Source organism: Pararge aegeria, chromosome 7 (genome assembly GCF_905163445.1).
Source record: "Pararge aegeria chromosome 7, ilParAegt1.1, whole genome shotgun sequence".
In the NCBI taxonomy this organism is placed as follows: Eukaryota; Metazoa; Arthropoda; class Insecta; order Lepidoptera; family Nymphalidae; genus Pararge; species Pararge aegeria.
Genome location: NC_053186.1, coordinates 3,934,191 through 4,177,184, shown reverse-complemented (window position 1 = coordinate 4,177,184; position 242,994 = coordinate 3,934,191). Strand labels below are relative to the sequence as shown.

Genomic DNA, 242,994 nt, shown 5'->3' with positions numbered 1-242,994 from the left:
TATCTTTAAACTGCACATAATTTAAGTAACTTATCATTATTTATCTTCATTAATTTTCAATAATTTTTTGACACATGACATAGCTTTATTTAAAGGATTTTCGGTTCTGTTAAGTCATTATAAATTACATAGAATATATTTTGCTCTTATAATATTTAATAGTTTTCAACATATATTTATAATATCATGTAAGTTAAATAAATAGAATTTGGTTATTTATACACTACATAACTCACCGTTATTGGTATAAAGAAGTTTTTTAACTACTTTTATTGCAAATTGTTCTATCCTCGATTTATAAATATGTCCTACTCAAATACTTTGTCTAGTCAACTGTAGGGAGGTTATAAATCGGCAATTTTTGATAATATGCAGTAGTTTTCAAACATTAAGGCCGCCGCGCCGTGAAATAAACTTGCGCATAACCTTATACCCTTGGATCAAGATTTGTACTCGAATCTCTAATCATAGAGCCAAATAAAACTTATGGAACTTTTTTTGAAGCTAAAAGCGGTCTTGATAAAATACGAAATAATCCCTAATCGAAAAAAGGTTACGAATATCGATACTTTGTAATGATAGAGTCGAATAAAACTTATGGAACTTTTTTTGAAACAGGATTTCAGAATTTGCTACTTTAAAACAAGTAACAATAGGCCATGTTCTAAACGCTTACCATAAAATGGGGAAAATGCGATAAGTTTTTGAGCTAGCAAAATTCCGCGGGTGTGAAGCGAGACGTGCGCGGGAAAATGTTTTGTTTTTTTTTAATGTTTGAGGACGAAATGCACTGCATGCAATAAAGGCTGAATAAGGGGTTCTGTGTGATCAAAGTTCTGTGCCTTTTGGTCACTCTAAAGTGAGCTTGTGATTAATTCAAAGCGGTCAAAACGATTGCAAACTGCTGTATCATCTTATCAAAATTACCGGATCTTAATATTTGTGTCCCTCAAAATTTTTCCTTTTACATTCCTTTGTTTTTGTTTTATAATTACTAAATTCGTGCAACGATAAAATATATTTTAGAATTTTTCAAAAATCAGGTGACATTTTTTAAAATTCCAATTCTTATTGGTTTTTTTTTACAATTTTTCGCTTGACATCTGTGTATATTTTATGAAAACCTTAAATGCTTATCATATAAATTTGATGGGGCTCTCAAAAACTCCCATTACAAAAATATTCAACGGCATTTTCTTGAACTTCAAGTAAAGCAATAATTATTTAGGTATGTAATAAATTTCATTACTTTCAAGTAACTTTCAATAGTAATTAAATATAACATGCAGTAATAAAATTGTGGTGAAATAATTTATGCATGTTGTTGGAGTGTCTTACAATTTTTATAAGTATTTTTGACCTTAGAATGTGAGTGATGTGATGATTTTTTAATATTCTCTTGAAAGTGGTGAAACTTAATTAGGACGAGAGTGGAAAACTATTGTCACTGATGATCAACAAAAAGAACATAAATTATTTATTTATTTTTTCCAAGAGTTTTCAGCTTTAGGTGACGAGTCAAGTGGAAAGTGTTATGAAATTTGTTATTTATTGCTTGTATCGTTGATTAGCTGTTTTATAATGGAACTAATATATAAGTACCTAGTTGATGTGTGTTTTATTTCAGTATTTTAGAATAATAACGAGAAAAATTACACTCTGTTCACAGCTTTTATACCTCTGAGATTAGACATTTTATACCTCCGAATTAAGAACATATAATAATACAAACGCTTAATATCGAAGCATCAAAAACCCCTCCACTCCACACAGGCCTAATATAAGCACTTTTGAAACGTCAAGTCGATCTGTTTGTAGTGACTCTACCACAGGTTCAGAAGGCAGATTCTACCGAGAAGAAGCCGGCAGGAAACTCAGCAGTTGCTCTTTTCCAACATCAACAATTTACATTTTACATTTTAACATTCATTTTTCTATCTTGTGAGAGATGAAAGCGGAGCCGGATGCTTCCAAGCAACCTTGTCATTAAGAAATTCATCAATTGTATTAACCTCGCTGTAATAAATGTGTTTTAACATATTCTTTAAACGTAAGCATTGGTCGCTCCAAAATTACCTTAGGAATCATATTATAAAAGCGTACCTATACTCAATCCCACAAATGACTTCTACAGAAGTCATCGATACAGCCTTTCGCAGACGATATGCAGATGTCGCTAATTTATGACCATTTCTTGTAAGTCGACTGTATCGAGTAGTGTCTGTCACATCATTCCGTTTACCAGTTGACAGTAATCTTTTTACATCCAAGTGTTCTTAGTGTTTACTATAAAATGGGGGAAAATTCAAAGTCAAAGTCAAAAATATCTTTATTCAAGTAGGCCCATAGGTGGCACTTTTGATGCGTACATAAGAATTACACGGTAGTGAGATGATGGCGATAACCACATTCGTAAACTTAAAACTAAAGCTACGAGGGCTCCAAACGCGTCCTGGTCTAAGAAGAAGCCCACAACAAACTTAGCCGGGTGTTTTTTGTTTTTTTGTTATCACCATCTCACAATGTAATTTTAAATTATTACAAGAGCAACCCGGTTAGAGCAATAATTTACACCCAAGCTTTTTTATCGATTTCATAGTCCTTTATACTATAATAGGACTTTTCTATAAGCTTACGTTTAATACAAACTTTGAACTGGCTCTGACGTTATTAAAGCCTTTAAATTATTAAATAATAAAAAAACAAATGACTTGTGGGGCATTTCCGTTGAAGTTCTCAAATCACTAATTGATATCGTTGCACCCGATTTAGCATTAATATTTAATAACTGTATAGATTGTGGTGTGTTTCCTGACTTAATGAAACATAGTAAAATAGTTCCTTTGTTTAAATCGGGTAGTACTTCTGACCCCACTAACTTCAGACCAATATCAGTACTGCCCACTTTCAGTAAAATTTTTGAAAAACTTATTTTAAATCAGTTACTTTCCTATTTTCATAAGTATGATTTACTCCACGTTAAACAATTTGGTTTTACACGGGGTCGCACAACTATCGACGCTGGTGTTGAGCTAATACATAATATATTTGAAGCTTGGGAGGAGTCACATGATGCACTTGGTGTGTTCTGTGATTTGTCTAAGGCGTTTGATTGTGTTGTACATGAAACGTTAGTCAGAAAACTACACCACTATGCAATTCAGGGTGTAGCTCTCGACTTGATTAGTTACTACTTGCGTGATAGGGTGCAAATGGTAGACGTTAATGGAAAGCGGTCTAATGGGTCATTTGTGAAAATTGGTTTTCCACAGGGTTCTATATCAGGACCTTTTCTATTCCTTATTTACATTAATGACCTGCCTTACCTTGTTAAGGACAATCACGGGATAGTATTGTTTGCTGATGATACATAACTTATGTTCAAAATTAAGAGACGTGAATTAGCTTTAGACGATGTAAACAACTATCTCGCTAAAGTAGTACAATGGTTTGAAGCTAATAATTTGGTTTTAAATGAAAATAAAACTAAGTGCATAAAATTCACATTACCAAATGTTAAACATGTAAAAACCACTATACTACTTAATAATGAGGAATTGAATCCGGTGGATACAACAGTATTTCTAGGAATAACGTTAGATGCTAAACTTCAATGGGGCCCGCATGTAAATAATTTATCGAACAGGCTTAGTTCTGCTGCCTATGCAGTAAAGAAGATACGCCACCTGACAGACATAGAAACTGCTAGGCTAGTCTATTTTAGTTACTTTCACAGCATTATGTCATATGGAATTTTACTATGGGGTAAGGCTGCTGATATTGGCACTATTTTCGTGCTGCAGAAGAAGGCTGTTCGTGCGATCTATAAAATGGGTCTGAGAGAGTCATTGAAAGATAAATTTAAAGATGTTAAAATAATGACACTCTATAGCCAATACATATTTGAAAATTTAATGTATGTTCACAAAAATATATCAAAATTTAAAAGAAAATGTGACTGCAATAATTTTAACGTTAGAAGCAAAAATAAACTTGCAGTGCAGTACACTAGACTACACAAAATAAGCAATTCATTTAAAGGAAATTGTATACAATTTTACAATAAATTACCGGTTGATATCTTGGGGATGTCACTAAAGAAGTTCAAAGTTTGTATTAAGCGAAAGCTTATAGAAAAGTCCTATTATAGTATAAAGGATTACGTAAACGATAAAAAAGCTTGGGTGTAAACAATTGCTCTAACCAGGTTGCTTCTTAAATATTTTCTAATGACAATGTGAGATGGTGATAACAAAAAGAACACCCGGCTAAGTTTGTTGTGGGCTTCTTCTTAGACCAGGGCGCGATTGGAACCCTCGTAGCTTTAGTTTTAAGTTTACGATTGTAGTTATCGCCATCACTACTCACTGCTATGTACACATTTTGTAATAACGCATCAAAAGTGCCATCTATGTGCCTATTTGAATAAAGAAATATTTGACTTTGACTTTGACTTTGACTTTGAACTTTTTAAGAGACATCTCCAAGATGTCAATTGGTAGATTATTATAGAATTGTATGCAATTACCTTTGAACTAATTATGAATTTTATGTAACCTAGTATATTGCACTGTAAGTTTATTCTTACTTCTAATGTTTAAATTATTGCAGTCACATTTTTTCTTAAATTTAGAAATGTTTTTATAAACGTACATTGAATTTTCAAATATGTACTGACTTTACACTGTCATTATTTTAAAATGTTTAAATTTATCTCTCAATTACTCTCTGGGACCCATTTTGTAGATCGAACGAACAGCCCTCTTCCGCAGCACGAAAATAGTGCTAATATCAGCAGCATTACCCCAAAGTAAAATTCCATATGACATAATGCTGTGAAAGTAACTAAAATATACCAGTCTAGCAGTTTCTACGTCGGTCATATGGCGTATCTTCTTTACCGCATAGGCAGCAGAACTAAGCCTGTTCGATAAATTATTCACATGAGGGCCCCATTGAAGTTTAGAATCTAACGTTATTCCTAGAAAAACTGTCGTATCCTCCAGTTTCAGTCCCTCATTATTAAGTACAGTAGTTTTCACGTGTTTAACATTAGGTAAAGTTATTTTTATACACTTGGTTTTTTTTTCGTTAAGAACCAAATTATTAGCTTCAAAACTCTAGCGAGAGAGTGGTTTACGTCGTCAAAACCTAGTTCACGTCGATTTATTTTAAAAGTCAGTGATGTATCATCGGCAAACAGAACTATCCCGTGTTTGTCCTTGGCAAGGTAAGGAAGGTAATTAATGTAAATAAGAAACAGAAATGGTCCCAATATAGACCCCTGTGGGACACCTATTTTCATAACTGATCCATTAGACCGTTTTCCATTCACGTCGACTTTCTGAATTCTATCGCGTAGATAGTTACTCATTAAGTCTAGAGCTACACCCTGAATTCCATAGTGTTGTAGTCTCCTAACCAATCAAACGCCTTTAAAATTGGAAATTATGTGAGCTAACAACATTCCGGGGATGTGAAGTGAGACGTTGTAGGGCGTTTTCAGTGTTTCTGGACACAATGCACTGCGTGCACAAACATAAAACATCGAATACTAAGGATAAATATGTCTCCAATATCCAATAGCTATATCAAAAACGGTATTGCGGATATTAAAGTCGGTAAAAATCAAAGGTGCATATGTACATTTTATAAGAAAACACCCTATAAAAATATTAAATCAAAAGACACATATTTATTTTTCCATACAAACTAATCCAAACATTCTAAGTGTTTACGTATGCCAACCCTATTGAAGGTAAAAGATCGACACGCGCATACCTAACCTACGCGACGAGTACCTAATAAAGTGACAGGAGTCACATGATTTTAATATTGCATGTATCTTATTTCTTGCAACTATGGCAGTAGTTTACTCAAAAACTAGGTATAATGTTTTTGGTTCCAAAGATAACTCTTAGATACAGTAGGTACCTTGTGAAGGATTATTTCGGCTTTTATTTACACGTTATATATGTCTCAAGTTGGACCTAATGAAGTGTGTAACGTATGCATAATTTTGTATAATTCGATTTGTCACTTTCGAAGTTCATCTGAGGCAAACACCCTGACTCGGTATTTATATTAAACTATAGCTGTGCCCTGCAGTTTCATCTGCAGAAACTACAGTATGCAACCTGCACAATCTTTCCCAATACATCAGCTTATAATAAAAAGTGTTTATAGATAAGGTACTTATAGATCAGGTACCGATAGTAAAGATAGTGAAGCTACTTCTTTCAACATACTCGAATATCAACAAACTGAGCGGTGTGCAAATATATCAATTTTTGACTTGGAGTTTTAAACACCCGCTATTTGAAACATTCAATCACATAAACATTACGATTACCCCTCGCATACCTATCCCCTCACCTTACCTATTATTATTTTAATTCTCTATCACCAATGACTGTAAATATTGTGGCCTAGTATAGGTAAGCAATGTTTACCGAAGTCAGTAAATGGATGGGTACCTGGCTTTGTATAATAAATACAATATAAAGATAAAGATGGCGCGCCAAAGGAAGGTCTAGATCTTCAAAAAATCCTAAATTCAACGACTATAAATTACTCACTCTCATCTTGGAAGCAAATTAAGTGTAAGTTCTAAGTGCTGATAGTGCATAGGCGCTATATATGCAATTCTTGAATCTTTAATATTGTTATAGGCTCCTAAACTATACGAACAACTTTATTTACAAAAATATTATTTTAATTTCTAAAAGTAATAGAAACTTTAATATATTTTATACCTATTTTATAATTTGATTTGATAAAACAATTTTTATAAAAAAAACGACATAAATTTTGAAAAAAAAAAATCTAAGCCCATTACATTACTTAAGTAAAACCTTTTATTCTAACATTTTTGAAAAAGTACAAATTGTTTAATGCCAAGTTTATATTTTTCGTTATAGTTTTGAACGATTACTATCTGTCAAATTGAATCCCTATTTCTGTATTGACAGCAATTTATGTTTGACAGCTAATAAATCAGCTGGAATTTCAATTTCGCTATCTCTTAAACCGCAAGGTCGAAAGAATTTACGATTAATGCGAAATTAATCAATTCTATAGCATTAATGTGAGAAATTATCAGTAGGTTATTAATAAATAAACATTCGAAACAACTTATCTGCACTGCTACGCCTCTTGTACAAGATATATTCGATTTAATTTAGTTCATTCATAGATTCTGTATCGTGTGCACGTATTTCAATACTTGCGTGGTGAATGTGATAAGTAATTTATATATTTGCGATCGTTAGAAGGATAAAGTGTATAGAATGTCAGTGCTAAACAACTTTACAGTGTCAATAGCCAAGGGGATAAGGCGTGAGTATTTACTTTTTTTATATCAATTATCACTTAAAACCTGTAAGGGTCATAAGCCAGTTTTATGAAATAAAATAACTGTTTTTTATCGTTAGATAAACCTTTGCAATTTTTTAGCATACTGACATGACGTGACTATGGAGTGATTGTGAATTTTATCATGTAACATTTGTTAACCTCTATTAGGTACTTCAATATTATCAAAGGTTGGGATAGTACTCACTCATAACAAATACCAAAAAAACACTGACTTTCTCAATTTCATGCATGTATTTCTCAGTTATGGTTTGGCAGCTGTAATTCCAACATTTATAATAATATTGTTCATTGGGTTAGTATGTTTTCAACTAATTCCGAAAATAAGTGTAATACAGAACAAGTTGTTATAACTGTTCCGTTTGTACTATAAATTCCATAATTGCTTTTTAACATCAAGCCTACCTTAATGCTTACAAGCTGAGTAAACAAAGAAATAGCATAGGGGGGTGGTACGCAGCTGTGGGTAGCAGTATATGATGTAGAATAGCTGATGAAAGTTTGTGTAAGTAGAATTTACTTATCAATAAATCATTACTGCCAAAGATGTGGGGAACCACTAGGAATTCTTTGAAAAGTTGAAAGAGCACTCTCTGATCTGTTAGGCAGTTAAAACAATCAAAATCATTATAATTATCTACCTATTGCTAACTAACTACAGAGCATGGGTCTTAAAAGCTTTTGGTGTGAACTGGTAGAATTAACTCTACAGGCTTTAAAAACATTATGGTGTATTCTGAAGCATGCAGGTTTTCTCACAATTTTTTTCTTGACTGTTAAAGCAAGTGATATTTAATTCAGTTAAGGTCTAAAAAAAGTTAGAAGTGTTTGATGCTGATTGATTTCAGTTCTCCCAAAGTGAGGAAGAACAATAAGTATTTAATATTTCAACAAGTACAATATAATGTTGATATTAAGGTTAATGTTACAAATGTTAGAACATGATAAAAATAACAATAAATCACGTCACCAAAGTTTGCTAAAAAAAATTTTATTGTTAAACTTTATCTAATGATAAAATACAGTTATGTCTTTAAATCAATACTATTATCAAATCTATAGAGATTGTAATTTTGTTTATTTAAGTTAAGTTAATTTAGTTTAAGTTGTGCTTGTGTAAGTTTTGATTAAGGAATATGGGGGAAAAAAAGTAACAGTTATGTACATATCAAGATTAATCCAAGTAATTCATAAAATTACATATTTGAGTAAGATTTATTATCACAACACAGTGTTTTACCCTTAGCTACTCAATTTTCTTAAGAATTTCTATTTGCTTAACCTTTCATAACATTTGTTACTTTCAGATAACTAAGCTTTAAATAGGTTAAAAAATAGTTAAAATCGGTCAAGTACTTTCAGAGCCAATTGAACAAACAAACAAATAAATCTTCCCTTTGCATTCCCTTTTGCATTCCCTTTTGAATTTTATAGCTTATATATATAATTCTTGACTAAGCTTATATGCTATTTAACATACTACACTCGTCCCTTACGAGTCGAGTAAAGTCAGAAAGTACACTAAGCGAAAACGAAATCGGACGCGGGCTAGCGATTCATCGCGTTGGGTTTGAGTATAGTGAGCAGAGAAGCGGATCAGTAGTTATCTTTGACAATGTCACAGTGCATATTTAAAAAAAGGCTGTCGCAAAGATTTGCTTAACACAGGTAATACCTAAATGAGGAAATTTTGAGGATAGAATATGTAGATATTATTGATAGTTTCAGAGTTGAACACTTCAACATTATTTCTTCCTGTTTATTAAATTATTATTAAATCTTGGTACATTATCATTTTGCAAATAGATATCACTTAAGTAGCAATAATAATTATAATGATATTATTATAATAACTAATGCTGATTAGCTTGGAATTTATAGAATGATGAAGGCCTAGTAAAATCCATACAAATTTTCTGATGACCTCAGTGCAGTATAGGAAAGTACAGTGAGGTATGGAGGACTTTTTAAGTCCGCAGGTCGCTTCATAATTAATAAGTCAGAAATGCCAGTTGATGGCACCTATGAGGATTCTCCTACTCCTATATAAAAATAATACAAATTTTATACAAAGTTGAAGATTATATTTTTATTAGGTATGTATAAATAATACGATATTGCATAGTAACACGTTTATTGAGCTAGGTAGCAAAACTTGACAGTCTATACATGTGTTAATTAAACTACCCACTTGGTTTTACTTTTGTTAAGAAAAGGTAAACAAATGATGTAGATACTTAGATATGACAATTTTGTTTTAAAGGAAGATTAGGTATATATCGTAATCAAAACGTTGACTAAACATAATTTTGTCATTCCCATGCGCGTATAATTGTAAGAAGCTAAATCAAAGCAAAAAAACCTTATTTAAAAATCTGATGACAATCTTTGGAGCCGTTTCTGACATACACAAAATACGCAATGGTAGGTGCAAATACGGTATTTTGATATCACCGACACAGCTAGCATGGGAGACAAAAAAAATATACTCTATTTACTCGTATATCCACTGAAAAGAGGTACAACTTACTTTTTCACGTGCTAAAGCATGGCAACAGAGAAAACGACAAGTTTGTATTATTCGGATATTATTTCCACCTTTATGTACAACAGTGGGAGAAGATAAAGATTTTTTTCTTTACCAGTGCAGATAATGGTGCTATTACCTAGTGTAGAGAAATGATTTTAAATCAAAGTTACTTAGATTTAGTTTTCGCCTCGGCATTGCACGGGTAGATATGTTTTTTTTATATAATACTTTTTGTGACTTAAATAATATAGATGTGAGACATTATGTTGTTGCTGACTTTTTCGTAGGCTTTATCAAGCAACTTTTCTCTAGAAAACAATCATACACCTCTCATCGTTAAGGCAGCGTTCGTGGAAAGGTTGTCTCTCGCCCTTTTTTTTTCCGACGAAAAAGTCTTTTTCTTTTTCGGGTCAATATATATAGCCTATGCTACTCACAAATGACGTAATTTTGTCATTCGTAAAATAATTTTCGAAATCGGTTCAGTGGATCCAGAGATTACCCCTACAACCTCATAAACTTTACCACTTCATAATATAAGTATTGATTTGTTCAATGCAAAACGAAATATTGCGTCACAGGCTTTAGAGATATATTATGTACCGTCTCTAAGACTAATCTGTGAAACCGAAAACCTCATAATTTTTGAATAAACCAGTGCCATATTTTTTACTGCGAGTTACGCATCGCGTAGTGTCGTTGCGTCTATGCGCGTGTCGGTCTTTTATCTCCAATAGGGTTGTCATAAGTTAACACTTGTTTTGAATTCGTTTGTATGGAAAAATAATTATGATTCTTTTGATTTAATATTGTTACAGGGTTATTCCTTATGAAATATTCTTATGCATTCTTCAACAGTATTTCGTAATATGGTTACACGTTGTATAAAAACATGAATTTACAACCTAATAGATAATTGTCATCAATTGTAATTGTATTTTCACATTTTTTTTATTAGTATCAGTGCCAGATTAATCCTAAGCTCCGCTTCCGTGGGTATACACTAATAAACTAGATACATTTTTATGTATTGATTATAGCGAGAAATATGTACCTTAGAATACTTACGAAAAATTTACTAGAAAATTCCAAGTATCTTGGGATAGATGGAACTTTTTATTTCTGCCTATCCCCCTGAGGAGACAAGAACTGGGGCACAGATATAAATAATAACATCTGCTTGCCCTGTCAATAATTAAAAAAAAAAAGTAGAGCTCAATTTTGCATTGAGTCGAGTTGGTAACTAGCCGAAATGATGTGCCAAGATCTTTAAACCGTAAATCCTTAGAATAAACTCCAATGGTAAATCCAATATAGGTTTAAAGATAAGAGTATTTAGTTTGTTATGAACAAATAACGCATCTTTACTCTACCAGTTTTGTTTAATCACACGGGCTATAAATAGGAATTGTACATGCTATCTATTAACATCAATTGAAGTTCAACAAACAGTATGAGAGCTCGACTACTGCATACAGTACCTACCTAATACTCTTCTTTATATATAAAGGCCAAAGGTGTCTGACTGACTGAATGATTGACTGACTGAGTGATCTATCAACGCACCACTTGACGGATCGGGCTGAAATTTTGCACACAGATAGTAATATTTATGTAAATTATTCATCAGTCATCTTAGTACCCATAACACAAGCTACGCTTACTTTAGGGCTAGATGGCGATGTGTGTATTGACGTAGTATATTTAATATTTATTATTGTGTACTACGTAAAATATGTATATATCATTCGTATATCTTTTATCTTTATATATATATAATTCTTGTGTGCGTGTGTATGTCACTGAACTCCTCCGAAACGGCTGGACCGAATTGAATTCATTTTTTGGTATGTGGTTTGGGTGGATGGTGAAATCAGCCCGACCGATGGCGCTGGGGTCCGCTAGTTATATATATTTATTTAAGTAATGGAATATTTTTAGGGTATGGTATATGCATCACGTACCTATTTTCTGTATTTATTTTCTTCGTCATTAGTTTCCTAGAAAAAATCGCTATGAAGCGATAAGGCCGCCATATTGTATAAGCTGTTTTGTTTTAAGCTTTTCTTTTTGATGTACTTTTTGTGGTGTGCAAAAAAAGGTTATTCATTCATTCATTCATTCAACACCAGGCTGGTACTGCGAATTTCTCGGCATAAGAACCAATACTAACGGCAACCGGGGAAACGAACCCCAAGACCACGCGATCTGCTGTCGAACCTAATAACACTATACCACTATACCACTGTTTCGCATTAACAATACTGATAAGAATGATTATTTCCTCAATTAAATTAATAGTGATACACACATGAATTTATTATTAGCATTAAAAATTATCAGATAGCTACAATAGAAATGAACCTAATTTCGCAATGTTTGTAGATAAATAACATTATGTAACGTCGTGAAATAAAAACATAATGTGCATGCGCACAATTTTTTTGCTCGTGCTGCGTAGAGCAATTAAATAATTTAATATTATCTATATACTTAAACGCATTATCATCTACTAACAGTTGCACGCGACGTCGTCCGTGTGTTGCTCGTATATTAAAGTCCCGTGGGAAATGCTTTAAGTCCAGAAGTTCCCAAATGTTTTTCTGGTAGATCACACTTCTACTATATTCCCAAAACCCAAAAGGACAAACTTATGCAAGTAGGGTTTTTTTAATTTTTTTAAATAACTACAGGTCCTTGACTTCAATCTCACCTGGTGGTGAGTGATGATGCAGTCTAAGATGGTAAGGAGTATGTCAGTCCTATCCCCTAATCGGTTTCTACACGACATCGCACTGAAACATTAAATCTCTTTGCGGCACGTCTTTGCCGGAAAAAAACCAGAGAAAATTCAGAAATAAGAAAGTCTCGAATGGTCCCTGCCGGGAATTGAACCCAGGACCTCCCAACTAAATTCACAGTGTCATTGCGCCAGGGAGGTCGTTATTCTATTTCTGTAACGAGTCTATCAAATGCGTGATGCTAAAAAATTATAGCCAGAAATCTGGACATTGGAAACTTAGAAGCGCTTTTTTCAAGTTTTTATACGACCAGTTTTCTCCGATACCGTGTTTATACCGTGGTGGTATAACAGTCCACTTTTAGACTACAGGAATATCCGAATGGGATTTGCCAATATCCCATTCGAAGAGGCCTGTAGTCTAGAAATTGACTATAAGCTATTGACTGACGTGACGTTTCAAAAGTGCTTATAAACTTGGCCTACTTGAAATAAATGAATTTTGAATTTTGAATTTGAATTTATTGACGATGACAGCATGAAAAAATGTTTGTCGACCTCATTCAGTAGCACTTAGCGACTGAAGGGGCGTAGTGTTTTGAAAAAGCCTATCGCGTCCTCAAGGAGGCAAAATGAAATGCAATAAAGAGTTTTGAAAACTGACTGGTTGCTCCACACAGATAAGTCCGTGCAACCAAACAAAAAAGCAAACTCCTTATGCGTGAGTTTAACACTGAAGAAATCATTTTGGGTTCACTCAACATATCAATTGACATCAACTACGCATTTTTCTGATCAAATAACTACGCCTGGGGGGACATTTCTAATCTAATCAACTAAATCCTTATTTATTGATTACTGATTACCCCACGTGGTCTATGTGACGTTTGTCCGACCTCGGAAAGAATCGGTCCATCCCTTTTCGATATATCAGCCTTTAGACTTGCGATTATATTTAATATGTATCTTATATCTTTAAACGAGCAATTCTTGTATATATATAATTGGAATCTCGGAATCGGCTCCAACGATTTTCACGAAATTTAGTATACAGGGGGTTTCGGGGGCGATAAATCGATCTAGCTAGGATTCATTTTTAGAAAATGTCATTTTATTTGTGTTTTCCGGTAATCGGTTATTGGTGCAACGAAGTTGCACGGGTCAGCTAGTAAGTATTTACGTGGGATACTAATATTATAAATGTCAATGTAAGTTTGTTTGTTACGCTTTCACGCAAAAACTACTTAACCGATACGTACCCATATTCTTGGAAGTGTTAAAAGTAATATAGGATACTTTTTATCCCGAACTTAAGCTCAGTTCCAATAATTATTTTTGTACTATAGAGGTGTTTAATTTAGCCCAAACTGTGGTTGGAGATAGAGGACAGAATTCCTCACCTGACAGCAGTAAACCCCTCACGCTTAGCGATACTGAATACTTTAACTTTTTTTTAGAACTACAACTAAATTTAATTCCACATCATAAAACAAAATCAAACGCAGACGAACTCGCGGGCAACAGCTAGTAATATATAAAATATATAATCATGCGCGTTAATAAAAGCTTGATAAAACGGTTCCTCAAAAAAAGATCAAGGCCAAGATGATTTGATGATGCCAATTGTCATCAATTTGAAGTTGAAAGTTATTGGCAGAAATGTCAAGAATGATTTTTATGCCCCTCTTATATTCAGATTGTTCCGCACTAACTTACGACTAGACTTTTTTTCTGCAATCTCACCTCATGATGCAGTCTAAGATGGTAACGGGCTTACCTGTTAGATGCATAGCAGTTATATTGAACCCCATATCCCTAACTGGTTTCTACGCGCTATCGTACCGTAATGAACCCTGACCTACCACTTAAAACCACAACGCAAACCCTTGCGCCAGACAGGTCGTCAAAAAGTATCGAAGTTATGATAATATTGTGTTCCCTTTCAACAAGTATCCGAATGGGCATACATTATGTTACACATGTGACTGCACTATCAGAAGTGGGATGATAATAACCGCTTTACAAAACTATCTTTAGCGACGCATTCCAAACATTTCCAGTGTTTATCAAACAACCTCTGGCCTTATTCTGTATTGAAGACTCATAACCGATTATTTCCGGTGCCCTGCAAGTGTAGTGTTGCGGACAAAATCTCGCGGACTATTAGCTTGCAATATTCGGGCAGAGTCGACTAGGCCCAGTTAAGGGGCAGACTAAAGTGTCTAGTAGAATAAGTATCTACGTCGTTGTCAATATAATTAATACGAAATATGAATAATAAATAAATTAAATTGTAATGTAGGTAGTTTAATAATTAGCCCGCACTTCATTATGTTGTTCTACCAATAAACCATTCTGCGATAGTCCGTCGTTTTATTAAGTACATTACATTTTGGCGCAGTCGGTTATTTTAATTAAAATCATGCCTTTTGGTAAAATCGAGCCTTTTGATGTTAGTTCCCACAACTGGGATGCATATTGTCGTCGGGTGAAGCAATTTATTGCGTTAAATAACATCAGTGAAGATTTACACGTGGCCACGTTGGTAACACATGTCGGCATTGCATGTTACGAATTGATGTGCGACTTGTGTTCCCCGGATTTACCGGAAGACAAGAAGTTTGAACAATTAGTGAAGATTGTCAAAGACCACTTGGAGCCACAAAGGTCGGAGATCGCAGAGAGACATATGTTCCGGCAAAGGAAGCAAAGGCAAGGGGAGATAGTGAGTGATTATTTGAAAAGTCTAAAACATCTCGCCAAACATTGCAATTTTCGGGATTCTTTGGAGGTAAATTTGAGAGACCAGTTTGTTTCTGGCCTTCAAAGTGAAGATATGAGGTCACGATTGTTTGCCGAGCGGAACATCGATTATAAGCGAGCAATAGAACTCGCATTGGCGCTCGAGGCAGCGGAGAGACATGCAGCGGAGGCAGCGTCCGGGGCGAGTTCCAGCGCCATCTCGGAAGGGCTGCATCGCATCAGATCCTCACCAGCGCGCGCGGAGCGTGGGCGCATGGAACGGCGCGAGGGAGCGGGTGGCTTGCAGGCAGACGCGGCGGCCAGGGCCGGTGCGCTGAGCCTCGAGGGCTCACGGCGCGGCTGCTGGCGTGGCGGGCGCAGCGGGCATCCGCCGTCCCGGTGCCGCTACAAGTTCTACAGCTGTGATTCGTGTGGGCAGAGGGGCCACCTGAAGGTCGTGTGCGGTAATGTTGATAAGTGTAGTGATGCGGTTATACAGAAAAACACAAAAGGTCAGTTGTTTTTTAATGATTCCGATGACAGTGTTTTAGATTTTTATAATATAATTTGCGAGGGTAATGACGGCCCGTATTATATCAAATTAAACGTAGAAAAGTCTGTAGTTAAATTTGAAATAGATACTGGTAGTAAGATCTCTGTAATTTCAAAGCATTTTTATGATAATCATTTTTCTAGCGTTTGTTTACAACATAAAAATTTAAGGTTAAGATCTTACACAGGTAGTGTTATTGAACCTCTCGGATATATTATGGTAAATGTACAATGTAAAAATCGTTTGTATAAATTACCGTTGTATGTTGTTGAAAACGGCGGCCCTCCTTTACTAGGCCGTGCCTGGATAAGAATTTTACAAATCGATATCACAAATTGCCATAATTTATCAGAAAGATGCGAAAATGATAATACTATAGAATTATTAAGGAAAGAATTTTTCGAGGTTTTCGCTGATGGGCTTGGGACTTTTAAAACTCGAATGCAGTTGCATTTAGCTGACAAGACTCCAATTTTCGTTAAATCGCGCCCGCTTCCCCTCGCACTTCGCGCGCCGGTCGAGCGCGAGTTGGAGCGGTTGCAGCGAGATGACGTCATTTATAAGGTAGACCGTTCTGATTACGGTACGCCTATTGTTCCTATAATAAAAAAAAATGGAGACATTCGTATTTGTGGAGACTTTAAGGTCACTATTAATCCGCTATTAAAAGATTTTCATTATCCTCTTCCACAAATTGAAGATATATTTGCTACCCTTGGGGGAGGCGAACAGTTTTCTAAATTAGACTTGTCCCACGCCTATCAGCAAGTGTTATTAACGGAGGACTCGCAACCCATGACCGCTATAACTACACACATAGGCACCTTCGTTTACAAGCGAGTACCTTTTGGAATAAAATGTGTTCCTGAGTATTTTGAAAAGTTGATCGAAGAAACTCTGTGTGGCTTATCCTCTACTGTAGCTTTTCAGGACGATATTTGTGTGACTGGCAAAGACAGAGAGACTCATTGTAAAAATTTACGTGCCGTTTTAGCCCGATTAAAAGAGGCCGGGTTGCGAGTAAATTGGTCTAAATGTGAATTCTTTAAGGACAGTGTAACATACTTAGGATACAAAATTGATAAAAAGGGTCTACACACTGATGCAAATAAGATAAAAGCTATTGTTTCGGCGCCATCACCGAAAGACGTAACGCAATTAAAAAGTTTTATTGGTCTCGTTAACTTTTACAATAAATTTTGTGTTAACATGAGTTCTGTATTAAAACCTTTATACGATTTACTAAAGAAAAATGTAAAATGGTATTGGAGTTGCGAATGTGAAAGTGCCTTCAAAAGAGTTAAAAACATTCTCAGTAGTTCGCCTGTGCTAGCACACTACGATCCCAAGTTACCGTTGCTGTTGTCGGTGGACATAGCGCGTATGGACTCGGCGCGGTTCTCACGCACCGCTACTCCGACGGATCGGAACGTCTTATCAGTTGCGCCTCGCGTACTCTTAATGAGGCCGAGCGTAATTATTTTTTGTAATGTACTTAATAAAACGACGGACTATCGCAGAATGGTTTATTGGTAGAACAACATAATGAAGTGCGGGCTAATTATTAAACTACCTACATTACACTGCTCTTCTCCAAATTTAACTATTGGATTTACATTAAAGCCAATAAAAAAAAACTAAATATTTACATCACTTAATTAATTACAATTTCATCATCTTTTTGACCCGCGGTCTTAATGCCATACGAAGAGGACTATTCGTATTGGGAATCGCTTGAGAAGGTGAAGGTGCCTTTACTAGCTGATTTTCTGTATCTGTTACAGGAGACGAACCGACAACAGAATTATCGAAACTTTTGAACGCTTCATCATTCATCTCTCTTTCTCCCGAGTTTTCATTATCCACCATGCCTGTTAAAGTATACCTAGATTTTTTATAATTTTTGTCAAGTATTTGATCAACGTGTCTTCTACTAGTACGATTGTCATCGTCTGTTTTGACAACATAGGAGACGGGACCGGTTCTATCCAACACTACACCTTCCTTCCATTTTACTAAATTATTATTATAGTTCCGGACCAGAACCCGGTCTCCAGTGCTCATTTCTCGCAATGAGCCACCGCGACGTTCTTCTTGACTTGATTGTTTATCGCGAATGACATCTCTGGTATTCGGTCGAAAGATCTAACCTGCCGCGTAACCTGTGTCCCAAAAGTGCCACGGAGGGTTCTTTTTGAGTAGTACAATGTTCTGTATTTCTGTATGTAAATAAAAATGTACATAACGCTTTTTCTAAATTCACGTTTTCGATTATAGCCTTCTTTAATACTAGCTTTACAGTTTTAACAACGTTTTCAGCTGCACCGTTACTCGATGGATGATATGGGGCGACTAATATTCGCTTGATTCCATTCTTATTCAAATAATGTAAGTATTCGGATGAAGAAAATGGTGGACCATTGTCGCTCACAATGACCTTGCATAGACCGAACCGGGCAAATATTTTGCGCAGGCAAGATATAACGGTAGCTGCCGAAGTATTTGGCACTGGTTCCACTTCCAACCATTTGGAATGAGCATCTAAAATAACTAAATAATATTTATTACGAAACGGACCTAAAAAGTCAACATTCAACCGCGACCAAGGCTCCACCGGCCACTCCCACGAGTGCAGCGGCGCGGGCGGCGGCTGTGCGCGCAGCGCGGCGCAGGCGGTGCACTCGCGACACACGCGCTCAATATCGGCGTCCAAGCCGCTCCACCACAGATAGTTCCGAGCCAGCTGTTTCATTTTAACAACGCCTATATGCCCGGAATGTAATTCGTCTAACACAGCGGAGTGCAAACTGGCAGGGATAATTACTCTATATCCCCAAACCAAGCATCCCTGTTCTAAAAAAATATTTTCCCGCCTTAAATGATATTGTTTGTAACGATCCGATTCAATTTGTTCGGGCCATCCGAACTTAACATACCCTACAATTTTGTTTAAAGTAGTGTCTTTAGCAGTTTGATATTTAATTTCGTGAAACGTTATAGGCAATTTGTCCTCTATAAAAAATAAATAACTATTATTTCCGTTATTATTACTTGAAACGATACTTTGACGATTAACGTTTTCTACTAAAGGCAAACGAGACAACGCATCTGCGAAACAGTTTCTAGCCGAAGAAATAAATTCGATGTCAAAGTTGTACGCAGCTAAGCGAACTGCATATCTCTGTAAACGGCTAGCCGCCGTTTGCGGAATACCTTTGTTTTTACCGAAAATATAGCTTAAAGCCTTATGATCGCTGCGCATTAAGTTTAGCTTTGTGTTACTTAGACGACGGATGATTCTTTTATGAATAATATAAATAAATGCTTATAATATACAAATAAACATCCAGCCACTGAAAAACATTCATGTTCATCAACCAAACATTGTCCTTTTGTGGGTATCGAACCCACGGCCTTGGACTCGGAAAGTAGGGCCGCTGCCCACTGCGCCAATCGGCCGTCGAAGGTGATGTGTTTGTTGATTTGTCCTTATCGCGATTTGGCCCAAGCTTTGAAAGCCGGTAATATTAAGGTACAGGTTAACAGAACCAGTTAGATGAAAATTTAATTATTTCCTTTATAAATTTCGCTTTTGGGCAATGCAAATTAGTGCGTAACGCGACTCTTTAATGTGGCATGTCATTTAAAATATATGGCAAAAGACGCAACGCAACGGTAATCCCGGTTTGATAAAGCGTTCCCGAATCAATTTGCTGAAACAAATCCGTTATTTCGAAACCACTTTGAAGCTCCATCTATAGCAAAGTACAGCGTATTAGTAGACCTTTTGTAACAGAGCTCGTCCGGGGAAGTACTACCACCATGCATTTCTGCTGCTAAGTAGCATTGTTGCAATGTTGTGATCTGCAGAGTGATCACGTATCTCGCAACAGGTTTGCGACAGGCGTAAATCTTGCAATCACTGCTGTCATGCGTCACTTTTGACGTGACAACGTCTTATAAATTGGTTTGCCGGGTGACACTTCAAGAAACTGCGTTACGCTCCGCTCACGTTATGCGCTCACAATGAGAGCGAGTGAGAGGCACGCGTCCCTTCCACTCGGGCATGGTTAGCCCGCCTAAGAGCGAGAGAGACAGACATAAAAAGTGAAAGGCACGCGTCCCTTTGTAGTAAACGCTGTTTCATTGTACGCAAATGTATTGCAAGTTATTGTATGTATATTTGTATATAAATACGTATGTATGTGTAAAGGTAAAAATAAAATTTTGTTAATATGAAATTCAGTGCGAGATTCTTTGTATAAATTAATGTTTTAAATATAATTCTTTGTATAAATAAATGTTTTAAATTGTTACTATTATTTCATCCTTCTTCCTACTATACGAATGAATATTCACATTAAAATTATTTTACCACTCAAAGTCGTTGTCACGTAAAACTTTCGCCCGTATACCGACTTTACAGGCAACCAATTTTTTTGTTTTTTTTTGTATGGAAAAGTGATTGCAAGATTTACGCCTGTCGCAAACCTGTCGCGAGATACGTAATCATCCTGCCGGTCAAAACAGCGTGGTCGCCGGTGTAAAGACAGGCATATAAGTTATAACATTTATCTACGCCCCTCCCACAATGACAAGGGGTTAAGTCTGTAGTCCACCCCGTACGGGCTGGCGGAGTTCACATACCTTCGAAAACATTATGGAGAACTCTCAGATGTGCAGGTTTCCTCACGATGTTTTCCTTCAACGTTGTAGCATGTGATATTTTAATCGCTCAAAACGCACATAACTTACAAAAGTTAGAGGTGCGTACTGGGATTCGAACTCGACCCCCCGAAAGTGAAGTCGAAGTCCTCCCCACTGGGCTATCACCGCTTCCAGAATTTCCCGTTGATGATTCCGGTCAAACCTAATTTGGTCGCCGCTTCAACCTTTGCCTATAACGTAATATAGATAGACCCCCAATGGAAAATTACGGTTTGGCGATAGCGAAACAATCGGTTATTGGGTCGGCCGTAATCTTGTTATCGTGAAATATTACGTTGAAAACAATTTGTTGTTATTATACTTAAAATAAATTTCGTTTTCATACCATGATGCAGCCTTCTAGATTATTCGAATGTCGTCATCATGTTAAGCCGACGATAAAGCCGCTTATTTCTGCGTGTCTTCGTCGACGTAGTCAAATGTACAGCTGATGGAGGCTATTTAAAAATCGTATGGCAAATGTATTTAGTAGAAAGTAGTACAGCTTTTCGTGAGCTCTGCTCGTCCGTGGAAGTACCTGCTACCTTGACGTGACGTGCTTAGACTTAACACTAGTTTCAAAAGTGCTTATATTAGGCCTACTTGAAATAAATGAATTTTGAATTTACCGTTGTGCTTATTTCCTAGCAGCCTTGCTGTATACCGGTCTGAAGGGCGTGGTTGCCGCTGTAATTACAGAAACTTGATACTTAACGCGTAATTGCCTAGCCCAGTAGGTAGGAGCTCGACTTCCCTTTCGGGGGCCGATGAAAGAATTAATGAATGAACGAATAAATGAATGAATGAATGAATACACTTTTATTGTACACCACATAAACTTATAGAATAATTATAATAAAAATTTAACAAAAATAATACAATTTGGCGGCCTTATCGCTACATAGCGATTTCTCCGTTCCAGGCAACCAAAGGCTTCAACGGTGAAGGAAAACATCGTGAGGAAACCTGCATGCCTGAAAGTCCTACATAATGTTCTCATAGGTGTGTGGAGTCCACCAATCCGTACTTGGCTTGCGTGGTGGACTACGGCCCCTTCTGATTGTGGGAGGAGACCCGTGCCCTGTAGTAGGCCGATAATGGGTTGATTTGATGATGATGAGGATGATGATGCTGAACACTTACGCCTCAGGATTACTTGACTAATATTTCGAACACTTTCGAATGTCCGCTTTATGTCTTCGAACTAATAGTGAGCAAATAAATTAACATACGTGTAGAAAGATATACGGCTTATCCCTACTAATATTATAAATGTCAATGTAAGTTTGTTTGTTACGCTTTCACGCAAAAACTAGTTAACCGATCCTCATGAAACTTTGTACACATATTCTTGGAAGTGTTAGAAGTAATATAGGATACTTTTTATCCCGACATTAAGCTCGGTTCCTTTGGGAGAGGGGACGAACTCCGGCAAATTATAACCCATTTGAATAATTATTTTATACTATATAGGTTATAATAAATGTTTAATTTTGCCCAAATAGTGGTTGGAGATAGAGGACAGAACTCCTCAGCGGACAGCAGGAAACCCCTCATTTAAGGCTTAGCGATACTGAATACTTTAAATTTTTTTTAGAACTACAATTAAATTAAATGCCACATCAAAAAAAAATCAAACGCAGACGAAGTCGCGGGCAACAGCTAGTAAATAATAATAATTAAAATAAATATGGTACGACAATACACACATCGCCTTTTAGCCCCAAAGTAAGTGTATCTTGTGTCATGGATACTAAGATGACTGGTGAATAATATACATAAGTTATTATAGTTTACAAATAAATACCCGGACGCTAAAAAATATTCATGTTCATCACACAAACATTTTTCAGTTGTGGGATTCGAACCCACAGCATTGACTCAGAGCGTCGCTACCCACTGCGCCAATCGGCCGTCAATATACCTACACAAAAGCCTTTATTTATTTGTAATTTCAAATCATAACATTTTTATCTTTTCACGGTTATTTCTGACATGTATTGTTTACAAACTGACAAGATGGTAAGTATACCACGCTATCTAATCCATTTTCTATATGAAAAATAAATGGTGCATTTTTTTTTGTTTGTCTCAATATCGGGATTATTTTGAACAAAATAAAATTTGAAGAAGAGGCTCCGAAAGAATCTGCACCGTTACATTAAATATCGAGTCATTACCGCCGACGTTTTAATGTTTTTCTTTTTAATATTTTTGGTAAAATAAAATTTAGGGAGCGATGGACACTCGCAGCTGTAATGTTTCATATCGTGACGCCACTGCAAGTGTACTTCGAATCCAATTGCTTAAACAGTAAAGATTTGTTGTATATAATTGCAAATTTATTGATATGGGTTTAATACAATAAAAGCATTAGAACAAGTTTGCCTGCTCTCAATCAAGAAATCGTTTTCGCATACCAAATTCTATATCGCGAAAGTAAAATAGGCCCTATTCCCATTCGTTTTAGAGTTGTAAGTCCTTTGCTTTTTATTTCACAAACGTTCTACCAAAAGCCCGAGCTAAATTGTAGGCAAATTTGAGTTTTAATGCAATGCCATTTTACTCTGATGTTTAAGTACTTATTTTGATACTCCAAAACGACTCCTCGTTTGCGAGTAAGGGTCCGCTGTCATCCTAGACTAGACGACATAATCGCTTATCACCAGGTCTGATTGCAGTTAATCCTTATACTTTTATGTTTTTTGTCACAGGACTACGCCAGAACAAAGAGTTATGCGATCGGCTGTCAGGTCGAAGGCAACACGGTATCAACGAACCCCGCCTCAAGCTAGACAAGTGTTTAATCGTCTCCAAGGTCACCAGATACGAATATGAAAAGTATGTTTCTACGATCTCTTGTTATTGTTCATGAAGAAGAAATGCACCGTAGATGGTTGCCTGTTAATAGTTTAACACGTGCGCGCCTCATCGCGTGAAATGCGCGATTGAACATGACAGGTCAATCAACCCAGTCAACGCTTACACAAAGAATCCGTTTACCATTAATGGATATTGTTACCGTGTACCGCGCGTAATTCCATTATTTAAGTGATGGACAAATAATTATTAAATTTTAGAATTTTGCAAACTAAAACGCGACCCTAAAATTCTACGTTGCCGGTCCTTGCACATTTTCATTACCATTTGCTTTAAAAAAAACTAAGCATAGCCGAAATGATCAGAATTCGATTTATATTAGTATTTACTATTTATAGTTTAATCCACTTAAATGTCTCCGTGGAATACGCAGAATCTAGGCGGCGTACAAATTTTGAAGCATTCCAAAAATCTTTTCAGACACAGCCACGACAACATCGCAGACGCAGACCTAGAGAAGATATTAAGAAAGAGAGGGTCCGATTATGATGCAATGATCTCTAATCATAGGGAGCAGAAGTCCTTCGAAGAGGGAGTCGCGAGGAGTCTTAAGGAAATGGGTCTACAAGTTGAAATGGCAAGCAGGTACGTCCATACTATTGTTTTTAAAAGTACCAATTGAACTTATAAACTTTTCTATATGTATTATACTTATTTATAAAAGAAGTAAAACATAAAGCATTATTTTTTTTGCGGTACACCCTACGCCGTCGACAATCATTAGGGATAACTAGTTTCTGTGATATAAATACATTCTAAACTTCCATACTAGTATAAAAAAGCGCAAGTGCCGGTTTGTTTATTACCTATATTCGGCTCAATCGATTATGATGAAATTCAGCAAAAAGATAGACGGCAACCTTGAAAAGAAATGGGAGTCTATACAAGAAAACGCATCGCTCCGTTAGATTTCCTTTTTTGGTTGGTACCAAAATAGACCGAAACAATCACGGGTAAAGCCGTGTGCAGTTCCAGTATTTATAAACTATTTTTAACTTTCATTTTTATTCATAAACTTATACTTAGCGTTTGACGAAGATAACTTCATCTTAAAACTTCTGATAAGTACATTTTTCCATTAAAACTTATATCCGCTATTCTACAACACATTAGGCCACGCCTATCACTGTTTCCCCGATTGCTCAACTCCTAAGAGTAGTAGCGTGATCTTAAATAACCAATTACCCTCCCCTGCTTTTACATATAAACGCTTTCAATAAAAAAAAAACAATTTCTTATTTTAGTATAGATTTAGAAAGCGGCTTCAAACCTTGCGTATATGCGAAACAGAAGTTAGTAGAAATACGATTTCTCTACGTCAGAAGCGATATATCAAATTGTTGATATACTCATCATGTTTAATTAGCCATTATCAGTTGTAACAGCAAACCACGTTTTGTTATGTGGTGATAAACAGTCAATAAATTTCCTAATCATAATAATGAAATGCTAGTTATTCTATGACCCTAGTTCGCATAAAAATAAATTTATATTGACCCTGAACTTGTATTGGAACACATTTAATAGAACTCGTGTAAAAATAGACATGCATTTATAACCCTAATCTGATTTCTTTAAGGTTTTATTGAACTTGTGAAAATAAATTAGTTTCCTAATAACTTAGTTATACTATAGAAAGTCATTGTTCCATAACTAATGATTGTTAATTTTGTTTTTGGTAACACTAAACTGAGAAACTGATGATAAACTGAGAGTACTTGATGTAAGCAAATAACAATTTATGTCTACATAGACGTGACGTAATTAAGCGTTTCACCTGTCATGGTGGGCCGCTAGATAGATATTTATTTATTGAAAAAAAAATACCGCTCACGCCTTCATTCGCTTTTCTTTTTGTTTACGTTCAGGTATAATCGAGTTTTTTTTTGATGTAACTAGTCCTTAAATTTTTTAAGCTCGCGATAACTTCTACAATTTACGGGCGATTAGAATAAATTAAAAGGATTTTTACTCGTACATTAATACCCTTAATAATAAAACAATGTATTAGAATAAGAATAAATACTGCGATACGAATGTAACACGCATTTGTTTCAACGGTAATAATGAATACATACAAATTATATATTGTAATACATAATATTTACCTACTTACTGTATTATCAATAGTTTTCTCAGCGCACGCCGAGTAATGATTTTAATAAGAAATATTGAATGAATGAATAAATGAATATACTTTTATTGCACACCACAAAAAGTACATAGAAAAAAAAGAAATGTATAACAAAACAATTTTAGGGCAACCAATGGCGAAGATAAAAAACAGGTACAGAAAACAATTAGGTGGTGCATATATACATATACCCGTATAATAAATATTTTATTACTAAAATATATACATATAATATATAGAAAACAATATTTGTAAAGATAAATAAATAAATAAGTAAGTAACTATAATTATATATATAAAAATGATTAACATTTCGATAGTTTGAGTAACATTGTTGCATTTCTCTTAAGGATATCGATTTTTTTATAAATAAATTGCAGGCTGTGTTACTTCGTGATACTTTAGGTTTCTTTTGGCGAAGAAATGGTTAAACACGGTACAGTACTTCTGGAGCCTATTGGGTACGAATAAACAAATAAAAAAATCTTTGCTCTTTACAATATTAGTATAGATTTTAGCGATTCTTTATTAGTGTCATCATGGCTGTTGTAATCGCGTAGATCAGTGCAGTTGTTTATGCGAAAATATCTTATCCTTTAAACCGAGCTTTCAAGATTTTAAGCCTGACTGATGACTATCGGCTTTGTATAATTCTGTTATTGCAGACAATGCATCGTCATCATTATCTTTGCTATTCGTCATCTGTCGACCTGTCTGGCGCAGCGGTGTGCGCCGTGGTTTTACGTTGGAGGTCCCGGGATCGATTCCCGGCAGGGGAGATTTGGGAATTTATTATATCCGAATTTCTGTTATCTGGTCAGGTGGGAGGCTTAGGCCGTAACTAGTCAGCAACCCTACCAAAAAAGACGCGCCGCTAAGCGATTTGGCGTATATTATACGGATATTGGGTATGATGTCGCGTAAATATAAGAAATCTAATACGTCTATATAAGTTGAAAACCATTAGGTAAAAAAAAAACTAAAAACTAAAAAAAAAAACTTTAAAAATAATTTAATAATTTTTTTTTTTTTTTACTAATTTATTTTCACAAGTTCAAACTTTCCTGGTAAACTTTAGGTACTTATAAAAAGTTTTAAGCCCTTATTAAATAACGAAGATTTTATGTATCTTATTTTATTTTATTTATTAGGTTTACTTACAAACACTTACACTAATACAACCGTTTTTAAAATTTTAACTATTCTATTTAAGTATTATTATTCTATTTATCTTATCTTATATCTATAAACGAGCAATACTTGTATATCTTAATATATATAAAACTCTTGTCACGATGTTTGTCCGCGATGGACTCCTAAACTACTTAACCGATTTTAAATTAAATTGGCACACCGTGAGCAGTCTGTTCCAACTTAAGAGATTGGATAGTTTAGATTTTTAATTATAGTCGCAATTTTATTTTATTGCAAATTATTTTTCTATAATTAATTGACAGTCACATGTTATATATATATAATACTACTATACTAATTTAAGGCTTAGCGATACTGAATGCTTTAAAAACTAAATCAAACGCAGACGAAGTCGCGGGCAACAGCTAGTGCATATATATAATTGGAATCTCGGAATCGGCTCCAACGATTTTCATGAAATTTAGTGTAAATAATAAATCGATCTAGCTAGGATTAATTTTTAGAGAATGTCATTTTATGCATGTTTTCCGGTGATAACCGATTTGGTCCAGACGAAGTTGCACGGGTCAGCTAGTAACAATAATGCGAAGTCGGTGGCCACCGTAGTGGTATTAATTCGCGAGTATATAATATGTTTGATGTCCTTGTTGCAGGTTGACGTACAATGATAAATTAATAAATTGGTGTGACGTGGTGGTGCCATGCGGCGGTGATGGCACGTTCCTATTGGCCGCGTCGAGAGTTCGGGATGCTAAGTAAGTTTGAATCATCATTATCATCGTCATCATCATCACTCGGCTATGTTGGTTGTGGGCTCCATCTTAGACCAGGGAGCGTTTGGAGCGCTCGTAGATAATAATAATAAAATGTAAATCACGAATGTCCAATACCTACTGTATGAATTTTAAAATACTTTCGAGCAGGAGAAAAATATGTAAGCTACCATTATGTGGCATCTTGGACCGATTTTAATCAAACATAGCTAAGATAACTACACACACACACACACACACACACACACACTCGCACACTCACTCACACACACACACTCAATCACACACACACACACACACACACACATGCACACAAACACGTCGTTTTTTGCGTTAGGTGGTTAATAAACATTTTGTCTTTTCACCGTGTATCGTGTCGGACGCCCATTGAAAATCTATTGAAGTTTTAAAGTGCTTATAAATAAAGGAATTAGTATATATACTATAAAAATACTACAACAATACAAACACCGCCATCTAGCCCCAAAGTAAGCGTAGCTTGTGTTATGGATACGAAGATGCCTGATGAATATTTTTATGAATTATTTACATAAATACTGAGAATATACATATAAACACCCAGACACTGCAATACTCGACTTTTGAATCGGAATAGGTCAAATAAAGTAAGTTTTTGTTCACAGCAAACCAGTGATAGGATTCAACAGCGCCCCACACAAGTCGGTCGGACGGCTTTGCTTACCCACGTGGTGTTCGAACGACGTGAAGGGTGCGTTGCTGGCTTTGAAAGAGGTACGTAGTCCTTTTTTCCATACAATTAAGAACATACAGAATCCTCATTCAGCCATGGGAAAATAAAATGTTAGTATAGATGTTTATATATACTGTCGTACAATGATGTATTAATTCCAGGGTAGATTCAGATGGATGCGGCGCTCCAGGATAAGAACCACCATCACCTGCGAGCCCAAGCTGCTGGACACCATCACACCAGTCGACTTGCACACGTTACATTATTGCAGGTATTGTCTATGAACGTTCTGTCTATGCCCACAGTGGGCCAAGTGAGGTTTCTCTACATGCGTATATTTATTTGTACACCATAAAAAAATGGTCACGACAAGAGGAAGGAGGCTGCCTTATCGCTTAGTAGCGATCTATTCCAGGGAAAAAAATCTTTCAGTATTGGATAGCCCATTTATCGTGGAAGACTATAAGCTATATATCATGAAACTGATAGCAATAGGGAAATAGCACCAATAAAGAATGTTTAAAAATGTTTTTTTTTTCTTATTGAAAGCTCCGCTGCGAGCGCCGCGTAAACGGTTAAAGTTTAAATACAATCATACCTTTGTTTATTTATTTATTTATACAATTTATTTGTACTCATAATTTTACATTAACCCATTATAACGGGCCCACTAGGTACAGAGCATGGGTCTCCTCCCACAATGGGAAAGGGTTAAGGCCGTAGTCCACCACGCCGGCCCAGTGCGGATTAGAGGACTCCACACACTCTTGAGAACATTATGTAGCACTCTCAGGCATGCAGGTTTCCTATCGATGTGTTCGTTCACCGTTGAAGCAAGTGATATTTTAATTACATAAAAAAACGCACATAACTTCGAAACTCAGAGGTACGTGCTGGGCCCATTTGTACACCACAACCACAAAAAGAAAAAAATTGACACAAAAAGAGGAAACTTAAAAAGTAGGATACAAAAGACGGCCTTGTCGCTTAATAGCGATCTGTTGAAGGCAACTACAAAAGGCAGGTTTAGTAATCCGATTGCGTGAACGTTAACTACGACTCACATGGTCTCGTAAGCGCGCCATCTAGTTACAATACTGGGAAACCGGCTTGTCTTTCAGTTCGATCCCTGAAGGGCAATTTGCGAATTTATAATTAACTAGATGAGACCCGCGACTACGTTCACGTGGATGTTTAAAATATATATAAGTACTTCTTACTCATAAATCCTACATACATATGTAGGATCGGGCGGATTTCAACTTGATCCGTGCGACATCGTGTGGGCAATTTTCAGGTATCGTGCAATAAGATTACACCTTTAAATTTGACTCGCTTTGTTCGAACACTGAATTTAACTTCTTACACTGAATTTAACTAATATCGTAATAGCAAACTTTTAAAATAATAACCACTAAGAGAAACGTAGGACAGTTCCGTGACGACGTCTTTCTGCCTTGAGTCCCAACTAATTAATAATCCCAATCTAGTCAGTAGACCCCGTCACGACTGTCGAAGCGCGCCAAAACTGTTGATGCATGCTAGCCGCTAGCTGGCGCGTTTGCGTTTCATTTTAGTGTCCGTACTCATTTCCGGCTGCGACACATATTATACATAATATATATAAAAGTAAAGGTTAAGTGAAGTTCCAGATTACAATTTGTCTCTGTAATAAATCTCAACCAAATCAGTTCAATCCTTGCCACGTGATTGAGTAACCAACATCCACACTTTCACATTTATAATATTAGTAGGGTTAGTAGGACTAGGTGATACCCGTCACTACTTTGGCGTGGATTAAGGTTTTTTATTCCCGCGGGAACTCTCTTATTTCTTGGGATAAAAAGCCTATGTGCTATACCAGACTACAATCCATCTCTGTAACAAATTTCAGCCAAATCGGTTCAATCCATGTGACGGTATTGAGAAACCAACCAAAACCAATATTATATATATATATATATATATACAGTCGCGGGCACAAGCGAAGTCGCGAGGCTTGTATATATATATACAAGCTTCTACGCGACTTTGTCTGCGTGGACTTCAGAATTGGGTCTAAAGCTTCGCTCGTTAACAAGTTTTATTCTTACCACGCGAACTATTTGAGAGATCGGTATAGAAAGTACATGTCCTTTTCCATAGCATAGATGACATGCATACCAAATATCAAAGCTTTTCGCCCGTGGCTTAGCTCGAAAACAATTTGAAATTTCCCTCGGAAACTACTTAAGGAATCGGGATAAAAGGTAGCCTATGTTCTTTTCCGTGTCAAAGGCTAAATGCGTGTTAAATTTCATTCAAATCAGCCGTTTTTGCGTGTTTGATTAACAAACATCCACACATTCACATTTATGATATACTAGGATTAAGTAGGATGAGTTTTCTCTGGTCTGATCTAGTGCAGTGCTTCATCTACATCAAAACAGATATTTACCACCCTATGGACAAAGCCGTGCTGTCAAGCCATTCAACATACGATCCCGTGTACGATGTCACGCGTTTTCGTGCGCGCAGCAGGCGTCCATCGACTCATAAGACGTTATGTAGTAAAAAAGAAAAACAAACGGTTGCATAGACAACTTTCAAATGAATAAATAAACGAATGCATCCTTATTGAGCACAGGCAGGAGACAAATTTATATCCCCCGATTATATCCCCTATATAATTAACGTGCCCACTATAAGCACGGAAACATCGAATAGGAGAAGTTTATCCCCGTTTATGATTACACATATACGGCCAGTGCTCTGAGAATTGATAAAGATACATTTTGACTGTGGGAGAAGATACATTTTCATCCTTTCCCCCGGAAGATAATCGTCTCCTGCCCATGGTAACAGTGCGAAATAAAAAAATATAACAGAGAACAAGAGTACTTTGTTAGTTAGATAGAGGAATTCGTGTAGCTGCGTTACTTTATTTATACTATTTCAATTCGTTTCAGATATCCTCCAGTAAGAAACCCGCTCGACAGTCAAGAAACATCTACGACAAAACCAAACAGTTTCAACGCAGGCGACTCTAATCCTACATTGGCAACAAAAGTTTTACCTTTTTTGGCTTTAAATGAGGTAGGCTTATCTTGATGTATATAATTCTCACGTACGTTAATGAGTATTTGAGATATTTGTGACAGCTCGTCCGGGTAACTACAACTGTCATGCTTATTTCTGCCATAAAAAAACCGTTATTTTTATAGATCATACACTTAATCGTAAAAGTTATTTTTTTAAAAACCGGTTTAGTTTTTATCTATACATTGTTGTCACCAGGTGTTCATAGGCGAAAGTGTTACATCACGCGTGTCGTTATTGCGGCTACAAATCGACAATGGGAAATGGACACACACAAAGAGCTCCGGGTTGTGTGTGACCACGGGCACCGGCAGCACTTCGTGGCATTATAGGTAACCCCGTGACGTAATCATTTTTTATTACGCTTCACATTATCTACACAATCTTTCAAATACTTTTTAGTGTAAACATTTGAAAAATAATAAAAGCATACAATACCATACATAAATTATATTTTTTATTAATAAAAAGATAATTACAAATTAAAAAAAACGTTATGTACACGCGTTAGAAGTTATACTTCTTTGACAAGATAAAAATATTTTCTAACATTTTATCTTACGCCTTATTCTACGTTTGTAGAGAAAACGACAATAACAATTGATAAAAGGTATTTAATACATTGAAAGTTTTATTATAACGCATTATCTACTTATCTCATTATTGGACCACGAGGTTTCACTGAACATTAAAATTTGAGATTTTTGTACAATTGAATCAATTAAATCACCGGAATGAGCCCGCAAACTTTGTCAATTGAAATTATACACCATCAAACCTTTTTTTGAAAAACTAAAAGGTTGACTATATCTAACTTCAGAGTGTCGGTTTTAAGTGACAGTGTGCGCATGGTAAAAAGTGAGCTGGCGGACGATATATTCCCCTCTCACTCGGTTTCGCAACTACCTTCATCATGTAAAAAAATCGTGTTAAAATCGTGTAACACATTTCGTTACGTCGCATAATTTAACTCCCATGATTTTTTTCTTAACGCCGCTTTAGAAGTATAACTTCAAAAAGAGATATATTTTACTATGTCGGAATAAAAAACCAACTTTAGGAATAGGGTATTTATGAAAAAATCCTGTTCCAGTATTAATTGTCTCCGAACGCACTCAGTTCTGGAGCTGATGAAGATCCTTGGTGAGGATTACAATATGAAGATGGACACTACACTGGAGAAGGCGAGAGAGGTTGCCGAGAAATATAATCAGAAGTTGATGTTTCCTGCAGGTGATATTTTGTTGTTGTTTTCTAGTTACAGCTCTACCTATAAATCTGGTGGCATTCGAAAAATTTATGTTTTTTATTTCAGATTCAGAATACTTAGCCTACTCGGTGCGTGAATACATAACGTTCGAGGAGTGGCCGACGCCGCGCGGGCTACGTGTCCGCGACAGAGCCGGCGCCGTGAGAGTGCGATCTCATTGCACTGACGCTGGTGAGTACAGTTAAACCATCGTGACATGACCGGATTCTATTTCAGTATGCAACGTTGCGAAGAAGCGGTGATAGCCTAGTGCGTAAGGCTTCGGCTTTCCTTTTGTGGAGACCGAGTTATGCGCGTTTCGAAGGTGAAGGAAAATATAGTGAGAATTTTCCTTCACCTCATTTAATCAGAAATATGATCAAGAATAGCCTATAATTTGACACTGTGAAATAAAGCCAAGTAATAGGCCTTTATTGCACTTCATGTGCTTCCTTTGCTATAATCCGTTAAAACCTAAAGCTGGTGGTTCGGTTTCCCAGACCGGAGTTAGGAAACTGCTTGTTGTCTCGGAATTTATAATCACTGTCCAAAACACATATTAAACTGCTAATTGGGGGCGTGCACTGAGAATGTATTAACGGAAAACCTCAATGCCTAAAAATTTTCATCTGATGATGGAATCCTACCCTAGGAACTAGTGATCTGTATTTCCAAGGTCATGTAAAGTATAATCTCTTACGCGTTTGTACTTTGGACTCCAACGTCCATCCGTTCCCAGAGCTATGTGTCACGCCTATTACTGTGTCGGGACCTTTGCATCTTCTACGGATTATTTTTGATTTGACCACGTAGAGATGCTCCAAGCATAAATCTCTAAATAGACCGCTGACTCACTCTAGAGTCTTATGATACCCGTAGTATCGGAGAAAAAAGGAGTTCATTTCTGAGTCCTCTTTTGTTTCCAGGTCTCGTAGTAGACGGCAGTGTATCCTTCCCATTCAACGACGGCACCGAAGCACTTCTGGAGATCCACCCGGAGGATTCACTCATGACCGTACAAATGGACGATGCTTTACCATATTGACATAGCATTATTTCAATTGGATATGCTTTTAAAAGTACCCAGTGCCTAACAAGATAATTGCCATTTTCTAGCAGGAAGAAACGACAAGAAACTCTGTGGCCTCTTCTCAAAAATGCGTGAATTTAATTAAATGGGGACAGACCATCCCTCAAAGAAAGAAAGCGTAGACTAACTGGGCTGCTCAAATGCAAATCGGTGGGCTAATCTTTTTATATTTATTCATGTTAAATGTCATTACAGAACCGATAAAATAAAAATGGGTGTATCCCAGTTCTGATATCTAAAACAATATCTTAATATACGAGGTATTCACATTGTTATTTAGGTTTGTCGCTGCTCGCACAATCGCAATACTTGACCGGGCTGAAGTTGTTTCTCTCACAATGTATGTATTATATATCGTCAGTGGTTTTTTATCTCAACATCGACAGCCCCCTTTAATTTATCAGATCTACAGTAACTCTGAGCAATATTCAAAATAAATGAAGTTTACTTCACCAGTTATACAAATTAAATTATTTTTGAAGTTATACTTCTTTTGGCGCGTTAGGGAAAAATGATGAGAGTAAATTTTTACGATGCGTCACAAAAATCCCCACACCCTGAAGTTAGCTATAAGGTTTGACAGTGTACACTTTCAATTGTCAAAGCCTGCGGGCTCATTCCGGTGATTTGATTGATTCAATTTTACAAAAAATCTCAAATTTACTTATGTTTATGAAGTATTAATTTCATTAATTATGCAGAAGTATTTTTTTTTGTGAATTAAAATAAACTTTATTTAACTAGATAATGCGGTTCATGTAATAAAACCTTCAATGTATTAAACACCTTTTGTCTGTTGTTAGCGTTCCTTTTTTCTACAAAAAAGGGCGAAATTTTTTGAAAAGATTTTATCTCGTTACGCCAAAGAAGTATGGCTTCTAACGCGTGTACATAAGTACACACACGTTTTTTTTTACATATTATACACGTTGTATGATGAAGATAAAGTCACAAAACTTTTGCTTTGCGCAATCCGTAACTAATTTCAGCACGTTTCAAGCTTCAATTAAAAAAAAGGTGTATTGGTTGAGATGACCATATCATGAGATCAACAAGAAGCAGGCAGTTATTGCGATCACAGACGAACACTGCAATTTTATTTATTTGTATATATTAAGATTATAATATGGACTGTTGTATTGTATGAATGAATTTAGTATAGACTAAGACTGAAATTTGTAAGCTATATTTTTTTCTTTTGTAACTTTCTATGTGATATAGTTTCCTACTTTATTTTTAAGATTATAAATTTATTTAATTAATTTTAAGCGTACGTACGTCACAATAATATTATTTGGAATTAGCTTTGAAATTTTTTATGTTAAATGTACTTTAGTATACAATATGCGTGTTTTTTAAAGTTTTTTTTTTTAATTATTATCAATTCCCTCTAGCACGTAATGCCATACAGTGTCCTTATTATATATGTAAAAGAAATTCCATTGCCTTGTATGTACCTATGTGCAATAAAAAACATTTTTATTACATTTTATATCTTGTTTAATTTCCTATTGCTATAATAATAACATATTTTTTTTAATAATAAAATAGTTTATTCACTAGAATGTAGTTACATAGAGTTTTTATAATGTAAAGTAATTATTATAATATTTATGCAAACAAATGCGTACCTCACAAATTATATTCGTGTGTATGTAATAAATGTATGTAATGGTACCATTTAAAATCTACTGTCCCTGATTTAGGTAAAAACCTGTATTACAGGCGACAATGCTCTCCTTAAATTGTTGTCTCCGATGATTGAGTGTATGATTGTGCGTGTGTGAGTTTGCGTAGCGTAGGTAATTGTACTCGCATATATGTTTGCTTATACAAGATAGTTATTATATTAAATTATATATACACATATAAATTCGTTTTGCAGGTGTATGTGTGTGTTTGTATGTATGTACGTATGTATGTGTGCGTGTGTGTGTGTGTGCGTGTGTGTGTGTGTGTGTGTGTGTATGTGAGTTAGAGTTTTACACGTTTTTCAGTTTCAGCATATGATTTTGTCAGTGGCCACTCTTTTACACATTTTTTACAGTTAATTTTATTTAGGGGGTATATATTTATATCTCTATTGATTTTATTGTAAATTCTAGAGCTAATGATGTAGTACTGCCTCCCAGCAAGTTTACTTTTTTGCCTTTCTGTTTGAAAGATTATGTCCCATCTTCTTTTATGTTGGCTTTTAACGTAAGTAGTAGAATTATGTTTACGAATTATAGAAGAATATCGACATGGCATCAATTTGGTTAATTTTGGGCCTCGAAACTAAATAAAAATTAGTAGATAATATATTGTGCATAAATTCTTACGAAAATATTCTGAAAGGCTTGGCATAAATGTATATAATAACATATTTGGAGTTGTATTAGTGTATACGAATGTGTAAGTGTAAGTCCGTGTAGGTAAACTAAGTGTAAGTAAACTCTGAAAGTGTAAAAAAGTGTGTTAGTTTGGAGTTTAGTTTTAATTCTTAATAATAACATTAATTTGCATAAGATTTTTGCATGAGATTTAATCTCATGCAAAAATCATACGTCTATTTTAGCATTGCAGTATAGGTACTCAAATTACTTTCTACTAGTCAAACTTTGGCGATCTTTAGAAGAGGTCTTCCTCCGAGTCTATTCGGATTTGAGGGGCACCCTCGTTTTTACGTAGATATATCGTCCCACGCGAGGTCCAGCAGAAAGAATATCCTATAAATGTCCTTGATATCTAAGGCCTGTGTATATTTAAAGAAAGTTTAGAGGCCAAATTAAACATAAAATCTTTCAAATCGTCCTTGGTTTCCTTTTGTTTTAAATTTTGAATATTACGTATCTCAATACATGAGTTTACGGATCTCTTTTCGAGGTTTTCTATTTTATTTTCCAGTGTAGAAATATACGCTAAGTGTTCTTTTTGCTCAGCTTGCCCAATCTGTTTCTAATCTCAACATTTTCCTGTGATAAAAACTCAATATTTTTTATTATTTCCGTGTTCTGTGTCCTTATTTCATTAATTGAGTACTGTATAAAAGACAATTTCCGATCCTGTTCATGCGTAAAAGAAAGAAACATCTTACGCATATCTGCAAAAAACGCTCGCGACTCATTGTCATCTCTCCCGTCAAACTTACGCTTCGAACGAATATTAACATCTTTGTCGGTACTCGGTGAATTTAACGCCGGTTCCAGTCGCAGTGATGTATGCGGCCGTAGCGGGGAGCAGCGGTGGTAGGAGATTGCGTTTCGTGCTGCATGTTCGCAAAAAAGTACCAGGGTAGCAGAAATCACAAAGATATCTTCGTTCCACGTAGATTGCAAAGTAGATTTTGACCTTTACTCTATTGGATTAAGGTTAAAATTCACGTACAGAAACATCCGTGGTATTAGTAAGAAACGGCGAGTCGGTTACACTGTCTTGCAGCACTTTATGCACTCCTAATTATGTTCAAGTATTTAATTTATTAAAATTCGTATTATAATTCAATTTTAATACAAAAAAAACACGTTTGTAGTTGACCAGGTCCGGGGAGAGGGGAGCTATCGAGCTGTCTATGAGATTTTTTTAGCTCCTTTATATTTCACTACGAGTTAGCACTTGACTGCAATCTCACCTGTTGGTAAGTGATGATGCAGTCTAAGATGGTAAAGGGCTTACATGTTAGGGGTATGGCAATTTTATTATACCCCGAATCGGTTCCACGCGACATCGTACCTAAGCGGCACATTTTTGTCGGTAGCGTGGTACCTAGATAAATTGGAAACACGTCATCGACCGATTCTCCCCCTCCCCTTCCGTTGGTGGTTAAAGATTAAATTAATATAGGGGGAGCTATTTTTAGAATTAATAATAAATGCGATTTCCTTGGTCTGATTTGGTTGGAGGCTACGGCCGTGGCTAGTTACCAACCCACTGACCACTGACATCACTTACTTACCAAGTGAGATTGTAGACAAGGCTGACTTGTAATGGAAACAAAATCCTGTGTAATTCTCACGGCAGAAAAGAATCTTCTAGAAAGTAGCTTATGAGACATTGAGATAGATATAGAGATGGTATCTGGCGTATGAGGGTAAATGTAAGGTTCTTTATTTCTTACCAAGCTACATTACAAATTATTATTATATTGACAGCCGACTGGCGCAGGGGGCAGCGACCCTGCTTTCTGAGTCCAAGGCCGTGGGTTCGATTCTCACAACTGGAAAATGTTTGTATGATTAACATAAATGTTTCTCAGTGTCTGGATTTTTATCTGTATATTATAAGCATGTATGTATATTATTCATAAAAATATTCATCAGTCATCTTGGTACTTATAACACAAGCTTTAGCTTTACATTTGTGTTTTGTTTCTCTATCGTGACGCAACTTCGTTTCATCGAGTTTCAATTCACAACTATTCTAAGGAAGTTACACTTCAAAAAACAGCGAACGAGAGCTAAACGTGATCTCCAAAGCAAGGAAAGAATCTTGACAGAAAAATTCAATAATAATTTTTGCACGATGTGTAAATACAACCGTGTAATTGCTAACAGGTGTTACCAAGACAGACAGTCGGTGCACGCCAGTAAGGAAAACCTTTTTTTTATTGCCGCCTTAAAATAGGGTAAAGTACCCAGTTGTCTAACTAATCGTTTTCATAAAATGGTTAGGTAGTAAAATAAAAAACAAAATATATTTTAAGTCAGTATATTGTTAAAAATTCGTACACAGTAAACCTTTTAACGGTTTAACGTTTCGATATGGTTCCAGAACCCCATTGTGACCATTGAAAAAAACTAGTATATAAGTACTTAACAGTTAACTTAAACCAATGGAGTAAGTATGAAACGCATATCAAAATTCGTTGTTACAAAAAATATTATAGGAAGCAAAAATCACAGACGTGAAAAAAATTCACGGTAACACAGTTCGCGAGAATTTAATAAGGAAAAGGCCTTTAATGCGCGGTTTCTCAGAAGTTTCGTATTATAATCAAATCGTAGACCAGTGAGAATTCAATTCTCTACGTTACACTTTTAAAAATCTTTAACATTTTTACAGTTAATTAAATAAAAATTCAGGGGCAGGTTACAGTTTTTTTCAAGTCCGTGCAAAAAGTAAGCGATATAATAAGCTACATTACCAGAAATAGCACCTATATTGGATGGATTATGTTACTTTGCTATATACTAAAGATATTAGGATTTTAAAAACAATATGGCATCCATTCAAAGAAGTTAATTGACACATATTATACAATATACATATTAACAAATGACTACAGTTTTTTTTATTTATATGTGGAATCTGGATATTAATTTAACTATTATAAAATTTTTGTATAATTTATATTCAAAATTATATAATATATAAAATCACAGATACTTTGTAGTTTATAAAACTATATTAATATGAGGGATCATTGAACCATAGACAGATTGTAGTTCCCAACACCAAAGGAGGAAAAAACATAGACCAGCGAAAACTATCACACAATAAGTGTTACAAAAATAAGTTGTAGATATTTGAAGTTGTAGTAGAACAGTTAACGCTGGTCTTGATGATCAATTTAACTAAAATCGAAATCCCATTATAAATGACTTCAATTTCCACTATAAAGTATTACGCTTTTCACTATAAAATACAATTTTACGTAATGCAAGGCAACCTTTCAAAAAATAAAAAAACTTAAAATATATTTTATGGACGGATAATAATGCACGAATTATGTATCACAATAATAAGATAAATAAATCTAGAGTTTCTAATATAAATTCAAATATAGTTACGACTTAATCTTATTTATTCGGTAATACCTAAACTAAACAATGACTGAATCGTTGTGAGTTTTGAACACAACATTCTATATTTAAATAACTAATAGTATAGATAAAAATATTGTTTTCTACTGTCTTTTATTAATGAATTGCATATTAATAATCCTTTTTCTTAAAGGTTACTTTTTATATTTTAGTCTTAGTAAAATCAATTTTACCCATAAAGAAAACTATGATGGCAAAGCAAACACACACCAAATTTACAAATACATATTCATAATTCACCAAACACAAAGTTTACAAATTTCGTTGTACCTGAAAACCAACTCGAATTCGTCGAACACTAACGTTTACGCTAAACCTAAATGACACAATTAGGGCTTCCATCCCTTTTTTCATTATATGATATTGCGTGTCTTTTTCGCACATTGGGTTAACGTACCTGTTTACGGACTGTTATACAATAGTGGTAATTATTACTTTATACCGCAATTTTATTAGGATCCATGATTTCGTATGCTCAGAGTAATAATGTAAAAAGTAGAAGATACCACTTTTGCATGCCGTGACTTTACTACATTATTATTCAATGTATACAGGATGTTCCTAGCTGTTCCTAGCTGATGTTATTACTCAATGCTTACACCAGTTTTAACCAGTTTAATTAGTTCTTAACTCAACGTATAACTATACATATGTTACTAAATGGTTTTATACGTTATTACTCAAAGTATACAGGATGTTCCTAGCTGGTTTTATAGGAAATTAGCCAATGTATATAGGTTGATTCTAGATTTTGTAAGTTATTACTAAATGTATACAGGGTGACTCTAGCTGGTTTGCGAGTAGCCCGTGTTAGTGTACGGCAGTGTGCTGTAGAGGGAGCTGCCGGTCCTCGAGTAAGACTTGGGGTTCCGTCTTCGAGCGAGGATGAAGGCGATGGCCGCGATGACGCAGATCATAAGTATGACGCCCGCAACGCAAATCGCGATCGCGAAGTGACGCTGCGATATACATATGGTATCTTCCTTCTGTGGGTGAATAGAGAAAAAGTTTTATAATTATTTATTTGAACTGATAAGTATGTTAGTGCATATATATAAATGTTAGCTGTTGATAAAAAATAAAAATAAAAAAGTAAAATAAAAAGGAAAAAGCGACATATTTTATGCACATAGGAACCTACTTATTAAAGCAATTTCGGTGATCTCGGAACTCTTCAAAGATGTTAGTAAATCAACCGCGATTGCTGCAATCGCAGAATTATGCATTATAGACTTGCTTCTAAGCGATTTAGCGTTCCGGTACGATGTCACGAACCGATTACCCTCTTAGAGGCAGGTTGCATTAATACATATCATTTAAGCTTGAAAAAATTTCCTTGTTCTATAAGACAGGAGATCTGTGACGGTGAAAAGGGGTATGACGTGAATGACGTACCTTTTCCGAAGTTACGTCATCGTTTTCGGGCGAGTCCGCCTCGTTGACCCACAGGCCCGAAAACACCTCCACGGTGGCCGGCGCGCCGTCGTCCGACTGACGACGGACGCGGTTCTGTTTGTGGGAACACGGCTCCTGGAATTATCAATTAATGAATGGATAAACTTTGAAAGTCAAAGTCAATAATATCTTTATTCAAGTAAAGGTGGCACTTTTGATGCGTACATGAGAATTACACGGTAGTGAGATGATGGCGATAACCGCATTCGTAAACTTAAAACTAAAGCTACGAGGGTTCGAAACGCGTCCTGGTCTAAGAAGAAGCCCACAACAAACTTAGCCGGGTGTTTTTTTCTGTTATCACCATCTCACATTGTCATTTAAAATTATTAGAAGAGCGACCTCATCTCCAATCCATCCAATTCACATCCTAGCTTTTTTATCGATCGCGTAGTCCTTTATACTATAATGGGACTTTTCTATGAGCTTACGTTTAATATAAACTTTGAACTTTTTAAGAGACATCTCCAAGATGTCAATGGGTAGTTTATTGTGGAATTGTATGCAATTTCATTTAAACGAATTATGAATTTGATGTAACCTAGTATACTGTAACCTAGTATATCAACCAATTACCGGCCCACTACGAGGCACGAGTCTCCTCCCACAATGAGGAGGGGTTAAGGCCGTAGTCCACCCCGCTTGCCCAGTGCAATTGGTAGACTACGGACTTCACATACCTTTAAGAATATTATTTAGAACTCTTTGGGATGCAGGTTTCCACACGATGTTTGCCTTCACCGTTGAACCAAGTTTTTTTTTTTAATTTTTCCATAGCTCAATATAATTTTACAGAACCGTATATGCATACGATACAAATAGTAAAACACAAAATAACAATTACTTAAAGGCCAAAGCACCTATTAAAATACACAGCATAATTTGTTGAACCAAGTGATATGTCAATTACTTCAAACGCACATAACTTGGAAATGTTACAGGTCCTGGGATCCTGGGATCCTGCGTCCTGGGATTCGAACTCGGCCCCGAAAGTGAAGTCGAGCTCCTACCAATGCGCTATAACCGCTTCTCCAATAAACATACACAAAAAAAGAAATTAAAGTGAGAGGAGATCTTTGAACAGCTGTAAAACTCCACACACAAGTGGTGCCACACTACGTACGCAGTCCGTGGGATGGTTAAGATCGCACAGTTTGACCTCGCAGGTGTAGTACACGCTGGCGGTGTATGGGAACTTGTGCGCCGGGAACGCCACGTGCGCCTCTTGCTTCTCCCGGGAGTATTGGAACAGGCCCATTATCTCCCCGTCGAGAGGACACCTGCAAACAATTCAAAATGGAAATGACACCTTGAGTTACTGAGTATTCCAAAATGAGGTAGGTACTTACTACTAATAAAAAAAAAAATTATAAGTACTATTATTAAATTTATGTACTCAATTACATTACATATCACAGCCCTAAAAAGATTACAGACGTTGCACGACCCCACCAATGCAGCCGAGCAGGAATTGAAGTCGTGTAAAATATTTCGTATTAAGTTAAATTAGCATATTCTCAAAATTTTTTCTAACTTCGTATCAACTATACCTACCAGTTAATATTTATAGAATTCTTTATTGTACACAATTAAGGGATAAAGATTAATATACATTGAACATTTATTAGACTGTCTAATATTCCTTGGCAATCCATTCCAATTCCATTTTAATATCATCGTCATCATGATGTCAACCCACTACCGACCCACTATGAAGGGGGTTAAGGCCGTAGTCCACCACGCTGGTCCAGTCCGGATTGTTGGACTCCATACAACTTTGAGAACATTATCGAGAACACTCAGGCATGCTGGTTTCCTCGTGATGTTTTCATTCACCATTGAAGCGAGTGATATTTTAATTACTTAAATCGCACATAACTTAGAAAAGTTAGAGGTGCGTGCTGGGATTCCAGCTCAGCCCCAAAGGGAATTCTAGCACCTTCCCTATCTATCACCGCTTCTAGATAAGAAGTTATAAGAAGTACCTAAATAAGCAGTTAATTGTCTTTTTAAATTAAATTTGTGATAAATTAAAATATTTTTTTAAAAGTCTTCCAAACGCTGCGTATTTATTCACGGCGATAAAAGATATGTTATGCTTTCCCATATTTTATGACTAAGTAAATGTTTCTCCGATGAGCATTATTAAGTAAAATTATACATTACTATTTATGTATTTAAGCATACAAGTTGGAAATGGAAATGTGCGTGTGGCGGCCACGTAGAATTTTTGGATGCGTATTCGTTTGCGACGTTCTGAAATCGAGTCATAGCTCTGAAGGTTTGAGGACGTAAGAACACTTCACTTTAAGAAGTGCTTTCTGCAGGAAATCGGCATGTTTGCGCTGTGATGTGCACTGCTGTGGGCAGAAGCCTTTTTAAATCGGCTGATAATTGGTGCCGCGTGGTGACGGCAGGTCAAAATACATTTGTTAACACAAATCCTCTTTACGAGGCGATTTTTTTTAATTTTTTTTATTCAACTACAAGTTAGCTTTGACTGCAATCTCACCTAGTGGTAAATGGTGATGCAGTCGAAGATGGTAGCGGGCTAACCTGTTCGGGAGTATGGTAGTCATTAATCGCTTAGCGGCACAGAAGCCTCCCACCAGACCAGAGAAAATTCAGAAATTGTAATTTCCCAAATTGCTCCGCCGGGAATCGAAACCGGGACCTCCTACTAAAATTATACTTAATTATAATTAATTAATTAATAATTGTCTTTATTGTGTCTCATTTACAACGGATTCTAATAACCAAAGGAACGGTAACAACTGTGTTAGTTAAAAACTGTGTTACAGCTATTAACGCCCACCTCCGAGTTTGCTTAAAGTCACAGTCATTTGCGCCAGGGATGTCGTCACACCCTCCAGCTGTAAGAGGTCAAAACTTAGACTATTGATGACACTTTTACCTAATAAAACACATAGAACCTACCCATCATCAGCGATGAGGCTCTGTTCGGCCCAGCCCAGGCCGTCACGCACTGAGCATTCGGACACCAGCAGTCCGTATTGCCTCTGCTTCTCCAGCGACACCACGAGGGTCAGGCTGTCACCGATTTTGACGTTCGACGCCACCTGCAACGTTTGCAAAGCATTCTGTTCACAAAAATAAGCTTTTACACCTGCTCGGAAAGTACCTTGAAGCAGGAAGTATATCTTTATAGTCATATATCTAAATACGAGTAAGTAAAAAAAATATGAAAAACATTATGTTGTTTTTTTGTCAGTATAAGTATGATAATGAAATTTTATTTAAAGATTACTCTAATTTTGCAATAAGTTACTTGCATTCCTATGGTACCTTATAAACCTTATAAAAATAAATCTATAATGTAGGTACAATTCAGTTACTTTTGTTTAATCTGAAATTTCAATAAAAAGTTTCAAATAATATAAAATAGCGAGTTACTGAAACCTATTTCATTTTCCTCGTTGGTTTGGTAATAATCTGTATCACTCTAGAGAAAATACGATTCGTAATTCGAACGACATCCTCGTAAGTAGTTACACATTTTCAGCCCTCGGTGAAGAGTATATTATAAATATAAAATATACTACGACAATACACACATCGCCATCTAGCCCTAAAGTAAGCGTAGCTTGTGTTATGGGTACTAACATGAATGAATGATGAACATGAATGTTTTTCAGTGTCTGGTTGTTTATATGTGTATTATAAGTATTTATATATATTCGTAAAAATATTCATCAGTCATCTTAGTACCAGTAACACAAGCTACGCTCACTTTGAGGCAAGGAGGCGATGTGTGTATTGACGTAGCATATTTATTTTTAATTTTTTAAATAGTAAAGGTAGAAATGCTTTTTGTGGTGATTACTACAAACTGTTAAATAAATATTTATACCTCCTTATCTTCGGGGTCTCCCTTGAAGATCTTCATCGTGACAGACGGCAACAGACCCGAATCCTCGTCGTATTCATCACTGCAAAAAAAAGACAGTTGAGACAAGCCGTCTGTAAATATAAAATATCCAATCAATTCAAATTCACTTTATTGTACACCATATACTAAGTGACGTCACGTCTGGCTTAACGGAAGATCAGCGCTGTGTCTTTAACAAGCACTGCAAACATGCTGAGTAAAGACCATTTTGAGATCACACCGTTCCTATAATTGTTGTACAGACTATAAGTTGTATTTTAATTCTAGTGTGTGTATATCCAAATAAAAGTTTTTTTCTGTCTTTCTTTCTTAGTAATTAAACCAAAATTGAAAGGAAGTAAAAGTAAAACAGGCGGCCTTATCGTCAGTGGCGTGCACTGAGTTTCTTACCAGGGTATGCATACGGCAGGAAAATTGCATAAAACGGCAAAAATCCTCCTACTATATGAGTTATATATCAATTTTAGGATGGGCAGTGCTTTTTTGCATGTACAAAGTGCAACCACTGCTTATAGCTTCTAAGAGATCTCTACCAGACAACCTACCAAAGGACATAAAAGACATGAGATCCTTTTGCGGTGGAAGTGTAATATTTTTTCGGCAGTTTTCAGAGAGAAACGAAACATTGTACAAAGTAGCGTATGTGTGATCCACTTTCGTTCCGAAGTTCAGTCAAATGGATTCATTGGTTGTTTCGTAAAAGAATAATTCTTACAAGCTAGGTAGGGTAGGCACAGAATTAAGAAAATACAGGAACCGTGTACTCCACTAATATTGAAGCAACAAAAGCCACTCCACTTTAGTAGAGTTTCTCAAACAAGTTGTAAGTCACTTCATACAATTTAGCAACAACAGTAATTATTTTACGTCTAATATTCTAAACATAAAATGGGAAAATAGGAAAAAGTTTGCAACATTCCGCGGGTGTGAAGTGTGACGTGAACATGGCGTTTTCGCTGGTTTCGGACACAATGCAGTGCATACAATAAGGGCCGAATGAGGGGGGTGTATTTTCTTAATTTTGTTCGGGTAGGATATTAGTTGAGCAATGGGACCAAAGTAGCTGGTCACATTGCTCGGCGCCTGCTCAGTAATATTGATAATAGTGTTGCCCAAATGCAAGAACAAGACGAGACTTAGCCAGTCTTGGTCTTGGTCTTGCGCCAATACACCTGGTCTTGGTCTTGGTCTTGGTCTTGCGCTCCCAGTCTTGGTCTTGGTCTTGGTCTTGCAGCAAGAGTCTTGCAAGTCTTGCAATTACCTATTAGTCTATTACTATTTATTAAAGTTTACTTTAAATCTTAGAAAAACGTATTAGAATTGGAACATTGTGAGCTTGAATTAACATAGCCATAGTAAAGATCAAGCAGATTAATAAATAACTGAAGATTTGATTAGAAATTCGAAAAATCAACTGACCTATATGTCGTTTTCCATGGAAGTAACTGTTTCTTAATAAACATTTATGATTTATAAGCTTACATTTGCTAAAACAACTTGTAAAAACTTAAGAAATATAATGACTAAATGTACAATAATAGTACCTAAGTAATTAGTTTAAAACCATATAAGTAATCAATATTATAATTACTTACTAGAATGAATTATTATGACATCTACTACCTATCCTCACCATTTTATCCTAATCATAATACTACTTGCGTGATCAGTGTAATGTATTCATTTTCATTCTAAGCACTCTGAAACTTATTTATTCTTTGGAACACCTGTAGGTACTCTTAAAATTCGAAATTATTTTGCATGAATAGTGTCAAATGTTATGATTTCGGCGCGGCGGCAACGATTGTTTTAGATTTCAAAAGAAGCCGCCGGCGCGTGTATCATAACCATGTACTTCCGAAAAGCGGCAAATTTCTTTGAGAAGTAAGTACAAAACCTTTGATGCCGCATTATCAAAGTGCCGATGGTTAAAACATAACTATGCATGCACTCAGTTTGATTTTAATAGATATTTTTTTATTCGCTATGTTTATGGTATTAGTCGTAATGCGCATAGGTCCAGTTTTTCATATTCTTTGATATAGTTTTTTGCGTCTCATAGAATTCCTAAGCGTACCTACCTACCTATACACCGAACTGTTACACCTAACTACTCCGTGAAATAGCGCTAAGTCCTAGCTGCAAGACGCAAGAGTCTTGCAGGCTATGTCTTGTTCTTGCTCAAGTCTTGCACGGTCAGTCTTGGTCTTGGTCTTGCTAAAAATACGCGGTCTTGTTCTTGGTCTTGGTCTTGCAAAAACGCAAGAACAAGACCAAGACTGCAAGACCAAGACTGAATTTGGGCAACACTAATTGATAAGCTAATGGTGGTAGGTAAGGTGGAGGGTAAAAGACCACGTGGCCGATCACCCCGTCGCTGGTCTGACCAGGTAAAGGCGCTCACTGGCCTCCCTATCACAGAAGCTATCAAAAAGGCCGAGGATAGAACAGGATGGAAGGCTGTGATACAAATCGCTACGAAAGAACTCGAATCCGGACACGACCATTACTAATGAAGTAAACGGCGAAGAAAGAAGTATATTAGTTATAGCTCTGTGGAAGGGTTAGTAATCTTGCTTTTAAAAAAAGTTATTTTAAGGTCGTTCCCCTTTATTACCATACGACTAGATTTATAGCTATCTAACTTTACATAAAAGGATATTTAATTAATCTTCTCTACATTTATGTCGTTAGCTTAGCAATCTGCACGTATATGGACGCGTCTATTTTGTTAATTACTTATTTTATGTCTTTTTGCCTTTCTTTAACTAGACGTAATCAGTTCTCTGATAACCTATAACGGTATTTTATAATTTGTTCTCAAAATTGTTGGGGTTATTGAACGATTTATAAATTTGATATTGATCTAAATGTAACGGACCCATAGTCTTAACAAAAGTAAGTGGGAACCTTTTAATTACTAATTTTAAGCTGTAAAAAGATAATATATAGATTATAGGTATTATATAAATTACTATTTTAATGGAAAAATGCTCGGTCAGGTTCCGTACATGGGATTAAGTCCAAGATACAGGTTACAGAGCAGTTGAATACAGCGACCCTAAATATTTTTATTATATTAGTAGTTTTGCATACTGATTTATTTCTTCTAATTTTTTGCATAAAAGAGTTATAATAGGTTAAATTGTTAATGCATGCGAATGTGCTCGTTTACAGCGCCAAGTCGCGTCTGCGGTAACGGTAGCGCACGTGGTATCCCCTGCCTCGCCACAGTCGCTAGTGTTGTCGCTGCACTACTAACTCGTCGTTCCCGCTGAAGGTGGTAAGGGGGTTGGGTGTGGGCCGGTGCACGTAGTACAACGACAGGTCGCGTCTGCGGTTGCGGCAGTACTTTTTGCATCCCCTTTATCGCCACAATCGCGAGTGTGGTCGCTGCACTACTCACTTGTTGTGCCCGCTGGAGGCGGTGAGGCCGTCGTTTCTGTGGCGGTGCATTTAGAACAGCACTAGGTCGCGTCTGCGGTAGCGGCAGCGCACGCGGTATCCCCTACCTCGCCACAGTCGCGAATGTGATCGCCGGACTACTCACTTGTCGTTTCCGCTAGTGGCGGTGAGGCGGTCGGCTCTGGGGCGGTGCACGTGGTACAGCGTCAGGTCGCGTCTACGGTAGCGGCAGCGCACGTGGTATCCCCTGCCTTGTCCCGTCACCAGTCGCAAGTGTGGCTGCACTATAATGTTGTTGTAGTATTCTACAGTGCCGTCCTCCTGAAACAACAGAGGTACAATTAAAGTTTGTTCCCATCGAAATTATTGTGCGACGTTTTTTGTTGTTATACTAAATTAGGTATACAAAGTATAGAGCTACGCGTTACGCGATGCAATGGGTCGGAGTATATTGTGTAGGTACTACAGAGTATTGAGTGGACGGTAGGTCAAAATACAGTGGTCACCACCTACCCTCTCTCCGCTGTTTATCATCATTAATCCACAATTGCGTATAACAGTCTAGTTCAGCACTAAACTGTTATTCACTATTGTAGATCAATGATGATTGAGTGGATGGATGATATGGAATACTTATATAAGTTGCACGCGGGCAAAGTCCTGGTAACCGCTTGTAAACATTGTGAAGGTACAAAACTTAAATTCAGAGTTGTTTAAAAACCTTTCAATTACATGTAGGTAAGAGGTCCCGATAAAATCGCACGCACCTACTTATTGTTAAACTTCGGTTAGCGGTCACTTAAAAATTCACAACACTCGTTTCCGTTTCCTACGGTAGGGGGAGCCGGATGTTACGTCATCACCCCAATACGTCACGAGTGGCTCGTTGCTATCGATTCATAATTATTCATTTTTTTGTTGCTCCCTTTTGTCTACAGTTAGTGGCTTTTGTGTTAGGTCTATTATAACAGTCATCATTATCTTTATCCAAATCCATTACTAACCCACTAAAAGGCACGGCGTTTTCGGTCAGAAAAAGAATAGTAGGTATAGGCGACAGTCTACCACGCTAGCCCAGTGCTAATTGGTAGAATCACACGCCCTTTAGAACTTTATTTTATTTTTATTGTATTGAGAACTTTCTGGCACGCAGGTTTCCTCGAGACGTTTTCATTCACCGTTAAAACAAAGTTTTTAATTGTTTAAACACATATTTAAAAATATAGCGTTGCATGTATCATTTATTTTAATATAATATTATATTTAACATAATAAATTCAGTTCTCAACCGTACCTGACATCTGGTTACATTTATTGCACTTGTTAGACTGGTGCGGTATTTTGTGATGGACATCGAAGTGAAGTTATACGAGGTATGGCACACATGAGGTATAAACAGTACGACTAAGTACTAACTTTCTTGCCGGCTCTACTCAGTAGAATCTTCTGTCCGAACCGGTGGTAGAGTCTTAACAAGAGTGCTTATGTAGGCCTACTTGAAATAAATTAATTTTGATTTTTGGATAAAATAATTCTTACCATTCACCATGTGATCGGTAGAACCGAAAGGTGGCGGTCATTCAACCAACATAACATTACAAACGTTGTGACGTCAAACCGGCACGTCGAAAAAAAATATGCCAAAAACAAAACAACAAGTCTGTCTGCAGTTTTGAAAAACACAATCTGTGCGATCCTCATAACGTGGGCATAGGGCAAGAAGAAGAATATTCTCCGAGTGATTAGGTACAATCACCCCACATAGCGATCAGGGATCAGGGCAAGAATATTCTTAATGTGATTACTATCACCACTTTCCAGATAAAACTTTTGTGTGTGTACATCATAGGTGAGGCAGTTATCAATAACTTTTCGGAGTCATGTGTTTTTAAAATATCACTAGGAGCCCCGTGCCCAATTATAAAGTAAAAAGGTGCGCCATGAACGCCGATACCAAATTGATTCTTCCAGAACTAGCAGCCTTTGGATTTCTCTTAATTCGCATCAACTTAGTGTAGGTATTAAAAAAATGTACTGTACTTTTGCTCACATTACCTGGGCAAGAGGCAAGTGAAGTATTTCTGGACTCAACTCGACTTTAGTAGGTACTGTTCTTTTTATCCAGGGTTTAAATTTTTCTAAACGAAACGTTTCATTTTATTTAACTCTCATCTGATGTTCAGAATGCCCAAACAAGATCTACTTAAGTTTAGAACATATACACCAGGTTTATATGTGTCAGGCCGCGGAATGAAGGAAATGAACCAATCCGCACTGGGCCAGCGTGATGGACTACGGCCTAAGCCGCTTCTCATTTGGAGAGGAGACGCATGCGCTGTCGAGGGTCGGTAATGGGTTGATATGATGATGATAGTAAATTATGCTACTAATTATTTTATGATAGGTTTATATGATATCTATTTTATGATAGGTTTATGATGGATAATGATAATGCCCGATACATGATGCGAATAGCCTATAGGAATTGAATCTTAGATGGCGCTGGCTGGTATCGAATAAAACTAGAAACATTAGGAATGTTACAGTTTGAGATGTTTAGTATTCACAGCTGACGCCTACACGCCCATGTAAGCAGCAAGGCCAATGAAAGGTCGCCAGTTTGCCTGTCCCACTGTCTGTCACCAAATACAACTTCTATTTTAATATTAGAATATTAAAATAGAAGTTGCATAGTTAACGTGTTTAAAATTATCATTTTTAAAATAAAATGAAATAAATTCTCTACAAAACACATTTTTTTCGAAAAATAATTTCCTCGAATATATTTAATATATTATTTTACTTCACGGTCCAAAATAACAAGATATTAACATAAATTGATACACAAAAATAACCTAAAATAACCTATGTACTAAAATAAAACTGAATAAAAACTAGAACGTATCAAACAACCGCAGCGAGGCATAGTGCCTAAGAAGCTGGCTGCATTGCCCCTTAGAATGGTATACATAAATTAGAATAACATAAGTTTGACTTTAGGTATAGTTATTTTGATTTAAAAGAAGAAGAAGAAGAAGAAACACTTTATTGCACGTATAACATACAGGAAAAGAAACAGTAAGGAGTATACAGTACACAATGTAGACATGCAAAGGCGGCCTTATTGCTGCAAGCAATCTCTTACAGGCAACCTTTGTAGATAGGACTTACTTGATAGATATACATAAAAACCAAAATGTAAAGATACAAATACATATAAATTTTAAATAAATATACGTAATATATACTCGTAAATATAAAATATACATAATAAATATAAATATATAACAAACATAATATATATAAGTAGATAGAAAAAAAAGAATATAAAAAATCTACTTCAAATTTCATCACTCAAAGAGAGGTAGTAGTCCTTCAGACGACTTAAATATCGGAAGGGAACTATTTCCACGGATTTCAACAGCCAGATTGTTCCAGAGCATAATTGCTTTAAAGGTGAAAGAATTACTGAAGAACTTCGTTTTACAAAATGGGAGTACCAGACGGAAAAAAGTAGGAAATTACATCTACAAATCATCACCAACCGATTACCAGCCAGGTTTAGTCCGGAGTCCACCCTGCTGGCCAAGTGCGGATTGGTAAACTTCACACGAAGAAACGAGGGTTTGAGAAGGATATGACAACTCTAAGCCATGCAGGTTTCCTCACGGTGTTTTCCTTCACCGTTGAAGCAAGTGATACCTATAGTTAAAACGCACATAACTCCGAAATTGACATAAGTTCGTGACATCCGCATATCGTCTGCGAGAGGGGCAGAATCATTTGTGGGATTGAGTATGCTTTTACAATATTCAGTAAATTTAAAAAAAAAATCTAAAGATTGTAAACTGTAAAGTGTTTTATCGGTGATGAACCTACTCGAAATAAATGAATTTTGATTTTTTTTTTAATTGAAGTTATGTGTGTTACGTTTTGAGCAAATAAAATATCAGTTGCTTCAACGGTAAAGCAAAACATCGTGAGGAAATCTGCTGGGCCAACGAAGTGGGAGACGGTCTAAACCCTTCTCACTATGGGAGGAGACCAGAGCCTTGTAGTTGGGTTGATATCAGGAAGGAGACAGCGTTCCACTTCCGTGATCGATTGCTCGTGTGTGAACGGCAGTTTTGAAGCGACGGATTCCTGCGAATCGCGGACCGCCCATGAATTGGACTCTTGAAAACAGTTAAAGGCGGACGGCTATAAAACCATTCGAATAAAAACAGGTAATTGACGCAACAGGCCGTACAATTTAGATGTCTATCTAACGCCTGGGTTAAATAAGGTTTCAAGTCTGAACACTGCAATTATCTGGGAGCCAGATGTGCTAACAATGGGGTACTGATAAGATGCTTATTTGTATGGTTTAAAGAGTTTATAAAGTTGAGTGCCTGTACGACTCCGCACCTTGTATGACATACCTACCCAACAGTGTTCGAATACGATTCTCGGGTCGGGATAAAAAATTGGTTGCCTGTAAAGTCGGTATACGGGCGAAAGTTTCACGTGACGACTTTGAGTGGTAAAATAATTTTAATGTGAATATTCATTCGTATAGTAGGAAGAAGGATGAAATAATAGTAACAATTTAAAACATTTATTTATACAAAGAATTATATTTAAAACATTAATTTATACAAAGAATCTCGCACTGAATTTCATATTAACAAAATTTTATTTTTACCTTTACACATACATACGTATTTATATACAAATATACATACAATAACTTGCAATACATTTGCGTACAATGAAACAGCGTTTACTACAAAGGGACGCGTGCCTTTCACTTTTTATGTCTGTCTCTCTCGCTCTTAGGCGGGCTAACCATGCCCGAGTGGAAGGGACGCGTGCCTCTCACTCGCTCTCATTGTGAGCGCATAACGTGAGCGGAGCGTAACGCAGTTTCTTGAAGTGTCACCCGGCAAACCAATTTATAATACGTTGTCACGTCAAAACTGTAAGGGGTAAGTAATGGGGGGTTTATTTCGAAAAAAATCCCAATCATCAGCATTACTAAACGATGCATGTTCGATGCTGGACTTAGGCAGCGGCGTGCACTTCATCCATGCGTAGAAGCACAGCCTACCTTAAAAAATTATATCACTCGCGAAGTGGGATGATTTTTCCGTTTAGTTAAAAAATATTAAATCAATAGAAGCATATTTATTTTTCCATACAAACTAATTCAAAACATTCAAAATGTTAATTATGACAACCCCTTTGAAGATAAAAGACCGACACGCGCATAGTATTTTAGACACCTTTATTATAGATTAAATAGGCGTAGAAGCACTGCCTGCCCTAAGAAATTATAACACTTGTAAAGTAGGATGATTTTTCCATTTTGTTGGGAGTTCCGAATTCCACAGCCTTAGCCCGCTAACATCAAGCGGTTGTTAATGTTTCTTTTGATATCGTCTGTTCACTTAAACGAGAGTGCCTTTACCGGCGTGGGATCGCTATTTCAACCTTAGGACCTTTGCCATGCGACCATGGCCACTTCAGCGTCGATGAGCTATGTCAGTAACTCTGGTCCTTCTACGAATCTCCTTTTCGATGAATTGATCATTTGCTCTCCTTTTTTATAGCAATAATTTACTGTCTCACATCGCCTATAAAAAAAGCAACTTTCGCAGGGCTTCAAGGAACACGACCTGCAACGCGTCGCCCTGTGTCCATCTTACACCAGCAACCGCGCCCTACAGAACGGAACACAGCCGTTCTGCAGTACTTCCCCGGACGAGCTCTGTCTTAAAAAGTTCATCAACCGGACGCATAGGTTTAAACCTCACGTGCCTGTAGTAAAACCGGCAACCAAGCCATTCAGACCGGATCGGTAATCATATAAGCTAAAGGAGTATGAAAATTAAATTTTTATTTTTATTTTTTATTTTTATTGTAATTTAGCTTTAAATATTTATACTTTTATACTTTTAAAGGTTTATATTAACTGACTAATAATTAATTGTAAATAATTTATAAGAATGACTTTTTTACATTTTAATGCATGCTGTGATAACCTGTAAATAGTTGAACATTTACTATGTGACTCATTCCAAAAAAAAAAAAAGCATGTTTTAATGTATCTACTGTTGGTTGTCCTTTATAAATAAATAAATAAATAAATAAATAAATAAACCCGATTGATAAAATAATTACTTAGGTACACTCAACGCGGCCTACCTACTCTACAGTAGGGCTAGCGACCGCTCGTCTCGACACAGTAACCGGTAACCCCGACTTAAATACTTCGATATAATAGCTTTGGGGCCTCGTAAAGGCGTGCATCTGTGTGTGTGCTTTTTCTGACGTTCGTTTGTAGTTTAATATATTTACTGTGACCCCACCCCACCCACGTGTGTGTGTAATGCAATAAATATATATATATATATATATAATATATATATAGCAAAAGCATTGATAGCCCAGTAAGACTTCGACTTCACTTTCGGGGGGGGAGTTCGAATCCCAGCATGGCACGAACCTCTAACTTTTCTAAGTTACGTGCGTAATTACCTAATTAAAATATCGCTTGCTTGTGAAGGAAAACATCGTGAAGAAACCTGCATGCCTGAGAGTTCTGCATAATGTTCTCAAACGCTTGTAAAGTCTACCAATCCGCAATGGGCCAGCATGGTGGACTACGGGCTAAACCTAAACCTGACTGACGGTTGATGATGATTTGAAAATATAATTTTCCACTTTAAAATCTAATTAGCTATATATAAAGTCAAACATTATTAATGACATGATTATTAATAATTTCTCATTACGGGAGGACACCCGTGCCCTGTAGCGAGCTGGTAATGGGTTGATATGACTGTGACCCCGTCTTTAGCTCCCGATTGCTCTGACTAGACAGCTTCGTCGGACCTCTGTATGACTATCCTTACTCTGTGGCTAGACTTATGCAAATGCCTTACCCACGTAATGCAAGCACTGACTCCCACACAATGCCTTTTGTGGCGAGAAAAATATATTGGTATGAGGAAGAAAGAGGTAGGTATACGTGACGAAGTCTTGTACAAGCTGTGACTAGTAATGTGAGATCTGTCTTTAAGTATTAAATCATACCTACAGAGATACTAGCATGATCAACATATAGACGTCCCAGAGCGCAGAACTCAATGAACCACATCTTTCATGGAAGAGAGGGTTTTAGAACATAGATCCATCAGCACCACGAGGTTTTCATATACAACGTGTAACGGAATTACGAAATACTGTACTTGAAGGGTGCATAAGTATTCCCACCTATCTCATAAGGTACTAACCCTGTAAAAATATTTTACTATTTATTTTTCCATGCAAACTAATTCAAAACATGCTAAATGTTTGCTTATAAAAACCCTATTGAAGATAAATAACCGACACGCGCGTTATATTTTAGATACCTTTATAATAGATTTAATAAGTGATCTGGGCTGTATCTGTATTTCTATGGCTGTATCTGTATCTGTATAACTATGGCCATGGTTTACTGAAATAATATTTGCTGGACCTTTTTATACACTTAATTTAACAGAGCGCTTAAAATTATAAAAATATCTCCATATCAACGTAAAAATACCATAAGTAAGTGGTTGTTTAAGCGGTAAACTGAAGCTGTTCCTTTGTTTAAATATTTATTTTTAACAACATTATTACTGAAAGCTCAGGTTGGAAGGAAGCGATTTTCACGACACAGGGAATGCTAATGTGGAAATCACTGAACAATATTTATAACTTTGAAGCATTTTTTTGCTAAGCTACTTAGAAACTACTATTGTTATTGGTACAGTGTAATATGTAGTTTTTAAGATATCAATAAAGCTATTCAATAAATAATCGAAAAATAAATTTACATAAACTTCATTCTTTTTTTGTAATTTATATCCGTGCGAAGCCGGGTCGGGCGGGTAAATAATCTGCTGTTTGAGATATTAATTGCGTCACAAAGTCAAAACTAAATTTCGATTCGAGATTATTCGAGTAAATACTTTGATAGACAACGTTTTTGTTGCCCACCGAATTATTATTTTAGGCTTTGTAGTGGCAACAATAGTTTTAATCTATACCTATTTGCTTATCTGTCACTTTATTTAATTAGGATATTCTACAGCCTTATCAAGTTTGTTTAGGATCTTCCCTATCGTAGTAGCAAGAAATAGATAATTTACGACCTCTTTGGTGCTGTAGGAGTAAAAGCTGACTGTGCGTTAAACTTACCGGTTCGTAAGTTAAATTTACAGTATTTTCAGTCTCAACCACGTCGTCGACGAGCCCGGATTAAACAGATTACTGAGATCGGCAATTCCAATTTTAGGATTTTATGAACTTCATTTTGCTGCCGATTTAACAGAAAAATCTGACATAGCTTTTGTTGGGTATGGCTATGTCAGGTGTGACATTTTCTACCTAAATTTTACTTATTAGATTGCGTTTAAGTTAACTACGATTTGTATGGAATCTTAAGAGCTGCCCTAGCGACAGTACGGTTTCCCAGTATTATAACTAGATGGCGCTCCTCCGATACCATATAAATCGTAGTTAACTTTCACGCGTTCAAATAAATAAAGGACGTAGAAAACCTTACACGACTCACTCTGTTCTTGCTCTTTTTGTGATACTTCTCCTTCAAGACCCTTTCTTAAGCCGCTGTCAGCTGGTACAGTCCAGTTGTACAGTGGCTGATACATCCAAACCACACCACCTAAAGATTACATAGAATATCTTTTAAACAAAGAATTTTGGCATTCGAAGAATGAATATTTGTATAGATCCCTTTTATTCGATATCACATTGTGACCTCCGACCCAATAAGTTTTTGGTGTTTTTTAAAAAATAATAATTTTGGAAAAATACGGACAGACAGGCAAACATACAAGCGATATATACAATATGGGTCCTAGTATCATGAGGTAGGGAGACCTAAATTGACAGGCGGACGCGCGAGTAGGTACGGCGAAGGTGGTACAGTGGTTCCGTTTTTAGTTAAAGGAACCCTAAAAATAAGCATTCTTTGGATAATCCTTAATTAAACTACGACACTACGTCGAGGGTCACGATTCACGATTTTTCATGACTTCACCGATTTACATAATTTATTTGACTCCATAGTCATTCATACAACTAGTTTTAAATTACGTCACCTTTGACTTTGTGATAGCTATGAGGTAAGTTCACGATTCTTTGTAATCGTGCTGAAAGCGAAAGCCAAAAGTAAAAGAAGTTGTTAGGTTACCTTACCTTGTATTCAACCAGCAGGGCTAGCACAGGCAGGAGACAAAAATTATATCCCCTGATTATATCCCCTGACAGTGGATATAATTAACGTGTCAGCCTGCTAAAGCACGGGAACATGGAATAGGAGAAGTTTTGCCCCGGTTTATTATCACATATTTCATTTGGATATTATTTCTACTTGTGCGCCGATGCTCTGAGAGTTGATAAAGCTGTGGGTAAAATTGTATTCCTTTCCCCGGGGATATAATTGTCTCCTTCCCATGCTAACCATGCTGGAAGGAAGAGATTTCCACACCAGAGGGAATAATAGTGTGGAAATCACAGACTTTATCTGTATTTTACTGTTATTTTTTTAAATAAGTAAATGAAAGAAATAACACTGACGAGAAGCTAAAGTCGTACAGAAAAAGTATAGTCTACCTTCGCGTCGGTTTAGAGAAACGAGACCAAAAATCCCTTCTTATATTGATTTTTATTTATATAATGGAACTGTTAAAAATTTTAAAATTTGTATTGCAGTTTATGTGTTTTTTTTATTGTCTATGCCTACCTGAATCAAATAAGTAAATAAAAAAATAATAATTTCTGAAAGAAAAATCTATCAGGACTATATAATAAAATAAAACCCTCATTCAAACAATGTATCTGATTCGTATTGCTTTAAACAAAACTTCAAGCTTCAAACCTTCTTTATAGCTTCTAGCGGAAGATCTCTACTTATTTTACTTTGACCTAGTGGATTGCATAGAACCAAGATTTAAGAAAAAACAAAACTAACCATTTCTGTGTAAGCCCGTTTATATGAATCATCTCTTACACGTCAGTGGGCATAGCCAAGTGGAGTGGCATCACATTGCCACACTCCGTTGAACTAGCAAACGTAACCTGACGTGCGTTTCCTTGTTACTGTAGGGCTACCACCTGCCATCTGGCATCTACCATCTGGTTGGAAAACGTTAAATGGCATATGATTTAGGGGCGTAGACTAACTAAACAATGATATTATTATTATTTACTGAGCTTAACTTGTTTTAATTCGTCACTGCCGGACAAATCCATCCGTTATATGTTTATTATATACAAGCTTAGTCCCGCGGTTTCATTCGCTATGATTATACTGATACCTACTAATATACTACGATAATGTTTATTCTTATAGAAAAGTCCTATTAAAGTATTAAGGACTACGTCAACGATAAAAATGCTTGGGTGAAAATATTGATTCTTAAATAGGTGATAACAAAAAAAATCGGCTGTTGGTTGTGGGCTTCTTCTTAGACCAGGGCGCATTTGGAACCCTCGTGGAACCATCAACTCACCTCTATGTCATATTTTACATGTAATGTACGCATCAAAAGTGCCATCTATGTGCCTATTTTAATGAAGAAATATTTGACTTTGACTTTGACTTTGAACACAGCCCAGCCTTTGAATCTAGCCATGAAGTAATGATTACAAAGATGGGTCGTAGCTTTAAATTTCCTCAGGAATTGGGTTGTTTTCAAATCCGATAGGTTTTAAGAAACAAGTGCAATTATAATCCATACTAATATTATATAAGTTTGTCCGTTTATTTGTAACATAAGTTATGCTCAACTATTGTAACTTGGGAGAATACTGTTGTAGAGATAGTTTGCATTAGTGTTGCCCAAATGCAAGAACAAGACGAGACTTAGCCAGTCTTGGTCTTGGTCTTGCGCCAATACACCTGGTCTTGGTCTTGGTCTTGGTCTTGCGCTCCCAGTCTTGGTCTTGGTCTTGGTCTTGCAGCAAGAGTCTTGCAAGTCTTGCAATTACCTATTAGTCTATTACTATTTATTAAAGTTTACTTTAAATCTTAGAAAAACGTATTAGAATTGGAACATTGTGAGCTTGAATTAACATAGCCATAGTAAAGATCAAGCAGATTAATAAATAACTGAAGATTTGATAAGAAATTCGAAAAATCAACTGACCTATATGTCGTTTTCCATGGAAGTAACTGTTTCTTAATAAACATTTATGATTTATAAGCTTACATTTGCTAAAACATGTAAAAAAACAAATTAATTACAATAACTTGACTGTATTTTAAAGAACAATACTTATCTGTCTAGAAAGAGATTGAACCCTCAACTTATAAGAAATTTAATAAAAGAGTTTTACGATTTATCATTTATTTGAATAAAGCTGAAGAGTTCGTTTGTATGTTTGATGACAGAAGTTTTAAAATAAATAAATAAATCCTGAACGTCACTATACCTCCAAAGTTACTATTCCTCGTGGACGAAGTCGCGGGCACAGCTAGTAAATACTTACTCTCATCATCTCTCTCAGAGATATTCGAACACTTTTTTGCTATTTTTTCTTGTAAAAACTTAAGAAATATAATGACTAAATGTACAATAATAGTACCTAAGTAATTAGTTTAAAACCATATAAGTAATCAATATTATAATTACTTACTAGAATGAATTATTATGACATCTACTACCTATCCTCACCATTTTATCCTAATCATAATACTACTTGCGTGATCAGTATAATGTATTCATTTTCATTCTAAGCACTCTGAAACTTATTTATTCTTTGGAACACCTGTAGGTACTCTTAAAATTCGAAATTATTTTGCATGAATAGTGTCAAATGTTATGATTTCGGCGCGGCGGCAACGATTGTTTTAGATTTCAAAAGAAGCCGCCGGCGCGTGTATCATAACCATGTACTTCCGAAAAGCGGCAAATTTCTTTGAGAAGTAAGTACAAAACCTTTGATGCCGCATTATCAAAGTGCCGATGGTTAAAACATAACTATGCATGCACTCAGTTTGATTTTAATAGATATTTTTTTATTCGCTATGTTTATGGTATTAGTCGTAATGCGCATAGGTCCAGTTTTTCATATTCTTTGATATAGTTTTTTGCGTCTCATAGAATTCCTAAGCGTACCTACCTACCTATACACCGAACTGTTACACCTAACTACTCCGTGAAATAGCGCTAAGTCCTAGCTGCAAGACGCAAGAGTCTTGCAGGCTATGTCTTGTTCTTGCTCAAGTCTTGCACGGTCAGTCTTGGTCTTGGTCTTGCTAAAAATACGCGGTCTTGTTCTTGGTCTTGGTCTTGCAAAAACGCAAGAACAAGACCAAGACTGCAAGACCAAGACTGAATTTGGGCAACACTAGTTTGCATCCTTAGAAATGACACGGAATACTTTTGATACAGAATACTTTGTATCGCGAATAAACATGCGGTTCCTGCAGCATTTAAAGAAAAAATTATACTCATACACTACTGATATAGAAGCATCGAATAAAAAATCGAAAGCTTTAGTAGTGTTTTTAGAACAGGCGGTTAGACACTTCATTAAATTAATTATTTTACCTGCAATGTTCTAAACGTTTACTATAAAATGGGGAAAGTGGCAAAAGTTTGTGAGCTAGCAACATTCCGCGGGAGGGAATTGCGACGATCTCGGGGCGTGTTCTCTGTTTTTGGACACAATGCACTGCATGCAATAACGACTTAAAGAGGATTCTGTATGTCTATAATTCTGTACTTAAAATGTTTCATAGCCCTATCTTGATAGGTAGGTACTCGTAGGTAAGTCGAGATGGATTCGTTCGTACGCATCGATTCCTATCACGCGTTTCCTCTTGCGTTCGCTTGCGTAACTATGTGAGCTACTAAAGGTGACTGTTCACAATACATGTGGTCTTTACATTTGAGATTGTTTCTTTTGAAGTAAAACCTATTTACGCACGCTTGGCTTGGGGAGTAAGCTGCTGAAATCTGAATACGTGACGAGGGCGTTACGAAATGTGAGATCAGGCGAGGCGACCGGAAGTTGAGTGTGAGAAAATAAAAAATATACCGTAACATACGAAAATTAACTCTCGTTTCATATATTACTGTATATTTTTTAGTCTGTCTGTATATTGTTTAGTATTGCTCGATAAATGGGCTATCCAACACTGAAAGATTGTTTTAAATCGAATCAGTAGTTCCTGAGAATATCACGTTCAAATAAACAAACAAACAAACTCTTCAGCTTTATATATTAGTATAAAAGTGTTAGTTTTTCAAACAGACAAGCTTACGCATATAAATAATAGGATGGATAGTGAAGAAGCAGCTTTTCTTACGCCCACTTAAATTACAGTCGACGAATGTGTTAATTGTATTGCATCCGAAATTCTGAAAGCATTAAATAAACATTTCGTTTATTTCAAGTGCTTTTAAGTGAAGTTACGTTAGTGTTAGTATTGCGCCTATTTCTTAATAGCTGCAACTTCGTTGACGCTGGCCAAGTGCGGATTTGTAAATTTGTTTTTTTTTATTCCACTATTAGTTGATTTCGCCTGGTGGTAAGTGAGTCTAAGATGGTAGCGGGCTAACCTGTTAGAGAATATGGTAGTAATACTCCTATGGTTGGTTTCTACGCGACATCGCACCGGAACACTAAGTCGCTTATCTGCACGTCTTTGTCGGTGGGTGACCAGCCCCGGCCAAAGCCTCCCACCAGACCAGACAAGAGACAATTCAGAAATTATAAATTCCTCTGCCGGGAATCGAACCCGGGACCTCGTACTTTAATACATAGCGCTTCACTAGACACTTCAATTTTATTACCAGAAAATTAAACAGAGATATAGAAAGAAGATATAAACCTAGCGATTCCTGCGACTTTCGTCACACGACGTTGATAAGCTAATTTGAAAGATGTCATTATCATCATCATATCAACCCATTACCGGCCCTCTACAGGGTACAGACCTCCCACAATGAGAAGGGGTTAAGGCCGTAGTCCACCACGCTGGCCCAGTGCGGTTTGGTGGACTTCACACACCTTTAAGAACATTATGGAGAACTCTCAGGTATGTAGGTTTCCTCACGATGTTTACCTTCGCCAAGGTAGCCTGAAGCAAGTGATATTATAATTGCTTAAAACGCACATAACTTAGTAAAGTTAGAGGTGCGTGTCGGGAATCGAACTCGCTCCCCCGAAAGTGGAGTCGAAGTCCTACAGTGATAGACCCACTGGGCTATCACTGGTCCCTAGTTTCACTGCTTGAAAGATGTAACTTGTGTAAATTTAACACAAATGTGTTAAAACATCGATTTATGTAAAACAAAGTAACGCTAAAAACTTACGTTATCAATGGACATGGTGTTGCAGCCCTTCAATGGGACGGTGTACTGCAAGTCGCCCTTCGCGGAGACGTACTCCCGCAGGCACGTGGAGTTAGTGCCTAACCCCGCTGGATACACGATACCGTTGAATGTGTCGTAGACGCTGGAAGAAAAGGTATCTTGTAAAAAGTTACAATAATTATTGTAACGAAACCAAAACGTGCTAAGTGTGAGAGAGTTTACGTATCGAGAGTTCCGTACAAACTTGTAAATATTTTAATTCTTGAGGGGACATAGCAGAGGGGGCAGATAGCAGTAATCCCTACTGAAAAAGGCGACTTTTAACATTTAGCTAAAAGTGTGAGATCTCCTTATGTAGATGAGAACGTCTGAAACTCGAAATGTTTTAGCAAAATGACAAAAACTTATTTCATCAGCATGACGGAAATTTTCATTCATCCCGGATTCAACTTTCATTTAAAAATCAATTATTATTAGATACATTAGGCGCGTGTCTTCTCTAGTATAAAACGAAGTCGCTTTCCTCGTTTGTGTGTATGTATCACAGACACACATTAGGGCGTAATGTATGCAAAGTAAGTATAAATTACGCCTAATAAGATCTTTTGTAAGTGGAAAATAAGACTATTTACACGTAAGTGGGAAATAAATTTACATGACAGCAACTTTACGTTCTTTTTTCTAATTTATAACTCTTATTTGTACACCACATGAATTAAAAGAATTACACAAGAGAACAGAAACATAAAAATAGAAGCAGAATACAAAAGGCGGCCTTAAGAATTTATACCTGTGCGAAGCCGAGGCGGGTTGCTAGTTAGATATAATACGTTTTTCGCATAGTAAAATTATACTTTTCCTTGATGCTGGCATATAAAACGCTGAATATATAAAGTTTTTGCGCTTTGAAAGCGTCGACCGTCTCACCAATACTAACGTCTCGACTAATACTTGATATTTCCCAGTATTCCATTATAATAATGATTAGGGAACTAAATTAATAAATAACGTGCTTAACTATTTACTTACTTTGTGTGGGTGTACAGCAAACTGTTTGAGCGGAAGACAAGAAATGTGCCTGACGGAAACCTGCTTAGATTAAATTATTTTTTTGGACAGTCATGAAATAAACAGGGAGTAACACCTTACCTATTGGGGTGTTTGAGTGTGTGCGCTAGCGAGACGGTCACATGCATGTTGTCCTTCTCGCATGCGACTGCTAGGGTGTCCAGAGGCGCCAGGGCTCCTGGCCAATCCGTGACCGCATCCGTGGCCGTCGCTACTGACGTTGTAGCTAAATCTGAAGACAAACTGCATTATAAAGCAAGTATCACCACATAAACTCTTTGCCGGCCCACTACAGGGCAAGTTTCTCCTCCCACAAGAAGGGTTTAAGCTTTTTCTTATAAATGTTTTTTTGTTTTACTAAGTATTGATATTTTAAGAGAGCAAAAAACTAATGTTTCTTGCCAGCACTTTCTCTACAATCTGCCTGTCAAGCCGGCAGTACAATCACTACAAACAGATATTTCAAAGGTGACCGAATCAAATAAATTTAGAAATTACTATTATAAATGAAAATTATAATGTTTGAATCGTGGGTTCTGAATTTAGGGGCGGTAGGGTATGGGAAAGGTTTGGGTAGTTTGGCGGAGTCCCTAATAACAGTCACGAAAATCGTGTCAATGATATTCAATTATATCTACTATTTTTTCAAAAGAATATACCTAGTCTTGCGGTGTTTTTTACTAAATTATTTAGCTTTAATCTCCAAAATTTCAATTTCCAAACAACTATGCGCTTCCTCAAAAATAACAAAACAGTTGGTTGGAAATCTGACCATCCTCTATGAAATGCACATCTCAAAATAAAACAGAACGCATAGTATAAAAGATTTAAATTAATAAAAGTAATAATTTATAACCTATTAAAATAAATTAACACCTGATTTAATAACAAAGATATCTAACCAAAAAGGCGCAGTTAGTGCCCTCCCCTTTTCACTAAAGTTCGAGTTTACTGGTGGCCACTAACTGCGCCTGAATGGGTTGAGAAGATGTCAGCTAACCTGTTAGGGCTATGGCAGTGTATTTTTCGTTTACTATTTATGTATGGTATTTATTATCAGATTTTTATAATTTTTCGGAGTTATGGTGTAAAATCGTCGAACACTCATCCCCTCTCCCAGAGGAACCGAGCTTAATGTCGGGATAAAAAGTATCCTTTATTACTTCTAATACTTCCAAGAATATGTGTACAAAGTTTCATGAGGATCGGTGTAGAAGTTTTTGCGTGAAAGCGTAACAAACAAACTTACATCGACATTTATAATATTAGTAGGGATTTTGTGTTTTATATATGGGCTTCGTTGCCGGATGCAAATAAATAAATAGCTACATAGTAGTTACTCCTAATCGTTTTATACGCGGCATCGTACCGCAACACTATATCGCTTGGCGATTCTTCTACGAGTATGTCGGTCGATTGGTAACATGCCACTTGCCAGCAACCACAGACCAAAGCAACGACACAGACCATCGCACCAAACAACCATCTACATTTCTAACTCCATTAAAGAAGATAGGAAGGTAATTCGATCAAATAGCTATAGTAATTATAGTCATAATATGTAAACTTTTTTAAAAAATAAAAAAGATGACACTCAGGCGAACTGTTAAAGGAAGTAGTTAAGTACACGTAACCATTAGTCACGGCAGCTTAATAGCAGGTAATAACTCAGGTTCCGCATCCAAGAGCACGGTTCCGTACGTCGGTATCAGTTACGTGAACACGGGGCCCGTAGAACTGATTATATGATCTTCAATACACCCACATTTCCTATCAATGCTACTGTAGTACTTCTAAATTCTTTCGTGACTGAATTCTAGTTTGTTGTAGCACATACGAGCTAGGTTTATACAAAAATGTATTTATGTGTATGTAATATATTTAGTTTTTAGTTATAAATAAATAATATAAATATACTACGGTAATACACACATCGCCACCTAGCCCCAAACTAATCATAGCTAGTGTGTGACTGATGAATATTTTAATGAATAATATACATAAATTCTTATAATATACAAATAAAGATCCAGACACAGAAAAACATACATGCTCATCACATAAACATTTTCCAGTTGTGGGAATCGAACCAAAGTCCTTGGAATCATAAAACAGGGTCGCTGCCCACTGCACCAATAGATTCCGAAAATTATAGACCGACTTTAACCAATTCTTCGTCAAAAGATACCTAAACTATCAACAAAATTGGGGAGCTCTAAGAAAATAGCAATAATGTAACCCAAAGTAGCAAAATTCATTACTTGGCGTTGACAAAACAATTTTAAATAATGTACTCAATATTACCTACAAAAAAGTCCAAGGAATATATCGCGAGGGAATGTATCTAACTGTCCTGGTTAAAAGCAATAGCAGCTTTTCAGCGTGTTCAAAAATGTTATTAAATCACCAGTGTATACAAAAGTGGGTTACATTAGTATAGCAGTTTTAATTCCTATTTAAATAAATAGTTTTATCATCAAGGGTATTTATATAGTGAATTAAAATAAAGTAGTAAAATACTTTTTTAATCATTCCAATTGTACATTTTTATTAGAAGTTTTCACGAATTTATAAGTTTAAGAACTACACTTGAACAAAACAGCTATTTTTTGAAATGCTTAATTGAAAAGTGCTTTTTAAAACTACACACGATTTGAAAATAAAAACTTAAAAATAGCTGTATAACTACACTTAATAGAAAGCAACCCTCCGAAATAAACTGTTCCTACGGAATGCTTTGAAAACAAGAAACAACGCGAACGTAGTCGCGGCAACAGGTAATAAATAAAACAAAACAAATGCATATTCGCTATTTTTAAAACCCGTCCAGCGTCTTACCGCAAGAACAAAATATGTAGTTAACTTTATAAAACAACCACAAAAATTCCTAGATTTATAGGTAATTTTACAGCTGCGGTCTGGATAACATCTCATTGTTTTGAAGTCACTTCGCACAAAGGGGAGTGTTATTAAATACAGAGAGTTTCGTTGGTATATCTGTGTTATTTCTTTTTTAACCCCCAACGCAAAAGCGACCGGGGTGTTGTAAGATTGAAGTGTATTTATATATAGTGTTTGTCTCTGGCATCGGAACGGATGGACCGAATTTGATTTCGTTTCTTTTCTTTAAGAGGTGAATTAGTCGGGAGTGCTCCTAGATATGTTTGATGAAAATCAGTTCAAGATGGCCGCCGTCTCATAATTGACTTTGACTATATCGATTTTATCTAACTATAGATTGTTGTAACAATTTGCTTAGATCATTTAACTGATAACTAATGTGTCTTTTTGTATACCATTATATTGTACTAGAATTTTGTGCCCAATAAAGTATGTTACATATTATTTTTACTCAACTACGATTTAGCCTTTGAATGCAATCTCATTCTGTACAAATTAAACTAGTTTCCAGTTTTTTTTTTTAAATACCAAGTCTAATATTATCCAGTTTATTATTACTTAACATACGTTGTACGCGAACGATTTCGTGGGGGACCGCTAGAAGGTATCTGGTATAATATATAGGTGCTTGCATGACAATATGGGGTAGATGACCGGTCGACGCCCAGGCGGCGCCGGCGCATCCTTACACGGCATATCCTTGGGATTTCTTATTACATTATATTAATATTACCTATTGGAAATGGAATTTGTATAATGTATTCCATTACAAAGATACATTTTTGCATAATGATGTTTTATCGTTCCTCCCTGATGCAGTTCTAAGCGTTGTAGTTTTATTTATTTATTTTGTACCAGAAGGAGTGACAGAATCATTAACAAGAAAATATGTGGACAAGAAAACACTAAATCTATAAAAGATCTCTAACAGTTACTTTAGACAGTGAGAGAAATAGAGACAGAAGGAGAATAGGCACAAAAAACGCTAAGAAAAAAATAGAACATAGCCACCATACAAAACTATTTTCTGTGTTTGTTTTCTTCGCCATTGGTTGCCTAGAAGAAATCGCTATGAAGCGATAAGGCCGCCAAATTGTATACGTTGTTTTGTTATACTTTTTTTTTATGTACTTTTTGTCGTGTGCAATAAAGGTATATTCATTCATTCATTCAAGATAGCGAATGATAAAAAAACGAAAAGGTAAACGAATATACTTATACCTTGTACAAGTGAGTTCACGTATAATTTCTGGAGAGAGATTTCGACTGCGGGGAAGAAGTTCCAGATTTAGCGTTACCACACAATATCGCTTAAAAACCAAATTAGAGAATGTGTTTAACACAATTGCCATACCCCGAGCAGGTTAGCGATGTTACCATGTTAAACTGAAGTATCAATTACCAACAATAGAGATTGCAGTTAAGACATAACTTTGGGTGGAATAAAATTAATTATGAATATTTTTTTTTTCACTAAGCGTTAGCCCTTGATTGCACTCTCTTGCGGATTTGCATATGTGCGGTTTGAATGTAAGCAATCAAAATATCACCTTGAAGGAAAACATCGTGAGGGAACGCATGCCTTAGAGTTCTCCGTAATGTTCTCAAAGGCGTGTGATGTCTACCAATCCGCAGAAGGCCAGCGTGGCCTAAACCCTTCTCATTCGGAGAGTCCTGAGGTCTGCAGAGGGCCAAAAAGGGTTGATGATGATAAATGGAGTGTTATGAATATAAACATGTATATCTCACCGGTATTGGATGGTATTTGTTTAGAACGCGCGGTCGCGAACAGCGCCGCTACCAATACAAAGCTCCACATTTTTCAGTCTGTAACAAGAGAACAATGAGTTAATAATCTGTAATTATAAAGTATAAAGGGCAATACACACTGTGCGTGTAAAGCACGTGTGCGTGACAGCGTGGCGTGCACAGGGTTCTGATCAGGTATGAAAACAGGAAGAGGCCCGTCAACTCATTCATAGTAAGTATATTACATGCGAATCATGTGGCAAGCGAAGACTTCGACTTCACTTTTGGGAAGCCGAGTTAAATTCCCAGAACGCACCCCAAAGTTGTGTGCGTTTTCACCAATTAAATATCACATGATTTAATGGTTAAGGAAAACATCGTGAAAAAACCTGCATGCCTGCGATTTCTCCATAATGTTCTCTCAAGAATGTGTGGAGCTCACCAATCCGCACTGGGTCAGCGTGGTGGACTACGGCCTCAACCCCTCCTCATTGTGGGATAAGACCTGTGCCCTTTAGTGGGCCGGTAATGGCTTGATATGATAATATAGATAACCTATGAGTAGGTATACATTATGATTTATAATAATTAGCTAGCTAGCTGGTATGAAACACCTAGTTTTATTTTATTCTCTTGAAATCTTAAATTAAAAACAGTTGGTCAAATTATAATGCGGTAAGAAGTGGAATCGTGTGCGTTCAGTAATTACTCATTGTGATTGAACCGCTTGACGTCAATTTAATATTAAATACTAATATACTACGACAATACACACTTCGCCATCTAGCCCCAAAGTAAGCGTAGCTTGTGTTATGGGTACTAAGATGGCTGATGAAATTTTTTATGAATTATATACATAAATACTTAGAATGTATACATACAAACACCCAGACACTGAAAAACATACATGCTTATCACACAAACACTTTCCGGAAGTGGGAATCGAACCCACGGCCTTGGGATCAGAAAGCAGGGTCGCTGCAAACTGCGCCAATCGGCCGTCAAATTTGTGGAATTGCTCGGAAAACACTTAAAGCCCGTTTTTACTAAGGACGGACAAGGTGATGCCTAAGTAAGAAACGCCTAATCAAAGAACACTCTTAGGCAAACATTTACCTTCCACCAATCGATCGACCGAATTAATATTTTTTCTCTTAGAACACGATTTACTCGCTCGCAGTCGAAGAGTCGTTCTAGAGTGTCGAAATACTTGAACATCTGAGTAGAATTGACGGCCGATTCCCACAACTGGCAAATGTTTGTGTCATGAACATGAATAGTTTTCAGTGTCTTGGGTGCTTATATGTATATTATAAGTATTTATATATATTATACATAAAAAATATTCATCAGTCATCTTTGTTACCATACACAAGCTACGCCTACCTTGGGGCTCGAGGGCGATGTATGTATTGTCGTAGTACCTATACTTATTTATTCAGGTAGAATTTTGGCAAAATACTTTTATAAAAAAAATTAGGAGTACAGGATTTGCGACATTAAAATTAGTTGAAGGTATAGAGATTAACATGCGAAAACGAATCCTTGAAATCTGAGGCACTGCACAAACACTAATGTTTATTTGTTTGAAAACTTTATTGCACAGAAACATTTTAAACAAAGTAAACAGATGTACAGAAGAAACTTAGAATAGAAAATAGGGCGTGCAAAGGCGCTCTTATCACTAAAGTGTTCTCTTCCAGGCAACCTTTGACGTTAGAAAAGACGAAGGAGCGGGTTGGTGCAGAAATTTAAGGTTAAAATATAGATATTTAAAATATAATGTTGTAGGTTGTATAAAGGAGTCTACACATACAAAGAGAAAGAGTAACACACACCTATACATCCTCCCAAACATTCTCGTTCAGAACATTAGTAGGATTTTTGTGTGTTCTGTTTTTCATGTCAAATGAGGTTTCAGTTAAAGTAGGTAATAACGTCTCTAGGACCAGCGGGCCAGGCTGTGCGTTTATTTCATACCTTTTTGACTCCCTTTGGGGGTGGAATTCCCGTTTTACCCCTAGTTAACACCCTTGTAGGTGGATTTTCAAAAACCTTTCTTAAACTATTCTTCTTCTAACGCGGTCACGTCATAATAGAAACCTAAAGTCAAAACTCCCAAGTTTCTAACCTCAGCGGTTTAAGCTGTGCATTGATATCTTCAGCCAGTCAGGACTTTGAATAGGCAACCTGGGGCGTAGGCGTACAATTGCTGCTTAGCGGCAGAAATAAGCAGGTTGGTAGAACTTCCCCGGACAAGTTCTGTCACAAAAATACTACTTACATACCCTATTATTCTAACCATTAGACCATCAAGGCAGAATGTCTCCATTTCCAATAAGTAGGTCACACTGTAAATATATAATTATTATCTGTTATTATAAAAATGTCGTAACACAACAATTGCTTCGGGCGGTTTACTTATTTAAAACAGGTGTTTAAACTGTGGCGACAGATGCTCCGGATTCCGCTTTACCTACATTAAAATGGGTTCATCTTATATTTGAAAGGTTTGTGTTTGTAGGTACAAAGTGTATACGATGGAGTCCACTAATATATGATCGCGAAATCCCATGCCTTAGACGTCTCGTTAGCTTCCGGCATGCTAAGGTACGTAATAGAATGATGATATCATATTAAATTCCCTTCCCTGCCGTATCTAGTTTGCGTGGGCCCTTACGCTTACACAACAGTTTAATTAACCCGCTGCGAGTGAAGCTAGGTCGTATTGACCCATATGCCCATTAATACCTATATGGCAATTTTTTCCGCCAGCATATTTATTTGGACGTTTGTATATAGCTGTAGCCGTAGCTGTAGCGTACTGGATCCAAGCGGCTCAGAATCGTGGAACTTGGAACTCCCTACAAAAGACCTATGTCCAGCAGTGGACGTCTATCGGTTGATGTGATGATGAAGAAGATGATGATATAGCTGCACGGCTAGCATGGGAATTCTATACTCTCCCACAGTTTTATCGTTTCTCCGGGCACTGATGCACGGGTGGAAATAATATCCAAATAATATACGTGTACCACCACTGCATCAGAGAGGTCAAGAATACGTAATCAGTAATCACAAACCAGTTTTTTCACCACCGTGACACAAATAAACGTCCTTAATTGCAAGTGAAGTGACTTGGAAGCGACCTACTTTCACATTCATCACTTGCTAAGATCATCTCGACACATGTTAAATGACGAATCGCCTTATTTGTTTCACCAGTTTTGACTCAGCAAGTGGCCTTACCTTTAAATGGATATGGTAGATAAAGCCATGGTGATACATCGGTCAAGCGGGTAAAGTTCAGTTTCTTAAGCAATTGCATGTACCTTTGTTCATGTAAATGTTTTTACATGTACCACGTACCTAAACATTAACTCGACTGTGAGATGGTGATAACAAAAAAACCCTGGCTAAGTTTGTTGTGGGCTCTTCTTAGACAAGGGCGCCTTTGGAACCCTCGTAGATTTAGTTTTAAGTTAACAAATGCAGTTATCATCATCACCTAGCATTAGTGTTAACATGTTAAATGTATAAACGCTTCATAAGTGCTACATGAATGTAACATTTTTGAATTTTGTATTTTTTTAAATTTATTTTCTGGTACCGTGCTACCAAGCAATGAGGCATTCGGTAGTCGTACGGTGTCGCGCAGACACCGATGTGGACGATGCGGTATGGGTCAAACGCAACTGCCATTCCCCTGATAGGTTAGCCGACTACCATCGCCACTTACCACCTGGTGAGATTGCAGTCACGGGCTAACTTATAGTGGGTTAAAAAAATCACTTGCTTTAAAGGTGAAGGATACTTGCATGCCTAAGAGTTCTCTATAAAGTTTTCAAAGGCGTGTGAAATCTACACAACATATAACAGGTCTTCTCGCATAATAAGAAGTGTTTAGTAGTCCACCATGCTCGCCAAGTGCGGATTGATGGACTTCACACGCCTTTGAAAACATTATGTAGAACTCTCTAACATGCCGGTTTTCTTTACTTCACCATTAAAGTAAGTGATATTTTAAATTCCTCAAATTAATAACGCACATAGCTTAGAAAAGTTAGAGGTGCGGGCCGAACTCGGCCCAAAAAAAGTGAAGCCCAAGTCCTAACCATAAAGCTGCCACCGCTTCTATTACATCACTTCAATTACCTCAGTACATCGATATGAATCTATGAAGTCGTTGCTTTAGCACTGGAAAAGTTCCAACAGACATTCTAATGTCGACAAAAGTATTATCAACTAGTATTTCATAACAAGTAAGTGTCAATACGAAAGTGCAACCTTTACCGACCGCGCCCGAGTCATATCTACGAGTAAGTAACAGTAGAAAGACGGTTGTACCATTCGCCGAGTATTGCCGAGGTACATTCGGGGTAAAAAAGGTTTTAAACTGACTTTATTCTATAATCAATGCACCGTTTAAGCAAGTGATATTTTAAATTAAAAATTTTTAGCGCACATAACTCCGAAAAGTGCGTGCGAAAAGTCTTTCAAGGTCTTCCAATCTTATACTAGTATATAAAGCTCAAAAGTTCGTTTGTTTGAATGAATGAATGAATGAATGAATACACTTTTATTGTACACCACAGAGAAAATTTACAGAGATACAAATACAACAGCACAATAAGGTAGAACGTACAATTTGGCGGCCTTATCGCTAAATAGCGATCTCTTCCAGGCAACCAAAGGCATACAAGAAAATGTTATAAGACATTTATTTTTTTTTGTTTGTTTACTTGAACGTGATGATCTCAGAAACTACTGGTCGGATTTGAAAAATTATTTCAGTGTTGCTATATATATATGCTATATATATCATTACGCTAAGATATCGCAAAAATCATGTATGACAGCATATGTCCATCTTTTAAGGTTAACTTATACGCAGATGAAGTCGCTAGGACCGCTGATTATTACTATAAAACCTAAGGGCCGCTTAGGTTCAATGATGAATTAATGAATACACTTTTATTGTACACTACATAAACATATAGAAAAATTATAAATAAAAATTTAACAAAAAGTATACAATTTGGCGGCCTTATCGCTACATAGCGATCTCTTCCAGGCAACCAAAGGCGTAAAACACAGCTCAAGAAGAGAGGTAGGTGGTGCATATAAGAAAATATAAATAAATATTTATTTTATATTTTCGTATATACCTATATATACATATATAATGATGTAAATTTCAAATTCAAATTCAAAATTCATTTATTTCAAGAAGGCCTAATATAAGCACTTTTGAAACGTCAAGTCTGTCTGTTTGATGTAGGGGATTGAATTCGGTCCCTCCAAAAGCAAAGCCGAACCTTAGCCCCCTACCATATTTTATAAAAGGATATTTATGTTACAACTAACATTGTTATGAACATAATGTCTTGGATTGTACTTTTTTTGTTGCGAAAATACCTAATAAATTCTTCACGTTAATCATTTGATCAGTCCGCGCGATTAAAAAAAATAAAATGGTAAAAACGTGTCATTGAAGAAAAATTGACGATTCATGGTTATTTTGTGTAATTTCAACTGGAACAACGATATACTTTTTGTGTGTCGCCTTTGATGCGTAATTGATTTTAAAAGCATCTCATGCTTGTGGAATGCAGGAAAACCGAACCAGATGGCGCTCATTCGATACCATTCAAATCGTAGTTAACTTTAAGGCGAACGAATAAATTAACTTAGGCAGAAAATCTCACACTTGGCACTCCTGTGCTATATGGGCTTAGGATATAAGTTGTGCACGCGACTGCACTCGTCCGCGGCCGGTTACACAAGGTTGCGGTGACGTCATCGCGACTGTTTTCGGCCAACGCGACTCTTTCGGTCGCTGTCACTGGAGTGTTCCGTTACAAGCAATGACCATTTTACCGACCACATTTTAGTACAATAAACCCTTCGTTTGCCTTTTTATTAAAACTAATAAATGAGAATTTCAGGCATACCACTAATCGGTTTTTACGTGACATCGTACCGGAACGCTGAATCGCTTGGCGACACATTTTTGTAGGTAGGGTGGTTACTAGTCAAGGCTTGAGAGCCTTCCACCAGAAAAGACGAGAAAAAATTAAGAAATTGTAAATTCCTAAACTGCCCCTGGCGGGTAACGAACCTGGAACCTCGCACTTATAAGACCCACCACTGCGTGAAATGTAGATAAAATAGCCCTTTACCGAATGTTCCATCGCATAGTTTACGAGATAATATAAAAATATACTACAGAGGTCTATGGGCAAGGTATCCGTCTGACCAATATAATTAACACTAGGACATTTAGCTAACGCGGGTGGAACCGCGGGAAACAGCAAGTAAGTAGTAGACCGAAACTAGCCTATTTTACTGTGCGTCCTTTCATCTAACAGTTTTCCAAAAATATAGTCGAAGGAACCGTCCTTGGTTAGGGCGAGAGGGAATGATTAACAAACAAATAAACATTCAGTCACATATTAGATAAAAGCAGGTGTTACATTGTTAGAACGTGAAGGAAGGGCGATATTTGGTGTAAAAATGCTAAACCACCCATGGGTCTTTGTGTTTTCCACGACCGAGAGTAGCTTTTTCAACTAACTCTATTTCAAAAATATTGACTTCCTTGGTTATTATATATTTTTCTTACTTTTTAGTTTCAAGTTTATTTTCAAATTGGAATGAATAAAATGAATGGCATAAAGAAGTTTGTTTTTATTTATATAATCGCACTTATTTTTTATATTTTTTAAGCATATTACTATTACACTAGAAAGCTTGTTTACATTATAAGGCGAAAGAAGATAGTTACAAAAAAATTAGTGTGGAGTTAGAAGCTTGCCTCTACATTAAGATCTGATAACTTTTTGAAAGTGCCAGTCATAGCCTAGCTAGCCTAGCTAGGACTTCGGCTTTATTTTCAGGGGGCCGAATTCGAATCCCAGCAAGCACTTTTACTTTTCAAGTAATGTCCGTTTAAGCAATTAAAAGATCACTTGTTTTACGGTGAAGGAAAACATCGTGAGGAAACCTGAATGCCCAAGCCTCTATAATGTTCTCAAAGGCGTGTGAAGTCCACCGTGAGCGAGAGAGAATTAGTATTGGCAACGATTAACCACTTTATATGCAATTTATATGGCATTCACATATTCCATGATGTAATATAACAAGCACTGCATACCTAAACGACGATTCACATGTAAAAAACCTCAATGGCATGCTTGACTACTGATTCCAAGGTCCTAGGTTACCTGGATAATTAACAGTTGGGGCAATCCATGGCTTGGCATAGTTAGTGATGTAACCAATTCTACGTGACGGAGCAAGGGTCGGGTGCGGAATTATAAGACACGTGTGAATAACAAACTTATATTACGTGGCAGTCAAGAACAGTGTCCCTGGCAAACGTCCCACGCATTGGAAACGATAGCTGGAAGCACGTCCACATTTTTCAAGCGAAGGGTCGCTGATTCCACGCAAATATAAGCGACCCATCGCTTGAAAAATGCCGTGAACAGAGAAGCTAACAAACTATTGCTTGACACGTTTGCGTCGAAAAGTTGCATGACCTAAAGCTCGTGCAAGCAGAATGCCCCAATATAAGGTATTTGCAAGACGCTTGAACATTTGCAGAAAAGTGGAACCTTTCGACACAAACGTTTCAAAGCGATCGATGGCTCGTCTGTGATCCGTTGATACAATTCAAATATTACTGGTGCTACAACGGTGATGGCCAACATCGTGAGGAAACTTGCATACCTGAGAGTTCTCCATAATGTTCTCAAAGGTGTATGAAGTCCACCGATCCGCACTGGACTAGCGTGATGGACAACGGCCTTAAACCCTTCTCACTGTGGAAGGAGACCCGTGGCCTGTAGTGGGCCAGTAATGTAAGTAGTTGATATGATGAAGTAAATACTTCATTATAACAACCCAAATGTATATTATTCATAAAAATATTCATCAGTCTTATTAGTATCTACCCATAACACAAGCGACGCTAACTATGGGGCACGATGGCGATGTGTGTATTGTCCTAGTATATTTATTTTATTTTTATTTAATCAAGAGGCTAGGGCTCTGGGGCATGCTGGGATTTGAACTCGGTCCTCCGACAGTGGAAGCGAAGTTCTAACCACTATCCTATCACCGCTTCTACAACAGTATATAGCCCATGACAAATTACAGCATCTAAACAATCTGAGGAACCAAATAAACCAATATTGGCCGCTCGAAACTATTAAGTTACATAATCCGTCCATATTGGTCGTATACACGCACCGCCGCCGATGCGTATCGGTATTGACCTTCTTTTCACAGCACGACAAGTTTAAAACTAATTGCATTTATCTCTACGACAATAGTGTAACAGACACAACACTAAACTACCTCGTTGGCAGTGGCTCGCACTTCTTACATGCACGAAAGTACTGTCTACCCCAAAATTCATATATAACTCGTATAGGAGGAGAACTTTTGCCGTTTTATGCAATTTTCCTAGTGTATGCATACCCTGGTGTGAAAACCAGTGAACGCAACTGCTAGTCTAGACGTTAGCATGTTCGCTTGCAGATCATTAGTTTGATATCCGCGTCGGGCAATGAATAGTACCTATTGCCGGTTTACTAGCCCGGTTTTTCAAAATTGGCGGTTATTCACCCCCGTGCCTCGGAAAGCACGTAAATCTGTCTGTCCGGCGCCTGATCTTTTTCCGGTCGTGTTGGATGTACCGTCCCATCGGACTATGAATGTGAGGGAATAGAGAGAGCACCTGTGTTTCCGCACACACTTGTACGCAATATTCTCTCCCGCGTAGTTGGAAAATCTCTCTGGATACTGACCGCCGTGGCCGAAATCGGTCAGTGAGACCTTTTTTGTTTTTGTTTTGTTATTTAAACTAGATATGCCCAATATTTTATTAGCTACGTAATACATAAATTGTATTATGTAGCTAATAAATTATTTTTTTGCCGAAATTTCTTAGATTGAAATGTAGACTTTGTCCCAACGATGCAAGAGCTTTTACCGCCAAAGACGGTTCTTGGACTACAAATATTTAATCTAACATAGTTTTAGTAACTACAATAATAACTACTACTAGTGTTGCCCAAATTCAGTCTTGGTCTTGCAGTCTTGGTCTTGTTCTTGCGTTTTTGCAAGACCAAGACCAAGAACAAGACCGCGTATTTTTAGCAAGACCAAGACCAAGACTGACCGTGCAAGACTTGAGCAAGAACAAGACATAGCCTGCAAGACTCTTGCGTCTTGCAGCTAGGACTTAGCGCTATTTCACGGAGTAGTTAGGTGTAACAGTTCGGTGTATAGGTAGGTAGGTACGCTTAGGAATTCTATGAGACGCAAAAAACTATATCAAAGAATATGAAAAACTGGACCTATGCGCATTACGACTAATACCATAAACATAGCGAATAAAAAAATATCTATTAAAATCAAATTGAGTGCATGCATAGTTATGTTTTAACCATCGGCACTTTGATAATGCGGCATAAAAGGTTTTGTACTTACTTCTCAAAGAAATTTGCCGCTTTTCGGAAGTACATGGTTATGATACACGCGCCGGCGGCTTCTTTTGAAATCTAAAACAATCGTTGCCGCCGCGCCGAAATCATAACATTTGACACTATTCATGCAAAATAATTTCGAATTTTAAGAGTACCTACAGGTGTTCCAAAGAATAAATAAGAGTGCTTAGAATGAAAATGAATACATTATACTGATCACGCAAGTAGTATTATGATTAGGATAAAATGGTGAGGATAGGTAGTAGATGTCATAATAATTCATTCTAGTAAGTAATTATAATATTGATTACTTATATGGTTTTAAACTAATTACTTAGGTACTATTATTGTACATTTAGTCATTATATTTCTTAAGTTTTTACAAGAAAAAATAGCAAAAAAGTGTTCGAATATCTCTGAGAGAGATGATGAGAGTAAGTATTTACTAGCTGTGCCCGCGACTTCGTCCACGAGGAATAGTAACTTTGGAGGTATAGTGACGTTCAGGATTTATTTATTTATTTTAAAACTTCTGTCATCAAACATACAAACGAACTCTTCAGCTTTATAATATTAGTATAGATGCACGCCAAAACATTCACTTATATGTAAAGAATAGTGATTGGCACTAATTCTTTACATATATTTTATTCACGGGTCGCGTCTGTACAAGTAGGTAATATTTAGTGTGTGTTTGTACGCCGCACGCGGCATCGTTCGATTTGCGGCGGCATCCTTTTCATAGAGCCGGCACGTGGCGAGGCGGCGCGGTAAAAAGCAAGGAAACGTACTATAAATGAAGGAATTATTTTAATTCCAGTCATTTCCAATTGAGCTGTGCTTCGATTCTAACTTAATAATTGTTTTTACTAATTCTCGTTGTTTTCTAAAAACGTATCACGTGTACAATTTAATATGAGTGACGAAGATTCAAATTATTCTAGTCCGAGTAACGAGAGTTTGAGTCACAGATCTAAAAGACCCAAAAGCAAATTTGAGGAGTTTTTCGAAATAATTCATGCATCCCAAACTGCCTTGTGTAAATTGTGCCAACATAAAAAGATTGAAATAAAAATGAAAAACAGAAACTCTTCAGGCTTAAGGAAACATCTAATGTCTTTCCACAAAAAGGAATCAGAAATATTTCTTCCTGTTAAACCAAAATTAAGTGGAGATATCACAAGCTTTTTAGTAACCGCTGGAAGAAGTGGACAGGTAAGAATATTTTTTTAACAGTTAAAAGAATTTTAACTCCGCGTAGCTATTCATGCGATACTTTCAAAAACGCCATTAACTTACGTAAGTATTTTTGAGTTAGTGGTGTTTTCATCTAGGGGTGCGACATATTAAGTATGTAATTATCGTCTTAAATATTTTTTATAAACACCCATATTTTCATTTAATCGGCCAGTAACAACTAAGTACTTTATTTTGGTAAATTACAGTACAGTGCAACCTTAATATAACAAATATCAATTTAACGATTTTCTCGATTTAACAACAACAAACCTCCTCCTCTTATACGCTCAAACCTAGTATGTTTTAAATAATAACACAAGATTTATTGTTTTGTTTCAGTCGGATAACAGCAGTGACAACATCACGACAGCTACAGTTGATTGGGTGGTGAAAAAATATCTTCCCTTCTCATTTTTCGATGACGAAGCTACACAAGTATATTTTCGACGTATTTGCCCTAATATGGTGTTTCCTAAAAGGTCTACACTTAGAAGGAAAGTCAAAGAGCGATTTGAAGAGCTCCAATTGAATCTCAAGGAACGACTTCAACCATTATCATCTAAAATGTCGTTTACCATTGATGGGTGGACGTCAATTGCTGGTAGGAGTTACTACGGGGTTACTATTCATTATATAGACAACGAATGGAAGTATCGATCTGTAGTTCTTGATTTTATACCATCACGCGGTCGACATACTGGGGAAGATATTGCAACGATTTTCCATGAATGTTTATTGGAATATGGCATAATTGATAAAATACAAGGTATCACGGTCGACAACGCAACTGCAAATACCAAATTTATGTATGAACTGGGCAAACAGCTGCCGCCACACTTTGATTCAGACAATCAACATTTCCGGTGCTTTGCTCACATTTTAAACCTTGGTGTACAAGATTTATTAAAGACCTTAGCATTACACTGTGAGTCTGACACTAACGCGCAAGATCAGCAGTACGAAGACTATGCAGACGAAACTGAGGATGAGGAAGATGAAGAATCTGCACCAAATATTGCTGACTCGCGTACATCTGTAACAAAGTTACGCAGTATTTCCAGTAAAATAAAAAGAAGTGAGATAGTGAAGAAGAAGTTTCAGTCTGCTTGTGAAGCAGCTGGCGTGCCATCAAATCTAAATGCCATTCTTGACTGTCCAACGAGATGGAATTCCACACATGATATGATTGGATTTGGTTTAAAAGTGAGAGCGGGCATTGACATATTGTGCAGTTCTGTCACCGAATTGAATGATTTTCAAATCACAGCTAATGAATGGCAGGTACTCGAAAAATTACATAAATTTCTAATAAACTTTAAACTTTTAAGTACAAAACTTGGTGGAGACAAATATGTTACGTTACCGCTAGTCATTGTATCATTTAATCTCTTGCTAGATAAAATTGAATCCATGGTAAAACAGTTAGATGAGAAACCTAATCGATCTAAAGTGGATGAAAGGCTCATTCTAGCTTTCCAAGCAGCTCGAGACAAAATGCTTAAACATTACAAGAAGAGCAACTGGATTTATTGTACTTCTTTAATTTTAGACCCAAGGCATAAGGCTCAGACTTTTGACCTGACAATGTGGGGGAAGCAACTTAAAACAGAAAGTCTGCGCAAGTTCAATGAACTTTATGAAGAATATAAAAGTCTACACTCACTGAACAAATCTCTGGAATTACCAGAAAAAGACAATAAAGTATGTGATGAAGATGAAGACGTAATAGACTTTGATAAACTCTATGAATGTCCCTCGACGTCATCTGGATCTTGTCTTCAAGGCTTAGTGATAGATGAGTTGGAGGAGTACCTGAGAAAACCAAGAACTGCCAGCTCGGAAGACATTTTAGATTGGTGGAGGACGCATGAGACAGAGTATCCGATTTTATCGAAAATGGCCCGTGATTTTCTCTCAATACCTGCAACTTCAGTACCTGCTGAGAGGTTATTTTCTAAAGCATCATTAGTAATTAGAAAACATAGAAATAGGTTAAGTGATGAGTCAGCCAGATGGTTACTTTGTATTAATTCTTGGTCAAAAGAATTGATATAAAGTATCATAACCTAATGATAAAGCTGTTGATTTGTGTTGTATTTTATTTTTTATTCAAATAAATGATAAATCGTAAAACTCTTTTATTAAATTTCTTATAAGTTGAGGGTTCAATCTCTTTCTAGACAGATAAGTATTGTTCTTTAAAATACAGTCAAGTTATTGTAATTAATTTGTTTTTTTACATGTTTTAGCAAATGTAAGCTTATAAATCATAAATGTTTATTAAGAAACAGTTACTTCCATGGAAAACGACATATAGGTCAGTTGATTTTTCGAATTTCTTATCAAATCTTCAGTTATTTATTAATCTGCTTGATCTTTACTATGGCTATGTTAATTCAAGCTCACAATGTTCCAATTCTAATACGTTTTTCTAAGATTTAAAGTAAACTTTAATAAATAGTAATAGACTAATAGGTAATTGCAAGACTTGCAAGACTCTTGCTGCAAGACCAAGACCAAGACCAAGACTGGGAGCGCAAGACCAAAACCAAGACCAAGACCAGGTGTATTGGCGCAAGACCAAGACCAAGACTGGCTAAGTCTCGTCTTGTTCTTGCATTTGGGCAACACTAACTACTACCTAAACTAATAACTAATCAAAACAGTTTATGGTATTTAGAATTTAGTGATGTAAATTTAGATTTTAATGTTAACCTTTATTTGTTTTCAATTTATTTTTTATTCCACTAAGTACAAGTTAGCCCTTGACTGCAATTTCTAAGATGGTAGCATACCCCTAATCGGTTTCTACGCGATATCGCACCGGAACACTAAATCGCTAAGCGCACATCCTCAGAAGAGCATCTCCTTTACTACGACTTTACGATAAATAATTTCATTGTAATGTCAACACCTCCTTAATTTTCATAATATATCATGGATTTCCGCAAACGCCTGCTTCTATCAAATATTGCAACGCTGTTTGTTACTTAGCCATGGTTTTAAGATGCAACACTTACCCACTATCAACATTCTCATCAGTTGAACATTTAAAACGCTGCATTTATGTAACGATCTTGTAACACCGTGGTGTCGGACTTATCCGCGCCTTACAAAACATGGCGACTCCAATTTCACAATGCTCCCACCAGACAAAGGCCTATGTGAATGAAATGAATGTTTTCGCAAAGTTCACGAAGGCTGCATAGACCTATATGAGTGGTTATCGACAAGAAATTAATTTACATTCTCATAAAAGTAACGTTGGTTTATAGTCTTCTTGCTGTCCGGGACTTCTTTTTTCGTTTTTTTGTTTTTAAAGAATCCCATAGGAACCGTTTATTTGAGAGATACGTTGCATTCAATTTAGGTGTAGTTCTACAGATATTTTTAGGTTGTGTATTCTTGTAAAAAAATTGGGCGTGGTTTTTAAAAATAGCTTTTGATAAAGAACGGTATTTTTAGTTTACTACTGAAATTTTTCAGACTCGCGGTAACTTCTTAATTAAATGTCCGATTGGAATTCATTAAAAGTATTTCACAGTTTAAACCTAAATAATAAATAGTTTTTTCATCGAGGGGATGATATAACTATTTATTTAAATAAAAATATATACTGCGATGTGAATGTACCCACTTTTGTAATTTGCGGCGCTTTAAACAAATATTAGAATATAAAACAGCTTTTATATCAGCATTTTCAACATAACTATGATAGTTAAATATATTACCTCTGGTTTTTTAAAGTAATAATGAGAACTTCAATTATGTAATACAAAGTTTTATGTATCACCAATAGTCATTACAGCGCAGTCATAAATTTTATAGGCAAAATTTTGCTACATACTTTTTAATAAGGATCTAAAATTTTTGAAAATAAATTATAGACTATGTAACGTAATATAATGAAAGCCACAAAGATCCGGCTAGTTAAAGCACTGATATTCCCCATATTTTTCTACGCTTCGGAGACGTGGACCCTGAGGGAGACTGAGAAGAGAAGAATAGATCCTCCTGAGATGTGGTGCTAGAGGTGAATGTTGGGAGTGACCTGGAACATGTTCCGTACTAATTAATCAATTTTTGACGAACTCAGCATTAAACAGCGCCTTTCTTCTGCAGTTCAAACGCGAATTCTCAGTTTCTTCGGTCACGTGTCCAGGCGTAATGACGTGTCCATTGAGCGTCTTGTGATACAAGGGAAAGTAGAAGGTACCAGAGCACGACCAGTCTGTCAAGACTGTAACGCTTATATTTAGCTTTCTTCAGGCGAATAAATTGTTATAATCAGTCCAATACTTTCAGAGCTTTTTTCATAAAAGATAGAGCAATGATTGTCAAATTGTAAAATGATGTTGGAAAAGAGCAACTGCTGAGTTTCTTGCCACTTCTCTTAGAGAGTACGTACTTACGTGGTAGAGTACATGCTTGACGTTTCTGAAGTGCTTATAGGCCTAGGTGAAATAAATTAAAGCGTTACTATCTTTATAATGTTTAACAGCAACAGTCCATCCGAAACAACATTATTATACCGCTTGCATCCAGCGGTTCTCTGCAAATTGAAATAGTTTCGGCCTCATCATCAGCCTAACCAACTTATACTCTCTCACAGGAGACAGCTATATAGATCTAAGATCCCGCTTACTAGATATACGGTTTTACTTACCGGGTTCGTCAAGAATCAAGTATTCTGCAAGATTTCATGTTGAAAAAATTAATGTGTGTCTAGGAACGCCTCCCGATTTGTAAAGAGCAATTATCAGTAAAACAAGTTTGACAATAAACCAACGCGGTTAAACATTAAATCATTTCCTTTCAATACTAATATTATAAAACTAGCAAACTACTTGTAAATATTAGCTATTACCTGTTGTGTTCCCGCTACTTCAAGTCTATTCTCTATGTCAATTCCATCTGTTTGTAGTGACTTTTTGCCCGAAAAACGGGCGACCCTTTACCTAGTTTTTTACGTACACTAAGAGGAGTTATTAATTTAATAACTTTAAAATACATATGAAACGGAACCGACAGGATTTTCATCTATTACTCTAGGGTAATCGCGGCCTGAGAGCTTTAGCCAATTAAGCTACGGCTCTGCTACCGTCGGTGCCGAAATTAGTTTTTGTCTTGTACATCAGTCTTATATCATCATCGTCATCATCATATTAACCCATTACCGGCCAGCTACAGGGTACAGATCTCCTCCCACAATGAGAAGGGGTTAAGGCCCTAGTCCACCACGCTAGCCCAGTGCGGATCGGTGGACACAACACACCATTGAGAAAGTTGTGTAGAACTCTTAGGCATGCCGATTTCCTCACGATGTTTATCTTCACCTTTGAAGCAAGTGATATTTCAAGTACTTAAAACGCACATAACTCAAAAATTTGGTGGCTACCACAGTTTCCTCTCAAAACAACACACCAGTCTTATAGCATCGACTATATTTATGGTATAAATGGTATTGGGCAAAGACGACCCTGAATTTATAAATTCAGCGTTGATAGACCCCTAACTTAAGATGTACAAATAACATAAAAAAATTGCAGGGAGCTGCTGAATACAGACGTAAGCAAGGCCTTGGAATTTCGCAACACCTACAATACCAGACCTACCATGTCCAGCTTTCTTTGATATAATGATATATATGCTCTAATTTTTAATTTCAGTTTATCTGTGCTAAAATTTTATCATGATTGTGGCAGTCCTGTCAACGAATATAGTTATTAAACAATCAGACACAGTTTCACATCATATTCTTAGTGTCAATATATTAATTAGTACCTATAGACTGTCTTAAATCACAAACTTACCTACTTTAGTTATTTCTGTAAGTGTTTAAAAATGTATCTCAACTTTAAGGTTTAATTAAGCATAATTTTGTAGGCGGTTATACTTTCATACAACCAACCTTGGAATTAAAAGGTAATGCGAAACGTGACTCAAACGGTCTACAACTCTACACCTTCTCTATGGTGCATGTTACAACATTGACAAATTTACAGCACACAGAGCAAAAAAAAACGTTTACCACAGTACCTTTAGACCGTGGATTTGTTAAGTTGAAATTTCAAACAATCGACAAAGCCCTATTTTTCCGCTTTGAAGGGATAGATTTAAAAAAATCATTTCTTTCGGTTTGCCAAATGAAGTTCGTTGGTCCGATTGTTTGATTATATAAATTTAAAAAAAAGCGGAGGTTTCAAAGACTTTTTAAGTTTACGGTTACGTTTACTTTTTAAGTTTACGGTTACGTTTAAGTTTATAACCATATTATCGCCATCATATCACTACCGTGTAATTCTCATGTACGCATCAAAAGTGCCACCTATGAGTAGTTCAATAAAGATAATTTAGACTTTGAATTTTTTGACTTCGAAAGACATTGCACATAAATGCAAGTGCGCAAGTGCACAATACGAAGGTTTCTAAGATTCCAAAATAAATAGAAAAATAGGGAAAAAGGAAGGCAAAGGTTTTAAAGACGCCATAGGCAAATAATAACACAATTTTTCTATCATTTTTCCAGCGAGGGGGCAGATGCAAAGAGATCAATCAATATAATTGTTAAGAATATAAATTCACAAAAGGTTCTAAGATGGAAACGTGTTTCTAAACGTTCCGCTATGTAATTTTAATGGAAGGAAATTAGAGACGTACAAATTTTTATTTTTTATTTGAATCTTGAACAACTTTCAAACAGCGAATAAGCAGATTTTTGCGTACAGATTATAAATAATTAATTTCAAGCTTAGAACATTTTTGTGATTATATTCTGTAAGTTTAAAAACGAGCAAGCATAAGAAAATGCATTGATGCATGATATTTCTAATAGCCACAGATCAACTGATTTTCATAATCACAGATCAACTGATAATTATAAGGAACAAAAACTTATTTCCTTCCGATAAACCTGAAATATAACTTCATATGCATTCGCTAAGCATTACATAAGCAGACTTGTATAACAATTGACACATACCTACTAAGGTCGTATACCTACGAAGGCTACTTCTAAAGGTCTACATCACCATTGCAGCTTGAACCTTTGTAAAATGTTGATTGTTATACCGAACAGACCATTTTATATTGGGGATGTTCTATGCATCCAAAGTGGACCATCTATTATTTCTAGACACCTCCTATCCCAGGTGTTTATAGAGTACAGGGATCATTTTAAACTGGTGATATCTATGAATGCACCAGATTTATTACGTGTATAAACCAATATTAATAGAAACACGGTGAAGATGAAAATACTTATATATATAGGCCATTTATGCTGGCGATTTTAGTGTGGAGCCATAACTAGTTCTGTCCATTTTAGGGTGACACGTGCTAATCTTGTTAAGGTTATGTAGTTTAAATGAAATTGTTCTCCGATACCGATCCAAGCGTGTGTCCGAAGTTGTAAGTATGGTATCTTTGACTTTGTCTTAAATTAACTAAAGCCGCTTTCTTATTACTATAGAAATGAATTAATATGGCCTATGTTAAATTAGCTTCGTTTATATTAAGTAATAAGTACCAATAAATTGAGAGACGAATACATTGAACGAGTATATAATAGTAAAATTGAATTTAGCTTAGTCTAATGGCGAAGTGTACTTATCTTAATATATATAAATCTCCTGTCACGATGTTTGTCCGCGATGGACTCTTAAACTAATTAACCGATTTTAAATTAAATTGGCACTCCGTGAGCAGTCTGGTCCGACTTAAGAGATAGGGTAGCTTAGATCTTTAATTATAAGATCTTTAATTTTTTGTCTATAATTAATTGACAGTCACATGTTATATATATATACTACTATACTCATTTAAGGCTTAGCGATACTGAATACTTTAAAAACAAAATCAAACGCAGACGAAGTCGCGGGCAACAGCTAGTTTATTATAGAAAATTAAGTTTCCTATGTGAGTGACTTAGGTCTTTTTATGGAAATAAATGTCTTTAAATCTAATATATACTTTATCGCTGGAAAGAACAACATACGAGTAGAATCAGCAAATTAACGTTTTTGCATAACGTACCTAGAAGGTCAGAAGCCGGTTTTATAAACTAAGATTTATGCCGGTATATAAAATTATCATCTTGTTTTTCTTCCTTATGTTTTCTTGTGATATAAAGTAGTCACGAGATTAGTTATGACTTTGGCTATAAAATTATTATTGAAATCTTCTCGCACTCTGTTTCGTCATCATTCTTATTAGACAAGCAGTTACCCGCGCTTTCAGCCGTGTCAAGCGTAAGGGAATGTAGTCGAAAGCTGTAGTCGGGAATGTTCTTAGCGATTTTTGATGAAAATCGGTCCAAGATGGTCGCCACCACAAAATGGTAAATAACATTTTTTTTTCACAACTCAATATGGGTATGAAATGAAAGGACTTTTTTTTATTCCAATACAGGTTTGCTTATCGTATCTTGATGAAGTTGCCAAGGTACTGCAGCGCGTCGGACATGTTCGCTAGGTCCAGAGTACCGGATAGGATCGCGAATAGCAACATTTTGGAGTCGTTTGCGAGCCTCCGATAATGAAATCCTAAGCACGTTGGCAGAGGGTCTGCACTGCTCGATTTTCAAGCACTGGCTTTCGGTGCACCGTGAGGCAAATAGAAAGATAGATTTTGTAAAGGTGAAAATAAACTGTAGTGATTTTGTAAAGGTTAGGTATAAGAAAACCCATAAACTATGACGAACTATGTAATTAATAATTATTATTATGACGGACGTGAGTTTGCAATATTTATTGCAATACTGTTACTTATTATTATTATTTTGTTATTTAATTTATCTTTTATATTCTAATAACTGGGTTTATACCTTTCAATAAAGATTATTATTATTATTATTATTATTAGCCATTGACTGCAATCTCACCTGGTGGTAAGTTATAATGCAGTCAAAGATGGTAGCGGGCTAACCTGTTAGGGCGTACCTATGGTAGTAATACCCCTAATTGGTTTGTACACGACATCGCACCGGAACACTAAATCGCTTAGCGGCACGTCTTTGTCTGAAGGGTGGTAACTAGCCACAGCCAAAGCCTTCCAGACCAGACCAGAGTAAATGAAAAAATTATATATTCCCAAATTACCCCTGCCGGGAATCAAATCCTAGAACTCCTGCTTAAATTAATAGAGCTCAACATTGTCGTCGGAGGTCGCCAAAAACTTCACTAGACTAGTAGAATAATGTACACTATATTGTAAGTCGGTGGTTGTTCAAATTTTTCATTTATATATTACTAGCTGTTGCCCGCGACTTCGTCTGCGTTTGATTTTGTTTTTTTTAATGTCGCATTCAATTTAGTTGTAGTTCTAAAAAAAATTAAAGTATTCAGTATAGCTAAGCCTTAAATGAGGGGTTTGCTGCTGTCCGCTGTAGAGTTTTGTCCTCTATCTCCAACAGCGTTCATCAGATCTACACAAAGTTGGGCAAAATTAAACACATATTATAATATGTACATCTATAGTACAAAAATAATTATTTAAATCGGTTATAATTTGTCGGAGTTATGGTGTAAAATCGTCAAACACTTTTATACCCTCTCCCAAAGGAACCTAGCTTAATGTCGGGATAAAAAGTATTCTACTTCTCACATTTCCAAGAATATGTGTAGAAAGTTTCATGAGGATCGGTTAAGTAGTTTTTGCGTGAAAGAGTTACAAACAAACTTACATTGACATTTATAATATTAGTAGGTATAGGGATCTTTTATAGCAATATAAATGACACAGCAAACAAATTGCTGATCGTAACTGATGGTAACTGGTGAACCATCGTCTATAAGATACTATACTACTATACCATACTATACTTCGTTGGGCATGCAAGGGACACGAACACAGCGATGCAACTTGACGCCAGAAATAAGCATGGCCGTGGTACTTCCCCGAACGAGCTCTGTCACAAAATATACGAATCATTTCAATAAATTACGTGATACGTAAGAATGATGAATAAACGGATGCTAGAGTAGAAGAAATCGGCTTCTCATTAGTATTACGTTAACAAAATATTAGTGAAACGATATGTAAATACCCAATATTTTGTGGACTGACCGGCGATTCGAATCCTCGTAATTTGTAATTAAACATGCTAAGTGTTTACTTATGACAATCCTATTGAAGATAATAGATCGACACGCGCGTCGGAGCACACGATATTAATTTCGCATATAATGTTTGGGCTGTATCTGATTTCATGGCAGTTTACTCAAAAACTATTAGGTTTTTAGTTTCACACATAAGTCTCAGAGACCGTACATAATGTATTTCTAAAGCCGGTGAAGTATTATTTCGGTTCACATGTACACTTTTTATATAACAGTCACACATGAAGCGAAAGCTTATATAAATGTCCTATTATAGTATAAAGTATTACGAGTACGTACACGATAAAGAAGCTTGAGATTACTGATTCTCCTGTCGTGGAGTATAGAAAATTAAGTATAATTTTCATTATAAATAATTTTTTATTTAATGTACCAGAACATTATGTATCAGAGGTTATTTAAATATTTAATTTAACTTTTTTTTTTTGACAATACACACATCATCATCTAGCGTACCCAAAGTAAGCGTAGCGTGTGTGATGGGTACGTAGATAGCTAATGAATATTTTTATGAATACTTATAATAGACAGTTAAACATCCAGACACTGAAAAACATGCATGTTCATCACACAAACATTTTCCAGTTGTGGGAATCGAACCCACGGCCTTGGGCTCAGAAAGCAGGATCACTGCCCACTGCGTCAGTCGGCCGACGTTATAATTATTAAGAAACGTGATATAACGCTGTCGAAAATACACCGCGTTACTTATCCGACATTTAACGTAGCTAGTTGGAATACAAATCTATCCCAATGTTATACCTAAGTTCTAGAATAAGGCCCGTTTAGTTTTATAATTATACTAGCTCTTACCCGCGACTTCGTCTGCGTTTGATTTTGTTTTTAAAGTATTCAGTATCGCTAAGCCTTAAATGAGTATAGTAGTATATATATAAAACATGTGACTGTAAATTAATTATAGAAAAATAATTTGCAATAAAATAAAATTGCGACTATAATTAAAGATCTATGCTATCCTATCTCTTAAGTTGGACCAGACTGCTCACGGTGTGCCAATTTAATTTAAAATCGGTTAAGTAGTTTAGGAGTCCATCGCGGACAAACATCGTGACAGGATATTTATATATATTAAGATAGGGAGATAAGACACTTCCCTCTTAGCGGAAGGGTTAAGGCCGTAGTCCACTACGCTGGCCAAATGCGGATCGGTAGACTCTCTCTCAAGTTTCCTTGCGATGTTTACGATCATCGATAAAGCTAAAATGTTTAATTGTGTAAAATACACATAACTCATAAGCGGTGCGTGCCGGGTTTCGAACTCGGTCCCCCCAAAATGAGCCTAACCAATTTCTAACCACTTGGCAATGACATCATCATCATTTTTATGCGTTTATATTGTCACTAGTCTGTGTCTACCCACGTACGCTCAGACCCAATGATGTAATGTAGGCCCACATCTGTGACGTCATAAATTATGTAGTATTCAAGGTAAGCATACACGAATAAAAATAATCCTTGGGCAGATTTTCATCGAACAAAGCTTTGGATAATCCGTCCGGGAAATAGAATACTACAGATACACACAACACGTTAAACTTGTAACAAGTCAGGGTTCAAAATATGGTGCCATTCTGAGATACCTTAGCCCTGCAGTGGGCCGGCTGTAGGTAGTGAATGATAATTGAAAAGTTTTATTTATTCACTAGTGACATAATATTAATCTACGGATTTAATACCACTCAACAAAGGAGGCTGAAAAAACTAACGAAAACTTATAAAATTAAACTCGTGATTACACGCCCGTGACTTTGCTTGCAATAGAAGGCCGTCGCGTCGTGGCCTTTAACCAATAATGATCTTCACTAAAGGAAGCCATTGTAGCGATTTACTCTTTATTTATAATTGAATTTATTCACTATTGAATACCAGAGTTATTGATAATATAGCTCGCTGGTATCGTGGTTAGCATGTACTTTACACATCACGAGGTATTAGGGTTCGATTCCCACATAACATAACATCGTTTGTCAGTTAAGAATTCTTCTCATGTGCCTTGGAGTGGACGTTAAACCATCGGCACCAGTTTTTATCACCCGGGTCTAGGCCTCGCCTACGCCTATAGGCAACATTCTTGTAGGACGTGCTCCTTACGTGCCCTGTGAAGTTTTGCTGTGTCTATAGGCGATGTTTTTCCATTTATCATCAGGTGGGCAATCTGCTTGGTACGTCAGTTATTCAAATTCAAAATTCATTTATATCAAACTTTATAAGCACTTTTGAAACGTCAAGTCAGTCTGTTCGTAGTGACTCTACCACCGGTTCGGAAGGCAGATTCCACTGAGAAGAGCCGGCAAGAAACTCAGCAGATTGCTATTTTCCAACATCATTTTATAGTTTTAATAATATTTAGAATTTTTCTGTTTTGTGAGAGATGAGGGCGGAGTGGCCTGCTTCCAAGCAGCCTTGTCGTTAAGGAATTCACCAATTGTGTAGTAACCACTATTGGTTAAATGTGTTTTAATATATTCTTTAAACTTAGGTAAAGGTAGATCTAATATTACCTTCGGTATGATGTTATAAAAACGTATACTCATCCCACAAAGGATTTCTGTACTTTTCTCAGACGATATGCAAATATCACTAATTTATGTCCGTTTCTAGTAAGTCGACCGTTTATAATGACTTTTTGTTTATAATTACTTATGTTTTGTTTGATAAAGATTATATTATAATATTACACGAGTCATATTTCCTTAAAGGTGGTAAGTAAAGATGCAGTCTAAGATGCTAACGGGCTAACCTGTTAGGAGTATGGCAGTTGTTTCAAACCCATATCCTATATCTTTAAATTTATAATTTTTATTTAAATTTTAGTTCATCTTAATAGAACTAATAAATAAAAAAATACGAGTATGTGAATTATTTTATCTTTATAACACACTTCTACAACTTCCTGCTACAGAAATAACTCTATATTTGAACATTTGAACAGAAAACGAGCAAAACGAATAATTACGTAAATAATTATGTGAACTAAGCTTTACAAAGGCAGAAGTTACAGGTGATTACGACCGACCTCGCGTCGAGGTCGCGTAAACAAACATATATTTGCATAGCAAACGTGCTTTATCACTTAGATGTTACAGTGTATTTTCCACTAAATTGTATCGTAAAATACTTTGTTTAACTGATGATGCATATATATTTTTTACTTTGAACATATACTTTAGCAACATAAGTATAAGTGTTAATTCACATTGTACGCAATAGTTCTTTATTTTTTTTAGACACAGGATTATGTGTTATTTAGTCGTGTATGGCAGAATCATTATGGGTTTTTTATTTGTATTGTTTTTAAATGCAAATCTTAATTATTAAGTACCGTGGTATACGATGATAATTAATCTTTTAAAACACCTAATAAAACTCTAGCGTCAGGTAATTTTTTTAACCTAGTTAAGGTCTCACTTCTGGATAAACTTCTTTGAAGAGAAGAAAAGGTTGATATCTTCTAATGCACATGATATGACAGCCGGTTGATCCGGTGATCCTGCTTTCTGGATTGGTGGGTTCGGTTCCCACATCTGGAAAGTGTTTGTGTGATGTATATGGATGTGTTTCAGTTTTTGGGTATTTATCTGTATATTATAAGTTTTAATTCAGTCATTCAATCTTAATTTTTGTCAGCTATCTTAGTACCCATAACACAAGCTTCGCTTACTTTGGGGCTGGATGGCGATGTGTGTATTGTCGTAGAAAATTTATTTATTTATTTATTATTAATGTCTTTTCAAACTACTTAAAAGTTAATAAGGAAATTTTGGCATTTGCCTGCTGCTTGCTTACGAAGACCGGTATAGGTCAAAGCAAGAAATATCTCTCACAGTAAATCAAGAATCACTTACTCTACGTTATCAACCCAGTACAAGTATGTCCAACGTACTAAACTGTTTTACTTGGGTCTTAAATACTTTTTTCTATCTTAAGCTAAACTGCGGGTGGAAAACATTCAAAAAGAGAAGTCAAAACAGCCAATCGACTCATACTTTACAATTTTTTTATGTTGCTGTTTTTTCATTTGTACCTTTTAGGGCAGGCAAAGATCATTTACCATACAGCCTCCTGGAAAAAACAAAAATATTGTACGAAGAGACGCGATGAAAGAAAAGTGAAATCTTCTTCAGAAATATTTTTTACTGTTCTTCATCTCATTCTTTTTCCGCACGATCGATATGAAATGAATTAGCTTGTTCGTTTCGTTCGTTTGAAAGAGTTCGTTTGTACGCCCTCGCTACACGGGTGCAAAATGCAAATATATTTCCGTCTCGTTTAACAATCTACTAATATCCGTCTTCAGGATCTCATCAAGATTGGTTGAGCCGAAAATGGTTTGTTTTTTATATCGACTACAAACCCTTAGCTGCATTCTCACTTGGTGCTAAGAGACGATCGTAGTGGGCTAATCTGTTAGAGGTATGGCAGTTATAATATGAGACCTATCAAAATCGGAGTCTACGCGGCGTTGTACCGGAACGCTAAAACGCTTGGCAGCACGTCTTTCATAGTTGTTACTAGCCACGGCCAAGGACTTGAGAACCACTATGTTCATCACTGTGCCAAGGAAACCATCGAAAACAAACATATTGCCAATTTAATCACCCTACCCACGACGCACTGTTGTTGACACCGCCAATTTCCTAACACTGGGCTACCAAGCCCAGTTAAAGAAACCAAAGTAGGTACCAACCTACTTTGGTTACTTTAACCGAAAAACCCTAACAAATTTTACCCTCGGGATTCGAAGACCTCGTAATCGGTGATTATTCTTGCTATCCACTGGAGTTAGACTTAAGAGGCAAATTTAATATTAGTATGGAATTATATATTCACTATGCCAAAGAGGTCCTCTGAACATGTTTTGCCAGTAAATAAATTCACCAAGGTGGAAGGTTGAATAATACATTTGGAATGCCGCCATCTTTGTTAGACTGAGACTTCTTAGTATTTCCTTATTTGTGTAGTTTATTTAATCGTAGGTGCCTAATTATTTATTTGTTTTATTTCCTTGCATCTCTTCTTTATGAATGCTTTACATACTTCTTATTTATTTATATATTTTTATTGTTCTTGTAAGCTTATTCCTGTAATGAAGATTTCTCCCTTATTGATATTAATAAATGTTTTGACAAAAAAGAACAGACTTTGTTAAAACACTAAAAAGCAAGAAATAAAAATATTCCACAACATTTTTAGGTCGGTGCCAATTAAAATGCGTTTTATACAGTATAAAGGAAAGTTTATAATTAATTTAACTTATTAATTTCATTTTACCGATACATCTTCACCAAATTAAAAAAATAATCATCAAAATCGGTGTATACTTGACGGAGTGATCGCGTGACAAATATACACAGTCGAATTGAGAACCTCCTCCTTTTTTGTAAGTGGGTTGAAAATAGATCTAGGGTAAATAAGCAAGGCTACATAAGTATGAACTTATCATACAACCTAACCTAACCTAACCTAACAGTCTGACAAGGAGGCTGTGTTTGAGGAAGGTGAAAACGTGAGGCCCACTCAGTACCTATGTTACTCTATGCTACAAACAATTTACCGATACTATAAATATGCCTTACCAGTCCGATTTCTGTTTTTAAAACCAGAAAGTCAGTTTAATAAATAAATATATTTAAATGCAGGTAAAACCGCAGGGTAAAACTACTTTTTTTGTAAAAAAACAGTCCTAATTCCAGTTAAGAAACCTCTTAACCCGCCCCCAAACTTCCCACAGCCTACCAAAAACAGTGTGACTGTTGTCGCAATATATGATTCACACATTAGCATGCCGGATTGATTTTACGACCAAATCCGTAGTTGGTTTCTGAGGATTTCGTCGTATTGGGTAATATTATTAATATGGATTTCAATTTTACGAAATATTAAAGTCACGCTGCCGCTATATTAACACGCTTTTACTAGCTTCACCTGTATGTTTGTATGTTTGTACCCGACGTCTTTGGACGCTAATGTGACCCACTTTAAACGCTCAGATTTCGTTCAAACTTTGTAGACATATCTTGGACCGATGACAATACACTAATTTGAAAAGATTATTCCATTTTACAATATAAAAAATAAGACTTTTTAGTTTTTTCGAACTATTAAACATTACAATTACACTAAAAAATTCAATTAATATAAATTAATAATCGTGTAAATAAAAAAAAAATTGTTTAAAAAAAAGCGTGGGGTGCTTTTTAAGATATTATCAAAATGATAATCACTCTACTCATATCTGTCCATAAAATATTTATAACTATTGATACCATGCACCCAACTACCCCACCCCCAATATACTTTTATATATTTTACCAATATTTTTCTTTTTATTAATTTATATATATTTTTTTTTATTCTTGATTATACGAAACTTGAACTTTATTACAGTAATATTGTTTCTTTAAAATATAAATATAACCTAAAATAAACTATTTAAAACTAAATAAAATCTAAAACGTCCTCGAAACCACCGCAGCGAGGCACAGTTCCTAAAATGCTGGCAGCATTGCCCCTTTGGATGGCCAAACTAATTCGTTGGCCAAGGTAACTGCCCGCTCTAGGATCACCGTTAGACTCGATAACCCTTTTCGATAATTCTTTGAAAAGGGCTCACACTATTCTTAATTTAAATTTATTGAAACTTATTTTAAATTTTTTAGTTCGGTTTTCTATAAAAAGCGTATTTTTTAGTTTTTTTTAAACTATTATTTTTTTACAAGCTGTTGCTCGTGATGTAGTTTTCAATAGAGCTTTTTGTGCCGCCAAGTTGCCTATGTAATTCTAGGCACATGAGGCTTAACACCTGCCCCTCAGGTTTGCGGACACAGGGCGATACTTTGCAGGACGTTGTTTGACTGTTTGAAGTCGAAGATTTCACACTTAACATCATCTGTTTGGTTCGCCAATAGGTAATAATTAAAAAAAAACGTGTGTGTACTTATGTACACGCGTTAGAAGTTATACTTCTTTGGCGTAACAAGATGAAAATATTTCCAAAAATTTTATCTTTCGCCTGAATTCTACGTTTGTAGAAAAACGACACTAACAATAGAAAAAAGGTATTGTTTGAATGATTGAAAGTCAATTGTCCTTTCCAAAACCTTTTATAGAAAAACTTAAATGTAGACTATACTGTTATATATATGTTAACTTCATGGTGTCGGTTTTTTGTGACGTTGTGCGCGCGCATCGTATAAATTTACTCTCACCATTTTTCCCTAACGCGCCAGAAGAAGTATAACTTCAAAAAAATACTTCATCCTAAAAAAAATATGTTGGATGAAACATTTATGTAACCTCGCTAAAAAGTGTCCAACAAATTTCGCTGCAGAATGAAAGCTATTTCTATGCCAAATTTTGTCAATCAATATTGGTAGAACTATTAAACCTTTTTGAAAACCCGGGTCAAAGCGGATCCACTATTCCTTTCAGTAAAGTCAAAGTCAAAGTCAAATATTTCTTTATTCAAATAGACACATACATTAACACCACTCTAGTAGCACCATTTTTGACAGATTTGGGCAGCCGCTGAGTAATTTTAGACTTAAATATTTTATCAAGATATCCCTGGTCAACTACAAACTGTCAACACAATAGTACAAACAGACAAACAACATGTCCACGATATAACACCAAGCGTCACGTAATATTGCACAATGCAAATAATTACTCAGCCAGTAAGGTAAGGTCAGGAATAAAGCATGTTGTGGCAAGGGCGAGCGCGGGTAGATATGACTCTGTGACGCTAAGCAAACCTTGGTTAAACCTACGTATCGGATTCAAGAGGATAAAACGCTGACAGTGTCATTCTTTCTTTCTTTTTATTTTTTCTATCTATGCGAACAAACATATTTATATATGTATATACACATATATATTAATAATATTTATTTATTATCCCCTACCTCAATGTGTATATCTAATTGTATCTTGGTACCTACAATATATACATATTTAGATCATAAAAGGAAGTCTCCTAGTCTTATGTTAATCTAAATGAGAAATCATTCATGGTCTCCACGTTACAGGCTACCTAGTGTGGAGACCATTAGCAATCCTAAGGAAATTCTTGACCTACCAATGCATACATTTAAAAAATGTGTAAAAACGCATCTAGTACAGCGAGGTTACTATACATTTGATGAATTCCTCAATGACAAGGTAGAATGGAAGCAGCCTGGCTCGCTCTCATCTTCCGCAAGATAGCAAAATTATTGTAAATGTTGATGTTGGAAAAGAGCAACTACTGAGTTTCTTGCCGGCTCTTCTCAGTAGAATCTGCTTTCCGAACCGGTGGTAGAGTCACACAAACATACATAAAAAAAAAACTTCACGTTTCAAAAGTGCTTATAAAGTAGGCCTACTTGAAATAAATGAAAAAAAAAAAAAAAAAAAAATTGAATTTTGTAATATTTTATTTTTTTATTTATAGTGTCCAGATACCTAAGTACCATGACTGCGCATCACCACCCGACCACATTTTATAATATTATAAAAAAAAATTTGTGTGTTCGTCTGTACCCAATAAGCTCCGTAAGTTCTGGACCGATTTTAACAATTTCTTCGCCAAAAGACAGATTAACTATCACAAAGTAACATAGGCTATAATTTATTTAAAAAAAAAATGGAGATCCTTAAGAAAATTGCAACAATATAACTGAAGTATCAAAATTTTGCCTCTAAATTTCATTACTTGGCGTGCACTGAGAAAACTATTGATGATACATATTTAAGTAATAACTATTACCTAAAAAAGAATATATCTACCTCTCATAGTTGAGTCGCAAAAGCAGCTTTGGTGACATCAAGTTTTATATAAGAAAAACACTTTTTAATTCATTGCAATCGAATATTTAATGTAATAACGCGTTTAAAAAAAAATTAGGACTACAACTAAACAAAACAGTTATTTTTACACTTTATTGAAAAAGTTATTTTTAAAAACTGTACTTCATTATTTTTTTAAATAATGCACAACTTAAAGTTATGCTTTAAGAACAAATACGGATAAAGTCGCGGGCAGCAGCTAGTCAGGATATCCGATTTTAACATTTTTTTTTATCCCACCAAGTTAGCCCTTGACTGCAATCTCACCTCGTGGTAAGTGATGATGCAGTCTAAGATGATAGCGTACTAACCTGTTAGGGATGGTAGGACTATGGTAATTTTAATATTAAGTATAGATAAATTTCGTAGGCAACCGACAATAATTCTACCTACATAACGTGATCATCTCTATTTGGATTACAGAGTTAAGCAATAATCCTTATAAGTAGGGAGGCCACCTGTCCAATAAAGGCAGGTTCTGTGTGTCAATACATCATAGCTAGCGGATTTAGTTCAAGTATGTGAAGGTGTTTCAATTTGCCAGATTATATCTAAGTTTAATGTGTAATATAGAACGTAACTAGCGGACCCTCGCGACTTCGTCCGCTAGCTAGAATAGATCTGATGCTTTAATAACTATCGTGCCTACCTATTTACTTATCTATTATTATTTTACGTGGTGTATTGATTTAGTAAGATGTAATTATTTTAGTTGATACAAACATACATACATCCATCCATACATCCATACATCCATACTCACAAACTTTCGCATTTATAATATTAGTAGGATGATACACATGCATTCGATCGTTGTACAATATGTCTTGCGACTTGCTGTTATTTGTGAAGAGTTATGTGCTTTATCTCCCACAATATTTATCAGATCCTGTTTGATAGTATGCAATTTCAAACAAAAAAAGAATTATTTAAATCCGTTCAAATTTAACGGAGCTATGAAATAAAATTGATAAAAAAAAATATCCCATTTCCCGGAAGAAACTTGTTGTTTATCGGTATAAAAAGTATCCTATATGTTGACCCGGAATATCAGCTACCTCAATATTAAATTTTATTTAAATCCGTTTAGAAGTTTCCACGTGATGCCCTGACAGACAGACAGACAGACAGACAAAAATTAAATAAAAATCTGTTTTGGACTCAGTATCGAGTATAAAGTATACCCCGGTCAAAATTTTCAAAATATATTAAATGTACAGAAATCTTCCAGTTTCAGTTTTATTATAAGTATAGATGTTCTATTGGCTATCTCTTGGCTACAAGATTACGATTATGAGGGTACAGAGAAAATATTTCATAAGAATATCTAATTTAAATAAAACAAATTACAAATTAAACACAAACACACACGCACACACACGCATATAAACACGCACACACCCACAGCCAAATCAAATGTACCTACCTAAGCACCCGCCTCAAAAATTTATATAATTCTCTATTTTTTTTCATTTATTTATTCCTGTTTTTTATTTTCCTTTATATAATTTTCCCTGTAAAATTTTCAAACGTTTGTTTATAATAAGACCATAGATATAGGAAAGACACTGTCTCCTGTATCACAGTTTTAACTACCGCAGGAGACAGGGCTTCACACTCATGAAATGTATACGTTTATTTTGATAAAATAAAGATATTATTATTATTATTGGTCACGACAATAATAAGATATTTTTTTTGCAATGAAATTAAATATATAAATAATATTCTATACTCGAGCGACTGGTGACTATTCTTTCATTAACGTAGGCTTTAGATCAACAAAGAAATATCAGGGTTTCGCTGACCTTCACTACAAATATGGTAGAACTACTGTTGCTGAAAGGCGTCAAGACATTTTCTTAGGATATTAGTTAGCTTGAGAGGTCCAGTGGTTAGCATGATCCGAAAAGAAAAAAGCTCGTTTCCCGAGTCAGTTTAAAAAATCTTAGAAAGTTTTGTCTGTCATATATTAAAATATCACTTGCTTTAAACGGTGAAGGATATGGTTTGAATTCTACCAATCCGCACTTGGCCAGCGTGGTAAACTTCGGCCTACTCATTCTGAGAGGAGATCTGTGGCCTCTCTATTTCTCTCTCTCTCTTTCCTTCTCTCTCTAATTACTAACTCACGATTGTTAATAATAATAGTTAAAACAGTCCAGGTCCCGGTTTCGATGCCCAGCGGATGCAATTTGGGAACTAATAATTTCTGAATTTTCTCTTGCCTGGTCTGGTGGGAAGCTTGGAAGTGTCTAATTCCACCTATAGACAAAGACGTGGTTTAGCGTTCCGGTACAATGCCGCGTAAAATTCTACGGGTATGGGTTTATTAATAACCCCTAACAGGTTGGTAGCCTCAGACTTCTTGATCGGTTGCTTGGTCCAGAAAAAAATATTATTATTGTTAATTCCCAAAATGCGCATGCCGGGAATAAAACCCAGGTCCTCCCTCTGTGCTCACCCCTACTTCAAGGTGGTTTTTAGCTTATACTAATATATAAAGCTGAAGAGTTTGTTTGTTTACGTGAACGCGACGATCTCAGTAACTACTGGTCCGATTTAAAAATTATTTATGTGTTGGCTAGCCCATTTGTCTAGGAACGCTACAGGCTATATATCTTTATGCTAAGAACAAAAGGAGAATAGCATAAATAAAGCATGTTATAAAATCGGGGGTTTTTTTTTGCGTGCTCCAATCGTAAACGGTTAAGGTTTCGATAAAATCATGTATGACAAGGTTGTAATCCTTTAAAAGTTCTAAAAAAAGTCCGGGATAGCATATATTTTTTAAGGTCGAAGTCGCGAGGGACCGCTAGTAGTTAATATATAGCAACAAAGTGGCAATGTTTTGTTACTTTGCTATACAATTTGCATCGTCTCTTAATATGAACGGAGTTCCGGCAATGACGTCACAGCGTGGGCATACGGTAGGCGACTCAACCTTGACTTTATTTTATTATAATTGTACCTATGTTATTAACCAGAAATGTTTGTATTTTATCAGATTGCTGATTCTTTAATTGAGTTAGTAAATATAATTCAAAACAAACACTGTTCTAAATAACAGGTCCATACAGAATGTTGTTATCGGTTAAAATATTAATTTTTAGCAGTTCGCTGCGATTTCGTCTTCATACAACTTTTGATAAGATGCTCATACAAATTAACATCTGCTATTATTAACAGCTCAGTGGTAAGGACTATTAATAAAAATTTCAATTGCTTCGATGTTGAAAAAATGGTGGGGAAACCTGCAACAGACTTCTCCATAATGTTCTCATTGGTGTGTAAAGTCCACCAATCTACACTGGGCCAGCGTGGGGGACTACGGCCTTTTTACTGTGGGAAGATAGCAGTGGACTGTTAAAGGCTATAAGAAAGTAAAAATGTTCTATGTTTCTTTTATTTGATTCATCATCACAGGTCTTTCAACACCTTAGGGGTGTTTTAAAAGTGACTCTATAGAATTTCTCAAGCATTTAACGCCTTGCTACGACCTCTCGGGGCAGAACACAAAACATAAAAGCGTGGGAAAGGCAACGCGGCAGTTTAAAGTTATATATATAGAAAAAAAAACAAAGAATTGGAAGCGGACGAAGCCGCTAGCCTATTGAACTACTGAAAGATTTAAATAAAAATAAAAACTACTAATAAAGAAATTTTCAGAAAGCGCCACCTTTGAACAATCATCGTTATCTATGGATTCTCAGTGTTGGCAACCTTGGTATTCGGTATCCGGTATGGATCTTACAGGACTCTATTATATACTAAGTCCTCGCTGTTCGTCAGTCCGTTTGTCAGTCCGCTAGTGGGCAATATCTCATGAACCGTAATAAGAACCTAGTTAAGATTTTCACAAAATTCTTTCTTCTATAATTGCCGCTAGCTTTAAGGGCGTTTTTCGAACCTGATCTTGGACAAGCTATTACTGCGTAAAATACTGCTTATTGAAGATGCCAAGATTTTTGCCAGCTATTTTTGCCAGCAGCTTGAATTTTATGCTCTAAATCGCACATTACGCACTTAGGCGGTTTTGTTTTACTATTTATTATTGTGCAATTAGTACTGAAACAAACAAACAAAATAATAACCAGGGTTAGCGACGTACTCGTTGCGATGCAGAAGTGCCAGTGGGTGGAGTTCATAGCTAAGAGGACGGATGCACGTTGGGGTCCTGAGTGCTGGAGTGGTGACCGCGCACCGGAAAATGCAGTGTTGGTAGACCCCAACGCGGACAGACGACATAAAACACAAGTCGCTAGATCCAAGCGGCACAAAACCGTAGTATGTTATAACAAACACACAAAATAATAACCAGGGTTAGCGACATACTCGTTGCGAAGCTTAAGTCGCTGTCCATCTGTCCTAGCTACGTACGTGGGGTACGTAGCTAGGAGGACAGATGGACTTTTAGGTCCCAGAGTGTTGGAGTTGGGGGTGAGGTATATTCTTTGTTATTCTTTGTTGAGATATCACAGAGAAGCCCAGATACCTAAAAACAGGTCAATTAACGCATTTGTTAATTGACTGAATTTACTTACTCTGGTTCTAATTGCTTATTATAGCGAATAGTATATGGATAGTTTAGTGCTATAAACATTCGGTCATTTTCCACACCTCTAACAACAACAAACACTTCAAAGATTGTACTTAGAACTTCTTTTCTACGCAGCTAGCTAGATACTCTAGCTATCAAAACTCATTCTGTAAACCTAATTGGGTGCTTTGTAATCCTCAGACTCCCATTCTTTCTTCTTCTTGCCGTTATTCTATGTAATCTGGAGTCTGCACAATATTTATTTTTCAGACCAACTTCTTTGTTTTAGTTTTTGCATAATATTTAATTTTTAATTTAATTTTTTTGAAGTGAAACTTCTTTAGAATCGTTGTGATTTCAAACCGAATGCAACGGAAAAAGCGACAGGTTATAGACACAAATACAAAAATGTGTAGGATGAAGCCGGCAAAGAATGGGACAGAGATATACATACTATTTTATCTGTTTTTTTCCTATTTAATTTACTTAATACCATATACTTTAATTTACTTACCGAATAATATCTAGATAAAGAAACAAACACATAAATGTATAGGACAGTCTGTCCTGGACAGAGTGAGATAGAAAACATTATACACTTTCTTACCTATTCTAGTTACCATGGAAACTTAATAATAAACCTTACATTTATCCTAATAGTTCTGATACTCTGCATCCACCTTAATCTCTCGTAGGCTACTTTTCAGAAGTTACACTTCCGCCGTGTGTGAATAAATTGCACAGGATTTTTTTTAAATCTCAAAGTCAGTCAGGCTTCTTGTGCATCTGAACTAATATATGTTAATTTTCATAACTTCTCATTTAGCTCTCTAAACTCAATTGATAGTCAGTTGTTGTTACAAGTTATAGTTGTTCGGCAGACCTCTATTCGAAAAATAGAGCCCCACAAGGTGGACAGACGAATCTCTAAATACAAGCGGCACAAAACCGTAGTATGTGGAAATCCTTACAAAAGACATATCTCCAGCAGTCGTCTTCCCGATGTTGAGATAATCAATGATATTGCCATAATTGAATAAAAGATCACCGACGCCTAAAAGCAATTAATTGAGAGATTGACCTCGTACCTTATCACTTTACGAAGTTTTAATATAATTATCTACCAGCTTAATTATCTATCTACTTCCTAATAGTTTTTTAATTGTAGTATAGATTTAACATATCAATGAGTTAAAACTAAAAATCCAAGTAATCTTTGTATGTATGTGAGTTTTTTTTTTAATAAAATTTGATGGACCAATCGCATGGCCTCCATGGTAAGCGTAAAATCATCCCTATGAACAGAGCAACACTTCGCACGGCATGCAAGGAGCACGCCCGGCAATATTCCGCCCTGTGTCTACACAAACACACACACACGCATGCTCGCACACACACGTACACACACACACTTATACACATAATAGATTGTATGTTGATAATGTAAACTTCCAAATATGTATTCTCTCTGTTTTTTTTTTTGTTTTTCTCTAATCTCGATGCACATATGGGAAGACACTGACCCCCAAGACACGGGATATCCTAGTTTGGGGGTCCAGGGTAATTTTAGAAAAAACATTGTACTTTTAAGCAAATAAAAACTGTTATTATTAAAACTGTTATCAATTTGAGCTCCGAACATTCGTCTGTGTATGAGCGGAACACTGTAATGCTTCTGTTCGGCAAAAATAAGCTTGGCGGCACTGGCGTGCACAGAGGGTATGCACAGGGTATGCAGATGATATATAATGAAGAAAATCTCCAGTACGCGTTATAAATACTTAAAGGTAGACTTTTAATAACTCTTAAGTTTTTTATAACTCGTACTGGAGATTTTCTTCATTTTATATCATCTGCATACCCTCTATGCACGCCACTGCTTGGCCGTAGTCTACCTCTATGAAAACTACCATAACTTCTAAATGCTTGAACAGACTTGTATGAATGAGGTGTCGTTAAAATTCAAACATCATCCCGAGTTACACTGAGTATTTTTTTTTTTTTTAATTTTTGTAGCGGCTTTGCGGCGCTTTGCTCAATTGTGGCGTTTCTTTATATCATACCTTTATAGTTTTAGAAGCGGTGATAGCCCAGTAGCTCGACTTCACTTTCAGGGGGCAGAGTTCGAATCCCAGCTCGCACGCTCTAAGTTATGTGCGTTGTAAATAATAGAATATCACTTGCTTCAACGGTGAAGGAAAACAACGTGAGGAAACCTGCATGCCTGAGAGTTCTACATAATGTTCTCAAAGGTGTGTGGAGTCCACCAATCCGTACTGGGTCAGCGTGGTGGACTACGGCATTAAACCCTTTTCATTGAGGGATCCATGCTCTGTATTACCGGCGTTAATGGGTTGATATGATGATTATATTTTTAGGAACTTACCAGTTTATTTATTTACAGATTTAATTATTCATCGTAATAATACTAATAGGATACATGCTTTTATCGCCGGCCAAATATAGATATGACAAAAAAATTTAATAATACAGTAAAAATAAACAAATAAAGACGACGATAAAATCAAAGATTAAAACATAATTGTTTTTTTATATTGTAGAGTCATCGTCGTTTTTAAATTTATTTTTAATTTATGTTTGAGGTTAATTATTTATTTTGTTTCATATTTAATTTATTATATTATTTATAATTAAATTAAATTTTTATATATTATATTTGTATTGGTTTATATTATATATATTTATTTTAGTAATGATATATTTGTTTTATGGGTATATGCATATGTGCACCACCAACCCAATTTCTTTATTGTTTTCTTCGCCATTGGAAGAAATCGCTATGAAGCGATAAGGCCGCCAAATTGTATACTTTGTTTTGTAATACTTTTCTTTTTTATGTACTTTCTGTGTGCAATAAAAGTATATTCATTCATTATAGAGTTTATCTAATCTATCGTAATAATCTATTTATGAATCTTAAAAACGTTGCGTTACGGACCGCGTTACCGTTGTATACCTTTCGAGTTGCTCATAACACTGATGTAATGAGTTAAATCTGTACAAATTACATGTCCTACTTGCGAAACTAGATACCTACCTATTTACTTATAGCCTACTAATTGCATCGGTACATTCTAAGAAGTTATGACTGCCTGGTACTCCTAGGTATCATAATATTGGATAGTCAATGGCGTAGGTATCGTACAGTCTAGACCTAATCTAGTGTAAAGATTTAAACTCAAATTAATATTAAAGATAACTTATGCACTTGTGCGTTAGCCCGCCATTCCGTATCGGACCAGTGTGGTGGGTTGAGCTCTATATGATTTTTTTCTGTGAGATAATATTTTTATATCAAACAATTAGATGATGAATTTTGTAAATATTTGTTATTATTATTGCATAAGTTATTAGTGTAAATATGCTACAAAATAGAAAGTACCTACATATGTATAACTTATATACCAAATGTTATAAAATGTAATAACTTTTGGTATATAAGTTCAGTGTTAATCAAATTACAAAAAACCTTTATTAATTGCTACTAGGTACCTACATAAGTTTTTTTATTAAAGCAGATATTTTTAATTATAGAATAATATAAAATTAGAGCACAAAGTAAGCAGAATATAATAACATACTTTTAGATACTTACTCTGTACCTACTTATAATTAGATAGCATAAACTTGAGAAGCAACTTGAATACCAACAAAACATAAAACCAATAAAACCGTTTCAAGTTGGATGGTCAAGAAACTCATTTAACTTTAAGTACGAAACAAAAGCCTTACCTTTGAAAACTTATTTTCACACAAACACGGAAAACACGTCCTTGTGTACATCGACACTAAAACCACATTCCTTTGCAGCACACTCATATAAAAAAAAATAAAAAAGTTCACATCCTTGGACTGCCCATATGCTAACAATCGCGTTCCTTTTTCAAATAATACTCTATAATCAATATACACATTAGAATGTTAAAAAACTATGCAATTATTGGAATTATGAAGATTTAATTTGAATTTGGAATAAGTTCGTTTTCGTTTAAAATCGTTTTGACGTCTCGCATGGCGACCGCGCGTTCGGAATTCAAGTTAGGTACTGGTTACTGGTCGTGCTTTCAACCGGTTTGTTCGAGCAAAAAGGTCGTATGCAATCGATTTTTTGCCGAACGAATATCGATTCGTGGAGATGATGTCAGTAAAAGGATTTAAAAACTCGTTGTGCCATAACGGGAATATTTTATGAGCTGACCGAGGCTAGGTGTTTGAGAAGAATGCTTTTAAATCTGTATTATTGCAGTAATTAGTACAGACAAACTTTATATCAATGAAATTAAGCAAGTTTATTCTTCTACAATAGCTATTCAGTTGGAGCGCTTTTCCAACTTATCCATATATTTTTTTGGTATTTTCAGATCTTTGGGATTGTCAAATCTGTTTGACTCTATCACGTGTCTCAATTGTAGTTCTTTGGGAAACAAGAAACTCAATGAAGAACTCAAAAATACGCGAAGAAATTGTTTACAGGTTTATAATTCCAGAACATTTGGTTTCAGTAAATCTTAGTAAGACATGATTAACTCTTGGGTTGAAAACCTTTTCCTAGAAGATGCCTTTTCACTCTTCATCTCTTCATTTAAAGTGAATTCATTAAGTATCTGTTGTGGAAAGGCGGAAAGGAATACGGATCTTTGCGACGCAAATTAAAAACGTAGAAGCAGAGCTATTGTGCCCATGGGATATCAACCATGTAACGGTGCAGATCCGTTCGATGTCTCGCAGTTCCATAGTAAAAAGTGTGGAAACTAGATCTAATATTTCCTGAGTACACTCTCCGAAATGACTTATAATATACAGATAAACCTTGCTCTTTATTGATGTTAAACATTTATTGTCGCCCCTTGGCAGTAAAATCGATCCGTATGGCGTCACGGCATCCGGCATGACGCATATTTACTTGTAAAAAATATAATTACAATTATATTTTTTACTAATTTTATATAATTTTATTAAGCTTTATAGTCGGGCTTTGGTTCGAATATTATTTTATTTAATCCTACAAATTAGTTACATCATTATGTCGTATCCACAGATTAAAACCGCTGTCTACTAAAATCCAGTTATACTAATGCTTGACCCAAAAAAGCGCTATTAGTGAAGGTTATTAAACTCTAATCAAATCTAGTATAATGCATTTACTAAAATGATTTAGATATAGTAAAAGCTTATTGTATTTTGAGGGTTCCTTACCGTAACGTTAAGAAGTTACTCTTAGAGTTTCTGTACATAACACCCATTGACAATACGATTTATATTTATTATTTTTTTCACAAAAAATTTAGCAACAATGTTTTATTCTTAACCGTCTTATAAAAAAGAAAGAGGTTCTGAATGAGGATCGGAGGTGGCATTTTTTATGTTTGGTACCTCAGAACTTGGTCATTTATAAACCGATTAAAAAAATTATTTTTTTTTGTTTGAGACTTATACCTCCTATGTAGTCCCATTTTCACCAATGATGATCTGTTGAAGGGATCTTGGAGAAATTGAGGGAACTCTTCAAATATTATAGGGACACCTATAGCGATTTGAATATTTTTTAAAGTACCCTGAGCATTTGCTTTCGAAAAGCACTATTTGGTACCGCTTAATCGAATAATACACCCAACCAATAAATAAATAAAATAATAAATAAATATATACTACGAAAATACACACATTGCCATCTAGCCCCAAAGAAAGCATAGCTTGTGTTATGGGTACTTACGAGTAGATGACTGGTGAATATTTTTATGAATGATATATACATAAATACTTATAGTATACAGATAATATAACCAATCAGTTTCTCTCGGTTCTCCTAATCCTAAAGTTGCCTGGATATGATCACTAAGCGATAAGGCCGCCTTTTGTATCCCACTATTTAAGTTTCCTCTTGTTGTGCCCATTTTATTTATTTTTGCGGTGTTCAAATAAAATGTATAAATAAATAAACCACGCCTCAGCAAGGCTAGCACGGGCAGGAGATAACGTGTCCACCTGCTAAAGCACGGGAATATGGAATAGGAGAAGTTTACCCCCTTTTATTACACATATATTATTTGGATATTATTTCCACGTCTGCGCCAGTGCTCTGCGAGTAGATTATGCTGTGGGAGGAGATAATTTTTTATCCTTTCAACGGGGATATAATTGTCTCCTGTCCATGATAGCCGTGCAGGTTGGTAAACACAGGCTTTATAGGAAGTGTTAGTCTGTTTATAAGCAATGGTTTCCTATACCATCTCTTGGGCCATCTGCGTATTAAATTCGTAAATTTTCACTGAAAGAATATAATACTTGAAGTGCTGTTGACCCGCATAGTACCGAAGCTATATTTAAGTCAAGTTTCAACGCATGATGTCACTGAATGACGTAAGTTAATGTACTTAACACTGATACTGGAATTCACTCTCAAGATAGGGGTTCCTCTAGGTACTGTTTCTAGAAGGCGATTCAGCCGCCATGCAACGAATACAACCTTTACACATTTGCGGCCCAGTGCGGATTAGTGGACTTCACACGCTTTTGCGATGTTTTCCTTCTTCCTTCAAGCAAATCATATTTTAATTGCTTGAAAGTTAAAACGCATATAACTTAAAAAGTTATAGATACGTGCTTAGGTTCTTATTTCAAACTACACCTTACTGCCTTTTTGAATCTACAGCGCCCTCCGCTGCACCAGGTCATCAAATTTATGAGATCGAGTCAATTTATGAGTAGAAGGAAAAAGATGGCATGACCGCAGTGCGATGCTGGTCTGATTAGAAACGCTGCACACTCGATCTTTTCACCAGCTATGTTCTCCTAGTAGCTAAAGATAGGTTGACCATTGTGAGAGGAAATTCAAGATGGTGGCTCTCAAAATTTAAAGGGTCTAGGCCGTAGTTCACCACGTTTGCCATGTGCGGATTTGTAGACTTCGCACGTCCTTAAAACAGTACGGGAAAACTCTCAGTCCTTAATCGTTTAAGCAGGAGATATATTAATTGCTTTGATAACAAACGCGCAGTATAAGTATTAGTAGTGTTTTAGTAGTAGTACTACTTCCATGCTTATTTCTGGAGATAAGCAGCATTGTCGCAATGCTGTGTTCCGGTCAGAAGGGCGTAGTTACCGGTGTAATTAAATGCGCATGAGGATTTACATCTACGCCTTAGGTGATGGACACAGGGCAGAACTTTGCAGGATGTGTTTATTGCGTGCCCTGCTAATTGTTGCTCTGTTTCTGTCTCCATCAATCATTTATAATTTAAAAAAAACCTAGCTCCAAAAAGTTAGAGGTGCGTGCCGAAGACAGCTCTTTGCCCTCCTGAAATGAAGCCGTAGCTCTAGGCTCTAGGTACTAGGCTTTTCATTAACTGAGACAAATTCCGATTCATAGTGAGTATGAAACTTCACTCAGAAGATAGTCTAGAACTGTGTGTACAAGCGAAAACGATTCTTAACTTATTTACACTTTAAAGTAAGTTCACACTTACTCATCACTTTACTGTAAGCAATCCTTGAAGGTTTTGCATTGCATATTAATAAGATAAATTTTACTTCTGGAAAATCAGGTTTTACCCAAAATCGTAGTACTTTTCAAACTATAACGCATTACGTTGTAAATACAAATTCAGCTCTATTTTAAAGAAGCTAAGGTAAAGAATAGTTTGTACAAGTCTGTTAATGAGACCTTATTTAAACAATGTTGTATGCTGCAAGAACAAATAAATTTTATTCATAATGAATTTTAAAGTAAAGTGTAACGTATGTGTTTAACAATAGGGTTTAAAAATGTGGGATATTCTGTGCTCATCCTTAAGACATTGTATTAATTAACTTTAAGAAAAAAAATAAGATTAATGCAAAGAACGCCGCGGTTTGTCGCACACTCGCTCATTATTTATTAACGTAATAAATAAATAATAATAAATAAATATATACTACGACAATACACACATCACCATCTAGCCCCAAAGTAAGCGTTAGCTTGTGTTATGGGTACTAAGATGACTGGTGAATATTTTTATGAATAATATACATAAATACTCAGAATATACATATAAACACCCAGACACTGAAAAACATTCATGCTCATTACACAAACATTTTCCAGTAGTGGGAATCGAACCCACGGCCTTGGACTCAGAAAGCAGGGTCGCTGCCCTCTGCGCCAGTCGGCCGACATAAATAAAAACACTTATATTATACACAATAAAAAAAATATCATTCAGATTGAATGGAGCAAATAAGGTCTATTTCTCTTTACCTTAGAGGGTTGAATTGTCTCTGAGTGTGCTTTGTAATTGCCATTTTTATGGAGAAAAAAAATTAAAGCGAGTTATAATGCAAAAGGTTATTTTGTTTTCTATTCTTGATACTGGCTGTAACTCCCGTGGAAAACCGCGTAAAACGTTAAAAAAGTGAAGAGGATTCCAGTAATAAGTTAGTAAGCAAATTGAATTTTAAAGTCGATTGGGAAATGGCCGATGCGCCTTCAAGGAATAACTTCGCCCTTACGAAGTGCTTTCTGGGAAACCATCGAAACCAGTCTGGTGTAGTTGCAAGACGCGAAACGTTTCAATAAATAATTAAATCAGAATGAATAATCCACCCTCTTGCATTGGTTAAGTAAAATACGTATACAAATTCAAAGTCAAAATTTTCTTTGTCTGAATTTACCTATAGTCTTTTATTTTAGTTTTTAGTCTTCTATAAATTTACTTTTCATGCATATTTTAATTTTTCCATTTGAGTTTTGTGGTAGCGTGAAAGCTTAAGTGGGTTTTCAGTGTGCCATGGTCTTACAAGAGCAAAACCTTTATTTTACGAATAGAGGTTCCCCGCGAATTCATCTGTGTACAACTTCTGATACGCTTATAATAAAGCTTTATGCATATAATATTTGTGTATATTTTGTTTATGTATTCGTATGTAGTAATTTGAATTTAGGTTTATAATAATTTAACGCCACCTATTTGTTCTCGCTCTCGTTGTCCTAATCCTAAGGTTGCCTGGCAGTGATCGCTCCTAAGCGATAAGGCCGCCTTTTGTATTCTACTCCAGTTTTTGTGTTTCTCTCTATTCGTCCTTTATTTTTCTAACTGTGTAGTTGTGTACAAATAAAGAGTTTAAATAAATAAGCTTTCCTTATTAACTTCCATCCGCTATTCTTCTCCTGCCCGCCCGTGCTATTTGGTTTCGCTAGGCGTTATTTCTGCTGTTTTTCTTGCTACTCGCGATTCGAATTCTAAAAAGCGTAGCTAGATGTTAAATAATCTGAATTCTTACTCAAGAATTGGACTATCAATATGAGAAGCGTGCCGGGGATCGAAATCGATCGATCTCCAGGAGTTACGTGCGTTTTAAACAATTCAATATCATTTGTTAAAGGGGTGAAGAACAACATCGTGAGGAAACCTGCATATATGAGAGTTCTCCATAATGTTTTAAAGTTGTGTCAAGTCCTAAGGCGCACTTGACCAGAGTGGTGAACTAAGGTCTAAGCTCTTCTCATTCTAAGTGGAGCCCGGTTGTGGGCTAGTGGGGATGTTGCATGGCTCAAAAATAGTTCATAAATAATTAAATAAATGCAACTTAAAAAATAAAAACTTGCAATTTCCCTACTTCCAGCAGTTTATTTAAAAAAAAAAAATTTGTTTTCAAAAAGGATATTATAAATCTGACACGTATGTATGTAATATTATTAGAATTATAAAATATTAAATAAAACAAAACTGTATTTAAAAAACTAATATTAAAACTCCAAAGAATTTTATTTAATATGGGTGTTTGCATGTCTATTTATCTCCGTAAGAAATAATACTAATGTATTAGTTCTTATAATAATTGCCTTTCGACTACTTCAACTTGGGCTAGAGTAAGTTTCATTAAATTCAGTTTTCAAGTTTAAAACTTAAGTGTCCTTATAACTGCAAGCGCCTGTTAACTTTAACGCCGCAATTCTAAGCGGAACACTTTAGTATTTAAATACTTAAGACTAATGTTTTCTTTCTTGTTTTTATGGTATTTAATTCTCCATTAAATAGCAATAACTAACGGACAAAGCAGGTGGCCTGATGCCGAACCTGATGCTAATTGGTAGGTGGAAACCCACCGCTTATAAACAGAGCAACATTTCCCAAGGAATGTGACGTTCACGTCTTACAGAGTGCCCTGTGTCCATCCATCTAATGCGTGCTAAGCGTCACGTGCCTGTTATTACACCGGCAACGTCCTTCAGGCTGGAATATAGCAATGCTGCTTGGCGGCAGAAGTAGGGTTGGCGGTAGTACTTCTCCTGATAAGCTCGACCACAAAAACCTCTAATAAATGATTGAATATACAAATGATTGTGGTCACCATTATGATCCTCAGCCATTGATAACCTGCTGGGTTATGAAGGCGAGAAGAAGAGGAAATCTTACAGAGAAGTCAGGTTATAGCTTTGATGCTAAAGCTGTCAGGTAGCCAGTGAGGCCACCGGGCTGCCTGAGTGGCCCTCTGGCTGCCCGCCTGAGTTGCTGCCTTGCTGGTCTCCTGACTAGCCGCGTGGCAGGCAACTTGGCTGGCCACCTGGCTGGCAACCTGGCTTGCCGACTGGCAGGACACCTGGCAGGCCGCCTGGCAGGATGGCCGTCTGGCTCACTGCCTGCCTGTCTGCCTTGAAGGCTACCAAGCTGCCTGACTGGCCCCCTTTCTGCCCACCTGGCTGGCAGCCTGGCTGGCCACCGGGCTGGCCACCTGGCTGGCTGTATAACTGGCCGCCTGGCTGACCACCTGAATTGCCGCCTGACTGGCCGCCTGACATACAGTTGTACAATCACTTATTTTGCGATTCAATTCATGCTGCGCATATAGACTGATTGGTATCTACCCATTTTGAATGACAACTTGTAAGAAAGGGCAACTTCTAAGTTCTATGTTAATATCGGTCGCTGCTGCACTAAAATAGTTCATATATTATTATTAAACTCTTTATTTGTATACCACAACATTTAAAATTTAATAAAAACAGAAACATCGAAAGAAGTAGTAAAACAAAAGGCGGCCTTATCGCTTAATAGCGATCTCTGCCAGGCAACCTTAGAATTAGGAAAAAAAAGAAGAGGAGAATAGACTGCTAGTGGTACAAATATTAAAATACATACATGCAAATAACTACATGCCAATACATAAACTAGTGTGCACAAATAGATAAAAGAGTTCAACGCGTTGCTAGGTGATTTTTTTTTTATGAATCCCTATAATCCATTTTTTTTACGATTGTAATATAAGTGTAAAGTGTGTTTTAAAATGAACAGTAATTGTATTGCAATAAATAAAAAGCAAAGAAAAAAAGAAAACATTTATTGAAAAAGCAAAACAATATATAGTATGCTTATATTGCCTCTTAATCTTCGGAACTCGTTTAGCTATGCTAAACATTCTATGGAACAACATTAGCAGATGTTGATTTTTCATCAAAATTTAGCTTGATTTGCTATACTCCACAAATAGTAGGAAAATCTGTATAGTGTAAATAATAATTGATATTATATCTTACACCATACAGATTCTCCTGCTTATCACGAAGTATAGAAAGTTGAGCTAAATTTTCATAATATATCATGGAATTTCGGAAAGTAACGCCGGCTTCTATCCAATAGATGTTGATTTTCCAAAAGCTAGGCTATACCATTTTGGTATAGCCTAACGAACGCCATCTATTGAAAGTAATCCGAAGTTGTAATTTTCATAATAAATTTATACTAAGAGAAACAAAACAAATATATCTTCAAAGCGGTCCAGCCTCTAGTTTTATCTTAATTTTCTATTTTATCTAAAATAGAAAATTAAGATAAAACACTTAGATATAATATCGTATAGATATAAGCAAATTAGGCTTAATGTTAATTGTAGATGTTAACACTTTCCTAAAACGGCTTTGTAATTATGCTATAGATTATTTAATCTTCAATATAATATCTTCTTATCTATATTTTAGTAACGCTATCTATAGATACCTATGGAATGAGATAGACACGCTTTATCGATCTAGACTACAAAATAGAGGCGTTACTGGTATTTTGGTGCGTAGCAAAGAATTTATATATTACATACTTGTCTTTGTGTCAAACTTTTTAGGTTTCCCAATAGATGGCGGTTTAGATTACAAAATATTCATCATCCCATCACCTGCCCACTATAGGGCAAGGGAAGGGGTTTAGGCTTCTCAACGAGAGCGGTTAAGGCCGCAGTCCACCACGCACAAAATATGAATAAATGTAATGTAAAAAAGTGCTACTATTTGTTTATTCATTTATTAAATACTTACCTATGTTTGGTTTGACCACTGCACAGACCTTGGCAAAATTAGGCAAAAAATTCAAAATTCATGCATTTCAAGTAGGCTCAGTTTACAATCACTTTTGAAACGTCAAGTCAGTCTGTTTGTAGTGACTCTACCACCGGTTCGGAAGGCAGATTCCACCGAGAAGAGCCATTTTCAACATCATTTTACTGTTCACAATGAAAAAATATGTATACAATAAATTTTCTATCTTGTGAGAGATGGGAGCGGACATTGCTTCGCCTGCACTGAGATCGTCCTATTTTTTTTAAATGATGCATTCATCCATTAAATACTCAGCACCAGCTGGAGTTTCGAGTTCGGCGTTCTCCACTCCCGTGCTTCGGAGAGCACGTTAAGCTGTCTTTTCCGGTTATCATCACCATAATTAATAGTTAAAAGACAACGAACACGCATCGGAGCAATTATATTCTGGATTTATATTAAAACACTTTTGAATTGTAACAATATTAATTTATTTAGCAGAGACGTATAAAAAAATATTTTATTTTACAAAATACATAAAGAACTATTACATTAAAAATAAATATATCTCGTAAAAATAAGTTTTCTAAATGGACCACATAGTCCGGCATCCTAATTTAGGATTTCATTATTTTTTATAACTAAATTATTTTTAACAATAGTAAAATATACGATTTAAATCATTTTACATAAGAGTTTAATATTTTAATATAATTTAATGGATTGTTTTTCCGTTTCATCTAATTACGAATAAGGTATAAGGAATTATGGTTAAAATCTATAAATTAAGTACCTACATTTTAAACTCACTGTATAGCACCCAACATTTATTTACAAATTCCGGAATCATTGATAAATTATAAAAAATATTTTATATTATACAGACAATAAATTATTTACTAATATATTTTTTTAATTATTTTTAACATTTTCCTATCATTATCACAGAAGGTAAAAATATTTTTTACCTGTTCTAGCGGGTAATTTTCATTAATTAGGTTTAAAATTATCACATACATAACTTACTCATTTTTCCGAACCGAATTTCCAAAAGTAAAGTCTGTTTAAAAAAAACTGTCTGTTTTAATAAAATTTAATTGTAAGGGCTGTAAGCAACATAACTCTTAAAATTAAATTTATAAACCATCTTATATTTAAATAAAGGTCTAATTTGATTTTCCATTTAATTTATAATTAAAATTATTAACCATAATATAAAATAGATTCTTTGCCGACAGGTAAAATTAATTACTTACATTTTTTTTATTTTACTTTATGTCCTAATATACATTCATTTTGCTAACAAAAAAAAGATTGACAATCCAGAGAAGTTTATTTATAATATTGATTAATAGTTATAATGTTAAGAATCTGAACCTTATAACTAAGTAAACTCAGAGAAATTGTTATGTTTTTAGATAACGGTGTCACAATAAATATTCAGCAAATTTGCACACAGTAATCTATAAAACATGTTTGTAATATATTTACATACCCAACTATATTTATTAATTTTAAACAAGTGAAGGTAATTTTGAATAATATAAATAGTTAACCATAATTACATTGCGTCATTTTTAAAAAAGCCTTTTTTAAGGTATATCTTAAAATAATTTATTAATGCTAGCTTCTTTGAAATTATGTTTATTTCAAGATCTACTTTTATCACAAAAGATATTTCAAAGTAATTATTAAATTTATATTTTAAAGCAACAATTTTATATTGCTCCTGCTTAAAATGTTCTATTTATTAAACGAGTTTTTTTAAAGGCTGCGATTTTTAATTGACTTATTGTTAAAGGTTTACGTCGTAACCAGCTTGTCGATCCAAGGTACAAATTTCTGTATATTTGTGTAAACTCCGGGCAAATGTTCTCGACCGCAACCAATGCCCCATGAGACTAGACCTATGAGGGTGCTTCGCCCCTGGTATTTCAATGTGAGAGGGCCTCCTGAATCGCCCTGGCAAGAGTCCCGACCTCCCTAAAGATATAAAATTTAGCATTATTTTAGCCACAGCACAGGTTTTCTATGGGGACAGCTGGAAGTGTTTGATTAGAATGTTACAATAAAGTAATTTTGTTTTATTTATTTTACCTTAACTTAAATGAATTTTGATATTTATTTTATTAAAGTATCACTATTACATGTATGCTTTAAGACTAACAATTCGATATTACGAGATAAAGTGAAATATATTTATAAATAAATATTTATAAATCAAATGATTAACGAATAGTTTCTGGTCTTATCTACAACACATAAAAGTTCGAAAACCATTTTTATAGTTGTAATTCACAGATCAAGCATTTAGCCTACCTGATGGTGAGTGGAAAACCATCGCCTATAAAAATATTAACACGTCACAGGCATGGAAGGAACAAGTCCTGCAAATTCATAAATCTGATGCCGAGGTGTTAAGCCTAATGTGCCTGCAAATAAGCCCTTCAGGTCGGAATACAATGCTGCTTGGTGGCAGAAATAATCATCGGTAGTACTTCCCGGGACGAGCTATATCATAAAAAGTTTTACTACTACTAAAAATAATAAAAATATATTTACTTATGAAAACATATTTTGATGTAAAAATAATAAACTATCTATTAAAGGTTGTCTTTTTAATCCCTGTTACCTGTCAGCAGGTAAGTTTCATTAATAACTGAAGAATAAATTACGAGTGTTTATTATTCTTACCTCTTTATATCCAGCGCACAGGAACACATCGTGTATGGTCTCCCGACGACCAGCGGCTCGGAACCAACGCTGACAACGCTCGTTTGGTATCACCTCCACATCCACCTCCTGGAATCGTTCAAAATTTAGCATATTAACAAATGCGTAATCAATATAATTGAAGGAATGCCTATAAGTAATTATTCACATTTGTAAATGGGGGCTATACTTATGCCATATCGCCTGTGTCACTTGGGACTCTAACAGAGTATTCTAACAATACCTAGTAGAAATGGGCGTCATAGTAAAGTTGATTTGAAACAAAGGAACTCGCATACATACGGGCAGCGACCCTGCTTAATGAGTGCAAGGCCGTGGGTTCGAATCCCACAAGTGGACAATTTTTGTGTGATGAACATGAATGTTTTTCAGTATCTGGGTGTTTATCTATACGTTATAAATATTTATATTAGTATAATATTCATAAAATTACTCATCAGTCATCACAGTAAACAAGCCACGCTTACTTTGAGACTAGATGGCGATGTGTGTATTGTCGTAGTATATTTATTATTTATTTATTATTTAAAATTGTAGTCAGTAGGCAGTGCTTTTGTGTATGAATGCCACTGCATTGAATGTCGTAGTATATTCGTTTATTTATTTGTTTACATGAATCCTAAAAACATAAAACTCCTTTTTGGGCTATCACGCACTAACACGTTCTTTATTCTATTATTGTCTTTGAACCGCTAATCGGATTTTAAAGTATTCTTTGTCGGTCTCCAGGGTGCCTTCTGCATCTTTACTAAATGGTTAAGATCAGTGCAGCGGTTGAGCCGAACATAGGTAACAACAAAAAAACAAACAGACACACTTTCACATTTATAATATTAGTATGCACATCGGTCCAAAGAGCTGAACTAGGTATAAAGGACAAAACGGCACTTTAATTGAGGCTATAAGATTATTATGTAAGGCAACACAGCTAACTAATCTAGGTTAAATTTTGCATAGAAACTTGCTCCCTGGAGACGGATGTAGGATACTTTTTATCCCGAGGATTTGTATAAAATTCACGTTAAGCTGATAATAAATTAACCTGTAATACTGTCGGCACGGTGCTCTGACCGTGTCGGGTCCGACCCCAGCCAGCGACGGTCGCCATTTTGCCAGCCAGCTTCATTTGCTTCTGCGGTAGACATACCTGAAAACCGTATAAATGTAGCAATTAGAATAAAAAGCGGTGACATGTCCAAAACACCATATCAGTTAGGTCATCGGTCACACTTTTTCCCGGCACCTTCAACTTTTCAGATTTATGTGCGTTTTAAGCAATCAAATACAACTTGCTATAACGGTTACTAAACCCGTCAAAAATCTCCTAATAATGTTCTTAAAGGTGAGTGAAGTCTAGCAATCCGCACTTGGCCTTTTCATTTTGAGAGAAGAACCATTGTGAGATACGTAATCACCCTGCGGAACGCCTGAGAGTTCTCCATAACGTTCTCGAAGGCGTGCGAAATCCACCAATCCGCAATAGGCCAGCGTGGTAGACTGCGACATTAACCCTTCTCGGGCCATGTAGTGGGCCTTTATGGGGTTTTTGATGATGATAATGAATTGGATTAAGTCTGTCTGACATCGTCCGTCTACTAAAACTATTTACCAAAGTAAACTGGTCTTCATATCGTCAATAAAATGCAATAGAGCATCTTTCTTCTTGTTTTTCCGGCAGCTTTCCGTGTGCATACTTGCAGTCCAAAACAAGAACGCACGTGATACTGGAATGCACGAGGTTGACAGAACAACGCGATACCTATCTAAGATCCACAATGATATTTCCGGCATCTTTGGCAAACATTTAAGCTTCTAGAACTAGCTAGAATACTAGCTATCCTAGCTCGTAAAGATCTACAACATCAGGGAATTTCGACGTACAATATGCGAAACGCCTACGTGCGGAAACCAGCCTAAAGAGAGAAGAAGGTATATAATCGAAACTTACTGGTAAAATATGCTGCTTGAAAACGACTTCTCTGTCCAGCTGCACCAAAGCCACGTCGTTCCTAAAGTCAGATGGTTCGTACGAGGGGTGAACTTCCTTGCGCTGCACAGCAAACTCTTCGTGGGAGTACCTCTCCCCCGCGTCTCTGACGTCCCACTCACCCAAACGCACTCGCAGTTGAGAGTTTGGCGTGCTGTAATTTAAAATGCAGAAACTTATGACTTTTCAAATTCAGCGATTCACTTAAAGAAAATTGTATACAATTTTAATTTTAAAGAAAATTGTATACAATTTTAATTTTAAAGAAAATTGTATACAATTTTACAATAAATTAATTTAAATTAATTTTACAATATACATATATATGGGCTGGCGAGGTTGAAGAATAAAAAGTAAATTTATTTCGGAACCGGCATTTTATATGCAATTCTCCTAGTCTGGGAAATAACACTTTAATGAAAATATAAAAACTTTTTCTATTTTTCCATCTCTAGATTTTTAGAGATGTCACTATGCATTGTCATCCAAACCAAACTGTTTGCAAAAATTCAGCTCAATAATACTGTTTATTTATTTTATTTATTTATTTCTACTCTTTATTTGTACACCACTCAGAAAAACCGAGACAAAAAAAAGAACAAACACATGAAGAATGAAGCAGGATACAAAAGGCGGCCTTATCGCTAAAGTAGCGATCTCTGCCAGGCAACCTTAGGATTAGGAAAACTAAAAAGAAAACAAATAGGTGGGGTACACTATTTAGTACATACATACGAATATCTACATACTAATACATAAACCAGACTACACAAATTAAAAAAAATACTATTGATAAATATAAAAAATAAATATACTAATACATATCTTAATATACCATAAATACTTAAATATGAGTTTGAGTAGATAAACAAATAATAATAGTCGTCTTTACTGAGCGAAATAATGAGCCTTAACAGCATTTAAAAAAATTGTATCGCAAGATTTGACCTAAACAAAGTACCATTACAAACATTGCAAGTTAGTAAAAGCTTGTAATGGACTATGTCAATAAACTCATTGTCACTGTCATCATCATATTATGTCTAATTAATTCTATTTACCAGCTCAAAACTCCTCTATCTATTTAGCCTAAACCATATGATCATACTATGAAATAAAAAAAAAAGTATTATGATACATATCACTTAATGATCTTAACTATTTTAATCTGTACCTAATAATAATAGTCAAGATCATCAGTTATTTATTTATCTATACTAGATATGCTAATCTATGAAAGATAGAACTAATACAGTGATAAAAATGATAATTAAACGAAAGTGATATAGTCATATATCTCTTTCTACATCACTATCTACGTCACTATATAATATGTCGTAAAATTTTAGCCGTTTCTGAATCCTATATAACACAATACACACCCTCAGCTGAGTAGCTTAGCACATCTCTTCTAATAAAGTTTCCACCTCAAACTTTACGGACTAAGTCAGTCTTTTAATTCAATTTAATTTCACTGCTTTAACTGTGATGTAAAAAATTGTAAACAATCTGCATGCCTGAAAATTCTACATAATGTTCTCAAAACCATGTGAAGTCTACCGATCCGCCAGTGTGGTTGACTGCGGTCTAATTCCTTCTGAGGAGGATACCTGTGTCCTGTATTGAGTTAATTATGATGATGACTAAAAAATTGCTTCATTATAAAATTATAAAAAAGCCATGATTAAAAAGTGCGGATTGTAATATGGAACTTTGAAAAGTAGAACAAAACTGCAACGTTTCCTACTAGATGGCGCTACAGCCGCTATAAGACTGATACAAATAAAATGGCATATACTAAATTCGGCATGTAGGAGAGCTTTGTTTGTCGCGATTGCCAGAGAGATATTGAGCAGATTCAAATTCTGTCGGTTCCGATTTTTTTTATAAAATTGATAATTCCTCCAAGTTAAGGTGGAAATAGGTAATAAAAATTATAAAATTACTTACGTAGCAACACAATGTGCGGCGGTGACAACCCATCTATCAGATATCAAAGCTCCTCCGCAAGCTAGCTTCTTGCTAAGGAAGCCAGATTTGATGAGAGCAGCCTGCCAAGGATGGGATCCGAATCCGGTGGAGTGGCCACCTACTATACGGTTCGATCTAGTGTAATGTTCCCCACAACCTGGAAATATTGAATTTTAAATTAAAGCAAATTATTACAAGCATAAATGAAAAAATAAAATCTATATTAAACAATTAATTACCTAAAACAAAACAGGAAAACAGACAAAAAACAATAAAATACTCATCATAGGTAAATGAAAACTGAACAAAATAATACTTAAATTGGCAAGGAAAAGCGTATGTATCGTGTAATAAACAAATATAAATCAAATAACAAATACATATAAAGTAACTTGTTAACGTGTTTTGGTTTACCTCAAATGTTTATGTTGAATTTTAATTTAAAGATTTACCTACCAGGTAAATATTGAAATACAAATTTAGTGAAGTTAAAATAATCGATTATAATAACGTTATTCAAAATGATCCTAAATTTAACCAAACCTAAATTTAACTAAATTTAATATAAACTTAGTAACCTGATTTGAAATCCTGAAAGCCTTTTTTTTATTTTATGTGGGAATAAAGAACATCATTTTATAAATTTAAAATGCATATAAAAATTTTCGGAACCGACAGGATTTGAACCTGCGCTGGCCGCGATTGCCAGAGAGTCGCAGGTTCAAATCCTGTTGGTTACGAACAATTTATAATATTGATAATTCCTAAATTAATTATGAAAAAGAACAGTATAATTGGTCGTCAGGAATGACTAAATCGAGCGTTGTATTTTAGAACAAACTTACTCAAAACCAAACTTGACAAACAAAAAGTAAATGCATGTAACTTTATTTACACACAAGGTATGTAAATCATAAGCCATTAATGTAAGGTTAAGCCATGTCATGTCAAAAATGTATTAGTAAACGAACAAGGCTAAGTTTTGTCTTACCAAAAAAAAACACTTTGCATGACGTTATTTTCGGGTCTCAACAGAGCTACTACGATTTGATAATATATTAATAAAAAAATTAAAAAACCCCAGACTTTCAAACCGCAAATCCACCACAAAATGGCGATTTTTTCACATCTTTTTCCTCAATATGGGTACCAAATATAAGGATTTGACTAGTTGAATAATGAACAGTATAGTGTAAGTCGGGGGTTTTTTAAATTTTAAATTTATACATTATTAAAGTTATTGTATATTATTGTTGAGGTGATAGTAGAGTGTCTACATTAATCTAAAGCTACCAGGATGCCAGAAGTGCCCTAGTCTGAAAGGAAGCCCAAAACAATTTTAGCTGGGCTAAAACTCATTTTACTTAAGTATATTGCTCTTCAAATGCCTTCATGTGTCAATGCTAGAAGTTGTTTGCAAGTACTTAAATATTTAAAAAAAAAACAAGCAAAGAAAATTTTACTAACACTAATTCGTTGAAATAATCTGCCCCGGCCTTTTCTGTTACACTAAACTGCATATGTTCAAAAACTATATATCATGCTATTTAAGAAAAGTACAATTCAATGAAATCAGTAAAGCTTCATCCACGCTTGTGAGAGCCTAAGCGTACTAAAAAGCCGTACTAAAAGCGAGTGCTGTACCAACAAACAGAAAGGTGCGTGATGATCATGAAAACGCTGTGCGATATTAAAAAGCAGTAAGAATACAAACGGCCCAGAATTTTCTAAGGACACTCAAGATCTCCATGTCCTAATTTAGGAACACAAAAAATGTAAATTGCGACACGTTAAAGAAAAAATAATAACCAACATCTTTAATTATTGAATATAATTCTGTTTTAATTAATTACCGTTTAAGATGAACTTTTTTTTTTATTCTTCAAAAACTTTTATGACAGTTTTTGTTTTGATATGAATTGAAATGTTTTTTTTTTAGTTCAACGTTAACACTAATGCCCGTTTTCACTAATGATGAACAAGGTAACGTAGTAGTTATCACCTAAGAGCTGGTGAAACGTTTTTTCTGTGAACACCACCTAAATTTATTTAGGCGATGCCTAGATTTAGTGAAAACGAGTTTAAGTCATCTTTTTGTCAGGTGATCTTTAGTTCTTGAGTGATTAGGAATTTAAGAAACGTTACACTCTAAAACCCTGATTTCACATACAAATATTAGATGAGTCTACGCGTGAAATTACACTGTCGCTAGTAATGTGTGATATCGTGTGTAAACTAATCTCTGAAAAATATACATTTTCACTAACCTAATTCTTGAGTGTCCTTACCATCTTTAGAAAGAAATTAAAGATAACCCGATTCACAAAACTCATCTCACCCGGGTAACTAGGTTTCTGCGGCTTATGAACACTCGTGTGAACAGGAACGTAATCATCAGTACCACCTTCCGGTTTGTTTACCCCTACGTTATCCGTGTAAAAGCCATCAGGCGCATGTGTAGTACTTTCATGGTAAGACGGTTTGACGTGGTAGAAATTGTTCTGATTATAATCTATGCTCCAGTCAGGTTTTGGTCGGTTCGAACCGGTTTGATCTGGATTATACTGGTTTGTGGTTGGTTTCGGGCGGTTCGAACCGGTTTGATCTGGATTGAACTGGTTTGTGGGTCGGTTGTAGTGCGGTTTCGGCCGGTTCGGCTCCGTGTAGATGATGATTGGATCGTCGTACGGTGTATTAGTATGGTAGTCGAATGTTTCGTGGGGCAGTGAGCCGATCAGTTCTATTAGGTCACCTGTTGTGTGAGAGTTTGCGTTTTACTACGTGTTTGTAGGTATTATGTAAAGTAAATGTTTTACTAAACGTAAAATATCGTTAATTTAAAATCCATACAACGAGCAATTCTTGTATATGTATATATAATCTGAATTTCGGCAACGGCTCCATCGGCTTTCATGAAATTTAGCATGGATATCGGGGGCGATAAATATATAGGTTAAATTTTTAGAAAACCTCGTTTTATCCATGTTTTCAGGCAACGAAATACTGCTCCAATATAATTAGAATGCCAAGGTAGATTTCGCTACCGTCTACGAGGTTTATAATAGCTCAGATGGGAAATCGAGCGGTCCCGAAACTAGGAAACCCCCCGGTCCGAGTCGCAAGAGAAATAAACTTGTATTAACGTCACCAAATAGTTTGGATTTGCGGGATTTAGTAGGTAAATACAAGTATATAGGTGAAATACATTTTTAGTTATGATGGGGTTGGGTTATTCACATAGGTATGGCTGGTGCGTCCACTGTACTTGGCTTTGAATAGAAGTTGCATCACATCTTGTTATTACACCACCACGTGACAGCAATATCATCTGGTAAGTGGTGATGCAGTCTAAGAAGGTAGCGGGCTAACCTGATATGGGTATGGCAGTTATATTAAATCCTAACCGGTTTTCTACGCACTATCGTACCGGGACGGTAAATCGTATGCTGGCACTTCTTTTTCGTTAGGTAGCAACGAGATAGCCACAAGAGAACATTCAGAAATTTTAAATTCCTTAATTGCCCCTTTCGGGCGTTGAACTAGAGACTTCTCACTAAAAAGACTACAGTGCTTACAACTATGTAGCAGTTACATGTTTTAGGGTGATTGATGTACCTATAGGTTTTTTTCTTACTTGTCTTACGGTATGCAAAAACAGCTTTCTTTTAAGTAAATTTTAGTTTAAAATATGATTTGAGAAATAGTTAATATTTTTTTTTTTTACTACAATACACAAATCGCCAGTAAGCGTAGCTTGTGTTATGGGTACTAAGATGACTGATAAATATTTTTATGATTAGTATACATAAATACTTATAATATATATATAAACACCCAGACACTGAAAAACGTTTATGTTCCATCACACGAAAATTTTCCAGTTGTGGGAATCGAACCCACGGCCTTGGACTCAGAAAGCAGGGTCGCTGCCCACTGCGCCAATCGGCCGTCAATAGTAAAAATAATACATAAAAAAAAACTATTTTTATTCTATTTTTTTTTAGTGTATTGTACAAAATATTTTATATAATTTTTATTAATGCATAACTATAACCTAAAATAAACTATTTAAAAACTAAATAAAATCTAAAACGTCCTCGAAACCACCGCAGCGAGGCACAGTTCCTAATATGCTGGCAGGTTCCTAATATTCTAATATCAGCACGGTCTCTTTTAGATGGCATTTGGTCTAAAAGTGTGTCAAAAGTTTTTTTGCAAATAATGTCGTCCCACTGTCTCTGTGAAGAAAAAGAAACCGGCAAAATACTGGGACTAAGAGCAGACCAACTATTTCTTGCCTCTGCCAAGTATGACACTTCTAATTCTATTTTTGATTTTAACACAATTGTTTTTAAAACCAACTTTACACCACAAGAGAGATAGATATAGGTTAGGTAAGGTTTAAAAAAAAAAATGGTTTATACTTAAAAATTTGAGCTGCAATGTACGAGTTAAGTACGTACTTATTCCCCTGCTGAACGAATTCATACTTTTTCCAATCTTAGAATGTTGTTGTTGTCAGAGTCTACTTCGCATAATTATAATAGTGTTTTTATTTTACATAATAACGAACTTGTGTAGAATTCGCATGGCCCAGTTCCCAAAGGTATATTTAGAACGGTGTCAATTTTGACACATTTCTCAAAATGAAGCAACTAAATTAAAACCTAGTCTTGAATACATAACACAAACAAATCAAATCTAAAGCAAAAGATTTGACGAAAATTTAACTAACTTGGGGTGCTTGAATTGTAAACCCCGCCCCGGAAAATGCAGCGGTGATAGATCCCACTAGGTGGACAACTAACACCCCGACTTGTTTACAGCCGCTTTATAGTGGTTGTCTATCGATTGAGACAATTAAGATGATAATGAATTACTCTGAATAATTTTATTTATATTATTTTAATAAGAAAAAAGCGCTGGCGCTACTTTGGATGGAGCTTGAGTTCTCTTTCAGGAAACGAATCCCAGCACGAAAAGTTATGTGCGTTTTAAGTAATTGAAACATCACTTGTTTCAAAGGTGAAGGAAATCATCGTGATGATACCTGCATGCTCAGAATGATATAAATTTTTAAAATTTAAAAAAAAAAAATTATATCATTCTTTTTGTTTTTCATTTATTTACATATTTCTTTTTTTCCTTTAATAAAAATATATAATTTATATAAAATATATAATTTTGACAGTTAAATTGTGAAACGTTTGTTAATAAGACCATAGATATAGGGAAGACACTGCCTCCTGTAATACAGTTTAAACTACCGCAGGAGACGGGCTTCACACTAATGTTTCCTTTTTTTGATAAAATAAAGATATTATTATTATTATAAACATTATAAGTTTAATTAACGTTCTATTGCGCAAAATACTTCTTTCTGATAAGAGAAAGGGTTTTAGAGTATAGACCGAGCTGCTCCAATGAGGATCTGTGGGTAACAGCCACACCAAAAGACATGGCTATAGATAAATAAATTGTTAGTTTTTGAGTTAAACTAAATGCCGCCTTTACATGCTTGGTGTTTGCCAGAAACTCCAAACACGGACCAAACACCGACCACAATCATCCAACACAAAACGACATCCCCATCCTCATCCCCAGGCGAACGCGTTAGTATATTCCGGATGGGCAAACATGGCGGAGGAATATGTATGTTATGGCAGCGATTATTTGCGGGTTCAATTTTTTTTTAATTACTTTATTGAATAACAAAGCGATTCAAATTGATTCCCCATTACAATAGTAATTGTAATTAATTATGCTAGGTGTTGTGATTACATTCCAATTAATGCCGTGACATTTAATCCATTGAATTGTGGATTGTCTGATCAAGACCAAATTTCTAAGGCCCGATTTCACCATTGAAACTAAAGGCGATCAAGCAAGCTCAGGTTATGCGTTAAACTGAGATTAGGAAAACGTTGTATTAAAACTTTCTAGTTAGTGTAAGTGGCCCTGCCGCACTAAGATGTAAAATAAATAAAATCTGCTTATTAAAACGGCCGATTCCCACAACTGGAAAATTGTTGTGTGATGAACATGGATGTTTTCCAGTGACTGGGTGTTTATATTTTTTTATATTCATTAGTCCTCTTAGTACCCATAACACAAGCTACGCTTACTTTGGGCGATGTGTGTATTGTCATAGTATATTTATTTATTTAAGAAAAAAAAACAATTAATACTATAGTACTAGCTGTTTCCCACATTCTTCGTTCGCGTTTATTACGGTTTTTTACTGTATGCCAAAAATCAAGTTGATCAAAAATAAAGTCGTCCGAAGGCTTATTTGGGGCTTAAAGTTAAGACAACCAAACACACTTATAATATCAGTAAGGATATAAAAAACCTCCTAATTACAGTACATCGCTGACCACTGCAGACAGCAGGTCGACAAGCTAATATATAATAATAATATAATAATATTTTGTTTATTGTTCAATAAAACATAGGTACAATTTACATTACATCTGCACAATAGGTATAACTTATATTAATGTTAAAATTAACACGGATAGACAGAAATCAACTGTCCCTAAGCTACGTATAAACCTGTGTTATAGGCGACAGTGCTCTCCTTGTAAATATGGCTCGTTTAAAACAAAAAGTAAAAAAATAAAGATATCAATTCGCAGGTAACGCTGGTAAGCTAACCGAAGACTCACGCAAACATTACCAACTTCCACTTTTTTTTTTCAATAAAACGGCCAAATGGTTGAATCATCTGACATGAATGACAGGCGTTATTAATTACACAGATTGTATCATCATCGATGTTTCCTGCCTTCATCATTTGTTATGCAAGCTCTTATGCTATCGGTTATTTGATCACTAATTTCGCTTGTAACATCCGTTTTTTAGAGTTATACAAGAACTTAATCATTCCTAAGGCATTATTGTGTATTAATTTGATTATACAATTTAATTCATCATTCTTAAGGCATGATTGTGCATTAATTTGATTATACAATGTTGTTGTATATTTATCAGACACTAGCGGTACCTCGCGACTTCATCCGCGTATAAGTCAACCTTAAAATATTATAACGCCACCACTTAAAATTTTGCATTATACAAAACTCTAACCTAAACTAAATTGACGGATCTAATTAGTATTTTTACTCTTTAGACACAGAATTATAAACATACAGTACCCTCATTCAGCCATTTTTGCATGCAGCGCATTGTGTCCAAAAATTGTAAAAACGCCTCGCACGTCTCACTGCGGAATATTGTTAGCTCATAAATTTTTCCCATTTACCGCATTTTATGGTTTTTTTTTTTTTTTTTTATTTTTCTGCAATCACACCCGATGGTAAGCGATGATGCTGCCTAAGGTGTAGCGCGCTTGCCTAGAAGATGTCTATTCACTCTTGATTTGAAGGACCTACTCATATTGTAGATACTGCGGAAAATGGAAGCTGGAAGGGCATTCCAGATCCGAGCGGTGCGGATCAGAAACGAACATGCAAAGCGCTTCGTACGCGTCCGCGGTGTATCGACCACGTAGGGATGCAGATCCTTACGGTGCCTCGCGGTTCGATGGCAAAAGATTAGAACATTAGAGGTAAAATGGAATTAAGTGACTATCCGCCTGTTCGAGAAACATTACTAAAGTGGAGTGGTTTTTGATGCTTCAATATTGGTCGTGTACACGGTTTCTGTATTGTCTTAATTCTGTGCCTTTACCATTGCAAACAGCGTGGAAAGGACATCACTAAATATAAACATTTTTTTAATGGTAGGTTATATTATTTTATATTTTATTTATATTGCACGGAAAACCTTTTCCTATAAACAAAACAACATATCGCAGTGCATACAAGGGACACGTCGTGCAAACTGCCGCCGGGGCCACCTGAGGCGTGGGTTTTAAACCTCATGTACCTTTTATAACCATGCCCTTCAGACCGGAACACAGATATGCTGCTAGGCGATATAATTAAGCATGGCGTCAGTATTTTCGGACAAGTTATGGCGCTAAAAGCTCTACTATCATTCATCATCATCACCATCATCATATCAACCCATTAGCAGCCCACTACAGGGCACGGGTCTCCTCCTACAATGAGAAGCGCTTGAGGCCGTAGTCCACCACGCTGGCCCAGTGAGGATTGGTGGGCTCCATACATCTTTGAGAATATTATGGAGAACTCTCAGGCACGCAGGTTTCCTCACGATATTCCTCTCCCTCACCGTTGAAGCATATTTTAATTACTTACAACAGAAATACCTCAAAAAATGGGTTAGAGTCGAACTCAGCCCCCCAAAAGTGAAACCGAAGTCCTACGCATTGGGCTATTACAGCTTTTACTATTACTAAAACTTTTCAATTCAGTTTAGATTGAAAATTTATGTACAGCAGAACTGGCGCCCAGATACAAAACAAGATCACAAATTAACTATGAGAAAGCGATTACAAAATAAACTAATGGCTAAGTTAAATCTCTATTTAAGAGAAATCCAGAGAAAGTGTTATAGTATGCTTAGTGGAGCGTTAAGACAATAGTACATAGGCGACATGAAAAAAACCCGTAATTGCATATCCGGTGAAGGTCATACGAGTTTGGAAAGTGCACTAATATATGTTATTATTCAAACTCGCAAGTACGCTAATACATATTCAATTTAATTCAATTAAAACTTTCTTTGTTTTCTATTAGCTCTACCCTGCGATTTCCCAAGCGTTTAATTCTAAAATATTATTCGTAGCTAAAAATATATACAGTGATTTTTGTAATGTCGAATATCAACAGACAGACGATATTTTAAATAGTTTAAATTACACTACACCATTCAAAATAAACAAAGTTAAATCAATTATAAAAATGTTCATTTCTTTAATAATGTAGAAATATTTTATTTTGTTATATTTTAATAAATTTTATTTAATTAGACAAAACTTTCAATGTATAAAATACCCTTTTTCTATTTTAACTGTCGTTTTTTCTACAAACTTAGAATAGGGCGAAAGATAAAATTTTTGAAAACCTTTTTATCTTGTTACGCCAAAGAAGTATAACTTCTAACGCATGTATAAGTACACACACATTATTTATAAAATATTTTAATTATCCTAACTGACACAACCTACGGCCCATGAGCTGATAAATGTTAAGTGTTATAAAAACGTTTTTTTTTAAGTCTACTACTTCTAATATCCATGAAACATGCTTTAAACAGTTTACTACTTTAGAAAAAATAATAGATAAAAAAGACAATGAATATATCCCGATCCAATCTTTCATTCATCAGTTTCATTCCACTACAAAAGTTGAGAGCTTCCGCTAGTTGTTCAGAAAAATGTCTTCTTTAAATTTGTACACTTCTACGATATAAGCGATATAAACGTGGTAGAAATAATGTAAGATGAGTATAAAATGCAAATTGCATTCTCAATTCGTTCACCTTTTTCGAAGACCCGGTTCTTGATGATTGCGTAACATTGAAAAAAACCGGGTCATCTATTCAAATCCGTGTTGCATAATAAAACAATTGCTTTTTGCGCGAGAAAGTGCAGTTAATAATAACACATTACGAAATCGGGCGAAGAAGAAAATTGGTCGAATTAAAACTTTATTACAGTTCCGGAATACACTGGTTCATTAATTTGCAATGGAGTTCGGATAATGGGCGCGTAAACTTGATAGATGTATGTTAATTGGGTGGTACAAGTTATAGCCTAGTAGGGTGTATAATAAATATTTAAATATGTAAAATAATCGAGCGGCAATAACCTACCGGTTTAAGACTTTCTCCGGTCATTAAGATTTTCGGGACCAAGTTTATGCCCGGCACGCTTCTCTAACTTTTCGGCGTTACTTACGTTTAACCAAATAACATATTACTAGTTCACCACGCAACGTGACACGGGTCTCCTTTCAGAGTGAGAAGGGTTTAGGCCATAGGCCACCACATTCTGATCTTCATACAAGTTCTTGAACGATGTTTTCACCAAGCATATTTTAATGTTTGAAAAGACTCATAACTTAGTAAAGTCTTATACTGGGGATCGAATTCAGTACGCGTTACAACAAAATGGTAAAGCACAGGCATGCTGTTTTCCAGTCACGAAGTTTTGCTTAACCGTTAGAGCTAGAAATATTTAAGTTCTTAAAATCACTCATTATCTCTGTAAAGTAAGAGGTGCTGTGGATCAAACTTCGCCTCCCAAAAACTGAGTCTGAAATCTGCTACGCCATTACCCGTGAATTTTACCCGCTAAATGCGAAAGTGCCGTGGCCTAGACGTAAAGGCACGCGGCTTGAACGGTGTCTCTCGTAACTTGTACCGTACGAGGATGTGAGAGAGAGTCCATTGTATTCATACATAACTCTACGTTTCATAATCCAACGTCTTATGAATAAACATTGCGAACCTTTTGTTTCGTCGCGCAATATAATAATTTGGGTCAACCAATTTTGAAATATTTCGCCTTTTTGGTCACAGAATGACTTCTTGGTGATTATTTTGAAATTCTCTGTGACGACATTCAAAAGGATTTGTTTTAATGTGTTTTGTGTTTAAATTAAATGATGTATTGTTTGAATAACGATTTTTTCTGGGCTAATCTGTTTGCGAATATAAAAAAAATATAATAGATAATGTTTTATTAAAAAATGTAACTGCTACGTTTTTAATTTTCTGAGGTTAGAGGCTCTGGCTTTGGCTTCCTTCCTACCGACATGCCGCCAACGATTTTGCATTCCGGTACGCACGATTACGCTTAGAAACCGATTAAGGGTCGGGTTTAATATACCACCCTAACACACTACCATCTTAGAGTTCTTAGACTGTATCAAACGTATCAACGGCTAGGGCTAAATTGACGATTTATCATAACTGTTAACAAATTACCGCCTCACTACCGACCACGGGCTTCTCAGAGTGAGAAGGTTGCGTAGTCCACCACGCTGGCCAAGTGACGATTCATAGACTTCCAATGACAAACACACACACACAAACGCAACTCAACTAGACATACATATTGTAATTATCTTTGGTAAACCTATATAACTTTATTCATTTCAATTTGTATATTATGTTATGGAAGAGCGGGGCTGCCTGCCACAAATGCTAGTAGTAATACATGAAACTTACTAGGATGACCCCAATTTCAATGTATTATTTTGCTGTGTGAAACGAGATATTTTTTTTTTTGTTTTTGAGGACATTGTAAAGAACTCTTTTTTTCCTTTACCGTTACAGCAAGTTATATTCAATAGCTTGAGACGCACATAACTCCGAAATTTAGAGGGAAGTGTTGTGGATTGAACTCTGGAAGTGAGGCCGTAGTCCTAGGCAGTATGCTATTCGCTCATCAAGCGATTGAATTTAGCCAATACATATAGATATATTTGAAAATATAATGTATGATGAATTAATAAACTTTAATTGTAGTCCAGAGAAAATAGTAGGATTTACATTGATTAAGAGGATTTACAGTGGAATTAAATAAATAAAAAACTTACTAGCGTTATGTACTAAAGGTGCGATCTCGGTGGGTCGTTCAGTGGTTTCCTTGACTATGCAGCACGACCAGATCATGCCACCGGAGCACAAGTCCATGGGCTTACCACCGTTGATAACGCACGATATGCTGAGGCCGCAGGAGAATCTGGCGCCTCGATAGCGACACGACTGCGGTATCACTGGAAATAAAAAATAGGCTTATTTATTTATTTAGTTATTTATTTAGCCACGCACCCCAATTCGCCACCCCAATAAATAAATTAAATAAAAAATAAATAAATTTAACAACAAGTAATAATTACAAAAAAAAAATTGAATTAAAACATAAAAATAAGCTATATAAAATTAAGAATTAAAATAAAACAAAAATCAAAAACTCAATAATAATTCAAAAATTCAAAATTCATTTATTTCAAGTAGGCCTAATATAAGCACTTTTGAAACGTCAAGTCTGTCTGTTTGTAGTGATTCTACCACCGGTTCGGTAGGCAGATTCTACCGAGAAGAAGCCGGCAAGAAACTCAGCAGTTGCTCTTTTCCAACATCCACAATTTACATTTTGCATTTTAACATTCATTTTTCTATCTTGTGAGAGCTGAAAGCGGAGCCGGATGCTTCCAAGCAACCTTGTCATTAAAAAATTCATCAATTGTATAGTAACCGCGCTGTAATAAATGTGTTTTAACAAATTCTTTAAACTTGTGCATTGGCAGGTCCAAAATCACCTTAGGAATCAATAAAAACAAAACATTAAAATGCTTAAGCGCCGTAAATACTCCGTTATTTGTAATGATTACGTTTTTGCGGCGCTTGCGTTTGAGACTCTGGGCCCGTGGTCTTCGGTCTTTTATTAACATCGTGTCCCAAAAATTGTTCCTTACGTCTGGTGACCCAGGAGCTGGCGCTTATTTAGCCCAACGGCTAAGTCTAGCAATTCAAAGGGGCAATAGCGCCAGCATTTAGGGTACCATGCCCATAAGAGAACAGTTAGACGGCTTATATTTATTGAGAATATTAATTTTATAATAGCTTATATTTAAACATTCAAACGTATAATTATTATCTTAGATCACTAATGTATACTAATATATAGAGATGAAGAGTTCGTTTGTTTGTTAGTTAGTTTTTTGTTTGTTTACTTGAACGCGATAATCTCAGGAACTACTGGTCCGATTTGAAAAACTGTTTTAGTGTTTGATAGCCCATTTATCGAAGACTATAATAATAATTAAAATTATTTTAGTATTAATTAATTATATTATAGATATAATTTTACTATGGTATATTTTGATATTAATTTTAATAATTTTTAAATTATATCGTAATTCGTTGCGTAAACAGACATACGCAGAAAGTCCTTTGATGTAGAGAACATGAAGTGTTCATATTTGCGTCACGCCACATTTACCTCCGGGGGTTTTTTTACCCTACAAGTTACCCCTTGACTGTAATCTCACCTGGTGGTAAGTGATGAGTCAGTCTAAGATACGTGCTAACCTGTTAGGGAGCATGGTAGTTATACTCCTAATAAGTTTCTACGAAACATCGCACCGGAACACTAAATCGCTTAAAGGCAAGTCTTTGTCGGTAGGGTGGTAACTAGCCACGGCCAAAGCCGGTCCAGATCAGAGAAAATTCACAAATTATAAATTACCACATTGTCCCTGCCGGGAATCGAACCCGGAACATAAATTCACAGCGCTCACCGCTTCGCCAGAGGCGTCATCGATCTTGCCTCACGCACTTTTATTCTTGACGACCGTCAAGAATAAAAGTGCGTGAGGCAAGATCGATGACCAAATAATGAGTTATTTTTTAAAAGAGATTTATATGACAGGAAAACGCACTTATGCTTATCATTGCGCATAATATAAATCTCATTAGATATACATATATCAAGAAAATGTAAATAATTGCGCGTAAATGTAACAATCGCGTGCTCGACATCATATACAATAGATCATCGAGGATCAGCGTAAATACATCGAGAGTTTACAATCAACGTAGACGATAAGATATTGTAAATGGAATATAAATAATACAAATTTATAGCCACTCATCATACTCCCGACCCACCGCATCGTATAGCGCGACTACGCTTTTAATTCTTTTTCTCGGTTTCTAAAGGTCGTAGCGCGTTGCTAGATAGCAGTGGCGTGCACTCCATACATACACAAAAGCACTGCATACCCTAACATTGATACATAACTCGTATAGGAGGATAATTTGTGCCGTTTTATGCAATTTTCCTGGTGTATGCATACCCTGGTAGGAAACCCTGTGCACGCCACTGCTAGATAGATAGCCTACTCCAATAATTGGACTAAAAAATGCAACAAAATTTTAGGTACAAATTAAAGCACTGGTTTCTATCTAAATCAAAGCTATTTAATATCTTAGTTCTAGAGATAAGCGTATTGAAACAAACAAAATAATAAACTCTTTAGGTTAATTATTAGAACTATATTCCTCCGGCGACATTGCCCTCATTTATTTCGGTTTCTATAAAAACCCGTAAGAACTGTTTTATTGAAATAAAATTTTAGCGCACTAGCTGCGCCGAGCAAACCAATGATGGATAGATGTACGGATATATCATGAAAACGACGATGTAAGAGGGAAATATTGTATATTTTATAGATGTAGCTAAAAACTTCCGAAGATATTTGAATCTGTCGTACGATATTTTACCTGTATCGTACATAATAAACCGTCTCACACGTATTTCATTCACAGTAAAAGTGCAGTGAAACTGATCGGTAAGTGAATCTCGGCCATTCACCGCCATATCGATCGAGTCGCGTGCGCTATGCTTATGTAATAAGAGAATTTGCGATACACATGGCGTCACAGCGTACGTGATGTTTGAGAGGTTATTGCAATTTTAGAAGTATTAAGTATTGTAAGTTCTTTGCTGGGATGGGTATATGCTAACGTGATACCGAAGGTAATTTTAGACCTACCTTTAGCTAAGTTTAAACAATGTATTAAAACACATTTAATCAACCGTGGTAACTATACGATTGATTAATTCTTTAACGACCAGGCTTTAACGATCAAAGAAATACTGGGAAAAAACGCGGTCAGTGCGGGGTAGTGCAGGGCACGATAAGTACTGTTCCTGAAAGCAGCAGCAAGTAACCTACCTAGCTTCTATACACTGTCGTGACGCTGTGTGGACGATGTCGGCATCAACGATGATATCAAAGGTGTCGAAGGCAGACTTTTGACTGCAATCTCAATGATGATATGCCATAGGTGTATCATCATCTCAACCAATAGACGTCCACTGCTGGACATAGGTCTTTTGTAGGGAGTTCCGAATTCCACGGTCTTGTGCCGCCTGAATCCAGCGACTACCTGCGACGCGTCTAATGTCGTCCGTCCACCTCGTCGGGGGTCGACCAACGCTGCGCTTACCAGTGCGGGGCTGCCATTACAGCACTTTAGGACCCCAACATCCATCCCTTCTCCGAAATATGCCCCGTCCATTGCAACTTCAGGTAACTCGGTCGGTAACTCTCGTTCTTCTACGGATCTCCACATGTCTGATTTGATCACGTAGAGATACTTCTAGCATAGCTCACTCCATAGCCCGCTGAGTGACTCTGAGCCTTCTTATGAGGCCCATAGTTAACGACCATGTTCGGAGCAAAGGTCATCGCTGCCAACACGCACTGGTATAACATAGGTGTATAATAACCAATATTAAACCATCTTTTTGTTTTCGCTCATGTCATTCTAATCTTTAGAGAGAGAATCCAGATATCGCAACTAAGAAATAAAGCCAACTTGTTATATTTCACTTCTATTCTTTGCTCATTTATTAACTTTGTAGTGGTGTGCAAATGAACAGTACAACTAAATAACGATTTGATTACTTCACTACGACATCATCAGTATCATAATTATATTACACAGGAAATAATTAGTACCTCCTATTACCTTTCACAAATCCTCTGAGATGAGTTGAGAGAAAGCCTACCATATATCACGTAATCAGTTTGACAATTCGCTGTACAGCTTGTTCTTACTGTTTTAATAGTTAACTTGCAACAATATGTTGACAGTTAAACAGTGATCGCAATAGACTATATTTATCTAAACTTCGAGGAACAGAGACAATGAGTTGAGTTCTCTACGATAATTTTTTTTCGGGATATAACAAATATATTTTTAAAAATTATAAAAAAAAAAATGTGGTTTTTGTTTACGACTTTAAAAACCGGTAAAAGTCGCAGCCGCTGGCGTTACGAGAATAATAGAGGGTGCGCAGAGACAAGTACTTAATTCATTCGAATATTTGTTTTTTGGAAATACTATATAATTGGAAGCAGATCAGCTAGTAAACATTAAATATATTTTTATCCTAATGCAACGCCACTTCAATGTCACATCGTCTATTAAATTTCGCCCTGTCGGGAAAGCATTTTTTCAACGTTCGAACTACAGTTTAATGGACCTTAAAATGCCTTAAAAGACCACCACCGTATGTGTGAGTATATAGCGAGTAAACTGAGCTGCTGGTACTGTGCTATGGCAGGTGGGTACGTTAATTTTATCCCTTGTCGGGGAATTTAATCGGGGGATATACGTTTTGCCTACCTATGCTAGCCGTGTTTAACCCGACTTCTGCGTAATGCCGGCTGGGCTTTGCTTGCGTGCCGGTTCTCACAATGAGTATACAAAGAACTGGAATCACTATAAACACATATGTCTCTGCGTGCTCCGAACGTAGTGATAACTCGGTGAGCTCTACGATACTAATAATATTACAAAAAAAAATGTTCACCGTCTAGAGATGCCTAACAGATATGAAACAAATAGGTTGATATTAGAATTTAACTACCTTTTGCCATTGGCTTCGTTTTTTTTAATCAATTAGAGTTGTCCGTTGTTTCTTTTCTTAAAGTTATTTTTGGATCTCTCAGTAATAGTACCTTTTCTGGATGAAAGGTATATTAAATTTATTAAAACGGTATTTATGTATATTATTCATCAGTCATCTGTGTCTGTTGTGTTATGGGTACTACCAATAACAAAAGCTATGCGTGATTTGGGGCTAGATTGCGATGTGTGTATTGTCGAAGAATTTATTTATTTTATTTATAAGGTGGTTACCTATGTTATTTTCAATATGCAAAATTTCATTTAAGTAGTTAAGGTCAAAAAGCCTGACAATCAAACAAACTCGCATATGAATTTTTAATAATCATTATCGTCATCCCAACCACAGGTGGTTGTGATTTTTTTACTAAAAAAATAACGTTTTTACAAATAAACTTGGCATTGGTGCGGAACTAATCGAGCATAATGGGGACAGACGCAATAACATTCTATTATTTTCTATTAAACATATTAGTTCCATGGTTATCACTGTACCCGACTTGTCAAAACATCGTACCAAAATTTAATAATTTATAAATTAACATGCGATTGAAACTGACTGATGTGTGTAACCACCGATAAATCACGTCGCGTCCCTGATAGTTTTCGGGGTGTTAGTGCCCTGCAACCGGAAGTTTCTGTTATGTTCACAATGTTTACACAATGAACTAGGTTGGAATAATACAGGATTTTTTTTTTCCATAAATCTACTGATGGTATAAATTAAAAGTAACCAGCTACCTTTGCATTTATAACATTAGTTTATAGTGTACGTTGTGATTTAAAACTTTTTTATGATCTTAACCATAGACAATACTCACTTTTTCCTAACAGATCCATTATCGACTGGTCCGTTTGTGATGTACTGTATCCAGTTTGATATGGAACCTTCCTCGTTGCTAAAGCTTCTAACAATAAAATGTCCTTTTCCTGACCATTAACTGGTCGTCTCCTATCCGAGGCCTCGTCTTCACTCAAATCCAAATTATCTTGTAAAGTCAATACGTCATTTTCAATGTCTGAACACACACAAAAGTTTAGTGCAAACAAAAAGAATATAACGGACATTCTTCTTCGGATTTTAAAATTCTTTCCCGCCATTTTGTTTTGAACGTTCGATAACTCGTACATGACACTATTTAATACACATTATTGTATTAACTATTTAGCACGGTAGTTTTTTTTAATTATATTGAAGCACTGATATTTTTAGCTATATATTTCTTGTGTAGCACATTTGTTAATTTTCTTTTTGTAACACTGTTTGATTTTTCCTTCTTCGAAAACGGTATGTTATGGTATTTTTTTTATTTTGTCTGTTTTTAGTCTGTTCACGACGTGTTCGCGCGGGAAGTTCGAAATCGGAAGTAAGCGTTCCACTCGCGCTATCTTACTTTTCACTTTCGTTGTTATAACATTTTCTCTGAGATTACGTAGTTTGTAGGCTGTGAAAATAAACATATATTTATTTATGTTAATTTGTTACGGCGGTACGTGCCGAATACATTTTAAGTGATGTCAGATTTCGTAATTTGTTAATTTACTGTTTTTTATATGTTTTTGTAGTTCTGGCTGCAGCATGGATGCACTTTCATAATATTATTTTTTTATGTTGAATTAATTGGTCATATTTTTGTTTTTGAAGTGAAAACTTCTTTTAGATGAGTTAAAATCTCGATCTCTCAATCTTTTTTTCGACGTTTTTATGCAGTATATACGACAGATTGAACAATAGCCGATTGGGCGGGAGTTTTGAATTTCGATTTGCATGCAATCCATCGCTGCGATGAATCACCCCTTAATCGGGCCCTTCACATGTATTAAGCTTAATGCTCTATGAACTAATGGTTATGTTAACATTCATAGATATTTTTTTTTTTTTTATGTTTTATGTAAGCAAAAGTCTATAAACTTGATATGAGCGTACATTGATGATGTTGAAGATAAAATACCTGCTACTTTTTCACTGTTCTTATTAATCTTAAATGTGTATTTATGCTTTAAAACTAGAGCGCCTAGTTTCAAATGTATCTTATAATTTCATGTGCATAAATAAGCCCGCATTGCTTTTATCTGTGCACTTTTTTGCTTAATTACCTGTTTATCGTAAAAAGAATTTAGTTTAACAATTTAGTGGCGTACGAAATTATTCAGCGTTAATTATTTAAACAGCGGTGATAGCCCTGTAAGTAACGCTTCGGCCTTCTTTTCGGAGGAACCAAGTTAGGGAAGGGTTAGGGATAGGACCATAACTTTGAGTTATGACCCTTTGTTAATTTATGATATTATAATAGGTAATATTACTGTCTTAAACAGTGGAGGAAAGCATCGGGACAAAACTTGCATGCCTAAGAGTTCTCCATAAGTTTCTTAAGGGCGTACGAAGTCTACCTATCCACACTTGGCCAGCGTGGTGGAATACGCGTAAAACCGTTCTAGAGTTTAAAACCTTCTCATTTCTGAGAGGAAACCTTTGCCCTACGACGACTAACAGGGAGGTGCCCTGGTGCAACGGTGAGCGCGGTGAGTTTGAGTAGTAGGTCCCGGGTTTGATTCCCGGCAGAGACAATTTGGAAAATACAATTTCTGAATTTTCTCTAGTCTGATCTGGCGGGAGGCTTTGGCCGTGGCTGTTTACCACCAAACCGACAACAACGTGCCGCTAAGCGATTTAATGTTCCGGTGCGATGTCGTGTAGAAACCGATTAGGGATATGACTACCGGACTCCCGAACAGGTTAGCCCGCTATCATCTTAGACTGCATCATCACTTACCACCAGGTGAGTTTGCATTTAAAGCTTACTTGTAGTGGAATAAAAGACTTTTTTTGTCGTTGTCGTGGGAAATCTGGCTATCCCTGGTTCGAGTCCGAATGGATTATTAGTTTCCCCTTTATTTTTAAGAAACCACAAGACCCCGTTCGGTCATACAGGTACTTTAATTATTTATTTATAAGATCAAATCGTTCTTTCAACCGTTATACTACCGGGAAAATACCTATGTCAGTCCACTGCCTGGCGTAGGTATTTTCCATCCAGTCCACCGGCTCCCTGCGATTTTCTTAGTATAACACATCCACATGGACAAGTCTAACAATGACTCGGGACTCCAATGCCCGTCGGTCCTCTGAGCTCTGTGCCCCGCCCATTAGCACTTTAGCTTCGAATGTAGGCTAGCTAAGACTGCTTCTATCCTCGTTAAAGTTTTATAAGTTAAAAAAAAACTTTTATAAGCTACCAAACATAACCACTCTGCATAAAAAATGAAATCGAGTTCTACATCATGTTCTCAAAGTTGTGTGGAGTACACCGATCCGTAAATCCGTAACCCCTTCTCATGGTGGGAGGAGATCCTGCTCTGCAGGGCTAGGGCACGGGCAGGGGACAAAAATCATATCCCCTGATTACATCCCCTGAGGCATATAATAAACGTGTCCATCTGCTAAAGCATGGGAACATGGAATTGGAGAAGTTTACCCCCGTTTATTATTACACAATATAATATTTGGATATTATTTCCACTTGTGCGTCAGTGTTCTGAGAGTTGATAAAGCTGTGGGAGAAGATAAATTTATATCTTTTCCCCGGGGATATAATTGTATGCCCTGCTAGCCGTGCTGCTATTTAATTCCGTCATGTTCGTTTGTCTTTATGTCCGTCCTCAAGTATATAAATCGTTATTGTTACACATATATTATTTGGATATTATTTCCAATTGTGCGTCAGTGCGCTGAGAGTTAATAAAGCTGTGGGAGAAGATAAATTTATATCTTTTCCCCGGGGATATAATTGTATGCCCTACGGTCTGTTATTTAATTCCGTCCGTCCGTCCGTTATTGTTACACATATATTATTTGGATATTATTTCCAATTGTGCGTCAGTGCTCTGAGAGTTGATAAAGCTGTGGGAGAAGATAAATTTATATCTTTTCCCCGGGGATATAATTGTATGCCCTGCTAGCCGTGCTGTTATTTAATTCCGTCATGTTCGTTTGTCTTTATGTCCGTCCACATGCATATAAATCGTTATTGTTACACATATATTATTTGGATATTATTTCCAATTGTGCGTCAGTGCTCTGAGAGTTGATAAAGCTGTGGGAGAAGATAAATTTATATCTTTTCCCCGGGGATATAATTGTTTCCTGCCCATGCTAGCCGTGCTGTAGTGGTATAGTAATATGTTGATTGTGATGATAATGATAAAACATAACCTGAACAGTTTCAAGATAACGTTCGAAGAAAGCATATACCTATAATCCTTTTTCGATGAGACTTTAACGTCTTAAATGATATTAAACGGCATCGACGGCTTTGCGAGCTTAAGGCACGGTATGTAGTTGTACGATAATTCTATGGAAATGTATCCTTAATGTGAGAGGCATATTCAAATCTTCACAATCTTGTTCCTCCTTCCCCGTTCTAACACAGAACAGCGAGACACCGTGAGCGGTGGCATCCTCATGTGGTTGATATTCCATCACGCACGAAACGTTTTTTATCCACGTTTCTGATACGTGCCGCTAAGATGTGGAACGCCCTCCCGGCAACTGTGTTTCCTGCCACGTATAATTTGAGTACCTTCAAGGCTAGAGTGACTAGGCTTTTTCTAGGCAAGCGTGCTCCAACCTAGACCTCATCATTGCTTTCTAACGGGCATGATTGTCGTCAAACGCTGGCCTATCGTTAATGAAAAAAAATAAAAAATTCGCCCAGCGATCATCTCTTAAATTCAAATTAAAATTCTTTACTTGGAACAAATGTGGTAGGTACTAAACACTCATGTATAGATGAAATCAATTTATGTTTCACGCATAGGTATTTTGTCGTTGACATCGACGTCCAAATATTGAGGTAAATTTAAAAGCATAAATTTAAAATAATGTCAGTATAGGTTATTAGGTATGTACCTATATCTAGTCAAATATTTCGACTTTTTTTTTTTAATAAAGATTTCAAAAAAATACAGGGTTGCCACCGCCATTGTTGTAACTTCGGGCTGGTACTTAGAAATATAATACCGAATACTGACAATTCTTGGCCCCACCTAAGCATCGGACCCAGGATCTTATGATCCGTAATTGAACATGCTAACCACTAAACAAACGAAGATTTTTTTTAAAAAAAGTACCTATAAAATACAGTTAAAATAATAGGAGAAAGAGACTAGAAGATTTGCACTAAAAACAGAGTATTCAATTCTTTCAATAAAAAAATACATAAGCATTAATAATCGGAATACGGGCACACCAATAACGCACAACGGTCTATTTCAAGCGAGACGCTGCTAGCACTATTTAACAGTCGAGTTGAAGAACAGAATTATCTACTTTGTGGTCGAACCTACAAACGGCTGGACCTACCGAAATGTGTAAGGAGTGGCGGGCAACAGTTAGTTTATAATAAAAGCCTATGGAGATTCAAATCTTTATTAGACAGGTGCTACTGGTCTATATTAAATTACGGTAGCCATTATGTACGCAACGTAGCTACTGCAGATAGTCTTGAGCATTGGAACTTTTATGAGCTCTGCCCGTGGCTTCGACCGTGTTTAATGCTCCCGTGTACAGAATTTATTTCTAACGTTAGGTAAAAAAGAAGGGCTGAAACAACAGTTTCTAGTTTTGTAACGAACTTTTGCCTGCCCTCGCTTACGTTCAGTTCGATTTTGATTTGGCGGGTGAAACATACTAATTTCAATCACCTCTTCCATTTCAGACACCTTTTCCTTCTATACATATAGACAAGTATTTTTGTATATAGATTTTAGTAGGTTCTCTAAGACCTGGAGAGAACCTGGCATTTTCGCAAATTTAGGTATTTGTTGTGTTTTTATTTTAATTTTCGAACCTTTTTGGGATTTCGGAATACGTACCATTCATTTATATAAATGTCAAATGAGTATCTTGTACATGTCAAGCGATCTCACTTGGCTGGCTTGGATTGGCTTTCCAAGTCTTTCAAGCATAGGGACTCGAATATAAATTGATTTTTCGTCGATTAGCGCGGTCTAAGTTGAATCATACTCATAGTAATATCAGAGTCTGACGAGATATTTGTATAATACAAATCGTCTTTTAAAAGATTAACCGGCCTAGAAGGATGTTTTTATATTATACGAGTGTACAATAAAATAAAAAAGCAAGACGTACAGACAGTCGAAATAATTGAAAACTATATATGTATTAAGCGAATATTTGCTTAAATATGATACAACCCGCTTTGCGTCGCCAGTCTGGCGCAACACGTTGCTTTTACCACTAGTTTTATTCTTACCAAAAATTGCTCAATGGTGCACCAGAAAATTTCACTTCAAAATCTCTATGAAAACTTTATATTAAATATTATATGAAAAAAAAACTGTTGACGTTCGTTTATACCTATTTAAGGTTAAGCAATAAACTAAAAATAAATACAAATAAAACTCTACGAGAAACATCATATACGATAAGTGAATCTGTAAATGCTACAAGATTATAGAAGATGTCATACGTGCCTCCATAATAAGATATAACGACCAGGATAAAAACAAATAAAATTACAATTTGCGATAAGTATCAAGCCGACGTGGTCACACTTCAGACGGCCTCTACTTTCGCTTTAGCTTTCCAAAAGAACGTTTTTACTCGCTCTAAAACGTCCTAAGTAACCTACAATTAAATTGCATACTCTAAATACCACGCTTTAAGATTGAATTTCCATTGACTTCCAATAATAATATATTAACGGGTAGTTAAAGTGTAATGCGATATTGAACTTAAACGTTTTGTTTTTAAAGCTTAAATTTATGTGAAATCTGCTTTTCTTTGGGCTCAAGACTGCTTTCTTTAATGATTTCTGTTAAGGTTAATAGTTCTAAGTTGTTATTACTTGATCATGTTACTTGTCTGTCGGGATATCTTTACTAAACAAACTATACAGGAAGGCTTTCCAATCTCACCAGTATGCGTATTTCCTGCCACGTATAACTTAGTACCATCAAGGTAAAAGAAACAGTATAAGCTCTAATATGGCACATATATAATATGAAAAAATCCTCCACTTATATGAGTTTTATAAGAATTTTAAGTTAGACAGTGCTTTTGTGTATAAAGTATTTCACTGAAATGAGAATTTTCATTTTTGGCAATTGCATCATCGTCATTGCTTGCCATCAGGCACGATAGTCATCATAAGCGAAGGCATTACGATCGTCGAGGCCTATCTTAAAAAAATGATATATATAAGAATATATAAATACAATTTATGTTCTTATCTATAATTTCAAAATAATTGTTTTTTTATGAGCTTTCCTTTCCTACTTATTATAAAACAAAGCAACCGCGTCTGTCTTACTGTCTGGGCGCGAATAACTGAAAAACTAAGGAACCGATTTTCATACTATTTACACTAAAGAACAGAGTGAATCACGCGTATCGGGGCATTACTATCGCCATTCTTGTTACTGCCGCTAAGCGGCATTATTAAATTCAAAATTCATTTATTTCAAGTAGGCCCAATATAAGCACTTTTGAAACGTCAAGTCTGTCCGTTTGTAGAGACTCTACCACTGGTTCGGAAGGCAGATTCTACCGAGAAGAAGCCGGCAAGAAACTCAGCAGTTGCTCTTGTCCAACATCAACAATTTACATTTTAACATTCATTTTTCTATCTTGTGAGAGCTAAAAGCGGAGCCGGAGGCTTCCAAGCAACCTTGTCATTAAGAAATTCATAAATTTTATAGTAACCTCGCTGTAATAAATGTTTTTTAACAGATTCCTTAAACTTATGCATTGGCAGGTCCAAAATGACCTTAGGAATCATATTATAAAAGCGTATTACAATGCTGTGTTCGGTTATAAATGGATGGTTTAGAACAAAGGAACAGATAATTCAGAATCCGCTATCAACCCAGAAGTAATCAATGAAGAGGAAATTGTGACTGATGAAAAGAATGAAACTGAAAATGAAGCGTGATGAACTACATTATTTCAGAAAAGGGATTTTGCATGCGAGAAGTATAATCAAGAAAAACTTATCAAAGGAAGAGATATACGTAGCTGACTAGATTGTTGACATTCACAGTCTATAGTCATTATATGGCCGCCACAATAGAGCGGGGATCAGTTGAGCATTGGCAGCGGTAGAAGCAACTGCTCTGTTCAATCATTGCACCGAATTTGATGAATTTTTAGTACACATCCTGGAGGACCTTCGAGAAATCCTACGACTCTTTTTTTTATTCCACTACAAGTTAGCCCGTGACTGCAGTCTTAACTGTTGGTATATGATGATGCAGTCTAAGATGGTAGCGGGCTAACATGTTAGGGGATATGGCAGTTATTTAAATCCACACCCCTTATCGGTTTGCACGCTAAATGTACCGGAACGTTAAGTCGCTTCGCCAAGCGACTTAACGGCACGTTACGTAACGAGACGTTCCGCCGAACATCAGTATCGGTAGGGTTGTAACTTGCCAGTCCAGAAGGACCTCTGCACGGCTAGCACAGGCAAGAGACAAAAATAATATCCCCCGATTATATCCCCTGACAAGGGATATAATTAACGTGTCCATCTGCTAAAGCATGGGAACATGGAATAGGAGAAGTTTACCTCCGTTTATTATTACACAATATAATATTTGGATATTATTTCCACTTGTGCGTCAGTGTTCTGAGAGTTGATAAAGCTGTGGGAGAAGATAAATTTATATCTTTTCCCCGGGGATATATTGTATGCCCTGCGGTCTGTTATTTAATTCCGTCATGTTCGTTTGTCTTTATGTCCGTACACATGCATATAAATCACGCCAACAATTTAGTAAAATAAAATTATATAGGTACCTACAGAGAGATTAGAACGGACTGCCAAATATGGCCACTTTGATGCAAGACACGTAAACTTAACTTGTTTACATTTGAGAAGGATATTTATTTCGTAACCACCAGCCAAAGACTCCCAGAAGACCAGACCGGAGAAAATTCAGAAATTATAAATTGTCACATTGCCCCTGCTGGTATTCGAACATGGGATACTTAATAATTTATTTGCTAGAGTTGTGGGTCCAAAGAATTAAGAACATACAGAATCCGCCTACACGACTAATATTGAAGCATCAAAAACTACCCCACTGAAGTAGTGTTACTCGAACAGGTGGTTAGCCATTTCATTCATTTAATAATAATAGTCAAATTTTTAGGAGGTTAATCTAAAGAAGCGCATTCCGTCCCAATTTATCAACTTCTCACTTTATATACCACATTTGATCCATTTTTACCAAAAATTCTTATTGCGTAGCTATAACTATACAAAATAAACTGCCAAAATGCTTTGAAAACTTAATTAATGAATTTTAATTTTAAGATTCCAAGTCAAATTTTAGATCAAATTGTCAATAAAATATTCTTTAACACTAGTAAGTTTTATCGTTAAGTATTTTGAAAATAACTCTCCGGAAAGTCGTGAGTGGCAAATTGTTATGGCAGTCTGGCAGTTTTTTATAAATAAATAAATATACTACGACAATACACACATCGCCATCTAGCTAGTAAGCGTAGCTTGTGTTATGGGTACGAAGATGACTGATGAATATTTTGTACATAAATACTTATAATATTCATATAAACACCCACTGAAAAACAATCATGCTCATCACACAAACATTTTCCAGTAGTGGGAATCGAACCCACGGCCTTGGACTCAGAAAGCAGGGTCGCTGCCCACTGCGCCAGTCGGCCGTCAATTATATAAAAAAATGGATGAAATGTAATATGTAATATTTAAAGTGAGAAGTTGACAAATTGGGACGGAAGTTCGCTTCTTTAGATTAATCTCCTTGGCTCTCGCACAATACAGTTAGCTCTACGTCATATCCGGTGCCCAGACTTAACTCTCAATTTTGACGCAACCGCGCCGTTACGACTTAAGAATACGTAGAGACATTCATACGAAATCCCTCTTAATATTTTAAACTAGCTATTGCCGGTGACTTTGTTCGTTTGCTACAGGTTTTTTAAAATCTCGAAGGTATAAATAGACGTTCGGTTACGGAGTTGATGGGCTTTGTGCTGAGTGCGAGTTACACACAAATTTGCGAATGACTCACATCACGTAAATCGACATAACGCCAAACGCGTCGAGCAATAAGGGAAGGTGAGTGTGAGTTACCATCGAAGCTAACCATTCGATACGAGTTTACTCTCCGTGAATGCGGTATAATATTTTCTTAAATTGGTAGCGCTTTCTCGCTGTAAGATAAACCGACCAAATTAAGAAAGACGTTAGTATGAAGGTATTCGTAATGGACGCCGCTGTATATCAAATTTAAGGTGGTTATATTGTCTATGCTAATGTTTTGTTTACGTTGCGACTTGCGGTGGATTAAGGATCAACTGAAGGATCAACGTGAGTTTCTGCAAAGTTGTGCGTTAAATTACCAAAAGTTATAAGCGAAAACAGAAATAGCATTCTTTTACTATATTATGCAAAAAACAAATAATGTTTATACCCTTAGTTTTGACAAGAATAACGTTTATTATAAGCTAACTTAGCTAGTTAAAATAGTAGGCAGATAGGCGCAAAAAATAAAATATCCTTCAATCATTATAAAACTAATGAAACTATAATAAATGTTAACAATTATTTAACAACTCAATTTTTCAAAATGTGGGGGCAGACTCAAAAAAATATTATTTGTGTTTTATTCGAAGTACAGAAGGAGCGCCTTGTGGTGTACCTCTGTAGTTTCTACGGTTCCCAGGTTGTGAACCCCAGGCATATTTTAAAAACTATACTAATTTTATACATACGGTATATACGGTGATGAAAGGCTAAGTAGATAATTTTAATATTAAAAATACATTGAATTCCTATGGATTATTTTTCCGACCCAAATATCGACCAATAAAATTGCACCATTCGACGTCACGTGGTACAACCTACATGGTATTATACTGATAATTTTTTGAAAATTTTCTCTGGTAGTTGCTATATATATTTTGCTATATTTATTCATATTGAAATTCTTATTTGTTAACTGTACTTCTCGTCTCATGGTGCAATTCTATTGGCCGACATTTGGTACGGAAAAATAATCCCCCGAATACCACACGAGCTTCAAAATTATCTGGCATTTCCCTCAAGGTTCCCTGCAAACAAATAAATAAATTATCGGGAAATACCCGATAATTTTGAAGCTCTTGTGGTATTATAAGTGAATAGATCCAAAATTCTTTAAATTCAAATTCGAAATTCATTTATTTCAAGTAGGCCTACTTTATAAGCACTTTTGAAACGTCAAGTATGTATGTTTGTTGTGACTCTACCACCGGTTCGGAAAGAAGAGCCGGCAAGAAACTCAGTAGTTTCTCTTTTCCAACATCAACATTTACAATCATTTTTCTATCTTGCGGGAGATGCATAACAATATACTTGCAGAAGATTTATAGCTGTTGCCCGCGACTTCGTCTGCGTTTGATTTTGTTTTTTGATGTGGCATTAAATTATATTGTAGATCTAAAAAAAATTTAAGAATTCAGTATCGCTAAGCCTTAAATGAGGGATTTGCTGCTGTCCGCTGAGGAGTTCTGTCCTCTATATCCAACCACAGTTTGGGCAAAATTAAACACATATTATAACCTCTATAGTACAAAAATAATTATTTAAATCGGTTATAATTTATCGGAGTTATGGTGTAAAATCGTCAAAAACTTCCCCTAAAGGAACCGAGCTTAATGTCGGGATAAAAAGTACCCTATATTACTTCTAACACTTCCATGAATATGTGTACAAAGTTTCATGAGGATCAGTTAAGTAGTTTTTGCGTAAAAGCGTAACAAACAAACTTACATTGACATTTATAATATTAGTAGGGATACCCTGCCAAAATGATTATAGATAATATTTGGTATGGAGTATCGTTTTAAAATCATCACCATCATCGACCCATTACTGGCCCACTACAGGCCACGGGTCTCAAAGGGTTACAAGGATTTAGGGTGTAGTCCACCGCGCTTGCCAACTTTACACGTCTTTAAGAACGTTATGGAGAACTCTCAGGCTAGCAGTTTCCCTCACGATGTTTTCCTTCACCGTTATAGCTTCTTTAAACCGCTTCAATTTTTAGAAAACGAACAAACCTCTAGAAACTTCAAAGATGAGTGCCGGAGATCGGACTCGGTCTACCCGAAAGGATCCACTCTACCACTTTTAAAAAATACGCCAGATAAATTAAACTCGAAACCCTTCGAATATTCTAGATGCAAAATGGATTTGATGGTTTTTCCTTCTTTCAAGCAGCGTCTCATCAGCCGGTATGCTATGCATAATGATAACGTCACGTTCTAGTTAAGTTTGCGGAGATTTTTAAATTAGGTATAACTGTCACTAAAGACGCTTTTTCAACGATTCTGTTTATACTAATTCTTGCTGTATTGTTTTATTTATTAGTTTATTTATGTCTTTCTTTTCTTGCGAATTTGGGTTAGAATACTGGGTCTTACCTAGAGATAGCTCTTAACCAGATTCCGCTTACCAGCATGCAAATCATGTTGGTATAATAATTAAAATATTATTATTAATAAAAAAACATGTCAAACTGTCACACCTTATCTAAGAGATAAGGTTTTTTAATTTTTAACTAGGGTGCGTTTATTGAATGAATGAATGAATATACTTTTATCGCACACCAAAAATAGTACATCAAAAAGAAATGTAAAACAAAACAAACGTTTGCAATTTGGCAGCCTTACCGCTTCATAGCGATTTCTTCCAGGCAACCAATGGCGAAGAAAACAAATACAGCAAATAGGAAGGTGGTGCATATATATACCCGTAAAAAATATTTCATTTCCTAAATAAATATATATAATGTATATACAACTAATAACTAAATGCAAATAAATAGGGTTTTTTAGAAATCCCGTAGAAACCATTTGTTATATGTGAGTTTCTTTATTCCATCACTAAGTATTGCCCGCGTTTATTACGGTCTTTTACAGATAAAATATCCTTGGTAAAAAGTAGCGTATGTTACCCTCCGTCCTTTCAACTAATTCTATGAAAAAAATCACGCTGATTGTTCAGTTAAGTAAGGAAAAACAAACAAACACATTTTCGCGTTTATACTATTGTTATGGATAGACCTGGACACGTGCCGCCCTGTGTCCATCAACCTGACACGTTTGTACGTGTCATCGTTCCGAAACGCTAAATCAGTTGGTGGCATTTATTTTGGTCGCTGGGGTGGAAACTAGCCAGGGACTCTTCACTTATATAAGAATGCATCATCACTTACCACTAGGTGAGATTGCAGTCTATTAATTATAAATAATTCTCAACTTAATTTGAATTCCTAATTTTTTCCTATTTTCCCTATACATTTCAAATCCAATTTATCTGTTTGTTGTCTCTTTTATAAAATATGAATTTTATTTATGTAGTATTTAATTATAAGTTATTTATGTAGTATAATATTACTAATGCATTAAAGAACTATTATACCCATTTATATTAAACAAGTATCGTTTATGCACTGTCCGTGTTTTGTAAATCTATTTTTTTCTTTTTTGTATGTATCGTGTTTTCATTTTTTGGCTGATAACTGAATTAGTTTTAAATTTAACGCTTTAAAAAAAATTTATATTGTACCAAAAACTTACCGACGATCAAGTTTGATAAAAACTACCTACCTACCTAACTAAGTAATTTTATTTTTATTTTTAATCCGTCACATTTTTCTCACTTATTTTTTTTTTGATGCGTACACACTTTATTGAAATAATTTACATAAACGCGTGTAAAGATGCGTAGAACGGTCGCGCTACTGTCACCTATGCTATACCCACTAAATAGTGTAGGGGCGGTGAACATTTTTTGTGAAAGTCAAATAGACTGGTATAACTTAAGCAATTGCACAATAGTTCCATATTTATTAATGTGGCTGATGTCTATAGGGTGTTTTGGGTAAGAAAAGTAAAAAGGGGTGAATGAAATGTACCTACATTGTACAATCCGTATAGTCTGATTAGAATGTATGGCTTTTCTGAAGCATAGATCAACGGGTACATACCACCCGTCTATATGAGTCCCGTCGTGACCACGATCCATGCAACTGGGTCGAAATATCGACAAATTCAAAATATTATCTTGGTATGTACCCGTTGATCTATGCTTAAGAAATGTTGATTAACCACGAAAATCTTAGTTTAAAATCTTTAATTTATGGCTTTTCGATCTTTGTGCGTTTCGATGCGCAGGATTTTTGTTTTTCAGTTGACTACCTGCGCGAAGCTACACTCGCCGCTTAAGTCCGCGAAGACATAAGGTTTGCATCGAAATCGTTATTAAAATTAGGACATAAATTCTTAGCTTACATAAAATATACTTCTATAGGGATGAATAGTAGGAAAGTCCTATGTTTTTGAAAGGCATTATAAATATGCAGTTAATAAGGCTCTAAAAGCGTTTTTTAAACAACTCTCAAGGTTTAATAAAGGATGGATATAAGAACCTTATTTTTAACGCAGCAACTTGATTTAAAAGTATAATGAGAAGTAGAATTCACACGGCAACGCTAACGTGTTAAAATTGACCTTTTCTATTAACATAATACCAAAAGTTGCTAACCTCTGCCGGCGCCTGGGAGAGAGCGGCTTGAAAGCAACTGGGTTTACTTTTGAATATTTAGATTGAGCACAGTCTAATTTTCGATCTAACTAGATCTAGTACGTTAGGGTGCTATTAGCATTTTAGTATATCTGTCACTTCACTCATATTTAATTATATATAAGACTTCAATATCTGTGGTTAGTCGAAATGATGTTAAAACTTCCAAACTTGGTTAATGAAGACATCTAACCATGAAGTGCGACCGTCCGAAGAGTTTTTTTTATTTATTTATTCATCATAGGTAGGTACATGTCCAAGTAAAGTAACGTTAAGTAATTATAATAATTGATTTAATTAAATTAAAACACCCCAATCCACTGGCACACAGCCTACTGACTGTGGAAAGAACCAGACGTCTGAAGCGGGCAGAAGTGCTCGATACTGTACAGACTTGAGGACACTGGCCCTCATAACTGTCAAAGTCAATAAGAACTTCAAAAAATCTACTTCTAGTTTATCGACTGATTGTAGATGGCAAAAAAAAAACAAAAGTAATTATAATAATCATACAAACAAAAAAAAAAGTTTGTTGTTAAAAGTTTATTTGTTTATTTACTTGATCTCAGACCGACTGGTCCGATTTGAAATATTATTTCAGTGTTGGATAGCCTATTTATCTAGGAAGGCTAAAGGCTATATATCATCAAGCTAAGACCAAATGGAGCATAGCACCAATGAAGAATGTTTCAAAAATGGGTTCTTTTTCCTTTTGAGAACTTCCGCGCTGCGTAAACGGTTAAAGTTTCGATAAAATAATGTATTACAAAGTTGCTCCTCTTTAAAATTTCTAAAAAACACCGCGACAGCATATGTCTATCTTTTAGGATTGACCTATAATACGTGGGCGAAGTCGCGGAGGACCGCTAGTCTAATATATACTCGTATATATTTATATTTCAACTAAATACAATAGTAAACTACTCTTTTTACCGGCTACTACAGGGCACAGGTTTCCACTCAGGTTGGGAAGGGCTTAGGGCGATAGCTACCCGTCTACCCCCCTATATGAGTCTCCCTACTGTCTGAGGGGGTGTCAAGCTGTCGTGATCCCCTCCTCCTTAGCGTAGTAGCCCTGGCAATCAGTTGGGGTGGTTGGTAGATGATGATGTCTGGGAAGTATACAACGGGTTCCCAAAAGGACAGAAGGTAGCCATAAAGCTTTTCCACCACGACAATAAAAAAAAAGGGCCTAGGGCGTAGTCCACCACGCTTGCCAAGTGCGGATTGGTCGAGAATTATGGAGAACTCTCAGGCATGCAGGCTTCCTTACGATATTTTCCTTAACCGTTAAAGCAAGTGATATTTAAAACATATATAGTTCCATGGCGAGGAAGTGGAGTTGAGTTGCTCTTGCTGGTAATCGAACTTAGAACCACCGGAAGAAAAGAAAGGCTTACATGTCATAGCGTATAGTATTCTACTAGTGCTACAAGCTCATTCATTTGATAGCCATATTGAGGAATGTGCGGGAGCTATTGTACTGTAGCGGTCTCCACATTACAACGGGAAAATTGTGTTTTTTACGCCCATTCTCGAAGAACAAATTATGATGTCCGTGTATATCTTGTGGTGATAATAGTAATGGTTCTAGCCCACCAACCCACATTTCTCTAAGCTATTTAAACTGCGTATAACGCAAAAAGTCACGCGTAACAGCTAGTTTGATAACAATGTGAAACGTTACAACCGAATTGAATAATAGTTAGTTATTCGATCCGGTAACCCTAATTATATCCAATTACCGATGAAAATCGATTAAAGCCATGTTCACACGACGCGTTTTTCAAACCTTTTAACCGTAATTACCAACAGCTTTCTTCGACTACCTCTGTAGCCTATTAACCCATTACCGGCCCACTTCAGGGCACGGGTCTCCTCTCAGAATGAAAAGGGTTTAAGGCCGTAGGCTACAACGCTGGCCAAGTGCGGATTTGTAGACTTCACACGCCCTTGAGAACGTTATGGCGAACTCTCAGGTATGCAGTTTTCCTCACGATGTTTTCCTTCACCGTTAAAAGCAAGTGACACTAGGCTATTAATGCTTGGATTATCTTATACTATTTTATAAAGCAGAAGAGTTTGTTTGAACTACTGGTCAAATTTGAAATTTTTCTTCACTGTTGGATATTCCATTTATATTATATCATCACACTAAGACCACCAATAGGAGCATAGCACCAATAAAGAATGTTTCAAAATCGGGAGTTTTTTTCTTCCTTTAGAGAACTCCCGCTGAGAACATTGTAGGAGCGAGGTTGGTCTATGCTGTACAAACTATCACTTCTATAAGAGTGGAAGTGACCTGTGCCCATTAGTTGGGCTTTAAAAAACTTCGGATGACGATGAAAGCTACGATGGTTCTAAAATCCCCTGATTTCAAAAAATAAGAATCAAAATTCTTTAACAAAACGCAAACGATACTATAATAATATCTACTGCTTTAAGCGATTGTGTAGATAAGCGGCAGTAACGCCCCTGATCTGAGAAAAAACCCGCAATACACTTAGCAGTAAAAAACGCTACAGGCGTTTGGATCGCTACGTATATTTCCAACCTTACACTCCATAATATATTCTCGCCTCAATGAGTAATAGCAGGCGAGCCGGACGCCGCTTTCTCCGGTGTCGTAACGTTACAGAACCGTTGTTAACTTGTCGTTACGTTTGTTATCTCTAATAACGAAAGCTGACCCTCTGATCAAAGGGTTCCAGGCAATAAACAGACTACAAACAGGCAATCCATCGCAGCGATCGATTGCAAGCGGATCGATGCGACACTTCAAAACTTCGGCAACACACGTCGTTGCCAAGATAGATCGTTATGACTTTTGCAACGGGACGCTTTTAAGGTTTATTATTTAACCGCAGTTTAAGAACCTGAAATGATGAGAAATTGAAGCTTAAAAACCACCACGTAGTAAGCTCATTCAGAGGTCCAATGAAGCTGTTTAAAAAGAGGAATCGTATGGTAAGTGTGATCGGCATATACCACGAGATAGAAGCGTCAAACTATTGTAGCTCTTTTTTTATCATCATCATTCTTTCATCTCTATTTTTATTGTCAGCCCACTACAGGGCACATGTCTCCTCTCAGAATGAGGAGGGTTAAGGCCGTACCACGCTGGCCTCCCAAACTTATCTTTTTTTATACCACTATAACTCTCATCTTTCAGTTCACTTATCATTATATATATAAGATTCAATCAATCAATCAATCAATATCCTTTTATTGCACACCACAAAAAGTACATAAAAAATAAAAGCATAACAAAACAGCGTATACAATTTAGCGGCCTTTCGCTAAAAGATTGTAAATTCGTCTATTATATTATATTATATTACATTCTCCAATAATTAACAAAATATTAAAATCTCAATAAGCAAATAGGCTACTTATATTCAATTGAAACGAGTGTACCAAACACGCCTTACAGGTTTAACATGTGCGCGAGATTGTTATGCTGACAATTTTCACGTCCTGATTCTAAGACATGACACGAGTAAATTAGTAGACTTAAAAAATCACTTATTTCGTCCATTTAGATCATAGAACTTGTTAGTAAGAAACACACAAATAACCTAATGTAAGCAATCCTCAAACACTAAATCTAAAACATATGACATGCTGGATTTGTCAGTACTTAGTAGCTCATAACTAAACCCAGTTTAAATCTCTTCAGGATCAGAAATAAGCAAAACCTGACCTTAAAAGTCGGTTTACATTAATGTAGTTGTTAACATAATAATACTTACAGCCAATTTCATCAAAAAACTTTGGCTTCTGTTTATTCGCCGAAATGTCATTTTGGTCACCAATTTTTTCACTATAATCAGTCACTTTGTCATTGTTTTTCACTAAATTTTGGTTTTTAACGGGAATTTTTGGTTTCGCTGCTTTAAATTTAAAATTTTTCAACTCTCCTTTGTCATCTAATATTGTTATTTCTTCGTATGAATTTACAGCATCAGAGTCCCCACCGAAGTTCTTTATAACTTGTTTATCGAACTTGTTATCACTCAAAAGTCTTGAGTAGCCGAAATTTACGTTATCGCGTATTAAGTTTTTTAAGTCAAACAGATCTTCGTTCACAGTTTCAGTTTCATCTTCAATGCATACAACATTTTTACTTTGGTATGATATTGTTAATATCACAAGTAAGGTAATTCTATTACCCATATTACTGGTTACTCATTTAATTAAAAATTATTTTTCATTAAAATACGTTAAAATAAAAAAATGAGGTTTTATAACACTTTAAATAAAAATAATCACTGCTTAATTGAACATTTAAAAAATAAAAGAGCTTGGTGACTGTCTAAATATCACAAATTCCGACACAAAGTGTTTTTAAAATTATTTTCACTTATTAGGAACAACAGTTTATTTAATTTAAATCCACATTCATTATTTTTGGTTACATGTGAGTTTTACAAAATTTTAATGACTAAATTACTCAGGACAATAGTTAAGTGAACAGCTACTAGGACTACATAAATTATTCAAAGATAATATAAATTAATTATAGCAACTTTTAAACAATACAATTAAATAATACTGTCTCAAAGCCAGCATATAATAAATCACCAAGAGTTTTGAAGCTTTTGACCCATAGCACTTAACACTCCACTTGAAGCGAGATTGAACCACTAACGTTTTTACAAATTTAACCGTAATATTAAACAAAAAAGCGAAAGTCCGTCGGACCTGACGTCAAGACAACGTGGTTGTGACGAAAAATTGATCTTTAGAGACAAGTTAAAGAGAAATGAAACTTACATAATCGTTTTAGGCCGCTTTTAACGTAGCTAATACTTAAGAGCTAACATCGACATCAGTCTGTTATCGAACCGAAAGGAAAAAAGGTCTGCCCTGTTACGTAGTTGATATCCCTTCGACACATACTAATCGGTTTGCATTATTGTTTCTTATTCCTCATCGCAAAGATCTGGAATGCCCTTCCAGCTTAGTCTACCCTGCTATATATAACATGAGTTCCTTCAACACATCTTCTAAGCAAGCCCAATCCACCTTGGCTGCACCATATGTATGAACTTGTAATAAAATATCTTTGGTAAAAAAAAAAAATACTATTTGTATCTGGCTGGTTTTGGAATAATTAAAAGTTAAAATTTTAAAGAAGTATGGAGGGTAGAGGTAAGGAGAGTCATCTTATATTGGAGAAAAGTTGAAAAAGTGTCCAGTTGTTGCGCTAAATAACAGTTCAAAAATCCTCCACAATGGCGCTGGTGGATGCACAGGGTATGGTATGAATGTAGCAATCGTAGATGAATTGAAGTATGCCGAGTTAAAAAATTTAATGTCATTATCGACTAAAGTAGTTAATTATTGAGAATTTCAACAACTTACGTTGTACAAAATATTGTGGTAAATATAACCTTACTTCCTTGTATCTCCATAATTCCTTGTTTATTTTTCAAGCCTACTCTAACAATATTTATATTTGGCGCTTCTTTTAAGAGTTACCCTGATGCAAATGTGGCGCCATCCTAATTTAATACATTTTGACGACACTTTTCCATATACACAGATGACTCTCCTTACCTCTACCCTCCATATAAAGAAGATAATTCCACATTCAAATTAGGAAAAGGTGTGATTTTTATTTGTATTTCGTACTGTGAAGATGAATGAATCTAATGAAGAAATGATGGTTTAAGCGTTTTCAATCCTCCTCGCAGTGGCGTGCACAGAGGGTATGCACAGGGTATGCAGATGATATATAATGAAGAAAATAAAAAGTAATTAGTAGCTTGTGTTATGGGTACTAAGATAACTGATGAATATTTATTTATATATTGCTTAAGACTATGCTCGAAGTATCATTGCGTGCTCAAATTAGAAATGAGTATACTCGTATAGAACAAGAGTTACCAAAGTGACAGCAATGGGCTCCATACAGTGGCGTGCAGACAGGGTATGCACAGGGTATGCAGATGATATAAGATGAAGAAAATCTCCAGTACGAGTTATAAATACTTAGGGGTAGGCTTTTAATAACTCTTACAATGCTTATTATTTATCGCGACTTGTCCTTAACCTTTTTTTTGTATAATTCGTACTGTAGATTTTCTTCTATTTATATCATTTGCATACCCTGTGCAACCTACCTCTTTGCATGCCACTGGCTCGAAGATCTCTGCGTGATCAAATTAGAAATGAGTATATTCGTATAGAACAAGAGTTGCCAAAGTGACGGTAATGGGCTCCATAGCTTGGAAGCCAGATGGACGTTGGAAATCAAGGTGCTGGAATGGCGGGCCCGCAACGAAGATAAAAATGTATGTCTTGTTCATTTTTTTTTATCTATAACCTTATTTTTAACCTACCCACATTTACCTGTATATCTTTGTTAAGTACTTATTATTTATCGCGACTTAATGATCACTAGCTGACCCGTGCAACTTCGTCTGCACCAAATCGGTTATTACCGGAAAACACAAATAAAGTGAAATTTTCTAAAAATGAATCCTAGCTAGACCGATTTATCGCCCCCGAAACCCCCTGTATACTAAATTTCATGAAAATCATTGGAGCCGATTCCGAGATTCCAATTATATATATACAAGAATTGCTCGTTTAAAGATATAAGATTTAGTTTAGCATAAATATAATTTTAGAATTTAACATGTAGATGACACAACCAATGATTGTCGACGGCGCAGGGTGTGTATGTATTACAACTTTTAAATATAAAACATTTTTGTATTTTTCGATTAATTATTAATAAAATTAATAATAAAATTTAAAAAAAAATAAGTTTAACACAGAACTTCTACTATATAAGAAGATTATATTAATTCTATGTATGAAGCTATAGAGGTTCTCATGAGCTGTCGAGCTGGGAAATTACCTTATTTACATAATAATTACCGCTCAATTTATATCGCTCGAAGTAGCCATAATTTTCTTTCACTTGACCTGCTTGTTAAACGTTACTAAAGTGAAAATTGCCATACAACTTGTAATCACGCACTAATATCATGAGATTTTGTGTACAAGTAGTACTTCGGTATCATGCTGTTAATTTAATGTCTAGCAGGGTGTTATAGCCTAGATAATATATTATATACTTTAACGACCTCCTTGGCGCAACGGTGAGCACTGTGAATTTAGGTAGGAGGTCCCGGGTTTGATTCCCGGTATTTGGGAATTTATTGTTTCAGAATTTTCTCTTGTCTGGTCTGGTGGGAGGCTTTGGCCGTGGCTAGTTACCACCCTACCGACAAAGACGTGCCGTTAAGCGATTTAGTGTTCCGGTGCGATGTCGCGTAGTAACCGATAAGGGGTATGACTACCATACTCAGTGGCGTGCACTGGGTTTCTTACCAGGGTATGCATACAGCAGGAAAATTGCATAAACAGCAAAAATCCTCCTTTTATACGAGTATATATAAATCAATTTTAGGGTATGCAGTGCTTTTGTGCATCTATGAAGTGCACGCCACTGACCATACTCCCTAACAGGTCAGCCCGCTACCATCTTAGACTACATCATCATTTACCACCAGGTGAGATTGCAGTCAAGGGCTAACTTGTAGTGGAATAAAAAAAAAAAAAATTATACTTAGTAAATAAGGCCGCTCTCTCAAAAAGTATTAATTCAACATTTTTTTTATAATATAATATACTACCGGTACAATAATATAAGGCCACTTTCTCAAAAAGAACTCAAAAAGTATTATGCGCCGCGTCCATTGCCACCTCAGCTTCGCGACACGCTGAGCTATGGTCTGGAAATCTAGTTCTCCTACGGATCTCCTCATGATTTTAATCAATACTTCCATACTAATTTTATAAAGCTAAAGAGTTTGTTTGGTTGAACGCGGTAATCTCAGGAACTTCTGATACGAATTGGAAAAATCTTGTTGTGTTTTATAGTCAATTTATTTAGGAAGACTATGGCCTATACAAAATTACACTACGACCAGTAGGAGCGGAATATTAATGCTAAATGATGCAAACACGTATCTTCCAAACCACTTTTTATGGTTTCTGATAAATAATGAAAACCCTTGCCAGTGGTAGAGCCTCTACAAAAGTACAGAAGTGCTAGATTACTATAGGTATTTAAATAAATTAATTATGAATATTATTAATTACAATTTGCTTTTAGTTTTCGCCATTTCACGTAATTGTTTTCGCATGATTTTCCCACTTGGAGTCTTTGGTATCTCTCTCACGAACATGACGCCGCCGCGTATGTGCTTTGGATTTGAAAGCTGAAATATAATAAAAATATATTTAAAAATTAGTAATACGTTTTGCCATGTGTTGACGGCAGATCTAAATAGATGGACATAAATTAGTGACATTTTAGTGTTAGGTGATGCGAGTAGACTGTTATTGGCTATTGATGAGAAGTTATAACGTGGATATATCGAACAAAGCTCATCATATGTTGGAAAGCTGAGGTATCTAAGGCTGCCTTTTTTGCCAGAACGCATGACAGAACCAAATTAGTCAGAACCTTCAAGCAGCGTATAATCTCGCACCTAAGCAGGGCCGACGCGCTTATTTACGCGAACTAGGTAACGGCCTACGATGCTCTTAGTGCGGCAATCGAGGGAATCGAAATTAGAGAGTAGAGAATCATTCTTTTCCACAAAAAACTGAGCTGGGTAGGCTACCAGATGGGATTCCTATTTCTACCGCGTAAGGTTACTGAGTGTGTGGCGGTCTCCACATTACCTAAATAGATGGCGCCACAAAGATCCTGCATCGCGCTCGCGAAGTTTTCATAAATAACGCCCATACATAAAACTTCCAAAGATGGTCGGACTGCGGTCCCCGAGCATGAACACCCGCTCGGAGGATTACCTTGACATTGTTACGGCAGAGCGTATCACCGTAGCTCTCTTACAAGTGCACAAGTACCTACTAGTAGAGCTTTTTGTGACACAACTCTTACGGGGAAGTACTATCGCCATGTTTATTTCTGCCGCTAAGCAGCATTGTTGCAATGTGGTCCAGTCTGAAGGCCGGTGCAGTCGCATGAGGTGCTCCATCTGCATCTTGCCTTCAATTATTACTATAAATAAGTGACTAGTGTGACATTTTCTAGAAAGTCTGTCCTGTGAAAATAAACTATTATTTATATTGAATCGAAACAGCGCCATCTATCGACAATACTGCTTCCAATATTACCTTTTCAGCAACATAAGCCTTAATCGCCTCCTCACTCAGGTTATACCCCGTTTGTAGCACAACGAACGCCAGCGGTACTTCCCCCGCGGTTTCATGTGGCACCCCCACCACTCCCGCGTCTTTGATACCCGAGTGCTGGAGCAGTACTGCCTCCACTTCAGCGGGAGCAACCTTGAAGTCAACAATTTATTTCAAATAAATTTTAGTATTTTTATTAGTGTTTTCCTACACTTACAGGAATTATCAATTTTATAAATTTAAAATGCATTTTAAATTTATTAATTTTAGAAGTGGTAGAGCTTTTGTTGTAGTCCACCAATCCGCACTGGGCTGGTGGTGGACTAGGGCCTTAACCCCTTCTTATCGTAGGAGGAGACAGGTGCCCTGTAGTGGGCCGGCAATGGGTTGATATGATGATGATGAGTAGAGCTTCATCCGGCCAAGCTTGAACCTCCGTGTTTTTTTCCGATCTGAAAGGCGGCCTTGCGTATTTGATAAAAGGCTTCACAACTACGTCTAACTCGTGTTGCTCTATTCACAGGCGATGGTTTTCCGATTAACATTACTATGATAAAAACCACACACATATTACCACGATAATAAAAAAAAAACATTATCATCACTTCAACCAATAGAGTTCTACTGAAGGACATAAGTATTAGTACAGGCTATTACTCTCCACCGTCCTGTGCTGCATGTATACAGCGACTGCCTGTGGGTCCCTCGATATCGTATGCCCACATAATGAGGGATCCACCAACACTGCCTTTCTTTACAGCTCGGGTTCGGTATTGGTTCATCCATCGGGCCTCCTTGCTACGTGCTTCCATTGCCATTTTATCTTTGCAATTCATGCTGTCTGTAAATCTGGTGCTTCTTTAAAAAACTTACATACCAGAGTTAACATCTTGGATATATCATTTTATCGCTTACACGTGATAAAATAAAAAGAAAGCAACGTAAAGGGTCTTAACACTATATCACCCTTGCATCATAAGAGAGGAGATCTGCACTCAACTTAGGGTAACTTATACGCTGAGAGTTTCAAAATAAATAAATATGTAAACTTATTACTACAATATTCACATCGCCATTTAGCCCTATTTAGTGTTATGGGTACTAAGACAGCTAATGAATATTTATATGAATATAATATACACAAATACTTATAATATACAGATAAACACCCAACACTGAAAAACATTCATGTTCATTACATATATTTTCCAGCTGTGAGAGTGGAACCCATGGCCTTGGATTCAAAAAGGAGGGTCGTTGCCCACTTCGGTCAAATTATAAATATATATAAATACTAGCGGACCCCAGCGCCATCTGTCGGGCTGATTTGTGAATCTAAGCCACCCAAACGCATACCAAAATATTCATTCAAATCGGTCCAGCCGTTTAGGAGGAGTTCAGTGACATACACACGCACACAAGAAATATATTATTACATTTTTAAAGACCGTCCTTCAAATATCTATGTAAAATGTATGGTTTTACTTATTTTATTACATACCTGAAACCCTTTATATTTGATAAGTTCTTTTAAGCGATCGATAATAAAAACGTATTTGTCATCGTCATAATATCCAATATCCCCGGTTCTGAAGAAACCTTCATCATCAAAGTCTTCTCTTCTATCTTTGCCGATGTATCCTTTCATTATCATGGGCCCCTTCAGACATATTTCACCTGCCTGGTTTGGTCCCAAGACTTTTCTTGTTTCTACGTCTACTATCTGTGGAAAAGAGCACGATAACCTTAAACTTCAACGTGAAAATGGAAACCGAAATATTACTTCACAGGCTTATAGAGGTACATTATTTACAGTCTCTGAGACTTATATGTGAAACCGAGACGCTAATAGTTTTTAGTAAAACACTGCCATAGTTTATACTGAAACGAAACCGATTCAGCCATAACATCACATGCAAAACTATTAATGTCACTTTATTAGGTATGCGTCGCGTGGCGTAGGTACTATGCACGTGTCGGTCTTTTATATTCAAAAGGGTTGTCATAAATAAACACTTAGAATGTTTTAAATTATTTATTTATTTATACTCTTTATTTGTACACCACTCAGAAAAACGAGACAAAAGAAGAACAAACACATGAAGAATGAAGCAGGATACAAAAGGCGGCCTTATCGCTAAGTAGGGATCTCTGCCAGGCCAAGGGCGGATCCAGCTTTGGCGCCAGGAGGGGGTCACATAGTCGTGGTCAAGTCGAGAACTTGTGATTTAATTTTGAGGACAATAGATAGAAGTAAAAAGTAGGTATTTTATTAATGTACCTAAAAATTGTAACCTTGAAAAACTTAACTTGTACACGATTTAATTCTGCGCAACGTAGAGAAAGACCTTTCTGCTGTCGCTACACTGACAGGTAGTGTAGCCATAATACATACAAATGTTGTTATATAAGGATACATATCGATGTCACAATTTAAAATAAGATCAGAAATCGACTTTGGTACGAGTATGTCCTGGCTCCACTGCCACGCCTGCCACTTCACCATCCACAGCCGATATTCATTTCCAATAACAGAAACTGGAGTGTTATCTAGTAATAAATAATCGGTAGCTAGTTGTTTTACAATTTCACTGTCTTCATTACTAATAGGTTGGGGAAAAAGTGTTTTCGCATTATAGTATGTATGAACTTGTAATAAAATCTCTTTGGCTATACTGTTTGCATGTGGCTGTTTTTGGAATCATTAAAAGAGTCATGACCCCCATAAACCCCCCCCCCCCCCCGGATATATAAATACATATTTTAACATACCATAAATACTTAAATATGAGTTTGAGTAGATAAATAAATAATAATAGTTGTCTTTACTGAGCGAGATAATGACACTTAACAGCATTTTTAAATATGCCAAGTGACTTCGACTGTCTTATGTTCAATGTATTATAAGATGTTGTATGGAGAAATGTGCTTCTTATTTTTACAGAGTGATTCCTTATGAAATATACTTATGCACTTTTCAACAGTATTTCGTAATTCGGTTAAACGTTGTTTATGAATTTTAGTATAGACAGCTCCCGCGCAGAAAACCTAGAAAAAATTCGGCTAACTAAACTCGTCTTCGCCGTCCCATCAAGTTGGTTTTTACCTTAACGATAGCGCTATTTAAAACTTGACCAACTCCAGCTGCTTTGGTTCTTGGATCAGAATTGTAGGTATCTCTGGTTACAGCTAACGTACTCTCAGTCATTCCGTAGCCTTGCAACACTGCTTTTAGATTTGGGAATCTGAAATCATTAATATTAATGTTAGATTTATCTTTTACTTCAGCTATCTACTAAGTTAGTACACTATACACTACCACAGTACACCATCTAGTAACTAATTATATCCAGGGCGTATTTGTGAGAGGCAATTTCAATACGGCTGAAGGTCGATTTTAAAGATCCAAACCTTTTGGATAGAAGCAGGCGTTACTTTGCGGAATTCCATGAAATATTATGACTTATTTATAACTTAACATATTCAGAGGTACGTATGGGATAGGAGCTAAGATAAATAGGTTGGCGGTAACGAAGGTATAAAAGGCGACACATTTGACGAATGACGTTGTGTGTGTCCCCGATGTCGCCGAGCCCTGGGGCTCTTCTCATGGCGAGCTCTGAAATGTCCATCCGAAAAATCTTACTTTTTACTTAACCATTATTCATTGTAAAGTCAAATTACACAATACAGTTTCTCCTGCTTTTTGCGGAGTAGTTCAGTAAATTAAGCTTAATTGTATAAGATTAAACCTTCCTATATATAAAAGGATAGGTAGCAGACAAAGATGCTAGTCTGCCTATCCTATTAAGGTTCTTAAAAAAAAGTAAATTCATCTTAAAGTTTCGGGATTATTATTATTCTCAGAAAATACCTGAGAAACTCGGATATTTTAATTCTGTCACAATCTGACCTTAACCATAAGCTTAAGGTAATCCACAGTGTGCAGAACTGTTTAAAGAAGGCACTGACACATTGACTGATCTGTTTCGAACCTATATATGTGGAGAGTTGTTGACTGGGAATCTAGATAGTGGAATCAGATAGCGAATCATTATAAAAATAGAGAAGATTGCTTCATTTCTATGTGCAGCGTGAAATAACTCCACTAACCTTGCTTTCACAGCTTCAATAGTGTCATCTCTTAAAGGAGCTGCACCAGAATATACCAATTTTATCGTACTGACGTCATAATTAGCTTGGGTCTTGCAAACTGCTATGAGAACAGGTGGAGCAACTGTTACTTGCACTATCTGAAAATTGTTGTTATTATTTATAAAATAAACAATTATTAATGTAAGTCGTTCGTGTCTAAAAACGTGCAACGTTCCTCTTCTTGATGATTTGCATTTAATTTCGTTGTTTTTTATTTAAGAACTTCTAGATCGAAAGCTGATTCTTTAAATTGTTCTTTAATGTACAGTGTAAACGATTAAATAACGTATACAAAAAACCACTTACTTTATAGGTCTCGATAGTTTTCATATACAGATCAGGATCAAACTTCTGCAAATGTACTAAAGTGCCTCCAGAACAAAATACTCTTAACGTTCCTACCATCCCCATGACATGGTACCACGGCGTAACAAACAAATTTATTTCCTCTGGGTCCATTGTGTACGGCCTGCAAGAATTTCCTTTACTTATAAATATTATTTATAACAAGAGATCCAACAGTTCACCTTGTGGAACACCCTTTTGACAAAAGAAAGTTAAGATGCAAAGAGAGTAGTTTAAGAATGGATGTAGAAGTGTTTTTGCAATTATGCGTAGTAAACTATGATATATTCAAAATTATGAGGATGCAAAAGCAAGTCTTTCGAAGTGAGTTCCTAATTGCACGGTTTGTGCTGTTCGCGTCCACGTCTATCTGGATTTATGCAGTTCTACCAATGCTGCGCTTACTGGATCGGGGTCACCATTCCAACAACTTGGGTCCCTAGCGATCATCAGTTCTCCAAGCTGTCTAACCCTCCATCGCCACTTCAGAATTGCAACTTTTCAGGCTATGACGGAAATTAATCTTAGTATTATAAAATAACTTACTGTTCGCATGTAGCTATTAAATTCAAATGTGTCAACATAACTCCTTTTGGTAAACCCGTAGTTCCTGACGAATATAATATTAGAGCTGTATCAATTTGTCCAACCACATCTTGTACTTCGAAATTTTCTAAATTTATCTCAACATCAGTCGCTGGTTTTGTTAAATCTTCATAAAGTAGTGTGTTGTTAGGTTTTGCTTGCCCGAAAAGTATAACTTTTTCAAGATAGGGTAACGTTTCAAAAGATTTAGCGTCTTTTTCGTAGGCGGTTGGGGAGGAGAATAAGATTTTGGGTCTCGATATTCCCAGAACGTGCTTGAGTTCACCTGTACGAGATAAATTTTCACTTTAGTTTTATTAGAACTTCTTTTAATATAATTAGGAAATTTTCTGAATACAATATGGGAGTATTATTTGATGCACAGGGAAAAGACTGGTGCGGTTTGTCAGCCGACCATAAAAAGAGAGTTGAACGTGGCCATTCTTTTACGTGTTGTTATGCTAAAGTTTTTCTTTGTCTTTTCTTTTCATAATAATTATTAAGTTTCTAAATAATAATTCATTGAATTAGCATTTTTGTGGAACTAAAAGTTTTGGTATTAAAATAATTTCTTTTATGAAACAAAACTTGTTTTGTTTCCTGATTCAACTTAGGTACGACTTAATTTTGTGTATTATTATGTCACGCATTTTTGGCTCAACAAAAGCATCGACCTGGATGTTATTTAGCAGATATAAACGCTTGCACCCTTAAGACGGGCACAGGGTACTTTCATCCCGGGAAAGTTGGATGGACATACCTTCTGTATAAGATGGATTCACACAAGTCAAAGTAGCACCTGTACACATAACTCCTATGGCAACAATGTAATATTCTCTCCTATTCTCTGAACATATGCCAATAGTATCTCCCTTTTTAACGCCCATACGAGCGAGTGAGATGGCAAGGTGCATGGCATCTTTAACTAGCTCTCGATAGGATAATTTGTTGTGTGTTTTGCCGTTGATCTGAAATGCAAGATATTGGCTGTAATTTTTATAAATATTTTCTTACTTGGTACGAAATGTGTAGGAAAGTTTAATAGAGTCGTAAAAAACTATTTTTAAAATGTCTAGTTGTCGCCTAAAAAATAAAAATCCCAGGGCAGTTGGGAAAATGTATGACTCGAGTTCTTAAAGACCGCTTTTGTGATAATTGGGGAAAAATAAATACATGCTCGGGACGAGGGATAACTTAAAAGAAGAACTATTTAATATTGATGTTGATTAACTTAAAGAGAGAGGAGGAAGCGTTTGCCAGAAATACGTATGTTATGGTTTAGAGTGAGAGGGAAGGAGCCTGCCTTCCGCTGCCGTGTGCGTGAGAGAAAGGGAAGCTAGACAGACTGGCGCCGTAACGCGTTACGTAACGAAGCGGTCTACCCTCCCAAAAGAAGTAATCACTTTAAAATTACACTAGGGTACTCACCAGTGCAACTTTATTGTTGTGCGGCCATAACTTCTGAAGCAAATATTTGCCACAATTCAAATGCGGCGGTACTCTCAGAAACGTATCGTCGCCATATAAATAATTAGGGTTACGCAGCATTTTTATGAATTAGATTCTGAAAATCTGTAACAATTAGTTAGGTTCGTGTTACAATTACATAGAAGCGTGTAAAAGGCTGATTGTTATCACTAGTTTTTGTTTCCAACAAGACGGCCAACTGGCGCAGTGGGCAGCGACCCTGCTTTCTGAGTCCAAGGCCGTGGGTTAGATTGCCACAACTGGAAAATGTTTGTGTGATGAACATAAATGTTTATCTGTATATTATAAGTATTTATGTATTATTACATCTTAGTACCCATGACACAAGGTAAGCTTATTTTGGGGCTAGATGGCGTTGTGTGTATTGTCGTAGTATAATTATTTATTTATTTATTTTCCACTACAGGTTACCCTTTGACGGCAATTTTACCTCGTGATGTGTAATTCTTATTATAAGATGATGCGGTCTTATATGTAAGTGGGTGTACCTAAAAAGCAGTGGCGTGCACTGCATACATGCACAGAAGCACTGCCTACCCTAAAATTTATATATAACTCGTACAGGGTTTTTGACCAGGGTATGCATTAAGCAGGTACATGGCACAAAATGGAAAAAAATCCCCTCCAATACGAGTTATATAAACTTATTTGGGTATGCAGTGCTTTTGTGCATGTATGAAGTGCACGCCACTGAACTCGTATAGGAGGAGAATTTTTGCCGCTTTATACCCTGGTAAGAACCCCAGTGCACGCCAATGCTAAAAAAGCTATGTGAGTTGTTTTAAATCCGTAACTCCTAATCAGCTTATCAGCCCATCGTACTCAACGCTTGGCGCTGGGCGGCACGTCGTAGTGGGTAGGATAAATAGCCACAGCTGAAGCCCACCAGACCATACCAGAGAAAACTTAGAAATTTTAATTCCCACAAACACAAAAGCTCTCAACACTGCGCTCGGGATTGAGATTCGTCATCATCATCTGTTTAACCCCGACCCCCTACAGGGCACCCAGAGTACCTAGGTTTTAGGCAGTGGTCCACCACGCTGGCCAAGTGTGAATTGGTAGCCTTTGAGAACATTATTCAAAAATAGGCATTCAGGTTTCCTCACGATATTAGCTCTGAAAAGTTAGAGGTGTGACCCGAGGACAGAACTTGGGAAATTAGTACCCCTGAAAGTGGGGCCGAGGTCCTAGCAACTAGGCTCACCACTTTAGACTAACATAGTTATCTTTAGTCATCTTGAGCAGAAGTAATAAGCTTAATATCTTTTATAAATTATCTAGAGATACTTAGATCTAATTCACTTATGAACACGTAATAGTAAGGAAATAATAGAACTATTTACTCTAATCTTAAAACAGCCGAAAAAATTCGATTAGATTAATGAATTTCAGTCCTTAATCGTGACTAAGCAATTACTAAACAAAAACTAAGTGCAAGGCTAGTTGATTGGAAAAAGGAACAAGTTTTCATGACTAGCTGTTACCCGCGACTTCGTCTAATGGTAAACCGTCAGTTTTTCTGTGGATTCATAAGTACTTTAATAATAAAATAATAAATATACTACGACAATACACACAACGCCATCTAGCCCCACAGTAAGCGTAGCTTATGTTATGGGTACTAAGATAGCTGATGAATATTTTTATGAATATAATACACATAAATACTTATAATATACATATAAACACCCAGACACTGAAAAACAATCATGTTCATCACACAAACATTTTCCAGTTGTGGGAATCGAACCCACGGCCTAGGACTCAGAAAGCAGGGTCGCTGCCCACTGCGCCAGTCGGCTGTCAAACCATGTCGTAGGTACATATATTTTACGTACCAATAGTTTTCTCAGCACACGCCAAATAATTAATTAATATTCGTATTTTGCTACTTTACGATGCAATATTCTTAAAATTATTTAATTCTTTGAAATGATAGCCTATGTTATTTCGTCATAGTTTTGCTTTCTATTGCTAAAAAAATGATTACGTTTCAAAGCCTATAGTGGTTTAAGATCTTTATTTCTCAAAAGAATTATAAAAAATTCGCTTAGTTGGGAAACATTAAACTTAAAAATAAAACATGTTGTGAGTGTACACTATAGAAGGTACATATACTCGTAAATCTATAAAGCATAACTTAATGCAGCTTAAATAAAATGTCCGTACAATCGGGTAGTTTCACAAATATTACCGAGCAAAATCATACGAGTTAAACAAAAATCATCGTTTACTGGAAACAAGTTATAACTTAATAGAACAAATAATATATATTATATTATTGAATCAGTGATAGCCCAGTGGGTAGGAGCTGGACTTCACGTTCGGGAAGGCAAGTTCGAATCCCAGCACATACCGCCTGTAATGGAAACCAAAAAAAAAGTTTGTTGATCATTTTGTACCTCGCGACGCTTAAATTCGCGTCATAAAGTCCCTGCGAGACGAAAACTTTAATTGTACCAATATCAATAAAGCGGTGTTAGAGCATTGGGTAAGAACTCGACTTCACTTTCGGGGGCCGAGTTCGAATACCAGCTCGCACCTCTAACTTTTCTAAGTTATGTGCGTTTTAAGTAATTAAAATATCACTTGCTTCAACGGGGAAGGAAAACATCGTGAGAAAACCTGCATGATTGAGAGTTCTCCATAATGTTCTCAAAGACGTGTAAAGTCCACAAATCCACGCTTGGCTAGCGTAGTGGGCTGTGGCCTTAGCCCTTCCCACTAAGAAGAGACCCGTGCTATGTAGTGGCCCAGTTATGGGTTGACAATGATGGCGCACGTCTTTTGCAAGAATAAATAAAGACTCGTAACCCCTATATAATATACTCGTACGTCGCTGCACCATAACACCGCGTCTCCATAACTCGCCATAGATGTTTCTTAGTGCACCAAAATTAAAGTACCTAATTCGAAAAATATTAAAATAAAAAAAACTTACTAAAAAATTGTGATTTTTTTGTTTGTTATTATTCAGTTTGTGTATTTATTAAAACACAATAATTGTTTTCATGCCACTCAAGTAATTTTTTATCACTAAGGGCCATCGCCCACGGCGACTTTTTGTAGCGATACAGTAGCGATGCTGTCGCGTGTCCGCATCGATACAGTCGCGAAACGGTCGCTAGCTGTGTGCCCTCGCCCACGGTCTTAGATTCAGTCGCGAAGCAAACGCGATACTGTCGCGCTTCTGTCTCGATGCAAACGCGATTCAGTAACAGCACAAAAATACCTGCGATCGCTACAGTTGCAAGATGGACTCCGTTGAGGCAACATTAGTCACGTTGTCTTTGGTGCTGCTTTTACGTAAGCAGCCGAAGCGCAGGCAACGAAAGCAGCGTCAATATTGGATGCACCCATTTAATAAAGAGAGATTACTCAGTGGACATCATGTAACAACGTTTAAAATACTAAAATCCTATGATCTCAAATTCAGAAGTTGTTATAGAATGTCATATTCGACGTTTTGTGAATTGCTTTCCATTGTAAAACCAGAGTTGACACGCAGAAATACAGTGATGAGACAATGTATATCAGCTGAAGAACGACTAACAATAACTTTAAGGTAAGAAAAACCAAATTTTATGTTAATTATCTTTTAATAGTTTTTGCACATTTTTAATCACAACTTAAAAAAATAATTATTATAATTCAATATTAATCATACTTAAACTTAATTAAGGTTTTAATTTCTTACTTTTTACTTTACGGCGAATATAGGTTTGTGATAATAGAATCTTGTGTAGAATCATCATTACTGTAATTATATTCATTATCATTATCATTATGTTGCAATGAACTACCTGCAGTATTGACATTGGCACCAGCAGGCGTTGGCGCCGAGTGGTAGCTATTTATTAGTTGCGACACACTACTTTCATTGCTTGTACGAGCAGGAGTTGTGTCGTAGCTTTGGTATCCAGACTGATATCCATAGTGACTGGTGTATGCAGACGTTTGTGCCATATTGTTATATTTGCGAAGCAAATTTATCATTTCAGCTTTCGCATCGAGTTTATATTCTTCTTTTATGGAATTAAAATGTGGAAAAAGTGAAAGTAAAAAATGTTGATCTGGATGTTGAATGGCGGGCGTGGCTTTGTTCAATTTCTCAGTTAGAATTTCGTATAATTTGTTTTGTGCATCATCAACGCCATCACTTGTTTTAAGCTTCTTTGATTTTGGAATAACAAAAGATTCCAAACAGCCTTCGGAGTCGTTTTCCTCAGTAACTGTAGGTCGACTTGGTGGTCTGATTTCGGTCAAAGGTTGTAAAAATGACAATAATTTATAGTAAACATATTGTTTTCTGGGTTTAGCCCCGGACCCACTGGGACAATTTTTTTCTTTCAGCCGTTCTCTGTTAAAGCAATCTTTTAAACTTTTCCATTTTTTCTGGAGTTCAATAGCTGAAAAAAGATATACAAATTTATTATTGTTATGCAATTGAAAAATTAATGCAAATGGAGCTAGAACCTTACGACCTTGGCATCCCTATTTAGCTCGGATCATCTTGACTCGGAGAGTTAAAATGAATATCACCCTTAAATTGCCTACCCCGACAAGGATTACAGGTTTACAGGCGTGATTTATATATTTGTAGGTATGTATTTTTTATTACTTTATTTTCTTTTTTCCTTTTTTTACAGGTACTTAGCAACTGGATGTAATTTCACAGATCTTCATTTGGACTTTAAATGTGGACATACTACTGCACGTACGATTGTAAAGGAAACTGTGGAAGTAATATGGAAAAAAGTAAAAGACATCTCCATGCCAGAGCCAACAGAAGAATTACATTTAGAAACCGCTGAAGGATTTATGAAACATGCTAATTTTCCTAACTTAATTGGAGCAATAGATGGAAAACATATAAGAATTATAAAACCATGTCATACCGGCTCAGAATATTACAATTACAAACATTTTTTTTCCATCGTTTTGTTAGCAATATGTGACGCTAATTACAATTTCATAGATATAGATGTCGGATGTTATGGAAAGAGCTCAGATTCAACAATACATGACAGCAGCGAATGGGTAAAAAAGTTACGACAAGGAAATTATAATTTACCTCAACCAAGACCTATATCTAACAATGGAATACCTATACCGTTTTCGTTTATTGGCGACGAAGGATTTGCTTTATCACAACACTTGCAAAGACCATACGCTGGTAAACATTTACCACGAAAGAAGAGAATATATAATTACCGTTTGACGCGCGCAAGGCGTTATATTGAATGTACGTTTGGTATATTGAGTAACAAATTTAAAATTTTCAACCGGCCCATAAACGTTAATGTAGATTTTGCTACGAATATTGTTAAAGCGTGTTGCGTATTGCACAATTTTATACGTAAGCGAGATGGGTACAAGTTTGATCACACTTTGAGTATAGTCGGATTCCAAGATCCACCTGCCAGTGATAATTTACTTTTAATTGGAAGACGAAGATCAGAACTAAGTGGTACTGCAATCCGAAACATATATACTGACTATTTCACCGGTGTAGGTTCTGTACCGTGGCAAGATTCAAAAATTTGAAATAATTTCACCTAAAATAGCTATAAGTAACTAGAAAGGGCTGTAAACGTAACTTAATTCACTTATTCTGGAACATCTATATCTCATTAATTCTCACCACTCATCTACATTTATAATGATAAAATTTAATAAAGTTAAATAACTTACCACAAGCATTCTTTTCTTTATTTGTTTTTTCTCCAAATTCTGAATCAAATATTTCATTTATCTCTTCCCATGCCTTTCTTTTTGCAATCTTATTCGAATACTCAGGAAGACGCGAGTCCCATATTACAGGACGGTTCTGAATTGCCATAATAAATGATTCAGTGTCGAACGACTCCATTTTACGCATGTGACGGACAACAGCACTCTCGACCTGTCTGTGTTGCACTGATGCTCGGTTCTCCATTCACGCACCGCCCTCCCTCCGTTCTTCCCCCGATGTCGTCCGACACGGTCGCGCGTTTGCATCGATACAGTCGCGATGCAGTAGCGCGTTGCAAATGCGACTAACACGCGTTAGTAGTGATGCTGGCGTGCGTTTAGTAAATGCGCGACAGCATCGCTACAAAAAGTCGCCGTGGGCGAGGGCTCTAAATAAGCTCAAAACACATTTTACAATACTCTCATACTGTTATGTTACACCTCTCTAATAATAACTGGTTTTCAATTATGTGTGGAATTATTGCTGGGTACTTAAGGCCCTTTTTCACAGCCTTATCTAATACAACGTGTAACCGAATTACGAAATACTTTTGAAGGATGCATAAGTATATTTCATAAGGAATCTATCTATATATTAAATAAAAAGAAGCATATTTATTTTTCCATACAAACTAATTCAAAACAGTCTAAGTGTTTATTTATGACAACCCTATTAAAGATAAAAGACCGACACGCGCATTGTACGGTCTACGCTACGCGACGCGTACCTAATAATGTGACAGTAGTAACACAACAACAAGTTTGCATGTGACGTTGCATGGCTTTATCTGATTTCTTTCAGTAAAAACTATGCCAGTTGTTTACTCAAACACTATTAGCGTTTCGGTTTCACAGATACGTCTCAGAGACAGTTCATAATGTACCTCTAAAACCTGTGAACTATTATTTCGGTTTTCATGTACACGTTGTACCTGTATCACTGTTCTTAACGTTTTTTGTAAAAACATTATAAAGCGGGGAAGTGTCGTTAAATGCTCCTCCTAAATTTGAGGTTCTCTTCAAATATTTACGGTGTTATAAAATACCGTTTCCCGTTCTCATTGAAATATCTAAACTAGGCCAAATAACATGCTATACAGGGTAAAATTTATCTCCATATGATTGTCTTGTTAGTTACTATTTTTTTATAGGAAATAACTTTTATTCATACTACCAAATGGTAACTATTGCAACAGTGTGTTTGTAAATTGGATCGTGAATATTGGCCTTTACTTCTGTCATTGTTCATGATAAGGTTATCAAAATTAAGTGAGTGAAATGTTAGGTACAGTATTATGTCATATCTCACTACGCGTGTGTTTGTATAAAGCAATACGCATGATAACCAAGAAATATCGCAGTTTTATCAAAGCTATTTATAGTATAAACTGCGCAGCAAATTTTTGCAATTAATATTTAATTCTGTAAGTACTTTATTGTTCCTATTATTGTATGTTTTAGTATGTTATTGTTTTTTGTTCTACACTTACGTGAAAATGTTAGGGTTAAAATAGTTTAAAAAGAAAACACTAAAAAAACACGCTTTTTATTATAAACTGTGACTTGATCTAATCTACTATCAATTCCGTGACAACTCTAAGTAACTGTAATTAATTATTATTTAAAACAGGCCATTAAAAAGTAACAGCTAACGCCCTCTACCATCTAGTAGCTTAATGTTTTCTGTGGAATTTTTTAGGTACGCGAACGCCATCTGTTAGCAACGCCATAGGTTTTTTACATTTGGGTCTAGATGGCGCTGTAGTAATTAGTAAAAAATCTTATTTTTTATATTGAAAATTGGAATAATCTTCTCAGATTAGTGGATTGTCATCGGTCCTCGATATGTCTACAAAGTTTGAAAAAAATCTGACCGTTAAAAGTGGGACAAAATCGAGCTCAAAGGGGGGGGGGGCTCATACAGGTGAAGCTAATAAAAGCGTGTTAAAAAGGTTAGGGTTGACGTTTCCTTAAATCTCAGGTTACCTAGAGTCCGAACTTTTTTTAAATGGCGGCTATTCAATATAGCCTGCAGGTTTATAAATAAATAAATATACTACGACAATACACATCGACATCTAGCCCCAAAGTAAGCGAGCTTGTGTTATGGGCACCTACAAAGGTAAGCAGCCGATGAATATTTTTATGAATATAATACAGTTATAATTTCCACACAGATAGACACCCAGACACTGAAAAACCTTAGAATAAAAACCCAGTGAAAAACATTCATGTTAATTACATAAACATTTTCCAGTTGTGGGAATCGAACCAACAGCTTTGGATTCAGAAAGCAGGGTCGCTGCCCACTGCGCCGAAAAATAGATTGATTCAAAATGTTTAAGTACCAACTTACCTTAATCTTCCAAAGAGCCAAGTTTCCGAGGTATGAGCTATCAATAATTTACCCATGCTATTATTTTTAAATGGTGCCGAGTGCTGCAAAACTTTTATAAAAACCAATATACCAAATACCTCCTTAAACTTAAAACTTTAATAAATAAATAATCTATGTACGTACCTTCATTTCTTCAAGGACACTTAAATACGAAAAATTTTTTCGCGTTACACAATTATTCAGTATAATTTTCTCGCAGAAGCTACCTAGATGATAAATATTGTCGGAGATAAAGGACATAACTCTTCACAGATACTAGCAAGTTGCAAGGCATATGGTACAACGATCGAATGCATGTGTACCATCCTACTGATATTATAAATGCGAAAGTTTGTGAGGATTGAGAATTGATGGATGGATCTAAGTATGATGGTTTTAGTGTATATTTTACTATGGTTTTTTGTAAATTGGCTGAAATACTGACTTAGAGTTTTACTGGGGTACGCCGCGAAAATGATTGATGATAGATAAATATATAAATGTACCTACTACATGTTTAAAGTAAACGTGATTATCTACAAAAAAAATCCGCGAGGCTATATGTCTAACTGTTATGGTTAAGTCACAATAACTACTTTCTTATAATTTTTCTTTCAAAACACTGGTATAATTTTAACATGTTGACATTCCTATCATGATATTAATCCTTATACAAATAAATAGTTTTATAAATATTAATTTTGATTATATACCTGCAAATTCCTTTTTAAATTATTCAAATTGAACCTATCGCTTAGAAGTTGCGACGGGTATAGAAACGCAAAAAGCAAGCTAAATGCTACAGCGGGCCGCCCGGCCGCGAATTACAGTTTGGAAATAAAACTGGACCTGGTAGGTAGCGCTGCAATTCGTATCTAGGTTTTTTTAGGATATTAAAACCTCTAATAACCGATTCGGTGCAGGCGAAGTTGCGCGGGTCAGCTAGTCAATAATAAAGTCCTTTTTCTTTATTACCCATTTTAATTACAATTGAAATTGAGACGTTTTATGGTCAACTGAAGCTCGACTTCACTTTCGGGGGCAGAGTTCTAATCCGATCAGAGTTTCGAATCAACGGTGAAGGAAAACATCGTGAGGAAACATGCATACCTGAGAGTTCTACATAATATTCTCAAAGGTATGTGGAGTCCACCACCAGGGCCTTTAGTTATAGCCAGTGACGTGCACTGGATTTCTCATTAGGGTATGCATACAAAGGAAAATTGCATAAAACGGCAAAAGTCCCTCCTCTTATCGGAGTTATACATATGGGTGGGCCGGTAATGGGTTGATGATCTTAATAACGAAGATGGCGGTCAAACTTAAAAAAAACAAATATATTTTACTTATTATATCTTAAATTAATTACTGATAACCTCCTTGCTCCTGCTTCCACCGACTTAAACATGTAGAAAACATTTATTTCATTCTTTTTAGTTACGAGTATGTTACAAAATAGGTTATTTCTTGTAAATTTTCGTTTTCTATTCTTATATAAGCTAAGATAGATAACAGAAAATTATATGTTATTTGTATTGTGCTTAGATAAAGCTAAATTTAACTTAATTAAGAATTTAGAACATTTCATAGAAGAATGATATTCCGTTGATAGTTTGGAGATTCAGACGGGTAAATTCTACCTAAAGTTTACTTTTCTTGGTCTTAACCATCTTCCTTAGTTCCCGTCTCAACATCTTCCCGGTCTGGTTCTTTGGTATTTCATCTATAAATCTAACGCCACCCCTTAGGTGCTTTGGGTTGGAAAGCTGTAAAAAAGTATTCATATTATATAGATAAGATAAGATAAGAAAGACAGAAGAGAAGACGAAAGATAGATTTATATTTTACTAGCTGTCGCCCGCGACTTCGTCTGAGTTTGTTTTTGTTTTTTGAGACACATGGACATTAAAATTAGGTGCAGTTGTACTGAAATTTTTAAGTTGTGTATTCTAATTTAAAAAAAAAAATCTATTTGCATAAACAATATATGAATAGAACTGTCTGACCAGTCTCAACTCCTCCTATCACTTACAAAAAATAGTAATCGTTATAGGACGATAATCGAAATCGTATTGTTAGTTTATTTATATGCTAAAGGTTAACGAAGAACATTTCTAACATTTTTTATATAGTCCTTGTGTAAAATCGTCAAAATTTTTCATTACCTCTCCCAAAGGAACTGAGCTTAATTTCGGGATCAAAAGTATCCTATATTACTTCTATTACCTCCAAGAATATGTTTCCAAATTTTCATGATGATCGGTTCAGTAGTTTTTGCGTGAAAGCGTAACAAACAAACTTACATTCACATTTATAATATTAGTAGGGATAGGGATAGAGGGATAATTAGGTAAAGCTAAATTTAGCTTAATTAAGGATCTAGAATGATTATATTATTATATACAGGAACCCAAAGTGGATCGGGGAAACTGAGGGTTCGATTCCCACAACTGGAAAAATGTTTGTGTGATGAACATGAATGTGTTTCAGTGTCCGGGTGTTTATTTGTATATTATAGGTATTTATGTATGTTATTCATAAACAAGTTATTCATAAGTAATCTAAGGCCCCAAAACACACACTACGGTTACTTTGGGGCTGGATGGCGATGTCTTTATTGTCCTAATATATTTTTATAAATTTAAAATGCATATAAAAATTTAATTGGAGAAAGCGCTCAGGCCGCGATTGCCCGAGAGTCGCAGCTTCAAATCCTGTCGGTTCCGAAATTTTTTATATGCATTTTAAATTTATAAAATTGATAATTAAAAACACTAGTAAAAACACTAATAAAAAATTATAAAAATTGTCCTAATATATTTATTTTTATGGCTTTAATATAACAGGTTAGCCCGATGGCATCTTAGATTTCATCACTTACCACCAGATGATATTACAGGGCGAATTCTTTATTTTTTTACAGACAGATTCCATATTAAATATCCTTATGCAACATTCAACAGTATTTCGTAATTCGGTTACACGTTGTGTCATTGTATGGGTATTATGGATTAGATTCTTACCTTCTCAGCCACAAAGTCCTGAATGTCCTTCTCAGTGAGGTTATATCCAGGCTGCAAAGCGACGAAGGCTATAGGAACCTCACCAGCGGTTGGATGGGGGGCACCCACTACACCTGCCTCGCGTATGCCGGGGTGTCTGAGGAGTAAAGCTTCTATTTCTGCTGGAGGGACCTGGAATTAAAGGCAACGATTGCTGCGTATGAGGTGATTTTCTAGACTTACCATCCTGTAGGAATATTCAAAAATTCTTTTAATAAAAGTAACACCCAAAACATTGGCTTGTTTGCGTTAATTACGGTTTGTACAAATAGCGTGGGAACCGTTTGTTTTTCTGGGATAAAATGAAGCCTTTATTAGTCTCTGTCTTTTAATAATAATAGTAGTATGTATTTAATTTTATAAATTTAAAATGCATATAAGAATTTTCGGAACCGACAGGAGTTGAACCTGCGACTCTCTGGCAATCGCGGCCTTAGCGCTTTCTCCAATTAAGCTACGGCTCTCCTACCGTCGAGGCCGAATGAATGAATGAATACACTTTTATTGTACTCCACAGAGAAAATTTACAGAGATACAAATACATACAGCCGAAATTAGTATTTGCCTTTCACATCAGTCTTATAGCAACTGTATCGCGTCGCAACGATATAGCGTCATCTAGTAGGAAACGTTGCAGTTTCGAACTACTTTTACAAAGGTCCATATTACTATGAGACACGTTTGAAACAAGAGATGACACATTGTTTTTTTATAATTTTTATATTCATTTTAAATTTATAAAATTAATAATTCCTCCAAGTGTAGGTAAAAAACACTAATAAAAATTATAAAATAAAGTATTTTTTTTTCTTAAATTGCCCCCGAAATAGGATATCTCGTGTCTTGGGGGTCAGTGTCTTCCTTCTTTCAACTAACTCTACATAAACATAAGATAATTAATTGCTTGTTGCTTTACGTCAACCGTGCCAATTTGGGGCAAAGGGCAGATACAACACTTCTGTATTGCGACCTTATCTGTGGTCACGCGCTTAACTTCACTCCAATTAAGGGGAATCTTCTGCGCCCCCGCTATGGTAGTTCGACGCCAGGTGGTTTTGGTCATCCCCTTTTTCGCTTCCCCTGTGGGTTCCAGTCAAGAGCCTGCCTGGGAACGTGGCCCTGATTTCTCCGCAGGTCGTAACCAATAAACTTCCATTTGCGGCGACGTATTTGTATTTCAATTGTATTCGTGGCACAGTCTCCACAAATCCAAATTAGTTATCGTGTCCAGAAGTTTTTTAAATACGTCGTAGGCAGCGATTAACAAATCACCTATCGTGAGATAGGTTTTATTTATTTATTTATTTTTAATTTCGTGAACAATAACATATCATAACCACTAATGAATGAAACGATGATCCAGTGATCACACAGGTGTAATATTATTGATTTCCAATTAGCACATACGGTCGTATCGAAGATTTGGTTTAGTAGTGCGAAGGAGGGAAAAGAGATGTCGCTACGAGTCTTTAAACTCTGGAAGCTTTTTAATAAATTTCAGATTTCATAGTAATACTATAGTTTAAACACATAGCTTTGGACTCAGAAAGCAGGGTCGCTGTCCACTCAAGGCAAAAGATATCATTGTAGTGGAATTAATCACAAAAAAAAATAAGAAGACTATGATCAACGTACCTGATAAGCTTTATATTTGATGAGTTCTTTTAACCGGTCTACGATGTAGAAGTACTGTTCCTCATCATAGTAGCCGATATCTCCGGTCCTGAGGAACCCTTCATCATCGAAGTCTTCCTTCCTGTCTTTGCCGATGTAGCCTTTCATTACCATGACGCTTTTAACGCAGATCTCTCCCTCTTGGTTGGGGCCTAGGACTTCGCGCGTTTCTGGATTCACTACCTAGAAAAATGGTCGGCCGTTATTCAATTAAATATTTCCAACTAGCTAAGCTAAATGTCGCTACCCACGATTACGTATGCGATTATTTCGGTTGCAAAATATAGCGGGAACTTTTTATTTCCCCCGGTGAATGTGTATTTTTCTATCTCCGGTGAATTTGTATTTTCCTATCTCCAGACTGCAAGCTGTCTCTATGCAATTTTGCCACGATGGGTTGTACTCTTACCGCTACGCAACAAATTGAGTTTTTTAGATCCCTAGATCCTAAAAACGGACATAGAATAGTTCTTGTATCCCCCGAAAAAGCACCAGGGTAACGTGGGCAGGAGACAATTATCTCCCCGGGGAAAGAATAAAAATGTATCTTCTCCCACAGCTGTAATAACTCTTAGAGCTCACAAGTGGAAATAATATCCAAAAAATATATGTGTAAAATAAACTTCTCATGGTCACGTGCTTTAGCAGATGTACACGTTAATTATATCCCTTGTCAGAGGATATAATCGGGGGATATAACTTTTGTCTCCTGCCTGTGCTAGCCCTGTTGGGGTTTTAAATATAACCTCTGTTATCTATGCACTGTTTCGCATATAAATTTTGATAGCTTGTCAGGTGTATTAAAATTTATATGACGAACATAAGAACAAAATAATTGTGCCCGCGGAATTTCTTGAAATAGAAAAAACGCCGACTAAATCGTGGGAAAAATAGGTAGTCTTAAACTTAAGCGTCCTTTGTGCTACTACTACCGTCTACTGCGCTCACCTTCCCGTTGGCCCAGTGTAGTGGTTATAGGCAAACCTTTCCGTTGGGAGAGGTATTTCGTCTAACAGTGGACTTTAGTCTTAGTAAAACATTTGCTACCTCGCAATCGAGAAGCCTTCTTCGCATATAGAACTCTGTATCGTCAAAGTAAAATGGACTTAATGTCACTCGTTTTTAAATCGCAAATCATATACTTCTGATTTTCGTTTTAGAAACCTTCTGCCACACATTGGAGCTAAAGAATTTAAGGGAAATTTGAGCTTTAATTATAAGATCTATAAGATCTATTTGACTCCGTTGTTCAAGTATGTTCCATATCCGAAAAAGACGAGCAAATCTTGTATTAAGGCTACTGGTGCTGCGGTAATCTCAATCTCATGGATGTACCTTAACAACTGTGTGGGATATGACAGTTCCTACACTGCCAATTTTGTCTGGATTAAAATTGAGTGTGATGGCCAAAGTCGTCTCAGTCATCCCGTACCCTTGTAATACGGCTTGGACGCTCGGGAATCTGGAAGTTATAAAAATTAAGCTCCTATTTCCGCAAAACAACGCCTGCTTCTATCCAATAATTTGGAAATGTTATCAGATTTTACAAATATATAATTATTGATATCTATTACATTAGTAGAGAAATGGTTCAGAATAATTTTAAGTTAGGAAAAGGAAAGGATGTCCCACCCTATTGTATAATTTGATTCACGACCGATTGGTAACCCTGCTTTCTTAGACCAAGGCTGCGGGTTCGATTCTCACAACCGAAAAATGTTTGAGTAGTCATATCAACCCATTACCGGTCCACTGTAGGGCACGGGTCTCCTCCCACAATGACAAGGGGTTAAGGCCGTAGTCCACCACGCTGGCCCAGTGCGCATTGGTGGACTCCACACACTTTGAGAATATTATCGATTACTCTCAGGCATGCTTGAGTGATGAATATAAAGTTTTTTAATTTCATTTAATTATTCTACTGTACATTATCTGTATATTATAAGTATTTATATATTATTCATACAAAATATTCATCAGTCATCTTAGTACCCATAGCAAAAGCTACGCTTTGGGGCTAAACTGCGATGCGTGTGTTGTCGTTATATATTTATTGAATAAAAAACGCAGAGAGATGCTTAATTGTTTGAGATTTAAGATTTCTTGGAAAATAAACATTTTTATTTTTATTTTATTACCAAAAATTGGCAAATTATGAATCTGACTGCAGAGAGACTTAGGTATGATATCCAGACCTAGCGCAGAGGTTAAAAATAAACTACAATCTTTACCTCTTTACAAACATAGAATTCTAAATTTCTTGGTTTTTTAATACCCATTACGTTACAAATAGACGTGTCAAATTTATTTTATAACCCCCTTTTTTAAGTCGGTTAAAAAGGGGGCATAAAGGGTATCAATGGGGGAAAAAAGCGAGGATAATCCGAGCGTGAACATAAATAACATACCTACATACTATTTATTACCTTTCTCTAACAGCCTTAGCAGTTTCTTCGTATAACGGGGCAGCCCCGCAGAATACCATTAGTACAGAGCTCGTGTCGTACGTCAGTTTACACTTGCATAAAGCTATGAGCGCAGCTGGTACTACAGTTAGTTGTGATATCTGGAAAGTTACAGAATTAAGATTATTCCCAACTAATATACAACGTCTAAATGAAAACCGAAATAATACATCACATGCTTTAGAGTACGTTATGTACTGTCTCTGAGACTTATCTGTGAAACCGAAAACCTAATAGTTTGTGTAAACCACTGCCATAGTTTTCACTGCAAGAAGTCAGACAAAGCCCTAACCTCAAATGCTAAATTAAAACCACGTGTCTCCCGTCACTGTAGGGGAAGGGATGCGTACCTAACGCATCGTGTAGCGTAGGTACTATGCGCGCGTCGGTCGTTTTTCTCCAATAGGGTTGTCGTTAGTAAACGATTAGAAACTTTTGAATTAGTTTGTATGTAAAAATAATTATGCCTCTTTCGATTTAATATTTTTATAGGACGATTCCTTAAGTAATACCTCCTTCAATATTATTCCGTAATTCTGTTAAACGTTGTATGTCGCACTGTATGGAAGAAGACACTAGATGTAAGGCTCAGCGCAACGGCAATTGTTTTTGCAATACCATCATCAAATTTGTCTCAGCTAGACCATCGTCCACCATTCCGCACTGGGCAAGCGTGGTGAATAGTGTTGCCCAAATTCAGTCTTGGTCTTGCAGTCTTGGTCTTGTTCTTGCGTTTTTGCAAGACCAAGACCAAGAACAAGACCGCGTATTTTTAGCAAGACCAAGACCAAGACTGACCGTGCAAGACTTGAGCAAGAACAAGACATAGCCTGCAAGACTCTTGCGTCTTGCAGCTAGGACTTAGCGCTATTTCACGGAGTAGTTAGGTGTAACAGTTCGGTGTATAGGTAGGTAGGTACGCTTAGGAATTCTATGAGACGCAAAAAACTATATCAAAGAATATGAAAAACTGGACCTATGCGCATTACGACTAATACCATAAACATAGCGAATAAAAAAATATCTATTAAAATCAAACTGAGTGCATGCATAGTTATGTTTTAACCGTGCCGATGCACTTTGATAATGCGGCATCAAAGGTTTTGTACTTACTTCTCAAAGAAATTTGCCGCTTTTCGGAAGTACATGGTTATGATACACGCGCCGGCGGCTTCTTTTGAAATCTAAAACAATCGTTGCCGCCGCGCCGAAATCATAACATTTGACACTATTCATGCAAAATAATTTCGAATTTTAAGAGTACCTACAGGTGTTCCAAAGAATAAATAAGTTTCAGATTGGTGATTTTAGATTGGTGGAGGACGCATGAGACAGAGTATCCGATTTTATCGAAAATGGCCCGTGATTTTCTCTCAATACCTGCAACTTCAGTACCTGCTGAGAGGTTATTTTCTAAAGCATCATTAGTAATTAGAAAACATAGAAATAGGTTAAGTGATGAGTCAGCCAGATGGTTACTTTGTATTAATTCTTGGTCAAAAGAATTGATATAAAGTATCATAACCTAATGATAAAGCTGTTGATTTGTGTTGTATTTTATTTTTTATTCAAATAAATGATAAATCGTAAAACTCTTTTATTAAATTTCTTATAAGTTGAGGGTTCAATCTCTTTCTAGACAGATAAGTATTGTTCTTTAAAATACAGTCAAGTTATTGTAATTAATTTGTTTTTTTACATGTTTTAGCAAATGTAAGCTTATAAATCATAAATGTTTATTAAGAAACAGTTACTTCCATGGAAAACGACATATAGGTCAGTTGATTTTTCGAATTCCTTATCAAATCTTCAGTTATTTATTAATCTGCTTGATCTTTACTATGGCTATGTTAATTCAAGCTCACAATGTTCCAATTCTAATACGTTTTTCTAAGATTTAAAGTAAACTTTAATAAATAGTAATAGACTAATAGGTAATTGCAAGACTTGCAAGACTCTTGCTGCAAGACCAAGACCAAGACCAAGACTGGGAGCGCAAGACCAAGACCAAGACCAAGACCAGGTGTATTGGCGCAAGACCAAGACCAAGACTGGCTAAGTCTCGTCTTGTTCTTGCATTTGGGCAACACTAGTGGTGAACCTTAACCCCCATCTCATTGTGGTAGGAGACCCGTGCCATGTAGTGCGCCATTAATGGTTTGATATCACCATCGTAATTAAGCTTGCTAGAGTTGCCAAGTCAAGTATAACCTGATATTTTTCCACAGTCTTCAAATATAGATCCACGTCGAACTTGGGAAGGTACACCGTCGTGCTTCCTTTTGTGAACCCGGCCAAGGTGCTGACGAGACCCATGGTGTGGTACCAGGGGGTTATTGATAGACCCTTGAGAGTGGGAATCGGTGTACTGGGTCTGCAAAAAGAAAAATTCAATATTCATTTATTTAAACTTACCGACTGACGCAGTGCCTTACGGGCGATGGCGTGTTTATGGACTACCTTAGAGGCATTGGGAAAAGAGAATCAGGGAGATGCATGTACTGCAACGAAACGGATGATGCAATGCACACAATTTTTAATTGCGTCAATTGGGAAAAGGAAAGACGAGAAATTAGTGAGGAAATCGGAGAATTTAACGCTGAAAGTTAGGTGCATAAAATTTTGAAGACGGAAAAAAACTGGGTGACTGTCGCAAAGTATTTAGAGACTATTATACAGGAAAAGGAGAAAGAAGTAAAGAGAAGAAAAACAAGTCCATGAAACATTTTCAAAATCGTTGTCGTGTTTTAGGCCGAAAGGTGGGTACACGGTCAACGAGGTGACAGGGGGGGTTTGAGCCGGTAAAAGTCCGGCACTACCTAGCGCTGCGGGATTTCCCCTCCTGTGTAGAAAAAAAAAAAAAAAAAAGTCAGTCTGTTTGTAGTGTGTCTACCAACGGTACGGAAGGCGGATTCCACCAAGAAGAGCCAGCAAAAGAAACGTGTAGATTGCTCTTTTTTAACATCTTTTTACAGTTTACAATGAAAAAAATATATCCCTACTAATATTATAAATGTCTATGTAAGTTTGTTTGTTACGCTATCACGCAAAAACGACTTAACTGATCGTCATGAAACTTTGTACGCATATTCTTGCAAGTGTTAGACGTAATATAGGATACTTTTTAACCCGACATTAAGCTGCTTTGGAAGAGAGGGTGAAAGTGTTTGACGATTTTACACCATAACTCCGAGAAATTATAAACGATTTAAATAATTATTTTTGTACTATAGAGGTTATAATATGAGTTTAATTTTGCCCAAACTGTATAGATCTGAATGAATGTGCTTTGAGATAGAGGACAGAACTCCTCAGCGGACAGCAGCAAACCCCTCATTTAAGGCTTAGCGATACTGAATACTTTAATTTTTTTAGAACTACAACTAAACTGATATTTATATACATATATAAATATATATATGTTTTTACTATATATATGTAGTATTAGTATGTATTGTATATGTAATGTTTATAATTAGCACAATATAAGTTTTGCACTATCCCGTTTTCTCTAATATGCTTCTTCAACCAAAGGTTGTCAGGAGGAGATCGCTTCAAGATATAAGGCCGCCTTTGTGCATATGTATACTATCGTTTTTTTTTTGTTAACCTGGTTTTATATTTGTATGTGCAATAAAGACTTTTTCTTCTTCTTCTTAAATTTAATGCCACATAAAAAAAACAAAATCAAACGCAGACGAAGTCGAGGGCAACAGCTAGTATGTAATAAATATTCTATCGTGTGAGAGATGAGAGCGGAGCCTTCTTCCAAGCAGCCTTGTCGTTAAGTAATTTGTCAATCGTTCAAAATAGTAATAATTATTTAAAGCGGTGATAGCGCGTTGGATAGGAGCTCGACTTCACTTTCGGGGGGCAGAGTTTGAATCCCAGCACGCACCGCAAATTATTATGAAACGCCTGCTTCTATCCAATACGCACCACTAACTTTTCTAAGTTATGTGCGTTTTAAGTAATTAAAATATCACTTGCTTCAACGTTGAACGAAAACATCGTGAGGAAACCTGCATGCCTGAGAGTTCTACATAATGTTCTTGAAGGTGTGTGGAGTCCACCAATCAGCCTGGGCCAACTGGTGGACTGTCTTAAAACTGGTGGACTACGGTTATAACCCCTTCTCATTGTGGGAGGAGACCTGTAGTGGGCCGGTAGTGGGTTGATGTGATGACAATCATGATGAATAAATATTGATAAATATAATAAAATAATTCTCAGTTTACATATTAAAGAACCATTAATAGCTAGTGAAATAACTCCTTGTACTGTAGCCGAGTCCTGAAAGTTCCATCGAAATTACTTCGGTCTTTCTTAATATTAGCACAATCAAACGATAAATAGACAGACTGAAAGCGTGTTTTGCGAAATGGCATTTTCCTATAGAGTACTTTATGCAGACGGCTATGGGCTATAGCGGAAAAATTATGTCTCACAAGAGATCAAAAATTCTACACAAGCGACTCTACCTTAATCAAAATAAATAAATAAATATACTACGACAATACACAAATCGCCATCTAGCCCCAAAGTAAGCGTAGCTTGTGTTATGGATACTGAGATAGCTGATAAATATTTTTTTAATTAATAAAATACATATAAATACTTATAATACACAGATAAACACCCAGACACTGAAAAACATTCATGCTCATCACACAAACATTTAATTTAATTCACAGTTGTGGGAATCGAACCCACGGCCTTGGACTCAGAAAGCAGGGTCGCTGCAAACTGCGCCAATCGGCCGTCAAAAAATGTCTTAAAACTGTTTGGTAGTATTTATTCAAAAAAATCTGTATAACTCTGATAAATTAAAAATGCTCTACACATAGGTATAACTTGCAGTGAAGTACGAACTTAGCTCAATTGGTATTATTATTATAACATACGTGCGGTAATGGGATATAAAACACGCGTGTTTAAAACTTGGATTTCAAGCCCTAAGCCATAACAGTAACATAACGAGTGGCGCAGTGGGCAGCGACCCTGATTTCTTAGTCCAAGGTCGTGGGTTCGATTCACACAACTGGAAAATGTTTGTGTGATGAACATGAATGTTTTTCAGTGTCTGGGTGCTTATCTGTGTATTATAAGTATTTATATGTATTTTATTTATTAAAAAAATATTTATCAGCTATCTCAGTACCCATAACACAAGCTACGCTTACTTTGGGGCTAGATGGCGATTTGTGTATTGTCGTAGTATATTTATTAATTTATTTATTAAAAAAAAATATATTACTATGATTAAAATAGTATTGAAGGTGTAATACCTACGAGCACAGTGTTATGACGTTGAGGTGTGTTATCATTACTCCTTTAGGCAGACCCGTGGTTCCGGAAGAATATAAAATGAATAATGTGTCATTATTCGTGTCCACATCCGCCGGTGTGAAGTCCTCGTACTTAATATTATCCGTTAATCCATAGCCTAAAAGCAATCATTTATTTGTTACTCTTTTAATTAGCATATATGAATGTATGTTGAAAGAACAGTAATCAACCATTTTGGCTTACTAAAATAGGTGAGCAAATTTATCGGTGCGACTAAAAATCTTGAAAACCCAATAAAACCGAAGTGCCCGTAGTGCAATATTTTTATGGTTGATTTTGTATAGAACTTCATAGTATATAAAGTTCATTTATTATTATAACTGCCTCTTTGGTCTAGTGGTTAGCATGCATGCATAGCATGTTCGAGGTCCTAGGTTCCCCAGGTCATGCTTTCTAAAGCAAAGAAACCTGCATACACATTATCTCACAGCTTCGTACCGGCCCTAGGGTTCAAACTTTTCCTGGCAGAGTTTCATTCCGAGGCTCGCCAACAAGCCCGCGTTACGCTGTTAAAATCATTAGGGTTAATCAGCTACACACAATCCGAAAAAAAAAAAAAACAGCGTCGTACCTACAACGAGCTAGGACGAGCTACAAGCGTTGTGCAAGGAAGGCACCGATGTGTTCCTAGGAGATCCCGGAGCCTCGCAATATCTACTGAGGCTGGCTACCAAGTGGATTTTAGTTGGTTGGTTTAGAAATCCCAAATATTTCAAATTCTCCCGCACAAAATCGGGTATATTTTAAAAAGATTTCCCCCGTTCAAAGGTTGGTGAACCTTTTTTTTCGGTTCGGGCCAAAAAATAGTCTAGCGTTTTTCTTAGTTTTGGAAATTAACGATGATTCACCCCGTCCCTTGGACGTTAAGCTATCCCATAGGAATATGAGATTGAGAGAAAAGAGAGTGCACCGGTTTTTGCGCACACACTTGCACCGCATGGTAGGAAAATCGAAATCGAAATTGGTCAATGAGAACTAAACCTAATCGAATGCCTAATGATTTATAAGAGATTTCTATAAAAAAACGTTTCCCAATTTTAGGTGATAACTATTGGTGAATCTGTGAATTTATACTTACTTATTTAAATGGGCATAAATAAGCCAAGTGGAGTCTAAACATACCTTCTTTCTTGTCATTAACTCCGCCATTATTTGGTAAAGCTATATCTTTATATAGAATTGTATTAGGAAGCCTGTCGTCGCCGAAAATAATGATTTTCTTCAAGTAAGGCAAGGCTTTGTAGATTTTCGCGTGCGTTTTGTACGCAAGAGGTGACAGAAAGATAAATTTTGGTTTCGCTATACCACACACGTGTTTGAGTTCGTCTGAAAAGAGTAATAAAAAAATATTAATTAAAGGTCACGTCTTCAAGGTCAATCCGGAAAGTAAGATAAGTGTTTAATGTTCTTCTTGGAAAGTGTCTTCGAAAGCTAAAATTGTAATTAAGATGCTGAGTGAGTATTCCAAAATGATGTTCAAACAACATAATAATAAAAACTATGTGATAATTGGTGGATAAAGCAGATGAAAGTAAGTAACTTCGCAAAGCATGTAAGGAACACGCCCTAAAATAGCCGCCTTATGTCCATAAACCGACGCTACGTGTTGTCCAACCACGCACTTCAGACCGGAAAACAGCAATGCTACTTTACGGCAGAAGTAAGCATAGCAGTTATACTTCCCCGGACGAGCTCTCTCAACGTCACAAAAAGGTTTTCTGAGCTATACTAAGTAGGTAGGTTTAACAGTGGCGGTACTACCATACAAGCCGAAAAGCCGGGCTTGAGTTACAATAAATATCTCGTTTCAATTTTTCTCGACTATTCCGAAATGAAATTAACAAAATAATTAACACTTGATAGCAATGAGGATAAAAACACGTCAATGTTATAACATTTGCTGAATAATGTAAATATATACTCTTTGTCTACGTTACAGGCTACAGCAAGCACTACGTTACTCTGGCAGGTAGACTCTGTGGTAGCAACCAGCCGAATACGATAGGATGACGCGCCGAACTACTAGGAACACCACTGGTATCCACTGGTTATCCGTTATTCGTTACGAAATTTTTCTAATAATGTATCTTTTCCACAAATGATTAGAAAAATAATAGACCGAAATATTATGGGTTTATATGTTAATTGTCCAAAGTAAAAGACTAACTTTTATTATTTAAAATAAGACCTATTCAATGGACATTTAAAACTAGATTATTGAGACTAGCGGACCCGGCAGACGTGTAAATCCGGTAAAGCAGCGCCACCAAAAAACATGTAACCCATTGAAAGACACACCCAAAATTTCTTCAAAATCGGTCCGGCCTTTGAAGAGGCATTGGGTGACAAACACACGTACCTACAGAAGAATTAGGTAGGTACCTAACCTGTCGTTTTAAGTATTTTTGTCAGCGTTTAAACCTTCCCTGGACTAGCACGAATATTTAAAAACCTAAATTACTTAAATCGGTCCAGAATTTCATTTATTTATAAACAACATGTAATTGAAAATCGAAACAAGATCCTTCACAGGCTTTAGAGGTACATTATGTACAGTCTCTAAGACTTATCTGTGAAACCGAAACGCTAATAGTTTTTCAGTAAACCACTGTTACATTTTTTACTGAAAGGAATCATATACATCATATGCAAAATTAAAATCATGTGACTCCTGTACCGAACATTATAAGGTACGCGTCGCGTAGCGTGGTACTAAACGCGCGTCGGTCTTTTGTCTCCAATAGGGTTGTCATCAGTAAACACTTTGAAAAAAAAAGTTTTGAATTAGTTTGTATGGAAAAATAAATACACTTCTTTTGATTAAATATTTTTACAGGGTGATTCCTTATGAACTACACTTATGAATCCTTCAATATTATTTTGTAATTCTGTTACACGTTGTTTAGAAGATAGATAGATAGCTGGATAAATGACCGGAAAGTAAATGCCAAATCGGACTGTCAAAGTCACTCCAATTATCAACTTATTTGCAGGTCGAAACATACTTAATTAAGATAATAGGAATATTTATTAGTACTTACTATTTATTGAGTTTAGGCGACAATGACAATGCTATTACGTAGGTACTTTAATTGTGTTTTCCTACCTATTCTCCGAGGTTTCACCTGCATTTACTATACTAACGTGATGCTTTATAATCAACAAGTTTTTACCCGTTGCGCGGATTAGGGCAAAACTATTCTAATTAATTGGGTACTTATGGGGATTTTATAGGTAACCTTTTTTTTGTATGCAAAACTGTCAAACATTAAAGATCGCGAGATTTACGCCTGTCGCATGCCTGTGAGATTACGATACTTGTTGATCTTGTGAGATACGTAATCAACCTGCTTGTCTTATGCCCGTTATCACTGCAATTACTTAACAATTATATTACGGTTTCTGGACGGTGGATGGTGCATTGGTGAGAATCTGTTTAGTGTGGAGTGTGGAGATTGAAGAAGTTATAGGTTGCACTACACAGATTCTCCTATTTCTCACGGAGTGTGTCGGATTGGGCTTGATTTTCATAATAGTGTACTTGTATGTTTTTTATCTGTTCGTATATATATCACCATCATCATCATCATGTCAACCAATCGACGTCCACTGCTGGACATAGGCCTTTTGTAGGGAGTTCCACAATACCCGCTTGACTCCAGCGGCTCACAGCGACTCGCCTGATGTCATCTGTCCACCTCGTTGGGGGCCGACCTACGCGGCGTTTACCAGTGCGTGGTCGCCATTCCAGCACCTTAAGACCCCAACGCCCATCGGTTCTCCGAGCTATGTGCCCTGCTCATTGCCCAATCAGGTCCGCGACTCGCTGAGCTATGTCGGTAACTCTAGTTCTTCTACGGATCTCCTCATTTGATCACGTAGAGATACTCCTAGCATAGCTCTCTCCATCGCCCGCTGAGTGACTCTGAACCTTCTTATGAGGCCCATAGTTAGCGGCCATGTATATATATGTGGAATAAATATTATATTTTTGTATATATCTTTTATGGGTTTTTTAATATATACTACGTTATAATGTTAATTTTATGTTTATTTAGTTAAATCGTAATATTTTACTCATCAAAGAAATATACAAACTCTTTAACTTAGTTATTTGTAAAGATAAAGATTTTTTTATTACATTGTTCTGATGTACTCGTAGGTACTTGAGATTAGATCTTTTAAACACACAAACAAACACTTCAAGCTTTGTAATTTAATAAAACTAAAGATACACCTATATGAGAATATAGGTTGGTATCAATAGTAAGCGTTATCATGTAATAGTGCAATAAACCTAGCGATAGCAGATTGTTATCTGACTTTCACACAATAGTGAACCACTGCTATAAACAATTAATTACAATGAATTTAAAGGTCAGTTTTTGATCTGTGGATTAAATAAATTTTATTCTTTTTATAATCGCCATTTTTTTTATTCCACTAAAGTTATCCCTTGACTGCGATCTAAACCTGGTAGTAAGTTATAATTCAGTTGTTTTTTTATAGTGATCATTTTCGGACCAAACTGATGGCGCAAAACTTATAAATTCGATTTGGTCAAACCATCTCCTTTCTACCATCGAACTGCGAGGTACTGAAATAATCTGAACCGTAACGTTGTTGTAATACCATCAACACGTACGAAGCGTTTTGCTTCTTCCTTTCGATCTGCACCGCAAAGGCCTGGAATGCCCTCCCATCTTCCGTCTTCCCCGATACCTATAACCTGGGTACCTTCAAATCAAGAGTGAATGCCTATTCACTCTTGATCTTCTAGGCAAGCGCGCTTCATCTTAGGCTGCATCATAACTTACCATCAAGTGTAAGTATTATAATAATTAAATATTATTGTAATTGTATATAACGTTGGCTTCCTAAATAAATAAATAAATTTTTTGATTTTATATATTTATTGAAGGAACACAAACAGCTTGTTTGCAATACATATCTGTTAAAGGAATATTACAACTATTTTGTTACTAATCAGTGTGACTAACCACTTAAAGGATTCCGATTGACTCTGTTATTATTAATCAGCTTTTAAACGTTAAGTACGCTAGCGAATAATGAAAACCAATGGTAGTTCCATAAAACATGGTCGATCTGGCGTCTGTCCAGCTAAACATTTGTTAAACATTTGGAGTGTGATTCCAAAGTTTGTTCCAAGCATTACCTCCTTTGACTTAGTTATTAAGGTCGATGTAGAATTAGGTTTAAATATTTATAAGTTTCCTAAACTTAACTTTACTCTTCTCTTGTAGTATTAATTTTAATAATATAACTTAAAATTGCAGTCAAGCATTTGCACTATATATTTAAAAAAAAAAAAACAGAAAGCCAGACTGTTTTCATCAAACTGAGGCGTAGGTGTTAACTGTAAAGCCTCATTTGTTTGTTATTACATCGGCCACCACATCCTTTAGACCGAACACACTGCAATACCGCTTGGCGCCAGAAATACGCATGGCGGCAGTAGGTACTTCCCCGGATGAACTTTGTCACAAAAAGTACTACAACGCTACTACTAAAGAATGGTAGCGTGATGGTATGATAGCGAGCAGTTATATAAAACCCTAACAGATTTCTACGCGGCATCGTACCGTAACGCTAAATCGCTTTGCGGCACGTCTATGTCGGTAAGGTGGTAACTAGCCACAGCCGATGCCAGTCACCAATCAAGGCCAGAGCAAATTCAGAAAGGACAGAAGCATCGTAATACTTTTTTTTGACTGGGGATAAAGTTTTGACAGTTGGTGTAGTTGGAATCTCGAAGATATTCTTGTAGAACATAGTATACATATTTACTTATGGTATACCTAGTGTTTTTAGCGTAAAGATACCATTATTACGTACAGGCTGAAATCTTGTTATTACTGTACCTTAAATTAAATACTCGCCTTTATTACTTGATAATGATACAGGTGAAAGATTTTTTTTAATCGGTTCATTAGTTTTTGAATTAGTAGAGTACAAACAAACAAATCTTATTTCTTTATTATATTACTGGCTGTTGGCGGTGCTTTTACAAACCCCATGGGATCGGTTTGTTTTCCTGGAATAAAATGCCTATGCCACTCTCCGTAATTTCAATAACAAACACACATGGATATACCCAGCTTCTGGTATAGTGGGGGGCAAGTGAGATTTCTTACGAAAGATCTTCCGCGGCTGTTGTGTAAAAGATTATTTAGAGAGCCCGCCGTAATCGATACTGAAGCCAAAACTGTATTTTATTTTCATTTCAGTCTGCACCTTGCCTGCCATATTTTTTTTAAGAGAGTTCATACATTTTTTGCGAGATTTCCAGGGGAGGGCAGCTGCTCTCCCCTGCCATGGGTACGCCCACGAAACTCACTTATTTATTATATTAGTTAAAAGTAGTAAGCATAGACTATACGCACCATTTGTATATCCGATATTAATAGTAGTAGCGACGGCTCCAGAGCAGACGATTCCTATAATGCTACTCCAGAATTCCCGTCTGTTCTCCGAGCTGACTGCGATCACGTCTCCCTTTTTAATGCCCATACGTCCGAGCGAGATGGCAATATTCATCGCTTCTTGCGCGATTTCCCCGTACGTGAGCTGTTCGTGCGTTGATCCATTTATCTGGAAAAGTGAAATAATCAGCGTTAGATATTATAGCTATAACTAGCCGGGGGTTGTCCGGGACTTCGTTTGCGTATAACTTTAAGTTTGCAAACTTTCCTCCGCTTTCCACACAATATACTTCTTACCCACTGCGTCGCGTCGCCCGCCCGTGCCCGGGGTACAAAAATTCATAAAGTTATTCAAAATATTAACGTGTACACCGGCTAAAGCACGAAACATAGATATATATATATATATATATATATATTCTTCTATTGTATATATATATATATACAATAGAAGAAGTACCGCCGTTTATTATTACACTTATATTATTTAGAGAGTTGATAAAGCTGTAGGATAAGATACATTTTTATACTTTCCCCGGGGAGATAATTATCTCCTGCCCATAATAAATAGCATATTGTGGTATAGCTGTGGATTCCTACCCGAGCTCGGACTAGGAACAAGTTCGATAGTGATAGAGCTGCTGTGTGATACCTATGTGCAAAGATAGATTCTGTTTTGCCATTATATTTTAGGGTCCCGTGCCTCAGCACGGGACCCTAAAATATAATGCTCATTACCTTCAAAAACACAGCGTCACTATTTACTAGAGAGAACTAATAAATGTTACGCAAGAACATACGAAGTGCCTAGGTATGTAGTTACGCTTAAATAGTTACAGCCTATTTAGTAGCAAGATCTATTTACCAACGTAATTCGTGTCAGGTACTTACCAGAGCAATTTTATCGCGATTTTCCTGTATCTTATTCAATATGAATTCACCAAAATTCAAGGAAGCGGTCACATACCGGTCTATGCGACCATAAACGTACTTTGGATTCTTCAACATTATTTAAATGTTTGTGCACGTTTACTACAGTCGGCGGTTCAAAACAAACTGAGCAGTGAACTGTATAGTTATACTATCTCGCTTGTAAGTACTCGGTGTTGCTAGTGACAGCGATTTTTAAGCGCATTCAGTTTCTCTAATATTAACACTAGCGGCTTCCCTGCGACTTCGTCCTCGTGCAAGATATAATATTTCCCATACAAACTTTCTACATTATTGCATTACCAATTTATACAGTTAGGATTTTTTTCTATATTCACACAAACACAAAATATTGCCTATTTTACTATCTGACCCTGAACTACCACAAAGCAAAAAACATGTCGATCTTTTGCTCAGTGAAGACAAAAATAAATTCATCTCACGGAATACCATTCCTGAAAATATTTAATTGCTTTAAGCGTACATTGGTCTGGTGGGAGGCTTTGGTCGTGGCTAGTTACCCCCCTACCAACAAAGACGTGCCGCTACCTTCTAGCTCGCTTCTAACAACTAGGCAATCATCACTTCAAATCATATATATTATCTTTTAATTAGTCGTGCCTTAGAGGTTAGAGGCAGTGGGGTGCATAGAATTTTCGGTACGAGTTAAAAAAATTAAGGATAGGCATTGTCAGAGTTATAAAAAGCCTACTCTTAAGTATTTATAACTCATACTGGAGATTTTCTTCATTTCATATAATCTGCAAACTCTGTGCATACCCTCTATGCACGCAACTGCTTAGAGGCAAATAGGAGAGTGGCAATCTTTCATAGGTCTGAAGAATCTAAATTCTAAAGCATCATATCCGCCCTCAGTTAGATAAAAAAGAAACTAATTGTACATAAGTATCAAAATAAAAATCGCTGTCAATGGCAACACGCAACTAATAAAACAAGCGAAATACCATATTTTAAACGTTATCAGTTTTATTGTAAAGATCAAAGTTTAATAATATTAAGCAGTAATAACAATATGTATTTTTACAACATTATTCAGCACTTTTTTTACTATTGTACTCACGAGGAAGAAGTTATAACTTTGAATAGGCACTAGGCACCGCCACCTCTCTCAAAGAGAGAGAGGGATTTAGATTGACACACGACGCTGGAGTAATGCGGGATGGCGGGCTTAAATAATGTATATAACATATTATTATCAACATCGTCAACCCATTACCGGCCCACTACAGGGCACGGGTCTCCCACAATAAGTAGGAGTTAGAGTCGTAGTCCACAATGCGGGCCCAGGTCGGATTGGTGGACTCCACACGCCTTTGAGAACATTATGGAGAACTCTCAGGCATGCAGGTTTCCTCGCGATGTTTTCCTTCACCGTTGAAGCAAGTGATATTTTAATTACTTAAAACGCACATAACTTCGAAAACTTAGAGCTGCGTTCTGGGATTCAAACTCTGACCCGAAAGTGAAGTCGAGCTCCTACCCAATGCGCTATCACCGCTTATATGTAATATTGCTATGAAAATATCCGTAGGCGTTCCCGATTACAAAAATTCAACATTTTTCCGTCTTCATTGAAAGGAGTGGTTAAGATTGATTGTAATTTTTTGGGGCTATTAAAATACTGCTAAAATCTGATGTAAAATATACCCATACAACCACCAACCTGACGTCAACTCAGTCAGTTACCGATAGCCTGGACTTAAATGTATGTCCTTACTCCACTCCCGAGTTAGTACTAAGAATGTTCTTCCAAAAAAGCTTCACAAACGTTCAGGAATGGAACTTGCAAGAGCCTCGTGATCCGTGGTTGAACATGCTTAATTTCTAACCACTTGATCATTAGTTACTGATTGCCTGGATTTAAAATATGTTCATCGTATATTTAGACGGCAGATTTCGAGCAGAGGGCAGCGACCCTGCTTTCTGAATCCAAGGCCGTGGGTACGATTCCCACAAGTGGAAAAGTTTGTGTGATGAACACGAACGATTTTCAGTGTCCAGGTGTTTATTTTTTATTCCACTACAAGTTGCCCCTTGACTGCAATTCCACCTGGCGGTAAGTGATGATGCAGTCTAGGATGGTAGCGGGCTAGCCTGATATGGGTTTCTACGCGACATCGCACCGGAACACTAAATCGCTTAGCGGCACGTCTTTGTCGGTAGGGTGGTAACTAGCCACGGCCAAAGTCTCCCGCCAGATATGTTAATAACAAGTAATTATTTATATATATTAAAATAGCTTAGGTGTGATCTGCTCTAACTTCATAGCTTAATATTAATTTACTGTGAGATGGTGATAAAAAAAAATTACCCCGCTAAGTTTTTTCGTGGGCTCTTCTTAGACCAGGGCGTGTTTGGTACCCTCGTTGCTTTAGGTTTAAGTTGGCAAACGAAGTTATCACCATCCCCTTACAATTATGTAAACATATATGTATGAACGCTTTATAAGTGCCTGTGATAGGCCTACATGAATAAAGAAATTTTGAATTGAATATTATTCATGTCAAATAAAAATTAACGTTTTGTTGACAAATACAGGACTTGGATTTTGTATTGTAATAATAAATAAAACAAGTTGCAATAGTTAATATTGTTACAGTTTATTTGATTCGTGTAGTGTGAGAGATCACGCTAGGTAGCTATATGTGTCCTTCTCTCCCTCGGTGCGCTCCAGATACTCCTTCTCTATCAGAATATCGATGCATTTCTGGAACATACAAAGCAGGTTACAAATAAACCTTTATAAATCTTCTCAAACAAAGTAATTTGGACACAGGGTTTCTAGGACACCCGTCTATAAAAAGTATCACTAATAACTAAGATTTCATTAGATTAATGAAGTCAATTTATTATTAAAAATTACCCTTAAAGTTATAAACATAATTAACCTAAAGTACTATTTTTAATTTCATGGAATTCTGACATTTCTCATTTTATGACATTTCAGTTATAACAAACATTTTTGTGTGCCATTTTTTTGATACCTAGATATTTTTAAGGTTAAAATTACTTTACGATGAAAATTTATTAAATGTACCTAAAACCTGTAATATATTATCATGTGTTATGAGCAAAATTCAAATATTTATTAATGACTGAAGTCTTAATTCGTAAAGGATAATTTTGCTACAAACAGGATAGAAAAAAGCACAATATAAACCAGGAAAATAACAAAAATCGTCACAAATCAACAGCTACACTACACAGCTACAATAGAAGCTACTGGGTATATTGTGCGAAAGAGATAGCACGACATCGGCCGCCGTTTTGTAAGGAAGTTTGCAAGGAAGAAAAAAAAAGATGTTACCTTGATGACAGGAACGCGTGGCTTAAACCGCGACGACAGCTGGTTCAGCACTTCCACCACGAGGTGCTGGTGTTTCAACGTCTTCCGTGTCTTCATTATCCTTACTATGGCAGCCTGGGGATTAAACATCTTCGTTAAAGGTAAGCCCTTATTGTCTATTAGACAACCAACCCGAGTACGCGGAGGCGTTCACAGGGGTTGTTCCAAGTGTATAGAAATAAAAACAAAAGTTGTTTTTTTATTACTTTACAAGTAAGTAACCATAGTTGCAATTCGCCTATACTTAAAGCATGGGCAGAAGAAATTTTCTCCCCGGGATGCGGACACAAAACGAGCATTGGCGTACAAACAGAAATAATGTCCAAATAATAAACTTCTCTTATTCCCATTTCCGTGATAGGGCAGGTGGATAAGTAAATTTTATCCCTTGTAAGGGGATATAATCACCCCTGCCTATCCTAGCTGTGCTGTGTAACGTATCTACTCTTACATGCTAAATAAATAAACAATAATTTTAGAGTACGTAATATCGAGGGAAAATCGGAGCTCATAATTTTATTTCTGAACCAAATCTGGTCAAACCTGGCTTAGTTAAGTTTTGAGACATACTAAACCATGGCATTATATAATAGGTACATTGGAAAAGTGTAATTTTTCATTTATGCATTAGGCTCGTCCGATCCGCCGCTCAGCACTCCGAAGCCGGAGTGCTAGTATTGTGTCCTTATGAAATGTAGTACGAATGATGTGTAAAGGCATTGTGGAGGCCAACGTTCGGGATAAATTTGAGAGATGAAACTCAAATTTGCCTACAATTAGATGTAGATCAGGCTTTTGGCAGAACGTTTGTTTTTGGCATAAATCAGAGGTAAAGGATTTGCGACTCTAAATCAGCTGACATTAGGTCTACTTTACTTTGACGATACAGAGTTAAATACTCAAAATCGACTAGTCGATTGCGGGCGAGAAAATCTTGTACGAAGAGTTATGTGTGCTGAGTGCGAGATTTTTCATCAATTCGATCGCGTAAGAGTTAACTATGAATTGTAAGAACACCATCTAGGGAATTTTACGCGATCGAATACGGAAAATCTCCCACTCAGCACACTGATCGGCCGTCACAACGCGGTATATCGCTATGTACTATGAGATAAAGGTGTACGCTCACCTGAATAAGCATCTTGCGGTCTTCTTCTATGTGTTTGTGTGTCGCTTCCTGTTCCACCTTCAGCTCAGTTTTCAGCGGGATGTTTATGTTCACGCGGAGCTTTTTGCTGAAAAACAAATATGTATTAATTGTTTTATTTTTATTTTGACCCAATATAGTAAAGACGATATCTCATTCGGTTGATATGTAGAATTAAAAAAAAAGTAATGTTTATTGTGTTGTAAAATTTGTAGTATTTATTGGATTATTTTTTCTCCAGCTAATTTGTTGTAGTTAATTTAAGCATGCAAACAAGTAAAAAACTATTTTTTTTATAGTAATAAAATGCGGACCAAAAATATGGCCAACCTGATAGTAAGTGGAAAAGAATAGTCTTTAAACAGAGCAAAACTTCACAGTGCGTGCAAAGAACGCCCTATAAAAAAAACTGCCTTGTTTCCATTAATCTGAGGTGAAGGTTAAGCCTCATGCGTCTGTAAATACACTGGCAACCAAACCCTTCAGAGTACAAGTGTGAGATTGTCACTAGATGGCGCTTCTTTGATTACATATAAATCGTAGGTTACTTCCACGCGACCGAATAAATCAACGTAGTTAGAAAATCTCACAGTTGGCACCCTGACCGGAACACAACAGTGCTGGTTGGCAGCAGAAATAATCATGTCTTCTAAAACATATACGCTTATATGTGCTTACTTTTTGTATCCTAAATATAGATCCACGATGGACGATTCCGTTAGTTCGGATTCGTCGTCCGGGCACACCAATAGTTTCGCCTTCAATAGGATTTGTAACACCTGCAAAGAAGTTTTTAGCATCAGAATTTATTTTATCACATAAACTTTGTAGGGTTTACAGAAATCAAATATGTGTACATGCGTACGTACGCAATTATATCAACAATCAATCGAGGAACGATCAATCAATCAATCAATCAATGTTATATATGCGAAAGTTTCTATAGATGGATGGATGTATAGATGGGTGTTTGTTATTCTTTCACGCAAAAACTACTGAACCAATTTTACTAAACACAGATTATACCCTGGATTAACACATAAACTACCTTTTATCGATATATATGAACGATTCCCGCGGGACTTATGAAAAACCAAAAAATTGTGGATAAAGCCGCGGGCAACCGCTGTATTAATATTACAAATGCAAACAATTTTGAAGGATCTAGATGAAAATTAGCACAGATATATAGATTAAAGTATGCAATATCACATAGACTTCTTTTTATCCAGGAAAATGAACGGTACCCGTAGGACTTCATTTTTGTATTTCGCAGAACAAAGCTAGATTTATTTCACTTTTAAACGACCTTTTTCCCTTACGACTGAGTATTTTATCGATAATGCACAAAGCATTGCACATTCCAATTGTTATTGACATTTATGGCCCGAAGACGACAGTTCATAACGCAAGTACTATGCTATGTAAATAAATACCTATATAGCGTACCTGTATAAGGAAGTCGCCCTTGATGCCCGTGTGTTGTTCTAACTGACGCACTGTCCACGATGTGTTGTCGTTGTACTGCAGGAGCACCGCCATTTGAAATGTACTCGCTTGCAGTGTGTATCTGTCGGAGACGACTGACTTTAACACTTTGTTGTATCATGTTTTTTTTTAATATTTAAAGTCAAAGTCAAGGTCAAAAATATCTTTATTTAAGTAGGCCCATAGTTGGCACTTTTTATGTGTACATAAGAATTACACGGTAGTGAGATGATGGCGATAACAACATTAAAACTAAAGCTACGAGGGTACCAAACGCGTCCTGGTCTAAAAAGAAGCCCACAACAAACTTAGCCGGGTGTTTTTTTTGTTATCACCATCTCACAATGTCATTTAAAATTATTAGAAGAGCATCCTGGTTAGAGCAATAATTCATTCCCAAGCTCTTTTATCGATTACGTAGTCCTTTATACTATAATAGATTTTTCTATAAACTTACGTTTAATACAAACTTTGAACTTTTTTAAAGACATCTCCAAGATATCAATGGGCAGTTTATTGTAGAATTGTATGCAATTTCCTTTAAACGAATTATGAATTTTATGTAACCTAGTATTTTTATTATAGAACTCATCCTGCAACATGCTTCCATGTGCCGACCAACCCGAGGCGTAGGTGCTAAGCCTCATGAGCCTATAATTATACCGGCAATCACGCCCTTCAGACAGAAACACAGCATTCCAAAAATGATAGCGACAGAAATAAGCAATGTATACCTACATTCTACTTTCCCGGACGAGCGCTCTCATAAAAAGGTCTAATAATACTAACTGTACTAACAGTTTCAGTAGTTTTTTATGACTCGTTCGGGGGAGTTCCATCATGTTAATTTCTGTCGCCAAGCTGTATTGCTTCAATGCAATTGTGTTCCGATCTTAAGGTCGTGTTGCCGGTGTAAATAACAACGAAAAAAAGAAGAAAAAACAAAAAAAAAATATTTTTTACATTGCGCCACAGATTACAATATTAACAACACCGCATATGTTATGTGTGGCACAACATAGAAAAAAGGTGCCAGATCAGCATTATGCTACTTGCGCCAGTGGGAGCATACAGCGCTGATTTTCAGTTGGCACCTTGTACCAGGTGAAACCACGGAAATGCGCAGCCATATACTGACCACATTTTAATATTTTAATATAGTTAAAAACTGAGCTAAACTTAAACTTATATAAAATAAACTAATAAGATTACATGCACATGATTCGTTCGGTGACAGTTACATGGGTGGAAGCGGGACTCAGCCACTATTACTAAGCCACAACTGTCCGTCTGACTGTCAGTCAGCGGGCTATATCTCATGAAACTTAATAGGTAGATTTATGAATATAAACAATCTAATTTTGTGCAGGGACATTTAAAAAAAAAATCGAAAGTACCTACCTGTTCTTAAAGCAATTAGTGACAAGCTCCCCCTTGCTCATGTTATAGAGCCAATTGAGCTTCCTGCCCGAGTGTTGAGACGAGTAGAACGTTGTGAACCTGTGCACTGATCGCTCCAACTGAAAATTTAAAAAAATCTTTCTAAGAAAATCTCCACGAAAAAATTAATTTCCGTAGCGTCCACGATGCGCCTATAAGCTTGAATAAAAAAATAAAAATAAACTCGAGCACCAGGTGTAACTAAACCTAGCGGGACCCCATATCGGAGGAAAACATAGTTAGTAGTTAGGTAAGATTATTAGTTCCGTATTTGTTCTATCAAATTAAACTGGAATCTGAATTTATGTCGTAGAAATTTAAAAAAATAAATGAAATAATAATAAAATAAAAAAAATTTGTTTTGTGTTTTAATATACGGCTTAGGTACTCCAAATTTATTTAAAGCTTTAGTTCGGTCTTTGGGAAAACTCGTTTTAACGGAAGGATAACATCATCTCATGGTCGGGATATTTACCTTCACCGAAACACCAATATGTATATGCATAAGCAGTGTAATGGTCTTGAGCTGAGTCCTATAAGATACAATTCGGTAAAATGAAATATTCTTTAGTAATATCTTTTTATCTTTATTCCAGAACCATACGATTGTGCGATAATGAAATAAAAACGGCGAACTTGCCGTTGAATGCTAAGGAATTTTCTCCCAGACAACCTTCTAGTGAGTATTAAGAGCATGGTAATAAAGGCAAGCTCTGCATACAAGGCTTTTAAACTGATGTGAATTGTCCACCTGCCCTGTTGTTCGTTTATTACCTCAGTGGGCAGCTGGAAGCTGGAAGACTGCTGGAAGGGCCAGGAACCCGATGACAGGACCTGGATGCTGAAGTCGATGTGTAGCGGCTGTTCAGAACTGTTCGCCATGTGTTTTCGGAAGTTTTCGTTCAGGTCCTTTGATACTCCAATGTCCTGGTGTTTGGTAGGTGTGAAATAGTGTTAATATTTAATCATAGACCAAATATTGAATCCGCACTTGTCCAGCGTTGCGGACTACGACCACACATTCCGAGCGACCAGTGCCCTGTTTGTAATGGTAATGAAGAGCACAAAATATAACAGCAACTTTTTTTATTGTCTCACTATCAAAGAAAAGCAGTGATCAAATATATTAAATTTGACTTTAATTTGATTTAACTTGATAATTCATATTCTCGAAAAAAAAAGTTTGTTTTAGGTTTCATAAACAAATTGTTTGTGACACAAAAAAAGTGTATAAGAAGCATATTTCTTATAGACCCAACGGATTCCTGTAGACCAATATTTCAAAAACACAATCTCCTTACTCTGCCGTGCCTGTATATCTACGAAATATCAGTCTTCGTTCATCGCCACCTGGCGTATTTTAAAACTTTCTCGAACGTAAGCCATTTTAAAACGCGAAATAAAATTCGGCTGTGCAACAATAAATATAAATTAAAACAAACCGCAAAATCCCCCTTTGCTATGTGCGTTAAAATATACAATAAATTAGATGCAGGTCTAAAAAATCAACCTACGCGTTTTTTTAAGAAAAATCTGGCGCATTGGCTGTGTACAAAATGTTTCTATGCAATATCCGAGTATCTGACTTCGAATTAAAAATGATATTATTTTGACATTATTATGATAACATTGATATTACCTGTATAATTTAATAAATAACTTTTCAATGCTTGCTCAACAAGATTATGCAGACATGTGTAATGATTGTTCTTGTTGTGCATTTTACATTTTGCATGCTTAATAGTAGAATATGGAGGAATGTTATATTATAATAAGACCCTATGTAAGCTCATATTCAGCGAATAAATTTCATTTCATTTCATTTCAGTTTAGTCATAAAAAGGATTAATGTTACTAGACAATTTCTGCCTACACAAGAAATGATAACGTTCTACAGTTAAAAAAAAACATTATTGAAGTTATTTTTAAAAGAGAGCGTAATTGATTTCTATAGTAGAGCACAACTGAAATTAAATCAAAAATTAATACATTTCACTTTATTTTAAAATGATTCAACAAAATTTCCTTTAACTTCCATCCATAAATTATACAGTCAAACCATAATTTTTATATTCTTATAACTGGGTTTATACCTTTCAATAAAGATTATTATTATTATTATTATTATTATAATATAACTGTCTCCATTTCTAATATAATTTTAATATGTGATAAAATCATTCCCAAAGGCAATAAACTGACTAACCTGGAACATTCTTTGTAGTTTGCTTGTGTATTCGAAACCACACGCTTGCTTTAGCTTTGAGATCATAGAGGCCTGAAAAAGAAAATTTAATACGTTACTAGCGGACCCCAGCGCCATCTGTCAGGCTGATTTGTGAATCTAAACCATCCAGAGTGCCACCCAAACGCATTCCAAATTCAAATCGATCCAGCCGTTTAGGAGGAGTTCAGTCACATACACACGAACACAAGATAAATATATACATAAAGATAGAATGGCTTAAAAGATAGTCGAGTGTACTTTTTTTTTTTTATTAGTGTCCGTCGTCATCGTGTCGGCGACACCATTGCCACTACAGTATATAGAGGACAAGTTATAGTAAATAACTATAGTATCGAGACGGCTGGACCGATTATGACGCGACTTTTACAGGCAGGTAGAGGACAAAACAGAGTAACATAGGATACTTTTTTATTTCAGATTTTCATTTCTTTGACATACAGCAAGGTAGGTTCCTTTTAGGGTTTATGTATCTTCTAAAAGAGGGATCCTCTAAAATCTACCTACCACAAGGAGGTTGAAATTCTTTTTAAATGTAAAAATGTTACCAATGAAGGTTATTTGAAGAAAATGAAGATCAATGTAAGAAGTAATATGAGTAAATAACGTTCTCAAGGTATGTGAAGTGTACCAATCCGCATTTGACCAGCGTGTTGGACTACGCCAAAACACTTCTTTTTCACTCCTGCCGTGCCCTGTAGTGAGCCGGTAATGGATTGATAATAACAAAGGGAAAATTGTAAACTGTACGCGGTTGAACGTGGGTATAAAAAAATCTTGTTGAACTTTAGCACATACCTCGGCATCATCGCTAGCCGACATGTGTTGTACGAGCCGCTTGGCAAGCATCTTGCTGTAGAACTTCTGGAACACGTCTTTGTCTTCAATGTATTTGAATACCACCATCTGAAGGAAAAAGATATTATGCTAGTAAAAAACTTCAAGATTAGATTAGCAAAATGGCGTTCTGTTAGATCCCTAAAATACTATAGTCGTAAAAATGTAATAGGCCCGTTTTGACATTTGTCATCGCGACGTAACTAGTTATGGAACCATAAGACTCGGGACTCGATACTCACGATAAATCAATTCAAGTTTGTATCAGTACTTGATTGATAATATTATGTATTGTAAAGTGTTCGTTCGTTCAAAGTATTCCTTTAACTTCACAACCAATACGCGTGACTGGCTGTTGATTATACGTCCACTTTTCAACATGTTGAAACAGAGTTAGTACTATATAACAACAAACACAAAAATCGAGTCAAATCACTATGTTTAAATTAATGTCCTAAATAGAAGAGCCATAGTTAACGTAATAGTAAACAATATATATCAAACTTAAACGAGCGCACAGTCAACTTTACATGAGGAACGAAAAACTGCGCAGTGCGCGCGGGGACGCTTCAGTCATGTGCCGCTTGGTCAGACACATCAACTCAGACTCATTATTTAGAACCCATTTTGATAACCAAGCTCATTCTTTGCAGTAAAGATAACTACACAATATTTAATTTCGATATTCAGTAAAAAAAATGGTTACAGCTCTAGTATAAAAAAAAAGACTGAGAACGTAACTGTTTTCGGAACGTTTCGCAAGAATTATAAATTGCATGCTACTATAAAGTAAGCGCAAAAAGAATACTCGCGATATATTCTTTCATATTATTTAACGTCCCAAAAAAATTTACGTATTTTTTTTAAAACACTGTATGTAATTGATTTTTATTTTATTGTTTCTTTCAGTTTCGTTCCAAGTTACATTCTATGGTCTTGCACAAATGTCCAAACGGGCCTATTACATTTTTACGACTATAGCATATATATTTCTTACATACTGATAATTGTTGATTTGCGTATTAATAAAATTCTAAATTTATTTATTTCTGGAAGGCGAATATATAAGCACTTTTGAGTGACACTGGTTCGGAAGGCTGATCTTGTCAATGTCTTTTTATAAGGCACTTTTTTTATTTTTAGTAGATTACCAGTCAGTCATTCTGGTATTGCTGTCCAGCTACGGACCTAGTGTCTGCTTGCCGGCCGGGCTGAACCATAAGCTAAGCTCCGGAGCAAAAATGTCCGAAAGACCTTTTTTTGTAGGGCCTCGTGGCGAACAATAGTAAAATTATTAAAATAAAGTTGATGAATAATTTATGATAAAAAAGTAAATAGTACCAGTTGTAGTATCAGTGTTAAAGTTTTTTTTCCTCAACCTACTGTCAGAATCTTACGATTTGAATTATACCTACTTTTGTATCGAAGATATCATAAGCGTAACTTGGTAACAAATTTCTTTTCTGTGCTATTACTTTGCTCGACCAACTTGCATGCTTTGTTAAACAACTAAAAGAAAGTAAACTCACAACTTGGTTCAGTGTATCCTCCAACTCAGCTTCCTCAGGATTCTTGCTGGATTTCTTCAAAAGGAGATCGCAATACTTAGCCAAAAGTTCTGGACTCTTCGATGACGAGTTAGCAGCCTTTGTCACTGCGTTACCTGACAAATGAAAGCACTCTTGGAGATTTATAGGTCTCATATTATACTAGGAGTTTATCCGCGTGATCAAATACGAAATGAGAAGTTCCGCAGAAGAATTATAGTTGTTCGTATTGTCATTGAGAGTTCAGGCCCGCAACACCGAGCCGGCCTACCGCAGACATTGAGGGAACAGAGGGGGTCTCACGAGTATCACTTTTTTTAAAAGTTTTAATCGATATAGAAGGTAAAGCGTAAGTTGTCATACAAACTGTTACTCACTGTTAATAAACCTCCCGCAGGCTTTATCTAGAGCGGTAACGAAGCCGGACTCGTTCACGAATGCGACCAAAACGAGCGCGTTGTATTTTTTGTGCACTTCCAGGATCGTCGATACGTACACTTTTGGATCCTGTAACAATATATCACAAGAATCAGTGATAGTTTAGTGGTTAAGATTCTCTTTCAACCACCTCGAACTTTTAGGAGTTAAGTGCGTTTCAAAGAATCTTCTCACTTGCTATAACGGTAGAGAAAAACATTTTGAGGAACATTGTAGGACTGTGTGTATTGTAAAGGGCAAACTTAGGAAAGGATTTTTGGTATTTATCGCACGTTGATTGAATATTGGCCAGTCGGAGTTCAGTCCTATAGGGGAGAAGGGGGTTAGTTCTAACTGTATGTGCACTGTGATGACAATGTCGATAGCGTTTTACCGTGAATGTGCTACTTTGAACGGTTCGTACAGCCAATTCGAGATACAGGCCATAAACGAAACATGTGTCCCAGATATAAAGTAACACAGTCACACACAGAAAGGGGATAAGGGATCTTCAGGTAGTCGTAAGAGAGACTGAGATGAGGCGTATGAGACAGAGTTTATTTGTGGATGTGCTAATCTAGAATATGGCGCAGCTACAAAGTAACACAGTCACGAAAACATATAAGGGATCTTTGGGGAGGGATAGAGATGAGTAGTATGGGATATAGCGAGTTTAGTAGTTAGGAGAAGGGGCTTGTTTCTCACCGTATGTGCACAGTCGCCACACTTGTCGATAGCGTGTAAGCCCTGCGCGTGGATGTGCTGCTCAAGAAGACGCCGAAGTTCCACCAGGCCGTTGGGGATACGGGCCACCAAACTGTACATGCGACCCAAGTCAGCGTTCTTGTCGCCATCCAAAAGTTTCTGTTGGACAAAAACGATAAAACATTTATCATAATTATTATGAACGAATTAATGAATAGTTTTATTGTACACCACAAAAAGTACATAAAAAAAAGAAAATTGAAACAAAACAACGATTTCTTCCAGGCAACCAATGGCGAAGAAAACAAATACAGAAAATACATAGTTAGGTGTTGCATATATAAATATACCCATATAAAAAATATTTCATTACTTAAATAAATATAAATAAAACCATATCTATATTAACATATCAATGGCCCACTTATGGGCACAGCACTCCTCAAATTGATTTTACATTTAACTTTGAAACTTTAACTAAAAATAGTAATCAAACTGGTTTTTTCATTGTAATAATTGACGGACGTAGCAAATGGCCCACTTAAGATAAAACGATCATCTTTTAACAGTGCTACACTTCGCAGGGTATGCAAGGACCACGTCCAACAAGGTTCTCCTCTTCTTTTTTTTCCTAGTTCAAAAGCGATAAGGTCGCCTGTTGTATTCTACTTCTTTCTATATGTTTCTGTTTTAATTATATACTAGCTGTTGCCCGCGACTTCGTCTGCGTTTGATTTTGTTTTTTGATGTGGCATTAAATTTAGTTGTAGATCTAAAAAAATTATAGTATTCAGTATCGCTAAAGACTTAAATGAGGGGGTTTGCTGCAGTCCGCTGAGGAGTTCTGTCCTCTATCTCTAACCACAGTTTGGGCAAAATAATCACATATTATTAACCTCTATAGTACAAAAATATTTATTTAAATTGGTTACAATTTGTCTGGGGATGAGTGCTCCCACAGGAACCGAGCTTAATGTCGGGATAAAAAGTAGTAGTCCTATATTAGTTTTAACACTTCCAAGAATATTTGTACAAAGTTTCATGAGGATCGGTTAAGTAGTTTTTGCGTGAAAGCGTAACAAACAAACTTACATTGACATTTATAATATTGGTTAAGTTATATAATGGATATGTCAAAGTTGTGGTTTACATAATAAAGAGTTTAAAAATAAATAAAGTCACCCCGCGCGTCCATCAACCTGAGGCATTAAGTATCAAGTGCCTGTAATTACACACAGCACTCTTTAGACCGGACCACAGCAATGCTACTTAGAAATAAGCGTGGCTGTAGTACTGCCCCGGACAAGCTCTTTCACAAGGTCTGCTATTACTAAAAATATTATTTTAACCATCCTTCGTACCAGAAACACGCGAATAGTATATTCAAATTTCGACTACAAACCTGGAACTCCGAATGGAAAATCTCCAGGTGTTTCTCGATGAGCACTCGGTCGCAGGTCTTCGCCAGCCGCTCCATTGTAGTTTCGTGCAGATACACCTGTACGCGCCTCTGTTCTTCTTGCAACCGCTGTTCGGCCTGGAATTAAGAATGAGTATTACTTTTGGAAAATATTAAAAAGGTATTACTTCTGGAATAATATAATATTGTTCTTCAGACCAATACTACCAATGTTTGGCCATATGCCCATCTCTTTCAAGAACATTACCCTAGACGTACACTTCAATCGCCTTTGCAGTCATGCAAAAGTTTAAGTCATTTCGTTGAAGGACTGATTTAAACTTTTTCTTGTAAATGGCCATGTATTCATCCATCTCTTTCACACACTACAGTTCTATCTCTTCTTTATTCTGTATCTGCTTCTTTTACTCCGGTATTTCCTCAAGAAGTCGACAATACTGGTATAGAGTCATTTCACAAAACTTTCCCTGTTAAATGACCATGTATCCATCTCAAGCACACTATATTAGGACTTACTGACTGACTGTGGGGATGATACCGAAGGTAATATTAGATCTACCTTTACCTTAGTTCAAAAAATATATTAAAACACATTTAAGAAATCGTGGTTACTACTCGATTGGGGAATTCCTTAACGACAAGGCTGCTTGGAAGCAGGCCACTCCGCTCTCATCTCTCACAAAACAGAAAAAATCCTAAGATTGTTAAACTATAAAATGATGTTGGAAAAGAGCAATCTGCTGAGTTTCTTGCCGGCTCTTCTCAGTGGAATCTGCCTTCCAAACCGGTGGTAGAGTCACTACAAACAGACTGACTTGATGTTTCAAAAGTGTTTATAAATTTAGCCTACTTGAAATAAATGAATTTTGAATTTAGTATTTTGACTTAAACTCCAATCTCAAGCACACTGCTTCAATCTCTTTGAACTCTCTATCTCCCGCTTACCTTAATCATATACTCGGTAACAGGGTTATTCCTCAAGAAGTCGGTACTCTCTCTGGTGTAGAAGCGTTCTGTGTCTTCTAGGAAGATGGACTCAAAAGTCTCTTTGTAAATGGCCAGGTTTTGACCTCGAGCCGAAGGTTCCTCCTCGTTCAGACCCAGGGCTACGTAGCAGTTGATTACCTGGAGATAAAAGTTTAATTTGGTTAAGCAGTGTTAAGCAGTGATCTAAACTACGGTCAACGAATGGTTATAAATTATCTATTCTAATATAATATAGAGGAAAGATTCTTTTGTTTATTTGTACCGGATAGACTCCGAAAGTTTTGGACCAATTTTAAAAATTTCTTCACCAAAAGAAACCTTAATCAACTCGATGTAACTGACATAGGGTATATTAAAAAAAATTGGAGATCCTTAAGAAATTTTCAATAATTAAGTAACACAAAGTAGCAAAATTTTTAACTCAAAAGGAGCATATTTATTTTTCCATACATAATTCAGAACATTCAAATTGTTTATTTATGACAACCCTATAGAAGATTAAAGACCGACACGTGCATAGTTCCTACGCTAGGCGACGAGTACCGTATAAAGTGACAGGAGTCAATTGATTTTACTTTTGCATGTGATGTTAGGCTGTGTCTGATTTCTTTCAGTAAAAACTATGGCAATGGTTACGCAAAAACTATTAGCGTTTCAATTTCACAGATAAGTCTCAGAGACAGTCAATAGCCTGTAAAGTCTGTGAAATATTATTTCAGTTTTGATTGGCACGCTGGTAATTATAGAGATTATAGTAACTCACCCCAGAAACGAGTCGAGTGTTAATGGTCTCCCCATTTCGCTCCCTCTCGATAAGTTTCAGAACGGCGTTGGTCACTTGCTTGTTCAAACATTTGAACAAATTGTCACGCCATGTCACTAATGCTAACTGATATATCTCGTAGATACCCTGGGAACAAGAAAAAAATATTCATCATCAACACCACCCTCATTATCGGTTAAGTTTACACCTAATAATATCCGAATCCGAGCACCTTTAACTTTTTTAAATTATGTGCGTTTTCAGTAATTAAAATGTCAAGGAAAACATCATGACAAAACCTGCATGCTTGAGAGTTCTACATAATGCTCGCAAAGATGTGTGGTGTCCGCCAAACCGCCGTGGGCCATCGTGGTGGACAACGGCCTTAACCACTTCTCATTGTGGGAGGAGACCCTGTAGTCGGCCGGTAATGGGTTGATATGATGATAAATAGCTTTGGGGCCTCGTCGGTAAGTTCATCTGTGTGAGTGTGCTGTTTCGAACGTTTGTTTATAGTTTCCATACTGCTTTTATATATTTACAGCTTCAATCTGGATCTTCGTTAAAAATGAGACAAATAAGAAAAAAGTTAGGACTAGCAAACACGTACCCCAGAAGAAATCTGTTCCAGTGATGTAGACAGTGGGAGATATTAAAAGGAACAAAGAATATTATAAAAACAGAATCAAGAACATACAGAACCCTGATTCAGCAATAATGGCATGTAGTGCATTGTATTATAAAACAGTGAAAACGCCACGCGCATATCTCATTTAACACCCGCGTAATATTTTTTATTGCCGCACCAACCCGTTCCTTATAACATCTACTTCCGCCAAAGGTTGTCTGGGAGAGATCGCTTTAGCGATAAGACAACCTTTGCACACCTAAACTAGTTTTTTACTATTTATTTATTTTCATCTATTGTGTTTCTCTTTGTATTGTTTTTGTGTGTGCAATAAAGAATTTAATAACAAATAATGAGAAGAAGATGAGACAAGATAAGATTCTTCTTTTTTGTTTTGTACACGGGCGTAAGAGTAAATCTCAATCATTATCATCATTAAGGTAAAATAATTAGTGTTCACTGCTAAATGGAGTAACAAACCACCTGTTCGAGAAACACTACTAAAGTGGAGTGGTTTATGATGCTTTATTATTAGTCGTGTACGCGGTTTCTGTATGTTCCTAATTCTGTGATTATGAACACTAAAGTGCTTTAAGCGATGATAGCGAGTTTTACCTTTCTACCCTCTTCGCATTCGCGTTTCACCCAATGCCTGTTGAGGTACGAACAGATACCGTTGAGGACTCGGGAGGAAAACTGATACTCCTCCCACTGTTTAGTGTAAAATGCTAATACATCTTCGCCCATTAGGTCTGCTCCGTTCTGCAATAAAATAATGATACATTAATTAGCTTCAGAATCAAAGAATGCATTGAGTGTTATTTCTCTCTCTCTCTCTCTCTCTTTCTCCAACGTAAAATTAGATGAGATTTGACTTGACGCCCTCCCCCCTTAAACATCATTCGTATTTTATGATCGCCCCCTAATATTTAAAAAATGATAATTGAAATACATAAAATAAAAAGTATCTTATAGCCATTGTACGGACAAATGACATTGTGTTTTTTTAAATGGTGCAAGCTAGCTGAGCCAAATTCCATCATCAGTGCAGCCTCGAACTGAGCACAATAGTTACATTTATTGATATTTATATTGATAACATGATATGAAGTATTTACCTTGAGTAAATTAATAAGATAGATCCTCAGAAACTCCCGTAACCTTTTGTATAGTTCCAGTCCAACCAATTGTGCTCCACCTTGGACTTGGCCGCCCTGCAAAATAGAAAATCTAGAGTGAATGATTGTTTTTAGCAATAAGGCCGCCTTTGCATACCTACAAAGTTGCCATATGAGGGCCTATGTTTATATATTTGTTTTAATAAATAGTTCTATCTATTTATACCGAGTGTCATTTCATACCTGTTTTTTTATTCCAAAGATGGCTTTCACCCTGGACATCGGGGAGCTACTCTGATGTACGGATGTACAGTAGTTGTATACGTGCCTGGATATTGGGTTAAAAATTTCGTGTATTTCATACCTGTTTCCGTCCTGTAAAGATGGCCTTATTGGAGTTCACTCTGGACATCGGCGAGTTAGCCTGATGTACGGATGTACAGTAGTTGTATACGTGCCTGGATATTGGGTTAAAGATTTCATAAGACAACTGTCTAACTTTTCCATCATCATCATCATCACCATCCATAGCGTATCAATGTCTCACTACCAGAGGCCTTCTCTTACACAAGAGAGAGGGAATTCGAGTAAGAGAGATGGAATATTGTTTTAATTATCACCAGATTCACCAGATATATGTCTGCTGTGGGCTTCATCATAGAATATGGCGCTTTGCACCCTCGTATAACTTTAGTTTCAAGGTAGCCCATTTAAGCTAAAATTCAATTATACAACGTGTAACGAAATAACGAAATACTGTCGAAGGGCGCATAAGTATATTACATAAGGAATCACCCTGTAAAAATATTAAACAAAAGTAGCATATTTATTTTTCCATACAAACTAATTCAAAACATTCTCAGTGTTTACTTATGACAACCCCATTGAAAATAAAAGAACGAAACGTGCATAGTATCTATGCTACGCGACGCGTACCTCATAAAGTGACAGGAGTCACTTGATTTTACTTTTGCATATGGCTTTAGGGCTGTATCTGATTTCTTTCAGTAAAAACTATGCCAATGGTTTACTCAAAATTTTTAGCGTTTCGGTTTCTCAGAGAGAGTAAATAATGTACCTCTAAAGCCTCCAAAGCATTAATTCGTTTTCATTTAGTGATAAAATAATTTAAATATTAATTTCTGCATATAGAAATTTGAAAGCAGCTAATCTAATTAATTATCTATTCGAATATTGTTTTCTGCTGAAATGTATTCATTACACATAATGAAATCTTTGTTTCCACAGTTCTGCTTCTTTTAAAGAAATAACTGTACAAAGTTACGCAGTGACAACCATTACATCCGCCTTGCTTTCATTTAAGTTTAAATGGGTTAATGGAATTACTAGGAACAGACACAAAGTTATGGTCCTGGATGATACTAAAACAATAAACACACACATACGCGTGTACGTGTTTCAAATCATTATAATAAGTTAGGGTTGTCAATTTTTAATGAAAAGTGAAATATGCGTTATTTGAAATTACAATTATTTCTCTAAATAGAACGCCACTTTTTGTGGCATCCTAGTACCCCCATTTCACAATAGCCTTGTATTTTATTAAGGGCTAAATTGTTATTACGAGTTTCTTCGACGGCATCCATACCGAAATGAAAAGGATACGTATAAAAGTCCATGTATCTATTTTTCACGATGTGCTGTCTTCTGTACACAAGTTCGATGCCTTCTTGCAGATCGCCCCATATCTGGAATTAAAAAGAAAGTTACCAACATAGTCAAATAATCGACACCATTTTCAACCTATCTATGTCTCCCAGACCTTTTCATTTAAAAGAGAAAGGCAAATAGAGCTTAGACCCACCACGTTGTTCTAATATAGGTTGCAAAATGTAATTGTCTGTCTGTAATTTTAAAATTACTTTATGTTTCTGTTGTGTACAATAAAAGTGTATTCATTCATTCATTCATAACTTTCTTATAACCCACGGACTATATATATATAATACCATACCCCCTACAAACGGTTTTGTTTTTTTTTTTCCTCTGGCAAATCTTAATTACGACTGAACCGACTATGCTTTTATTTATTTTGTATAACAACTTTAAAGGAGATGAAATAAGTACCGTTATTGAACGGGGCATTCTTAGGTAGGTTCCTTCTAACAGGGTAATAGCATCTGCTTAGCAAGTATTAAATAAAATTCAAGCCTAAAGAAATAAATGGGGATTGGAAGATTTTTTGTTGATTATTCGAATTATTATTAAATCCCCGGGAACGTCCCTTTTTCGGGACAAATTATACAATTTTTTTCTGCAGATGATATTCCCTAATACTCACTCATTGTGAGAGGAGACTTGTAACCTTTAATGGACAGAGAGTGAATAAAGGATATGCACAGGGTATGCAGATGATATAAAGTGAAGAAACATTTCCAGTACGAGTTATAAAATCTTTAGGATAGGCTTTTTATATCTCTTACAAAGCTTATCCTTAGGTTTTTTTTAACTCGTACTGCATGGCTAGCATGGGCAGGAGACAATTATATCCCCGGGGAAACGATATAAATTCCCACAGCTTTACCAACTCTCAGAGCACTGGCACAAAAGTGGAAACAATATAGAAATAACATTATATGTATTAATAAACGGAGGTAAACTTCTCCTATTCCATGCTCCAGTGATTTAGCAAGTGTAGCGTGCGTGTGTAACTGTTATCGGGGGTTACACAATTTAAATTAAAAAAAAAAAAGATTTATTACTTGCTATAGAAAACTTTAATAAAAGGAAATAGAAAAATTGAACAATATAGAATTGATCAATGAAAACACGAGTATTTCACTTGAATGTCGGTGGAAGACTGACTGTCCCTTTCCATTATATTTTATATGCAATGAGGCATCACTGTCTCAGCATTATTGCTAGCATGGGGTAGGATATAACAGCACGTTAATTATATCTTTTGACAGGGGATATAATCGGGGGATAGAATTTTTATTGAATTTAAAGGAATAGGTATACTTACGGTAGTAATAAATATATATAGTATATCACTAAAATCACTAATAGAATCACTAAAAATGGAAGATTCCACAGTTTTTCTAGGCATGACCTTAGATTGTAAGCTTCAGTGGGGTACCCATATAGATACACTAGCAGGTAAACTAAGCTCGGCTGCCTACGCCGTCAGGAAAATTAGACAGATTACTGACGTAGAAACAGCAAGACTTGTTTACTTTGCGTACTTTCATAGTGTGATGTCTTACGGGATCTTATTATTAGTCTAGTCGACAAGTTGAAAATGGTACAAAATAGAGATACTGCTCTTAAAATTACGTGCGATAGCTCATTGGATCCGGAATGACGTCTAGAAAAATGTGCTAAAAGCGTGTATTAGCACATAAAAAATTGCAAAAGTTATAAACAATTAAAGATGAAAAAAAAATGGCATTTCGTTTTTTGCCAATATTTCATAAACTATTAATATTTAAGAAATTTCAAAAAAAGATTCTGAAAGAGGAGGAAATTTCCAATAAAAAACTCCTAACTCCCGGAACTCTATCTCCATTATTTATAATTTTAATTTAACGCTGAAGATAGGTCCGCGCGCGACATTTTTAGGTTGCGCGCGCGGCGTCAAAAGCGAGTACGGCACATTAATTAATTTATTTAAGGTATTGAATATTTTTTTTTAAATTTGAAAAAATTATGGTGTGTTCTGAACACTATAAATAATTCATTCCCGTTGGAAATTTTACTTAAAGTTAATTTTTCAACAAGTTAAACAATTGTTAACTAACGAAATTTTCTCGAACTACCGTCTTAATTGTAAGTGAAAAAAAATGTTTAAATAATGGTCGTAAAAAATTTTCGCTTCGTAGAGCCTTTCTTACATACATACTTAACAAGATCGTGCCATAAAAGTTAAAAAAATATTTATACTTTGTTTATAACAATTTTTTTACTTGAACAAAAACTTAAAAATCCAAGTAATGTTGTTAAAAAAATTTTTTTTTTTCTAAATCATCATATTATCGTTTTTTTATTAATACAAGATATTAATTGATTTGCAAAAAAAATTTTTCCCGCCATTTGTTGATAAATTTTTTATAAACAAATTGATTAAATCAATATTTTTAAAAAAAATTTTTTCACAATTTATTACATTATAAATATTATGATTTTAAAAAAAAAATTTTTCCTTAATAACAACTTTAAATTGTTTATAATCGTTTTTTTTATATTTCTATTGTTTAAATAATTAGTTAAGAAATTTTTTTTTTCTAAAAATCATAATTGACATTCCTCTATAAAGTAACAAAAAAAAATTTTTTTTTTATTAACAATTCTATTGTTTATTAACTTACCAATTTGTTATAAACGAATTTTCAACTTTTTTTTATTTTTTTTCTAAAACTTCTAAAATTAACAAAAACAACCATATATAACAAAGTATAAAAAAAATTTTTTTTCAATTTTTTATTGTACTTTTAAAAAACACGTGTTACAAAAGTTGCAGCGGCTGCTTCGTTTGTCTACTAAAAAACTGAAATAACTTTTAAACTATTAGAGATACAAAAATAAACATTCTAATCGATTTTATAAACAGTTAAACGATCTTTTAAATGAATTATTCAAAAAAATTTTAGTTATTACTAATTTATTGTTACGCGCATTTGTTTATAAAAACTTATATTCTTTTCGATGTTTTTCGAACTTTCGTGACTCCTAACTTTTTAAATAATGCAGATACGGTTACAGACCTTCAAGACTATTTTGTTAAGTAATAAAATATATAAACGTTGTAGTTATTTATTTATAAATCATGTCATTTTTTAATTAATTATTGGCATTTTTTCTCTTTTACGGTTCTCTCGCTTCTCACAGTTATTATTTTTCTTGTAATATTTATCATTTATTTCGAGTTCTGTACTTAACAATGAACAGCTGCTTCTTTTAGAGCCCATTTTTTCTGTCCGACCTTTGAATCTTGTCCCTTCTGTTACCTGCTTTCTTTGCTGACGTGGCTTATAGTCTATACCTGCTTCAGTTGAAAACGTGGCTCATAGTCGATCTTACAGTTACCAAAAACAGTTCAGTGTATAAGCCTCGTGGTGTATTAAAATATTTTATTTAGTATTGATGTGATTGCATGAAGTTTTGTTGAAATTAATTTTTCATTCCATCAAAAAGACATTGAATTTTTAGTACATCGAAGTAAAATCGATTTCTATAAAATATTATTAACTGAAGTGCCACGTGTTTAATTTATTCTGAAGGATTGTTTGATATTTTTCTCTTAACAGTTTAATATTTTATAACAATGGACTTCTCAGTGAAATGTTTTCTTTGTGAAAAAAAACTCATTAGTTCTTCTCACGAGTGGACGTTAGTTAAAGAACGTGGAATAAGTTCAATGTGTGAAAATAGTAAAAAAATAGGGGACAATAAATATAAACTATTGGAAGGTCAGTCTGAAATTAAAGTTCATGAGAAGCGTCGAGTAGCTTATTTAGTTGCAAATAAAGCCTCTACAGGGTCTTCTAATTCATCCGAAGTATCAACTCGTAGTTTTTCAAGTACTTTCGATTATAAAAAATTATGTTTAATTTGCCAAAAAGATTATTATCAAAGTATACGTAAAAAATGTATTATAAGTTCCGACGAAGTAAAAGAAAAGTTATTAGAAGTTGCAAAACTGCGTAATGACTTACTGGGAAGTCAAGTCACAGATTTAATTTTACGTGTACAGTCATTAACAGAAGCAAAAGCGCGTTATCATCGTGTACGTGTCTCAATGATTTAAAAAAAATTCCAACTAATGCAAGTGATCAAGAAGATTCACCACTTGAAAGTTCATTGAAATTTATTTTTCATTTCATTGAAAACAATTTAGAATGCCAATTCACACTATCGGAATTGATAAAAAATATGGAATACAAGCCAAAACCATCAACTTTGATCAGTAATTTACGAAAACATTTCGGCAATGATATCACGATTACTGGGGTGGGCCCGAAGAGTATTGTAACATATTGTGGAACTGGTGATTTACCTCTCGATGATTTGTGGTATATGCACCATGAGCAGCGTAAAGATGATGAACACATTCGTATAATTCGAACTGCGGCTGAACTAATACGAAAGCAGATTAAAGGTACACAGTTCAATGTCAAAACATTTCCATCGTCGACTAGCTTCCTTGAGACTGCTCAGGGAGATATACCAACATATTTAGATACGTTTCTAGAAGAGCTGATGATGTACGATGCACATAAGAATAAAACAAAATTGAATCTAAAGAAAAAATCAACGAATGCTACAGAAGATGCTGAATTGCAAGAGAGTGATGATGACGATACAACCGACGAAGATGAGATTGCAAATTTTATTATTTTTGTAATTCATGCAAATAAAATTCTGTTATTAATCAAAATCAAAATTTTTTTTAACAATACAATTATATCCTAACATTGCTTGTATAAATTTTTGCTTGTGATAAACGAATGGATAGTAATCGACATTAATTTTTTATGAAATGAAAAAAAATTTAGAGAAAAATGCCAATAATTAATTAAAAAATGACATGATTTATAAATAAATAACTACAACGTTTATATATTTTATTACTTAACAAAATAGTCTTGAAGGTCTGTAACCGTATCTGCATTATTTAAAAAGTTAGGAGTCACGAAAGTTCGAAAAACATCGAAAAGAATATAAGTTTTTATAAACAAATGCGCGTAACAATAAATTAGTAATAACTAAAATTTTTTTGAATAATTCATTTAAAAGATCGTTTAACTGTTTATAAAATCGATTAGAATGTTTATTTTTGTATCTCTAATAGTTTAAAAGTTATTTCAGTTTTTTAGTAGACAAACGAAGCAGCCGCTGCAACTTTTGTAACACGTGTTTTTTAAAAGTACAATAAAAAATTGAAAAAAAATTTTTTTTATACTTTGTTATATATGGTTGTTTTTGTTAATTTTAGAAGTTTTAGAAAAAAAATAAAAAAAAGTTGAAAATTCGTTTATAACAAATTGGTAAGTTAATAAACAATAGAATTGTTAATAAAAAAAAAATTTTTTTTTTGTTACTTTATAGAGGAATGTCAATTATGATTTTTAGAAAAAAAAAATTTCTTAACTAATTATTTAAACAATAGAAATATAAAAAAAACGATTATAAACAATTTAAAGTTGTTATTAAGGAAAAATTTTTTTTTTTATTATCATAATATTTATAATGTAATAAATTGTGAAAAAATTTTTTTTAAAAATATTGATTTAATCAATTTGTTTATAAAAAATTTATCAACAAATGGCGGGAAAAATTTTTTTTGCAAATCAATTAATATCTTGTATTAATAAAAAAACGATAATATGATGATTTAGAAAAAAAAAAATTTTTTTAACAACATTACTTGGATTTTTAAGTTTTTGTTCAAGTAAAAAAATTGTTATAAACAAAGTATAAATATTTTTTTAACTTTTATGGCACGATCTTGTTAAGTATGTATGTAAGAAAGGCTCTACGAAGCGAAAATTTTTTACGACCATTATTTAAACATTTTTTTTCACTTACAATTAAGACGGTAGTTCGAGAAAATTTCGTTAGTTAACAATTGTTTAACTTGTTGAAAAATTAACTTTAAGTAAAATTTCCAACGGGAATGAATTATTTATAGTGTTCAGAACACACCATAATTTTTTCAAATTTAAAAAAAAATATTCAATACCTTAAATAAATTAATTAATGTGCCGTACTCGCTTTTGACGCCGCGCGCGCAACCTAAAAATGTCGCGCGCGGACCTATCTTCAGCGTTAAATTAAAATTATAAATAATGGAGATAGAGTTCCGGGAGTTAGGAGTTTTTTATTGGAAATTTCCTCCTCTTTCAGAATCTTTTTTTGAAATTTCTTAAATATTAATAGTTTATGAAATATTGGCAAAAAACGAAATGCCATTTTTTTTTCATCTTTAATTGTTTATAACTTTTGCAATTTTTTATGTGCTAATACACGCTTTTAGCACATTTTTCTAGACGTCATTCCGGATCCAATGAGCTATCGCACGTAATTTTAAGAGCAGTATCTCTATTTTGTACCATTTTCAACTTGTCGACTAGACTATATGGGGCAAAGCTGCTGATATTGAAACTATATTCATATTGCAGAAAAGAGCTGTACGGTCAATATATAAACTTAAATCACGTGAATCCCTCCGTGAAAAATTTAAAGAAATAAGTATTCTTACGGTAGCCTCACAATATATTTATAACAATATACTATTTGTAAGACAACATATTAGTCTTTATAAACAAAAAGTGGATATAAACAGTCGACTTACAAGAAATGGTCATAAATTAGTGACATCTGCATATCGTCTGCGAAAGGTGCAGAAGTCATTTGTGGGATTGAGTATACGCTTTTATAATATGATTCCTAAGGTAATTTTGGACCTACCAATGCATAAGTTTAAAGAATGTGTTGAAACACATTTATTACAGCGAGGTTATTATACAATTGATGAGTTTCTTAATGACAAGGTTGCTTGGAAGCATCCGGCTCCGCTTTCATCTCTCACAAGATAGAAAAATGAATGTTAAAATGTAAAATGTAAATTTTTGATGTTGGAAAAGAGCAACTGCTTAGTTTCTTGCCGGCATCTTCTCGGTAAAATCTGCCTTCCGAACCGGCGGTAGTCACTACACACCGACAGACTTGACGTTTCAAAGTGCTTGTATTAGGCCTACTTGAAATAAATGAATTATGAATTTTGAATTTTTTATCATTTACATCATCTGCCCGCTTAGTGCATACCCTGTATACGCTACTGATAGTGGCCCGGTAATGGGCTGATAACGTTGATAACGATGGTAAATAACATAGGTAGTATACAAGTATAGATTGTCCGCAGGCGAAGTCGTAAGCCTCTAAATAAATAAATAAATATTAAACAATAAAAAAAAAAACAGTACATTTATTCATTGATGTTACGCGCTGCACGCAAGTTTCATTACTTTATGCGGTGTAAATTACACATCTTAATGCTTCCATCATGTTGTAAGTTACATTTATTATGCATTGTGTAATTTTACACGTCTTTATGTAATTGTTACCGATTCTCTTTAACACTTTCTTTAAACCGTCACATAATAGTTATGCGACATATCTATTATCGTTCTGGCATTATTCGATGTTTATTCATTATTGTTTATTTATTAATTTAAAAATGCAATACTAAACTCAACTAATAATAAAGCTATTAGCGGGTATTTTTTAATATTTCTTTCTTTGGCCCAGTCTAGAATATCTCTCTGGACTTCAAGTACGGTTTAGCAGGTCAAACCGATCTTGAAATAGATAAAATGAATTTGCATGGAATTAGTTTGGTGCATCCTGGTGATCCAGTCAGGTAGGATACTTTTTTACTTTATGGAAAAACAAAAGGTTCCCGAGGAAAATTTATGGAACCGCAATCAAGGCGGACGAAGTGGCAGGCAACACCTAATCTTATACTAATATAATATAAAGCTGAAGAGTTTGTTTGTTTGTTTACTTGATCGCGTTGTTGGAAACATCTGGGCCAATTTGAAAAATTATCGAGGAAGGCAATAGGCTATAATATAACTTCACGCTAAGACCAATGAAGAATGTTTGTAAAACGGGTTTTTTTTTTACTTTTGAGAACCGCTGCGTATATGGTTATTTTATATATGTATTACAAAGTGGTTCTCCTTTAAAAGTGTAAAAAAAAAAGTAAACTTTTTAAGGTTTATGGGGACGAAGTCGCGGGTGACCGCTAGAAAATTAATATACCCAAATAATAAGTTGCATTACCTAAGCATAAAAGTGACCAAAATATGATTAAAAAAAAATATACCAAACGATATTTTTAATGCAGCAGTTGGAATCGCGCCAGCGGAATGTAAGCAATTTATGAATAAAACTCTATGACTTACATATCGGAAAAGTTTCGAGTGAATATTTTTAGATGTGAAAGTAAGAACGCGTCGTATGGGAACCTCCTGCTTTTAAAGTCGGTCATGGTCATCACCATATTACGGTCCCCTATCTGGACTATAGGTAGCTCCCAACGGGTTTGCCCATAATCACCGCGCCGGGCAGACGGGTTGGTGAACGTAGATGGTGGTAGTAACGGAGGCTACTGACCATTCTCCGCTTTATTACCTTAGTCGCCTCGCACGAGACCCTCGGGAAGAGGAGGATTGGTGACAATTGTATTCTGATAGGCAGATCAGACCAACTGGTTGGAAAAACGCAGCTATGGATACCACTAAAATAATTTAGTATACGAGAAAAAACGAACGTAGGCAGCCACGACGTAAAATACTAGATTACAAAAATGAAAATTATATATACTTTTTAAATAAAGCTTGATTTGCTATACTCCGCGTAAAGCAGGAGAATCTGTATGGTGCAATTTATGATTTCTTCAATCCTTAAACTCCACACCAAACAGATCTGATGAGAAGAGATGCATAGTGATACTCGGTAATTTGTTGATACTGATGATGATGATGACAGACCAGACGGTCTGTTCAAGTAAACAACGGGACAGACAGAGTGAAATCGGGACTGTCCTGCCCCAAACGGGACGTGAGGTTACGTTAAGTATACCAACTTGCGACCCAGCTCAAGACAGAGTCGAGTCACCGGTGACCCAGTTACGTAGTTGCAAACAATCGTATGTAATCTCGATTATTTCGCGAACCCGCACCGTTATTTTACGTAACTGTGCGGTTTCTTTGTTTTGCTTGGTGCGCAGTTCTCTTTACACGCTGTGTTTAGAGGTCGCCATGTTGAGAAATCGCTGCATTTAACCGCCTAATTTAATTGCCAAGTTCAAGAAATAGCGTCCATTAATGCTAACATGTCGATCGCAATGTCATTTTCTCGTCTTATTTCAGTGATATTAGACGAGAAAATAGATTGGCTTAATTGTCTAGTGATGCGCATCTTTGCCACACAGCACGGCTAACATGGGCAGGAGACACCTATCTCCCCGGGGAAAGGATACAAATTAACTTTTCCCACAACTTTATAAACTCTCAGAGCACTGGCGCTCAAATAATATCCAAATAATATATGTGTAATCCCTCCTAATATTATAAATGACAATGTAAGTTAGTTTGTTACGCTTTCACGCAAAAACTACTTAACGGATCATCATGAAAATTTGTTTACATATTCTTGGAAGTGTTAGAAGTAACAAAGGATACTTTTTATCCCGACATGAAGCTCGGTTCCTTTGGGAGAGGAGATTGAAAGTATTTGACGATTTTACACCATAACTCCGACAAATTATAACCGATTTAAATAATTATTTTTGTACTATAGAGGTTATAATATGTTTTAAATTTTGCCCAAACTGTGGTTGGAGATAGAGGACAGAATTCCTCAGCGGACAGCAGCAAACCCCTCATTTAAGGCTTAGCGATAACTGAATTCTTAATTTTTTTTTAGAACTACAACTAAAAAATAAAATCAAACGCAGACGAAGTCGCGGGCAATAGCTAGTAAAAAATAAACGGAGATAAACTCCTCCTATTCCATGTTCCCGTGCTTTAGCAGGTGGACACGTTAATTATATCCCCTGTCAGGGGATATAATTTCTGCCGTCTGCCTGTGCTAGCCCTGCAGGTATAAAGGCATGGCGTCATCATAATCATAATTCATAATCAACCATTAAGAGCCTAACTACAGGATCTTCTGTTAGAATGAGAAGGAGTTAGGCCATAGTCCACTACGCTGGCCAGCAGGGCTAGCACAGACAGGAGAATAAATTATATCCCCTGTAAAGGAAAAAGATTAACAAGTCCACCTGCTAAAGCACGGGAACACGGAATAGGAGAAGTTTATCCCCGTTTATTATTTATTACACATATATTATTTCCACTTGTGCGCCAATGCTCTGAGAGATGATAAAGCTTTGGGAGGAAATACATTTTTATCCTTTCCATGGGAGATCATTGTCTCCTGTCAATGCTAGACGTCCAGGGCAAGGAATCTTCTCTCAAAATAAGAAGTTAGGCCGTAGTCCACTACGCTGCCCAGGTGCAGATTGGTAGACTGCACACGCTCCAGGGAACATTAATAACTCTGTTGCATGCACGTTTTCTTTTGTTCTTCACCGTTAAAGCGGGAATAATTGAATCGCTTAAAACGCACTTAACTCCGGTAAGTTAGAGGTGCGTTCCTGGGATCGAAATCAGTACCTTAAAAACCGACCTTGCGATTTATTTATTTCAAATAGGCCTATTAAGTATACAACAAATTTCGAAACGTCAAGTCAGTCTGTTTGTAGTGACTCTACCATCAGTTCGGAAGGGAGATTGCACCGAGAAGAACCGGCAAGAAACTCAGCAGATTGCTCTTTTTCAACGTGATTAAGGATAGATCAGTATTTTAGTTGTTGCTTAAGTACTATCCGTGTCATATTAATTACCTCCCACTACTAGTATATCAGCTAACCACCCACACATATAACCGCAATCATTCTATTAACGGTTTGTCATTGACCCGTTAAACCGCTTAGCATTATAATATGATAAATTCCGTATTATTTAGTAGCGAAGTATAATGTAAAGTAGGCTTCGCTAACTCAGGACAGTAACTGGATGGGTGCAACGGCGAAATTTAATGCTTGCACTTATGAGTGAGAAACAAGGATAACGGATACACGGACAACGCGCGAGTGAATGTTCAGGGCTGACAAACGCGGGACTTTTTTTTTTTATTTAATCTTCTTCTGCGCCAGGACTCTCTGTCTTGGGTTGTCACGTCAATTAGATTTGCGTTTTTAATATCCTTGGCCACTGTCGTCCACCACGTGGAAGCAGGGTGTCCTCTTTTTCTTTTATGTTCAGGGAGTGCCAAGGCGTCACCGCGCCACATAACGTGCCCGTACCACCGTAGTCTGCCTTCCGTCATTTTGTCGGTTATATGGGCGACCTTATAACTGCCTCTGATGTATTCATTACGCACTTTATCGAGTCTTGTTACACCTGCTGCCCATCTCAACATCTTCATCTCGTTAACGTGCAGTTTTTGCTCATGCGTCCTTTTTGTCGCCCAGCACTCCGCGCCGTACAACAAAGCAGGGCGAACCGCGGTTTTATACACCTTCCCCTTGGTCTTTAAGGGCATTCTGTTATCACAGAGGACTCCAGATAATGCTCGCCACCGTAGCCATGCGGTGTTTACTCTGTGTGTCACATCTTCGTCTACTGTTGCTGTTGTTGTTAACATAGACCCCAGGTACATATTTTATCTTTCATCGATACCTTGTAGAGTAAGTTAGAAACGGTATCAGTATTAATGAATGACACATATAACTAATTTCGGCAGGAAGGTATCTAATGAGCACAAGGATTATAAGAGTAGTGTGTGCTTGTTATTATATCGATTGTGTATCGTATTAATTATCTACCGCTACTAGTATATATAGTAACCACCTACGCATTTAACCGCAATCATTTAATTAACGGATAGATGTCTGACATTGACCCATTATACCGCTTTGCATTCCTTGATGGTACTTATACCCTATCACATAATGGCAAAAGTATGGATAGGAGACATATTTCTCAACGGGGAAATGACGAAGTGTTATCTTCTCCCAAAGCTTTATTAACTTCTTATATTAATAAAGATTGATTATATCCCCTGCAGCAGGGTTAGTAGCACAGGAAGGTGATAAAAATTATATCCCCTATAATATTTAATAACATTGATAAATTACAGATCTCAACAAAGGCTTGGCTTCAAAACAGTTTATCTTCTATTTCTAACTATAATAATAGATAATAGAGGTTTTAGCTATTGACCACGAATAAGACAGATTTTGTTTTTTTTTTTGATTAATAATGTAAAATTAACTATAGGCCTGTTGGCAACAAATCATCATCATCATCAAAGCTCTACAGCCCTGGGTGGGCCTTGGCTTGGTCAAGCATATTTCTCCATTTGAGGCGGTCAGAAGCTGCTACTTTCCAGCTGCGAACTCCCAGAACCCTCACAACCCTCTCAACTCCATCCCTCCACACTCCATCCCTCCACCGACCCGTAGGTCGTCTTCGGCCTCTACGCCCCTCCAAAGTGCCCTCCATCAACCTCTTTGGGGCTCTGGTGCCTTCCATGCTTTGCACATGCCCTGCGCATTGCATTCTTAACAGTAACAAAGACTTTATTTAAATCCCACGAGAACGTTACCATGGCGATTTTCCGGGATATAAACTAATTTCTACGTCCATATTGTGGATGCAAGCCACATAAGCCCCACTATCGCACTATTAATATGTACATGTACATATGACGGCCGATTGGCGCAGTTTGCAGCGACCCTTCTTTCTGAGTCCAAGGCCGTGGGTTCGATTCCCACTACTGTTTGGAAAATGTTTGTGTGATGAGCATGAATGTTTTTCAGTGTCTGGGTGTTAATATGTATATTATTCATAAAATATTCATCAGTCATCTTAGTACCCATAACACAAGCTACGCTTACTTTGGTGCTAGATGGAATTTATATTTATTTATATATAAAAATTTAGCTTTCGCAAGTTCGATTTAGAACGTAGAAAGTTTTCATAAAGAAGTATGCGGTGATAACCCAAGCATCAGCTGTATTTAAGATCGAAATATTGACTCACGACTTATTATACCAATAGAAAAAAAAATCGTTTCGGTTACAGAGGAAAGGATATCAATACACTAAATTAGGGTTGTCACTTTGTTTTCTACGCTTCTTTTGTTTATGAATAATGAATCATAAGTGATGGTACGGGGCAAGGAAGATCCCTTACTAGCATCAGTAGTGAGGGACAAACATAGCCGCATGACATTGATGCGACGCGACGCGACGCTGTCTAGACGGCAGGTACCCGGGAATCAATGGCGCCGAACTACTGTATCACTTTATATACCGTACTTATGCTAAGGATATTATCGTGATGGTAAAGAGAACTTCTGTATCATCACGCGTCCAAACACGTGCCTCGTGCCTCGCGGGAAGCCCGTACGTGACAACAGTCTCATTGCATCCGAGTAATTGGATTCAATTATCGAATTTCATAATAACTAGTATTAGCGAGAGATACTTGAATAGAGTATTAAATTAATGAGAGTATACAATGTTTCATTCTCCTATCGACCCGCTTCTTTAGTTACATAAAAGTACAGAGGGATTTATATACTTAGGGATGATTTCAATTTTCGCTTTGGTACCTAAGTGCAATAAAGCAACGTTTTGCCACAGAACTAAAACCAAACAGAAACCGTGTGCATGACTAATATTGAAGTATCAAAAACCACACTCCACTTTCAATTGGTTTCTCGAACCAACGGTTAGTCACGTTATACCATTTAGCAGTAATTATTTTACCTCTAATGTTCTAAGCGTTCACCATAAAACGGGAAAATGTAAAAAAAATTGAAACCTAGCAACTTTCCGCGGGTGTAAAGTAAGAGGTGCGTGGGGCTTTTTCACTGTTTTTGGACACAATGCACTGCATACAATAATGGCTGAATGAGGATTCTGTTTATTCTTAATTCAATGCGCTTTGCTATACCAACTATGCTTTAACTGAGATTTGATAATAATCTTAAAAAAATTGCAATAGTAGTAAAGAAACTTAAATTTTTCTATACCACTTTGCTTCGGAACCGAATATTATCACTAAAGTGTGATAAATAATTAAAAATAATGAAGAACACGCTGTAGTGAAAATATCGCGTTTTTTTCCGTATGGAATACGTGTACATTTCAGATTACTCGCGACGCGATCTCTGGAAGCGTGTGAAAATGTATTTGAAATATTCCGTTACATTCAAACAAGTCACGCTAATATTAGGCGTGCTGATAGATTAATTATCGCTTATTCAGAAGATCCAGATATTAAGTTGGGACAAACTTTTATTGCATTGTCACCGGTACGTGTGCAAAGTTTCAAATTAAACGCGACGTTTTAAATGGGGTGAAGATCACGTTCAAGTATTCCGTATGTAACGTACAATGTACATACTAAGCTAATAATAGCGTGATAAAAATATTAGCTTACAATATGGCAAATGGCCGTAAACAGAGCACTATCACAATGATTGCCAACAATGCTCAGCGCTGCTTTTCAATTACCCCCAAAACTAAACTGACAACGGCGTAAAAATTGTAGAATAATTTTTAGTAAATCCATCAACCGGCATTGGAGCAGCGACTAAAACCCGCTCTCCTCTTGTAGACGGCCTGTGCCAACAAGTGTAATTGAATATTTATAATGATAAAAAAAACTAGATAACTTCTTTGTATACTCATCGAGAGTAATGGCGCGCAAGCAAAGTCTAGTCGGCCGTAGCCTGCACTCTGAGGAAAATAAAGTGTTCTACAAAATAAAAAATGATATATTCACCTGATCCAAGTCAATAGGCCGCGGCTGTGGTTTCAGCATGCTCGAGCTGGAAGAACTCATCGTGTCACTCAGTGATTGCACAGGGTCCCGGAACTCATGCGATTACGTCACTCGATCAGACTCAAAACTGCTATTTACAATAACATAATAATTTTCTACTGTATATATTTTATTGAGGGCACAATTAAGCGGTTATTTGTAAAGCTGGTTCCTGAAACAAAGAAAAAAGTGTTTTTAGGGCTCCATAGGCAAACTCCATGTGAATACTCCAACACGAATAGGTATGTGAGTGCGTATAAACGTGATTGAATTTTTTGTTATTATGAGAACTGGGCGAAGTGCTATGCTTCTTGAGTGACCCGGCTGGGAGCCACACCAGTGGCTCTACGTACAATGGACCATTCTGACAAGAAACAGGTCCAGGGCTTAGAAAACACAAATTTCCAAATTTTTGTACATTGTAATTTAAATATATTTTGTATCGACCATAACAATAAACTTAGCTAACAATCGACCAAAGAAACCAATGAGAAATACTGAAAACATTAGGAGAATCCCAATTCTCAGCTAGTTTACGTTCTCTCGTCCTAAGAGTGTTACTTGAGGTCAGAAGCACGTGAGATATTCATTAGAGGTAGGTATAATTGTTAAAACTACAACCGTAAAAAGATAAGAGGAATAAACTGTTTAAAATTTTGCACTGTAAAGGAGTATCCACATTAAAGCAGCCGATCCGCCGACAGTCCCGCAACTTTGGTGTCAGCGGCTTTACACAGTAAACGTTATGGAATTCTCAAAATCAGCAACTTCAAATATCGTATTGCAGCTGAGCGATTATATGACAGCAGCAAGTCGCGGACGAAACCCCGACGCGCAACTTTTCGCCTGGAAGCCATGCGCGGGCGCAAGTCGCCATCAAGATTCGCTCAAAATGAAGCCGCCGAAACAATTGGTCATTGGGCTGTGTTGGTGAGTCGTCAAGACTCCTTTACAGTGCATAAACAAAGACCAAACAACCACTTCTATAAATGACTTCCGCAATCCTCATAGATATACAAGTACATATATGTATTTTTTTATTATTCAAGTTAGGATCTGTTTTTAGTTACATTTTAATTATTTATACAAAAATGTCTTCCGAATTAATAACTGTGTTAAAAAGCTTATATTATTCGGCATATATATACATACACAAACTATTGTCCCATTCTGAATTAAAAATCATATTTAACAAACAAATGTATCTTATTTGCTAGCCGTATACGCCACAGCCTAGTGTTCACTTTTTGAGTGAAAGAAAATGCAATAATTAAAGGCAATCAGTCATTGTGATATATTGATAAGAAAAACATTGAATTTAAAATGAACTAATGTTGATGTGTGTAATATCATTATAATTAATGGCATTATTCTAATTTAGCTATGTTTACGGTACCAATGCAACACCACCCTATCACTATGCTTGCTCTGTTTGCCCATCTGGCAGTGGGCTGTATCTTATGAACAGTGGCGTACACTTCATACATGCAAAAAGCACTGCCTAACCTAAAAAAATTGTACAACTCATAAATGCGAAGGATTTTTCCATTTTATGCCATCTTCCTTCTTTATGCACACCCTGGTCAAAAACCCTGTGCACGCCACTGCTTATGAAACATATTAAGTAAAACAAGTCAACAAGATTTGTGGCTTGTGCTGAATTATACCAGTAATTTTTTAAATTATTTTGTCGTTATTTTTTGACAAAATATTCAAAAGATCATTGAAAACAAAAAAAGCTAGAAAATACTGCTTTAATTTTAATCAGAGCTTTTACTTTTGCATTAAAATAGTGCTGATAATAGTGATAATCTTGTGGTAAGGGCTTTGGCTGCCCTTTCCGGGAAACCAAGTTTATGGCATGCACTTCAAACTTTTCAGAGTTATTAACATCTTGAGGAAACCTGCACGCCTGAGAGTTCTCCATAATTTTTTCAACGGAGAGTTAAGTCTACCAATCCACACTGAGCCAGCATGGTGGACTACAGCATAAACCCTTCTCCCTGTGGGTGGGGCTCCTTACTGGGTTGTTGATCATGATGATGACTACAATGGATAATTTAGAAACAACAATTTTTGGCCTATGCACATATGTATATATTAAATTAACTAAAAAAATTATTTAACCAAAATTGTTGCAAATGATCTCTACAAATCTTGCAAGGAATGCATCATTTTAACAGATCCCCGTATATACAATTGTAAAGTATACTGTTTGAAAATGTATTGCGCCATTGCACTGATTGTAAGTAATTTGCTGTAATTGTCTATCAAGAATTTCCATTCTCTATCTATGAATATCTTCATTTCATTGACAGCAAGAACAAAGCCCCAAGATAATAAACAGTATGTTTTTAAACTGGTATTAAACAAGAGTTCAATAACTTTACATACATATAGAGAGTAGGATTATCAAGGTAGTTTTAAAAGGACATGCAAAAAATAACTTCCTCTACTAAATTGACATGCAAGGATGTTGTAAAGATTTAATTATCCAATAATTAACTATGCTTCTACACTATGCTTTGTGAAAAAGTGTTAAATAGATAAAAGTAATAAATAATATTAAGTAAATATATCAAATAAAACCATCATCACCTATTTTTTTATGCAAATATGTGTGGAAGCTAAATATTGCTTTACGCAGATATATTGCAAGAACAAGGGTTGTTAGAAAATATATAACTAAAGGGGTGAAACTGGGGTTTAAGGTATGTTTGCTGGTCTTCCAAAAAGGAGGCTATAAATTCAGTTCATATGTATGTAATACTATGGAAACTGCAAAATATTCACAAATGTGTTATGCAAGCAGAGCCAGCAGATTTAGACCAGTGTGCTGCTAAACACACTTTCTCACACTCCTTTATGATTCTGGGGGAAAATGCTGTGGATTCTGATGTAGGTGTAATCTGTGGGAAGTGTGAAGCAGGAATGCTGGTTTTGGCTAGTTTAGAATAAGATTTACCTTCGAAAAGGAACTTTAATGTCACTTTTTGTATACACTTATTAATATACATATTATATGACTAGCATACGAGTACGTGTGCATTTTTGTACCCGCGAAAATGTCTTTCTCGTTGTTCGAAACTAGAAATTAAAAAAATAACTCTTTGTTTCTAATAATAAATGACTATTACATGTCTAAAATTAAAACTATGTCAAGAGAACAATCGAAACCTAACTGCATTTTCATAGAAAAAAAGCCAACCAACAACAGTTATGACCATTCAAGCGTAAACTAAGGTAGGTATTAACATATTGACTTCGACAGTTTGGAGAAAAAAAAAAGTTAAAACATTTTTGACGCCAAACTTTCTAGTTAAACACCGTAATAAATAGCAAAATAGTAGGTAAACAAAGAACTTCAAGTTAATATCCATCTAATGCAGAGAAAAAGTAAAAGTATCACAAAGGAATCAAGATTTTGCAACTTGCAAGGGCAAACTTTATCGTGTTTTTTTTTCTTTGACTTCCTTTACGCGTCCACAACGTACCTTTAGTAAAAACTTAACAAAATATCAACATGGCACCATTTTCAACACTAAATTAACTACTTAATTAAAGATTTCATGAATAAAAAAACGTTAAAATACACTGATTTCATCACTTGAACGAATATTCAATACATTTAGGTACTCCGTACATGTCCGTACATCACCTGGATTTATTTGACAATTGACAGTACATTACACTACCAAATGAAATACTCGCAATCAACCCACTTGTTTCACCCTAAATTTGTGTACAATAAAATTGGTATCATTATACTTACGTAGCAATCACTCTTTTTACACTGTCATCAACCACATTTTAGTTTGATATTTTTATGCACAAATTAATAACATTTAAAAACCACTCTATACAATATAGAACAACTTTACGTGAAATAAACAGATCTCATAGCTGTGAAATTGAGTTTTATAAGCCCTAAATCTAATATCTATTTCACACAGTCACTTCTACAAATGAAAAGACATCCGTGAAAGAGCAAGAGCTAGAGTATTTTTAAAGGAGCAACTGAGACAACAATATTGATTCAAATAGTGTTTTCAATTGGCGCTAGATGCCGCTACCTTGGGTGTGCTGCGTTCAGTTTAACTCCTTTTTTGTATAAGGTGAGTACAACCACAGTAACTAAAATAATACGAACAAACGTTCAAAACGGCACACTCACGCACCTACGAGGCCTCAATGCTATTACCACAGGCTTTTAGTTGGGGATACTGTTGGAAACGTGCTGTTTCGAACGTTTGTTCGTAGTTTAAATTCTGCTTTAATATATTACAACTTACAACAACAAGGATTAAAACTAAATTAAGGAATCGCTTGAATGGGATCGAGGGTGCATAGCCATAATCTAATGCATAATGTTTAGGGAACTCGAGAACAGCTGCCATTTGGTAAAAGAAAAAAATTACACATAGTGTTACCTAATATATTTTTAGTAGGTAATATGACTTGGCTATGTGTGTCAAATACAATTATTTCTACTATACTGGTATTTAACCGGAACGTGTTAAAGCATTTTATGAATATATATAGACTGTGATAGTGAATAATGTCAATTCGACAGTTGACAATGACATATGTGGACTGTCGTTGACATTGACTGTTGAACATCAACAAAGCATTCACTGGTCGTGTTGTTATTTTTATTTTTACTCAAATTCATTTCTTTTCAAAACAAGTAGTAAACAGAAACTCGTACAAAATATCTTCAGCAACGATATCTTAGGATGTGCTACGTAATTATAACCGGTCGTAGCCTAGCATGGTTGTTGCTAAGTTTGGTCGCGTTTATGCTAATTTTAACCGGTATTATGACGCCAAAATGGCTTTTAGGGCAGCCTGTTGTGCTAAATGAAAAGAACGTCACTAAATTCTACGTCCCCAGCGTCGGGATATACAATAGGTTTGTGTTTTTATTCATGTTTTACTAACGATGAACTTATCCACCTTACGCCATGTGTATTCATACAACAATATTATAAATATTTCGTTGAGTAACCATGGCTAAGTGGACGATCCTTTATCAATAAATTCACACAGTTCCACGTATTTCTGCCCAAGGTTTTACAGGTAGAACACTCCATTTAGTACACTCTTTGTCCACTATTGGGATTTATTAGCCTTTATCGCATGTTGCATTTTATTGCCTACCTCGTGGATTGCCGTTACAATTTTAGACTGAGGATCACAGGTTCTAATGTTAATCCCAAAAATTGCTTGTTAAATTAGCACTGAGTTTCCTGTTTAGAAATTTACAGTTCAAGCACAGAGTAAGGGTGGAGGGAAAAAGGATCCTTACTGGCCTTTATATACAGTGAAGATCAAAAGTGTTGCACAGCTTCTTACTCTAACTTATGCTAACTTCTCTATACAGTAGTTGTTAAGCCCCTTACATTGTAGAACACTGCTAATAATCCTCTTTATTATCATTTACCAATGATTTCAAATTATTTGATGATCAATGATACCAATTTATTTATCACCAATTGTTTATCCCATGAAAGCACCAGGGTAAAATTCCTGGGGATTTGAAAATATAGCCTTTGTCACATATGCATGGCTAGAAAGATTAAATAGCTTGCTTCCTAGAAATACATAGGATATTTGAAAAAACAGGAAAAAATGTGCACATCATTGCCATTTGTTTATTATTATTTATTAATACTCTTTATTTGCACACTACAAATTAAAAAAACAAGAAGAATAAAAAAAAACATATAAAAGCAGTATACAAAAGGGCTGGCCTGGCCTGGCCTTATTGCTTAGTAGCAATCTCTTGCAACCTTAGGATTAGGAAAACTAGAGCATAATTTAAAAAAATAGATACAAATAACTACACACTAATACTTGAACTAGATTACACAAATAAAATAATACATAATAGGTATTATAGTAAATACTATTATTATTACAAGTTGTCTTTAATGTAAACTATAGTGATTTTTGACTATCAAACACAATCCACCACTACCACATAATAATTTGAGTTCATTATCAAATTACAGATGTATACGTATGAGGCATGACCGTTACAATTGTGCTCCATTCTCCCTCTATGGATTGGCCACTGACTCTGAGGTGTACCCAAAGCCTTGGAAGGCTGCTTTATTCTTCTTATCTTTGTGTAAGTATATTTTAAAAATAGGATAAAGATTGATAATGATTGATATAAATGCCTTGTTAGTCTAGTGGTTAGCTTGACTTTCACAATCACAAGGTTATGGATTGCATGCTGGGTCAGGAGTTCATGTAAAAATTTTGTAACAGCACAGATTTAGGTAACTGGTGTCATCCAACCTAACATAAGAACAGATAGCTTGTAGATCTCAGAACTTGAGATAGATATCTCAGAGAGCATGTTAAGCCATCTGTTCTGGTTATTATCACTAATGTTGTGATAACATCGGTTACAATCCTGTCAAAATGCATTGGACCGGTTTAGCTGATTAGCTCTGACTCTCTTTCTCCTATGAGAGAGAAGGCCTGCGTCCAGCAAGTCTGACTTTACTAGGCTGACGATGATAATGATCGAAATAATTAATAAATTAACACACTTTTATTGTACACCACAATTTTTATAGTAATTATATTTTTAAATTAGTAATTTTTGTCATTAATGGCCATTGGGAGCATTCTGGGGGAATCAACTTTTGTATAACATATTATTATTTTTACTCATTTTAGCATTTATGTCATCACATTTAATCTAAGTTTCAAATCAATGATTATTTAAAAAAAATCTGAGCATATTCCAATTATTTAAAAATGAATTGCGGTACGTCAATCTGACTTGGTCTTTTCTGTAGGTCTTGAAAATTTGTGCAAGTATAGGGAAGGTTTAAAACTGTTTTGGTCAACTCCTATACAGTTGAACCAATTCTGATAAAAGTTTGTGTGTATATTGCAATGAGTTTCTGGTTGGTTTGAAAGCACAATTGGACCCAATAGGTGGTGATGCTTTGCCGGACAAGACAATGTCTGCCGGATCCACTACCATTTTTAAAAATATATTTGAAACTTATTAAAAATATATTCTTTAATAGTTTTCTGTTTGAAAATTGACTTAATTCTAATAATTATTATCAATATAATCTTGCCTTCAGGTGCAGCTATACAATTTGCAACAGTACTAGCAGGTGTAATGGCGTGCTGTGTGCAGTCTGTTTTCAAGAAGAGCGTGATTTCTTTAGCAGGAGCTACTCAGGCCCTTGGAGGTTACTATTAACATTACTAATATTAGAGTGCATGGGGAGGAGTATGCTAGCTTATAAAAGAGAAGAGAAATTAGTTTTATATATCATATTTATATTGGTAGTTACTTATTTATTTGTCTTTAGTCACAAATATAGTTTGCAGCAATTTTGCATAGAAATAGCATCCTGAAGACTGCTATGGGAACCATTTTTTCCCGGGAAAGTAAAGGGTTCCTGGGGGATTTTTAAATGCTATAATAATCGGACAAAGACGTGTGGCATTTGTGATTTTCATATAAAATATCTTTATTCAAGTGGGCCCATAGATGGTACTTGTGATGCGTACATTACATGAGAAATGTTTACATGGTAGCGAGATGATAGCGATAACCATATTCGTAATTTTAAAACGAATGAGGGTGCCAAACGCGCCCTGGTCTGAAGAAGCCCACAACAACTTGGCCGGGTGTTGTTTTTCATCACCATCTCACATTGTCATTTAAAATTATTAGAAAAGCAACCTGGTTAGAGCAATAATTCACCCCCAAACTTTTTTAATAGATTACTTAGTCCTTTATAGCTTTTCTATAAGCTTTCGTTTAATATAAACTTTGATTTTTTTAAGAGATATCTCCAAGATGATAAAAATCATCTATCTTAACGAATATTTTTCTTTCAGGTTTCTTTGGTGTTCTGGGTTTGCTGTTATACCCCTGGGGTTGGGGGTCATCCAGGGTTAAACGTCTATGCGGAGAATACTCCGAGCCATACATACCCGGAGAATGTTCTATAGGTATTTAAACATTAATATTAGTATGGGTCCCACTTGACTGGCTCTAACGATTATTATCACATATTAGTGGAACCGACGCGCGTGCGCTTGAAATGCAGGCCTGGCTGATAATGAAAATGTCTTAGCTCAATAAACTAATTTTCTGTTCTTACCCAAGACTTCATTATTCGTATTTGAAAATGCTAACCAGTAAACAAACTGTAGTTAGACATAAAATGAAATGAATGTAACTTTTCGTGACTGCCTCGTAAGTCAGTTAGTTTGACTATGGATCATAGACAATATCATAATTATCAAAGAATATTTATTATAAACGTTGCGCCTGGGAGAGCGTCTTAAATAGTCACCCTATGTTGCCGAAACGTACTGTCTGTAAGCACTCATTGACTTTTATTTACCAAAAATATAATCACTAAACAAGGTTTGCCGAATTTGATTTCTAATTTGTTTAAAATTTTAAATGGATCATTTCCAAAACATCTATTGTAAATAAAAAAAAAAGTATTTATGTAGTCAGTTAGTTTGACTATGAATCGTCATCATCATTGAAGTCGGCTGTAGTCAGTTAGTTTGAGTATGGATCGTCATCATCATTGAAGTCAGCTGTAGTCAGTTAGTTTGAGTATTGATCATCGTCATCATTAAAGTCCGCTGTAGTCAGTTAGTTTGACTACGGATAATCAACACCATCGTTGTCGTCCGCTGTAGTCAGTTAGTTTGAGTATGGATCGTCATCATCATTGAAGTCAGCTGTAGTCAGTTAGTTTGAGTATTGATCATCGTCATCATTAAAGTCCGCTGTAGTCAGTTAGTTTGACTACGGATAATCAACACCATCGTTGTCGTCCGCTGTAGTCAGTTAGTTTGACTACGGATCATCAACACCATCATTGCCGTCCGCTGTAGTCAGTTAGTTTGACTACGGATCATCAACACCATCATTGTCGTCCGCTGTAGTCAGTTAGTTTGACTACGGATCATCAACATCATCATTGACGTCCGCTGTAGTCAGTTAGTTTGACTATGGATCATCATCATCATAATTGACGTCCGCTGTAGTCAGTAAGTTTGACTACGGATCATCATCATCATAATTGACGTCCGCTGTAGTCAGTTAGTTTGACTACGGATCATCAACATCATCATTGACGTCCGCTGTAGTCAGTAAGTTTGACTATGGTTCATCAACATCATCGAGAACCAAAATTCACAATCCTGGGCCGCTTGTCTCCAGCGGCCACTAGCGATTCGGGTGGTGTCGGTCCACCTTGTTAGGGGCCGACCAACGTTGCGTTTACCGTTGCGTGCCATTCAAGAACCTTGGGTCCATTGGTTCTCCGGGTTAGAAGCCCATTGGCATTTCATCTTAATTCGTGATACTTCTTCGAAAGTGTCATGTGGTAATCTCTTTTTTCAGGATGGGCCCTTTTTGTGACAGCGACGGGCATAGCTCAGATATTCCTGGCCAGTGCACTGTCAAAAATGGCTGACAAAGCGGCGAACTCCGACAAAGTGCAGTTCCAAATGGACGAGGGCAACCAGCTGATATGTATAGCTTGATAGCGCCATCTGTCGGCCTAAAATTGGAATCTCCAGGTGCCATCTGTTTATCGAATAAGTAAAGAAATATATAAGGATAGTTTGGACTTTAATAGCGGTAGTACGAGTTTTTATAGTTTTCGAAAACGATATTCGCTGTCGAATTACACTTTGCAGCCAAGCTAAAATTTTATGAATTAAAAAAAACTTATGCACTGTCAGATAGGTTGGCTATTTATATAATCCTAACGGTTTACCGCGACTACGTCTGCGTGCAACTTATTATAAGTTGTCAGCTTCTTTTTGAGTTTGAAAATCTATCTTCCTACTAGTGATAGAGTTACTGCAAATAGACAGACTAGTTTAAAAAAAATGCTAATCTAGAGTACCTATAAGAATCTGCTGACCCAAGTAAAATATACTTACGTGACAATATACATTGCAGGAACGGGTGCATTAATGTAGGCATACTTTCAATAAATAAAAAAAAAAACACTATGACACTTACGAAAACATTCAAAGATTTCGAGATACAAACTCGTACTAGTCGTGCTGACTTATGTAACCCTGGTAGCATTTACTTATTTGACCTTAGAATCGTTAATTTGATTGCTAATTTGTAATCGATCATCTCAAGATTGCCTCAATACTAAATGCCGTTTTAAAATCTGGCATCGAGCTGAGAAGATACTCAGTATGCATACACGTTGACCAACACTTTTTTTAATTATTCTACTATAAGTTAGCAATTGTCTGCAATATTCCCTGGTGCTAGTGATGATGAAGCTGTCATGCTAGGGGGCTAACCAACTAGGGGTATGTCATTTATATTAAACTCATACCACCCAACAATAAATGTTCATTCAACTTTGACATAAGCTCATTAAGGCAGACTGATTTATTTATTCAATTGCCGCATATCCTTATATAATTAAAAAAAAAAAAAACTAATTATACAAAGTGTGTGTTTTTGAGACATATTAAGACATAAGTATATTAAATTAACTACGCGGTGTTACACGGTGTTACGGTGTTTTTTATATTTTTTGAACTGTAGTAGAAAAAACACGGTGAAAAAGAACATACTTAATCACCGAACATACTTAGTAACCTAACCTAACCTAACTAAGGGTAATTTTTAAGATGAATTTTTATAGACATACTTTAAGTCCCTAAAAATTCATTTCGAGCATACAATAATGCGTATGGACGGATCATTGGTGCGAAAATATTAAAAGAGCACCACTGTTAAAGCGTGACCTTGTACTGCCGATTTAAATACCACAACAAATTATACCTCACACCGCACACGTCTGGAATCATTTTCGAATAATAACTGTTTACAAGGTTATTATTTATTTACTAGCGGACCCGCGCGACTTCGTCCGCGAATGAGTCAACTTCAAAAAGTAGTCGTATGCTGTCGCGGACTGTTTTATAGAACTTTAAAGAAACAATTCCGATATACTTACTACATATTTCCGTCGTTTGGCGTAACGTTTACCGTTCACGCATCGCACGCATCGGAATCTCTCAAAAAGGATATTTTTTGCATTTTTTGCAACATTATTCATTTAATTTATGATGGTAGCCATTGGTTGTAGCGTGATGTTTTATAGGCTTAATTAATACTACCAATGCAAAATAAAATTGAAATCGAAACAGCATTTTCTGAGATTAGCGCGTTCAACCAAACAAATTCAAAATATTGAAAAGCTTGATAATATTTCAACTATGCCCATCTAAAAAACCACGTCAATCTAAAACTCCATTGTCCGGAATTTGAAAGACAAATGCGGAAAAAAAACATGTTATCCTGTAGGAGCTGTTGGCTTTTCCGGAATAAACAGAAGCCTATGAGCTATTCCAGGATTGTACGCATGCATTCGATCGTTGTCCCATATGCGTTGTGACGTTCTGTTATATGTGAATAGTTATGTCCTTTATCTCCGACAATATTTAACACTACATACATGATAGTATATACACTTTCAAATAAAAAAGAATTATTAAAATTGATTTAAATTTTACGGAGTTACGAAGTAAAATTGATAAAAAATTTCTTCCCATTTCCCGGAGGAAACTTACTGTTTATCGGGATAAAAAGTATCCTATATGTTGACCTTTGATTTTATTTTAATCCGTTCAGTAGTTTTCACGTGATGCCCGGACAGACAGACGGACAAAAATTCAATAAAAATCTGTTTGGTACTCAGTATCGATTATAAAGTATCCTCCGGTAAAAATTTTCAAAATATATTATATGTACAGTAATCTTTCAGTTACAGATTTATTATAAGTATTGATTTAGCAAGTCACCCCGGGGCTATTAAAAGTATATAACAACAAGTAATAATTACAAAAAATAAAATAAAAATAAAACATAAAACTAAGCTACATAAAATTAAGAATAAAATAAAAACAATAATAATAACATCAATAACCAAAAATTCAATAATAATGAAAACAAAATATTCAAACATATAATTATTATCTAACATCAACTACTCTCTAATA

The 242,994-nt window shown here is 35.9% G+C and overlaps 8 protein-coding genes across 10 annotated transcripts; 3 read left to right on the top strand and 5 right to left on the bottom strand.

Annotated features, from left to right (window-relative positions):
• Positions 1-7,013: 7,013 nt before the first annotated feature.
• Positions 7,014-34,263, top strand: LOC120625110 (NAD kinase 2, mitochondrial). Its single transcript, XM_039892042.1, has 11 exons — positions 7,014-7,338; positions 23,361-23,487; positions 23,947-24,111; positions 27,469-27,570; positions 28,233-28,341; positions 28,462-28,571; positions 31,249-31,375; positions 31,577-31,710; positions 32,472-32,611; positions 32,694-32,819; positions 33,554-34,263. The coding sequence occupies exons 1-11, from the start codon at positions 7,290-7,292 to the stop codon at positions 33,670-33,672; spliced, it is 1,308 nt and encodes a 435-aa protein (XP_039747976.1). The 5' UTR covers positions 7,014-7,289; the 3' UTR covers positions 33,673-34,263.
• A 4,796-nt stretch (positions 34,264-39,059) lies between these two features.
• Positions 39,060-106,377, bottom strand: LOC120625316. Its single transcript, XM_039892350.1, has 10 exons — positions 106,361-106,377; positions 68,367-68,444; positions 63,798-63,948; positions 62,649-62,790; positions 48,434-48,609; positions 44,845-44,923; positions 43,911-44,053; positions 42,097-42,253; positions 40,914-41,048; positions 39,060-40,504 (listed from the first exon to the last, which is right to left on the bottom strand). The coding sequence occupies exons 2-10, from the start codon at positions 68,434-68,436 to the stop codon at positions 40,304-40,306; spliced, it is 1,254 nt and encodes a 417-aa protein (XP_039748284.1). The 5' UTR covers positions 68,437-68,444; positions 106,361-106,377; the 3' UTR covers positions 39,060-40,303.
• A 10,246-nt stretch (positions 106,378-116,623) lies between these two features.
• LOC120624948 (serine proteinase stubble-like) lies at positions 116,624-171,405 on the bottom strand. Of its 2 annotated transcripts, XM_039891788.1 has the most exons (19): positions 171,313-171,405; positions 168,309-168,452; positions 167,641-167,848; positions 166,842-167,166; positions 166,257-166,419; positions 165,909-166,048; positions 164,902-165,040; positions 163,297-163,518; positions 161,778-161,948; positions 160,734-160,852; positions 156,365-156,636; positions 138,789-138,956; positions 133,080-133,259; positions 123,944-124,357; positions 121,585-121,762; positions 119,596-119,788; positions 118,690-118,794; positions 117,609-117,716; positions 116,624-116,897 (listed from the first exon to the last, which is right to left on the bottom strand). In XM_039891788.1, the coding sequence occupies exons 2-19, from the start codon at positions 168,426-168,428 to the stop codon at positions 116,718-116,720; spliced, it is 3,405 nt and encodes a 1,134-aa protein (XP_039747722.1). In that variant the 5' UTR covers positions 168,429-168,452; positions 171,313-171,405; the 3' UTR covers positions 116,624-116,717. The 2 variants fall into 2 exon arrangements, with proteins under 2 accessions (XP_039747722.1, XP_039747721.1); XM_039891787.1 differs by lacking the exons at positions 123,944-124,357; positions 138,789-138,956; positions 156,365-156,636; ... (8 more) ...; positions 168,309-168,452; positions 171,313-171,405 and adding an exon at positions 137,026-137,102.
• A 5-nt stretch (positions 171,406-171,410) lies between these two features.
• LOC120624951 lies at positions 171,411-174,484 on the bottom strand. Its single transcript, XM_039891790.1, has 2 exons — positions 174,066-174,484; positions 171,411-172,780 (listed from the first exon to the last, which is right to left on the bottom strand). The coding sequence occupies exons 1-2, from the start codon at positions 174,307-174,309 to the stop codon at positions 172,077-172,079; spliced, it is 948 nt and encodes a 315-aa protein (XP_039747724.1). The 5' UTR covers positions 174,310-174,484; the 3' UTR covers positions 171,411-172,076.
• Positions 171,599-174,070, top strand: LOC120624950 (protein ALP1-like). The gene is made up of 2 exons (XM_039891789.1): positions 171,599-171,936; positions 173,021-174,070. The coding sequence occupies exons 1-2, from the start codon at positions 171,626-171,628 to the stop codon at positions 173,916-173,918; spliced, it is 1,209 nt and encodes a 402-aa protein (XP_039747723.1). The 5' UTR covers positions 171,599-171,625; the 3' UTR covers positions 173,919-174,070.
• A 3,313-nt stretch (positions 174,485-177,797) lies between the features above and the next one.
• On the bottom strand, positions 177,798-196,512 carry LOC120625343 (4-coumarate--CoA ligase 1-like). The gene is made up of 10 exons (XM_039892380.1): positions 196,366-196,512; positions 195,436-195,643; positions 190,154-190,357; positions 188,975-189,128; positions 185,894-186,056; positions 183,644-183,783; positions 182,553-182,679; positions 181,179-181,400; positions 179,505-179,675; positions 177,798-178,247 (listed from the first exon to the last, which is right to left on the bottom strand). Exons 1-10 carry the CDS (start codon positions 196,480-196,482, stop codon positions 178,122-178,124), a joined length of 1,632 nt encoding a protein of 543 aa, XP_039748314.1. The 5' UTR covers positions 196,483-196,512; the 3' UTR covers positions 177,798-178,121.
• Positions 196,513-199,004: 2,492 nt separating this feature from the next.
• On the bottom strand, positions 199,005-234,935 carry LOC120625094 (cullin-1). 2 transcript variants are annotated; one of them, XM_039892019.1, is made up of 21 exons: positions 234,716-234,935; positions 230,905-231,115; positions 216,140-216,222; positions 214,878-214,971; positions 214,514-214,609; positions 214,011-214,157; positions 212,768-212,914; positions 211,963-212,142; positions 211,000-211,134; positions 209,598-209,756; positions 208,853-208,982; positions 208,458-208,591; positions 206,890-206,997; positions 206,053-206,124; positions 204,621-204,773; positions 203,808-203,926; positions 202,368-202,488; positions 201,597-201,697; positions 200,901-201,006; positions 199,733-199,846; positions 199,005-199,132 (listed from the first exon to the last, which is right to left on the bottom strand). In XM_039892019.1, exons 2-21 carry the CDS (start codon positions 230,962-230,964, stop codon positions 199,052-199,054), a joined length of 2,340 nt encoding a protein of 779 aa, XP_039747953.1. In that variant the 5' UTR covers positions 230,965-231,115; positions 234,716-234,935; the 3' UTR covers positions 199,005-199,051. The 2 variants fall into 2 exon arrangements, with proteins under 2 accessions (XP_039747953.1, XP_039747954.1); XM_039892020.1 differs by lacking the exon at positions 234,716-234,935 and adding an exon at positions 234,438-234,606.
• A 642-nt stretch (positions 234,936-235,577) lies between these two features.
• LOC120625167 (LHFPL tetraspan subfamily member 2a protein) lies at positions 235,578-241,846 on the top strand. The gene is made up of 5 exons (XM_039892140.1): positions 235,578-235,855; positions 236,958-237,076; positions 238,056-238,166; positions 238,825-238,938; positions 240,356-241,846. The coding sequence occupies exons 1-5, from the start codon at positions 235,680-235,682 to the stop codon at positions 240,496-240,498; spliced, it is 663 nt and encodes a 220-aa protein (XP_039748074.1). The 5' UTR covers positions 235,578-235,679; the 3' UTR covers positions 240,499-241,846.
• Positions 241,847-242,994: the final 1,148 nt, after the last annotated feature.

Excerpts from the sequence above, each read along its gene's own strand:
- LOC120624951 (XM_039891790.1), bottom strand. The coding sequence starts at position 174,309 with ATGGAGAACCGAGCATCAGTGCAACACAGACAGGTCGAGAGTGCTGTT. Across the intron at positions 172,781-174,065 it reads TAAAGAAAAGAATGCTTGTG|CTATTGAACTCCAGAAAAAA; the intron begins GTAAGTTATTTA and ends ATCTTTTTTCAG.
- LOC120625110 (XM_039892042.1), top strand. The coding sequence starts at position 7,290 with ATGTCAGTGCTAAACAACTTTACAGTGTCAATAGCCAAGGGGATAAGG. Across the intron at positions 28,342-28,461 it reads CGTTGCTGGCTTTGAAAGAG|GGTAGATTCAGATGGATGCG; the intron begins GTACGTAGTCCT and ends TATTAATTCCAG. Across the intron at positions 31,376-31,576 it reads CTTTTTTGGCTTTAAATGAG|GTGTTCATAGGCGAAAGTGT; the intron begins GTAGGCTTATCT and ends TGTTGTCACCAG.
- LOC120625343 (XM_039892380.1), bottom strand. The coding sequence starts at position 196,482 with ATGTTGAAGAATCCAAAGTACGTTTATGGTCGCATAGACCGGTATGTG. Across the intron at positions 190,358-195,435 it reads TAATATCGGATATACAAATG|ACGAACTCAAACACGTGTGT; the intron begins GTGCGTATAGTC and ends TACTCTTTTCAG. Across the intron at positions 182,680-183,643 it reads GCTAAGGCTGTTAGAGAAAG|ATTCCCGAGCGTCCAAGCCG; the intron begins GTAATAAATAGT and ends TATAACTTCCAG.
- LOC120625167 (XM_039892140.1), top strand. The coding sequence starts at position 235,680 with ATGTGCTACGTAATTATAACCGGTCGTAGCCTAGCATGGTTGTTGCTA. Across the intron at positions 237,077-238,055 it reads TTTATTCTTCTTATCTTTGT|GTGCAGCTATACAATTTGCA; the intron begins GTAAGTATATTT and ends TCTTGCCTTCAG. Across the intron at positions 238,939-240,355 it reads ACCCGGAGAATGTTCTATAG|GATGGGCCCTTTTTGTGACA; the intron begins GTATTTAAACAT and ends CTCTTTTTTCAG.
- LOC120624950 (XM_039891789.1), top strand. The coding sequence starts at position 171,626 with ATGGACTCCGTTGAGGCAACATTAGTCACGTTGTCTTTGGTGCTGCTT. Across the intron at positions 171,937-173,020 it reads CGACTAACAATAACTTTAAG|GTACTTAGCAACTGGATGTA; the intron begins GTAAGAAAAACC and ends CTTTTTTTACAG.
- LOC120625094 (XM_039892019.1), bottom strand. The coding sequence starts at position 230,964 with ATGAGTTCTTCCAGCTCGAGCATGCTGAAACCACAGCCGCGGCCTATT. Across the intron at positions 212,143-212,767 it reads ACACTCGACTCGTTTCTGGG|GTAATCAACTGCTACGTAGC; the intron begins GTGAGTTACTAT and ends TTTTATCTCCAG. Across the intron at positions 199,847-200,900 it reads ACCGCAAGATGCTTATTCAG|GCTGCCATAGTAAGGATAAT; the intron begins GTGAGCGTACAC and ends TTTAATCCCCAG.
- LOC120625316 (XM_039892350.1), bottom strand. The coding sequence starts at position 68,436 with ATGTGGAGCTTTGTATTGGTAGCGGCGCTGTTCGCGACCGCGCGTTCT. Across the intron at positions 44,054-44,844 it reads GAGACCCCGAAGATAAGGAG|GTGGCGTCGAACGTCAAAAT; the intron begins GTATAAATATTT and ends CAAACGTTGCAG. Across the intron at positions 41,049-42,096 it reads TTAACCATCCCACGGACTGC|GAGCCGTGTTCCCACAAACA; the intron begins GTACGTAGTGTG and ends TGATAATTCCAG.
- LOC120624948 (XM_039891788.1), bottom strand. The coding sequence starts at position 168,428 with ATGCTGCGTAACCCTAATTATTTATATGGCGACGATACGTTTCTGAGA. Across the intron at positions 166,049-166,256 it reads AAACTATCGAGACCTATAAA|ATAGTGCAAGTAACAGTTGC; the intron begins GTAAGTGGTTTT and ends AACAATTTTCAG. Across the intron at positions 133,260-138,788 it reads AATGGATCTGTTAGGAAAAA|TGATACCGCAGTCGTGTCGC; the intron begins GTGAGTATTGTC and ends TTTTATTTCCAG.